Source organism: Dermacentor albipictus, chromosome 1 (assembly GCF_038994185.2).
Source record: "Dermacentor albipictus isolate Rhodes 1998 colony chromosome 1, USDA_Dalb.pri_finalv2, whole genome shotgun sequence".
Taxonomy (NCBI): Eukaryota; Metazoa; Arthropoda; class Arachnida; order Ixodida; family Ixodidae; genus Dermacentor; species Dermacentor albipictus.
The window spans coordinates 293,193,986-293,482,343 of NC_091821.1; the positions used below are offsets into that span (position 1 = coordinate 293,193,986).

Genomic DNA, 288,358 nt, shown 5'->3' on the forward strand with positions numbered 1-288,358 from the left:
AGGAAAATCAGACAAATATAATTGTTCAGTTTCAACGCCGTGACAAACGCAATGAAGTGCTTCAGAAGTCAGGCAAGAAAAGGCTAACAAATGTATCCCTCGGCTTGCCCACTGAATCTCCTGTGTTTGTAAATGAACACCTTTGTCCCGATGTGAAGAAAATTTTAGGGATGGCAATAACACGCAAAAGTGAACACAGCTGGAAATTTGTGTGGACGAAGAATGGCATTATTCTTGCACATCGCACAGAGACTTCACCTGTCGTTCGCATCAGGCGTGAAAGCGCCCTGAGCAAAATCGCAAGCGTTTAACAAACATAAGCTTTGACACATTCGTACCTCCAGTAGAGATGGCGTCCTCAGGCTGTGTGATTCCCGAGGAAATCGTTAAGAGACAAAATTAGCAGCGAAGCAAAGCTGCTAGCATTCATGCATCTAAATTCAAGGTCACTGCTGAACAAAAAAGATGAAGTCACTGAACTAATCGAATCATGTAAGGTAAAATTTGACGGACTGATGTTTACCGAAACTTGGTACAATGATGACTCGGAACATTGTGTACCTCAAGGATACGAACATTTCTTCGTGAACCGCAGGGGAAGCAGAGGTGGTGGCGTTGCAATTCTAGTTTCTCTAACAGGGTATGACATTCTTAGAGAACATAGCACAACTACAGAAAATTATGAAGTCTTATGCATAAAGAAAGAAAAGACAGTATTTGCGGTTTTGTATCGACCCCCTAATGCCAGCCACTCTGCTTTTTTTGAGTGTTTAGATAACCTTCTGTCATACGTAAATGAAAGCGGCTATCTGCTTATACTGGGCGGGGATTTCAACATTGACATGCTAATTCAGCACCTACTGCGCAATTTTTATCTATCCTAGAGTGCAATGGCTTCTGCAGCATCATCAGATCCCCGACACGTGTAACCGTCACTGCATCATCATTACTAGACACTTTCATAATAAGCTCGACTATAGATAGCACGACATCGGGAGTCATAAGTTGTGATATCAGCGATCATGTGCCTATATGCCTTTTTCTAGAGCGTAAAGGCACCGTTAAAAGCACGTGCACTGAAAAGACAACGTACCGCAAGATATCGGCTCAAACACTAGATAAATTCAGAGAAGCAGTGCACGAAATAGACTGGAGCGATATTTTTGCCATTGAAGATGCCAACGAGTCATATAATAAGTTTACGAGCAAACTCAAAACGCTGTACTTCAAATCATTCCCGCTTGAAAACTATCGGAGTCGAAGAAAGTCGCGAAAGCCATGGATTTCGAAAGAAATCATTAGGCAAATCAACCAAAAAAAAAAGCTCTATCAGTCGTTCATCAAGTCGAAGGACTTGTCAAAGTGGAAAGAATACGAACAGTTTCGGAATAAATTGAACAAAGACAAAAAGGCGAAAAGTGACTACTACAGCCGTATATTTAATAATGATTGCATGCGCAGAAGTGACAAAGTATGGAAAAAAATAAACGAAACACTAAATCGGAAGTCACTCGATACACGAACAGATACGTTGAACATTGATGGCACTTAAGTAGGTGGTACAGAACTTGCGAACCATTTCAACAATTTTTTTGTTAAAGTAGGGTGCGTAGATCACGACATTCAAGATACAATGCATGCAGATTAATTAAGAGAACCTTTATTCCTAAAGCCTACTAGCATCCCTGAGGTCATTACAACATTTTCATCCTTGAAAAATAGCCACAGTCGAGACGTAGATGATTTAGAAATTAGGCCAATTAAGTACGTCATAGACTTACTTGCACCTGCAATAATGCACATTTTTAATATTTCCCTGTCAACCGGAGTTTTCCCGCGTAATATGCAGGTAGCGAGAGTAATCGTTGTTCACAAAGGAGGTGACAAAAATAATATTGGCAATTATTGGCCTGTATCTATACTTCCTGTGCTATCAAAGGGACTCGAAAAAATTGTCAACTTTCGTATTGATAATTTTTCGCGAAAACATAGCCTGCTAACCGACTGTCAACGCGGGTTTAAGAAAAAGCGGTCTACGGAAACTGCTTTAGGCATACAGAAGGAGCTTATTCTAGAGAACATCGAAAAAAAGTTTCTGACTTTAGGGTTATACTTAAACTTCAGCAATGCCTTTGATAGGGTCAACCACAAATTGCTGCTGATAAAGCTGGAAAATTATGGCTTCCGAGGAATAACACTTGAACTTATCCGATCTTATTTAGAAAGCCGACATCAGTTTGTTGAAATTAATGAGTACAGGTCGCAGATGAAACCTATGACAGCGGGTGTGCCCCAAGGTAGCATCCTTGGCCCAATACTTTTCCTGTATTACATTAATGATATTGTACAGGTGAGCGATACGTGTAAATTTGTCGCGTATGCAGATGATTGCTCTGTTTTCTTTACCGGTAAAGATTTAAAAGAAATAACGCCTATAGTAAGCTCCGTTTGTTATGGACTTCGAGCATGGTCTAAGGCAAACGGCCTCATCCTCAATGAAACCAAAACAAAATGCGTTATTTTTCATGCTCCGGGAAGTTCTACTACATTGCCAGATAGTATTGTGTTGGGTCCGTATAAAATTAACATTTCGTCATCCATAAAAACTCTAGGCGTAATATTCGCAGCGCATATGTCCTGGAATGAACACGTTAGTCATGTTTGCTCAAAGGTACGAAAAGTTGTTGGTGTGTTAGATCGGAATCGAAGCGCACTATCTTTTAAAGTTAAGCGTCTTATTTATCATGCTCTTTTCCATTCACACGTCAGTTACTGTTCACTTATATGGGGTAACACTACAGCGAAAAATATTCAAATGCTGGAAATACTTCAAAAGAAAGCAATTCGGGAGATAGCGAACGTTTCTTTTTTCGAGCATACGCAAGAGCTTTTCCAACAACACAGGATAATCAGAGCCCGTGACATATCTAAATTCAAAACGTTACTAAGCTATAGAAATGCTATGCTGGGAAAACTCGACTCATTTCTATCCCTGGCAACTGTACAACAACATAGAAGTACATATTCATATCGTCACCAGGCACTATGGCAGATTCCTTTCTCACGTACTAATTATGGCTGCCAACGCCTTAAACATACACTACATTCCCTACTTAACTATTTCAACCAACAAAATGTTGATGTGCTATCTCTAAACAAAACTAAAATATTGCATTTGTTCTTATAGATGTGTGTTGTTGACTGCTCTAACAGTTCCACAGAACTTATCATGTACTTTCGTTGCGTGTATACGTTCACACTTGGTAACTATTATTCCTACAATCCAGGTTTTCGCGGCAGTGATTGTGCCCGGACCTCGTGGCAGGGTTTGGGTTGTAAACTGGATGCTGTAAAGGGCGTGTTCGCGAAAAAAAAATTGAAGATGTGACGACGCCATGGGCTACGTTGCCGAGGTGTCTGTCACGAAAGCAGCAGTCTATATGCAGATTATCTTTTTTTTCTGCTTTTTAACCTGGACGCACATATGTATTTGCAAGTATGTAAACTAATTTCTAAAAAAGAAAGAACGTTTCCTGATGGTAACTTGTGTTTGTTGTACACTTCTGTGAAATTTGTTATATTTATGTATGTGTATGTATATATGTATATATATGTATACATTGCTTCTGCATTCTTATGATATATGCGACTGAGTCTGTGTTAAATAATAATATGCGAGATAACAGATTGTAATTGTATACTGGGAGTTATTTGACACAACTGTATTATAACTAGTTTCTATGTAATAACTCGAAAATGTCTATGTATTTCTGTTTAAAAATACTCTTATATCCACACTTTATGAGTGATTGTATTGCTACACCAGCCGCTCTCGTGCCTATCTGGGACACCGGAGCTTTGTCAAGCCGAAGAATTTTCGGCTTTTTTTCCGGCTTTCCCTTTTTCACCTTCTATCGAGTGGTGAAAATAAAAACATGATGATGATGATGATGATGATGATGATGATGATGATGATGATTAATCAGCAAAGCTGAAACGTGCGGCCCCGGTTTTTATCACTGGGTTAATCCCGACGGTTCATTGAAGTCGTTCTCAGTTATTTGTTTAGTATGTGTTCCTTTAGGAGGTTGCATACACCTTCAGCTGCGACATAGAGAACGGCACACGCACGCACATGCACACACACACGCGCGCACACGCACACACACACACACGCGCGCACACGCACGCACACACACGCGCGCGCGCACGCACACACACGCACACACACACGCGCGCATGCACACGCACGCACGCGCACACGCACGCACACGCACGCACACGCACATGCACACGCACGCACGCACACGCACATGCACACGCACGCACACACACGCGCACACGCACGCACACACACGCGCGCGCGCACGCACACACACGCGCGCGCGCACGCACACACACGCACACACACACGCGCGCATGCACACGCACGCACGCGCACACGCACGCACACGCACGCACGCACACGCACATGCACACGCACGCACGCACACGCACATGCACACGCACGCACACACACGCGCACACGCACGCACGCACACACACGCGCACATGCACACACACACACACACACACACGCACACGCACACGCACACACACACACACACGCACATGCATACGCACACCAGTAGACAAGCCTGGTTTTACGCGCGCACAGACAAATATAAACACATCTCACTCGATGAGCACGACCACTCGCTGTCACAACGCTGGCGGCGTGATGAAGAGCGCTGGCAGCAAGAACCGAACGCTGTTGTGCCATTACCACAAGCCCGGATCCCGAATCTGCAAGATGCAGAATCTATCCTGCGAGCGCCACAATTCTCCCTTCACAAGTCAAGACGCTGCGCCTTCGTGCGGGAGAAGCCTCGGCGAAGCAGCGTGTTCAAACGTGTTCGCGTGTGCCCGACAGCCCGGCGCCGCACCTCCCTTGCCTGGAGGTCACTGCGCGCGCGAACTTTGAACCGAGTGGCCAGCGCGGTCGCTGGTTGGACCCCTCGGACGACCGTCGTGTGCTGACTTTGTATTGGGCCGGTTGAGTGACAATGGGCCTCGGGGATTATAAAAGCAGTGACAAGCCGCCTGAAAAACAGGATCCGCCGACCCCACCTGGAGAGAGGGTCGCTCCCGACTGGGGTGAGATGTGTCACGCGTTTTCGCCGGACGCCGTCGTGCGAGAACAGTCGCGTTTGTGTGAGCTCTCGGCCCCAGTGCCGATCCGTTTATGTCCTGTATGATAACCTGTATATAATGTATAAAGTCCCTTTTGTTATTCTCATCGACGCCAGGCTCGGAGTCTTCGCTACCAACGCTCTGTCACGAAACGGGTGAAGAGCGCTACGGGACCACAAAGCCGTAATCGTGGTGCAGCGGTGCAAGTTCGTAATACTGGCGGCACCGGTTGGATGTCGTAATACTGGTGGCACCGGTTGGAGTTCGTAATACTGGTGGCAGCGGTGGGATTGACCGGCATCAGCTACCTCGGCGCGGTGAGTGCCTGAAGTTTACCTCAAACACCAGACTTTCTCTGACACAGGTTATAGTAGCTTAGGGAAGGATTTGGTGTTGCATTGTGATAACCTTGTGTGTTTCAAGCCTAGTAAGAGTGTTTTGAAAACCAGGGGATGCTGAGGGGGTAAACAGGGCAGTGTGTGATATACTTGCATATGTCTTACTAGTAGTGTTATAGTAGCGTACGGCAGGTATATTCAAAAAGGCTAAACAGCAGGAGGACAGTGTGAACGATGGAGAAGTACAAGGTGAAGGAACTTCTCGAAATTTGTGAGGAGTTGGGCATTGAGTTGGGCTCAACCAAAAGAAAGAATGCGATCCTTGAGGTCATGAGGACTGGGGACGTAACGGCTGAGGAAGCCGCAGAGGCCTTGGCGGGTATCAATGAACGTCGGGAAAGGGAGGAGAAGGAACGTTGTGAGCAGGAAAGGAAGGAAAATGAACGACGGGAAAGGGAGGAAAGGAGAGAACAGGAACGTCGCGAAGAGGAAAAGGAGGAAAGGAGAGAAAAGGAACATCGGGAGTTGCAGGCAGAGAGGGAGCGACGTGAGCACGAGCTTAAAATGAAAGAGTTGGAGACCCGAAATAGCTCGCCAGCGCCTAGTCTCACTTCTAATGTTCCCAGAATACGCGATCAACTTCCACCCTTTGTCGTCGGAGAGGATATGGCCAAATACCTCGTGAAATTTGAGCACGTCTGCGAACGGAATAGCATTGAGCGATCCCTTTGGGCACAGAATCTGTTAGCGTTGCTTCCTGGGGAGGCATCAGACGTAATAACTTGCTTATCGAAAGAGGCGTTTGAGAGCTACAGTGATGTGAAGGAAGCGCTACTGCGGAAGTACAAATTGTCGCCCGAAGCTTTCCGGCAGAGGTTCCGGTATGCAAAAAAGGGTAAGGAGTCGAATGTTGACTTCGCGTTTCGTCTAAAAGCCGACTTGGTGGAATGGCTGAAGGGCGAAGAGGTTTACGACGACCGCGACAAAATTGTCGAATGCATCGCGTTGGAGCAGTTCTACCGTTGCATTGATGAGGATGTCCGGCTCTGGCTGCAAGATAGGCTAAAGGAGGTTAAGCTAAACAAGGCAGCAGAGTTAGCGGAAGAGTATTACACACGCCGCAGCTTGCACAGCAAGGCAGTGCGCATAGAAAAAGCTGATAGAAGAGATGGGTTTTACGGGAAGCCCGACGAACGGAAGGAAATCACGCGTCGCGAGTTTCGGGACGACGAGTCCCTTCCCAAAGAAACTGTAAGGGATGGACAGAATGCATCTCAGAATGATGACGATGGTCCGAAACAGCGAAACGAAATGACGCGTTCTTTTGAAAAACGGAGACCGTTAACCTGCTACAATTGCAAAAAGCAAGGGCACATCGCTGCAAGCTGCCCAGAGAGAATTGCTTTTGCAACGATACAGGAAACTCACAAAAACATACGTCTATTGGAGCCCTATGTGCAGGAAATTAAGGTAAACGGCAAGAAGTGCCGAGCACTGCGGGACTCTGCAGCAACTATGGACGTTGTTCACCCGTCTTTCGTCTCCTCGAGTGATTTTACGGGAGAGTGCGTTAGGATACGGCAAGTGGCCGAGAAGGAGAGTGTCTGTTTACCGATCGCAACGGTTATCATTGAAGGAGAGTTTGGAAAACTTAACACCGAAGCCGCTGTGTCAGCCGCCCTCCCGGAGCAATTTTCCTACCTCTTCTCAAATAGCTCGGAGCAGCTGCTGAGGGATCAGGGCAAATCATTCTTTGCCGACGTGGCGTACATGGCCCCCACGCGATCCAAAGCGCGCCCGCTGTCGAGGGAACTTGACTTAGCGTCGGTGAGCGAAAGGCGGTGCGGCACACGGACCGATCACGGTAACTTGAGTGGCGAGCAGTCACGGGAGAGGCAGAGCTCGGACGCTGGCCTAGACGAGCGGGTCCTGGAAGTGAGTGGGAGTGACGCGTGCAGTGCTAGCCGCGATATAGACTCGACGCCGCAATTAGGCGACGCGGGCTCCGCACTCGCTCCGGTTTCCGCCAGCCGGCAGGAGCAGGCTGCAGTTGAAAGAAAAAGTCTGATTCGCGAGCAACAGGAAGGTTGTTCATTAGCCGATCTGAGGAAGAGCGTCAAACGGGGAGTGGAAAAAAAGGGGGATTCATTTGGCAAGGAATCTGGCTTATTGTACCGCCGCTACACGGATAAGCAGGGTCGCAAATATAAGCAGCTTCGGATTCCGCGAAAATATCGCCGGGAAAAATGAATGACCTCATTTGCTTCCTCAGAAGTATGTTTTCGGTCCAAGCGATTTCAAGGGGACCATTCTATTTGTCATTATTATTGATGATTAATAATTGTTTCTATTTTGTTGCGTTGATAATTTGAAAACTGGTTGTTTGAGCCTTGTGTACTGGATCGTACACCTGCCTCCTGTTGCAGCGGGAGAAAAAAGGGGAAAACAATTTAGTTAGGTTGATTTGAATATGGCCTTGTCTGGTGTTTGACGGGAGACAGAGGGCACTTGTTCGTGTTGGGTGTTGCCTTTTGCCGGTCGGTTTTGCAAGCTGCAGAACGACCAAGCGGGACCAGTGGCGAGAAGCAAGGTCTTAGGAACGACCCGAGCGGAGCTGGTCAAGGTGCCTTGGCGACGACGTGGTGAGCAGAGCTCCTGTCCTGGCGAGTCGGACCTGGGCACGTGAGGTTACCTGGCGTCCCGACACTGGACGTGAACTTGGACGAGCCTGACGAACGTGCGCGCCTGGCATCCGAGCCACGTGGAGGCAGCTCGTCTTCCCGGCGCCTTATCTGAGGGCGGGGATGCTGTTGTGCCATTACCACAAGCCCGGATCCCGAATCTGCAAGATGCAGAATCTATCCTGCGAGCGCCACAATTCTCCCTTCACAAGTCAAGACGCTGCGCCTTCGTGCGGGAGAAGCCTCGGCGAAGCAGCGTGTTCAAACGTGTTCGCGTGTGCCCGACAGCCCGGCGCCGCACCTCCCTTGCCTGGAGGTCACTGCGCGCGCGAACTTTGAACCGAGTGGCCAGCGCGGTCGCTGGTTGGACCCCTCGGACGACCGTCGTGTGCTGACTTTGTATTGGGCCGGTTGAGTGACAATGGGCCTCGGGGATTATAAAAGCAGTGACAAGCCGCCTGAAAAACAGGATCCGCCGACCCCACCTGGAGAGAGGGTCGCTCCCGACTGGGGTGAGATGTGTCACGCGTTTTCGCCGGACGCCGTCGTGCGAGAACAGTCGCGTTTGTGTGAGCTCTCGGCCCCAGTGCCGATCCGTTTATGTCCTGTATGATAACCTGTATATAATGTATAAAGTCCCTTTTGTTATTCTCATCGACGCCAGGCTCGGAGTCTTCGCTACCAACGCTCTGTCACGAAACGGGTGAAGAGCGCTACGGGACCACAAAGCCGTAATCGTGGTGCAGCGGTGCAAGTTCGTAATACTGGCGGCACCGGTTGGATGTCGTAATACTGGTGGCACCGGTTGGAAGTTCGTAATACTGGTGGCACCGGTTGGAGTTCGTAATAACGCGTCGTGCTACCTCTACTTTCACTGCAAGAAGACCTCGCACGGCCAAATATATGAATGCAGTCTTGAAATTGGTGGAAACCTCAATTGTACTACTGAAGTTCCTAGTATGACAGACAAAGCAGCCCGGGTCAATGCCTAGTTCAAATATTGAAAGAAAATTGCAGTCATGTAAAGCTAGGGAAATTTACCAGCTGGAACCGAGTAGACCGTGTGTGCTATATACATAGCGGTGATGACTACCCTGCAGAACCAATGTGGCCGAGACCGTGTGTGCAGCTGGTGGAGAGCCCAGACCCCCATTATCAGGGCTTCAAATGGCTTTCTATATACTTGTGTGATCTTGGGTGGGATTCCAGACGACGCATTCCCGACTTTTTGTTGTAACTGCAGTATTTTTCTTATCATTTCTTGGCTCAACCGAAGCCGACAACTACACGTGCCATTCTGGCTGCCTATCTTATGTTTCCCTCGCCATGGTTCCCTTCCTCTCCTTCCTGCACCTGTCTTTACATTACGACACGAACTAAAAATAAACGTTCATTCTTCCAGCTTGTCAGCTTGCGTCTACCTCGCCTTCGTCGAGCGCAGTGTCCGACGCACGATGTAACAGTGCCGATGAGGAACGGAAAGAAAACCCTGGCAAAAACCTTCAAGCACAGGACGGCAGCTACGCTACGCCACGGGGGCGACGAATCGACGATGGCCCATCAGCCCAACATAACGACGAAACAGAGAACTGGAAAGCGTATGTCATCAAGGCAGAGGCATACTTTGAGGCAACGGGTGTGACGGAGTCAGCGAAGACACGGGCGCTTTTGGTAACAGCTTTAAGCGCGCGCACCGTACAAATATTAGCAGGAAGAGCAGCGCCGAAGAAGCCGAATTCTTTGGAATACGAAGACGTCGTGGAAGTCTTCGACGAGTTTTTTGACCCCAAGCGCCATGAGATTACAGAAAGCTTCCGCTTTTCCAACCACTGCCAGCTTGACGGTGAGTCTGTTGAAGGATTCATTACTGAAATTTATCGAATTGCGGACAACTACAATTTTGGTACCATGCTCGACCGAATGCTACTGGAGGTAATTGTGCGCGGCATAAGATAGAGTGCACTGCAGAAACAGCTCTCGACAAAGAACGATCTGTCCTCAGAGAACGCTGAAACAATGGCGCTCTCTGCTGAGGCTGCAGATGATGATGCCAATAAAATTGCCACAGACAGGTCGGCGGTGTTTAAAATTACGGCACAATCACCCAGAATGAAAGAGTTATCCGCCGAATGTGGGCGCTGTGGCAGCTAAAACACAACAGTAACGACTGCCGTTGGAGTAATGCTCGCTGTTTTCATTGCGATCGACGTAGTCACCTAGCAAGAAAATGCCGGAACGAAGAAAGTGCAAGTTCTCGAACTCAAGAAGGAGCCCAGGAAATACGAGGCAGAGTATGACTGTTAAGGAAGGGGAGACACATGAGCACATGGAGGACAGCGTGCACATCTGGGCGCTAAAATCGACGCGGGAGGTAACTGTGAAGCCCCCAATGCGACCCACCTTTTTGTGGGCCGGTGTTGACGTATCAATGCTTATCGATACGGGCTCCCTGATCTGCGTCGTTTCCCGCCAGCTATTTCAGCAGCACAAAAACACTTGGCCTCCGCTGCAGCCTTCCCGTATGAAGCTGTCATGCTACCTCGGAAAATTGCCAGTTTTACAGCGAAGCTGTATACCCTTACCGTCCAAAGAAATTTTCGTGTCGTTGTGGTAAGCGAAAAGCTCCCCCCCATACGTGGGCCGATCCTGGGGATAGTGCAATGCCGAGCCGACCGGCGGCGGAGGTGAAGCGGGCGTCAAGCACTCCCCATACGTGGCCCGATCCCGAAGATAGTTCAATACCGGCCCGACTCTCGGCGAAGGTGAAGCGGGCGTTAAGCACTCCCCATACGTGGGCCAATCCCGAAGATAGTGCAATACCGGCCCGACCCGCGGCGAAGGTGAAGCGGGCGTCAAGCACTCCCCATACGTGGCCCGATCCCGAAGATAGTTCAATACCGGCCCGACTCTCGGCGAAGGTGAAGCGGGCGTTAAGCACTCCCCGTACGTGGGCCAATTTCGAAGATAGTGCAATGCCGGGCCAACCCGCGTCGGTGAAGCAGGCGTCAAGCACTCCCCATACGTGGCCCGATCCCGAAGATAGTGCAATGCCGGCCCGATCCCCGGCGGAGGTGAAGCAGGCGTTAAGCGCTCCCCATACGTGGCCGAATCCCGATGATAGTGCAATGCCGGCGGCGGTGGTGAAGCAGGTGTTAGGGCGGATTTACGCTCGACCCGCCCATCGCTGCAAGCAGCACCGCAAGCGGGGGGTCCGCCAGTATTGCCCCAACTGACGTCACGAGAGGCGGTCGTGAACTTTTGACTCCGTGCGGCAACCGCGCAAACGTGGCGCTGGTTCGAAGCGAAGCGGAGTAAGTCCCTATGCTGCAGTGGCAGTTTGTTTCTTGTGTGGTTTTTTGTGATCATTGGCAAGAGCTATTCAGCACATGCAAAGCTACTTGTCAAACGCGGCAAGCCGCTGTACCCTTCCTGACCTCTTCAGTACGTGCGACCGCCAAGGGAAACAAACGGATGCGTCTTGTGTTTACGCGAGGTCTGGAAGGAATGAAGGCGCCGATATCGTGTGTTTTAGGCCGTTTTTTGCGTGTGCATGACATACGCGAAGGCCATCGCATACACCTGCATTCTAAGCATGACACATGTTCGGTACGTGCCAAAATGAAAAGATTGCGATCGCCCATCTCAGCATATGTTGTGTGTGCGCGCTTAATCGATACGGAAATTGCATGCTTGTGTAGTGCTGGTTCGTGTTTAAGAAGTGTTGATACCATGTGTAGCGATGCACTTCATTATCGTGTCATCGCAGTCATTCGTATTGTGCTGTTTGTGTCTTGCTTCGTGTGCGCTGTTTCGCGGGCTGCGATGCGCATTGGTGACCGCGAACACGTACAGAACGTTCGAGCGCCAGGGTTCTTAGTTTTACGAAGTGTCCTGCGATGTGTACGTGCAATGTGTCACCCTCTTGCTAGACGTATAAGCGTTCGTTTTATGCAGTGTGCATATGCTCTAAAGTGAGCCGTGCATAAGCGTTTCGGGCGAGTGTTGGTTCCAACCTTTTCTGCCTCGTTCACGTATCTTGTGTGTTTTTTACAAGGTATTTCTGTGCTATGAAGGTCAAAGTCAAAGAGTTTATTCAGACAACGTATGGTACAGTTGCCTAGGGCGCAGACCAAAAGGCAAGTGGTTGCCTGACAAGGAGTCTGCGCCCTTCTTGCTCCCATTCGAGAGCACACGACATTCAGCGCATAAAATAAACACTAAAGGAGATGGAAATACAGAGGTTCGTAACATTGAAACGGGTGTTATTTCATATTGAACATTTATCAGCCCCACGTGTCAAAGGTATCTTGTAGACCACGTCTATTGTGCATTCAATCAATCCTTTAACGTAGTTTATGGTGCATGCCTTCAGGGTATTGTTTTCGCTGGTCATTCCGTTTACTTTTGAGCACATTCCCTTTAGCTTTTCGTCGTGCTGTGAGGACCACTGGTTCGCTCAGCTTAACCGAGCGAATGCAGCATGCAGTGGGAGAAGAAAAAATGCGGCAAGTGAGAAGAGGAATAGAAAGGAAAGCGGAGGTGAAGGTGCAGCAGAACCATGAGGCAGAAAGCAAAAAAGTGTATGGCGAAAGGGTGAGAATAAAAGCGAAGTCCGGTGACGGTTGCTACGAGATGGTGCCAAGTAGCACGCAATATCTGGGAGGTTTGTTGGCGGTGGCTTCTGTGAATCACGCCCATGCGTCACTCGTGCGCTGGCTCACGTGACCTCCAGATTAGCAAGGCAGTGCCGCCATACTTAGCTCCGTTTGCAACATGCCACACGAGATCGATTGTCCACGCAGACGAAATGACAACACTTGTAGAGCCGCACTAAAATTTCGTATTAGGGAGTATCGTAATCGTCTGTCATTTTTTTTTCTGTCAATTGCATCTGAAGTAATAAACATTGCAGAATCATCGCTGGTCGCTTATGCTCTTATGCTTCCCAATATAAGTGTTGTATCAAAGCAGATTCCTTGCTTTCTACACGCTTGTTTCCATCTGCACATATTACACTTTATAACGAGGGGGAGGCTAGGCAACAGCTTAGAAATTATATCACTGCTCCACGTGTTGCAATTATTAGTTTTGCGCTAGGTGTCATCTGCTGTAATGTAAATTATGCAAATGCTCCTTATGCAATTTTTTGCACATGTGACGACACAGCAAAACACCTTCTCTGCAACTGCCCAACTGTCGCATATCTGTACACGTGTACATGTGTGATAGCGTTTCCCTTTCTCTCACGCGGGCCATATCGCGATCACATCACCCTCACCCACTATTTGTATATAATCGCTGTTCCGCCATGCTGTGGTGTGCTTTTTGTCCTTGTCTACTTAGATGGAGCTGCACTCCATCTAAGTAGTTCCTTGCAGTACTCGGGAAGCTACTGGGCTCCTTAGCTAATAGGAAGGCTGAATGCGCCTCGAGATGTGTTCATCCACGCCGAAGCGTCTGCTCTTTGTCTGCTTTACTTCCTGTCAGTAGATACTCCGTGGTTAGGAGGATTGAAGCAAAAACGTCATAACGTCATAACCATAAGCTTTGTTTACGTGCATGCTTTGCTTCACCTGTACACTTTCCCTCCATTTACCTTGCAGCCGCCTTAGTAAGCAGCAAGGATGAACGCCCTCATAAATGTCCACTTGCGACACAGCGTTTGCTCGGCATCTACTTGCTGGAATGAAAGCAGTTTAGGAAATAATCTAAAGCTCTATTTTACTGACTGCAGCATTTATCATAGGGGGGTGAAGTGGGTGTTGTGACAGAAAGCCTGTGTGCAAATACAAGCAAATGTACTAGGATGCTGATCAAAAGTTTTATATGTGTACTGTGTAAAACCACAATTACATACAGGAATCACAAGACACTGGTCATAACATAACAAAGCAACGGTTCATGGGGTACACATATATGGGCGCATAAACATGATGCTCAATGCAAGTTTGACTTGAGATGAAAGTCACTTTTCAGATAGAGGTGAGATGATGACATACTGGTAGTCAGTGCCTATTATTCTTTTATTCTCACAATAATCATATGATAATACTTATGCCCAGATACAATAGTGCATCTCTGAATCACAGATGTCACATCCCATCTGCCCTATGCAACTTAGCCAAATGAAATGGGAAACTCATTGACATAATCAGTTACGGATTATGCCAAAGTGTTATGCTGTTTCTTGCAGTTCTGTCTTTCATGAGTATTTGCCTAATGTGAAAAATAGTACCCTGATGTTCTAAATGGTTCTTATACTATATGACAATTCTATTCTTTTCCCGTAATCAGAGAAGGCTTTTGTGTCAATATATAAATTGGAAGTATTTAACAACGAATACGTGACAAGTACTTGCATGTGAGCAAGCATATGTAGCCTCCCAAAGGCAAGCACGGTGACGAAAGTATCCTTTAGCCATATTGGCGCAAAGCTTTCCCATAGGCTTTTTTTGCGTAAAAGCCAACCACACATCTCTTGATCTAGCAGATTTATCTTTTATGCGACAAGTTTGTGCTGTTTTCCTTGCAACAAGATTTTTAACATGTGTCGGCAAAACATTGGTCCTTCATTAGGTTTATTTTTTCTACAACTTTCATGCTTTTTGGAAACAATTTATTGTGCATTTTTGGAAGCTCTTCATACAGCAGCCATTATTTCTTCGAAAGCTTCTTTGCAACGAGGCTCTAAAGTTAATGAGAGCAGCAGTCCGGGCAAGATGGTAATCCATTACTTAAATGATATTGCGCGACAAAAAAAAAAAACGACACGGACGTGAGAGAAGACGACACACCATTTTCGTTTTTTTGAGAAAATGGTGTGTCGAAGAAAACGACACACCACCAGTGTCGTTTTTTGTCGCGCAATATCATTTAAGCAATGGATTACCAACTTGCCCGGAATGGTGTGTCGTCTTCTCTCACGTCCGTGTCGTTTTTTTGTTGTTGTTGCGCAATATCATTTAAGCTCTAAAGTTGTTGATAGACTATTCACGTAGCTTTTTTTAATATAACAATTTGTCGCCTTGCATTAAAAACTTATCCTTTGTCCCCAATAGTTGGGTCTCTTTTTCCCTAGTTGGTTAAGATGTAGTACCTGAATATATAGAAATAAATATTGCTACTACAAGTACTTACGTCGTCGTGTCACTATTCAATATTTGATACTTACTATATTTGTTCAATTTGTGTTTGAAAAAAATTAACATTCGCCCACCTCTACTTCTTATACAATGCACAAATATGTGCCCAAGCCTTATTTGTGCTTTATGAAGTCTTACTCTGCAGCATATAGTAGTGGCAAAAAGCAGCTTTTCAGAGAGAACTTGATTTTGTTGTTTTGTGTATTCTGTTCTTCTGCCATAAGTATAGTGAATTGATAATTATTTCGCACACAAATACACAGCCTCTCAATGGAACAGAGATTTATTTGATACATATGAAGTCGCACCATGTTCATCTAGATTTCAAAATTATGCTGATTGTGGCCAGCCTCTAGTATCGATAGAAGCATGTTTACGATGTGGTCAGAGGGTACATGTGCAGTGCTACTGTGAAGCTAGGTATAGTTCTCACAGCAATGCACCAAGTAAGGTTGTTGCTTAATTATTATAAAGAAAGACAGCATCAGCTAGGCTGTAAGGGCGACAAAAATGATTTGTGCAATTCACCAAACATACAAACTGAATATAATGTGACTACATGACATGTGCAAATTAGCATTTCCAGTGATTAGGAGAATGATATAATGACTGTTGGATTAATCTGGTTTATTTGTCGTGTTAAAACAGGCTGTGAAGTTAACTTCAACATGTCTAAGTATTTAGGAATTTGGTGAGGTCGCAGTGAGACTTCCTGGGGAAGCAATACTTCACTTGTACTAATGACATGGCTTGGCTATACAATTTCATCATTGCTTGTTTAGAAATATGCCGGTGGGTTAAAAGCTATGAAATGCCACAACAGCAAGGCTGAACATCCATCCTTACTTCTCAGAGACTTAAAGAATGATAAACAGCTATGCTTTAGAGCATATTTTGGTAACAAATATACGCCATGTTCATTTCAGTGGAATGGAAAGAGGTGATTGAGCACAGCCATGCTATCGTAGCATGTTGAAGGAATACAGGAGAGCCTGGAAGCTAATATATGGTAATAGAGTGAACAAGTCGTTGTGAGTTGCAAGATTATTTTACCTCACAGAGGATGCTGCAGTAGGGCTCGTGCAACTGTAATCAATACGAGAACGAGTGAAAGATTACTTGTAATATATGGATTTGTATGGCAGATGAGAAAGTGCACCTAATTTGCCACTACGCATTTTTTCTATTTTATGTTCAGCACAGAGTGTGAGTCACTATGGCTTCTTAACTGCAAATTTTTGCGTTCCGTATCACAGTGCTTATGGGGCTATCTGCATTCGTTTGACTACTTATGAAGTGATTGGATAATAGAAGATGTCCGCATTGCAGATTTACGAAGAACATATTATGAATTCGTCACAAAGCTACACCCACGAAACTGCGTGTTGGTTATGAAAATAAAAAATGCAACAAACTATCCCTTACTTTCTTGTGCTGTCCCGCACATGGAGCTAACGAACTAATGTCTACAATGCAGACATTCTGTTCTTTCATTAGGTGTAGGTGCAAGTTGCACTGACAGAATGAACATGCATTTTGCCTACAAGCTACTGCATGTTGTAGTTAGTGTTACAGCTGGCATGGCAAATGTTCTCCCCTACTTGTGTCTTGTGCACCATAAGGGCCAGCATTTCATTTCATTGTCGTGTACTTGTTTAAGCAGTTACTGATTAAGAAAGGCAAATATAAAACGACTTACCACTTCAACGATTTCGCATACAAGATCACCGCACTCATTACAAAGCTGATTAGAGAGTTTTAGATTAGGGGGATGCAATCGTTGGGACCCTAAGTACTAGGGGGCCTCATTGCTTGCGTCCCCTTAATCTAGATCACTATAGTCGCTTGATAATCTTGGTTGGCTTTGAGATGAAATACAGGTACTGTGCACTTGTTTGTTAGCCTACGCACTTCGTTCTTTTTAATGTAGCTGCGCGTTAGCTAGCTAGGTGTCACTACATGAATGACGTTTGGGCCATGCCCAACGCATTCAAATAATATTATTTTGCTTTAGCTCACCGTCTTAATGCATCCTGTGCAAACTTCTTTTTTATCTAGGCAAAAGAATAAAAAGACAATGCATGCATAAATGATGTTGACAGCAGCAAACTCTCTCAAAGCAATCATCCTTGATTGTCACCATTGCTGATAGAGTAAGTATGCTTGTATTCACTTTGACCGCAGGCTGTACATTGTTTAAATGCTGATAGAGGTATGGATAAATAGTGAAGGGGCAGCAGATTTGCCACCCAGGCCTTTATGCATCGGCGTTGCTGCCTTGTGTGCCCCCGTAAACCTCTGTCATCTCTTAAGGCATGAATGACATAACACTACTTCTATTTGCAGGGACATTTTAGCACCAACAAGAAACGGAAACATTACGTGAATTCACGCCTATTTGGGGTGTCTTTTTAGCAATATGAATTATTGTTTGTTTTCATGCAAACATTCTTGTCTCGAAATCATATCTGACAAGCATCTCTGCCTGAAGAAGTAACTATGATGCGTGCATATTTTTGTTTTATTTATATGTCACCTTTATGTCTGTCATAATTGTAATCAATTGCTTAAGACGTACTGGTGGGCTACTTGGTTAGTCATGACGTAATATGGCAGTGCACTTTGAAACAATGACGTAACATAGAACGAACAAATACTAGCTCTGTGTGTGTGTGTCACACAGCGCTCCTGTATGTTTATTCGGTGTTACATCATTGTTCCGAAGTGCGATGCCATATAACATCATATAATCAATTGTAGGCTCACTATTAACTTGACAGCTACTAAAGAGATCTCAGCAACAAAGTGTAACTAAATCAAACCGCCATTCTTGAAGATTCACACGCGTGCTCAGTGATGAAGTGACTTGTCAATCAACGCAGCTGTATTCGGTGATAATAAAACCATCTGTATAGGAGTATGTTAATAGATAACGCTGCGGCGCTTCAGCGTGCTACGCTGTTGATCCGACAGATGCCTTGCTCATTGGCTTAGATACACCTGTGTGTTCGTGTACGCGCGTTCTTGCAAGCTGTTACGTACAGGGTCTGGCCCCGTCCGTGAAAGGCCTGCGCATCGGTTGGTGGGAGAAAATAGGCTGAGTTTATTTTCTACAAAAGATGCAGACGAGAGGCGCATGTGTTCGAGGGGGCAAACTCTCGGTCCCTGTCCGGTGGCCGAGACGCTGGCGGTGATGGAGAATTCGTGGAACTCGACTCGGGGTGGGGTCGCTTCCTTTTTCGTCCACGCTGGTGCTTTGTCCAGCCGAGGAGCGGTGGTGCGTCGCTTGTACACAGCATTTTCCTCCCTTCTCAGATGGAGTCGCCGTAGCGATCCGGAAGGCGTCATTCCTGCTGCGGGCGTGACTCTGCAGTCGTGTTTGGCTCGGGCTCAGGGGCAGTGCCAACCTCTGGTTTAGTCACTGATGATTAAGAAGGCTTCAGCGTTCCTGAGAGAGTGGCGTCAGATGACGTGGAGTTATGTGCTTTTATTCCAAGCACAAATGGGAGCAGGACACTGCTCGCGGGTAGCGTACAGCCCTTATCCTATGTCGCCGCATCATCTATGGGGTGTCTTAAAGCGCCCAGCTTGATGTGGTCACATTGTCATCGCACTAACCCGTTAGGGAGTTTAATGAGCCACGATCTGTGGCCTAGCGTTTCCAAAACCATTCGCTCCGTCCAGATCGAGTCCCCTCCGAAGTTTTGCAAGAAAACTGCTTGTCCGACATCGAGTACTCTCAATTTCGTGTCCCTGTTGCAGTTGGTATGGATTTTGTTCGCTTTTGCTTGAAGCTGAATGAGCGTGAGAGCTGTATCCAGCTCACGCCCGAACACAAGTGCAGCTGGCATTTCGCCCGTGTATGTGCAGATGGTGGTGTGTTGCTTTAGCAAAAACTGGGCCAGCCTACACGCGAATGTTTCGTCCTTGTTTTCGGCTAGTGCTCGTTGTGTTTCAAAAACCATCTTTTCTGCTTGGCCATTCGTTGTAGGATAATATGGTACGCTTGTTACATGGGTCAGCCTTTTCTTTAGGAAGCTCTCAACTTCTACTCACAAGCTTCATCAGTCACAAGCTTTTTGGGGAGCCCAAAAGCTGCGAAAAGGTTCCGGAGTTCCTCAATCAATGTGGCAGACTGTGTATTGCGCATGGAGCACACAACCGACCATTTGCTGTATGCGTCCACAACAATTGCAGCATTCTGCCTTTGACGAGACCAACGAAATCAGCGTTAACTTTGGCCCGAAGGCGTTCCTCATTTGGGCACTGGTGCCCTGGCTGGTGTCCTTTGGTGTTGCCAACAAGTTGCACAGTTTCTAGCGAGCAATTCGATATCTGCGTCAATGCCTGGCCCCCAAAAGTACCTTCGTGCGCATGCCTTCATGGCCACAATTACTCGGTGATTGGCAGGTGCGAATTGAAGAATGCAATTTCTCGCCTTTGTTGGAGTTACCATCCGCGATCCTCTAGCAAGGCACCCTTCCTGCGCCGAAAGCTCCGTCTACAGTTTCCGGCACCATGAAAACTGTTCTTTTGGCAGTCTATGAACTCCACCGTTTGAGACAGCCTGCAGCACTTGGGACAAAACTGAGTCCTCTCGAGTAATTCGTGCTAGTTGGCGCGGTGAAAGCTCGAAACTGGGCATGGTAGCCAACATGAGCACGTCTCCCGGGGGATAAGGCTCATCAACTTGTGCCGGTAGTGGAAGTCCGCTTAGAGTGTCCGCATTTTGGTGCAGTAGGCCAGGCCTGTACACCAACATGAAATTGTACGTTGCTAGTTTAAAGGGACCCTGAACCACTTTTTATCGAAATGGAGAAAGACATTTGAAGGGAAGATAGGCTATTTCAGAACCACTTTGCCGCAAAAATACTTCAATGCATTCAGCAGAAGCGGAGTTATCGGCAATAAAACACGGCCTCATCTGTGCTCCCCTTCCTCCTCCAATGTCTTGTACTGCGAAGGCTACGGCGGAGACGTCACCGTGGCGCGCAGTTCAAATTTCCAATTTTTGCCTATGCCACGCTAAACGTAAGCCAAACGCGGCTGTCCTCAGAGAGCCGCAGTGCGCTTAGCCACTGGACTCGTGGCGGTACCTCGCGGCGGCCGTAGTGTAGCCGAGCGCAGCGACAAATAACAGCCGTGTATTGGAGTGTGCTTTATGACGAAATAAAGTACACAGAAAAGAGCGAGGAGCATCGGGTTTTTGAAACGAGAGCGTTTGAGAAAAAGGTGACTTCACACTTCGCTTGCTAGCTCCATGGACCGCTTACGACAGCAGAAGTTGGCTGAGATGTTCACAACAGCGTATGCTACCCGCGGACTATATTATTTCACCAAGCCCGAGGGGTGGTTCAGGGCCCTTTAAGGCACCATCGGCGTCATCCTTGACGAAAGGACTCGGGGTACTTTGTTTCACTCACGATTCCAATCAATGGCTGGTGATCTGTTATTATGGTCACATGCCAGCCAGCTATGTACTTGTGAAAATGACTGATGCCGTAGATTACTGCTACATTTTTTTGTTGAGCTGGGAGTAGTTCTTTTCGACGATGCCCAGTGTTCATGAACCGAATACAATGGGCGCCTATCGGCAAGTAGCATCTTCCTGAGCAAAGACGGCACCAGCACCGTACGGCGATGCATCCACGGACAAAAGAACGGGCTTCGTCTCGTCGTAGTGAGCGAGCACTGTAGATGCACGGATCATCTCCTTAAGAGCCTCGAAAGCGGCTTGATGCTAGCTCTTCCACTTCCAGGGCGTGTTTTTTCTCTAGGAGCCTATACAATTACACCACGACTATCGCTCTCTGTACTGCAAAAAGCAGTCATCAAAATGAAATAAGGCCTAGAAGAGCCCTTAGGGATATCTTGTCAGATGGCTTGGGTGCTTGAAGTATAGCCTCAACGTTTTTCTCGGTGTTGCGAACACCATTGGCGTCAATTCGATGTCTCAGAAACTCAACTGGCGCAATTCAGAGCCTGCACTTTTCTTTCTTGAGGCGTAGGCCTTACTCATTTAGCCTAGACAGAACTGGTAAGCTTGCTAAACCTTTTGCTCTTGCAATGCAGATTGTCTCCTTCGCTACCATGCATTTCCTGCTGCCTGCAATAACCGCTGCTGCCACGTCAGCTTCGTCGAGGTGCGTGGTCGAGTGCCAAGGAAACGAGCCAGCCAACATCCAGGTTTTCCGTACCAGCGATGCGTCATACCCGAACCAAGGTCGATTCAAATAGGGGCTCTATTCTGGACACGCATGGCGGCTGCACGGCCGCCATTATCCGCCATGTTTACTCTCTGATTGGCTGTCGAGAGGTCACGTGTTTTGAAATTTGTGCCGGGAAGCGGAAGTATTGCAAAATGCAATTTTGCGTTTTCATCAAGATGACGAAACGTGACGTGGAGCTGCAAATTTTATGGACTAATACATTTTTGTGGTCCTTGGCAGATATATTGTGATGTTAGCGCTTCAAAAAGAATGTGAGCGGTAGCGTGCAGAAGCCAGTGCAATGCATCTGAAATTGCGCGAATATGTGGTGGCGATCCAAGATATGCGCCATGCCAGCTTGCTGATTGGCTGAAGGAATATCTCGTGAGGAGCGTCACAGGAAGGGCTGTTTCGTAATCGTCATTTTGACGATGCGTGACGTTGCGCTGGGCCGCCATTGCTGAGATTTTCCGCCATAATTTTTACTGCGACGAGCCGCGCGAATTATGCTAATGGGCAGCCATATGCAATGGCAGCCGAGAGGAATGCGTATCGCCACATTTTCCCCGTCGTTTGGCGCCACGAAAATCTTTTGTTCATAACGCGTGCTCATAGTATTTGCATCGCTCTCGGCTGGTGTTGGCATTTGTGTTTGGGGCCATCGTTTTTTAAAAGAATGCGTTTATACGAAATAATATTGGTTGAATATAGCAAACTTTCAGCAATGGTGTCCACTTTTCACTGCTGCATTTGTATTGTAATCGAGATTAATGCCTTTTCGCACAATCAGACGTTATGACAACGGCCTCTTTCTAATTTATAAAAAGAAATGTACGCAAGGCGGCGCCTTGGAGGACAAACCAGTCGGTGCATAAACACCCGTCTCAAAGAACATGAACGTTCTCTCGGTAAAGAAAACCATTCGCACTTGTCGAACCACTGTAATCTATGTCATTGTGATCCGGTATTTTTTAACCCTGACATTTTGTTTTCAGATAAAAATAAACTAACACGTGAAATCACAGAAGCGTTTCATATGAAAAAGTGCGCTGAAAAATGCATAAGCCAACCACCGGTTGTAGTCACTGAAAATGAATTTGCTTTTTTAAATACTGGATGAACCTTTTTAATCTGTTTTTGTTTATACTGAGAACTCTTGTTGCACATGCTCAGCGCTGATAGCTGGGGTGTATATGTTCTGTGTCTTTCCAAAAATAAAATAGTTGTGAGTAAGCACTCGTGTGTCTCCCTTCACTGTGTCCTTGTCAATTGTGCGCGCAAAATATTTTACTATGAAACCATACGCTCTCTTTGCTAAAAAATCTAGCAATTATTTCCTGATGCAGTTGCCGAGCCCGCACTGCTGTGCCGCCATTGCTGTCGAATGTGCTCACATTATTCACACCCGGCTGATTTTGGCTGGTGATGCGGAAACAAACCCGGGTCATGACATTCCTGAAAACCTACTAACTGAACTGCGAAAACGAACCGCCGGTCAGAACCAGCTGATCACTGAAGTTCATGGTCTTTAAGTCACAACTTACTTTTACCGACAAAGCAATTACTGATCTAAGCAAACGAATGAACGATCTTGAGCGTCACTACCAGACGCTTTTGCCCATTCGAAACGAAGTGGATGCAATGCGCACCACGACTGAGCAGGCTATTTATCGTATTTCCGAGCTCGAAGCACGTATCGACGATGCCGAAAATCGCTCACGGCGGGACAACCTAATTTTTTACGGCATTCCTGACCCTTCCAGCTCGGAAACCACTGCCGACTCCGAAAGATTGATTGTGGAACTCTGCCGCGATAGGTTGCAACTAACCATTGACCCAAAAGAAATAGAACGTGCACATCGCATCGGTCGTCATTCCCCCAATCACTCTCGCCCCTTCATAGCAAAATTTACTTTCCATAAAACCAAAGTTAACATCTTTTCGAGTGGCAGAAAGCTTAAGGGCACTGACTACAGTATTAGCGAGGACATTTCGCGATCAGTACGAAATTCCCTAAAACATCTCGTTGCGCTCGCAAAAGGTAAAGACGTTCCGTTTTCTCTCCGCTTTAAGACTTTGTTCATCGGTTCAAGAAGAAACACCTTTGATGCCGCCTCGAGTAGTGTCAAAGAGTTGGCATAGCAGCTACATCACCCCAAACAGAAAAATAACATAACACCGACTTGCTCCAGAGATAGCGCTTCGCTTTCTATAATATACACGAACGTGCGCAGTTTCCTCCCAAAGCGTGAATTGGTGTCGAACGTAGTTTTATGTACTGGTAGCAACATACTATTACTAACTGAGCAGCGCCGTTACTGATAGCGAAGTTCTAGCCTACCTTCCCGGTTTCTGCCTCTATCGGAACGACCGTGCAGGAACCCGTGGTGGGTGTGTGCTAGTCGCTCTTCGCGAGCAGTTGCCATGCTCGCTAATTAACGTTACATCAGATCTTGAGATGCTATGAGTGATAATGCATACCTATCCAAAAGAAGTGCTACTTGGTATCTGTTACAGACCGCCCAGTGATACTTCTGATTTCTGCTATCAACAACGTCATAAGTGAACTGGTAACCACCCGCCTAAACGCGCAAATCCTGGTCTTCGGTGATTTTAACTTCCCACAAATAGACTGGCGTACCATACAATTATTCTCGGGATCTGGACACACAGAGGCCAAGAATTTTGTCGATTTCTGCCTTAACTTTAACATTTCCCAGCTAGTAACTGAACCAATCCGGATTTCGCAGCAAACTGCTCACGTCCTCGATCTCATACTAACCGACCACCCTGACAGCCTTTCAGCCATTTCTTGTTTGCCTGAGATCAGTGATCACAAAATCATCCATGCCACTTTTTCGTTCAATTTGCTGACACGGGATACCTTTAAGAAAACAGTATGTCTATACGACAAAGGAAATTACGAAGCTATAACTGATGCTATGAATACATTCTTTCCTGTATTTGAATCAACTTTTCAAGACCATTCCGTTAACAGCAATTGGACGCGCTTCAAAAACAAACTAAGTGATCTTGCAAATAAATTTATTCCTAAAGTCGCCTTTCGTTCTTATCAGCAAAAACCATGGTTCACAAAGGCCTTAAAACGCATAAAAAAAAGAAGCGTCCGTATCGCGCCGCCAAACAGAGAGGACGCCCATGCGCATGGGATAAATATTATGAAGCTGAACAGAGCTACGTTGCCGCACTGCGTCATGCTAAACACTCCTTTTATCACAAATAATAATCTACCAAACCTATTAATCAATAACCCGAGACAATTTTGGAGACTTATAAACAATAGCGAAACGCGCACTATTAAGATAACTAACGGATTGAACGAAATTATTAATGATTGCGATTGCGCGGACGTGCTTAATTCGGCCTTTGCTTCTGTGTTCACAAACGAATCTAATGCGCCTCCCGTTTCGTCATCGCTTAGTATAAACTCGTCAATGCCAGCCATTGCTTTCAGTGTAGACGGTATTGGTGCGATCATTGACAAAATCAAGTGTTCATCGTCTTCCGGCATGAACGAGATTAACTAAAAAATTTAAAAAAACACTAAGCTTATTTCTGCAGCATATTTGTCTTTGATATTCGCCCAGTCTCTTTCTTCAGGTTTCATTCCAGATGACTGGAAAATTGGGAAAGTCGTTCCAGTCCACAAATCAGGAAACAGAAACTCGCCTCTTAACTACCGCCCCATCTCCCTAACAAGCGTCCCCTGCAAAATCATGCAACATGTCATCTACTCTCTTATCATTAATTTCCTTGACTGGAATCACTTTTTCCATCCCGCCCAGCACGGATTCTGCAAAGGTTTCTCCTGTGAAACACAGCTGGCCATTTTCCTGCACGATGTTCACACTAACCTTGACAGTAACATACAGACTGGCGCAATTTCCCTGGATTTCTTTAAGGCCTTCGATAAAGTTCCTCATCAACGTCTAATATTTAAACTTATAAGACTTAATTTGCATCCTTATGCTTTGAATTGGATCATTGAATTTCTTAGCAACCGCTCCCAATCTGTCATTATAAATAATCACCTATCTAACCGTGTGCCAGTAACATCAGGCGTCCCTCAAGGATCGGTTCTTGGCCCTCTATTATTTTTAATATATATTAATGACTTACCTTCACATGTGTCCTGTTTTATCCGAATGCTCGCCGATGATTGTGTCATTTATAGCACTGTACGTAACACCTGCAATCAAACAGCCCTGCAGAAAGACCTCGCCAACATACTAACATGGTGTGACGATTGGTTAATGAAACTTAATGTACAAAAATGTAAAGTTATGTCTTTCACTCGTAGCAGTAATCCCCTGGTATTTCCCTACCAAATTAGAAGCATGCCTCTCGAACTAGCAGAGTCCTATAAATACCTAGGTGTCACTGTATGCAATGATATGTCTTGGCATAAACATATTTTAACATCATATCATTGGCTTATAAAACACTAGGTTTTTTAAAACGTAATCTCCGCCAGGCACCTCAAAACGTAAAACTGCTTGCCTACAAGTCCCTTGTTCGGGCAAAACTTAAATATGCATCTGCTATCTGGAGCCCGCACCAAACATATCTTATCTCCTCACTTGAATGTCATTTCATTTCATTTATTAATACTGTTAGCCCATTTTTGGGCCGTTACAGGGTGGAAAATATTTGTTGCAATGCAGTAAATGCATTGGCAATCACAGCCTTGCAGACATGCAAATACAAAATAAATTAATTGCGCACAACCTGCGGTTCACAACAAAGTACAAGTGCGGTAGTAGAAGCACATACAGCAACATTCATATTTCCAAGTCGGTGAAATTCGCTATAAACGAGCTGTCGTGGTTAATTTGGTAGGTCAAAGTAAAGGTGTATTGATTTTTCAAACAAACTGACAGAGTCTGTTTGCGTTATGTGCTGTGGCAACGAGTTCCATTCTTCAATTGTTCGTGGGAAGAATGAATATTTGAATTTGTTGATCCGAGCTTGAAGAGTTGTAAGTTGTTCATTGTGGCTGTTTCTTAATGTTCGGGCCGAGCGCTTCGTTATGTACAGTTCGGTGTTTATGTTAAAGAAGTTACCCCGCAAAAGATAGAGGAACTTAAGTCTAGCAACTCTTCGCCACTCTAGCAGTTGGGGTAGTTTTAGTTCTGACAACATCCCCGAGACTGAGTCCGTGGACTTATATCTAGACAGAATAAATCTAGCTGCCCTTCTTTGGACTTTTTCAATCCTTGCTATCTGGTTTTTTGTGTAGGGGTCCCACACGATACAGCCATATTCCAAAGTTGGTCTAACAAGTGTCAAATAGGCGGTTAGTTTCGCTTTCGTGGTTGCCTTCCCTAGTTTCCGGCGTAAAGTCCACATTTTTCTCTCGGCTGCACTACATAAGCTATGAATGTGCCTATCCCAATTTAAATTTTCACTTATTGTTATGCCTAGATACTTGAAGTAGCTTACTTTCTGTAATTTGTGTCCTTCAATTTCGTATTCAAATGGAAGAATATCTTTTATTTTGTTTGTTATTCTTATAAATGATGTTTTGCTGTGATTTATTTTCATTTTCCATTTTGAGCACCAGTCATGGATACTACTTAATGCCGAGCTTAAGGTAATTTGATCTTCTTTGGATGTTATATGTGAGTAAAGCAGGCAATCGTCTGCGAATAACCGAACCTTAACACCTGGGGAAACTGTTTCTGCAATATCGTTGATATAACACAGAAATAAGACGGGACCGAGCACGGAGCCCTGGGGAACACCTGATGAAACACTCAGAATGCCGGATTTCGCATTGTTGATTTCCACATACTGCGTTCTATTTTTAAGGTACGATTTAATCCAAGCGACAATAGTACTATTAATTCCAAAATTCTTTAGTTTCCTTATAAGTTCTATGTGTGGGACCCGATCGAATGCTTTCGACATATCAAGACAAATTGCATCTACCTGATGTTTATCGTTGATTGCTTTTGCTAACTCGTGGACTGTTTCTACGAGCTGGGTGATCGTTGACAATTTTCGTCTAAAGCCGTGTTGATTAGGATTAAGCAGATGTTGGCCCTCAAGGTAATCAAATAAACTTGCTGATATGATATGTTCTAGTATTTTGCAGCATGCGGACGTGATTGAAATTGGCCTGTAGTTTTCAACACAATGTTTGTTTCCGGTTTTGTGGACAGGTATAACTTTCGCTCTTAACCAGTCGGAGGGCAATTTTCGCTTATCCAGGGACAAGCTGAAAATAATGTTTAAGTATTTAGACACCCATTCTGCATAACGTTTTAAAAACTCATTCGGGATGTTGTCAGGGCCAACAGACTTTTTTGTGTCAATGTTTAGCAAAAGCGATAATATTCCTTGCTCAGATATAGTGATATCCGGCATGCCTTCCTGTTCGTGGATGGTTTCTGCACAGAGGTCTGCGCTTTGAACTTCAGGAGGCACGAATACAGAGTGGAAGAACTCGTTACATTTTTCAGCAATTTCTGTGGGGTCGGTTATGACGTAGCCTCCGGAATCTAGGTACTGAATGCTGTCTTTCATCGGAGCGATATGACGCCAGAAACGCTGTGGTGAGGATTTCATAAAAGAAGGTAAGGTCTCAGAAAAATATTTTTCTTTTGCTGAGAATAATTTGCCCTTAAGCAGAGATGATACTTGTGAAATGTCATGTTGTTGTCTTAGGTTGTTTCTTTTCATGCGTTTCAATTTGCGTTTTAACTGAATTATTTCCCGATTAACCCATGGGTTACGCTTTCTGACTTTTTTTTTCCGTTGAGGCACAAAATTTTCTACACAATACTTGATTATTCTTTTAAATTCCGTCCACAACATATCAACGTCATCCGATCCATCGAAAGAGTACAGCTGCTTTTCTAAGTAGTCTAAAATGCTGACGTCGTCGGCCTTGTTGAAATCTCTAATGAGGATTTGTTTCCTTTTCTTATTTTTACATGGTAGACCGTTTTTTACGCAAAGTATAACAAGCTTGTGGTCTGAAAGTCCTTCTTCAATATTCACCTCATATTCATGTATTTTTTCATTTACGAACACCAAGTCTAGTAATGTTTCTGTCGTCGGTCCACTTCTAGTTATCTCCTTCACAACTTGTGTTAAGTTTTGACTAAATGCGATGTCCAACAGGATGTCACAGTTTGCAACGTCGGAAGAACCACTTTCGAGACTGTGCCATTGTATACCCGGAAGATTAATGTCTCCCGCAATTATCAAGCGCGCGCTGGCAGGTACATTACGGCACAGGTAGTCTTGGATTGATTTCAAATATGTTAGAGGGGCATTTGGGGGTCTATATACTGCCCCAAGTACGCAGCAAATTCCATTGAGTTTAAGCTTGCACCAAATACTTTCGGTTTCAGGACACTCTTTCAATCGTACGACGTCAAATCCTTCTTTAAAGATGATAGCCACACCACCGCCCCGCGTGTCACGATCTTTGCGGATAATCCCATAACCAAGGGGAACTATTTCAGAATCAGCAATTTCGGTGCGCAACCAAGTCTCCGTGACAACGACAACATGGGGATTGTGCTGCATCAGAAGATGCTCAAGCTCAACTGTTTCATTTGCTAGGCTTCGCGCATTTACATTGATCAGCCTAAAATTATCTGTATCTGCTTTGTAACGTCAACCAGACTCGTCTTCACTTGCATGCTGCCGGTCAAGTTTCACTCTGCACCCTCTCTCATTGTTCCATGCAAACGCCTCGTTATCAATAAAAACCCTATCGTGCACGAGCCGTACCTTTACCCCTCTTTCCCTTTCAATTTTTGTGCTCGCCCACAAGTTTCTGCGTTTTTGCGACGTTGCTTGTGAGTAATCATTCGATACAGAAATTTTTGTTCCCTTTAGCTTCTTGCAATTTTTTAGTACTGCCATCTTTTCGTTATAGTCAAAAAATTTTATCACTGCTCGTGCTCTGTTCCTGCTTTTCTTGCCGAGTCTGTGGATTCTTTCTACAGAGCTAACCTGCACACCGAGTCGCTTTCCGAAAACATCACGCAGAACTCTTTGTTTAAGTTCATCTGTAGTCTCGCTCGCGTTTTCCGTGATTCCAAATACGACTAAATTATTTCGGCGTTGTCGGTCCTCCAAGTCAATAATTTTTTGTTGTTGCATCTGAATCGTTAATTTCATCTCCTGCGCCATTTCTTGAAGTTCTGTTCTACTTTCCTGCAAGTTCATTAGGGTATTGCGCAGCTCCTTGATTTCTAGTTTGACAGTACCTAGTTCCTCCTGAAACGTGTTTTGGTTTGCCTTAATTTGGCTCACATCTTTTATGAGATCTTTCTGGCCTTTCAACAGTTCTTTAAGCATTTCTTCGACGTGATTCGGCCCAGGGTTACACTCCACGTCACCGGACAGCATTAACAGCATTTGAACGCATATCATAGCATTTTCAACACAGGCCGTTGGGCACGGCAGTACAATAATGAATCGATTGTCACTTCGGAAGCACTTTCCGTGCTTACTAACCTGTAAAAACAGGGTGTGCATTTCAGGCTTCATTCCGCTTGTCCTGCCGTGCCCACGGGTGAGTTCGTCGCTGACTGAGCTTATAAGGGCTGCGCGCTCCGTTGTCACTGCTGTGGATCCTCGTCCATGCGCATGCGTTGAGCCAACCCAGGCAGCGGCGGGCCACGCAGGTAGGCGTAGTTCATGGACTTCGATGCTTGGGACAAGGAAGCATGGGCCCGGATCCAGTGTCAGAGCAGTCGCACCGCATAGGAAAATCTGTAAAAACAGGGTGTGCATTTAAGGCTTCATTCCGCTTGTCCTGCCGTGCCCACGGGTGAGTTCGTCGCTGACTGAGCTTATAAGGGCTGCGCGCTCCGTTGTCACTGCTGTGGATCCTCGTCCATGCGCATGCGTTGAGCCACCCCAGGCAGCGGCGGGCCACGCAGGTAGGCGTAGTTCATGGACTTCGATGCTTGGGACAAGGAAGCATGGGCCCGGATCCAGCGTCAGGGCAGTCGCACCGCATAGGAAAATCTGAAAAAACAGGGTGTGCATTTCAGGCTTCATTCCGCTTGTCCTGCCGTGCCCATTATGTGTTCAGAACCGCGCTACTAGGTTCATTCACGCACAATATTCATATGATGTCAGTATTTCCGCACTTTAAACACAATCCGGCCTAACACTACTATCTATATTTAATATTTAACAAATCCTTATCAACATGTAGCCTTGCAAGGGAATGGAAAATAGCAAACGTAATCCCCGTTCATAAAGCAGGAAGCAAAAGTGATGTTGGTAATTACAGACCGATATCGCTAACGCCCACTGTAGGGAAATTATTAGAGCATATGATATTAAAGCATATCACGAGCTATCTAGAGCAAGCAGAAATATTATCGCCTATCCAGCATGGCTTCCGGCGGGGACTTTCAACAATAACCCAATTACTTGAAGTAACGCATGACTTATCCCAAAGCATTGATAATCAAAAACAAGTTGACTTAATAGCATTAGATTTTTCGAAGGCGTTTGATAGAGTAACCCATCGAAAACTAATCAGCAACTGAAAACAACTTTAGGCGATGGTTCTATTGTCAATTGGATTGAAGATTACCTAACCAACCGGTTTCAGTATGTTGTTAACAATGAAATTTCTTCCATTGTACCAGTTACATCGGGGGTGCCTCAAGGGTGCGTCCTTGCTCCCAGGTTCCCCCATGTAGGTTTGCCAATACTTCATCTGTAGTTGGTAGCGGGTACGATGCCGTCTTCGCTGCTGCATTAACAGTACTCCTGCAGTCACCAAAGACACTGAGTGTACCGTCGGTCTTCCGAACAAGTAGCAGTGGTGCTGCCCATTTGGTATGCTGCGTTGCTTTTAGGTTGCCTTGGCGCTGTAGGCGATAAAGCTCGTGTTTCATAAGCGCTTGCAGCGCCACTGAAATCGGACGAGCCGTGCAAAACTTTGCTGTCGAACCATCTTCGAGTTCCAGGCGAACTAAAGGACCCGTATAGCTGCCAATGTCTTCCTTGAAGACATCTGGGTGTCATTTCAGGACCTCTGTAATTTCTGGTGCTGGCTCTCCAACGTGGTTGATCCCCTTCACCTGAATGTGAAGTGCCGAAAACCAATCTTTTCCTAGGAGGTTGCACCAGGTGCCCTAATAACCAACAACGGAATCAGATAGTTCTTGATCTAAACCTTGCACGGACTTGCGCGAAGCCCAGGACGCGTAATTCTTTACCTGACCATGTGTGCAAATCGAGCGGCTCGCTTGAAAGCCATGGAGTGTTTTTCTTCCACGTTCTGTAGTCCGTGACCTCGCTTATCAGGGAGCATGCCGCACCTGTGTCCACCTGAAACTGGAGTGGCTTTCCCTCCACTATCAAGTCCACCAGGAACTTGGGGCAGTGTGTACGTACACTCACTGCGTGCAGCTTGCAGCAGGACTCACTGACAGGTAGTGGTTTGGCACTGTGTGGCTGTAGCTGCTTGTTGTGGGAGCGTGGTTCCGTGTTTTTCTTTTTCCTTGAGATGCAGGCACGCTCGACCTGACCTTCCTTGGAGCAGAAAGGGCACTCAGCTTTTTTGAATTTGCATGTTTCAGGGTCGTGCAAGCCGTCGCATCGATAGCAATGTGGTGCTGACATATGCTTGCCTCCTGGTTTGATTTACGACATCCTGTTAATTTCCCCTAAGTTTGCCACTCCCTTGCTTCCTCGTTGATGCCTTGACGCACTTTCCGCTGACAGGGCTAAGTCCAGAGCGTGTTGAAATGTCAGGCCTTTTTCTGCGGACAGTTCGTCCCAGATGCCGTGGAGGAACCTGTCGTGGAGCATCACATCTTGGGGTGGCATAGTTGGGTTCGCTGCTGAAGCGGTCGTTTGGGTGTTAGGTGAGGTCATTGATATCGTAGCCGAAGGCAGCGCTCCGAAGTTGCAGTCGGCTGTCAAGGTTCAGAGGGCCGCGGCGTAGCTGCTGATCGACTCGTCTGGCCGTTGATCGGGTCTTTAAAACACGTACCGGCTGTAAAGCTTGGATGTCCTGGCATCGATGTGCCGCCCGAGAAGTGTGTACAACGTGTACATCAGCGCGTACAACGTGTTCGAAAGTGTCGGTTCCACAAAGCGTGAGAAGTGCCCGCTTCTTCGGTTCGTCGGTCGCCAGGAAGTAAAAGTCGAGGCGCTGGATCCACGATTCCCAAGATATGCCCGAAAAAGGCTCGACAGCGCCGTGCATTCGTCCTGTAGCCATGGCTTTCGAAAACGACGGGGTCTGGCCCCGTCCGTAAAAGGAGTGCGCATCGGTTGGTGGCAGAAAACAGACTGCGTTTATTTTCTTCAAAAGACGCAGGCGAGAACTGCATGTGTTCGAGGGGGAAAACTCTCGGTCCCTGTCCGGTAGCCGAGACGCTGAGGGCGACGGAGGATTCTCAGAACTCGACTCGGGGTGGGGTTGCTTCCTGTTTCTTCCGCGCTGGTGCTTCGTTCAGCCGAGGACCGGTCGTGCGTCGTTTGTCCACAACACAAGCTTTCGCTAGCACAGCTACAAAAAGTGTGCCATCGTGCCGGACACAACCGAGCACATAGTGATGTATGTTGACGCAAAATTATGCGGTAGCACTAAAAAAATAAAAAATTGGAGGCTTATCGAGGTTAAGCCCAGTGGATGCGAAGCATCCACTGGGCTTAACCTTAGCGTATCCTTAGCGTTTGGAGGCATCTTGACCGCATACACGCCAGGCGCAAAGACGCTGGCGCGGTTGCGGGCACAGAGACTGACGCGACGGCGGGCGCGCGCCGCTTCATTCCTGGCGTGACGTCACATATCACGTGATGCAGCGATGGTGGCGCCGCCGCCGCGTCGCGCGCGACGGCGCGAACGGAAGCGTGGAGGCCTCCGGCGGGCGACATCCGACGGCGCGATATGAGGCCCCATCTGCAGCCGGTGTGACGTCATCACGTGACGTCATGTCACGTGACCTACTTGAAGGTCACTTGAAGGTCAATGGTGGCCACCGCCGGGAGGTGACCGACGGCGCGATATGAGGCCCCACCTGCAGCCTGTGTGACGTCATCACGTGACGTCATGTCACGTGACCCCACTTCAGGGTCAATGGTGGCCACCGCCGGGTGTCGCGCGAAGGCCCGAAACCTACTTTAATATGCTTCGCATAAAAAAACGGCCCAGGTAAGACGACTGCACAGTGTTCCAAAGGTGGGTCAACACGTCAACGCCACACATGCAGCACAGAATGTGACAGTGCAAGAGTCACGTTTTCACCGTGACGCGGAAGCTTCAACCTCCATCGACAAAAATATGCCAGTGTCGTCTGCTGCTGGCGATAGTTGCCGACTTCGAACAGTGTTGCTCTGTGCACTGCCGAACGTTTGCCAGCTTTCAACAGACGTCGCGTCCCCAAACCGAAGTGCGGATGCCGGCGCATGCGAACCGCTCGAGCTAACTAATAAAAAAATAACTAATAAGGTAGCAAACGTAATAACAAAATGCTCGCCCGGCGCGAAATTTTGCTGGTCGCTAGCACACGAGGCTGCCACTGGCTGATGCATGTTGCCAGTTGCTGGTTACCTATTTGGACAACCAGAGGGCGCATGTGAACCGCACCCTAACAAATATTTTTAATATGTTTTTTAGAAAGTCTTGAATTTGTGTACACAATCTATTGTGTTTATTTTGATTGCCTATAGAATTTTCCTGTAGAGTTCCAAAAGTTATTTTGCCACCACATTCTTATAGAAACTCTAAAGACACATTTCTGTAGAGCATTTCTATGTAGTTGCTTTTAATATCCTAAAGACAAATTTCTGTAGAACATTTCTAGCGAGCTTCTTTAGAGATGCTAAAGAAAAATTTCTATAGAATATTTCTATCGAGTTGCTTTAGAGATGCTAAAGACAAATTTCTACAGAATATTTGTATGGAGATGCTTCGAAGGTGCTAAAGACAAATTTCTATAGAACACTTCTATCGAGTTGCTTTAGAGATGCTAAAGACAAATTTCTATAGAATATACTGTACTGTAGGCAATGAGGACTACAGTAAATGCAGTGACAAAATATTTGTGCTACAACCGCAAAGTATTCAGTTTGGAATGTTTATTGCACTTCAGACTAGATACATGCTTCATTTATGTTACATACATGCTTCAGACTAGAACTTCCAAAACACAAACTGTAGCTGCCAACATGCTTCTCGGGTCAAGCTGGTGATACAAACACACGAAAAATTAGGTAAAAAAATCAGTGGCAGACTTCATTACAGTTGACACCTGCAAATAACAGGCTTGACTGGGACAAGAAACCTTGCCAATAAAAGTGCAAAAGGAACCACCTGTTCCAGCAGTGCACAATAAATGGCTGGATCATCATCATCATCATCATCAGCCTAGTTACGCCCACTGCAGGGCAAAGGCCTCTCCCATACATCTCCAACTACCCCGGTCATGTACTAATTGTGGCCATGTTGTCCCTGCAAACGTCTTAATGTCATCCGCCCACCTAACTTTCTGCCGCCCCCTGCTACGCTTCCCTTCGCTTGGAATCCAGTCCGTAACCCTTAATGACCATCGGTTATCTCCCCTCCTCATTACATGTCCGGCCCATGCCCATTTCTTTTTCTTGATTTCAACTAAGATGTCATTTACCCGCGTTTGTTGCCTCACCCAATCTGCTCTTTTATTATCCCTTAACGTTACACTCATCATTCTTCTTTCCATAGCTCGTTGCGTCGTCCTCAATTTGAGTAGAACCCTTTTCGTAAGCCTCCAGGTTTCTGCCCCGCAGGTGAGTACTGGTAAGACACAGCTATTATACACTTTTCTCTAGAGGGATAATGGCAACGTGCTGTTCATGATCTGAGAATGCCGGCCAAACGCACCCCAGCCCATTCTTATTCTTCTGATTATTTCCGTCTCATGATCCGGATCCGTGGTCACTACCTGCCCTAAGTAGATGTATTCCCTTACCACTTCCAGTGCCTCGCTGCCTATCGTAAACTGCTGTTCTCTTCCGAGACTGTTAAACATTACTTTAGTTTTCTGCAGATTAATTTTCAGACCCACCCTACTGCTTTGCCTCTCCAGGTCAGTGAGCACGCATTGCAATTGGTGTCCTGAGTTACTAAGCAAGACAATATCATCAGCGAATCGCAAGTTGCTAAGGTATTCTCCATCAACTTTTATCCCCAATTCTTCCCACTCCAGGTCTCTGAATACCTCCTGTAAACATGCTGTGAATAGCGTTGGAGAGATCGTATCTCCCTGTCTGACGCCTTTCTTTATTGGGATTTTGTTGCTTTCTTTGTGGAGGACTACGGTGGCTGTGGAGCCGCTATAGATATCTTCCAGTATTTTTACATATGGCTCATCTATTTATTTATTTATTTATTTATTTATTTATTTCATACATACTGCTAGCCTCCATTTTGAGGCTGTTGCAGGACATGGGAAAATACAATGCATCAGAATAAGAATGACAAACTTATACACTTGTTAGTATTGTAGTTTACAAGTAGACGTAGTTGAGTAATACAACAAAGGGTGTGACCTTCCTGAGTCAGGCCTTAAAGGTTAATGAACAGAAATACAGAAGCATAAGATAAACAACAAAAAAGTACATCAAAACCAAAAATGCGGGATCTGCAGGCGATACTGGTAAATCAAGATGCGCATTCATAGACATATTTTTCCAGCATAGGAAGGAAATCGTCCGGTGAGCAATTTATGATATCACTAGGCAATGAATTCCAGTCTCTGATTGTCTGGGGAAAGAAAGAATACCTGAATGTGTCTGTGTGGAACCTGTATTCAATTAAATGTTTATGATGTTTAGTTCTAGTGTTTCGCTGTTCAGTGAAAGATACATATGCACCACTGTTTAATTTGTAGACTCCGTTAAGGAGGTGGAACAGAAACTTGAGACGTAAGTATTTCGCACGCTTGTAAATAGTCGGGAGACAAGCTTTATCAAGGAGTTCTGTCGGAGAATCATTACGGTTGTACCTATTATAAATGAATCTGATGGCTTTTCTCTGTATTGTTTCTAGCGTTTTATGCACTGTTTGGTATGTGGAGACCAGCAGGTAATACCATATTCTAGTATAGGGCGAACGAATGAGGTGTAGGCTAGCATCTTAGTGTCTGGTGAGGCAGATTTTAAAGAGCGTTTAAGCGAACAAAGTGTTGTAAATGCCTTAGAAGATATGTGTGACACATGCTTGTCCCATTTCATATCAGATGATAGGACAATGCCCAAATATTTATAATCATCGATTATCTTTAATTTTTGCTGTTCGATCGTGTAGGTGAATTCTAGTGGGGTTCTTTTTCGGCTTACTCTCATAAAAACAGTCTTGTCTAAATTAATCTTCATTTGCCATGCCTGACACCAATTTGCTACTTGCGCAAGCTCGTGATTTAGTATTACTTGATCATTATGGTTCCTAATCTCCCTATATATAATGCAATCATCTGCAAACATGCGCATCGTTGATTTTATGTTATCTGCCATGTCATTGATGTATAGTAAAAAAAGAATTGGTGCTAAGACTGTTCCTTGTGGTACTCCGGATGACACTTCTACCCAATCAGATTGCTGACTTTCGATTTCTACGTACTGTTGCCGACCTGCAAGATAAGCTTTTATCCAGTTTATTATGCTGCCAGATCCGAGAATGTGTTGTAGTTTGCCCAGGAGTTTAGGATGGGATACCCGGTCGAAGGCCTTCGATAGATCTAAGAATATTATGTCAGTCTGCCCGCGGTTATCAATTGTTAGAGCGAGATCATGCACAGTTTGTGTCAGTTGCGTAACAGTAGACAGTCCTTTTCTGAAACCATGTTGGTTGATGCTAAGCAAGTTATTATCTTCCGCAAAGGTTACGATGTGTTTTAGTATGATGTGTTCGAGAATTTTGCAAGATGTGCAGGTTAGCGAAATCGGTCTATAATTTGATGGGCTTGTTGCGTCACCTGATTTGAGAATCGGGACAATCTTTGCTATTTTCCAGTCTTTGGGTACGTCAGACGATTCTATAGATTTTTTAAAGATAAGTAAGAGGTATTTAGAGACCCATTCTGCGTATCTCTTGAGGAAAGTATTGGGGATCCCATCTTGGCCACAAGATTTTTTAATGTCGATGTTAAGCAGCAGTGAAAGTATACCTGATTCTGTTATCTCTATATCACCAAGTATGTCGCCGGTTCCCCTCGGCTGATGGTTTAAATCTGGTGAAATTCCGTTGTCTTGTGTAAAAACGGATTTAAAAAAGTTATTAAGCTGATTTGCTCTTTGGAAAGCATCCTTCTGCGGCAAATTGCTTTGCTTATGCACGTTTGCGTTAAAATATCTCCAAAATTTTTGAGGAGCCGTCTTGATGAAGTTGCTAAGTGTGACGTTCATGTACGTATGTTTTGCTTGCTTTATCACTACTTTCAACGCATGTGCCAATTTTCTAATTTTGTCAGAGAAACAGGGATTTGATGTCTTACCCTTAAGTTTCCTCAGCCTTGACATTTTACGTTTCATATGTATTATATTCCTTGTGATCCAAGGGTTTCTTTTGTGCACTTTCTTTTTTTTCATGGGTACGAAGTTTGATAAACATTCGTGTACATAGGTCTTAAATTTCGCCCATAGTTCATCTACTGTCACAGAATTATCATGGAAAAGACAAGAAAAATTGGGGTAGTGATAATCAAAAAAGTCAAGAATGCCGACATCATCTGCGTTTTTCCAATCATATATTCGTGTGATCAATTTTTCTGAGCGTGCTGGCGACGGTAGTGATAGACAACATTTGGTTGCCTTGTGGTCCGAAATTCCGTCAATTATTTCCCATGATATGTCCTCTACAGGAATGTTTTCACTCACAAAAGTTAGATCAAGGATTGTGCTGCTCGACAAAGTGACACGTGTGGGTTGCTGAATGATTTGCTTTAAACCACTATTGAAGGCCATATCAAGTATCGCCTCAGCGCTGTCCTTATCGATAACACCAGCATCGTACGAATCCCATCTTATACCTGGTAGATTGTAATCCCCCGTAAGGACAACCTTTTTGTCCCCTTGAAGGTGACGCTGCATGTAGTCAGACAAGATATGTAATGGCTCCGGGCCAGAATTCGGTGCTCTGTACATTGTACCAACATAAAGGGAATATACGCCGATCGTGATCCTACAAAACAGTGCTTCTGCGCCGGTAATGTTAGGTAGCGGTGTGGTCTGAATGTCGTCTTTCACTAAAATCGCGACGCCACCGCCACGTGTACATCTATCCTGACGAAGAACTATATAACCTGGGGGAAATATATTGTTGGTCAAGATACATGATGACAGCCAAGTTTCACTAATGGTTATGATATCAGGTTCATGTTCAAGAGACAAGGCCTCAAGTTCTACCGTCTTATTAACTATACTCCTGGCGTTGATATTAAGAATAGTTAGTTTTTTCTTAATTTAGCAGGTTGCCGTTCGGCAATTCGAGGAGACACTTTTTTTAGTGGTATTTTCTCGCCTAATTCTTCATCCCATGCAAAGAGTTCATCATTTACTTTGATCTTATCGTAAACGAGTCTGACCTTTTCGTGCTTTTCTCTATTAAGTTTGCAACTATCCCAAAGTTTTTTTCTTATATTGCGTACCGCCAGAGAAAAATCTTCGCTGACAGAAATTTTGGAACCCTTCAGTCTAAAACAGTTCTTAAGTATCTTGGCTTTGTCTCTGTAATCGAACAGCTTGAAGATCACGGGGCGCGTTTTGTTAGCCTTCTTCCCTCCCAAGCGGTGAATTCGCTCGAAACCGGAAAACGTTACACCAAGCACTTCTTTAATTAGTTTAGTGCTAACCTCGTGTTCTAGGATTTCCGATGTTTCATCCTCGAGTTCGCTTAGTCCGTAAATAATTAGGTTCGACCGTCTGCTTCGGTTTTCTAGGTCGTCAATTTGACGCAGAAATGATTTCATGGTCTTTTCCAGTTGCATGCACTTTTCCTCGATGGTTGACATACGACTTTCAAGCTGTCCTAAAAGATCTAGTTTGGAGTGAATACTTGCTAACGACTCACTTGAACCCTTATTTTCGTTTCTGATAGCGGTGATGTCGGCAGCCATTTTTCTAATTTCAGCAGCAAGTTCCTGCATGTTGGGACCAGGGTTGCTCTCTACATCCCCTCCCAGCAACAACAGGTATCTTAAAGACACTATGCAGTTTCGAAGCAAAGAACACATTTGCCTTGGGCACGGCAGCACAAGAAGAATCAAGCAATTACTACGGTAACATTTGCCAAAACGTTTGCTCAGCTGGAGCATGAAGACAAAGGGGTTTGTCAGCCACATACTCATTCCGATGCGACCGTGCCCAATGCTGTACTCGTGGAAGCAGCTGCTATTTAAAGCGGTTGATGTCGATAAGGTTGCCGATGTCGCTGCAGCCATGAAGAAGTGGTGATCCAAACGGAACGGAATGGAAGCCTGAGCGTCGTTGCGCAGACGTTGTCGCGCAGCCCAGTTATCGTCCGTGAACGCGTGGTCACTGCTTTGAGGCTCGTCGATGTGGACTGGACGGGAGACGACGAGGGCACTCGGACCAGCCACCAAGAATACAGGAAGCGCCTGGAGCATGAAGACAAAGGGGTTTGTCAGCCACATATTCATTCCGATGCGACCGTGCCCAATGCTGTACTCGTGGAAGCAGCTGCTATTTAAAGCGGTTGATGTCGATAAGGTTGCCGATGTCGCTGCAGCCATGAAGAAGTGGTGATCCAAACGGAACGGAATGGAAGCCTGAGCGTCGTTGCGCAGACGTTGTCGCGCAGCCCAGTTATCGTCCGTGAACGCGTGGTCACTGCTTTGAGGCTACACCCTGATTCCGTAATGCCTCCATGACTGCTGAGGTTTCGACTGAATCAAACGCTTTCTCGTAATAAATGAAAGCTATATATAAGGGTTGGTTATATTCTGCACATTTCTCTATCACTTGATTGATAGTGTGAATATGGTCTATTGTTGAGTAGCCTTTACGGAATCCTGCCTGGTCCTTTGGTTGGCAGAAGTCTAAGGTGTTCCTGATTCTATTTGCGATTACCTTGGTAAATACAGTAAAAGCTCGTTAATTCGAACCGCAAGGGGAAGCCGCTTCAGTTCGAATTAACGAAAGTTCGAACTAACGAAAGTTAAGGAGGGCAACAGTACACTGCGATTTGGAACCAGTAGGGCATGTCAGAAATTTGGCGTGTCAGAAAGTGATGCCGTGTGCCGCGGGCACACGCCATCTTCAAGTCGAAGCTCTGGGTCCGATTGTGCCACACCACCGATGTCCACCGAAACGAACGTTAGCCGAGGCTTAACACCATCACAATGAATCGCGACGGCCAATACCTCCTAAGCTGAAAACAGAGGTGCCCAACCGATGAAGACTGCCGAGACAAAGACGCTGAACATGTGAAGGTGGCGAAGGCCCTGATTCGTTGGTTCTTTATTGCAAGCGCAGCTGCGACGTACTTGATTCGCTGTGTTTTGGAGCTTGCCGTGCCATCTCCGCACAACATTAGCAGCTGTACAAAATTTGCAAAGCCTCCGAGATTCGCAACGGGCAAGAAGTCTCGGAGGTTACGTAGAACGGAGAGGCGGCAGCCGCCGCTGCCTTCTGGCTGACCCCGCGTCGGTTAGATTTTTTTCCGATTTTGCCTTCTCTCGGCGTTCTCTCCGTTTCGGAGGCAATACAGCCTTGTGTGTAGGCAGTAGGCGCGCTTCTCTGGCCGTGTGCCAGGCGAGCGTAGTTCGAATTATCCGTGAGGGAACCTTCTCGCGTTCGAATTAACGGACTTTTTTATACATAGACTTCTGTGGAGCTTGGCCGGACCAAATCGTACAGTTCGAATTAACCATAAATTCGAATTATTGAACTTCGAATCAACGAGCTTTCACTGTACTTTGTAGGCAGCGGACATTAAGCTGATCGGTCTAAAATTTTTCAAGTCTTTGGCGTCCCCTTTCCTATGGATTAGGATTATGTTAGCGTTCTTCCAAGATTCCGGTACGCTCGAGGTTATGAGCCATTGCGTATACAGGGTGGCCAGTTTCTCTAGAACAATCTGACCACCATCCTTCAACAAATCTGCTGTTACCTGATCCTCCCCAGCTGCCTTTTCCTTTTGCATAGCTCCTAAGGCTTTGTTTACTTCTTCTGGCGTTACCTGTGGGATTTCGAACTCCTCTAGACTATTCTCTCTTCTACTATCGTCGTGGGTGCCACTGGTACTGTATAAATCTCTATAGAACTCCTCAGCCACTTGAACTATCTCATCCATATTAGTAACGATATTGCCGGCTTTGTCTCTTAACGCACACATCTGATTCTTGCCTATTCCTAGTTTCTTCTTCACTCTTTTTAGGCTGCCTCCGTTCCTGAGAGCCTGTTCAATTCTATCCATATTATAGTTCCTGATGTCCGCAGTCTTACGCTTGTTCATTAGCTTAGAAAGTTATGCCAGTTCTATTCTAGCTGTAGGGTTAGAGGCTTTCATACTTTGGCGTTTCATGATCTTTCGTCTCCTGCGATAGCTTACTGGTTTCCTGTCTAACGGCGTTACCACTGACTTCTATTGCGCAGTCCTTAATGTGGCCCATGAGATTGTCGTTCATTGCTTCAACACTAAGGTCCTCTTCCTGAGTTAAAGCCGAATACCAGTTCTGTAGCTTGATCCGGAATTCCTCTGTTTCCCTCTTACCGCTAACTCATTGATTGGCTTCTTGTGTACCAGTTTCTTCCGTTCCCTCCTCAAGCCTAGCCTAATTCGAGTTCTTACCATCCTATGGTCACTGCAGCGTACCTTGCCGAGCACGTGTACATCTTGTATGATGCCAGGGTTCGCGCAGAGTATGAAGTCGATTTCATTTCTCGTCTCACCATACGGGCTCCTCCACGTACACTTTCGGCTAACCCGCTTGCGGAAAAAGGTATTCATTATCCGCATATTATTCTGTTCTGCAAACTCTACTAATAACTCTCCTCTGCTATTCCTAGAGCCTATGCCATATTCCCCCACTGACTTGTCTCCAGCCTGCTTCTTGCCTACCCTGGCATTGAAGTCGCCCATCAGTATAGTGTATTTTGTTTTGACTTTACCCATCGCCGATTCCACGTCTTCATAAAAGCTTTCGACTTCCTGGTCATCATGACTGCATGTAGGGGCATAGAGTTGTCCCACCTTCAATTTGTACCTCGTATTAAGTTTCACAACAAGACCTGCCACCCTCTCGTTAATGCTATAGAATTCCTGTATGTTACCAGTTCATCATCATCATCATCATCAGCCTAGTTACGCCCACTGCAGGGCAAAGGCCTCTCCCATACTTCTCCAACTACCCCGGTCATGTACTAATTGTGGCCATGTTGTCCCTGCAAACGTCTTAATGTGATCCGCCCACCTAACTTTCTGCCGCCACCTGCTACGCTTCTTTTCCCTTGGAATCCAGTCCGTAACCCTTAATGACCATCCGTTATCTTCCCTCCTTATTACATGTCTGGCCCATGCCCAATTATTTTTCTTGATTTCAACTAAGATGTCATTTACCCGCGTTTGTTGCCTCACCCAATCTGCTCTTTTCTTATCCCTTAACGTTACACCGATCGTTCTTCTTTCCATAGCTCGTTGCGTCGTCCTCAATTTCAGCATTACCCTTTTCGTAAGCCTCCAGGTTTCTGCCCCATATGTGAGTGCTGGTAACATACAGCTGTTATACACTTTCCTTTTGAGGGATAGTGGCAACCTGCTGTTCATGATTTGAGAATGCCTGCCACACGCACCCCAGCCCATTCTTATTCTTCTGGTTATTTCAGTCTCATGATCCGATCCGTGGTCACTACCTGCCCTAAGTAGATGTATTCCCTTACCACTTCCAGTGCCTCGCTGCCTATCGTAAACTGCTGTTCTCTTCCGAGACTGTTAAACATTACTTTAGTTTTCTGCAGATTAATTTTCAGAGCCACCCTACTGCTTTGCCTCTCCAGGTCAGTGAGCATGCATTGCAATTGGTGTCCTGAGTTACTAAGCAAGGCAATATCATCAGCGAATCGCAAGTTGCTAAGGTATTCTCCATCAACTTTTATCCCCCATTCTTCCCACTCCAGGTCTCTGAATGCCTCCTGTAAACATGCGGTGAATAGCATTGGAGAGATCGTATCTCCCTGTTTGACGCCTTTCTTTATTGGGATTTTGTTGCTTTCTTTGTGGAGGACTACGGTGGCTGTGGAGCCGCTATAGATATCTTCCAGTGTTTTTACATATGGCTCATCTACACCCTGATTCCGTAATGCCTCCATGAGTGCTGAGGTTTCGACTGAATCAAACGCTTTCTCGTAATCAATGAAAGCTATATATAAGGGTTGGTTATATTCTGCACATTTTTCTATCACCTGATTGATAGTGTGAATATGGTCTATTGTTGAGTAGCCTTTACGGAATCCTGCCTGGTCCTTTGGTTGACAGAAGTCTAAGGTGTTCCTGATTCTATTTGCGATTACCTTAGTAAATACTTTGTAAGCAACGGACATTAAGCTGATCGGTCCATAATTTTTCAAGTCTTTGGCGTCCCCTTTTTTATGGATTAGGATTATGTTAGCGTTCTTCCAAGATTCCGGTACGCTCGAGGTTATGAGGCATTGCGTATACAGGGTGGCCAGTTTCTCTAGAACAATCTGACCACCATCCTTCAACAAACCTGCTGTTACCTGATCCTCCCCAGCTGCCTTCCCCCTTTGCATAGCTCCTAAGGCTTTCTTTACTTCTTCTGGCGTTACCTGCGTGATTTCGAATTCCTCTAGGCTATTCTCTCTTCCACGATCGTCGTGGGTGCCACTGGTATGTTACCAGTTATGTCATGTCCTTATTAATCAGGAATCTGACTCCTAGTTCTCGACTCTCCGCTAAGCCACGGTAGCACAGTACGAGCCCGCTTTTTAGCACTGTATATGCTTCTTTTGTCCTTCTAACCTCACTGAGCCCTATTATATCCCATTTACTACCCTCTAATTCCTCCAATAACACTACTAGACTCGCCTCACTAGATAACGTTCTAACGTTAAACTTTGCCAGGTTCAGATTCCAATGGTGGCCTGGCTGGATAGTAAAGCCTAAAAATAGACTGATATGTATTTGCACTACAATATTGTGCCAGCCTGACAAAACCACACAACATTTTAGTTTATGTTTAATTGCAAAAATAACACTGGCAGTCCTTGCAAAAATGTGGCAAATAGTGGCCTTCATAGATAAGTATGCCGCATACCAAAACCATACAGCATTTTAGGCTGTGTTTATGTGCAAAATTAACACTGGCAGTCCCTGCAAAAATGTGGCAAATAGTGGTCTGCATAGAGAAGTACACCATATATTGTATGAAGTTTAAAAGCTTGAATTTCATTGTATGGGAAACAATTTTTACATCAGAGCCAATATTCTAAAATTAGGGTGAGAAATACAAACCAGAAGAACACACGCAATGCCTAAAAAAGATTTAGCTCGGGAGCTCCTATGTAATGCACATGAACAGTAAAATCGTTTTTCTCGCCAATTATGTGACCAAATATGATGAAGTTTTATACATGAAAAAATGTTAAATCATAATTTTTACCTTACCGCCATCAATTCTTATTAAAAATTTTGAAAATAGCGGAACTTGAAGGAAAAGAACTAACTCGGTTTGCAACTGTAAATTACAAAAGAAAGAACTACCATTAATTCTTTAAATTTTCCTACTCAAATACATCCAAAATGCAGAAATACTTTTGAGACAACCACAGGACTAATTTGAATTAGGTTGTGGCATTTCAGAAAGTTAACTTCTACGCGTCGCAGGAAGAACTATTTGATTTAGAGCCTAGAGGTAAAAACTATTGAAAATTGGCAGGTTTAAGAAAAACACCACGAAGCTTAATATTCCACCTCTCTGTGCCACAAACAGACATTGCAGTTCTGCAGACTCCATCTCCTATGTCTCAAGTCAACAAATTTGGTATATGAATTTACAGCTTAAATGAAATTGTTGCAGTGTTTGAGAGTTTTGCCCATCTACTCACAAATTAGTGATTGTATACTAGAGCAGCATAGGATATCTAAAATTTGCTAGAATAAATTATGGTATTAGGTCCAATAGAAATGTGATCTCGTTTTTTACTTATGAGTAAGATTTGTTAACCTTACAGCTTTGTTTCTTCAAATTTTACAGTTTTCATGAATTCGTATCAAAAGCCAACTTGTTGCCTAAAAACGTGTCTTCATGGTACCGTGCTACGTCCAGGGTGCCGTTGAATGTAGCGCCCTGATTGGCTGCTGTCAACAGGCGCGGAGCGCCTATGTCATTTTTGAGTATCAGCGGCTTCTTTGGCACGAGGCCCCTGCTATCGTCGAATATCTCTGTCGAAATGCTTTGCAACGGCCTTACGCAGTCAGATGGTAACACCAGCAGAACGACGGGTAACTCCATAAAGAAGACTCCTGGTTAGCAGGTTTATTCTCACAGCAAGCATAGAACTGGCAGAACTTTCGAAGTTAATCAACAAGCGTAAGACAGCTGACATAGGGAACTATAATATGGTAAGAATTGAGCATGCTCTCAGGAGCGGAGGAAGCCTAAAAGCAGTGAAGAATAAACTAGGAATTGGCAAGAATCAGATGTATGCGTTAAGAGACAAAGCCGGCAATATCATTACTAATATGGATGAGATAGTTCAAGTGGCTGAGGAGTTCTTGACCTTCTTGACGTGCAAGTCGACGGTGTTTCTGTGTCTGCACTCATAGACACTGGGGCGCATTTGTCCGTAATGAGCGCTGACCTTCGTAACCGGCTCAAGAGAATTATCACGCCCGCCACGACGCCTGTTGTCCGTGTCGCCGATGGCGGAACAGCCCCCGTAATTGGTATGTGTGCCGCCTGCGTCTCCTTTGCCGATCGCTCAACAATCGTGCTATTCACAGTCATCGCCCACTGTCCCCACGACATCATCCTCGGCTTAGACTTCCTCTCCGCACATTCTGCTCTCATCGATTGTTCCACCAGTACTCTCCGCCTTGACCTGCCTCTTCTGGATCCTGCTGAACCACACCCCAGTCGCCTCAGTTCCGTCGACTTCGTTCGCTTGCCACCTTCGGCACTGACCTACGTTGACCTAGTGTCATCCCCACCAGTCCCCGACGGTCACTACATCGCGGCTCTTATTCAAGACGTCCTCCTTACACACGGGATCACAGTACCTCATACAGTTTTATATATTACGGTGAATTGCGTCTGCCTGCCAGTGGTCAACTTTGGCTTGACGACCCAAGTGCTGCCACGCGAGATGTCTCTGGTCAAGCTTTGCTCATTCAAGGATCACTGAGTAGCATCCATTGCAGTAGACAACACTTCATCCGATACTCCTCTACCATCGCAGTCGCTAAATTGTACCATCGCTGACTTACAGAAAATGATTGCGTCCGACTGGCCGTCCGAGCACGCTCGTGAACTCTAGCGCGTTCTGTTTTCCTACCCCCATATTTTTTATTTTAACGATCGTCCGTTGGCCCAAACTACAGCTGTCAAACATCGCATTAATACCGGCGATGCCCCTCCTATTCATCGCCACCCGTATCGAGTGTCGCCAGCTGAGCGTCAAGTTATTCACGCAGAAGTTCGCAAAATGCTTGCCAAGAAGATTATTGAACCATCATATAGTCCGTGGGCGTCACCTGTTGTACTGGTCAGAAAGAAGGATGACTCATGGCGCTTTTTCGTGGACTATCGGCACCTTAACAGGGTTAGCAAAAAGGACGTGTATCCCGTACCACGGATCGATGACGCCCTTGACTGCCTCCACGGTGCTCGCAATTTCTCCTCTATTGACTTTCGCTCCGGCTACTGGCAGATTGCCGTGGACAATCTCGACCGCGAGAAGACTGCTTTTGTAACACCCGACGTCTTTATCAATTCAAAGTGATGCCGTTTGGTCTATGTAACACCCCTGCCACTTTTGAACGCATGATGGACTCCCTTATTCACGGTTTCAAATGGTCCACGTGCCTGTGCTACTTGGACGATGTTATCGTATTCTCCCCAACGTTCGCTACGCACCTCGAGCGCCTCTCAGCAGTCCTGGACGTTTTTCGTCGAGCCGGTCTGCAACTCAACGCATCGAAGTGTCAATTCGGCCGTCGCCAGATTACCGTCCTTGGACATCTCGTTGACGGGAATGGAGTGCAACCTGACCCAGGCAAGATCCGTGCTGTTGCGCACTTCCCTGTTCCGAAGTGTGTCAAGGATGTGCGCAGCTTCATCGGCCTTTGTTCGTACTTCCGCCGTTTCGTGAGAAATTTCGCTGCCATAGCACAACCACTAACCGAGCTTTTGAGAAAAGAAGCCCCTTTCCAGCGGGGCGATAAGGAGGCCTCTGCATTCTCACATCTAATCGACATTCTCACAACGCCTCCCGTTCTGGCCCATTTCGATCCTTCTGCGGCTACCGAAGTCCGTGCTGATGCCAGCAGTCACGGAAATGGCGCAGTACTGGCTCAACGCCAGCGCGGCCACGACCGTGTTATCGCTTACGCCAGCAGGCTCCTCTCACCCGCAGAGCGCAACTATTCCATCACTGAGCGTGAGTGTCTGGCCCTAGTTTGGGCGGTTGCGAAATTCCGCCCATACTTATATGGCCGACCCTTTTCCGTTGTCGCAGACCATCACGCGCTTTGCTGGTGGTGCTCACTGAAAGATCCTACAGGAAGACTTGGTCGCTGGGCCTTACGCCTCCAAGAATATTCGTATACTGTTACCTATAAACCTGGCGGACTACACAAGGACGCTGACTGCCTGTCTCGCTACCCGGTCGATTGAGCCTGACGACGCTGACAGCAGTAGCGCCAACGGCATTTTCTCTGTGTCTGCCTTCGCTAACATCGCCGATGAGCGGTACCGAGACCTATCGCTGCGAGCACTTATCGGGCGTCTGCGCTCTACACCTACCGACGCATCCGTTCGCCGATATGTCCTCCAGGGAGGCATTCTGTATCGAAGGAACTTCCTCCCTGACGGCTCTGATCTTCTTGTCGTGCCAAACAGCTGCGACAGACTGTGCTCTTTGAGATGCATGACGCACCCACTGCAGGACATCTTGGGGTAACCCGCACGTATGACCGCGTCCGCCGCCGCTTCTATTGGCCTGGTCTCGCTCGCTCCGTCCGACGCTATGTTGCTTTCTGTGATCCCTGCCAGCGTCGGAAAACACCTCAGGTGCTACCTGCCGGTCATCTCCAGCCGATCACCGTCCCTGTGGAACCGTTCTTTCGTGTTCGATCAGACCTGCTCGGTCCCTTCCCCACGTCATCCTCTGGGAACAAATGGGTAGCTGTCGCAACTGACTGCGCCACCCGACACGCTAGCCCGCGGGCTCTCCCTACCAGTTGCACCACTGACGTCACGGACTTTCTCTTGCGTGACATTATCTTGCTTCATGGCGCCCCGCGACAGCTGCTTACTGACCGTGGTGGAAACTTCCTCTCGAAAGTTATCGCTGACATTGTGCGTTCCTGCTCCATTCAACACAAACTGACTACCTCATACCATCCTCAAACCAATGGCCTGACAGAGCGGTTAAAGCGTACTCTTACCGATATGCTGTCCAAGTACGTTTCCAAAGACCACCACGACTGGGACATTGCCCTTACTTACGTAACATTTGCGTACAATTCTTCCCGGCACGACACCGCCGGATTTTCTCCATTTTATCTACTGTACGGTGGCGAACCTACCTTGCCCCTTGACACGGCACTTCCTCCTGCTGCGATCTCAACAAGCGAGTATGCGCGCGACGCCATCACCCTCGCCGACCATGCACGCCAGCTTGCCCGTGCTCGACTGACGGCCTGACAAACCACTCAGCAGTGTCAGTACAACGCCCGCCATCGTGACGTACAGTTTTCACCTGGTGCGCTCGTGCTCCTGTGGTCGCCCTCTTGTCACGTCAGACTTTCAGAGAAGCTCCTTTCGCGGTACACAGGGCCCTACCGCGTGCTGCACCAGGTGACGGCTATGGTTTACGAAATTGCTTCGGGGGGTTCAACCTCATCCTCTCCTCTGGCATCTAGTGATGTCGTGCATGTCAGAAGGCTCAAGGCCTACTACACTGCTTCCGCGTCCGATCCTTAGTTGCTCCGGGACGGTGCTTTTGCACCCGGGGGTAGTGCTACGGAACATTATGTGCGATCACGAAAAGGCGAGCAGTGTGAAGACGACGACGACGACTAGGAGCTAGCGCGGGCTGTTGCCTCTTGGCCAAGCGCAGCGTGTTTTCTTGTATGTATGTACATAGCTTTCCGTCTGCGTCTTCCTACGTAACAAAACAATGGATATTACGGAGGTTCCCGACGCGACTGGAGACGTTCCCTCTTCCGGTGAGACCAGCTGTGCCAGTAAAGCCCCTCTACATGCTAAAGACAATGGCATCGCAGAACTGCCCGTGAAAAAATGGCTGTGGCTTAGGTAAGGTTAAGCCCAGGATGCGAAGCATACTAGCCTTTATTTTAGTTGTTGAACCACTGTTTAGCCTGGTGAACTGCTGTTGCTTGGCTATATTTGGTTCGGCTAGACGAAGAAACAACTCGTGCATTACTGCTTCGCCTTCAAGAGTGGAACGCGACAGTGTTCCCGTCGACCCGCCAAGGGGTGTAAGACAATGGGCTACAGGGCAGCGACTACGCGCCCCGCATTGGACGCGGTGAGCGTCGAGCAAAGCAGCGTTCGGCGCGGCAACGAAATGTGCGCCTGAGCAAGAGACGCACGCCTTAGAAACAGCTCGTTTCTAAGGCAACACCGCATTCACTAGAGGCGCTTTTGTACCGCTTTGAAGCATCGTACTCGTGGCTCAGTGGTAGCGTCTCCGTCCCACACTCCGGAGACCCTGGTTCGATTCCCACCCAGCCCATCTTGCAAGAGTTGAGCCAAAGCCACTTCTCCTCTGTCGTGACGTCACGGTGTCACGTGGTTTCAAGGCGACACCGCCGCGCCTGAGGAGCTGGGTTGAGCTCTCCTAATATGCTTCGCATAAAAGGAAAGTAGCGAAGAGAAAGGTGACCAACCGAAGCAACAACCCAAAGAAGCACCCGCTATCACGGAGCCAGTTGCTGCCCTGCAAGCGAATGAGGCAGCCGGAGATGACTCATCTGATACACCCAAGCATCTCGACACGTGCGCTATGCTGGCAGAGGACAGACGCGAATACTTCAATTCCGAAGCGCCATGCGACTAACAGATCGGAATCAAGCACGTACAGCGAAACGACCAGCACCACAAGAAAAGCACGTCACCGCAAAACATCGAAAGACTCAGTAAAGTGCCGACGATCATGGTCCAGAAGGCCTGGTGGGGGTTCGGAGGGAGCCTCACTGTTGCCCTCTAGGGCCGATCACATAGATGATTAAGTCCAAATAGTCGGTAGTCAGCATGGCCCTGCCCCAGCAACTTCTCTTCGAAACTTTGAACGTACGAGGCCTTAGATCTTTGCAGAAACTGGCGCAGCTTCGCCGGCTTTTGTCTAGGAAGGGCCTAGACTTCGTCGCCGTGCAGGAGACGAAGATTGAGATTGATGACGAAACAGAAAGGGCTTTGCGACCTTTTCTGTCTGAGTATAATGTTTGCGTTTCACAAGCTCTTGGTTTATCCCCGGGCTGTTTCCTGTTTCTGAAAAAAGCCTACTTTGTTCAGAAATTTAGTTACCATGTCGACACTGAAGGTCGATATATATGTTGTGATTTTCTGTTTCAGGGTGTGCCATGGCGAATAGTCAACGTCTATGCATTTAATGACGCTGCAAAACGAATTCTTTTATTTGATACTGTGTCTCGTCGATTGGACTATGATTGTTGCATTGTTTTAATGGGAGATTTCAATTGTGTATGTGATCCGAGCGATCGAAGGGTCATTACCATTCAGCGGGACAGGAGTTGTGAAGTTTTGTCTAACATAATAGAAAATACAGGGCTCGTTGATATAGGAGTGTCAGGACAGGGAGCTCGCTCTTATACACGAATTCAAGGTCGTTCCTACGCCCGCCTAGATCGCATTTATGTTTCTTGAACACTCTTTTCTCGAGGACTATCCTGTATTACTATCCCAGTTTCGTTCTCTGATCGTTGTATGGTTACCGCAAAGATTGGTGAAAAATCTGTAACTGATTTCCGACCACAGTGGGCACTCTGGAAGCTTAACACTGAGCTCCTAAATCATCAGGAATTTATTAATCGCGTGCGCATGGCCCTATCAAACTCTCTTTCTACTGACTTTCCATTATTTGCTTCTTCGGAACTCTTTAAACAAGAAGTTCGTACAGTGGCTATAGAAATTGGATCAGTGAAATCATTCTACAGAAAGAATGAAGAAAAAATGCTTCTTAAGAGCTCATGTAGCCTTTATGAGAGAGAATGCGAAATGCCAGGCACTTACATTGTTGACATAGAAAATCTTAAATGTGAGTTACTAAAATATGATGCACTGCGTTAAGATGTGCGCGAATTCGATCTCGAAATAGGCGTGCCCTGCAGTCTGAGCAACCAACACGTCAAGCTTTATTTGACGAGCGACGTCACGGTATTTCCAAACTAATTCCTGCAATATATTGCGAAGGTATTCTTCTAACAAATACGAATGACATAATTACTCAGTTATAAACTTACTACACTGTGCTGTTTAGTGCCCCTCCAGACGATCACGATGCAAAAGTTTTAGTAGTTTTGTACCTCTTGTAAAACCGTTACAGGATGATGACTGTGCAGTCATAAGTGGTAGCCTTACAATCCAAGAAATTGAGCTAGCTATTGATCAGCTGCCTTTGTAGAAAACACCCGGCCCCGATGGACTTTGAAGTGAATTTCACAAAGCCTTCAAATAAATTATCAGTCCCATATGATTGGACATTTTTATTACAAGTTTAGATGTGGATGCCCTTCCGCAATCTCTTTGCAAAACCCACAAAGTTTTAATTCCCAAAAGTTCAGATAACGAGAAACTGCGTTCTGTTGAAAGCTACCGACCAATCACATTGTCAAACGTGGATTACATAATTTTTGCAAAAGTTTTATCAAATAGATTGCAATTTGCGATGTCAATTCTAATTGGTTCCCATCAGACGTGTGGAATTAGGGGCCGATCAATTCAAACCAACATACATGTCGCCCATACACTTCTTCAATACTGTTACAGTTCCACTGAGCAGCTTGCAAATCTCCAGGTAGACCTTGCTAAAGCTTTTGATCGTGTCAGTCACTCCCTTTTATTTTACCTTCTGGAGCATGCCAATGTTGGCTCCATTGTGCTTAAATGAGTTGGGCTTTGCTACACCTGTTGTACTACTCGTTTAGTTGTTAATGGTGTTAAGAATGGCGAGTTGCATTGCAAGATTGCCACCCAGTTACGACCGGGGAAGAAGACACGCATCCCCCACTCTTCGTCGCTTCAGCTAGGATGCGTTCGATGAAGCGGGCTTTGAGCTTACACTGTCGGCTGATCGTCCAGCCCCATCGCCGTTGTGACGAAACGAGTTCGGCGGGCGAACTATTGTGCCCGAGCTCTCCAGCGCGGACCTGATCTGCTACGCGTGAACGGGCTGCCGCGGGAAAGCCGTTTTTTGTTGCTTCCCACACCCCGATCGGGACGCAAGACAACGAGCTACCCACCATTGGCTCCGAGTTTCCCGGAACGGCGACCCTCGGACGTCGGCGCCGGACATGGGAATGTGCGTGCCTATGTGTGCGTAAACTGTTCTGCGGAACGGCGCCCCTCTGACATCGGCGCCGGACATCGGAATGTGTGTGCCTATGTGTGCGTAAACTGTTCTGCGGGGCGGCGGCAAGTTGACAATGAGTAAACGAACGTTCGCGTCACCTTGTATCACGGGAGGACCGAGTGTATAAAAAACTGTGGCGCGAATGCTGGACACACTTCTCTTGAGCAGTCATGTTAGAGCAGTCATGTTAACGTCCTCAGCGTGGTTAAGTTGGGCGACGGCATGGGCAAGCTACCTTCGAATTCATGCCGGACTCCAATCTTGACAACGGATCACGATCGATGGGATTGAGCCCCCGATCCTGACAACTGGCTGACAGCGGTGAGATGGACTTTGCGACATGGTGCTGTATCTGCGGTGAGTGCTTGGTTCTTGCTTTGACTCTCTAGGCTTCATTTTGTGGTTGTTCGGTTTAGAACTGTAGGGAAGCTAGATTGTTGAGTGTTAGCTAGGTTGTGTTTTCCTAGCTAGATTTAAAGAGCAGAATCAAGGCAGTAAAGCAGCAATCATGGAGTTAAGGACACTGGTGAGAGACGAATTGTTGATTGTTGGTGAGGAACTTGCCCTAGATGTGCGCAAGGAAATGCTAAAATCGGAATTATTGGAGCTAATTTTCGAAAAGGCCAGCGAGGAAGAAATTGAAATGGGGTTTGAACTTCTGAAAAAAAGAGAGAAACGGGACAGAGAAAGAGAAGAACGGGAAACAGAAGAACGGAACGGAGAGAGAGAGGAACGCGATAAAGATCGCGAGTTGAGAAAAATGCAACTGGAACTTGAAAGCCAACGTTTGGAGTTGTCTCAAGGAAGTGAAGGCGCTCTGGGACGATCAAGTGAGGCAGAATCGTACCGCATGGAGAGGCTATTAAAGCCATTTGAGGTCGGGACCGACATAGGCTTGTTCCTAAGCAATTTTGAAAGAACCTGCGGAAAGATGAACTTCGGCCCGAGTACATGACCACAGCGGTTGCTGTCTATGTTGCCGTGTGAGGCGGCGGAAGTAATCGCCAGACTGAGTGCTCAGGATGCATATGATTATGCGAAAGTTAAGGCTAGTCTCCTGAAGAAATACCGCCTTTCAGCCGAAGCTTTTCGGCAAAGGTTTAGGAGCACAGGCAAGAAAGATAGCGAGGGATATCCGGAGTTTGCATATAGCTTAAAGGCCAGCCTAGTCGAGTGGCTTAAAAGCGCGGAAGCGTAGGACAGCAGAGACATGATCATTGAATGCATGTGTCTAGAGCAGTTTTACAAAACCCTCCCCCAAGCTGTGAAATTGTGGGTGCAAGACAGAGGGAATGTAAACACTGTGGAAAGGGCGGCCGAATTAGCCGAAGAGTACGCAACCCGTAGAAAGTTGAACGCCGAGGACGGAAACTTGGACGGTCGAAATGGACCGCGGAAACGATTTCCGTTCAAAAGGGGTGCGCAGACTAGATGATCGGAGCCTGTAGGCATGGCGGAAAAGCCCGCAGAAAAGAGCGAGGAGGAACTTAACGAAGAAACCGCACAAAAAGAACAGAAAAGAAAATTCGAATCTTTTAGACCAATTCGCTGTTACAAATGCCACAAACTGGGACATATAGCTGTAAACTGCGGGAAGTCTAGCGTGGTTTTCTCCTACGTGGAGGAAAAAGATGAGAATATGGAACTTTTAAGTCCATATCTTATCGACCTGCAAGTTAATGGAAAACCATGCCGAGTGCTAAGAGACAGTGCCGCCACGATGGACATTGTCCATCCATCTTACGTGACGGTAGATGACTTCACCGGAGAAGTAGCATGGATAAAACAGGTTGTAGAAGAACACAGCGTGTGTCTGCCCATGGCCAAAGTCAAAATCAGTGGACCGTTCGGGGAGCTAGAGACTGAGGCTGCAGTTTCCAAATTTCTGTCACTGCAGTATCCTTACATCTTTTCGAATAGTTCGAATCAGTTACTGCGTGACAAAGGGCTCAAACTGGGAGAAGGCATAGTACAAGCATTGACCCGATGCGAAGCTCGTAAGATCGCGGCGCTTTCGGCTGAAAATGCTCAAGCTCCTCCAGCGGAAGCAGAAAAGGGGATAACTTCAATACCCGAATCCGAGCTAGGCCCGAGGGACAAAAGAACAGTTGAGGAGAGCCTGCCAGCTGACCAGCTCAATGAGAGCGTAGCACTAGAGTGTCAAAGTTCTAGCCTGCAGGAAGAGCAAGCTGACGCACTCACAAGCGAGAGAGGGTCGTTATTATCACCGGCCTCAAAGAACTTTGATCAGCTCTTACGTGTGGATAGAGAGTCACTGGCAGCCGAGCAAACGAATGATGAGAGCTCAGCTAAATTACATGACACAGCTAAAGAAGGCATTGCTAGGCGCAACGTGACGATACTTGAGAGGGGAGGATTGTTGTATCGGCACTACAGAGATCGAAAGGGTACGATTTTAGATCAGTTAGTCGTACCTGCTAAGTATAGGGAGGACCTTTTGAGTCTCTGTCATGGAAATGGGTGGTCCGGCCGCCTAGGCATAAACAAATCAAAGGAAAGATTGCTTATGGAATGCTACTGGCCTGGCTGTTTCAAAGACGTAGAAAACTTTGTAAGATAATGCGACGCCTGCCAGCGTTCTGGTAAACCAGGAGAGACATGGAAAGCTCCACTGAAGGTAGTGCCCTTAATAACAGAGCCTTTCAGACGACTTGTAATAGACACGGTAGGGCCTCTTCCAAAAACAAAATCGGGCAACAGGTACTTGTTTACAATGCTGTGTCCGGCTACGAAGTTTCCAGAAGCAATCCCTTTGAAAGAGCTCAGTTGCACCGAAGTAGTAGACGCGCTTTTGACAGTGTTTGCCCGAGTTGGGTTTCCACCCGAAATTCAGGCAGATCAAGGGTCAGTATTCACGAGCGCACTGACTTCCACATTCTTGCAGAAGTGCAGAGTAAAGTTAATACACAGTTTGGTCTATCACCCTCAGTCAAACCGTGTAGAGAGGTGGCATTCGGTGCTTAAGCAAGTTTTGCGTGTGCTCTGTTACGAGCACAAGGAGCACTGGGAGAACTGGAGCACTGTACAGTTTGCACCAATTAAGTGCAAGTAGACTAACCTTTCCCGAATCTGTGCTGAAGATTTGTAATAAAATTATGTTTTCCAAGAAAATCAAAGATGTGGGTATGTATTATGTGCTCCATAATTTTGCAAGTTGTCGATGTTAGTCAGATTGGTCTGTAATTATTGATGCACTCTTTTTTACCGTTTTTATGTACTGGTCGTCCTCAAGTCGTTGGGAACCTGTCCTTCGCTTAGAGACCTTGAAAATAATATAAACATGTACTTGGCTACCCATTCTGCATACCTAGTTAGGAATGCATTTGGTATGTTATGGGGCCCGGGAGACTTCTTGGTATCGAGATTCAAAAGCATTTTAATAATACCTTGCTCGTTGATGACAAGATCAGGCATCGGAGGTAAACACGTTTCCAAAGCGGGCAGTACGCCATTATCTTTAGTGAAAACAGATTTGAAGTATTCATTAAAAGCAGATGATATTTCTTTTTCGTCATGGGTTGGAGTTCCGTTGACTTCAAATGCATGAGAATCTCTGGATACCGGAGAGATTGTGGGCCAGAATTTCTCTGGTGAAGTTGAAATGAAGTTAGGCAACGTGTAGTCAAAATAATTTTCTTTATCGAGTGCTATCTGACTTTTATATTGAACAGTAAGAAATGAAATTTTTCTTGCAGACACCTGCGACGGTTAACTGCTTGCTTTCTCTTTTTCAATCGTTTTAATTGTCTGCGCATTTGTATTGAAGTACAAGAAATCCAGGGATTCTGACGTTTTACCTTTTTAATAATGCTTGGCACAAAACGTTCAATACACATCAATACGAGATCCTCGAAGGAAATCCACAAATCGTCTACATTTGCTGTTGACTTTGAAAAACTATCAAAATAAAAGGATAAGACATGGTTTATCGATGTGTCATCTGCACGTGAGAAGTTAGGAAAACAAGAGTGTTTTCCATTTCTGTAGATAGCAGTGTCAGATTAGGTAAGGAGTACGGCCTGGTGATGGGAGATTCCTGTGACAATTTCGCATTTTGATTTAGTACTAATAGATTCGCTCACGAAGAAAAGGTCTGATATAGATTTAGAACAGTCGTGTATCATAGTGTACTCGTCAACAACTTGAGATAAATCAAAAGCAAATGCTATATCCAACATAGCATCACCTGTTTTGTCATTATGGTATACTAAGGACATTGTGGACCAGTCAATATCAGGTAGGTTGAAACCGCCAGCAAGAATTATCCGATCGCGAGGTTTTATATACGTGTTCATGTAAAGTTTTCAATCATCCAAAAGTGAGAAGGAAGAAGAAGGGGGCCTGTACATCACGCCTATGATGTACCTGATTCGACCACAATAAGCTTTGCTAAAAAATGCACTCAACATTTGACACATCAGGCATCCTGAAAACTCGTAATGATTTTTTGTAGATAATACAGACGCCACCACCTCTACCAATGCGGTCTTTCCGGAGTGCATTCTACCCAGCAGGCACGAATTCGCTGTCAAAAGTTTCATCATGTAACCAAGTTCCAGTCAGTACAGCAATGTCAGAATTGTTGGAAAGAAGAGACCCCTCAAGCTCGGTTGCCTTTTAAGTTACACTTCTGCAGTTAACGTTCAGGACTATCAAGGAAGAAGTATCGTGTTGTTTCTGTCACTTATTTTTTCTTTTGGCCAATCTGATACGCTCTCTTTTTTCTGTATCCCAGCCATAGAACACCATCTATGCTTATTATATCGAAGACCAGCTTCACTTTAGCGCCGTTTGCTTTTTCTTTCATTGCACTGTCCCACAAAAGTTTACGCACCTCAGGAACGTGCTTTGAAAAGTCTTCGGACAAAGACAACGACGAGCCTTTTAATCTGTGGGATGCACGTAAAATGGACGCCTTTTCCCGATAGTCAAGAAATTTTATAATACCTGGCCTAGATTTCCCGTTAGATTTACGGCCAAGCCTATGAAGTGTTTTAATACCTGTAGGCGTTATACCTATCTTCTTTGTTATTAGGTCGTCATTTATCTTCTTCTCAAGTTCTGCAAACGTCTCGTTTCCCGACTCTTCAAATCCAGAAACAACAAGGTTATTGCGACGACTTCGGTTTCATTCACCTTATTTGTGAGAAATGATAATTAACTGTTAAACTCTAGAATTGTTGTTTTTTATTTCACTTACTTGTTTCGGCAGTGAGCCCAAACTGGATAACTATCGCTCAATGTCATGTATTCTATTGCTTAATGTCGATATTTGCTCTTTGATTTCGTTCTGTGTAACGGCAATTCCTTCAATAGTTCCTTGGACCTTCTTGTGGCCATCTAGTAGTTCTGATAGCCGCTCCTTTTCAGAAGGTCCTGGATTTGTCTCAATGTCGCCCGAAAGAAGTAGGTTAGTAGGCAGTAACGCAATATTTGTCAAAATACATTTGATACACTGTGGGCAGGGCAGCAGCAACAAAAACCGGTCATTGCTACCGTAACAGTACATATGAATGTTTTTACTAACCTGTAGAGCAAAGCAGAAGCGATTGCTGAACATGTTGCCGATACTGGTGCTGCCCTGCCCACTGACGAAAGGCGACGTGGCTCGGTCTTTTAAAGGTGCTCGGCGAGCCACGTGATGTGACGTCGCAGTTGTCGAGAAAGAGCAATACGCTCTTACTTGTGGAACGATGCTTGTGGGGGTTCATGCAAGACGTTTACTCGGTGGTGGTTTCCTGACAGTTCGGTGTTCCACTGAATACTTGTACTCTGTGTCGCGTAAAAGTTGTACAAAGATTTACTGTCGATGCTATTTCCGCCTCCATTTTACCGATCACTATACATTACATGACTAGGCCCCGATGTACTAAAGCGAGTTCGCAAAATGTATTTATCCCCTTGCTGCAAAACATTCTTTTATAAACTTCATAGTGAAACCATACCGGTAAAAAAATGACTGCAAAAGAAGGGTATCTTTGTCTCTTCTGTTAACTGTCGCTTTGTGATGTACCAGAGACAATTGAACATTGTTTTATTAGCTGCACAGGCGCCATCCTATTTTGCGATGTCCTTCAACGGACTTTAAAAAAGAAACTTTGAGACTAACGGTCATACTGTGCGATATCTGCTGCCAACCACTGATAATAGTGCACCTTTGGATATGTTTTTTCTCATGGGAATGCACAGTTTGTGGAAAACGCGAATTATGGAACGAAACGCCGGAACCGTGGTACCTACAAGGGTACATTTTGTCCAAATGACCCTACACCTAAAACATGTTTGTGATGGACTCGATATACAACCGGACTGGTACCCTGTTTTAGTGAGGTGCTTATCCTTCATCATCAGCCTGGTTACGCCCACTGCAGGGCAAAGGCCTCTCCCATACTTCTCCAACAACCCCGGTCATGTACTAATTGTGGCCATGCCGTCCCTGCAAACTTCTTAATCTCATCCGCCCACCTAACTTTCTGCCGCCCCCTGCTACGCTTCCCTTCCCTTGGGATCCAGTCTGTAACCCTTAATGACCATCGGTTATCCCCCCTCCTCATTACATGTCCGGCCCATGCCCATTTCTTTTTCTTGATTTCAACTAAGATGTCATTTAACTCGCGTTTGTTCCCTCACCCAATCTGCTCTTTTCTTATCCCTTAACGTTACACCTATCATTCTTCTTTCCATAGCTCGTTGCGTCGTCCTCAATTTGAGTAGAACCCTTTTCGTAAGCCTCCAGGTTTCTGCCCCGTAGGTGAGTACTGGTAAGACGCAGCTATGATACACTTTCCTCTTGAGAGATAATGGCAACCTGCTGTTCATGATCTGAGAATGCCTGCCAAACGCACCCCAGCCCATTCTTATTCTTCTGATTATTTCTGTCTCATGATCCGGATCTGCCGTCACTACCTGCCCTAAGTAGATGTATTCCCTTACTACTTCCAGTGCCTCGCTGCCTATTGTAAATTGCTGTTCTCTTCCGAGACTGTTAAACATTACTTTAGTTTTCTGCAGATTAATTTTTAAACCCACTCTTCTGCTTTGCCTCTCCAGGTCAGTGAGCATGCATTGCAATTGGTCCCCTGAGTTACTAAGCAAGGCAATATCATCAGCGAATCGCAAGTTACTAAGGTATTCTCCGTTAACTTTTATCCCCAATTCTTCCCAATCCAGGTCTCTGAATACCTCCTGTAAACACGCTGTGAATAGCATTGGAGCTTATCCTTATCCTTATCCTTACCACCCTTCTAAAGTGAAACCAACGTTTCTACTCAAGGTATGAACGTTGCCTTTTCTGTGTGTGACTTTCATTGTGCCCTGCGTTCCCTGACTATGCAGAACTGGTGAATGTCGGGTTGAATGCTACTATAATAAATACCATGAAAGAAAGAGAAAAAAAACTCGCGCTTAGCGGTGGTGGTCTCGTAACCCAGAAGTCTTTGGTTCGAATCCGCAGCCCGACAAGCAATTTTTATCTTCGCAAGGCTTCACTTTTTTTTTTCATACGGCAACACCTACAACGACGTCCACAGTAGTGAGGTAATACAAGCTTTGCGTGAATAATGTCATCAAGCTATACCACACCCTGCTTCAGGCTATTTCAGATAAAAGGCTCCTCCATTTTCTAAGAACTAAAGTTAGAAAATACGCATGAAATAACACGCAGTGACACAAAGAGAGTGCACCCGAAAACGATAGCACAAGTAAAAAGCGAAAATCTACATGTTCTTCTGCTAGAACAGCATGTGGCCCGGGCACTCCGGCATCAAGCACATCCTATTGCGTTCGCTATTTACTGATTGTGCCGTATGTGTCAGCCTCACTTTCTCGCGGTCTAACTGGCTACAGAGTATAAGCAATAACAGACTGACAGCTTTGTTTCTCAAATGGGGACATCTGTGATCTAGCACATTGCATGTGCTGTTATTCTTCCGCTGGAGCGCACGCACAGTGGCGTAGCAACAGGGGGGGCCGGGGGGCCGTGGGTCCCGGGTGCAAGGGGCCAGTTGGGGGGGGGGGTGTCATATACGCCTGAAGACACCCCTCTTTCCGCCGGCTTAACTGGGCGCAAATTGTAAAGAACGCTCCGGTATCCTGTAGCCCGAGCTCATGCACCCGATGCGTTGCGCCGCAGAATTGTCAACTGCAGCTCTATCAACACCCACAAAATAATTGCACGAATGTGCGGGCTAAAAAATTTAATTCGCGAAATGGTCCCTAAACTACTCACCGTAGCGGAACGTTTCATGTGGGGTGCGCTCGTGCTGTGCGTTCATGTTGGGAGCAGGAGTCGCTAAACATACAGTGAGGCGTTGTAAGGCGTTGGGGCTCTTGGGTCCCTCTTCCATTCAGAACGCGCAGCGAGGACGAACAAAGACAGCAGCAAGAGGGTGTTTACGGCGAAGCGTTCGTTGAGAGCGACGTTGCATAAGTGGAGCCGTCAAAAGTCGCGAATGGGATTCTCTGGATCGTCTTCAGACTCGGTTCGGTCGAAGAGTTTGGCGGCGTATGACTCGACAGGTTGTAGTCGCGGGCCCGCGCGATGTCCGCCTCGCTTTTACTTCGCCTCTCCCGCTCGCTCCGAGAAGCCGCTGCGAAACCTGCCGTTATGTTTCACGCTGCTTTCCTTCTTACCCTCGAAAGTTTCAGAAAACTGTTGTTGTTGTGTGACTTCATGTCACAAGTACAGTGTCTGCATCAGCTGCACAGAATTTTATAAAAAAAAGTGCATTTTGTAAGGATATTTCCCGATCGAGATTCTACGAAGTTATGTCTTCTTGTGATTACTAGGAACTCGTTAGCGCGAAAAATATGGCAGATAAGTAGTAACCATATCCCTAAAATTCCCGTAACTAGTACTTATAGAGAAAACACTTCAATTCGAGAATTGGAGACTCAAAGTCATGTTATTGACTCAACAAAAACTTCTTAAAACAAAATCGTTTTCGGTGCTACAACCTACAGTACTTTGGCACTGCGGGCGGCGCCCAGTATATGGCAGCAGCGAAAGAAATATGAAATAGTGGACCAGTGAGGTTGATCCCTTAATCCTCGCCATTGCGGGTGCAGACCAACAGTAGTGCAAGCTTTCGCTGGCACGGGCTTCATCGCGGCCTTTTCTTTCTTTTTTTTTATGGTGACGCCAAGAATCGACGCGAACCGTGCTCTATTCTGTTCTCAATCTTGCGGTGATACCGCAGCTCAGATAATCACGTTTGTCCGTATAGCAGCAAATGAAAACAAGGCTTTATTGATCAGAATGAAGAGAACTCGTAATTTTCATAGCATTGGCGCCCGCGCAGCGGGGAGGCAGGTAGCGTTTTCTAATAGGGTGGGGAGATCAGCGTCACTGACAATTTAATTTTTGTTTTTGTTCAGGGCTGCCCACAGACAAAATAGTGCGTGCCATAGTACCTACGACGATTTTTGTGAAGTTGTTGTTGGGCAAGATATGAATGTCGGGCTTCAATTTTGCAAATGCAATATTGCCGCTAAAATTGATAATTAAAATTTTATTATAAAGGTATTTTTTGTTACTTGTGACGTGAGTCATATTTTCCACGATGCCAAATTTGTATTGGCTGCCAAGCCTTATAGTCTGGTAGAAGATGTGCACATCGGCTTATCACACGTTATCAGTGCAGCACCCTGTGTTATTTGCCGAAGGAAAAACAGCGTGTATATTTGCTGCATTCGCGATCTCTGGGAAAGAAACCGAAGGAGAGGGGGACCCGGGGAAGGTGCGCGGTATCCAAGGCGGCTGTACCGGGGCTGAAAACCGGACATTGGCGATATCCTCGCCTTCCTCGACTACATCAGGGTGGGGGGGGGGGGGGGTGACAGAAGACTTATGGGCCCCGGGTTCCAGACGACCTAGCTACGCCACTGCGCACGCATTTACCTTGATCGCACGATTTGGTCCGGTGAGGTCATTTATCTTGCGAATATATATATATATATATATATATATATATATATATATATATATATATATCTTGTAGTGGGTAATTGCATGTGGCGCTGTGCGGGCTGCCACCGCTGCGGCGCGAGACCCGAGCTCGGGCTGCTCATGGGAAGGGCTAGGACTCGGGATCAAGAGCTACTTGCGATCCTTAGAACGAGCTGCAATAAACCCCATTTCATTTGGTGGAGCTGCCGGGTAGCCTCGGAAACTGGAACTCCGAAGCCGGACGCTACCGACTGCTGCGACCATGCCTGACGAGACCACTCAGGAAGATGCACCACAGCCTCCGGCGGTCATCGTTTCTGGTGTGTTGCGCCAGTGTGATCCTGACATCTTTAGCAGCACCGATGATCATGACGTGGAGGATTGCTCGTCATATTGCGAATGCCAGCATAACAAGTGGGACGACGTCACCAAGTTGCACAACGTGCTGTTTTACTTAAAAGGAAGCTGAAGAGTCTGTCGAATTCAATAAGACGCTCATATACGGATGGGGAAACCTTATAAACCATGCAGACAAAACTTTGGGAGGATTTTTCACTTAGGAGCGGCGTAATCGCCGGTTGAAATTGCGCTGCCGTTCCTTGGCAGTCTCCGCGACCGTGCCTGACTGTACTTGTTTCTGTGTGCGTGCCGTCATAATCTCATTCACTCGACCCTGCATTCCTTTGTTTGTGTGTATGTAGAGTGATAGTTAACGTGCGCAGCATCAATTGAAGTGGTGGGCCGATCATGCCGGCGTTCTATGCAGCCTACGGTTGCACGAACACCAGCGGCCGCGACGATGTTCCATTACTTCCCGCAAGAGAAGAAGCTTTCAGCTAACTAAGTAAGTAAGTAAGCAAGTTTATTTTCAAGGTTCAACTGGAGGGTTTCCTGGCAAAAAGCTGCATGAGCAGATACACACATACAATAGTTACAGTCAATAAAGAGAAAACATTCACCAGTTATACATACAGTGTCTAATAATATATTGCACAAAAATTTATACAATAATATCGATAATACAAACGCTCATATGGTCATACGAATGTTCAGGATTAAATAGGAATAATGAAGCAAAACATAAAAAAGACATAAAATCACATTTGAACAAAATATTTCCGCAGCTCAGCTTTGGTATATCCTATTGTGTGTTTATAAGTGTTTAGAACGTGGGGCCGGTTGTCAGACATTTGTAATTTATAGTTAGTGCGAAAACGTGGTATATTCCATGTACTAATAGTTCTTGTGTGTAAGCATGACGCATGTACAAAGATGCCAGAGTCCAATAAAATCGGCAATGGATGCCGTCAAAATATACCTTTTTGTAACAACTCAAATTAATACAAATGGTTGACGCGGACAATGTTATGTGCTTGAAAAGCATACTTGGAGGTAGTTGTATTATCAGTATTGGCGATTATTCGAACAATTTTCTTTTGCAGTACGAGAACCTTATTTATGTTAGTTTTGGTCATTGTGGCCCATACTAAATTGCAGTAGTTAAGGTGAGGAAAAAAAGTGCGTAATAAACTAGTAATTTACATTTTAAAGTTAAAGTTTCACGACATCACGACAAAACCCCGAAGACGGAAGAGTGTTTCTTGCAGACAAAGTCAGTATGGGCATCCCAGTTTAAGTAACAGGAAAAATATACTCCAAGTATCTTGTGCACTTGAACTACTACTATTTGGTGATCTTCAAAGTGAAGCATACAATGCGGTACTATCAGTTTGTTTATTGCGCGAGATATTATAGCCTTGGACATTGTAGGATTAATTCTTAATTTATTCATCCTTGACAACCTAGGCAATTTAATCATTGGGTTATTACATTTCACCATTAAATCATTAAGGTTAGGACCTGAAAGAAGTAGTGTGCTATAATCCAGGTATATCACAAAATCAGTGGAAGGATCTACGCTTACAATATCATTTATGTATGCACTGAACAACAGGGGTCTCAATATGCTCCCTTGTTGGACACCACAACTGATAGGCAAAATAGTTCAAAGTTCATTATCTAAAGACACCGACTGGCTTCTGTTTTGGAGATATCCTTCAATCAATGCGAGTGGTGTACCACGGATTCCGTACATATTAAGTTTGTTAACAAGAATCGTATGATGTCAGCAGTCAAAACGTTTACTAAAATCAAGGAAAAGGCCCACCGTGTACAGAGTATACGGAGGCTGCTGTGAATAGAGAGAATTTCAAGCGCTCAAGAACAATACTGCTGTGCTCTAACTACTTCCGTGACGACGATTACTACCAGAGTTTATTGATAATGCAGGAATGAGTGATAGTACGACTTCCTGCTAGCAGGCTTTCTAAACGCAGCGCGGAAAGGTCGTGACAACGAACACACAAAGACGGGATGGGCGCGGGCGGATGGTTGGTAACTGGTCTTGGAAGACCTTATAATACACGAACTCATCCAAACCTTGATTTTGATTCACTGCTAGCTCCTTCGTGCTAGCACGCTGAAAGGAAGGTGCATATTTATCTCCCACGCTTGACGCCCGTTTCGTCGCAAACAGCAGTTAATTTTCAATTCGTACGTGTGTTGTGAAACAGCCTACATTCAACTACCATAACGCAGTGCAATCGTAATTTTTGCATGTGTGTGAAAGCCGGCGCACGCCAGGACGCTGCACTCCCCCTTGTATCGCGCACAGAGATAAAACGGCCGACGGAATTCGCCGCCTTTACGGCTCCGGTGACGGGCGGATGGTGCGCCGATGAAGGTGACCGCACGTGCAGCTGGCAAGCGTTTCCCGCATGTAAACCGTCTGTGTAGATTGCCGACAGCTTTGGGGCAGCGCACAAATGCCGATGATCGCAGCCCCGTTTACGTTCCACGAGGAGGCATGCAGGAACAATTGTTTGCCGGGAAACAATCTCACTGGATCGCTGAATGCAGCTTTGCAAAAAAACATACCCACCAAAGAACATTTCTAACATGAGGAGATGCTAACACTTCACTTTCGTTCTTGTCCGAAGCACTGCTTGCTACCAGCATCTTTTGCTTCTTGGAGAGGCCGGCTCCTCGCACTCGGCTCGTACATCTTAAGGAGCAACGCCCAACTCCTCATAAAAACGCGAGCTCTCGAAATGTACCATTGCCACCTCAGGAAAACAACAGCGTAAAACGACCTTGCACCGTGCTTCATGTGTAGCGGCAGCGGTCGGTCCGGACGAACACCGTTGTTGACGTCAGAAGGCGCCCGACCAATCACAGGCGGAAACGAGGCGCGCGAGCTGCCCCGAGTTTGCTGCAGCACTTTTCCTCGAAATCAAATCTGTTTGCGCTATATTTCGCACAATTTAGGTGCGATATTCGAATTCGGAGGGTTGAATACCATTACGTACAGTACTTCCCTCATTTTTTCTCGAAAACTCTTCAGCTTCCTTTTAACCGGCGTCGCGAACCTCTGGTTCCGAAACCACAAACACTAATTCTCAACATGGAGCGCATTCAAGACAAGTTTCGCAGAAGTGTTTGGGCGCCTCGCTGTGCGCAAGCTTCGTGCAGAACAATGCTTACGTGGGTGTGCGCAACATCACGGCGAAATTTCCACAAGTTACATCGAAGCTGTCATTGACCTGTATAAGCGCTTGAATTCGTCAATGGCAGAGCAGGACAAGATAATAGACGTTATGAAAGGCATTGATAAGGACGCCTTTAAAATGTTGTTAGCGAAGGATCCGCGTACCATGGCCGAAGTTATCAATTGGTGCCAAAGTTTTGACGGGCTACGGAAACAACGCATCTTAGCTCGGCACCCACCACCTCCGGAAGATTCGCTAGCAGCATTGGTTATTGGCGACAACCACACAACTTCGCTGAGGTAAATAAAACAATTTGTGCGCGAGGAGGTCGCTCGACAGCTCTCGATTTTGTCGGCCGCGCCTTCTCCATATTTGGCTCCAGCGATCCGACAGATGATTCAAGAGCAAGTGACCGAAGCTCTTCCACCTCGGTGTATGGCGGCTCCCGCGGCCGCGTATCTGCCGTATGCTGAAGCCGTTCTACAGAGCGCCTCGTCTGCCGGGCTTCTCTCCTCCGCCTTCAGCGCCTCGCCCGCCGGTGCACTCTCTCCTCCGCCTCGCCAGCCGGCGGCTCCCTTTTTCAGTGCAGAGCAGCAGGGTACAAATCCTTGGCGCACTGCGGACAACCGCCCAATATGCTATGCCTGTGGTACCACGGGACATTTAACACGCTTCTGCCGCCGGCCCTTGCCGGCCTTCGTGGGCACCCCGCGACCACCCAGCTCCGGCTTCCGACCTTTCCGTAAGCCTGAACGACTACCACTGGAAGTCTACGCTGCTGATGACATGCCAGCACCGCAGTCACAGCTCTACGGTACTCGTCACTCGCCTTCCCTTCGTCGGCGCTCACTCTCACCCATGCGTCATAGGCCCAGTGCCAGTACTACAGAATTTCTGCAGTTCCTGAGGCACAAACTGCGTCATCGTCGGAACATCAAAGTCCTCGTTTTTCCCCCGCTAACGTTACTGAGGTGTCCGTTGATGGCATCAAATCTCTTGCGCTCGTCGATACAGGTGCTGCTGTATCCGTGAGTAGTGAGAAGCTTGGTCGTGCATCACGGAGAGTAACCATGAAGCCTTCGGTACCATTGCTTAGAACAGCCAGTGCACAACAAGTTCAACCAGTCGCTATGTGCATGCCAGGGTGCTGATTTGAGACATTTTGTCAGTATCCCCGCCTGTCACGCGGGAGACCGAGGTTCGTCGTCGTAATAAGGGCGCGGAGAACCCACCATAGAACTTGGCCCATATGGTGTAGCGCTAGGCGACTGCACGCGACTACAGTAGCGTGCGACGTGGCCTGCGTAGCCGCACGCAAAACATATCGGTCGATTGTCCGCTGTACGCCACCGAGTCGTTGCGGCAGGTCCCATCCATGTGGAAGGACGCGTTGGACGTGGCGGCTGGTGAATTGATTGCATAGCAGGCTGTTGTCGGGGCATAGCGAGGACTTCGGCGTATGTGAGAGGTCCCCGCTGAGGGAGTTGTTGAGGCTGGGGGACGACTTCCGCGTAGCTGAGTGGCACAGCTGTCGGGATCTGTTGGGGCCTGGCCATGACTTCGGCGTAGCCGTGGGGCGCAGCCGCAGGAACACGCTGGTGGTGCTCAGGCAAGACCTCGTGCAGTTCTTGCGCTATGACACGGCGAAGCGAAGGCGCAAAACTTGGCGTAGGCGCGTGTACTGACTGCGGCTGTGCAAAATCCATCAACGAGAGTTGCCGGGCAACTTCCTCGCGGACGAACGCCTTCATTTCTGCGAGCAACGCTGCCTGGTTGGACATGACAGACAAACCAGCGAGGTGTTCGTCACGCGGTAAAGATCGACGCGTCAGTGACCGCTGCCTGCGGAGTTCTTCATAGCTCTGACACAGTGTGACAATTTCAGCCACAGAGCGTGGACTTTTGGCCAGCAACATGTTAAAGGCGTCGTCTTCTATGCCCTTCAGGATGTTTCGGATTCGATCAGACTCCGCCATGGTCGAATCGACTTTCCTGCATAGGTCCAGGACATCTTCGATATAGCTGGTGAACGTTTCGCCTGGCTGTTGAGCTCGTTCTCGCAAACGTTGCTCGGCACGCAGCTTGCGAACAGCAGGGCGACCAAATACATCGGCGAGGGAAGTCTCAAATTCCGACCATGTCTGGAACTCTGCTTGGTGGTGGTTATACCACAGGCTGGCAACTCCAGCGAGGTAGAACAGAACATGGCTTAGTTTGGCCGCTTCGTCCCACTTGTTATGGTCGCCTACCCTGTCGTACGCCGTGAGCCATTCGTCCACGTCAGTGTCGTCCGCTCCAGTGTAGATAGGAGGGTCGCGATGACGAGGCACCCCGGGACACGCAGTGGGTGCAGGAGGAGGCGTTTGCTGGGAGGCGTCTTGGGGCATGGTAGATGGTAGAGTACGACACCGGAGTTCCAGGATGATCGTCTGAGGGTACCCCGGCATCTCCACCAATTCTAAAGGTGTTTATTAGGCAGAACTCGGAGCAGCGCAACGTCTACGGGCAGGGCAGTCACAGCTTCCAAGCACGAGAGCCGTTGCTCAAGCAGGAGCGCTCGACCCACTACCGTTTAGAGCCAGTAGCGCTGAACCCACTAGCGCTTCTCTTCGCTACATATTCGATTGATTTCTTTGTCATCATACCCTGTTGGTGGAACAGCGCACTGACACGGACACAGTGAAGACAGACAAGAAAAGACGACACTCGCTGCACTCGCAACTATTGCAGAGCGAGTGTGGTCTTTTCTTGTGTGTCTTTACTGTGTCCGTGTCAGTGCGCTGCTTCACTAGCAAGGTATGATGAATAATCACCAACTAGCCCAACTTTCCTCATAAGTGATTTCTTTGTGCTAACATGTTGCTCCCACGATGTGATTCTCGGTTGGGATTCTCTGTCGCGCCATCATGCCGTCATTGACTGTGCACGTGCTGAGGTTCAGTTCCCCGTTCTGTGCAATTTGCATCTCACGACTTTCAAGTTCAAGATGTTAGCAGGATCTGTGTAGCTTGAGATACTTACCTTCCTCCTCATAGAGCTGTATTTGTCCCTCTTTCATGCGCATCGCTTGCCGAAGCGACGGTCATGTTTACACCCGCTGCAGTCTTCATTCGCCGCTAGCCTATATTGTTACCTTTCGCTTTCCTCACGGTTCACCATGGTGCTGTAGAAATACTGATTTCTAACCCAAATTCGCACACTTTGTCTTTGCACTGTGGCGAGACTATTGGCAACATCCAGACTGTGGACGCTGACGTTATTGAGCATTTCTCTGATGCCGACGACGTGTATACTGCCAACGTAACAGCACTGACGCTCCACGTGCCATCTAACCGAGTATCATCGGATGTTTTTTGTCGCTCGATTGCCGATGACCTCAAGCCGACACAATGTGAGCGGCTAATTACTCTTTTAAATGATTTTGAGGCCTCTTTTGACTGGAACCAAGCATCATTAGGCCGCACAAGTACCGTCTCTCACCACATTGATACGGGACATCACGGACCATTACGCCAACGTCCGTACCGCGTGTCATCCACCGAGCGTCATGTCATCACCGAGCAAGTTGAAGACATGCTGTAATCCAGCGTTATCAAGCCATCCTGCAACCCTTGGTCGTCGCCCGTAGTACTCATTAAGAAAAAGGATGGCTCGATTCATTTCTTTGTGGACTACCGTCACCTCAACAAGATTACACGAAAAGATGTCTATCCCTTACGCCGCGTAGATGACGCCCTGAATTGTCTACATGGTGCCGAATTCTTTTCTTCCTTGGACTTGCGACCGGGCTATTGGCAAGTCCCGATGAACGAGTCCGACCACTCGAAGACACCTTTCTTTACGCCTGACGGCCTGTATGGGTTTACGGTAATGCCATTCGGCCTATGGAATGCGCCCGCGACATGCAAAAGGATGATGGACAATATTCTGCGAGGCCTCGAATGGAAGATGTGTATGTGTTTGTCACGCGTATGTTAACGCCTGGTACGCTTGCTTGAGCGAGCGGAAGGAACACACGAACGCAAGGTGCAGCACACACAACATTCATTCAAAATGGACTCTTAAGGACAGGAAAACACGGTAACATTCGACTTATCGCTCACGGCATGCGTCCTCCCTTAGTAAGCTTACCGCGCACACTACTGCGTTTACAAACGTCTGTGCGGCGATTGTCTATACACTGTAGTAGGAGCGCTTACAGTACCGGTACTGTTCGACGCGAGTATCGGCGTCCCCCGGTCTGTGGTCTGTCGATGCGATCTGGTCGTCGTCCGTCGTTGTCAGTGTCCGGCGTCACCGATGCCCCAGCCGACGTGACGACGGCACGGTCCCTGAGGCGCTGTCGCGCTCCGGCAGAGCGGGGCTCGTGCCGGCTGGCGCTCCCGGTGCGCGCCGGCCCAGCTTGGTTCTCCGGACGGGATGGTGACTGGCTGTAGCCAGCCTCCGCGCGTCTACGTTCAGCGGCAGCAACGCTGACGTGTCCTAGCAGGTAGGTCCGGGCCAGCGGTGGTTCCAGGGACGTCGGACATCTGCTCGCCGAGGCTGGTACTCGGGCGGGACGTCGATGTGTCGCCCAAGATCTGGGGCAGGACCCAGACAGGCGATCTCCGGCCGTCTTCTCTTGGAATGCTGCTCCCGGTCACCACGTCCTTCCCTGCGCGCGCCCCTTCTCCAAGATGGCGACTCCACGCGCTCGCTCCGCTCTTTCTTCCTCGTCTTCTTTCCTTGTCCACGCTTGTCACTCCTGACAGTGTTATTTAGATGACGTGGTAGTTTCCTTTCCTGATTTCCCCACTACCCACTCTCGTCTAGGCGAAGTTCTTACTTGCCTAGCCACCACCGGCTTTCATAATAATAATAATAATAATCATCATCATCATCATCATCATCATCATCATCATCACCACCACCATCATCATCAGCAGCAGCAGCCTGGGGCCGAATCTTATAACGGTTCGGTTGGGGAACCGTTCCTTTGGCCTCACCTGATTGGCCAAAATTTTTATTACGTCACAGGTCGTCAGAGGCAGCGGGGCGGTATCGCAATTTTCGAATACGTCACGCATCTGTCAATCATCTTCAAAGCGAACCGGTCGTAGGAACCGGCGAAGGGGTAGTCCGCTTTGGGTTCCGTTGCTGTGGCTTGGCTTTGGCTTGTGACCCTGGCCGCGCGCGCCGGTCGCGCGACCCCGGAGACACGCGGGCGTCGCGCGCGCGTGCGTTGGTTGCTTCGGAGGCTATTACTTGCCTTCGTCGTCTGCTTGGCGTTCCTCTTTCGGTGTCGACCACGGCTGGAAGCGCGATACGCGTTCGAAGAAGTGACAGATAATGAGTTGCACCGCCCTTGCTGGCTTTCTAAGTAAACCTTTTGCAGGCTACGCTATCAAATGTAGGGGACTCAGGTGCAAGCGTACGAGTGGCCATTCCACGCAGAGGAAGGAATATTGCGCGCTGCGGTTCATCGCCACTGGCCTGCAGCTCCCAGAGGTCGGTCGGACGTGAAGCATTCATCGGAATGACCTAGATCTCTGCTGCCGACGCCGTCCACAAAGTTGCTCTCGCAATTACTGTGTTGGCCGGTTGAAGGGCTGCCTCAGCTTTCCCGTGACCTCAGCTTTAAAGCCAATGCCAAGGAGATATTTGCATGGTGAGATCGAATTCTCAGTGCTATCGCCAGCGTGAATAGCTTGCAGATCGCCGTTCAGCAGTCAGAAGGGTTCAACCTAGGCTGGTTCAGCACTTCCATCGTTCGGCTGATAACACTATACAGTCAGGACGGGAAGATATTGTAGAGATCTCTTATTTGGCTGCCTTTTTTTCTCTGGTTCGGGAGTGCCGCACTTTGTTACTCAATTTTACGGCACAGCGCGCACCTTCAGCACCACACTATTCGATTTGACTTCGCGCAGGCAATGCAGGGCCCGTGTATCGTAATGTTCGATTTCAAGTTCCATTGCTTTTATCACGCGACGCGCCGTGGGGCTTATCGCAGGGACAGCGGCAGCGCGGCGGCGAGCGAGTCATGTCCGAGCCGATGACGAAGGGCGAAAAAAGAAGGAAAACTGATATAGTCGGCTAGTAAAGGTGTCCCTAAGAACCAGTTCACGGTTTTGTCGCGCTCGCTACTTGAGAAGTGCCGGCAGTGCGTTCCTGTTGCGTGCATCCTGCGAGCTCCTGGTAGCAGACGACATAGCGCTGCGCTCTGCCAACTCATTTACGCTTGCGATACCGCCTGTCGGCTGAGAATAAAAAAGAATGACATTAATAAATTACTTCTGCATTGCGTAAACGCCCAGCACCACACGTTTATACTTCAGAACTTGGCGTATAATTTTAAATTTACATTTTACATTTATTTAGCAAGCGGAAACATTCTGCAATTCCTCGATTAGCTCGTCATATAATGACGTACACTTCAGAGGTGGCACCCTCTCATCTATTGGTCGCGTCCTCCCCTTCTTCCACCGCCGGCTTGGGAGTGGCACATCTAGTGACGTAAGCGGCGAAGCGAACGGTTCGTATTCTGAACCGTTATAAGATTCGGCCCCTGGTTACGCACACCGCAGAGCAAAGCCCTCTGCCATACTTCTCCAACTACCCCGGTCATGTACTATTTGTGGCCATGTTGTCCCAGCAAACTTCTTAATGTCATGCCCCCACCTAACTTTCTGCCGCCCCCTGCTACGCTTCCCTTCCCTTGGAATCCAGTCCGTAACACTTAATGACCATCGGTTATCTTCCCTCGTCATTACATGTCCTGCCCATGCCCATTTCTTTTTTCTTGATTTCAACTAAGATGTCATTTACCAGCGTTTGTTCCCTCACCCAATCTGCTCTTTTCTTATCCCTTAACGTTACACCCATCATTCTTCTTTCCATAGCCAGTTGCGTCGTCCTCAATTTAAGTAGAACCCTCTTTGTAAGCTCCAGGTTTCTGCCCCGTAGGTGAGTACTAGTAAGACCCACCTATTATACACTTTTCTCTTGAGGGATAAAGTCAACCTGCTGTTCATGATGGGAGAATGCCTGCCAAACGCACCCCAGCACATTCTTATTCTTCTGATTATTTCAGTCTCATGATCCGGATCCGCGGTCACTACATGCCCTAAGTAGATGTATTCCCTTACCACTTCCAGTGCCTCGCTACCTATTGCAAATTGCTGTTCTCTTCCGAGACTGTTAAACATTACTTTAGTTTTCTGCAGATTAATTTTTAGACCCACTCTTCTGCTTTGCCTCTCCAAGTCAGTGAGCATGTATTGCAATTGGTCCCCTGAGTTACTAAGCAAGGCAATATCGTCAGCGAATCGCAAGTTACTAAGGTATTCTCCATTAACGCTTATCCCCGATTCTTCCCAATCCAACTCTCTGACTACCTCGTGTAAACACGCTGAGAATAGCATTGGAGAGATCGTATCTCCCTGCCTGACACCTTGCTTTATTTGGGATTTTGTTGCTTTCTTTATGCAGTACTACGGTGGCTGTGGAGCCGCTATAGATATCTTTCAGTATTTTTACATACGGCTCGTCTACACCATGATTCCGTAATGCCTCCATGACTGCTGAGGCTTCGACAGAATCAAACGCTTTCTCCTAATCAATGCAAGCTATATATAAGGGTAGGTCTTATTTTGTTATAGCGCAAGCTTGACAAGGACAAAAGAAGACACATCAGACACACACAGCGCTACTTTCAACAACAGGTTTATTTCTCGTTCTCGTCGCTATATATACACCCTCGACCCGTCATACACCACGTGTAACATTTTTGGAAAAATAAACAAAAGATATAAACTCGGAACCACATGTAGGCAGTTTCTTGATTCACATATTCAAAGACATGTACACGTTCAACGCGACCAAAGATAATTCAGCTCTTTTGATGATAATAAAATGGAAGTTTTACTGACGCATGCATCGCCGAATGTTGCTATGTGTCTGGCTTCTATTATCAAGCGCGTCATTTCACACCTGCTTCTACTCATGATCACTGTTTCTTTAAATCTTGGTCTGCACTTTCATCTCTGGCAATGGATGGCAAGAAAGCCGTCAGCGGTCACGTTGTTAACTTTGTTACTATAAGCCGTCAGCGGCCACGTTGTGAACTTTGTTACTATGTTCATGTTCATAACTCCGCGCCGACGTCGCCAGCCGCGGGGCGCCGCCCCATTTTTGGTGACGTCAAAATGACGACACGCTCCTGTCAATCATCCGCCCACCGAGCATTTCGTCCGAACGCGACGAGAGTTGAGAAGTTTGGAGCAATCATACGGCTTCGCATGGCGCGTCTGGTGGATTGGATTGGATCCAACAGGCGGCCTTTTCGGCTGCGGAATGGCACGTTTGAATCCGATCCATAGTTTAATTCTAGAAAATGGCGCTCCCGTTGGAAACTTAGGTTGTTGCGCTGGCGTTTCTAGAGGAAGGAGGAGGGAGGGTGGCGGTGCGAAACGCGTTTGAAGAAATGACAGAAAGTGAATTCCGGCGTCGTTTTTCTTTCTCGAAACAAATAATTCGTTGGTTGCACAGAGAAATCGACAACATCATCGGTGCCAGCGAGTCACTGGGATGTTGTCGCTGCCTCGTGAAAAGTGCGCCACTCTTCCCGTCGTTTTTTTTTTCTTTTTCCTTCTCGCTGTGCGCGACACCACCTAGGGACGACGCAAAGAACCTAATAGTTATAAATTGCAGTAGTCACACGTACTGCTATTTGAAAATGTGTTTGGGCTTGAGAAGAAAAAATACGTTTTTTTTAAAGAAAGATTTCATTCATTTGGAAGACGAGAAACATTTGGCTTTGTAGTATACTGTTTGCAAGCAGACGACAAACGACGGAGGTAAACTTCCGGGGAGGTGACCGCTTCCTGATTGGCTGCTCTCTCCGCCCCGGTGTCACAAATTTTGCATACTGCAACTTTGTGACGTTGCAGCAACTGAACAGAACGCGTATCGAACAAAATATCTCCGATCGCGCCCCTGATTGCTTTTTTTTTTTGGACAGATTCTAACATAGCTATGTCGTGCTTGAGGTGATGTGACCAAACAACCGATGCATATTCTACTATGGGACTGACCAAAGTTTTATATACAGTCAATTTGCATACTCTTGTTGAGTTGCTTAACTTGTTGTTGGTGTTGTTGAGTTGCTTAAGCCTTGTTGCAGATTATTTCGACATGCTTGCGCCATTTTAAATTTGATGTTAGAGTTACACCGAGGTACTTAAACACCGTAACATGTATTAGACTGACTCCGTCATTAGTATGAGTAAAAGAAAGGGGCTGTTTCTTGTTTGAAAAGGTCATAGCTACAGTCTTTATTAAGTTAATAGATATTTGCCAGGTTTCACTCGAGTTACAAAACAATGAGAAAACGTTATTTAGCGCAACCTGATCATGAGCATCAGAGATGGTGTTATAGATAACGCAGTCGTCTGCATACATTCTAAGTTTAACTTGAGTATCGCCAATGATTTCTGCTACGTCATTTATGAAAATAATGGACAAAAGCGGCCCCAGCACCGAGCCTTGCGGCACCAGAGATGTAATCTGTACCTTTGACGACTTCGCACGGTTAAACGTAACAAATTGAGAGCGCGACCGTAAGTAATCAGCTATGCAATCAACCAGCTTGCTGTCACCAAAAAATGTACGAAGTTTAACTAAAAGCTTAGCATGGCATGGGTGCCATGCTAAGCATGCATGGCGCCCATGGTGCTAAGCATGCTTAGCACCATGGGTACCATGCCAAACGAACACGGGTGCCGCCTGCTTATGGCCACCACGAGCCATTGCGAGGTGAGCCCGTCGCTGGCGTGAATCGCACAGCCTGCGTCACTGGCCTGTGGCCTCGGCAACACGCCCTGCTGGGTGCCGTTTGTGCGAGAAATGTTTGAGAGCGCTGCGATCACAACGCGTTCCCGCAGGGAGTTGCGCATAGGTGCGCTGTCCAGCTGTGCAGTGAAGCCACTCCTCGCGCAGGAAGGTAAAGGGACTGTGAAACGCTTTTGACAATTTTCTACAAACGTACTGAGTCGTTAGAGTAGGTCCTTCTGATCATTAATTGACACATCTAAGTGGTCTGCGTAAAGCGTGTAATTTATTATAAGGTTTTAAAAATGCACATCGCTGCCGATCGCAGCGCACTGCTCGGCGGAATTTTAAGCCGCCCTTACCCATATGACCGAAATCACCCATATGACGTCAGTGGGGCGAGCTATCCTATTGGCTGACCAGGGCGCGTGATCAATAATTTTTCCAACTTTATGGTAAACAAATGATCTTCGTAGTAGTTGGAATGTTAGTTAATTTGTTTTTATAAAAAGAAAGTAGCATAAAGAGAATGCACAAGAACGATCTTTCAGTACACTTAAGCACTTCCGGCACACAGCAAGTGTCGTCTGCTTGTGTTACAACGTACTCCATTTTGACGAGAGCTCCGCGGTCAGAGTTGGTCTCAGTCTTTTCGCGAGCACTATGATTCGACTTTGTTGCCTTGTGGAGTGCAAATGTAGCGACTGGCAATAGAGAGTTTTAGTATTGGGGACGCAAGGCGTTGGGGCCCCAAGCGCTTGGGTGCGTTTGCGTTTGCGTACGCAAGCAGAAACGTGTTATAGGTTAGCGGCCCCAAACGCAAACCGCAATGAGGTCGCATGCGCTCGCAGCACCACCAACGTCTGATCGTTGCTGCGTTATCATGCTATAAAATATGAAATGAAGCATATAAAGTGAAGTACATTAAACTCTTTTTATTAGAAGCTGTTAATAGAGAGGTTTACAGCGTCCGGGAATCGGGTAAACGCAGGCTGGGGCGTTGGGGCGGAGCCATGAACTAGAGCGGCCTGCATGGTGCTGCCACCTGGTGGCGCAAAGCTCAAACAGACAAAAACAGCTAATATTGCAGTAACCAAGTGTATTTTACTTTGCTGGGGGTATAAAGTTTTGGCAGCAACACAATTAAGCCAGTGCCGATAATTTACACCAGCAGCGAAGTAGAACAGACTTGGTTACAGCAATATTAGCTGCTTTTGTCGATTTGAGCTTTGCGCCGCCAGGTGGATGCACCAAGCAGAACGCTCCCGTTTATGGCTCCGCCCCAACACCCCAACTGCGTTTATCCGAATAACCTCTCTAATACACATAAAAACGACGTCTGTCGACACTTGGCGAAAGATTTATTAGATTATCTACCCGCTAGCTACTCGTAAGTTCTCCTACACCGCAAGAGTCACGTGGGTAACGTGACCTCTTAGGGGCAGCGATGTTTTCGGCCGCTCCAACAACCCAAGGACGCAAGTAGACGTAGCGGTCTGCGCATGCGCAGTAACGTCGCCCCTAGTTCTTGCGTACGCAAGCCGCTTGCGTCCCCAACACTAAAACTCCCTAATATGTCAAGCTGCGACATCGAGTCCCTCTGCAAGGCAGCGTACGAGCGAACTGGCTGCTGCGCATCGGACTGCCGCTATCCCATCGGCGCCAGGATTTGCGCGTTTGTGGCTGTCACTTTACACCGGAAGATTACTAACGCAATAGCGTTTCGCGAGTCCCGTATTAGGGCAAACGTAAGCGCAAGGGGACAGGGTCTGGCCGCTTGACTGTGCCGTAACGGGACGAGCCGAGATGAGCAGAAGGGCAAATGTGAATGGCCTGCACGGTGCAGCCACCTGGTGGCATAGAGCTCAAGCATACACAGTAGCAGCAACGAAGCGTTTTCTTCTTTGCTGCTGGTGCGCATTTTTCGCAGGAGTGTAATCATCAACACGTTGTTTTTATAAATGTTTAAAATGTTATACACTTGGTTAGAGCAATATTAGCGCTTTGTTTGGCTGGTTAAGCGCTGCGCCAACAAGTGTCTGGACCGTGCAGACCGATCAGGCCGCTCACCTACGTCTACGCCAAAGTTCCTTCATCAGCTTGAGTTTATGCCTCCAGTCATTTGCCGAAATGACCAGCTTGCCTGTGGTTAACGGAATACCAGACACGTTCGGCGCTACGACAGAATGCTCGCAACGCACGCTGCTTCGATAGCTCTCGCTTGGGGTCGACAGCCAAGCGGCTAGCGGAGAGGTTTCGCGCGGGCGGGGGCGGGCTCCAAAACCACCGGAAGTGGACGATGTGACGTCGCATCGTGACGCAGGACCAGTGAAGGCGGAGCTTAGCCCTGCTCGCTCGGCGAACGAGTTGAGGAGGAAAAGCATGGCTGGGGAGGAGGGTAACTTCTAATCGCTTGTAGCTCCATTAATACGTAACGCTTCACTTAAATTGTTGTGCGAATGTTCTACTTAAGCTGTACCCTACGCGTCTACAAAATTTATCCGAACCGTTTCAGGGGCCCTTTAACGCCACGCGGTGTTTGCTTTTTTATCTGCTGGTCGCGATGGCACATTCTCATGCAGGCTACGCTCGAACCATTGGCGCAGCCGGATAGGGTTCTAACACCCGGAATTGTTGTTTGTATGCACATATACACACGTACATATACAAACACACGCACGATCGAGCGTACATACAGGGGCTGGACCCCCTCGATCACCCGAAATAAAATGCTGACTATACGCCCATGGCTCGAACAGCTCAAAAGTTCACGTAAAAACCCGCAGTGCCTTGCAACAAAAAGCGCTGCAATGTTTTTCAGCCTGCATATAACGTTTTCTCGCCGAGCCCAGAAACGTTTTAAAGGATGTCTAAAGAAAACTTGGCACGCTTAAGGTGGAGAATTATGTAAGCGCATTTTGGCTGCCGAAACCATGATCGTCGCCAAGTGAACTATCGTGCCTGCAGTTATGTCGGTGATCGTTAAAAGCGTCACTTATCACTAACAGTCGACCACGGCAGCTGCACGTTTTCGATATGTGCGGCGCAGACATGTAAATTTAAATGCATTTCAACTGCTCACATGCACACACTTTTGCAAAGCTTATTTTTTACAATTCATACCGCAGACTAAGCAGCTGCTTTCTAGCAGCAAATCTGCAAGTGGAAAAAAGATTCAAGATACAGGAGCTTCTAGATGAAATGTATTTCGTACAAGGGAATAGATGACCAATGGCTGCTGGCAACAGGGCGAGATTGCTGGTTCTTGAAGCATTGGGGGGCAGGATTCAAAGCAACAGGCTATTAACAGTAACAAAAGCGCTTCGTCCTGTCCACTCCCTTCATTCTCTTCTTTGTGCGCTTTTGCAGTTTCAAGATGCAAGTAAACCAACTAGCCCAGTTATCCGTACTGTTAGAGTAACAAGAGGTCATTCTTATTGAACTAGTCACATCAAGATGGCAAACGTGCACAGTAATTATTCACACATTGCGGACTGTAATATGTTGAGCACATTTTCCTTGATCTCTTCATACCACGCAGGTCAATTTACTGTAACACAGCACTTATTAGCCAGTTTTTTAAATTTCCTAATGTCGACTAAGGGCGGTCCAGCAAGCAAGATATTGCGGACGCTAAATGCTGTCTCACAAGCGGGAGCGCGACGTTTTCGCTTACTAGAAAAACAACATGAACACATGGAAATTACAACAGGGACAAAATAAAAATAAAATAAACAACAGAGGGGAGAAACGCCAGGGTGCAACGGGCAAATTGTATCTGCAAATGTTTGTTTTGAAAACACTCTTCTGGAGCCGCATACTGAGAACAATCGTACAAGCAACATAGCGAATTGGGCGAGTTAACATTCCACGTGCAGCAAGACACCGACGTGTCGTTCGTTCCCGTGTCGCGCTGCACGTATGTGCGCCAAACATCGTACACGCGCTCCCATTCCAGGCGAACTCGTCTCGCTACTCGAGATAGAAGTGCAAACAAGCCGTCCTTTCGCGCGCTTTGTGCCAGAAGGGTCCACACGATGGGTTTCGTGTCGAACACCTGCAGCCCGGAGCCGATGAATGCAACGCACGCTCGACGCTGATGTCGATGGCACACGGCGAGTCGGCGTCTTGCCCGTAAAGTTGGCGAACATTTAAAGCGGCGAACATTTGACGTCATTTTGCAACACGTGATAGCGCTCGGCGAATAGCGGTGCGAGTGGCGCCGGAAACGTTATGCGCAACTGTGGGGAGCATATCCAGAAACACTAGACACTAGACACGCAAGCGGACATGTCACGTGGTATTTTTTTTTTATTTCGCGGGCATCCGCAGTAAGCGCGAAGACACTAATGCCTAATAGATAGAAAATTTGAAAGCGTTTAATCGGACGCTTTGCAAACCGCTCTGCAACTTTCTAATTGGAATTTTTTCCTAGCTTCGTTGCTTCAGAAGTTGGTTTATTCATCTTTACTAATTATGCAATTCAGCAGAATACAAGAAAATAATGTGGCTTACTCCATACATAGTCAGCAACATCCGTTTGGTCTCGTCGCCTTAGAGTACATTGGCATATTTTTAAATTCTGGCTAAAATTAGCTGGGACAGTCAGCAAATGTTTTGTTTGTTTCGATTTTGTTTGTTTTATGTGCTCGCGCTATGTGCATTATTTTGCGGGATGATACGTCGCTTTTTATGTTACCGTGAACTGCACTTTTCCTTCCTTTCCCGGCAACTCTTTGTATTGATTTGGCGTTTTAGAGCGCAGCTCTTTGGCGTCCGTTCCTGGGTTTCGCGTCGTCGTCGGCGTTGTCATCGGCCTCGTAACCAGCTCGCCGACGAATCTGCTCCGCCGCCGCGCATGCGCGCTGTCGGCTCTCCGGGCGAGGGAGGATGATGGAAGGGAGGAGGAGAGACTGTGGAGGAGGGCTGGCTACACAAATGGCTCTTTGGCGTCCGTTCCTGGGTTTCGCGTCGGCGTTGTCGTCGGCCTCGTAACCAGCTCCGCCCCCCTTTCATCCCCCCAGCGCTAGCAGCGACCGACTGATACCGCTTTCGTGAGTCCGCTACCGCACTCACGAAAGACGTCGTGCACTTCCTGCAACTCGCATTAACCGTCCATCGATCCACACCGATGTTAGTAGTGGGGGACTCTAATGTTGACATAAAGACAAACAACAATTTCCTAACACTTATGCGGGAGAACATCCCGTTCCTCTCGCTCGTAACGCGTCCCACGGCTGTGACAACCTCGCGAGGCACTTGTATAGATCTCGTCTTTGAGAATCAAGCATTGGTGTACCAAGTCGAACATATATCAGTCTATTTCTCCGACCACAAAGCTTCCTTCATGACTGTCAAGAACTGTTAGTGGAGTCTTTGTTAAAGGAATACGTGTGAAAAATAAAAAAAAATTCTGTGATAGCGCATACATGTGTTGCTCGATTTCTTTGCCTCAATCTATCGAAAAGGTGAAACAGCTTATTTGCTGCGCTCAAATTTCGCATTAGGAAGTAACGTAATCGTCGGTAATTTTTTATTTGTAAGAGTGTTTTGCAAGCTCGTGATCATTATGAACATTCTTAGCTCTCGCATTTTTTAGCGCTCATATATCGGTTTTCTCTTGTTATTTGTTCAACGACGCCCCCCCCCCCCCTCCTCCCCTTATTCAATGCTCCCCTTGGGGCCTGTAAGGTACTTTGAAATAAATGAAGAAAACGAAAGAGATTCGCAGAGTGCGTTACATGGGAAATGACGAACAGGCTATTAATTTTACATAGCTTGTATATTTAACGATTGCATTGAATCAGTATATGATGATGATAAATACCAGAATATAAAGTTTGTAGCATTACTGAGCCAATGGTTGATATTGTGATAACCAAAGAAGGTATCCCGAAATTGCTACTGGAACTCAGTGATAAAATGCTAACCGGCCTTGACGCGGCACAAAATGTTTTCTTGAAAATGTACGCCCAGTCGTGTTCCCATTACCGCACGGGTGTCTTTGACCAGTCTCTACAAACAGCAGAAGTTGCTAATGGCTGGAAATGTGCTAAAATAATACACTGCAGTTATATAAACAAAGCTCTGAATATGAGGCGAGAAATTATAGACCTATATCTGTGGCAAGTACTTGTAAGATACTTGTACGTGCACTAAATAAGCATTTGGTAGAACTTTTCTATTAAATGGAACACTCGCCAATTGATCAGCATGGTTTAGGCGAGGATTCACGACAGTAACCATTCTTACCAGACTTGTACATAATGAATTAATTGTAATCGATTATATTTTGTTGTAAGCTTGTAATTTAACGGTTACTTTGGTTGATTGGTAACGCACACGGCAATTCAAATATTTTTTTGCAGCAACCAGTTACATGTAACCGGTTACCTTACTGACGGGACAAACAGGCGAGGAAGCAGCAACCGCAGTGCAGCAGTCTCGGTCTTCGTTAACACCAGGATGAAAAAACGTTTGCGAGGCAGGCATCAATTAAGTGCTGGGCTCCATCCAGACACAACACCCGTGCGCCCATCGAGCGAGTTTTCATGCAGCGCCGCGGTTGATCTCGCGTCTTTGTTCTCGTGATCCCATGCGTGCCGTTTTGGTTGGCAAGCGAAGGTTTGCCAATGGATGCGGCCAATAAAACCACTATCCTTGCTAGCTGTCTACTAATTTGCTATCGAAACTGCGACTTTTTTCAAAAGAAATTGTTAATGAAGGTAAGCAATGTGTCAAGTGCTGCAGAGGATGCACTTGATGCCAGCTCCATCTCTATAGGGTATCTTTTTATTAAATGTTCGGGGGAACCAATGCAAAAAATAACCGATTAGTTTTGAGTAATTCCCGGTTACTTTCGAGGGGCAGTAATTACCAACTGTAATAAATGACATATCTTGAGCGAAGTACTGAAGTACTATAGCGCCAAACAGACGACACAGGAAGAAGAGACACGGACGAGCGCTTAACGAAGCGAAGTAACTGCGAAGTAACTTAGCGAAGTAACTGTAATTGTAATCGGTTACATCTTTTCTGTAACGCCTACAGGGCTGATTATTACTCAAGTAGTACATAGGGTATGTGTATAGGTCAGAGGAGAAAATGTGCATTATTTTTCTCAATTTCCAAACGCAAAAGACAAAATACCCCTCCCCTCCGCCCAGAATTACTCCATAAACTAAACCTTGTTACACATTTACTCATAAACTGAATTACAGCTTATTTATCATAAGAAAGCAGGTTGCCACGCTGGACAGATCTTGCGTTCTGGTTATGATCGATCATAGTCTTTACTCTAGGGACACGAGTGACGGGTCAAAAGTTCTGATTAGGCATCATTCGGATGACCCTTTCGTGTAATCAACAATAGAGTCCTTGGAGGAAGAGCTTAATCGACACCTAAAATAGGATAGGCTGTTGGTGCCAAAATTGGCAAATTAATTTAAACACCGCTAAAATGGTTTTCAAAGATGCGAAAAAAGCAGTCACTTGGCGATGAGCCCTAATCAAGGTGTCCGATTATAAAGATCTTGGCCTCCAAGTTACCGGCAACCTAAACTAGTGCATGTGACATGTCGATTATATTTGTCAAACAATCTGTGAAAAACGAAAACTAAGTGATACAACTCCAGAGCTAAAACTGCCGGACTATAAAAGAGTTGTGAGGCTGGTGTATACGCAAGCAGCGTGTGGCCGCCATGCACACCGCCGAATTTCACCAAGGGAATTCAGAGCACGACATTTATTTTTAGCTCGTGTCGTAGTGAACAGCAGGAGGAAGTCCGAATTGTGGTTGTACATCTGAAGTTCAGAATAATAGTAGTGAATACAAAATGAGAAAGGCGCCCCAAAAGATGCATCTAGTGAAAAATGAAAAGACATTTGGACTCCCACATGGGAGCCCACATTTTGTTGAGAGACTCGTTGACAGCGGAAAGTCATCGAGTGGCGATGGACGCCACAACCGGCAGCCTGAAGGCCACCCACAACGCTGCTTTTCAGTTTGTTTTTGGCCTTCGCATCAATAAAAGTTTTCCACCACCGCGACAGAGGTCGGCGACTTGCCGGGCGAGCAGACGCTGTATTTTTGCACATGAGCGTGCAGCGCTAGTGTTGGCGGCAGCCCCAGTGGATTAAGCCGAGTTTGTGTGCGGCAGCATTCGTCAAAGCGGCCTGTTGCTGACGTTTTGGCGAACTGTTGACGCGCAGCCCTTACGATAATCTCCGCCCGAGGATTGTTCTAAGGACGGCGCAGACATTTGGGGTAGCTGGGCGTGCTGAGGACAACATCCCTGTGGCGGGGGGCGGCGGCGGGGGAGGTGCTTGGCGCCCATTGGCCGGGGCGCCGCGCGGGGGCGGACCCGGCGCGGCCACCGCCGCCGCCGCCACCGCCGCCGCCGCAGACGCGCGCGTGGTGGCGGCGCGCGAGCCTCCGAGCGACCACGACGGGCGTCAGGTGAGGTGCCTCGGTGGGCGCTCGGCCACGAGCTCCCACCGACAGCTCAATGCCGCTTCTCGCAGCGCGGATGGCCGGCGGGCGGCCTGGGCAGCGGCTGCCTGGGCTGCGGCGGGAGGCCGCATGGCCGAGCCGGACAGCAGCATGACGAGCGGCGAGGCGCGCAAGCGGCGCCGCCTCAGCGCCGTGCTCGACAAACTGGCCGAGCGCCGGGACGACGTGTTCTCGCCGCCCGCCAGCTCGTCGGACTCGTCGTGCGCGGCCGAGTGGCCCGACGGGCCGCTCGACCTGTCGCTGCCGGCGCACGTGTGCCCGTCGTGCGGCCAGGGCTTCGCGCAGCGCGACCGGCTCGCCAAGCACGTGGCCTCTCGCCACGGCCGGCCGCCGGGCGACGGGCGCGCCTACGGCTGCGACGTGTGCGGCCGCTGCTTCGCGCGCAGCGACATGCTCACGCGCCACATGCGGCTGCACACGGGCCTCAAGCCGTACACGTGCCGCGTGTGCGGCCAGGTGTTCAGCCGCAGCGACCACCTGAGCACGCACCAGCGCACGCACACCGGCGAGAAGCCCTACAAGTGCCCCCTGTGCCCGTACGCCGCCTGCCGCCGGGACATGATCACGCGCCACATGCGCACCCACGCGCGCTACGAGCCGCCGGACTCGAGCGGATCGAGCATCGACGACGACGCAGGTGAGTGGAACGCCTCGGTACACACGGGGCACACCTGTGGTGGCAGTTGGCCACACTTGATACGAGAGCAGCGTTCGTGTCGTTTGTGTCAGCTTTCGTGCTCGAGAGGCTTTATTCACTCCTTTGGTGGGCACCCATCAAGGTCGGCGTTGGTCTTGTTTCGAGGCGGTGTCGCAATGTTGGAATACGTACGGACGTGCACGGTATGCGCGTGGGTTTCTGCATATATCACGCACACTGTATTTAGTTCATCTTCCTCCAGGACAGCCAGATAATCCACACTCCTGAGTTGCCTGCGATCTCATGCAACTTTTCGACTTCTCCGTCGCCGGGGAAGGGTAGATGCGAGCTCAGTTCGCAATTTCTCATAAAATTTTACTAAAGCTCTTTCTGGTGGGTTGTAGCAGTCAAAGCAGCCTCACATGTTACACATGCTGTTGCTGGTACTACGGGACTCTTAAAATTGTAAAGTGAGATGTCAAGGACATCGTAGGTGGTATCTGCATATTAGCAGCACACTGTGCGCTTCATTTGTTGCAACATCGATGGGCGCAGTGAGAAGGCAGTGCAATGACATTTGCAAAACGCGATTAATAATTCTTACTATCGTAGGTTAGTGTCAAAGTGGCAGATTGACACAGAACCAAGCAAAAATGCAGCGCTGTTTGGCCATATATGTGGAGCATTTTGTGCACCCCCCCTCCCCCCCCCGGTCACATTCTTGCGTCACTGCTAGATAAAAACCGCAACATGAAAATGGCGCATGTCAGAGAGTGGTTCTGGCAGAGGCTTGTGGATGCAGGCATTCTTTCGTACTCTTCCACATTAAGGGCACTGTGTGGCCGACGTTTCCCACATGGAGCATCCTCGTTTTTCTTTGGACAGATCTGTTGAGAGGGACGTGCAAGCTTCTTGTGCGAGAGAGCCAAGCTGCCGGAAGGAAATCACAGCCATCCAATGCAGGGCCCCGGAGCGCACACAAGCTAGACTTATATCGGTCGCGAAAGTTTCGAGAAAAAGCGCTCCCAAAGGCCAGACCTGTAACGCAACAGAAATTAAACAATGTAACGCAACAGAAATTTCCAACATGATTAATCAACATATTGACAAATGAAGCCGCAATTAACTCTCAGCTTATTTTAGCGATTTGAATACGGATATGTATGCTATTTGTATCTTACAATGTATTAGTTTGTTGATGGTGTCCCCTACAGACCAGTGCTTCTGCCACAAGAAATAGAGTTCACGATGGTGGCAATGAGGGCTTGTTGGTAATGCATCTTCAAGGGGAGTACGGTAGCGCGATTCAAAGATGGGACAAAAGAAGACACAGAGGGATACACGCAGCGCTGTGTGTGTCCCTTTGTGTCTTCTTTTGTCCCGTGTTTGAATCGCGCTACCGTACTCCCCTACAAGAAATAGTCTTTGGCTAAGAGTGCGTCCGACCTATCTTGGTCAACTTTTTTTTTTAACAGCTACACACGGGGTGTTTCACGTAATTTGAACCAAGGATTGAAAAAGAGTGGTCAACTGCAGTTGATTGAAACCTACGCAAATGGTTTTCCGTCATGTGGTGATCCTTAGGGCACTTTTGATATGCCGCTTAATTATTTAACTTACTAAGATCAATTATGCAATTTCTTTAATGTTCACTTTAGGGCCCAGTGCGTTTCGTGGCGAGGTGATTCAGAATCAACCGATTTTTTGTGGCAACGTACATGCTGCGTGGTGACTTACTTCGGCGTGTAAAGAAAGCCCGCCAAACATAAAAGCACGTGACTGCACCTATCGTGCTTCGAGTGAAAGCGCCGACCAGAGAAGACGCGCTGCGAACCCACTCGGTGCCCCGCGGCTGGGAGCGCATGCGCCAAGTCACGTGCTTTCATGTTTCTTTCAAATCATGCAGCATGCTGTGTTGCCACAAAAATCGGTCATTTCTGATCCCCCTCGGCGAGGTAACGAAGTGCACTTGGCCCTAATATTAAACATTTTGTATAATTGATCTGAGTTAGCTAATTAAGTGTGATATAAAAAAAAAATTTCTGGAGCGCCACATGACGGCAAATCATATGTCGTTGGTTTCACCCAGCTGCGATTAACCACTTTGTTTTATTTTTCTTTGAGTCCTTGGGTCAAGTTACATGAAACGCCCTCTATGGCAAATTTGTTCGACGCATCCAGCAGTGTTTTTTTATGGCCCAAGCATTTTGTTGGTTTTCTGTGCGATACACCGTGTATCACAGGCACGCGGTGCACAGCTCAGCACTCATTCTGGAGTTTATTCGCAGCGTGCCGGAGTCGCAGTTCGGCGGCTCATCATAACAAGTGCCGTATTCCGCAGCGTTGATACGCCCTTCCACAGAGAGAAAACCACACTTCATTGTCATTTTATCCACACACTCTTAACACGGTAACGTCTATTAAAGGGGTATATTCTCACAGATTTGTGCACGTTTAATATATGAGTTAAACATCAACCTTTACAAATTTAACTTGTATTAAAGGAAAGTAGGTGTGCACCTAAACTAGAGGTTACAACACTTTAACCTCTAGTATAGGCATACAGTATTGAGCGCTTTTGCCTAAATATACAGTTTACTATAAACTGGGTGAGTGAGTAAAATGTTTACACAAAGCGGCTTGCAGGTCCCAGATGGACACCGTGCTGCGCTCAGCCGGTGTCGCCTAGCAACGGGGACGCGGCTCTTCTATCTTTCGGGCTTCTTTCTGCGGCGTGTTCCATAAAAGCCCGTTGCTCTGCGCATGCTCCGCAGTTGTCGCCTAGCAACAGAGGTGCGTCTGTTCCTTCTTTCGCGCTTCTTTCTGCGGTCGGCAGCCGACAACCGTGCGCGGAGGGCGCCGCTCGGCTTTTCGGACGCCGCCTGTAGACGCGCTTCGAAATAGTACACGTGACCACCTCGTGCTCTTTCCAGGGTAAAGGGTGACCCGCTCAGCTTAAGAAAACAGAAACATTGCGGTTTGCAGGCAACTTAGACCACGCGCACCGCAACATCTCCTGTTCGACCTCAACAATATGGAGACATAAAATGCCTCCTACGCCCCAAAAAGGCGCAACAAAGGTGAGCGCGGGAGCCACAGAAATTTCTTTACTTTTGAATAGTATATTGTAAGTGACAGACTCATATTCTTTTCGGTTACAATTGTGCAGCTGCTAAGAAATAAATGAGGCAAATTTTCGCTTTGCCAACGTCAAGTCTTTCGACCGTTGGCTGGCGCTGTTGCTGTTTCTCTCCTCCTGCACATGCGTTTGTGTTTACTCGGTGGATTGCTCCTATAAGGTATCATTTAGCACGCGAAAATAAAAAAAATAATTTCAGCTGATTGATTTTCTTTTTTAATTTTTGCATGCTGAATGATACCTTTGGAACAATAAAAAAATTAAATTATGGGGTTTTACGTGCCAAAACCACTTTCTCATTATGAGGCACGCCGTAGTGGAGGACTCCGGAAGTTTCGACCACCTGGGGTTCTTTAACGTGCACCTAAGTCTAAGTACGCGGGTGTTTTCGCATTTCACCCCCATCGAAATGCGGCCGCCGTGGCCGGGATTCGATCCCGCGACCTCGTGCTCAGCAGCGTAACACCATAGCCACGGAGCAACCACGGCGGGTGGAACAATCCACGCAGTAAATGTAAATGCATACGCAAGAGGATAAAAAACATCAACAGCTCGGGTCAAGGGTCTGAACGCTTGACATTGTTCATGGGCAAACCAAAAACTTCCTTTAATAATCGGCTAACAGCTACACAATTGTACCCAAAAAGAGTATGCGTGTGTCACTTACTATGCCATTCGTAAGTAAAGATCTGTTCTCCCGCGCTCAACTTTGTTGTGCTTTTTGAGGGGTAGAGAGCATTTTTTCACTACATATCCTTGCAGTCGAAGAGGATATGTTACGGCTTGTGGCAGTTCTAAGTTGCCAGCAAACGCTTTTTTTCTTCTTAGGCTGAGAGACACAGGAACACCCTTGGCTGTGGAGACCACACGAGGTGGACAGGTGAACAATTTCGAAGCGCGTGAAGAGACAGTGTCCAACAAGGACTGGCCGAGTGGCGTCCCCCGCGAGGGCTCACATTTCTCTGCGTAGTAGTCCACTTAAAAGAAGCGCACAAGAAAGAAGCGCGAAAGAAGGACACTGTTGCTTGGCGACAGCTGGCTGCACGAGCCTTTCTGGCCCGCGCTCGGCGGACCACGCCAAGAGCGGGGCAACTAAAGGACCGCTCGGGTAGCAAAAGCTTACTTCCATTTAAATCACTTAAATAATTGTACTTCAGGCAGCAAAGGGCTACTACTAGTATTCTTTCGGATATCTGACGAAATGAAACGCGCAACAATACAGTTCAAAACACAATATGAAGGCCTCAGGAGAAGGCACAGTTAGCTTGCATAAATAATTCGAGGATAAACTGACAGTTCCACAACTAGGACAGGGTTCTTTATAATGCAATATTTTTATTTGAAAATACAACGTGAGATACACCACAAATAGAGCAGGCCTTGCTGGCACGTGACTAGATTTGAAACTTCAAAAGAATAGTATCACTTGCATAATATCACAGGAAATCGCTTGTATCATATCACGGTGTTTTAGCCATGCATGTCGCCATTATATCCGTGTTAACTGTCCGTGTCAAAGTTTGTACTGCAGTCAGGATGCAAGAACACAAGGCAAAGGTTAAGCATATGAAATTGCAGGTATTAAAGCATGAATTGGACACTTGTGTTTAGGTCCACCTTGGACACTACAGAAAAAACAAGAAAAGCTTTACACATTCTGTGCAGCTTTAGAGCAGGATAATAAAGACGCTCCCAATGCAATTTAGCAAATGCAAAAAAAATCTACAAAATTTCGGCTATGGAGAAACCTAAAAAAGAAGAAGCATGCGTGGCCATACGGCCACGCATGCTTCCAAGCTAATATAAATGTACATTGGCATCAAGGCCAAAAACAAGCCTTTCTGCCTACGTCTCAACAAAGATAACAATAAAAAGAAAATTTGAATTTAAAGCTCTATACGTATCCATGTAAGCACTGCAGGAAGCGTTTTCTCTGTGCATGTGAGCTATAAGTATCTCTCAAAAGTATTAACATTTGCATCATAATACACTATGAGCTATACATGACATCAGTGAAATCTTTATACTGTCTTATACAGTGCAAACTTATAGTGTCTGTATAAGTTTGCACTGCGGTTAGCAAACAAGAAAACCAGGAAAATTTGAACGGCACCAGGATGTTACAAGCATAACAGGAATGGGACATATTTTATTATATCACCTTTGAAGACCACAGAAGTATTGTTGCACACCCTGGTGTACATTAACAATATGATTCCAAAGACACTCCAAATGCAATATAGCAAATGCAAAAATGAAAAATTATGTTTGATTATGGGTAACACTTAAAAAAAAAAGACTGCCGTAGAGCCATGTACAGCACTTCCAAGTCAATATTATAGTGAAAGCGGGAAGGAGACAAAAAGCAGCCTTTAGGGCCTAATTGAGCAAGAATAAAATTAAGAACAGATGCTGAAATCACACGTCTATACATGTTCATGCAAGTAGTTCAAGCAATGCTTGCATGTGTGAGCTAATACTAAAATCTTAGCAAATATACCAGACGAATATTCCAAACATGCAGACTAATGTGTAGCAATGTAAATAGTAAGATCATCACACTTCAATTGTGGCACTTGTATGAACACATACACCACCACAAATATCAAGTATCGTCTTAAATAATGTATAGCTCACTAGTTAACATTTGTAGGTATTTAAAATAAATGCTCACATTGCAAATAGAAAATCAAGGCTACTGAGTTTGATCACGCTGTTACATACATTTCTATTGCTGGCATCACAAGTATTCACTCTCAAAGTCTACTTTAGACACGCTGATCTTATTAAACAGGCATGATAAACAAACAAACCTAAGCATGATGCAACCTTTTCGTTGTGTTTTACTGCGATAATGCATCAGGATCACTGAAGGCTATGTGACACTAACAGGACACATATAGCGATGCTACGTTCGTTTGTACGAGGACAGTTTGGGCGCTCAAGGTTGCTCTCTTTTTTTTTGTTCACGGCCACGAAGCAATAACGAAAAAAACCTCCCAGGACAGCGCTGTGTGGCAGCACACATTTATTGCTACAGTAGCACCAGGAATGACGCAAATAGACATAAATGTTGAAGGTTTGTATACAATATGTCTAAATAGAAATACATATGAGTTTTAGACTATCATAAGGAAGACGATCTCAGTCCTGTTGAAAGCACAATCATGTCTGTTTGCGGCCAGTATGTCAGTTGTTAATTCTCCGATTTCCAGTGGAGCCTACATGAACAGATTAGTAATCTTAAAATCTTATATTTACTTGTTTAGGTCGCACTGCAAACAGCAATCAACATGTAATGAAAGAGGCATAAATTAACCATACACCGATAGAATATTGCTACAGAACGTATAAACACGCAAAATTTAAGTGTGTTCTATCAAGGACATTTCGGTAGCAATAAAAATTCAAGGTTAAATATTTAAAATAAATATGATTCAATTCAAACTAATCAGGCAAATTAATTTCCAAGTCAGTTCGTACTCCTGTTCTGTACAAAAACAACACCGGAAGAATTTGACAGTTTAGCAGTAAAAACGCGGTATCACGTGATTACAAACTGAATTACTGCGATTATTATTCTTTAATTAACGATAGTTCACAATTCATTTGTACACATATGGCCATATCAGCAGAAAACACCACTTCCGTACATAAGCTCTAATGCTGTGTGTGCGCACAGAAGTGCAACATATACGGGAGCTTGAAAAATAACCAACACGGTGACTCGTAGAGATTTAAAAAAAAAACGTGCTTACGAAGCGGGCAATTCAGTAAAACTCAGTAGCGCAAGCATGAGCATGAATTCGACGGTGAAATATACGACAAACACACAACAGCAAATAATTGATTGAACAAGAGGCATTGCTTACCTGGGTCACATTTATTGCTGTCTTCAGTATTTGTTACAGCAGTAACAACGTAAGCGATGCTGTCACGTTAGCGAACAACTCCATTGTCCATCGGCAATGCGGCTCCTTGCAGCGGCAAGTGGCACGCAGCGCGCGTAACATGTCGCTGTCCCACGGCGGCAGTGCTTCTTTTCAGCGGCTCGCGCACCTGCCGGAGTCTTTTGGTAATTGTACCACGCGTCACGAGCGACTCAGACACACGACATGCTTGGTAAGCGCACGCCACGAAATGGGAGAGCGCTTAAACGTGGTTAAAGCGATGAAGCAAAGTGCGACACTACCGTTGCAAAAAGACCGCATCGGCGATACTCTTCCCGGCATGCTTCTTGAGAGCTACACACCGCAGAGGAGATATGACTGCGCTCGTGTTTGGTTGAAGCTGAAGCGCGTTTATTATGGTGTCTATCTATAGAGCGCAAATTAAAACGTTCCCCCAAAGTGTCCCATAACAGTACATCAAAATTCTAATATTCTATAATTTAAAGATGTTGATGTTCGTCTGTATTTGTATATTTTCTCCCTGCTCATTTGGCCGGCCGCCATTGTGGCCTCATACCATGAGCGCCCGTTCACCCTTCTACGAGACCTTACTGGAGCGGCTGTCGCGTGCTGTCATGTGAATGTAGCGGCGTTTTTCTCGCGTGTTAGCGAGCGAGCAAAAGTTGTGCGTGTCTGTCGTTCTCTATAAGGAACCCGACATTTGCTGCAGTTTAGGAACCACCTCCTATTATGCGTTAAAAAGGAAAAAAAATAAATAAAAGAAACACAGCGGCATATTACATTCTGTTGCAATGTGCAAAACATTTTTCTCCACTAGAGAATAGTTATTGGGCCTGCTCGACGCTTTCATACTGCCCGTCGGCGAGCTTTTACAGTATTCCAGCGTGCGCCCACATGCGCCCTTTAATGTGCGTCCTGTTGTCAAAGGGTGTCGTGTTTCAGGAGAAGATATACAAACGCAACTAAAGGAAGCGTTGATGCTCAAAGAAATAAAAAAAAATAATTGGGTACAAATGTATATTCAATCACCATAATGCATCTGCGTTTAGTTTTTCTGCACTCAGGTTTTATTTATCACAGCATAACATGCCTGCAGTTGTAGCAGTAGGCTTTCCACCACACTGAACCGCAGTTATAATTTATGCCACAGCATCGTTCGCCACAATATTTTCCGATGTATGTTTAATGTTTCTGCGGCTTTTATGTTATAATGGCACGTATGCAGTATATAAAATTGATCACTGAATTGCTGCTGGTTGACTTGAGCATGCGCTCGTGCAAGATGTAAGCTTTTTTTTTATTGCGACAACAAACATTCCGACTGGCACTGATAACATCTTAATTTAGCCCAACCTGCCTCCATTCCGCGGCCGCACACCATATTTTACACGTTAGTCCTGGCTGAAAATATCATATCAGGATCGCAAGGCGACACAGTAATCTGCAAACTTCCAATGCATACAGTTGGTCCCCTAAGCCACGCATTACAACTTTCTTTATATAAGTTACAATCTAAAGGTTAAGAGACATTTGGCGTTGAAGTAACATTTAAAATAGTATACTTCGAGACATGTAACCTCTAGCCGCGACTGAAATTTTATTGCAATACTTCTCTTCCTTGTATCACATTTCCTATTTTTTCTTGTTTTGTATGCCTGTAACCACTCCCCTCTCCAATGCCAATGGCCCTGAGGGTACACGAAATAAATAAATAAATAAATCAAGTTTGTTTAATAACCTCGTAACCTTTATGTTATAAGTTACTTGACACTAGAGGTAAACTTAAACGTTACCGGTGCTAAGAGTGTATATATGGCAACGTGTGCATATACAGCGTGTGTATATATCGATGAATGGTGCATGCAATTACACTGCGTTAGCGATCCGCTCGAGTAGTTGGTGGAAACGCGTCCGTGTTGCAGCACTTGACAGTTACTAACACGCTGAATCAGAGCACTGCAGGCAATGCACACACATTTAACAGAGGTGTGACCAAGCAGGCAGACAGTGCGCGGTCACTGCTGCCGAGCATCCGTCGGAGCCTTGGATGATGCATCTACAGTTTATTGTTTTTAGAGCGCAGCTCTTTGGCGTCCGTTCCTGGGTTTCGCGTCGTCGTCGGCCTTGTCGTCGGCCTCGTAACCAGCTCCGCCCCCCTTTCATCCCCCCAGCGCTAGCAGCGACCGACTGATACCGCTGGATGCCGCTGACGCCGCTAGAGAGTCAAGATAACGTGACTGCATAGAACACCGTCGCCGCCATGCAGAAAGAGGAGGAAAGGGTCCCCCCCCCCCCTGTTCTTGTGTGGCGGATAGGGTGCTCTTCAGTTGCCGACGCGCCGGTTATTTCACGTAGGCCCCGGCACGTCGACGAATACGTGACCACCTTCCCACGGCTAGACCTGGTTCTTAGCGCTGCGGAAGCGAGGGTATCATATTGTTTGTGTCGGCATCGGCGGCGTTGTCCCTGAAACCAACTCCGCAGCTGGGGTTGACTCACTATCGGCGTCAGCGGCATCAGTCAGTCGCTGCTATCTCTTCCCTCCTCCCTTTATCGTGTTGTCCGCTTGCTGCGCGCGCTTCTGCCCCCATCGTTTGCCGCTGGGTGTACACGCCGCCCCCCCTCCCCCCTCTTCCTGCGAGTCTCCGGTTGTCAAAGCGCCGGCTCGAACTTAATTCCTTTCTTCGCTCCTCCTCCAATGCAACCCCTGTGCGGTGGCAATCAGAGAGCCAGATCGGTGGCGGCGGATCTGTATATGTGCACCGCCCGAGCCGAAATTGCCGCTGCCGTTCGCCCTGTGCGGTGGCAATCAGAGAGCCAGATCGGTGGCGGCGGATCTGTATATGTGCACCGCCCGAGCCGAAATTGCCGCTGCCGTTCGCCACTGCGAAATTATCTGCCAGTTCTTTCTGAGCCATGAGCGAGACGACCGATGGAAGTCCTCCGTCTGCTGCTACTGCTGCTGCTGCTAAACGAGCTGCCAGAGCAGAGGCCCAGCGCCGTCGCCGTCAGAATCCAGAGGTGCGTGCCGCCGAAGCAGAAGCTTACCGTCGCCGCCGTCGAGATGATCCAGGAGTACGCGTCGCCGAAGCAGAGGCTAAGCGCCGCCGCCGAGAAGACCCTGCCGTTCGCGCCGCCGAAGCGGAGGCTCATCGCCGCCGTCGAGAGCAACCAGCAGTAAGCGAGGCTGAAGCAGAAGCTCATCTCCGCCGCCGAGAAGACCCTGCAGTTCGCGCCGCCGAAGCGGAGGCTCATCGCCGCCGTCGAGAGCAACCAGCAGTAAGCGAGGCTGAAGCAGAAGCTCATCGCCGCCGCCGAGAAGACCCTGCCGTTCGCACCGCCGAAGCGGAGGCTCATCGCCGCCGTCGAGAGCAACCAGCAGTAAGCGAGGCTGAAGCAGAAGCTCATCGCCGTCGCAGAGAAGACTCTACCGTTCGCGCGGCCGAGGCCAAACGCAAACAAAGGCTCGCAAACAGTCAGGATGCAACAAATGCTTTCCGGCGACAGTTTACAGACAATCCGTTTGGAAGTTTGTGTTCAGTGTGTGATCGGCTCTGGTTCTAAAAGGACGTGAAACCGCTTCCGGATACGTGCCGTGAGAATCTCCGGTGTGCGTTTCCCAACTCGGACTTGTGTCAATTCAGACTGTGTATTTGCTGCGCTCAAATTTCGCATTAGGAAGTAACATAATCGTCGGTAATTTTTTACATGTGATAGTGAGAGCATGCAAGAGCAGCGCAATAAACGTGTACAAACATCGGAATAAGCATGTGTGACCGTATATGAGCGGATGGTCCAATGGCTGCCTAGCGGCGGCGAGGAGGACGCACTGCGTGCTCTCACCTGCCGGTGGGGGAAGAACGCCGTTTCTTTTGTCACGCCAGAGAAACAAAGCGGGTATAAACAAATGTGGCAGGGTTTCAAACCACAGCGTAGTAATCAGGTACCCTACCGCAGTGTCAATACTGCACTTGCGTAGCTGCATAACCTCTAACCTCTTGTAACATGAAAACTGTTATGCTTTCTCTCACGTGTCTTTTTCTTGAGTGTGGTTGCGTTTCGAAGGCTAGTTCCTTGTCCGCTTTACGTGCTCTGTCGTCGACGCAAACCATGTTCAGCGCCCACAGGGCCACTCTATGATGAGAAGACCGAGCACTCAGCCGCGCCGGCTTGCCATACAAGCGTACAGCAGGCTAGGGAATCTCCGTATTGCTACTACTGATGGGGTCAAATCTCGTCACAGTCAGGTCAGGACTACAATCGCTGATAATTTCTCCCCTGACGATCGGGCTAAATGTATATCACAAGCCAGCACGTGTCCCGGATGTATTTCTGGAGGGGGGGCAGCCCAAGGTAACTTTCTATGCAAATGAGGGGGGTACATTAACTAGCACAAATGTGAATAATGCTCACCCATTCGCCATAAAGACCCGTAAACCCGCAAAAGAGAATTGAAATGAGGTGTATCGCACTGGTACGCCTCTGAGATATACCTCTCTTATGCTTGGCAAACAAGGAACCACATCAAATGAACTCCTGCATGAAAGAAGCGCAGGGAGAACGCTGCCAAGAACAATTAAACAAGCGATTGTGTAAAGTAAAGATTTCTGGTAGAGCTTCCTTAATTAGCTGTGGAAGAACCGTAGAAAAATATACATTTGCGGAATAATCACAGTTCTTTCGGATCCCTCGATTACTGGTCTCCCGTACAAAAAAAATTATTGAGAAAGCATTGAAATATTGTTGCTCAATGTTGAGTTTTGTATTGGGGAATTATTGAGAGTTTGTTGGAGAATTGTTGGGTTGAGTGTTGAGCGCTCTTGAATATTAGTCACTGAAATCAAATTGAAACACCATTGGGTACCTCAATGTTGAATAATTGTTAAGTTACCATTGAAAGTCCATTGTGCTTAGACGGCCCGTTGTGTTTGTTTTGTTGAATGGTTGTTGAGTTACCATTGATTCTCGTTGAAATAACCTTGTGGTAGTTCTGTTGACTTGTTGTTGAGTTATTATTGCCACAGCATTGAAACGGATATTGTGGCACAGTTGAGATGCCATTGAGATTTCAGAAGTCGCCATTGAAATATGATTGACGTTTCGTTGGGCTAGTGTATTTTTATTCATATATTTAAATTGCTTCGCTGTTCACATTTGCATGCCCCGCTGCCTACTCATAACTTTCCCAAACACAAACAAAATCAAAGGAGAGACTGATCAATTTAAAGCACCTTTATTTACACTGAAACATTATTATAGTACATAAGGCACCACTACATCGAACCTGGAGACATAGGCCAGTACCTACAGCACTCTAGCAGTGTAAATACATCTGCAAAAAAACCTATACATGTGAATTCTATCAAAACAATCATTGTGGTCTTCACTTTCGACTTAAGTTTATGACTAGAAGGCAAAGCGACTCGAAAGGCAGGGCTTAAGCATACCCTTGCAACAACCAACTTTGAACACATGAACACTTGAAGCTGCTTGCGTGTGAATACACAAGACATCTGAATATGTTACATTAAAATGTCTCGCACACTAACACATCACAGGAAGAGTTACGGCTGACTGTGAGAAGGCAAAATAAGACTTGAAACAAATGACCTCACGCAAATATCTACAAGCTTGAGCACACGTCTTTCACTGCAATTAAAATTTAATGAAGTACCAAAGTAGACTTGCCTGAGCTATTTGTCTTCGAGATGTATATATTTTCATGTTGCCCAATTATTTTATAAAATAACATCAATCAACTTAGGTATTAATTGACGAGACATCATTTAGAAAGTTGTCGGGCATGGTGAACACCTGAATCATGTTTCTGAAGGGCCAGGTTTGCTTTCTTCAGAAATAAACTTGTAAAGCTTTTGTGTACTGAATGCAGCTTATCTCCCTGGCACAAGTGAAGAACAAACAGTACACCATTATGCTAATTTGGGGTACAGAAGAATTTGCTGGTGGTATTTCCTGAATTCAGTGAGCTCATTTTCAGTTAATTTTTCTGGACTTGCACAAAGCGAACGAGAGCACTTTTGGGGGCTTTTTCACGATACCCAGCAACTCAGTGATACCTCAGTCAGTGAAGAGACAAGGCAAGGCTAATACATTGAGCGATAAGAGAAAAAATATGATTTAACAAACAAAAATTGGTAGTAAAACACGGCTAACACTATTCCAAACAGCCAAATAAATGGTCACCTGCACTTGCACTATAGAGTACCCCAGAAATAGTCATAAAGGATTACAAAAGGTTCCAATGACTGGACAGCCAGATTGGTAACACAGTGAAAAACGCAAATAAATGCGCATACGAAACTACAATGACCCCAATTGCGCAGGTAAAATGTTATTAAAATGCTACCAGAATTTTATTGCATAAAACACATAAAGTTGCATAAAAATTGGGACAAAGCAGTAAGAAAGACGGAGGGAGATACAGCACTCGTGTTGAAAAAAAAACAAGTGATATACATGCATATTTAAGCTCACGACAATTTTCGTTCCAATATATACGAAAAGAACACATGCACTTACCTCATAAAAAGGTTGCTGCGCCTGGAGAATGCAGCACAGTACAAAGCAGCTTCATGAGAACCGAAAAGTAGAGCTTAGTATGTTTAAAAACTACGAATGCCTGCATACCTACACACAGGCATGTGACATGTCATGCCTTGAATGGATGAAATTCATAAATCTTACAAAGTTACCATCACTCTTATTGGCTTCCTCAAGGCACTCCTTGAAGTTGAACTAGAAAATGTACATCAGTGTTAAAACAAAGCGAAGATAAAACCCTATAGAGTTCTTCCTGAAATAAACAGCGCAAATAACTTCATGTATCAATTCTATGGACACTTCGCCAATTCGGTGCACATCTATATTTGACAACCACCCATACAGAGACGAGAAGGGTGAATTAAGGTAGGAACAGACATGAACGCTGACTCAACTACAAGTTTATACGTGAAGACAAAGATTTCAAACACACTGGCCAACTTCACAAAGAAACAGCCATGGATGCGCAGCAGAAACAGCCCGGCACAACAAAAAAGGACCGAAAGACGTCCTGTAGAATAAACATGTGCGTCAAAATCTAACAAAAACATGAAAACTGAAAGGTTTGTCCTGTAAGTGATATCAACGAGAAGTACTGCAGCAACTCTTTCCCACTAAAGGTCACAGAAACCTTGCTTATGAATTTTTCTTCGTGATCAATAAATAATGCTTCCATAAGTCCTCTTGTGTTCTGGTCTTTGTGATGAAACAATCGTTCTTCCTGCTCTATACCGCAACACGAAAGGAGTTGCAGAAGCAATATTTATTGATCACAAACGAAACAAATGCATAACCAAGCTATCTGTTGCCCTTAGTGGGAAAAAGTTGCAGTTCTCAAAAGAGTATTTTCTCGCTGGGTAGTATCACTCATCGGACAAATCTTTCGCTTTTTCGAAAAATTTGTCCGATAGTTCTCGTTTTTCACACACGTTTATTCTACATGGCATGGCTTTTTCATATTTCTTTCTTGTCGCACGTGGCTGTTTCTGCCACGCATGCATGGCTTTTTACCTATGTCAAGTTGACCAGTGTCTTTAATACCTCTGTCATCAAAAGTAGACTTTTAGTTGAGCTTGCGCTCGTGTGTGCTCCTACATATTTCGTCGTCCGTCGTCCACCTCTGTTCGTGCTGCTGTTTACAGTACGCACGTATCACTTGGTTACGCTGGTAAACATTCTCACAAACAAAAGCAAATGCCTTCCCTCAAAAGGTAGCCCATCCTTTACTACTAAACACCTGAGCAAATCGAAAGTAAGCCTTCACAGCGTCCATGCGGCAGCTAGTCTAACACCACAGAGCAGCACAAAAAATAGTTGAAAAATTGGAGGACGCTTAAGCTTCGCCTTCAAGAGTGGGACGCGACAGCGTTCCCGTCGACCCGCCAAGGGGTATAAGACAATGCGCTACGGCACAGCGATCACTTACGATGCGCCCCGCATCGGACTTAGCGCCCACCTATCACGCGGTGAGCGTCGAGCAACGCAGCGTTCGGCGCGTCAACGAAACATGCGCCTGAGCGAACGGAACGAACCAAAGAACTCGGTGTCTCGGAGGGGAAACGGTCTACGCCAGCCAAACGTCGTGATCGGCACGGGCGGAGAGATAGATAGTAATCTAAACCGGGAGCACGGCGAAGCGTCGTCAGGGGAGAGGGAGTCCCGCGACGCGCCTGGCAGCGGTCCCAATGCGCGCGCGGCGCGCCGCCTGTCGGGGCAGCGCCGTACATTGAGAGGAGGGGGTCTTCTGTGTTTGCCGCAAGATGGCTCTGCGTGTGCGGAAAGCGCAGAAGAAATGCAGCGGAAACGCACTTCGCAACTCGTGTAATTGTGACTTCTGTACGTTACATGTTCATAATTACCGATATACACCGCAGTATAACTTTCCACGGCTCGTTTCGAAGGCAACACCGCATTCACTAGAGGCGCGTTTGCACCGCTTGGAAGCATCGAACTCGTGGCTGAGTGGTAGCGTCTCCGTCTCACACTCCGGAGACCCTGGTTCGATTCCCACCGGGCCAATCTTGGAAGTTGCTTTTTATTTATGAAGCGCCTGCCGTGATTTATCGCTCACGGTCAACGCCGCCGACGCCGACACCCGACGCCGACGACACCGGCTTTTCTGCGACACGAGCTCCTTAACGCTATCGCGTTAAAATCCCACTTGATGGAGAGTGGCAACAGAGATGCGAGCTTGCTAGTGAATCAGCCACATATAAACGGGTGTCTCTTGCACGACGCCAAGGTGCTCTTGACGTAGAACACTTTAGCACCTGGGAATTTGCTGCATGCGTAACCTGTGACAAGAGAATGCGGACAGAAAATGAGATTACGCGGATTAAGGATCTGCCACACACTGCATATAACTACGCACGAAATAGAAGTACACACTACAATGGCAAGTAAAAATTTGCGACTTTTTACGAGTGCCGTCGAGAAAAGCAAGAAATGGGTTGCTACGGTAAATGTTAGCTAAAACACGTACAGCAATGTTTCACAGCGGCGAAAAATATTCCCGGCTCTCTCGCAGAACCAAAGACCACGCGACGGTGCGTAGCCGATACCAAGCAGATATCGAATCTTTGGGTAGAAATCCAGCAGAAGGAATGACCTAAAGATACGCCGAGAGCGATGCAAGCGTGAGCGCGCCTGTACGAGTGAGAACATCTACCGCTTCTTTGAAGCTAGCCGCTCCGGTGTGGCTCCGATCATCCCACGCGATTTGTGTGCAGAACGTCGCGTACACGCCCTTGCGCGTTTTGCGCGGTAGCGTAGCAGTGAGCTAGCTTCATGCTCACGTCATTCTTCGCCGCGCAAACGGTGCTCGAGTGCGACGCTTAGCCCGAGGCGACAACGCGCGCTCCTTTCGCTTCTGCAAGCAACACACATTCGGATCAGTCGAAGTCAAAGAAGCAGCAGAGAACGGTGGCATGTTTCGGTTATCGCCTGTTAAGATTGTACAGTACGCCTTCAACGGCAACCCGCCGCGCTAGATAAAGATGCTTACGGCGGTAGTTTTCGCTGTTATAGGTGATAAGGCGAGCCAGTCGGCGACTGTGTTCTTTGGCGACGTCGTCACCACACCTCTGTTCATTTTCGCTGTGTATCCGTGTACAGTCAACGCGCGGAAGCTGTGACTAATTGGTTGGCTGTTCTCCGCAAATCCCGAAGAGCCGAAATATATTTTGCGGTGCGCCGCATCATTAGCCGCAACCTAAATCAAGGCGCACTTAACCGCTGCGGCATAAAAGGTGATCACACTAACCGTATGGTATACGGTGAGCCACTACGGATTAAAAAAACAAGCAACAAATCTGATGTCCTACGTGCCAAACCAACGATCTGATTATGAGGCAGGTCGCTGTTGGGGACTCCGTATTATTTTACCTTCCTGGAAATCTTTACGTGCATACAATGCAAATTGCACGAGCGGTTTTGCATTCCGCTCCTTTGGAATGCGGCCGCTGCAGGGATCGCATCCATGACCTCGAGCCTTAAATTGCCACGGCGGCCGCCATAGTGACGAAATGCGTAAGCGTGAAGTGCAACACTTCTTTCCGGTACGAGTGTGGTACAAGCGTAGCAGAGCTGCACACCTGCTGCACAATTATTTGTCGCGGTTTTCCTAAGCTCGTAGTGCCTGCCTACGAAACGCGATAACAAGCGCTTAGACGGTCCACGTGAGCCCCTATGAAAGATGACGGGCCACTGTACAAAAATTATTACTGCGCAGAGAAGCCGATCCGTATGTTCCAACTGTGTTCTCTGATACAAATTAAGGAAACGTTATTAGACAGGAACAAATGAAGCAATGCAATTTTACGCACGTGGGACGCCGCTGCCTCTTCGCCTACCATTGTTTCAAACGGAGTGACGGCGGCAGCGAGTGTTAGTATCGCTCGCGTTCACTCCGGGGCATACGGTTTGCTTGAAGAAAGTGAATGGTGTGCTTAACATCGCACGCTTGTCAATGTCAAAATAGAAAAAAAAAGGCTACGAGCTCAAGAAAACGACATTACTTACTTATCTGCAGAAGTTCGGCTGCGACTGTTTCGGGGTGCCTTCTCTCCAACAGGCATCATGACCTCTGCCGCGCAACTCATCAAAACAACAAGGTTCGCACATCAGTCGAAGACTAGTAGCTGGGTGAGCCAACGTCTTCAAAAGAGAAACGTCCCACTTATCGTCGTTAAAGCATTTCACTAAAATGCGCATCACGATGTCCGAAAAGAAAAAAAAAATATTTTCATCAAAAAGCACGAGGCGTGAACCACCGCACAACTGCAACCAGTTAACTGAGTCCGAAAGCCGTTCACAGCTTCACTATCGTATTGAGTTATAAAAACCTTTCAAACAAAAAATAACGGCACTTAAAAAGCGCTAAATAATTAGCAATAATTTCTCATCCACTAACCTTCATATATTTTTAAGAACAACCTAATTTGTAGCGTAAACAATAAACACTACGACCAAAATATGCGACTACGAAACTAGTGGTAACCACGTCTACTGTTGCAAAAGTGTGCGCAAAACGAAGCTGCAACGGCTGCAACCGCGTGCGCGCGCGCACGCGCACGCACACACACACACACGCACACACACACACACACACACACACACACACACACACACACACACACGCACACACACACACACACACACACACAAACACCCGAACGCTACCTTGACGTTTGTAGCGCCACCTAGAAATAAAAAATACTACTAATTTTGCTACTTTTACAAATGTAACGCTTCTAAAATAGTTTGTCGCGCCTTCGCAGATGGCATAGTGGCAAGTAAGGTATTATAAGAGCCCGTTACCTCTATTTCCTTCATTTCCCTTTGGTATTCTTCTATTTAACTGAACATACGAGACTTGCAGGCTTGGGAGAAGAGAGGACGACAGTTCAGCGAGGCTCAAATAAATCGCGCGCTTCTTGCAAGGCGAGAGTCGGGAGTAGCCGCAGATACAGCGATTAGCTGTGATACTGTTGCGGCTGTTGCTGAATCCGAAGCTCTTTGAAGTCAATGGTTATAGCGGCTGCGCGCTGCGATCTCAAGCGCGTTCGTTCTTTGACCTCTAGTACCACGGACATTGCATAAAAAAAAAAAAACTATATTTGCTTTACGGACAGAGGGTACGTCGCAGGAAATTCGAAGACCTCACACGTGTAGGTTTGTAGAGTGTGCCCGCTTGCATCCTACGGTTCCCACGGCGCGTCCGATGCTCGAAGGTAGCGTCGTCGCGTGTCGGCGCCTGTCTTATCGCCGGCCGCGCTGCCGCCGTGTCTACTTTTGGGGAACTCCACATGCGCGTAGTCAGCGTGTTTGCAAGTGAATGTCGCATTCTTCTGCTCCCCGAAACGTGCTCATTTTGGATCGTACCAATGGCTATGTCATCTAGTGTATGTTAAAGCGACGATGACATTTGTACACCGGTGAATAAATAAATCGTTATGAACTTGGGCGGTCATGAAGCTGGTCTAACGTTGCAGTTTTTACGCAGCGAAAACGGCTACGAAAGTGGGGCGGTCCCGGAGATAGGCGCTTCAAAGCGCCAGCTGTAGCGACAGCACGAAGAAGTGGCACGCGGCGCACGCGTCAAGCATTTCATAGCTTACTGGCTTTCGGATGAGAGGAGTATGCTTGCGCTCGTGGCCTGTTGGTTAGAGTACCGGGCTGGACGGCCGACGTTCGATTCCACCCCATCGGTCACACATTATTTTCTTTTAATAAAAGTGAGGCGAGAGAAGAACCTACGTGCCGCAAAGTGACAGGACTGAGGTTGGAACGCTTCGCAATACATTTTTGGAATGTCTCCATATGCGAGTCCTAATCATTGTGTACTGGACTCAACTGCTACACAAAAAAAACAACAACTAGAAAAGCACCAGAAATTACCCAATAAATTGTTTTTCGAGAACTCAACGGTAATATTATTGTGCAAGGGTTGAGTGAACTCAATTGCTCTTGAAAATTTGTTGAAATCCGTTGTCTCAAGAATTCCCAACAATATATCAATGGTTAATCAACAGTCATTTTTGTACGGGCTACCAAGTGCCAAAACCGACTCGCGTTATTATTTGGGAAGTTGCGTAATGATGCGTGGTCAGCTGTCCCGTACAACCACGTAGAGCGCAGGACGCTGCTGTTCTAGACATACTGCGCCCGCCGCTTAAGGTTAGATAAACACTCACATTAGCACAGCAGAGAAGTGGCTGCATCAGGCGGCTCGACTGATAACTGTAGAAGCGTCATTCAAAACATACGGAATTATTCTCCACTTCCGGTGGCATTTCCTCGACTTCCTATTTAAATAAAAAGATGTTGATTCATAAATATTTTCACAAACTGCGGTTAAGTTTGCTAATTTTCACTTTTCCTTCCTGCTTGGCTGTTGCCTTGGCTCTCTGGAGATTGCTTAATTTTTCAACTCCTTGCGACTCTTGTTTCCAGTTGTCAATTTTGCACGAAAAGTGCTGTACGATGAGGTGAAAGCCAGACGAGCTCACGGGTCACACTCATGTTGCTTATGGGTTTAACGCTTATTGGAGGGTCTGACGATGGGCCCTGTTTCGCATTATTTTATTTTCCATCTTATCTAAACCATACCATGGCTATATATGATTCCGAGGATCTCCTAGCGTCGCGACGCGCCGTCACTCGTGGAATTAATGAAGCAAAAGGAAAAACTAAACGCAACTGGCGTTTTCTCCGGCCGCAACTCATTCGACGAGCATACAGACCAGCTGACTACGAACTGAATTCCTTTCCTGGTCCCTGGATCAGTCTAAACAAAGAATATTGAACTAACGAAGCGTAATTGTAAATTACGCTGCGTTAATGTGTAATTATTTGTAGACAACTTTAAAACTTTGCTGCGTTTGCTGTAACCTAACTTGTTTTGATCTTTCTAATTAGAACAGGAAGTCCCCCTACAGCCTTGCGCTTTGGGACCTCCTTCTGTATATCTTGTTACTGTGATTTTATTTTCTTGAGCGAACAAATAAAATTCTTCTTCTTCTTCAACAGCGATTCGCGGAATCGTTGAATGGATGGTGAAAACTGAACTCATCTCGAGTTATTTGCTAGGGCACCGAATCAACGACAAAACTAGCCTTCACACACCAGGAGATGCCGATAACTACCGCCATCCAAAAGGAGTGAAAAAATTGACAACCATTTCACTCTGTCAAGACAGAATGTTCTCAAGTCAAAGCTCTCCGTCACTGTCAAAGCTCTAAAGCGAAATGTTAAGTGCTTCCCCTCCGCCGGGTGTCGGCCCGAAGATGCAACACGAGGCCGACCCGCGGCAAAGGTGAAGCAGGCGTTAAGCACCCCCCATACATGGGCCCGAAGATAGTGCTACACCGGGCCGACCCCCGCCGGAGGTGAACCAGGCGTTAAGCCCCCCCCCCCCCCCCATGCGTGGGCCGATCCCGACGGAAGCATGATGCCGGGCCGACCCGCGGAGTAGGTGGAGCAGGCGTTAAGCACTTCCTATACGTGCGCGATCCCGAAGATAGTGCAACACTGGGCCGACCCCCGCTGGAGGTGAAGCAGGCGTTAGGCACCCCCATGCGTGGACCGATCCCGACGGTAGTGCTATGCCGCGCCGACCCGCGGTGGAGTTGAAGCAGGCGTTAAGCACTACCCATACGTGGGCCGATCCCGAAGATAGTGCAACACCAGGCCGACCCCCGCCGGAGGTGAAGCAGGCGTTTAGCACCCCCCATGCGGGGGGCGACCCCGACGTTGTGCGATGGCGTGCCGACCCGCGGCGGAGGGGAATCGGGCATTAAGCACTCCCCGAGTACATGGGCCGATCCCGAAGGACGCGTTACAGGTTCCCGAACCCACAGGTGTATGAGGCATTGAGCTTGGACCCTTTCTGCACTATCAGTACGATCGGCCCACACGATGATTTTTTCTGTTGACGGACGCTGAAAATACTACGGATGGTTAGACACACACAGCTTTCGCTGTAAAAGGAAGCAAAATGTTGACCGCCGAATAGATCGATTTGTCGGCGCTTTAGGAATGTGTGTGAGGAGTCGTGGCGTGGGCGGGGAGAGGGGGGGTATATGCCGCTTAAATCCCCCCCCCCCCCCGGTTACGTGCCTGTCACAAGCACAGCAAATGTGGTGGTGATGTCATGCTCCTCTCGCCTGAGACAGCGTCGTCTGATCCAAGCTCGTGGGCCGGTGTCATTCTTGAGGCGAGCAGCGCGAAAATAAGGCTTGATATAGACGACGAACACAACACTAGCATCTGAGTTCTGTTTAAAACCGCAGCGATGGGCGTAATGGTAAGTCCTGTATGTATGTTATGTAAGTCTGTACTAGTCTGTTTCCTCTCTACAATGTCCAAGACCCGGATAAAACGAGCGGTAGACAAATGGTAGAGCGTCCGGCTCGTATGTGGCAGGTCCTGGGTTCGAAGCCCGGTGTAATGGCTTTCGAACTCAGAAACTCCCTTGGTTCGAAACTCGACCTCCCTGGACCTTGCTTTTAACGGAGGCCCGAAGGTCGTGGGGAACCCCTTGTCCAGCTTTGGTGACAGGCCACTGCTGTCGGGTGCAGACGCGTGCTTTCGTCGCACGAGCCTCTCCCGGGGCGGTGCTCGACGCACGAGAATGCATGGGAGCGCTGCAGGGCCCTTTGTAGTTGCTTGCCGTTTGTTCTTGCACAATAAGCATTCCGGTCTGTGCGAACCGCTCTTCACGCACCCTGGAAAGCCGGACGCCACGCCAGGGTGTTGGTTGTACCAGTTTTGTAAGCCGGTGGGTGTCTACTGCTGGGACTTTAACCACGCACCTCCCGCAGCGAAGCCAGGTGTCCAACCCACTGGCTCATGGCTGAAATGTTTGCTGAGAGTTTATGCTTGTGATAATTTACAGAGAAGCGGTAAGCACCTCGTTGGCCGGCATTTTTCGTATCGGTCCGTGAACCGAAATCATCACCATCAGCAATGGGTCATGCCCCAGTAAGCAAACAAAAATGCAATGGCTCATCGCCCTCGTAATGCAGTTGCTACAAGCACTCAGCTAAGCGAAGTGGACAGTGCATACATTCATTGGAATAACGCATACAGCGTACACAACAGCGTACGTTTCAATCAGTCCGAACCATCAGTAAAGCATTGCATACCGCCCTCAGCACTTGTACCGATGGTTTTGCAACAGCTTTGCTTGACATCCAGTTTCTCTGTGCCGTAATGGCGAGTCACGTTTTTAATAGTGTTGACTGTTGGGCCAATTTGTGCATCATGTAGTATCGCTGCCAGGAAAACGTCGCAGTATCGCTCGAAAGGCGAAGCATCTATTGTGATAGCAAATTAGTGGATAGATATGCGAAGTAAGGATAGTAGTTTTATCGGCCGTATAAACTTGTAAACACAGGCGTACTAACTAAATTAACAAGCATGGTGTCACGCGCACAAAACCAAACAAGAACACATCTCACTCGATGACCAAGCATGGCACGTAAATAACATTAATGGGGGTGAAGGGGTGAACAACAGAGCGCGGAAAAGTCGCGTTACAAGGACAAACAAGATCCGTTCCTAAAGAGTGCAGCTTTGTTCTATCGCTCGAAGCAGTCGAAGTACGCAAGTGCTGGCGGAGAGGAAGCCCCTCGTTCCCGCGCTGCCGGCCCCCTCACTTTCTCCCGTTTCGTGCGCGAGCCTCGATCGTCAGTTCGCCTTGCGCCCGGTGGCGAGTTGTTGCCGGACGCCCTCTCAAGACGGCGCCAGATCAAGCCGCTCCCATCGCGTGCTCTCACTCACGGCGCGTGGCCTTTGGACTTTATACGGCACATCACGGCGACGGCAGCCATGCGCCCACACAATCGTTATCGCAATAATAGGGCAGGAAGAAATTACGTGGGGTGTCTGTCCTCTCCGTTTCTTCCGGCTTTAATGCTGCTCAACGCCGCTACATGGTAATGTTTACCACGTAGCTTCACTGAATTTTTAATTGTCGCCTTCTTCACATAGTATAATTCTAGTCTTTGAGCTGGATATTTCAAGGAGGCGGACGGTGCTTGCGTGAAAAGTCAAAATACATGTACATGCAACTAACAAAACTTACTAATTAACTTCCTAAATAATTACATTACGGCACGTATTCCAAATTACGAATTGTAGGAGGTGAGCTTGCTAGGTGTATTCAATTTAGAATTATTTTTCAGTATGACGTCAATTCCGAGATATTCATCGCCAAAGTGTGCGATGAAATACATCAGTGCTCCAGTTACTTTTGTGCTTCAGTGCATCAAAAGAGGTATTTCTTAAGAATAAGTGGAACAACGTGCATTTTTACCGCTAGTTTGACGGCGCATATCTTGAACCCCATACCATCCTCCAAGCTCCTAAGAGGATATATCTTGCAAACTTACCAGCTACAATTCGTAACTTGGAATATGTGCCGTAAACTAATTATGAATTTAATTAATGAATTTTCATCGAAAAATTCACTTTGTGTTGCTATGTCCCGTGCGATCAAGTCTCCTTTCTGAATAACCGATATCTACGACTGCAGTTAAGCTGTCTGCCACAGGCGATTTTTAAACATTCTGTACAACTTAAGAATGGTCACCGCGTATATTTGTGTGATTTCAACAAAACCTCAGTCGACAGCGACCGCTGTGTTCCTTTGTGTCAAGTTCTGCGTTGCTCCCACGCAGAATGGAATGCTAACTCGCCCAGCAAACCACCCATGACGACACCCTACAAATGCTTGCCATGGTCGATCTTCCAGTGAATTGTCGCTAGGGCGCATGAGGCGCTCAGCCAGCAGAGCTGAGCAGCCATCTGAGCCGATAAGCGAGGGAAAGCGCTTCATTCGAGCAATAAAAGGTGCGCTATTTTATTATTGTATTAGTTATTAACACAATGTCAGCAACCGCGGTTGACACATTTTAGTTTATACGATTTGATCAACCATGGTTTGTTAAAACAGCCGTCCACCGCCTGGGCGGCGCGGCAGCATAGAGAAACGAAACCACTGGTTGCTTTGTGAGATTTGCGTAAATTCTCCTTATATTTGCACGGAATCACACCGAGCACGTATTATGACGGCAGTGAATGTGTGCCTCCGTGATGGAGAACACTATACGTATTCTGACCACTGTACTACGAAGCCAGTGTTCCAGGAAATGTAAAAACACCCCTAACAAGAACTAAAATAATGATCGACATCTAGAAAATCCTTAAAGCTCGCCCCTCAATAAAAGAATACTGGAACGCTGTATCATTATCAGCTAAACGTGTCTTGCGCAATATCAGTTCCACGAATGAACCGATAAATCTGCTGGAAGAAAGGTCGCTTGTATGGAACGATAAAAGTGACACTGGGGTAAAAGTCTACCTAGATAAAAAAAAAAACTTCCACTCAGTAAACCTGTGCAAATGAACTGACTGTTCTCTTCGATTAGCAGCGATGATGCTGATATCTTGATGATGTATTTTCTTTATACCGGGCGGTTCCAAAAGATGGCCTAGCCTGCTTGAGCTAAGCAGATATGTTATTACAGGCTATTAGTCTTCATTAAAACTTGTAACCTTGCACTGTTACCTGAAGTTTTCTTACCTGCTTTTTTTCTCACCGATGCTCGTTCCTCGATTCTCTTGACTGGTTACCGGTTAAAGCTTCCACCTGAAATTTTCTCCGCGGCTCTGAATACCTTCACATTCCATTAGCACCTACGTGGAGGTTTCGGAATTTTTCGCTGCAGCTGGCATGTGCCCTCATCCTGTTGCGAATATTACTTGCTCGAGTGTGATCCAGTCCCGAGGCACCCAGCTCGAGCCTCAAATAATCTTCTCAAATGACCTCTTCCGAGATACGCTGAAGCCGTGCGCGGATTTTCCCAGAAGCAGTAGAGCTGTGATGGCTTCCCGGCTGTTGCGGCTTCTGTAGTTTTCAGTGTTTTTAGCGCTGGCGACAAATGATCAATGGGCAAACAATATCTGGGTTATCATTGTGCCGCAATGAAAACGTCGCGCAATAACAGTGATGATAGACCTGCACAGTTTTCCGAGCGTTAAGAAGCGAAAGAAATTGTGGCCTATAAAGGTGCGGAATGGGTAGAAGCACGCAAACGGCGAAATGATAGTTCGTAGCAAGTACTTAAAAAAAACAAGGCTTCTTCTGGGCCATCTTGGTTACTGCTTTGAATGTCGCCTGCTGCATTCAATGTTTCTACGAGGCTTTTTTTGCGAGGTGCCTGTGACACACACTTAAAGAAACAGATCAAGACCGGGCGAACGCAGCTGCATAGGACTGCTGTTCCTTGTGAAATGTAAAATTCAGCGAAAAGAGTGTTGTAAAAAGAAAAATGCGCTGCTGAAAACTTCGCCATTTGCGAAAGCATGCGAAAACCCCAAGGCAGTTTCGTTCGGCCTGCGTGGGCACAGCCTGCGCTGCTTGCATCATCATCATCATCATGGTTACGCCCACTGCAGGGCAAAGGCCTCTCCAATACTTCTGCAACTACCCTGGTCATGCACTAATTGTGGCCATGTCGCCCCTGCAAACTTCTTAATCTCATCCGCCCACCTAACGTTCTCCCGCACCCCGCTACGCTTCCCTTCCCTTGGAATCCAGTCCGCAACCCTTAGTGACCATCGGTTATCTTCCCTCCTCATTACATATCCTGCCCATGCCCATTTCTTTTTCTTGATTGCAACTAAGCTGTCATTAACTCGAGTTTGTTCCCGCACCCAATCTGCTCTTTTCTTATCCCTTAAGGTTACACCTATCATTCTTCTTTCCATAGCTCGTTGCGTCGTCCTCAACTTACGTAGAACCCTTTTCGTAAGCCTCCAGGTTTCTGCCCCATACGTGAGTACTGGTAATACACAGCTGTTATACACTTTTCTCTTGAGGGATAATGGCAACCTGCTGTTCATGATCTGAGAATGCCTGCCAAACGCACCCCAGTCCATTCTTATTCTTCTTATTATTTCCGTCTCATGATCCGGATCCGCCGTCAATACCTGCCCGAAGTAAATGTATTCTCTTACCACTTCCAGTGCCTCGCTACCAATTGTAAATTGCTGTTCTCTTCCGAGACTGTTAAACATTACTTTAGTTTTCTGCAGATCAATTTTAGACCCACCCTTCTGCTTTGCCTCTCCAGGTCAGTGAGCATGCATTGCAATTGGTCCCCTGAGTTACTAAGCAAGGCAATACGATCAGCGAATCGCAAGTTACTAAGGTATTCTCCATTAACTATTATCCCGAATTCTTCCCAATCCATGTCTCTGAATACCTCCTGTGATTTTTTGATCCGGAAGACGAAGAAGTGGCTCTTGTGTGGAACCCCGTTTTTTACTGCTCTCATTTTGCGAGTATTTTTGCGTGTTTTCGGGAGGCGCCGCTTCCGAGACCTTCGGCGATGGAAGCGGAGTCAGCTAGACTTCCGGAGGAGACCGACGTCACAGCGTCGAGCGCTCCGAGGAAGCGCAATCACTTGATGAGCAGCGACACAGGCAGCGAGGACACCTTGCTGTACTACTCTGCTTCCGAAGAAGATCTGTCGGATGACTGCGACTACTTGACAGTTGTGAGGCAGAAAGGAAAGAGGAGAATCGTCACTGCCTCCTCGTCTTCAACAAGGACGACGCCGGCAGCAAAGGCCCATGACACGGCTCATACCATGCTCTTCTTACCTGAGACGCCGATCGACAACCTGAATCGGCTAAACAGGCAAGCCGTATCTGTAACACTTCAGGCTCTTGTTCCAAATGAGATCACGGATATGAGAATTAACACCCGTAAGAACATTCTCGCGGTTGACGTCAAGAACAGAGCAGCATTGGATATCTTGAGTACAGTGAAAATGCTGGGCAAGATAAATGTTCGCACCATAATACCGCAGGACAGCAATACTATATCAGGTGTGATTTATGATGTCGATGAGTCAATCGACGACAACGATCTGCCTATTTTCGTCAAACCCGCCACAGCAGATGTACCTATTATTGAAATCCGTCGCCTAGGACATTCACGCTACGTGAGGATAACTTTCAAGGGAGGTAGCCTGCCGTCCCACGTGAAAGTTGGATTTTACCGTCATCCAGTGCGACCGTTTGTTCCAAGACCACTTCAGTGTCGTAATTGTTTGAAGATCGGGCATGTCAGCGGCACATGCAAAAATTCGACCGTGTGCGCAAGATGCTCTGGGCAGCACAGCGCAGATGCTTGCCGTGCGACTCACTTCAAATGTGCCAATTGCTCCGGACCCCATGAAGCATCGTTGAAAGAATGCCCGAGACACAAGACAGAGCGGAAAGTCCTAAAACAAATGGTGAGAGACAACTCAACTCACAGAGAGGCCGCCGCCAAAGTACGACGGCGTAGTGTCCGCCGTCACCGTAGACGATCCTCGTCTACTAGAAATACTGATACCATCGCAAGACAGACGATACTTCCTGAGGCTGGTGCTCCCAAGGCGCTGACCCACACTAACACGGTGTCTGTGACGCAGTGACTGCCTCTACTGCAAACGACTGGCCTGCACTTCCGACATTAAGTCCTCCAGCCCAACAAATGTCGACGGTGGACTACCGACGAACCAATGAGGGCACAGATCACGTGCGAGGTCAAGACAACCAAGTAATCGCCATAATAAAATCTCTAATGAAAGTCATTCGCGTGTTGATAAACGACATGCAGACGCCGTATGCTCGAAGTGCACTACAAGTGCTGGACGGCCTGGATCCGCTTCTTGCGAGCCTCGAGTAGCAAGCACAATGGCTCTATCGCGTCAGCCGTTCTTCAGACAAGTCAAGGAAGCATCTATTATGCAATGGAATGCCCGTGGCCTGAAATCCCGCAGTGATTTTCGCCATTATGTTTTCACCAATCAATTCCCCATTTTGGTCGTCTGTGAACCGAAACTACAGAAACCCGTCCGGATCTCAGGCTATGAACCTCATGTGTCATCCACTTGTGCTGACATTAGCAAAGTGACCATCTACATACGGTGTGAACTGACTTATGTTGTTCATCCAGTGCGGCCACATGACACTAATCAGTATGTGTGTTTGACCGTGAAAAAACAAAAACTTACGTTTACTTTAGTGGGCGCTTACCGTTCTCCATCGAGTCGTTGCGATAGGCAGAGACTGAGTGACATTATAGATGCGACACCTGGTCCATGGATTGTTGTTGGGGACTTCAACGCGCATCATTCACTTTGGGGAAGCAACAAGATTACTTCCAAAGGAAGAAACCTCGTGTCCTTTGCTTGCGACCATGACCTTTGTTGTCTAAATGATGGCAGTCCCACGTTTCTGCGTGGCCGGACGTACAGCAGTTGTTTAGACTTAGCTTTTATTTCGCGATGCCTCACTCACAGCGTCCATTGGTTCGCAGATATAGAAACCCACGGAAGCGACCACATTCCTACCTACCTGAAGATAAAAGGCCTCACCAAATCCGTTCCATCAAGTGTTAAACACACAATAGATTGGCCCATGTTTAAATCACTTATGGAAGACGCATGCCACGAAGGCATTTCGTCCACACTAGAATTTGAGATCGCCAAGGCTATGCAGGATGCTATGCGCTCATATCGGCCATCAGAGAAATACACAGACTTTGATTCGGAAATACAGAGCCTCCGTGCAATCCGCCGGCGAGTGGAGCGACGGTGCAGACGGACTAAATCATTATACGACCTTAGAGAGGCCAGACGTATTCAAAAGAAAATTCAGCGTCGCCTTGCTGCATGGCAAAATCAACGCAGGAAATCGTTTTGTGAGTCTCTCGACCCGCGTAAACCTCTGTCTGTTGTTTGGAAAACAATCCGTGCACTTCGATCAGCTCCTCAACAGCGTCGTCCATTTAAGTCTCTAGCCCTACATCAAGGACGCCGAGAAGTCGAGGCAGCCGAAGATTACTGCGCAAGGATCGCGCGTCCGGCGCTCACGTATTCACCTTGCGCACCTATTCCCATTGTGCCCCCTTGCTCCCGAGATCCTCGTATGGACGCTGCTTTCTCCTTCGAAGAACTGGAGGCCGCACTTGCTGGGTGCAGGCGATCTTCGTCACCAGGACCCGATGGCATCACATACTCTGCGCTTGCAAACCTTGGTCAAGAAACCAGAGATGCCCTTCTTGGCCTATACAACGCATCATGGCGTGACGGCCTGGTCCCTACAACGTGGAAATCCAGTCGGCTTGTTCCACTCCTCAAGGCTGGCAAATCCCCGTTGGAATTATCATCTTACGCTATGTTCAGACTACGTTCGTAAGGCGCCGATTTTTCGTAACATACGTAAGCGGAAGCGCAACAAGCGTATGCGTCTAGTTCAGACTGCGAACGTAAAGGTACCAACGTGCGCAATTCTCGCAAAAATCGTGGGTGAGAGTGTTAAAGGGTCGGCAACATTTACGACTGTTATGTTACGACCGTTGCGACACAGCCAATGACCGATAAGCTTTCGGCTTTCAACAGCCGGTGACGACACTTCCGTCCTCCCGTCTGCAGACAGCTCCGGGCGCGGGAAGTGCCATTCCGCCATTCCGTGCGCACGATTGGATGTGTTCGTGAAAATTTTTGCAGTGCGCCTTGCGAGACTGTTTTCAGTTAATCTGGTTTATCCGCCGAGGAAATCGATGGCCGCAGATGCGTGCTCCGAACTTCGATGAGTGGTCTCATTAGGTTTTCAAGTAAGCGGAACTGCTGGGGCGACATGCGCGTGATGTTATGAAACATCGCAGCGTCACCAACTTGGAGCTTGGCGAAAAGGTTGTGAAAATCGCCGTCCACGGCCCTGTCGAGAAATACTTGCCGCACCCAAACCCTTCTGCGTCGCCTTCGTCGTCTTTGGGCGATTGAATACATGACTATAAGTTTGTTTTGAGCGTGAATTTCTTCGATCTCGGCCAGCGCTCGCATGTTGGCAGGAGCGATATTGGACCGCTGGTGACGTCGATTCTGCAGCTCCAAATTTGATTGGCCTGTTGTAAAAGCCGTAATTTAAGCAGCAGTAAATGTGAACAAAGGTGCCGGCTTAACTGCCGTAACATTTTTTACAGCCGTTACGTTCGATACGCCAAAAGAGCTGTTACGCGCGTTACGACCGTAGTGTGAACATAGCATTACCGTCCAATAGCACTGGCCAGCTGTGTCGGCAAGGTAATGGAGAGAATGATCCTCGCACGGTTAGAATGGTACTTGGAATTTTACAACGTCTATCCAGAGGTAATGGCTGGTTTTCGACGTGGCCGCTCGTCAATAGATAGCGTTATCGACCTGGTAACATACGTACAACACCAGAAACATCTGAAACGAATCACTGCGGCCCTATTTCTTGACGTTAAAGGTGCGTACGACAATGTAGGTCATCATGCGATACTGGATGCCTTAGAAGCTGTAGGGATTGGTGGACGCACCTTTCGCTGGATATGCAACTATTTGAATGGGAGATCTCTTTTTATTTTGACTGAAGACGGACCAACGCAGCTTAGCTATACCAGTCGTGGTGTACCGCAAGGCGGAGTACTCAGCCCTACCCTTTTCAACCTGGTGCTCGTTGGTCTCGCTGATTCGTTACCGCAAACCGTTCAACTCTCCGTATATGCAGACGACATTTGCATATGGCCTTCAGGCGTGACACGTGTACAAGTCCGCGCACGACTTCAAAAAGCCTCAACGGCTGTGTCAAGATACCTAAGAAAACAAGGCCTGCAGCTTTCCGCTGAGAAATGTGCACTCGTTGCTTTTACTCGCAAATCGATGGCCCCTTATGCTTTGCGGATTAATGACCAAATTATACGATATAGCCGAACGCACCGATTTCTTGGCGTCATCATTGATAGAGACTTGTCTTGGAGGCCTCACATCTCGTACATGACAAAGCGTTTGGCCGCCATTGTGGACCTTCTTGCGTTTCTCGGCGGGAAGTCCTGGGGCGCGACAGTACCGTCAATGTTGGAGCTATACAAAGCACTGTTTTTGGGCTTCCTGCGGTACAGCTTACCTGTAATAGGAAATACTTGCACTACGAATATTCGCAAACTCCAGAGCGTCCAAGCCCAAGCACTCAGGACTTGTCTCGGTCTTCCCAAAACAACGTCATCGATTGCGACAGTGGCCATAGCCAGAGACGCTCCTTTGACAGTATACATTGATACAGATGTCATGAGAGCGCACATCCGACACCTGACTCGGATCCCCTCACACCATCTTGCTTGCTTGCGAGCAAAAAGGCCACTTTCAACTTTTGCTAAAACTATTGCAAGACATCAATCGTACTTGCCATCAGAATTTACGCCCGCTACACGATTGTCAGATCCACTGTGGTGTCTGCACCAGCCCCAAGTTCAACTGACAATTCCAGGAATCAGAAAGAAAGCTGGAGCGCCATTGCAAGCTTTGAAACAAGCAACATTGGAGCACATTCACAACGTGCACAGATTCCGGCAACGTGTATACACAGATGGTTCAGTAAAACTCAACAGCTCTGCTGCTGCAGTCATCATCCCGGCACAATCTGAGGAAATCAAATTAAGAACTTCATGTGTGACCACATCGACGGGTGCAGAACTCGCTGCGCTCCGTGCTGCACTTGATTTCATTAAGCAGAAACCTCCGCAACAATGGACAGTCTTTAGTGACTCCAAGGCAGCCCTTCAGTGCATACGAAGCCCAATGCGCCACGGACCGAATGAACAACTGGCCTCAGATATTCGGCACATATATAATCAAAGCCATGAGAAGGGACACAACATAATCTTTCAGTGGCTTCCAGGACATAGTAACATCAGCGGGAATGACCACGCCGACGAAGCCGCCCGATCTGCTCATGAAAGTGGTCAACGAGTCGTCATTCCGTTTTCGCGAACAGACGCTGCGGCTGAGTTGCGATTCATGTCCCGTGAGTGTACTTTGCCCCTGTGGGACTCAAATGTTTTCACCATGTGTCGGTTGCGTTCATTGTCTCCGGATATACGGATGCACCTCCCGCCTGGATTACCACGACGTGAACAGACCATGCTCTACCGTCTGTGGCTAGGCGTTGCCTTTACAAGCGCCTATGCTTTCCTCATAGGAATGGCCAACAGCCCCACGTGCGACACATGTAACATCGACGAGACGCTCGCACACATTATCTGTGACTGCCCGCGATACAGTGCTGAGAGACAAGTGATGTGCAGTGTACTGGACCAGTTAGACAATCGTCCACTTTCAGAACTAAAAGCTTTAGGCCAATGCTCCGATAGGACATCCGCGTTGAAGGCCTTACACGCGCTAGTAAGGTTCTTGCGGTCTACGGGGCTTCACGACAGACTCTAAGAATGCCGCCCCCTACCGCTCTATAGTGTACGCGCTTTGTTCGTGCTTGTCTCCCTTTCTATCTCCCCCTTCTACTCTGTTTCTCTTTTTATCCCTCTTAACCCTTCCCCCTGCGCAGGGTAACCAACCGGAACTACCTCTGGTTAACCTCCCTGCCTTTCTCTGCATTATTTTCTCTCTCTCTCTCTCCTGTGAACACGCTGTGAATAGCATTGCAGAGATCGTATCTCCCTGCAGACAGCTGCTTGCACGGCGCCTGTAAAGCGGTATCCTTGAGTTTGTGGCGACGAGCGACCACGTAGACCGGTAAAGTCTCGGGGTCTCGCAGGAGAGGAAGAACCGACGCCCGATCTCTTAGTGTAGCATTGTTTTAATAATCCCTTTCGGAACGCTTGCCCGTGCCAGAGCGTGCCAGCCGCTCGAGCCTCGTGTAGACGCGAGCGTCTACGTCATCCCTCGTGCGACGCCGATGCTGCTGTCGCTACAGAGGGCCTCCCCCCCCCCCCCATAGAGAGAAGGAAAGTTCGACGAACGATGGAAAGTCCACTTGACGCGGCGTCTCTTGGCGTTGGTCTTGGGTGTCACGTGCGCAGGCGGCGGCGAAGGATGCAGCAGGGTCGCGTCGCATATTGGTGGAGCTGTTGGCGCGGGTGCTTCGATGTAGGCGGGTTTGAGACGTTCCAGGGCAATTGTGTCTGATCGGCCGTTGACATTCACAACAAACGTCGTCGGACGACGCTCTAGAATACAATATGGCCCGGAGTAGTGTGGCTGCAAAGGCTTCCGCACGGCACAGTTACGCACGAAAACGTGGGCAGCAGAGGTGAGTGCGGGAGAAACGCACGGGGACCTTGCTTCTTGTGGACGTGTAGGCACGGAACGTATCTGGCTGAAGAAGGCTTGCAGTTCGGCAACGTATTCGGCAGGTGATGGCACAGGCGCTTTGGGGGTTGCGACAAGAAATCGCACGGAAGGCGTAGGTGAGTGCCGTAAACTAGCTCAGCACAGGAGCAACCTAGGTCGCTCTTGAGTGCGGCTCTGATGCTAAGTAAGACGAGGGGCAAATGCAGGGCCCACTTCTGCGGTAATTCATGTGCCATAAGGGAGGCCTTCACATGCCAGTGAAAACGTTCAACGAGTCCGTTGGACTGCGGGTGGTAAGCAGTTGTGCGAAAACGTGTCGTTCCGAGTAGTTTGAGTAGCTAGTTGAAGAGTGTGCTGAGTCAAACTGCCGACCGCGATCTGTGATTATTGTGGATGGGCAGCCGAACCTTGCGATCCACGTAGACACGAAGGCTGCTGCAACAGTGGGCGCTGAGATGTCAGATATAGGTGTAGCTTCTGGCCACCGTGTATAACGGTCGACGCATGTCAGTATGTAGCAGTAACCTTTCGAAGGTGAGAGAGGGCCGACGAGGTACAGGGGTGCGATCGGAGATGGTTGTTCGGCGCGTTCGTTCGGTTACCGGCGCGCGCGATTGGCCTACTCCGCGCCGACGTCGCCAGCCGCGGGGCGCCGCCCCGTTTTTGGTGACGTCAAAATGACGACACGCTCCTGTCAATCATCCGCCCACAGAGCATTTCGTCCGAACGCGACGGGAGTTGAGAAGTTTGGAGCGATCATATGGCTTCGCATGGCGCGTCTGGTGGATTGAATTGGATCCAACAGGCGGCCTTTTCGGCTGCAGAATGGCAAGTTTGAATCCGATCCATAGTTTATTTCTAGAAAATGGCGCTTCCGTTGGAAACGGAAGCGCCATTTCGTAGGTTGTTGCGCTGGCGTTTCTAGAGGAAGGAGGAGAGCGGGTGGCGGTGCGAAACGCGTTTGAAGAAATGACAGAAAAAGAATTCCGGCGTCGTTTTTCTTTCTCGAAACAAATAATTCGTTGGTTGCACAGAGAAATCGACAACATCATCGGTGCCAGCGAGCCACTGGGATGTTGTCGCTGCCTCTTGAAAAGTGTGTCACTCTTCCCGTCGTTTTTTTTTTCTTTTTCCTTCTCGCTGTGCGCGACACCACCTAGGGACGATGCAAAGAACCTAATAGTTATAAATTGCAGTAGTCACACGTACTGCTATTTGAAAACGTGTTTTGGCTTGAGAAGAAAAAATACATTTTTTTAGACAAAGATTTCATTCAATTGGAAGACGAGAAACATTTGGCTTTGTAGTATACTGTTTGCAAGCAGACGACAAACGACGGAGGTAAACTTCCGGGGAGGTGACCGCTTCCTGATTGGCTGCTCTCTCCGCCCCGCTGTCACAGATTTTGCATACTGCAAATTTGTGACGTTGCAGCAACTGAACAAAACGCGTATCGAACAAAATATCTCCGATCGCGCCCCAGGTGTACGGTGTCAAAACGAGCATCCGGTGGAAGAAAAGACTTGGCAGGCGGAATGGGGTGACGCTGGGTCTTCGAACGTTGACACGACAAACAGCAGCGAACCCAATCGCGAACTTGCGCGTTTAGCCGAGGGCAAACGATACTACTGGAAAGAAACGTCTGTGTCGCGCGTATGCCCGGGTGCAACAGGTTGTGCATGGTTTCGAATAGACGTCCTCGGAGGGATGCCGGAATGTATGGTCTAGGTTTGTCGGTAGAAGTGTCGCAAACGGCGGAGGTACCATCTGGGGTCACAACGACGTCTTCCAATTTCAGGGGCGTTGATGAATTCCGGAGTGTACGACGTTCAGTGTCGTCACGCTGTTGACTGGCGAGTAAGTCGGCCTCGATGATGAAAGGTTCCGATGTCAACGTGGAAACGACATTGACACGACTCAGAACGTCAGCTGGAACGTTGTCGGTGGCCTTGATGTGGCGGAACGTTGTTGTAAACTCGGAGATGTAGGAAAGGTGTTAAATCTCGCGGGGCGAGTTACAGGACGCCGAACGATTCGTTGCGTGCCCAAGGGGCTTGTGGTCAGTGAAGACAGTGAATGCACGGCCTTCTAGGAAATGGCGAAAATGCTTGATAGCCAGGTAAACAGCGAGTAATTCATGGCCGAACACGCTCTAGCGGGACTGCGCAGGCTTCAGTTTCTTGGAGAAAAAAAGAGAGTGGATGCCACGCATTCTCGATGAATTGCTGCAGAACGGCACTAACGGCGGTGTTTGAAGCGTCGGTTATGATGGCAGTGTGGGCGTCTGGCTTTGGGTGTCTAAGCAGCATGGCGTCGGCGAGAGCAGACTTGACTCTTGTGAAAGCGTCGGTGGCCTCTTCAGTCCACTGAAGCTCTTGCTTGCGTTTGTTTACCAGGAGAGCGTCTAGCGGAGCCATAAGTCATGCGTACTCGGGAATGAATCGGCGGTAGAAATTGACAAATCCGAGAAATTGGCGAAGCTTGGTGAGTGGTCCGTCGGGGAAGGTTTTGGATGACGCGAATCTTGTACGGCAGTGGTCGAATGCCATTAGCGCCGACGATATGACCGAGGAACTCGAGTTCGGGTTGACCGAATTCACTCTTGGCGGCGTTGATGAAATTCCTTTACTGGCAAGGCGTGAAAACAACAACTGCAAGTGGTGAAGATGTTCTTCTGCCGAAGAGCTTGCGACAAGAAGGTCGTCAATGTCGGCAAAAACGAAACGCAAAACCTAGGGTGACGGAATCGATGAAACGCTGAAAGGATTGGTCCGCGTTCCGTAAACCGAAAGGCATGCGGAGAAATTCGAAGAGACCGAAGGCTGTGGTGATGGCCGTCTTGGGAATGTCTTCTTCAGCGACCGGTAGTTGATGGTAGGCGCGAACGAAATCGATCTAGGAAAAGATCGTCGCACCGTGCAACGCTACCGTGAAGTCCTGAATGTTCGGTAGAGGCTAGCGATCAGGAACTGTGATGCTGTTTAGTGCCCGGTAATCGCCGCATGGGCGCCAGTCGCCTGTCTTCTTTGGCACCATCTGAAGTGGTGATGCCCAGTTACTGGAGAAGGGTGGATGATGCCAAGTTGCAGCATATGTTCAAACTCCTTGAGTTTCTCCGGGGACAAACGCCGGGGTCGGAAATAGACTGGTGGGCCGGATGTGACGACGTGATGGCACACGTCATGTTTCACCGGTTGCGTCCAGTCCGGCAGGCGCGTCAAAGTGGGAAACTCGCGTAGGAGCGCGGCGAAAGGTTCGTCCAACATGGCAGAAATAGGCGCTATGGGCGATGTGCCTGATGATGGGACGCCGGGAACGGATAGCTGGGTCACGGAGTCGATGAGACGGCGTCATTGGATGTCCACAAGGAGTCCGTAGCTATGCAACAAGTCTGCTCCATGACTGCACGACGGATGTCTGCAACCAGGAAAATCCAGCGGAACGCTCGTCGAAAGCCAAGGTTTAGCATGACGGAGCGTGACGAGAAAACTGGAATCCTGGTGCCGTTGACGGCTTGCCGTCAACTCGCTGCCGGACGCGCTACTCTCGCACATTACTGAGAAAAAAAAAAACGCCATGAAAATGTACTAATGTTTCCGACATCAGTTGTTTCACAATAAGAAGAGCGATGCGGGCGAGTTGTTTTTCAAGGTTGATGACATTTCCTTCACAATCTTCAACCTTTATCTTATGCGGCAAGACTATTATACGGCTTCTTTTACGCAATCAGCGAGTACGACGGTGATTGCGGCTTCCTTAGTTCCGCAGCATAGCAGCTTCATTTTAGAAAGACCAAAAGATTTATCTGAGCGACACTAAAGAATCGTACCTGTGTATTTTATTTTATTTTATTTATTTGTACATACTGCAGCCCGATCGGGCTATTGCAGGAGTGGGTGTGAAAGGCAGAGAAATGAAAAATAGTAAACAATACAGGCCCAATACGAACAGTACAAACAAACACAAACCAAAACTATTCAATGGCCGCCAAGAATAAGTTTAAAGGAAGAGAACGAGTAGCACCAGGCAAAGAATTCCAGTACTCGATTGCACGGGGAAATAAACTGTATTTAAATGTGTCCGTACGGGCGAAATAAGGTGAGATGTTTAGGTGATGGTGACTTCTAGTATTAGATGGTTTCGCAGGAGTTAGGTAGTTATCCGAAGATATACGGCAAGAAGAGTTAATAACGCAATACAAAAACTTTAGTGAATCCGTGCGTCGGCGATCTGAGAGTGGTTCTAAGCCTAGGGATGAAAGCGCGGTATACGGCGAAAAATCCCTATCGTACCTACGACATATGAAGCGGATCGCTTTCTTTTGGATGGCCTCAATTTGATTAATGTGGCACTGTTTGTGTGGATTCCAGACGGGAGAAGCATAATCGAGTATAGGCCGGATTAGCGATTTATACATGAGTAGTTTAGTATCTCTTGGGGCTGTGGTCAATGTGCGGCGCAGATAGCCTAACTTTTTCAGGGCTTTTGAGGTTATTAAATCTATGTGCTTCGACCAAGACATACTGGGTGTGAAAACGAGACCAAGGTATTTATATTCACTAACGTTCTGAATTGGAGTATTATTAACTTTGTAAGTAAACGCGGAAGGGGTCGTTTTATTAGTGAAAGTCATGACAACGGTTTTACGGACGTTAATTGTCATTTGCCAGGTATCGCACCAAGAGCTAAAATTAGAAAATGATTTTTGAAGCTGTAAATGGTCATCAAAGGAGGAAATTTTATGATACAATACACAGTCGTCAGCATACAAACGTATATTTGAGGTTATGTGATGAGGCAAATCGTTTATGAAGATCAAGAAAAGCAACGGACCCAGCACGGAACCTTGTGGTACTCCTGAAGGCACCTCTGTCACCCTGGAATTAGCTCTGTTAAAGGACACAAATTGAGATCGATCGGACAGAAAACTAGAAATCCAGCTGAGAATGTGGGGATTATTAAGGATGGCGTCAAGTTTATACATTAATTTCGTATGAATCACTGTATCAAATGCCTTTGAAAAGTCAATGAAGATTGCGTCAATTTGGTTGCCCATGTCGAGGTTAATACAAATGTCATGTGTAAATTCACTTAACTGTGTTAATGTGCTGAACCCACGTCTGAAGCCGTGCTGGAAATTAGTAATTTATGTGACTCAAGGTATTCCATAATGTGTTTGTAAATAATATGCTCTAACATTTTACAAGAATGAGAGGTTATAGAAATTGGTCGATAATTAGATAAGACGTGTTTGTCACCGGCCTTGAATAAAGGAAGAACTTGAGCCATTTTCCAGGATGAGGGTACTGTAGAGGAAGCCAGCGACTTGCGAAATATGACGGTGAGGTAGCGACAGGTCCATAATGAGTACCGCACCAAAAACAAGTTCGGAATGCCATCAGGCCCAGCAGACTTCTTAGTATCGAGTTTCAATATTAAGTTCAATACACCTTCTTCGGTAATATTAATGTCATTGATGGGTACGTCACTACGAGCAATGATATCTGGTTGGATGACGTTGTTGTCGCGAGTGAAAACGGACTTGAAGTATTCATTAAATGCGTTTGAAATATGAACTGGATCATTGGTAGAATCATTGTTAATCACCATAGAAGTAGCCGTCGAGTCGCGTGGCAAAACAGTTGACCAAAATTTACGCGGGTTGGTTTTTAGTAGGCCCTGCAGCTGCACACCGAAGAAGAAATCTTTAGCGCAATTAATTTTCAGCCTAAGCTCCTCTTTTGCTTTAATGAAAGTCGTCATGGCTGTCTGGTTGGTAAAGCGCCTCTTACACCTTAGTCTATTTACACGACGTGTCAGATGTAGTATATCTCGCGTCATCCAGGGAATTTTCACGTTTTTCTTCTTAGTTTTTAAAGGAATAAAACGCTCAATACTTTTTTTAACCAAGCATTCAAAATAAGTTACCAATGCGTTAACATCACAAGTAGTACTCAGTGCAGCAAATTCTTCAAAACTATCAGACAAAGCGTCTATTATTGAAACATCATCAGCGCGATTAAAATCAGGAAATGTAGAGAAAACAAAGTTTTGCTTAGTGACCGAGAAATTTAGAGAGACAAGAACGGCCTGGTGATCAGAAATTCCCTCGATGACATCACTTCTGTAACCCTTTGCAGCTATGTTAGAACTGACGAAAACTAAGTCGAGCAGAGCACCGCATCGTGTAGGTTTATTGGTAATCTGAACAAGGTCGAATAAAAGAGAAAAAGCAACTAGTTCTCTATTTATGGCAGTCTCTTTCACAAGTGTTGAAGTAGGCCAATGAATGCCGGGGGCATTAAAATCACCCATACAAATGAGGTTACCCGTATTTAGCTGCTGCTCGTTAATATAGCGACTAAGAGTTAGAATGTGGTCGACAGAGGAACTTGGTGGACGGTAAACAACACCTATCACGACATGTGCTTTGTCTAGATAAAGTTTACACCAGACGGATTCTATGTCACCTGGTGGTGACAATCGTGAAAACTTGAGATCTGACCGAAAAAGCAGCGCAACGCCGCCACCTTTAGAGTGTCGCCGATCTGCGCGAACCGCAACGTAGCCAGGAGGAGTGAACTCAGAGTCTAGTATGTCATCATGCAGCCAAGTTTCTGTGATACCAACCACATGAGGCGAGTGTGCAGAAGTTAAAGACAAAAAGTCTCCGAACTTGTTAGTTATGCTCCTAGCATTGAGGTTTAAAATTGAAAGGTTACAATTGGAATTACGAGGCAGTCAGTCAGAAGTGGAACGTAGTGACTCAGAAGGTTTAACCGCAGCAGACGAATCGGGCGGTGTGGAACGAGGTGTTCTGTTAATGAAGGATTTCGGGTCTCTGATAAGGGCATTAGACACGCCATCCCAACTGTACCGCACTTTGTCGATAAAAACATAATCATAACGTAGCTTGACAACAGATCCCTGTCTTCGAAAAGGTTCTGAGGCATCCCAAATTTTTTTGCGGACTGCACGAACGCCGGCTGAAAAATCCTCAGTGATGTAATATTGCGATCCCTTAAGCTTCGAGACGTTTTTCATCACCGCAGACTTTTCCCGAAAATCCAGCAGCTTAAGAATAACTGGGCGTGGACGCTCTCTGCGCTTTCCGCCAATCCTGTGGCAACGCTCAATGTGTGGGGGCGTAACTTGTAGTATATCAGAAAATATCTGTGCAACCCCATCTAGCAAGGTAGTCTCATTTTCATCTGGTTTTTCGTCCAAGCCATGTATAATAATGTTGTTGCGACGGGATCGGTTATCAAGGTCGTCATTTTTGGCAACCAACTGAGCCACAGTTCCAGTTAGTGCTTTAACCTCAGAGCGGAGAAGATCGGAAACATTGGCATCAACCGTCTGACCTGTTGTAGGCGACTCAAGTACTGCCACACGGTTTTCTAGCGCAACAAAACGCGAGTTAACAGAAGCTTGGAATGACTTAATTTTGGCAAGGTCGTCAGCCATCAGCTTTTGTCTATCAAGAACCTCAGTAAGCATAGTGACAATGTCAACATTTTCGGTCGAACATGCCGCAGTAGCCGAATGTTGAGTGGTCATTGTGGAGCGCGTAGAGCGTTCAGAAGAACTGTTACTGGAATCAGTACTCAGATCAGAATCGAGGAACGCGCCGTATTTCTGTAACCCTTGCATCACGTCTACCCTCGCCACGTATAGGTTGTGGAAAGTGCGATGTAGAGATTGTCTTGTGGCACGGAAGATGTCCTGGATGTCTACCAACAACGCACTACCAACACTTTGCTAGGACTTTATAAACTCATTGACTTGATATGAATTCCTGGCGCGAAGGCGTCTTCAACCGTAAGCATCTTTACTTTATTAAAAGGAAACTGGCTCACGTTATGGTGCCCCAACCTTCTCTCACAGTAGTTCCTGCAACGAGAACTTGTGCATTTAAGTCGTTAAAGCTACATTCAAATCCTACTATTTCTGAGGTAATTGGCATTCATTTCGAGACTTGTAGATATATGCACGAACTGGGAGTTTACTTCTTAATGCGTTGCAGCAACTGCGAGGGCCGTTGTTGTTGTGGCCGAGTCTCTCGCAAATAGCTAGTTATGCTAGCTCTTTGCCCTTGGTGGCATGGAGCATGCTCTGAGAACACGAACGGTACCGCATCACTTCGGGTAGACAGGGCAAAAAGAACGCCTCTATCTGCATCTACAAGCGCGCACTATTCGGAGTACAATTTCGTTGACATGCTCCATGCGGTGGTTTCATCCAGCAGTGAGGCGAGGATGTGACGGGGAACACGCGCACCAAATAGCGCATACGTCGAGCAGCAGCGGTGTCACTTCTTATTTCTTTGTGCCTGCCTCCCGCTTTCAAACCATGTCATATATATATACATACAAGGTGTACCACATAACTTGAGCCAAGGATGTAAAAATGAAAGGTGCGTCAGGAGCGAAATTGAATCGAACGCAAACTATACGCAATAACCTTTAGTAACTCAGATAATTGTTTGGTTTCCCCGTCACTCACTAATTAAGTATAATTACCCAACCTTTTATTATTGGCTGAGGACCCCAAGTATGATACACAGATTTGTAGAACACGTCCAGAAACCACAGATCGAGTGTCCTTTACGATATGTCTCACGTAGTCCTTTTTTCCAGGTCGAAAAGGAAGCTCGCGTATTATAAAAAAAACCACGTCACGGAGTGCTTGCGCAGTGGTATCGTGCGGCTCTTAAGTGTTCGTTCGGTGAACAAGGTCGGCTCCTGCCCGATGACGGCGAAAAGGCATGCTGCTGGCCGAGCACTGCCGATGAGAAAAAGAACGCCCTGCCGCTTCCTCGTGGCCAGTCACGATCCAGCCGACCTTGTTCAGCAAACGCGCGCTAGAGAGCAGCACAATACCACTGCGCAAACGCTCCGTCACGTGGCTTTTTTCATATTTCGCGGGCTTTCTTTGGAACACCGAATAAGGACTATGTGAGACGTATCGTAAAGGAAACAACTCGATCGGTAGTTTCTGAAGGTTCTCTAGAAATCTGCGTATCGTACTTGGTGTCCTCAGCTAATAATTAAAAAGTTGGGCAATAATTTATTAATAATTAGTGAGTTATGGGGAGAAAAAAAATGTCGGAGTTACTATAGGCTATTGCGCACAGTATGCGTTCGGTTTAATTCGCTTCCATCGTGCCTTTCAATTTTATATTCTTGGCTCAAGTTATGCGGGACACCCTGTATATGTATCGGCAATGGGCGCTCTGATTTGAGCCTGCAATATATATATATATATATATATATATATATATATATATATATATAGGTAGATCGATAGATTACATAGTCCCGGGTTTTTCGCTTTACAGGTATTGTATAAAAGATTCTAAGCGGCTAATTTGTGGCGTTGCAGTTGTTGAAAAATGAATGTTGGCTAGATGATTGCACGGTCACCAATGCTAAATGAACGATACATCAGAAAAACTCAACTGCTGACAACTGTATTACGCTTGACCAGCCCATAGACTTAGGCGATGCGTCTATGGTCGCAACAAACATGATAATTTTGAGAGACAGCACCGCAAAAACAAACGACACAGAAAAGAGCGCGGAACTTCCAACAATTCGTTAGATTTATTGTAACTCGCAATTGCGCAAGTATATTTTGTTTTGTATTCTCGATTACTTATTTCTTTCATGTTTCATTGTATATGATTGTAATGTGGCGCTCCTCGTTGCTTTAAAAAAAGCATGATTATAAATAAGAGGCGGTCCCGATACAGTCATAGACTATGCGACCTATATTGTTTTTTATCAATAAATCAATTCAAATTCAATTCAATTGAACATCCTTTCAGAAAGCAATGCTGCATTACACTTCACAAAAAGTACGACAGCCGTGCGCTGAACATAAACCAAATTTTTTCGCATGGAAGCCGTACTTGCTGGATGAACAATCCACGTGGCAATGAGCCACTTGCGTTGAATTCTGCGCAATCTATACTTGTAAATGTTGACATTGTTCGCTAATGCTTGAGGAATTTTGAGAGAAAATCATGCACCCAAGTTGATGGATAGCTTCAAAGAGCAACCTGAACAGTGGAGTCTACTGCAGCCTACGCACAATCTTCTACCCTTGCACAAGTTTACCCTTATTACCCTTCTACCCTTGCACAAGTTTCTGTAACCGGAGGCCTGCTAGGTAGTTTGTTTGTTGTGGATATAACTCCGAATTGGTCCATGCAGGGATAAACTGCCGTCATCCCGCACATGCACAGATTTACGCACAATTTGAGAAAGGTTATTCGGCCTGTTAACATCAAAGTTGTTGCAGCCCCGGAAAAAAATGAGCAATCTGTGCGAAATGACCGCCCAAGTATGTTAGTGAGGGTGCCTTAAAAAACACCAAAATAAATGGAGACTGGGCAAAAAACGCAGTCTGTCTCGTGGAAAATATCACAGTGGGCAGACAGGCCAATAGGTGGATGAAAAACTGAAAGTACAATGTACACCACGTAAGAAAAGGATAGATTTCTACCCTCTGTAGCTGCTGTACAGAACTAAGGATTATCGATAGACGGCACCAGTGATTCCCTAAGCACGGTGTTCGAGCGCTGTAGACAAGTTTGCAAGCGACTGTGCTCGAAGACTCACTAAGTTTAGCATCATTTCCAAATACACAGGTTGTTTCAATCGCAAGATAATAGAAGCAGAACAAAATTACATCTTAGAAAGATGTCTCACATACAAGGGCACCTTCAGCAATCGCGATTCTAACAAAATAAAGCTGTAGGTTTTGATATCGTCATGTTCCGTACAAAGCTATTGTGCTTTTGTGCGTCGTGTATGTAGCTACAGTAGTTGTTTGCCAGTTCAGCGCTCTTGTGTGCTCTGCTTTTGTTGCGCTGTCTATGAAAACTATGAGCCACGTGTTGACGACATGCTCATTTCAACAGGACGGCTTTTTCCACAGTCGCTCCTGATTTAATGGACAGCTGATGAACTCGAACCTCCAGTCGGGATAACGAAGAAATAGAACAGTTTGACGAAGATGGTCAATTAGCAATGAGAAAGGCTCGGTGTACTGTAGTCAGGGGCGACTTGAATGAAAAAGGGGGAACAAGCTTGGGAACAAGCAGTTGACAGCTACGGCATCAATTCTAGTAATAGTAGAGGAGAGATGTTGGAAAAATTCGCGGAAAGAACTCCGAATAATGCATACCTTCGTCAGGAAGTGCAGTAACAGGAAGTGAACATGGAAAAGCCCTAATGGAGAAACAAGACAAGAAGCAGATATCACGCTCTCTGCCGGTGCCAGCATAGTGCAGGATGTACAAGTGTTAGGTGGGGTAAAGGGCAGTGATCACAGGTTATTGAAATCTAGGGTTGCTCGCAATTTCGGAGAGGGAGAGTGCTAAATCAGTCAAAAAGAAACTGGCCAAGGTAGAAGGGTAAAAGCACAGGAATGGAGGCTGGTGCTCGCGAAAAAATATGTAGCGTAAGAACAGGATAACAAAGATGTAATGAATGAAACCGTAGTGAGGGTGATATCATGAGCAGCAGTTGAGAGGGAACAAAGGACCTAATAAAAAAACGACAAATCATGAAATTGTCTAACTGAGGAGATGAGATAAATTTCACTGAATTGTCAAAACTGATAAACAAGAAGAAAGTAAACGATATTCGACATTATAACATCGGAAATATTGAACAAGCAGTAAAAAATGTCGGTAGCATGAAATCAGTTACAAGAAAGCTTGACAAAGGACAAATCAAGATGTGTGCAGTGAAAGATAAGCAGGAGAATGTCATCAGCAAATTCGATGATATAGTAAAAAGCAGCAGGAGAATCCTATACTGAAGTTACAGTAATCAGCGCAGACTCCCCGCCTTCAATAAAATTAGTGATGAACAGGATACAGAGGCTCCTTAGTTAGAAGGGCCTTGCACAACATGGAATAACAGACAATGTATTGAGAAATGGGGGCGATATTGAGCTTGGAAAGCTTGCACCCCTTTATAAGGAATGCCTCATGACTTAGCTAGAGAGCTGAAAGAATGCCAACATTATACTAAGCCATAAGAAGGGATACATTAAAGAATTGAAGAATTATAGACCCATTAGCTTGCTTTCAATATTCTATAAAATATTCATCAAGATAATTCACAATAGAATCAGGGCTACACTGGACTTCAGTCATCCAAGAGAACAGGCCAGATTCCGCAAGGGATAATCTACGATATTGATGAAGCTGCGCACTTAAAACAGGCACCTTCACGCGTGCATGAAAAAGGATGCACACAGGCCCTGGACAGCATGCTACTAGTTGCAGTCCAACTCTTTTCACTGCTAGTTGCGGTCCAGCGCCTCTCTATGTCCTTTTTGATGTGTGCGTGAAGGTGTCGGTTTTAAGTGCGCTTATTCATCAATATCGTGGCTCGCCAACTAGGCCGTGAGTGCCTATTAAGGATATTCTACAATGGATTAGGGCCATGCCATCAATCATGTAATTGAAAAATTTGTGGAGTATAATCAGCCTCTCAATATGGCTTTCATAGATGATGAAAATACATTTGATTCAACAAAGATATCAGCAGTCATGTAGGCATTGCGCAATCAAGGAGTACAGGAGGCATACCTGAATATTTTGCGAAATATCTGCAAAGTCTCCTCAGCTACCTTGATTGACCACACACAAAAAAGGGAACAATAGCTGTCAAGAAATTGCTCAAGCAAGGAGACAGAATCTCACATGTCGTTGCTTGCTTAGAAGAAATATTCAACCTATTAGACTGGCATAGCAGTGGTGGTCAATGGCGAATGCTCGATAGCCTTCAGTCTGCAGATTATATTGTCCTGTTCAGGAACACTGGAGATTAGTTGCAACAAATGATTAACGGCTTTGACGGAGAAAGTGTAAGAGTAGGATTGAAGATTAATATGCTGAAGAACAAGATAGTGTTCAATGGCCTGGCATGGAAACAATAATTCATGATCGCCAGTCAGCCTCTAGCGTATGTGCAAAGGTACGTTTATCTAGGTCATTTACTCACAGGGGAGGCTTATCATGAGGAGGTAATTGGAAGCTTGAGAAGAAGGGTGTAGAATCATTGCATTCTACCAGTGCTAACATATTGCTACGGAATAGTATTTCCAATGACGAAGAGGCGAGCAGTAAGAAGACGACGACGACGATGGGAGGCTAGCGCGGGCTGTTGCCACTTGGCCAAGTGCGGCGTATTACGTTGTAAATATACTCGTATATAGCTTTTCATCTGCGTCTTCTTACGTAACAATATAGTGAAGGAACTTGGAGATTAACAAAGAAGCTCAAGAACAAGTTACAGACCGCGCAAAGAGTGATAGAACGAAAAATGTCAGTGAGGAAAGAGGAAGAGAGCGGTGTGGATCAGAGAGCAAACGGGGATAGCCGATATTCTAGCTGACATTGAGAAAAAAGATGCAGCTGGGTAGGCCATGTAATGCGTACGGCGGATAACGGGTAGACCATTAGACTTACAAAACATGTGCCAAGGGAAGGGAAACGTAGTCGAGGACGGCAGCAAATTGGGTGTGGTGATGAGGAAATTTGCAGGCTGAGCTTGGAATCAGGTAGCGCAAGACACGCGTAATTGGAGATCACTAGGAAAGGTGATGTCCAAATGTCGTCGCCTTGCAGTGGACATAAATATAGCCCGGCGAAAGGAGCCGCAAGACAGTGCCCTTCCGCTAACTGCGAAATGCATTATAAGTAACATCGTTGCCTTGACCATCTTGTACGGGTTCGAAAAATTCGTATTTTCTGATGAGTGACTATAATTGAATATAACCGTAATTTATCATCATAGTTATCCTATTCTATGTCCACTGACGTACGCTGATTTTCACGTCATGGAGTGCATTTCCTTTCTTTGAGGCAGTTTATTAATGCTCGAGTTTCATGGACGACAACGGCCAAGCAGCGCCAGTAACGACGTGCGACAGGTTCGAGGTGCTCCGTCGGTTCTGTGCATTGCCGTGTCCCATGGTATTTCCTCCTGTTGATTTGTACATCCATACCTTTCCGCCTTCTTCATTTCATTGCTGGATGCTTAGTTTCTGTTAAAGCTTCTTTGTTATGATTCACATTCAATATGTAAATGTATGTAATGATCGTAGACGTTTCGAAAAGAACGCAAAGCGAGTGGTAATGACTTGGGAGTGCTTGCCATCCAACAGATCTTTATTCTTTCGCAAATGTCATAGTAGTCTTTGACCGCTTCGTGAAGGTCTTCCGATTATTTAAATTCTCGTGAAGTGCGTTCCAAGTATGCAGGCCTGTTCCGGATCTCTGCGCTGTGGTAAGTGTATAGAAAACTTGCACAGCAATACGGCACATTTTCACTCAGTATTTCTTTAAAATGGCTCTGGCCGCTTCTGCTGAGCACGTGCTGGTGGGCGAGCTGGTTATGCATGTTTACAACGAAGGCGCTAAATGAAACGACGGACGTTGAGAAGACGACACGGAACAACCACGTAGGCGCACTAACAACTGAGCCTTTTATTTCTTGACACACGAATAAATCTCTGCTACCAAGAGTCAAAACATCAAAACAGAGTCAAACTAAAATACGCTGTTAGCCCATTCAGACTTTGACCAAATACAAAGCATTGGGTGTTACGCTTTCACAAGATATGATGTGGACATATCACATTGAACTAGTTATGAAATCACTGTGATCTGCCGCAGGTGTATTCTCCCGTTGCCGTAATTTTTTTCCAGAGAAAGTAAAGTTGCAGATATATTACGCCTTGTTTGCATCGCCTCTGAATTATTGTGCGCTAGTATGGGCTACCACCACGAAACGTAATCTTCATGCACTTCTTCGACTCCAAAACGAGCACTTGGACATGTAGCGAATGTACCTTACTTCCATTCTACTGCGCAACTTTTTGAAAGTTCGAATATATACGAGTAGGTAATTTTTATGAATACCGGCTACTGTATTTTTATCCTTCGGCTCCAAAGATTCTAAAACATTCTTAAAACATACGTCACAAGTTGAATGTGGAAGAAGTGATGCGCGTACCCGCAGCGATGACAGGTGGTTAGTATCATACAAGCGTACAAATTATCTCATGCAGTCAGTCGCAAAGACTAACGCTACCTTCACTGTTAAATAAATTTGGGAAAGAAAATGTTGTCATAAGTAGCTTGACTCGAAAACAAATTAGAGCGTATTTTTGTAAACGTACTTTTGTGATCTTTGTAATTAATGTAAATGTGAGCCATTGTAATTGTATGTCCTAATAGATGAGTGTTCCATATACTGACTTACTGCTGCCGGGTAAGGGCCTTCAGGCACACTCGAGCCGCACCTTATCGCACCCCCGACAAGTTTTGTTGGAAGCATTGGAAAAACGTAGCACGGCCGGTTGCACGTACGGCTGCTGCACGTCGATCGCCAATGACTCCGCTTCGGTCGAACGCATTCAAGCTTGCGGCAATGCATTTCTGAAATAGCCCATTTGAACTTCTCGACCGCGGTTCAGGGCCCCTTTAAGACCGCGCTCACGGAGAACAAACATGTTTGCAATGTTGTGTAAGTACTGCCTAATTCGCTCCAATTAATCAAAAACGCTAAGTATTTGGGAACAAGCTGCTGCATTTTGCGGTTTAATTTTTGTAATGGCCCTTTTGTCTTCAGCTTGACCAAGAATTTCGCGCTCGTCGCGTGGATGCTCGCCACGCGAGTTGCCACTCTCTATGCTTATTTAGGTGCTTATGCTTATTTAGGTGCTATTTAAGTGCTTTAGGTGCTTATGCTTAGTTATATCTGCCACTCCCTATGCATTATTTAGGTGCTTTACTCATCATGCATTTGTACTTTCTATTACATTTTTTCCGGAGCTTTTTCTACTCCTTCGTCAATCTATTGTGTTTTCTTTTTTGTATGTACCTTTCGCCTCCTGCGTGGGCCTTCTAAGCCCTGCAGTATTCCTAAATAAAACTAACATAATAAGAACCTTTAGCTCGGGTTCTATCTAAATACTTGTAAAAGGAGAATTCACTTTTCTCGGCAGGTACTGCACCAAATTTGACAAGGTTTATTCCATTTACAAGTAAACCTTAATATCTAGTGACTGCTGGTTTCGAATTTTTGATTTAGGTCGTGAATGTTTTATTAAAAATTGTCAATCGAAAATTTTCAGAAAACTAAACTATCAAGTTTGCAACTCTGTAACTCAGCAATGAAAAATGATATCACAATTTCGTGAATTGCATGTAATAGTACATCTAAAGCGGAGAAAATTTATATGTTGCACATGAATTTAAAAAAAGTGTAGTAATATGAAAATACTGCTTTTGCAGAACCCTTGTACACAACGTAACAAATTCAGGTAATCTATAAAATGACATATTGAATTTGTCCGCTTTCAATTATCTAATGGGTGGCGTTTACAGAACCGCGATATCTGTTTTTCCATGCAGAGCTACTAACTTGTAAATTTTGTGCTTCTATCTTTTGTCAAGCGTGCGAATTTTTAAAAATTGTTTCAACAAAATTCAGGCCCTGAATTGAAATTCCGCTTCTAACGGTCACTAGAATTTAACTTTTTCTCTCAAATCCAACAAATGTGATTAAAATCGGTCCATGGGTTATCTCAGAAAAACGTTTTTGCGTTTTACATGTATTTAAATAGGCCGCGTTAGAGTTGGGCCCTAGCAAGCTTCCTCTTGAGCGTCAAACGTTTCAGATCCAACTGTTGTGAAAGTCACGGTAGAACCGGCGCGAAAGTATGGACGCACGGTCGCTGTTTGTCTCCGCTCCATAAAGCATGTTTCGTACGACTATTTATTCCAAATGGTTGCGCACAAGGAGAAATGCTAGCAGATGTTGGGGGTCTTCAGTTGCCAACTACGCAAAGGTACAGTAAAAAGAGAAGCAGAAACGGGTGGCTGTCGCCTACGCGCAAGCCATCGGTGAGGCACTGGCATGAGTTTTTGGCACAGGCGGCGTAAAAATCGCAGTCGTGCCAACAAACTAAGACAGGAGCTCGCACGCATGATAAACCCTTTGGAAAGGCCAACGTTCCCAGGGATAATCTGCAAGATCTCGGGCACGAGTTGTGACGCATCCTAGATAGGTGAAACTAGGAATTTGAAAAGAAGGATTCAGCAGCACCAGAACGATGTCAGGAGGAGCAGTGCAAGTTCGAACGCCTCATCACATGACTACTAAGCACATCATCGATTGGGATGCTCCGAGCATAATCGCGACAGAGAAGCGCCTATCCTCAAGACTACTCATAGACCCTTTACACATTCAAACGAATAGAAACGCGCTTAAACGGACACGGGGCATCGAGATATGCATGCGCACTCTGCGCCACCTAACGCATAAATAATATCTTGTGCTCATCTTCGTTGTCAACTAAGGACCGGTCTCGAAATGTTATTTTCTGCTTTATTTCCTTCTGGACCGTAGGCGAGTGCCAGTTTTATTTTACAAAGTAAGCTATATATTCCTTCGTGGTATCATTGTGTTTGGCAACGAGATTGCCACTTGGTGTGTCTGCTCATTTGCCCACAAGGTTTCGTGATCCACTAATGGCATCGGGATGCAGTAATCGTCAGAGTAATCACCATAACACATCAAACATGCATCAATCACAGAGACATCAAAAGAACTATTGCAAAACACACGAACGTCTGCGTTCATCTCCAAATGATGGATGTCCCGGCGAATTTTTCGCTTCTTAAAAGGAAATAAGCCTTAAACCACAGGCACCACAGTGTATATTTTCACTGTAAATTGTAGCAGCTGTCATCGCCTTCCTTCGTTCCCACGCGCTTCGCCCCTCTTTCAAGCAGAATCAAAATGCTGCTTTCGTCTGTTTTTTCCGCGGCCTAGAGGCTTTATCGCTTCAGCAACGCTCAGCCAGCAGCATGCATTTGCACCGTCATGCGATGAGCCGCACGCCCAGATACCTACACTAGTCATAACGACCTGTCGCGGGCCAGTCTCGCTGCAGCAAACCTTCGCTTTCTTGATAGCAGCACGATAACAGGGAGCAAGCGCCCCGTCAGGTGGTATTTTCCATATTTCGTGAGCTTTCTTTGGAACGCGTAAAAAAGGACCACGTGAGATATATGGTGTTGGAAATAATTTATTGAGAGGTTCCTCAAGGTGCTCTACTACTTTGCGTATCACACTTGGGGTCTGCAGCCAACACTTAAAAAGCGGGTTAGTTAAATATAACTAATCCGGTAGTTAAAGGGAAAATTAAAAAGACAGCCTGAGTAACTCTAGGCCAGTGCCAACATTATGCATTCGGTTGAACTCGCGTCCGGAGTGCCTTTCATTCTTAAAAAATTGGCTCAAATTATGTGGGACAACCTGTATATATTTGTCCAACCATTTTATGTTTGAAACATTTTCTTACGCACACCTCTTTTATTTTAGCGTTTGTATCCCGGACATATCACTTTTCATGCACTATTATTTATTAAAACCTTATTTTGTGTAACAGTTGCGATGCACGCGCCTCTTACGCTTTTTGTGTCAATCCTACAGGATTCTTAGTTTTCGTAGTGTTGGATAATACGCATGGAAGCGACCTGCAACACTTAGCACTGCTATTGAGTGTTCGTCGTCTGCATGTCCCGCCAATCAACTCACCTGAAAAGCAGTTGACTAACTTTGGCAACTAAAGACTGTTGAAGCACGCAAAAAAAAGTTTTTCGATGTCTGCGCGGAAACCAAGCGAGCCCATCTGGAAATCACAACCATCGGCACGTACAAACGAGTGAGCTAGCTGACTGTTGCGCCGGCTCTACCGACGGCGCTACTGGTTGTTCAGAACTTGGTACATATCGTATGTGAATAAAGATTGATTCACGCCGCGTTATTGTATCTGCCTTGACTAGAGAAGTTGTGCGAGGTTGGCGAAACCGAAACTGGTGCAGAGTGCGCCCGGACTACATTGCGTACGTATACAGTCATGTGCAGAAGCTCCGCCTACGTATCTTTCGCTTCATAGCCAAAAAAGTTGTCCGCGAGTATAAGACTAAATTCTCACCTCGGCTATCCCAAGCTCGCGCTTTGTGATGCCGATTGATGCCCTGCAGCGCACGAGCTCGTCAGAACGCTTTCAGGACTCTGAGTGCCTGTCAGACCGGCGTCGCTTCGCCCGGAGAAAATGATGCGTCGAGTGCAAACACTTTTGAGCGCATGCTTTCTGTGTTTCGCGAGCCCGGATCCGTCGTGGCATCTACGACTAGGGAACTCAGCTTTGCTGAGCGCACCTTCTTGGACGCATATGGCACGTGCATCAGGATACCAACAGATGAGGGTTTCTTGAACTGCGAAATTCCTCTGTGAATAACATCCGCAAAAGCGCTTTGCTATGGTCATGTAGCACTCACCAGCAACGGATTCTGCTGTCATTGATTGGGAAATCAGATAACCCTGATTGCTTTTTTTTTCTTGCGCAGCAATTGTGCCACTATTCGCGAGCCTCACTCCTCGGCTATGCTCGGCAATGGTGGCTTGGCTTGGTTGTTTTTAGCTAGAGCTGTTCCCGTGTTCGGCTCTCGGAATATTTTGCACGCCGAAATAAACCCATGAAGGTTGTCTGGATGGATTTTACGGGGATGCTGAGGTACATGCGTCAACTACACTTTGCTGACCGTCAGTTTTGCTGCTTCTCGTGAACCGAGCTTTTCCAACGGCACGCAGCCTCGCATCCGAGATTAGCAGCGCCGCTGTCCCGAAATAGTCGGACGGCTCTCTCTAAAATAGACGACCGGACTAGGCCGTACCATCAATTTACTGTTTTCCACATAGCGTGTATTTAGGGACAAGACTCAAAGGCCCACCTTATGAACTCCATGAACGAATAATTTGGTGGTTTTTCATTCGCTGCCGAATTTTACAATACACAGCAGGATACGGCAAGGCCATTTCCTCGTGCCAGTGCCAACTACCGTCCCGGCTGGTGCGGCGCTTATCGCGTCGCGCCACGTGTGGCTGCAAAGCGGCCATCGACGTCGAATAGTTTCGTCGCGTCATCAGTTTGGGACAGCCTGGACCACTTGGAAGACTGAGTGGCCGCCTTCGAAAAAGCACGGCACCCTTTTCCCAAGACAGTGGTAAAAATGAAGCGCTACTGGCCGTGATTCTGATCTGATTCAGGATTGAAGGTACCACTGTGTCCTGGAGTGCAAAGAAACGCACAGCGACTGTGGCACCGTTTGGGCCAGGAAGGAGACGCGGCATTTACGTGCCCGTGAAGCTTTGCTTTAATCGTCAGCCAGTGCAACTTGCTGCGTTTTACACCGCGAAGAGAGCAGTGGAGGCAAGCAATGGAGGCCTCACCTCGTGATCAAACATGGCGGTGCCCACAGGAGTGTGAAGAACAGCGTATAATATATTTATGCGTAACAATAGCCACCCTTACAAAAACTCTTCCTGTGCTTTTTGTAAAGTCATTTAAATATGTTCTGTACAACTTGTGTTTATTTGTGTTTATTTTGATTGCCTATAGAATTTTCCTATAGAGTTTCAGAACTTATTTGGCCTCCGCATTCTTATAGGATTTCTAAAGACATATAACTATAGAATGTTTCTATTTAGTTGCTTTTAAGATCCTAATCACAAATTTTTATAGAACATTTCTATCGAGTTGCTTTAGAGATGCTAAAGACAAATTTCTATTGAATATTTCTATGCAGTTGCTTTCGAGTCCCTACAGGCAAATGTCTATAGAATCATCTAGGCCGATGTATGTAAAGTGCTTGCAATTTACTAAGGTTCTAGAGAACTGTACTGTAGGCAATAAGGACTACAGTAAATGCACTGGCAATAAGAAATTGGTGCTACAACCACAAAGCATTTAGTTTGAAATGTTTATTGCACTTCAGACTAGATACATGCTTCTATGCTACATACAGGCTTCAGGCTAGAACTTGCAACGCAAGTTGTAGCTCTCAACATGTTTTTCGGGTCAAGCTGGTGGTGCGAACGCTCGAAGCATGAGGTAAAAAAAATTATTGGCAGAATCGATTACAGTTGACACCTGGCAATGAAAGGCTTGACTAGGACAAGAAACATTACCATTAAAACTGCAAAAGCACCGCCTGTTCCAGCAGTGCACATTAAATGGTTGGATACTAAAGCCTGAAAATAGACTGATATGAATGTGTACTGCAATGTTGTCTCAGCCTGACGAAACAACACAACATTTTAGTGTATGTTTGAGTGCAAAAATAGCACTGGCAGTCCCTGCAAAAATGTGGCAAATAGTAGTCTTCATAGATAAGTACACCATGTACCGAAGCCACACAGCATTTTAGTCTATGTTTATGTGTAAAAGTAACAATGAGAGTCCCTGCAAAAATGTGGCAAATAGTGGCCTTCATAGAGGAGTACACCATATATCGTACAGAGTTTAAAAGCTTGACTTTTGTTTTAAGGGAAACAATTTTGAGGTCAAAGCCAATATTCTAAAATTAGCATGAGAAATACAAACCAGACCGACACACGCAATGCCTAAAAAAGATTTAGCTCGGGAGCTCCTATGTAATGCACATGAACAGTAAGAGCGCTTTTCTCAGCAACTCTGGGACCAAATTTTATGAGGTTTGATACGCTAAAAAATTAAATTATAGTTTGTACATTAACGCAACCAATTCTTTTTAAAGAGTGCTGATAATAGCAAAACTTGAAGGAAAGGAACTTACTCAGTTTGCAACTCTAAATTGCAAAAAGAAAACAACTAGCACAATTCCGTTAATTCTGTGAATTTTCCTGCCGAAGTACATCCAAAATAGAGAAATAATTTGGAGCAGCCACAGTATTAATTTGAATTAAGTTTGTGGCATTTGAGAAAGTTAAATTCTACTCGTTGCTGGAAGAACTATTTCATTTAGAGCCTAGAGGTACAAAGTGTTGAAAATGGGCAGGTTTAAGAAATATACGAAGCTTAATAATCCACGTCTCTGTGCCAGAAACAGATGTCGCAGTTCTGCAGACTCCATCTGCTATGTCTAAAGTCAACAAATTCGATGTATGAATTTAGGCTTACATGAAGTTGTTGCAATGTTTGAGAGTTTGGCGTATCTACTCACAACTTAGTGATTGTATATTAGACCAGCATATGATATCTCTAATCTACCAGATTAAAATATGGTATCAGGCCCAATAGAAATGTGATCTCGTTTTTTACTTATGAGTAAGATTTTTTAACCTTAAAGCTGTTCCTTCAAATTTTCCATTTTCATGAATTCATATTAAAAGTTGACTAGTTGCCTAAAAACGTCGTAGTAGGACACGTCCATTCGGGAGAATTGGCCAAGAGCAAACAGACACCCCAGTTTGCACATACTGAGTGACTAGATGAAATAAAGTCAAAGAATCTGGTAAATATTATGGATCATTCCATTACATGTGACTTGACATTGTATATTCGTTTCATATAACAAGTTCTTTTTTTAATGGAGAACAGAGGTGGGCGTACTTGCTTAGCATGCAAGAGTTATATAAACCCGTTCGCATTTGACGAGTAGTAGCACGTAGCAACACCAAGAGTCCCAACTTAGCATTAAACGGCCAAAATATAGCCTGTAGTAGACTCGCTGCTTCCCCAAGACAACCAGAAGCGCCTTTACGACCAGCGACAGCGCGACGAAAGTTTTCCTCTGGGTGCCTTCTTCGGAGCCCCTCCCGACGTGTTTCCGAAAAGCTCCTTCCTCGCTACACGGGCATATTCTTCGAGAAGTGACTGACGTCACGTACGAGATTGTGTAAAGCCAGTCTAACTACATCTTCTGCCCCGTTTTCCAGCGACGACGTCCACGTGTCGAGGCTCAAGAATTGCCACCTGCACTCTGCTACATGTGGGTCCTCGGTGACGGCGCTTCTTGCGCCGGTGGCCATACGAAGTGCTACTCGAAGACGATGTCGACCTTTGGATTTAGTGTAACGTACCCTTAAGTGGCCTCTGGCTGATCGGAGGGGACAACGTGCCTTGCTCAATGTTGGCTGGCGTCCGTGTTTGTCAGTGCTTGCTAGCCCATGTAAATAGACGCTGTAAATTATTTCCCTAAGGTGCTTCCATGTCACAATATATAAACGCTCATATCAAATTTTAGCCTAACCGGACAATCTTGCGTAATTACTCAAAGAATCTAAATATCTGTTATCAACGACAACTTGTGCCACGGCGAATGCATGACATTGCTATGTGGTTATACCGCATTTTCTTTGTGTGACAGTTCGCTTATGAAACGATAGTATGCGGGATCGTAGTATTGCACATGGCTGCTGCAGCCTGTGTGCCATGCTGCTGACACGTGCTAAGCGTCTCGAACATAGCACACATAGAAGCCTAAAAATAAATTCTTTATGAGGGCGCACCCTATCCCGAAATGTGCCACGCATGTCAGGGAAACACGTATGTCACGCAACAAGAACAGCGCGCGTGGCAGTTGTCTGCAGCATGCAGCCTGTGAACAGCGCTTGTATTCCCGGGTGTGGTTTTCTTTGCATTACATTTGCACGCTGGTTATGACCGCAGTTTATATGCAACTATGTACGCATGATGTTTTTTTTTTCATTTTCTTCATCATTTTTTTCCTTTTTCATCATTTGTTGTCTGCTGGGTACCTGCAAATAAATAAATAAATAAATAAATAAATAAATAAATAAATAAATAAATAAATAAATAAATAAATAAATAAATAACATGTGATGCCAGGTTTCTGGAAGTCTCTTTTAGCAGTTTACGTTGACCTAATACTTACTTTTAGTGCCCTCACACGGTTTATTGATTAATTAGGAGCTTTGGAAATAGTTCCTGAGCCCTTGCTTTGGAGAGCTAAATGAGTCACCTTGCATAACTTTAGCATAAATAGGCACCAAATATTGGGTGATATGTAGCTAAAGCTCGAAATGTGTAAGTGTAGTCTTTGCATGAAATTACTTATCCAAGCGCTCCGGAGCATTATAAGTGTATTTTCCGAATCGCGCAGAATGTATGACGATATTTTGTGAGAACTTTCCCGAGGTCGAGTTCAATGAAAATAGTGAAATATACGTGAAGTGCGGTCTTTGCTGAAAATTCTTTAATGAAGTCCTGGAGGGCGTTGTGCGCGGGCCACGTTTCAAACGTGAAAGTGATATGCGAGCAACGTTTTTAATATTTGCGGTTTAACCATGGGCACCCAAAGTCCTTGCTGCAACTGCGCGAAACAAGCAGCTTCGCTGCCATGCTGCAGGGTCTTGCCGTTGATCGCCTAGCCCGCAAATCTTGACATTCTCTTGTATACGTCGCTTGAAGTCATCCGCCTCGAGAGCAGCAGCAGCACTATCTGCCGAGGTGATCTCTAAAGAAAAATTGTAGCTTTTTTTATTTGTTTGTAGAAGCCATGTTGTTGCTCTCGTTTAATTTATTATCGTTATGCACTGAATTTCTTTGCGCATATCTTGTCAATGTCTATTTTATCTTACGACCCTTTTTTTGGTATATTTCCAAGTACAATTGCTGCTTTCTGGGTAGGCCAGCTGAGTCCGAGTAACAGGCGCTGCTGCAGCCATACTCGCTTCTCACATAAACGTTTGCCAAGGAAAGCAGCTGACAAGTGGACGTATCGGCCTTCCGTGGTTACCAAGAACAAGAACAATGTACTGCTTCATTCGGGAAAATTGAGGGAGGCTCGAACCAAACGCAAAAAGAAGAAAAAAAAATGTTCGCTTGACAATTGTTTGAGCCCGCCTCTACATCGCAGGGCAGATTCAGAAAACAACGGCTTGAATTTACGATTCACATATAACGAGCAATTAGAGAGATATATGCAGAGAAAATTTGATGTAATAGATTTTTCACAACAGTGTAATAAAGTGCATCCACAGTAGGGTTGCGTCTCACGCGCACCTCACCACCGAGCTGTACCAAACAAAGCGCGCGCCTTAATGGCGACGTCTGAATAAACACCGGTGCTGACACCGTGTGGAAGACTGAATGAAGGGGCGAGTGCTGACATCTGGGCAATAAACCAACGAACCGCCGAGTCGAAATGCTGCAGCCGTAGTTGGGCTTGCCGACTTTTGGTTCAGATGTGTTTGAAAATAAGATTACTATCGTGGTCGAGCTGAGCTCGCCCAAACCCTTTACGGGGTTAAGCGAGATTTTTACAATCAAGACCTAACTTTCACAAGTTGGCTCGAACAACACACTATGGCCGTTTATCTTATGTTGCCGGCATGCAGCTTCAGGAAGATAGTTGTTAAATTAACAAAACATAATACATTTATAGCTAGTTAATTACCAGATATTACATTGATGCTGGGCAAACACGGGGAAGGCGGGAAATGGAAATTGGTGGAAGCCTTGAAGAAGACAAGTCCACTTGTCGAAACGTTGGCTCCTGCTTTCACCTTTCACCTTGTTTTCATTTCGTTCATTCATGGTAATATTGGTTATTTGTACGCTTGACAGCCCACGGGTTAGTAAATTTTTTTAGTTTTTTCCACACTCAGTCAGCTTTCAGGTTATTGGAAATGTCAAACAAGTTACATAAATATTTTCGCTTCTCATTACAGCATATATTATTCGTCTTGTTTCTATGTGTTTTAAATAATTCCCTATCTGTTAATAAGCTTGTCTGTTTTTATCATTTTAACATTGTTTAGTGATGCCAGGCTTTTACGATACCTCGGTGCTTTTTGATGTCAATGAAAGGAAATGTCTCGACATACATTCCTTTGAATAAGCGCAAATATTTCTGGTCAGGCTCATGAGAAGATGAAGATTGATATGCTTTCTGCCAATTTATTTCCTTTAACCTCTCACGAAAGTTTTGCATCGTTTCTTCGATGATGTTGCGTATTTCTTAGTTCGCAAATATTGTATTTGAATACCGTAGCGTCGTGATCTATTGCAAAAGAATGTAGGAAACTGCTGTATAATAGCAGAACAGAGGGCACCAGCAGTAATTTTATCATCAAACAGATCTGTTAACAGATGAAGTAATGTTTTGGTCTTGGTAGTTAAGCGACTAGCAGTTTCAGTTGTGTTGGAGAAACCACGCGATAGTAACATGAAATGAAAAATACGTTGCAAGGTGGAGAAACTCAACGTGGCAATATTAAGGTCACCATCTAGTAAAAATGTGAAAGAATGTTTATTTATATAGCTGAAAAGCTTTTCTAGATAGGCGAGGAAATGTATTCTGTCATCTGGTGGAGGGTTCATCACGGCTAAGATAACTTTGCACTAGAATACCGCAACGGATTGAACGTTTCCTGACATGAATGAAAATTGATCAAGTATTTCGGAATAGATTTTCTACTCCCATTGGTACATTACCTCCTTGCCTGTCCTTTGATTCAGGTGGGAGTTTGTCGTATACCAGGTCTTTGATAACTCAATGAGGCCATATGAGAAGCTCTAGTCACAACATTCGAGAACGCCGCCCGCCGTGTTTGCCACTGGTTGCGTCGGCGCGCCTCGGTGGGCGAATAATCCCGCTACTTGACATCGCTGTGTCGGCGCTGCTGTGTTTTTCGGAATGCGCGCGAGGAGGACTGCCACCGGCGGGGTTCGCGCGGCCGCTGACCGGCGTGGGAAAGGCGCCGAGGTGTGGGCGGCCGAAACTGGCCACTGGGCCGGACAAACTGGTTTCCCGACCTCGTGACCCCGGCCGCTCGTGAGCAGCTCCCCTCCCGGTGGCAAATCACCGAGATTACCGCGCGCCGCTTTTGTCCCAAGGCTGGGAAACAAATTCCCGGCTACCGGCGCTGCGCACGGCGCGCCCTTTCTCCATCAATCAGCGCTCGCGTCTAATGGCTTCTGGTCACTGTGGGCCTCCTGGTGGCGAACAATCGCGTCGGGAATGTGTTTGGCAAAAGAGGCTGCATCAACAGGCTCAGTGTCGCCAGCTGGTGCGGTTTGATGTCATGTGTAGCGCAAGCGGGATACGCCAGGCGAGAGAGGCACAACACTTTCAGTCAAGCCTTTATTGCGAAGAAAGTCTGTGATAATGACAGAGGCTGTGCTGAAACGAGGACACCAAGCACGTAGTGCATTTGGGCGCAAGTGAAAAAAAAAATATTTTTTTCATCTTTGTTGTTGGTGAACCATTACAAGATGCGCGCAAATTGACGCATATATAGCACTTGATTTGTACGTGGGCCTGTCTTCCATAACACAGATAACAGAGGAGGAATGAACGCACAGGACAGACGAAGAGGAGAGGGTCAGATCAATTGTGTCTGATTAAACGGAATGTTACATTTTGACGGCAGTGACAGTTTTGAACCATGTGGGTGTCATTCGCCATTGCCCGACATGAAGATGGTCGTCTACTGGTGAGGAACTACCAGGAATTGGAGACGATGCCGTCGAGTTACATGAAAAGGTCAGCACACCGGACTTCTTGGCCTTAGCCGATGGAGCCAATTTAGCACTTGAGAATATGGTATCTATTGGCTCAGTCAGAGTGAATATGCGTGTGACTGACTTCCAACGCTGGATTGACAGTTTGAGTAGGCACATGAAGTCATATAAAATACAAAATAGAAATGCAGAATATGAAACACAAGCTATTAGTTAGCAACTTCCAAGTGAAAGATATAAAGAGGGTTAGATATGTATATATCTACACATTTTAGGAGTATATGCAGAACAATTGCAATGAAGTTTACAGTTCAGTGCAGTAATGTCAAAAGAGGAAGGTGTGCAATACTTTTGTTTCATAATTTAGAACCCAGTAAGTAATCTTCCACACGTGACAAAAATTAGTCAGCGCCAAACTATTGGTGATAATACAAGGTAAGCCAATTCATTGCCCTATGGCTAACGGAGAAAAAGAGTATTTAAAACAGTCAGTTTGAAAGAAATATTCCTGTAGGATGTACGAATAATTAGTCGCGTTATTCTGGTGGTTGTGATGGTAACGTATTTCGAATTATTAACGTATAATTTGGTGTGAATGAACTAGGGTAGTAATTTCAAACCTGCGCCTGTGAGTAGGTTGTGGATTGTGCTATTTGGACGGGATAAACATCTCGTAAGACAAGGACAAGTGAAGGGACGACAACGCAAGCGCTTGTATTGTCGTCCTTTCACTTGTCCTCATCTCTGACGCTGTGTACCCCTTCCATATATGCAGCACCAACTGGCCTAACAACAGCGCTTGTGTTGTGCTGTCACTTGTCCTCGTATTACGTGCTTTTTATCCCGTCCAAATATGCAACATCAGCTGCCCACAGCTTGTGTACTAATTCTTTCACTTGTCCTCGTCTTATGCCCTGTTTACCCAGTGGAAATATGCAACATCAACTAGCCTAACAACAGCGCTTGCGTTGTCGCTCTTTCACTTGTACTCGTCTTACACGCTGTTTATCCCGTCCAAGTATGGAAAACCAACCAGCCCAACAACAGCGCTTGTGTTGTTCTTTCACTTGTCCTAGTCTTACGCGCTGTCTACCCCGCCCAATTATGCAACACCAACTAGCCTAACACATCACTTGTGTTGCCGTCCTTTCACTTGTCCTCATCTTACGCGCTGTTTACCTGTCCAGATATGTAATACCAACTAGCCCACGAACAGCGTTTGTGTTGTTGTTTTGTCACTAGTCCTCGTTTTAAGCGCTGTTTACCCCATGCAAATATGCAGCACCAACTAGCGAGCGCTTGTGTTGCCTTTCTTTCAGTTGTCCTCGCTTTACGCGCTGTTTGCGCCGTGCAAATATGCAACACCAACTAGCCCAACAACAGCGCTTGTGTTATCGTTCTTTCACTTGTCCTCGTCTTGCGCGCTGTACACCCGTCCAGATATGCAATACCGATTAGCACAACAACAGTGCTTGTGTTGTCGTCCTTTCACTTCTCCTCGTCTTACGCGCTCTTTGCCCCGTCCAAGTATGCAACACCAACTAGCCCAACAACAGCGCTTGTGTTGTCGTTCTTTCGCATGTCGTCGTCTTACACGTTGTTTACCCCATCAAAACATACAACACCAACTAGCCTAACACAGCACTTGTGTCGTCGTCCTTTCACTTTGCCTCGTCTTACGCGCTGTTTACCCGGTGCAAATATGCATCACCAACTAGCCCGCGAACAGCGGTTGTGTTGTGGTTCTTTCACATGCTCTCAGCTTACGCGCTGTTTACCCCGACCAAATATGCGACACCAACTAGCCCAACACAGCACTTGTGTTGTAGTTCTTTCACTTTGCCTCGTCTTACGCGCTGTTACCCCGTCCCAATATGCAGCACCAAGTAGTACAAGAACAGCGATTGTGTTGTCGTTCTTTCACTTGTCCTCGTCTTTCGCACTGTATAACCTGTCGAAATATTGTTGCGCAAGGATGAAAGAAGAGAGGAAGAAGAAAAGCGTGGGACGCTGGCTGCTGCGTGTTGTTGGTGTTCAGCCATCTTACCTACTCTGGCTCATTTTGTATATATTTATTGTTAATACAATCTTCTATACTCCCAACATCCCCGTAACATATTGGTGAGAGGTGCGAGGTACCACGGCTGGCAATGGCGCTCCGCAGTCGACGTCGCATCACCGTCCGTACCATGAAGGACGGTGAGCACTCGGGATCAACGTCGTTGCCGCCTCTTACCTTACCGTCGCATGGAACGTCGCTGTCACCTTCGGTTGTCATTGTGCACCTCAATGATACTCGAACTTTCTGTGGGACCGATGGCGCCGACGTTGAAGAGTGGGTGGCCAACGCGTGAGGTGGAATCAACAGAGGGGACCCTACACTTATGCTAGCTAACCTGTTGTTCTACCTGAGATGTGCGGCAAAGGTGTGGTACGAAAACCGCGAAGAGGAGCTAACCAGCTGGGACTAATGCAAAAAGAAATTGACAGAGTTGTTTGGCAAACCAGTTGGCCGTAAAATTGCCGCAAAGCAGGAACTGGTCTCCTGTGCCCAATCCCCCACGGAGTTCTATGCCTCGTACATCCAGGACGTGCTGGCACTTTGTCGTAAAGCCAATCATGACATGACAAGCTGAGAAGTATGGGTACGTGCTTAAGGGCATTGCTGAAGACGGGTTTAATCTGCTCATTGTGAAAAAGCTGCTCCACAGTTGATGCAATCCTTAAAGAATGCCGACAATTCCAGCAGGCCAAAAGCCGACGCGTCATGCAACCATTCGCCAGACTTTCCAATACTGCCGCAACGTCGACGTGTGAAAATCAACCCGCACAGCAGCACGCGTCGCCATCAGAGGACGTGGCGCGAATCGTTAGACATTGAACTGGATGCGATGGCACCCGCAACTTTCTCTTCGTGTAGCCCTGATACTACCACATTTTCAATTCCCATCGTACAAGCCATCGTTCGCCAGGAACTAGGAAACATTGTTTTACATTATGTGTGTGTCTTCGCCAATCCTAGGGCTAACGAACGTCCTTCTACGTTTTTCGCTCCACCCTGGCGCTTCTCTCCGCGTTATCGTAACCCGACTGAGCGGAGAACTGTGGACGGCCAGCCGATAGGTTTTATCTTCCGCCGCATTGGGCAAGTCGCCCGATACTTTCGCAACTCGTGGCCCTCCACGCCTCGCACGCTGATCAACCTGAACCGTTTTGATGGAAATGCCCGCTATGTTTCACCCACCGCCGAGTCTAACGGTGCCGACAACTCTGCTAGAACCCGTGGTACAGCCGCTCACCATCGCCGCTCGGGGACCAGTCTCGTTCACCGTAAACACGTCGCCTACCTTCCCGTTCGCAGCAGCTACGTCGCCTTCCGTCCCCTGTGGCTTTTGGCCTCACCCTTTCGGAAAACTAGGAAATTCTGTTCTCGGAGGTGGTGCTGCATTGCCGACTACTGCTACAACTCCTCTGTCTGTGACTACAAGGAGAAGTGTAATTGGCGTTAAAATAGACGGCGTACGTGTCCAAGCACTCGTCGACACTGAACCCCACTTATCTGTGATAAGTGCTAGCCTAAGCAGACCTTTAAAAAAGGTCTTCACCCCAGCAGCTGCCCGAGTGCTTCGTGTGGCCGGCGGCGGCGTGCACGTTGTTTTTGGAATGTGTACTGCGCATTTAAGTATAGCCGGCCGCCCTACTTCTGTTCTCTTAGCTGTGATCGAGAACTGCCCTCACGGCGTTACCCTTGGATGGAACTTTTTATCCATTCATTCTGCTCTCATCGACTGCGCGACCGGCGTTCTTCAGTTAGAACTGCCTCAACTCGCCGATGCTCCGAGCACCGCCCCACCGCGCTTGTGCTCGCTTCAGGATGTGCGTCTGTCACCCGAGCCAGTTACTTACGTCACTTTGACTGCGCAGCCACAGATTCCTGACGGTGAATATGTGCTTCGTCCCATCATCGACGTGCTTTTGCACCGGAACCTTGCTGTTTCACATACGCTGGTCACGGTTACTAGTAACGACGTCGTTCTACCGGTTCTGAATTTCAGCCTGTGCCCTCAAGTGATTCCGGCTGGTATGTTTTTGGCCAGTGTTTCTAGTGGTTCTGAATTTCACATTGAGAGTCGGAATGTCGAGAGAGGTTTATAGGCGCCAATCGCAGTTCGCAGCTCTGCTTCGGGAACGGATGACTTCGCGAAAATGATTGCACCTGACCTCACCTCTGCACAGGCCATGGACATACGTCTCCTGCTTGAATCGTAATGTGACATCTTTGATTTCGGCGACAGGCCTTTAGACCAAACATCTGTTGTTCAGCGCCGTAGAAACAGTGGAGACACGAATCCAATTCGTTGGCATTCCTATCGTGTATCGCATGCTGAACGTCGAGTCATCCAATCAGAAGTGGACAAAATGCTCCGCAAAGGGGTCATCGAGCCATCCGCCAGACCTTGGGCTTCGCCTGTCGTCCTTGTGAAAAGGAAAGGTAGTACATGGAGTTTTTGCCTCGATTACGCCACTTAAACAAGATCACGCGAAAGGACGTCTACCCACTACCACGCATCGATGACGCCTTGGACTGCTTGTACGAAGCTAAATACTTCTCGTCCATCGATATTCGATCCAGCTACAGACTGATTTCAGTCGATGAAATGGACCCCGAGAAGACGGCCTTCATGAGGCCAGAGGGCTTATATAAGTTCAAAGTCATACCCTTTGGCCTGTGCAATGCCCCTGCGACATTTGAACGTATGATGGATTGAATTGGATTGGAGAAACTTTATTTATGCCTGCAGTTGGGCGCTCGCGCGCCCCGACGAGGGCCTACGTCCTCCTCGAAGTTGCCGTTACTCGGCGCGGGTCTCCGCTCGCCGTTGCCGGCTCGCTGGGTCCGTGCCTTTCGAGCGCCTCGAGGACCTGCTGGACGGCCCAGAGCTGATTGTCTCGGTCGTAGCTCTTCGCAGCTGCCTCGAGACGTGGTGGGAGTGTTCTTGATTTAGCGTCTTCTGGATATTTAATGCAGTCCCACAAGATGTGCGTGTAGTCTGCGGTCTCCCTCCGGCAGACTCTGCACGTATCTGTCGGATATGTCTCGGGGTACATGCGATTGATCAGTTTCGGGCTCGGTAGCGATCCAGTCTGGAGCTGTCTCAGTACTACCGCCTCCGCTCGACTCAGTCTCGGGTGCGGGGGTGGAAGAGTCCTGCGAGCCAAGCGGTAGGCCTTCGTGATTTCATTGTAATCCGTCATGCGGTCCTTGGTTCCGAACCACGTCGGACGGTCTGTCGCTGGGGCGCGGTTGGTTAGCGCTCGCGCCGCGGCGTGTGCCGTCTCATTATGGTTCTCATTGCGTTCAGACGCGTTGCCCGCGTGCGCCGGGAACCACTTGAGTCGTACTTTTCGTTCGTCTAGTTTTACCGCTCGCAGTACGCGCTCAGCCTCCCTGCAGATTTGCCCTTTGGCGAAGTTTCGCACCGCCTGTCTTGAGTCACTCAGCACCGTGTGGCAGTCTGCGTCGGCGATGGCCAGGGCGATGGCTACCTCCTCCGCTTGTTCCGTTTCGGCGCTTCTCACGCTTGCTGCCGTCCTCGTGGCGCCGGTTGACGCCTCTATGACGACCGCTGCGAAAGCGTTGGTATTCGGCCGCGTCCACGTACCGCGCGTGTTCGTCGTTGGCATGCTGGTCGATGAGAGCCTTGGCCCTCGCCGCTCTTCTTCCCTTGTTTCTGCGAGGCTACAAATGGACCACCTGTCTCTGTTACTTTGACGACGCTATTGATTTTTCTCCCACATTCGGCAGCCACCTTACCCGACTCGCTGCCATTCTTGCGGTCTTCCGAAAAGCCGGCCTCCAACTGAACTCCACCAAGTGTCAATTCGGGCGCCGCAGATTAGCGTGTTGGGGCACCTTGTTGACGCATCCAGTCTCCAACCAGATCCGGAAAAAGTCCTCGCCGTACGCAGTTTGCCTGTGCTACGTTCTATTTGTGACGTGCGCTGCTTCGTTGGCCTGTGTTATTATTTTCGTGGTTTCGTCAAAAGCTTCGCCGACGTTGCTCGGCCCTTGACAGATCTGCTAAAGAAGAACACGCCATTCTCATGGGGCCCGGAGCAGGCTCACGCATTCGCCACTCTCATCGCATTTCTGACCACCCCTCCCATATTTGCCCACTTTGATCCGTCTGCACCGACCGAAGTCCACACTGACGCAAGGGGCCATGGCATCGGCGCTGTTCTCGGCCAACAACAGAATTGTAACGAGTGCGCGACGGCTTACGCCAGCCGCTTGCTGTCATCTGCCGAGAGAAATTACTCCATCACCGAGCGGGAGTGCTTGGCATTAGTTTGGGTTATCGCCAAGTTCCGGCCATATTTATAGACCGTTTTTTCGTAGGCGCCGCCATATTGGGACCGCAGTGGCGCCGCCTATGAGCAGCGCCATACTGGCTTTGGTGAAAGCGGTCTTTTGCATGGCAGGTATACGCTCGGCGGTAGGTTCTGGCGTTTGTTTTCGCGATCGTGCGGTCTATTTAGTATGACGTGCGTCTTCTACGTGGTAAACGGTTCTGTGAGACGTGCTCAAGTGGTTGAAGGCGTCGTGGCCGGAATTTCTGCTGGCGTTGAGGTGGACGGAACACACAGCGCGAAGTGTGCGCGCATATTTGAGCCTACAATCAGCCTCGGAGATCAATTGTGCATTTCTGAATGTTCCAATCACTAATGTGACCTTATTGAAGTATTATCCTCTATTTCTAAGCTGCGGTTTAGGAGCCATGAAACATACGCGACGATCGTAACAGCGTGCGTACCGTTCTGCTACGATAGGAGCTGGGCTGTTATACTTTGACAAGCGTTCAAACTCTTCGCCGCAGGTTACATTGCGTGACTACTTGGTTGGGTGGATGAGGTTTGCACCCATGAGTAAAATAATTTTGGCTAGTAATAGCAGCATACCTTACAGTCTGAATTAAGCTTGCCCATCAAAGCGACCGTTTACGAACTTCGCAAGCGTCCTAAGCAGTAGTAGGTGCTGGATTACAGATATCTTTGTTAGCATACAGCATCAGCGGTTATATATTTATGAACGTTGTGTGGCGTAAGCCCGTTTTCTCTTGCTTTTTTAGAGAAAGATGATGTTAACCGAATTTTTTTTTCGGTTGTATTCGTTCAGTTCTCTACGACGCACTCACACGTATTACGGAAATTTTGCGCTCAAAAATTGCCATCGCATTCTTTTTATGCGAACCCTCTCATATATTATGGCTATATACAGGCCAAAAAGGCAATGCCGAAGCACACAGCTTACATATGTATCGTGCTGGCTCACCAATCGCAGTGATCGCTGTGTTGAGCAGCGCCATGGGCCTCATGCAGCAATGCTAGCGTAGGCATATGGTAATTTCAAGCATATTAGACTTGAAATGCGTGAGAACGATGGTAGTGTATCACAAATATTTAATAGCGCCTGCCACTCAGATGTTTCGTGGTTGCCTTAGGTTGGCCGTGCACGAGCATGCGCTCTTATGTTTTATGTTTTACTCCCTACGCCATTCGATCAGACAGAAAGCTGATTTACCATTTAATGCTGGTAATACAGGGACACCGGTTTTCTTTGTTGAATTAAAATCGATATAAGCAAAACAGTAAACAACACATACACGCACCGCGACTGATAATGCGCGTACGCCGTGGCTAATTATGCGCGTCACATTTTTGCGCCCCCAAGACACATTTCTGCCTACAGTAGTTACCGATGCACCGAAAGGCTTCCCTGACGAACTTATATGAACGAACATGGCGTAAATTTCACAAAGTAAGGTCTAAAACATATCGAAATAGTTCCGCAGCACGCGACAGCAATACTTTCAAGCAGCGCCGCGCCGGATCGCCCAAGCCAGAGAGGAGGAAAGGCTCTCCGCGCGCCCTATCCTCCTCGCCCGATGAAACGGTCTATACGGCCGCACGTTTTCGGTCGTTACAGATCACCACGCACTCTGTTGGCTGTCTTCCCTCCGGGACCCGACAGGACTGGGTCGCTGGGTTTTGCGGCTCCAGGAGTGTTCGTTTGTGCTCAACTACACATACAATGCTAAATTAACGAACTTGGCCGAAGTTTGATTAGTAGGGGACAGCTGGGACCACTCGATATCCAGCAAATTAAAGTCACCTAAAACATAATTGTTATTCGCGGAAAATTGCCCCATAGCACTTTCAATACTGTTGCGTAGCTGTTCATAAAAAATGTGGTCGTCATCTGGTGGGCGGTAGCAAGCACAGATTAATGCCTTAACTGACGGGGACGAGCACACAATCCAGATAATGCCCAGCTCACACAATGAAGGATGAAACAGCCTTCTTGATAGCCACTAAGACGCCACCACCTCTCTTTTCGGTGCGGTCATGTCTGTAAGCAGGCGCCTATGCAGCAGGCTACGAATGTTTGTGATAGACAGTGATAATACTGGCGGCTTTGGCTGGATTGTTTCTTGAAAGGGTGAGCAGATTGTCTGAGCTAGCTATCTGAAAGGTAAAACGATTGTTTTAGGGGAGTAGTCATTGGTGAAGGTTTTTTTCCATGCGAAGCTTATCCGCAGAAAGCTTGAAGGACTTATTTTTACGTTTTGCAAACTCAACTGTTTTGTAGCTTTTCCTGTCGATGACTAAATGTCCTCTCGGATGAAAACGGCAGATTCCTTTAGCTTGTGTGCAGATGCTTGAACAGTTTGCTTGCCCTTAGAGAAAGTGAACGGAGCTACCATCGGCCTTGCGTTTACCTTCGCCGAACACGCCCAACCTAGGTACGTGCTCCAAGTGTGTGCTGGCTATTTTTATTTCAAGCTTGCCAGAACAAAAATGAATTAGTTTTTGCTCTGAAACTACCCAGTTTTCCTTTTCTTCGTCATCCAATCTATATATATATATATATATTGCAGCGATGCAACCGATTCCCAGTGTCGTTGCACGTTGCGGTAATAGACTGCAATCGCTCGTTTATGCCATTAATGAATTGTGGCCGGCGATATTATTCGCCACATTACGCGAAGAAGGGGCTGCATTAATGACTCAAGTTCAGCTGTCAAACTGGCGACATCACCAAATATTGCTTTTTACTCGTCGTTTAGGCGCATGACTTCAGTAGCAGTAGCGTTTCCTGCTTCCTTGAGGTGCTTTACTTCACTCTCCATAGCTTCCTATTTCTCTTTTACCCTTCGTAGCTCGCTCACTGTAGCCTGCTGTCCAGCATCTAAGTTACGAAGGGTTTCTAATACGGATGCTAGAGGGTTAGCAAACGAATAAAGACCAGGCCCGAGGCTAGATTCTGTCGCCTGCAATCAACTTAGACAAAGCACACCACAATGGGGAAGCAACAAGCAACCTACGCCTGTCTTTCAAGCAACTCCACTGGGCACGGCACCAGAACAAGACACTTGCTTCTAACGCGAAAAGCATCACTAACCTGCTGTTATCGGTGCCGGGCCCCGTGGTGGGCGTTTGCATCCAGCGACCGACGCCCGAGCAGGCCCAGCGTTGGTCGAAGGGTGAACGCCGGTAGTTCAGCTGCGCGCGCAAAGAGCCCCGACGCCGGGATGAGGTGCCGACGAAATTCTCACCCTGGAAAAGTACGGAGCGTAAGAGTTCCACGTGCTGTTTTCGCTCTCATGCCCTATATATATTTTTCATTTATTTATTTGCGGTAGTGCTAGTCTCAGTGAGACCAAAGCAGGTGGGCATTCTTTTAGACAGTTTTACAAAAAGAATTAAGCAGGTCATGCTACATGGTACAGTAAAAGAAAAGAAAAGAGAGAAAGCTTCCTTAACTGCTGCAGAAATACCAATGACGATGTGACATACAATAATTTTAGTTGGTATAACAATATCGCTCAGTAACAAATATACTATTACTAGAATTCATATAAAGGTAGTGAATAAATGAACCATGTGAGATTTGGCAAGTTATACAGCTAACAGTTAGCATTGCAGAAGTGACCAGTTTAGGGCTTGAAATACGGAAATTCCATGCGCAGAAATAACTGTTACAGTTAAGATATGTGGGTGTGTTGAGCGGCGCCTTGTGTGTTTGATGTCTCTAGTCGGTTGATGAACGATGAAAGGGACGGAGAGGAAACTCTCTGAGTGGAGATTCCATTCTTTGATCACACGTGCGAAAAGTGAAAACTTGAACGTGTCATTGCGAACACTGCACTAGTTTAGTGTAAATGGGTGCTTTTTTTGTGATAGTCGTGATGTAGACAAAGCAACGTACGTAGCTCGGTCTATGTTATAGCTGCCGTGCATTAGTTGGTAGATTAATTTTAAGCGGGCTTGTCTGGCCCTAACAGGTAGTGTTTAAGACCTGCATCAGCTAAGAGGTTTGCAGGGCAGTCAGAGGTTTTGTATTTATTAAAGGTGAACCTCCCAGCTTTTCTTGGCGCCTTTTGTAGTTTTGATATGTTAGTTGATGTGTGCGGAAACCAGATGATGTTATCGTATTCTAAGACGGAGCGAACAAATGTTTTATAGGCTAGTAGTCCGGTGTGCTTCGCTGCAAGGCGTAAACACCTTATCAGAAAAAAAAGTTTGCGTAATGCGACTGAGGTAATATTATCAATATGCTAGATCCATGAAAGGTCAGAGAAGAATGTCAAGCCTAGGTATTTGTGGTTTTTTACTTTATTCAGGCAAGTGCCACCGAGAGCGTAAGAAAATTCTGAGGGCTTCTTTTTTGTCGTGAAGGACATGCATGCAGATTTAATAGTTTTAATTGACATTTGCCATTACTTACACCAATTGGACACCAAGTGAAGTGCTCTGTTTAATATAAGTGGTCTGCGTAACTGACAATGATCCGCGAAGAGCTTGATGTCACATTCAATGTTGGCAGTAATGTGGTTAATAAAGATCAAAAATAGCGGTGGGTCCAATACTGACCCTTAGGGAACATCGGAGGTGACAGTTACAGACCTGGAAGGTGTGCTATCTACAATAACATACTGTGTTCGATGCGATAAGAAGTTTTTTACCCACGCGGTAATCTGACCATCCGCGATCGTAGCCTCTAGTTTTGGGAATAATTTTACAAGGCTTACACAATGAAATGGTTTACTAAAGTCGATGAGGATCATGTCTGTCTGGCTTCGGTTGTTTAGGCAGAGTGCAAGGTCGTGCACCACTTGGCTTAGATGTGTGACCGTTGAGAGGCCACTTCTAAAGCCGTGTTGTTGAGGTATTAATATATGTTCTTGCTCGGCGAATATAGTGATGTGTTTGAAGGTAATATGTTACAATATTTTACAAGATGTGCTGATTGTGAGATTGGCCTGTAGTTAGAAGGTTCGTTGCGGTCGCCGGATTTATGTATAGGAATCACCTTGGTTTTTTTTTTACAGTCATCTGGACGCGAGTGTTTTGCGGTATATAATGGCAAGGTATTGGCTACACCATTCTGCATACGTTTATAAAAACTCATTCGGGATATTATCTGGCCCATTAGCTTTCTTCGTGTCGAGGTTAAGCAACAGATAAAGAACTCCGGCGTTACCAATGTTTAATGAATCGATGCTCTTAGGCGGATATGGTGGGGAGGGAAGTAAGCCATAATTTGAAGTGAAAACTGAAAAGAAAAAGTTGTTGAACGTGTTCGCTCGAGTCGTTTTATCTTCTAGAGACCGTTCAGGTGACACACCTGAATAAGGGCGAAAGTATCTCCAGAAGCTGTATGGATTATTGTTAATGAAGTCGGTGAATGTTGTGCTGAAATAATGACGCTTTGCATGTTTCAACTTTCCTGTGAAGTCAGCGAGAGCGGAGGTCAGTTTGCTTTCAAGGATTGATTTGACCCTTTTCTTGTAATAGTATGTCTAAGTCTTTTTACTTTACGCTTCGCTTGAAGGAGCTCAAGCGATATTAATGTTTTTTTGTGGTTTGCAACGTTTAATCGGGATGAAGTTTGTTGTGCAGTGTTTGACTTTAATTCATGCCACAAAGTGTTGACGTCACAACACGTTTCTGAAGCTGCTTGGAGAAAAACATCAAACTCGTGTGCCAGGTGAGTGAGAATACGGTCATGAGGTGCTCTACGATAAATCAAGCACAGCATCCTCCAGGTTCAGCTTCTTTAGGTTGCCTTCTTGCGAGAGCTTACATTTAGGTATGTCGTGGTCCGATATACCACCGACTATTGCCATCTCAATTGCGTGAAGTGGAAAATAGTCACTTATGAGTATGAGATCAAGTACGCTATTCGTAGAGCCTTGTGAGCGAGTTGGCTTGTCTACTACCTGGTGAAGGCTAAAATTTAGCATTAGATCCGTAAGTGCTGCCGATGTGGCTGAAGTGTAGTGCATGGTACTCCAGTTCAGCCTGGTCAATTGAAATCGCCCATTAGGATGACGCCGCTGGCACGAACTTGGAGCTGCATATACTCCTGCAACGCAAACAACTCTTCGGATCCACTAGTAGAGCTTCGATAGACGAAACCAGGGTGTCATTGTACAATATTTAGCAAAATACAACCTCCGCATTGGAGACATCAGGGAGTGGAACGAATGCAATATCATTCTTAAGAAGCATGGCCACGCCGCCACCACCATACAGCCTGTCTTTACGAATAACAGGTTAACCTGGTGGAGATATCTTGGGATTGAAGATATCTGGGGATAGCCAGGTTTCAGTGATGGCCACTATATGGGGATTGTGTTCTAGTAACAGCCCTTCCAGGAGTTCCACTTTGCTTACTATTCTTCTCGCACTTATATTAAGCACTGTTAGCGTCTCAAGTTTCTTTGCTAGGGTCTCACGTTTGTTTGATTACGGGTTGATGAACGATTTCTTGCTGTTTTTTTTAGTGACACCCTCTCATTTTTTTCGTCATCCCAAACAAACACGAGATCATTAATGTAGAGCTTATCGTATGATAAAGATACCTTCTCGTGTTTTTCCCGATCGGGTTCTGCGTGCATATATATATATATAATTCAAGGAAAAGTTCTGTAGGTCCGGTGCATAGGTAGTTGAATAAACGAAGGAGCACACTTACGAAAATTGCATTTTTAATGTTGTAACGTTTCGGCCGTGACACGGCCTTCGTCAGAACACACACACACACACACACACACACATATATATATATATATATATATATATATATATATATATATATATATATATATATATATATATATATATATATAGTTATGGCTGAGGAAATCACGCTGGCCCCGGTAGTACAATGAAGAAAAAGGGAAAAGGGTACAACGTACGTTCATCGAGCACAGTATATTTGACTGACGTTTCGGCTGGTGGACCAGTATCAAGCAAAACAGGATCAGTTTTCGGCGGCTTCAAAGACGCTCACCTCCTCGTGGTGCCCCTTGGATAGCCAGGCGTAGCGTCTCATTGTAGCGTCTCTAAGTAGCGTCTCATTGGCCCAAGATGGCCGCGCGGGTGCAACTTGCTGACCCTCTCTAAATAAAGGGCCTTAGGCTACCAGCCTTTGAGTCCCTCCACCCGCGGGAGCAACACGCACTCCTCCCTACATTGTCCTAAGCGGCCTTGGTCGCCAGCGGCTTCGGTCGCATCTTGACAAAGGCTGTTCCACCAGCCTTTGGCTGGTTTGACAAAAGCTGGTCCGCCAGCCTAAACGTCAGTCAAATATATTGTGATTATTGAGCGTACGTGGTACCCTTCGTCTTCACGCACACACACACACACACACACACACACACACACACACACACACACACACACACACACACACATATATATATATGTATATATATATATATATATATATATATATATATATATATATATATATATATATATATATATATATATATATATATATATAAACGAGAAGACAGGGGGCTAACTGAGGGGCCTGATTTTTATTAGTCATATCATAAGCAACCAGCTAACACTGACACCAAGGACAACATAGGGGAAATCGCGTTTAATAAACGAAACGAAGAAACGATAAATTAATGGAGTTGAAAGTCGATTAAAAAGCAACTTGCCGTAGGTGGGAAACGATCCCACGACCTTCGCATTTCGCGTTTGATGCTCTATTAAGTGAGCTACCGCGGCGCCGTTTCCCCATCCACTTTCTTGGGTATTTGTGTTTTCTAGTAGAACCCTGGGAATGTTAGCCAGCTCCACGACTCACAGACCTTGGCGGTGGATGTGGAACATCCTTTCAGCCGCAGGCGTCACGAGAACGTGATCTTTGTGGGTGAAGTCAACTGGTCAATAAACCCACACATGCTACCTGAAGGCATCAATGTTGCCAGATTCGAGACCCTCGTTATGTGATAAAGGAGAAGAAAGTTAGGTAACTGAGGGGCCCAATTTTTATTGGTCATATTGACACGTGTACGTGTTTGTCTTTATCGGACGACACGTTTCACCGCCTAAAGAATGTTATCGCACAGCGCAGGACGCGCCTGCATGTATTGGAAGTTTTTATCGATGCTTCCATACGCTGTCTGTGACCGAACCTAGTGTAATCTGATTACATGTGTGCGCGACGCGAATAATCTGGAACTTCGTGGAATGCACGCGGGTCCCAGCGATTACTCTGGAACATTCGACGACTGACGCATGAAATCTCGACCCACTGATCAGATTTTGACGATCGCCGACTGTGTTCGCCGTTGTTGCCGTTCTTTAAGTGTAGCCTGTATTTGTAGGCACAGGTTCGCCGAATAAAAGTTAGTTTCGTCTTTCACAGTATTGCTACTGCGTTGTTCATACGTCACTCCACTAGACAATATCATAAGCAGCCAACAAACACGGACACCAAGGACAACATAGGAGAAATTGTGTTTAATAAACGAAATAACCAGGCGAGAAATTAATAGAAATAAAACTGTATGATAAAACAACTTGCCGCAGGTGGGGAACGATGCCACAACCTTCGCATTTCGCACGCGATCCTTTACCAATTCAGGCACCGCGGTGCCGTTCTGAATCGCAGTTGTGCTTTTCATCTTTATATACATCAACTGCGACAATAATCCATCGTTTGCCAGTGGGTGTAAGCGGTAGCAGCCCCTACAGGTCAATTCCCACACGGTCGAAGGCACGAGCAGGGCACGGAAGCGGCTGTAATAAACCGTGGGCCAGATGAGGCGGAGATTTGTGGCGTTGGCATTGCGGGCATGAGCGGACAAACTTTTGGACAAAAGTCAACATTCCTCGCCAGTAGTAACTATGACTGTCTACGTCGCCGTTTTTTCTGACCGGGCCTTGCCCATTCCGTACGACGTTACGTCGCCGCTTGTGAACTTTGCCAACGATGCAAGAAGCCATCCCAGTTCCCCGCTGGTTACCTGCAGCCGCTCGACATCCCTGCCGAGCCCTTTTCGTGTCGACTTAGACCTTCTCAGCCCATTTCCGGAATCTACATAAGGAAACGAGTGGGTTGCAATCGCGGCGGACTACGCGACCCGCTACGCCATAACCCGTGCTCTTCCGCTTATCCAGCTTTTCTGGACACAAGGGTTTAGTTCCCGTGAATGCCACCACGTGGCGTACTCACCTTGAACTTTTCAAACTTCCCGCGGTGACGTGTGATGACGTCAAGCAAACAAAAATAAAAAAGTAAAAGCTATCCCTGCGCATTGAACTTCGCCACAATGCTTGTCCCGCCGGCGTTATCAGTGTTCTTGATCAAGCGTATTCGCTCGTCGCCTGGAAATTACTCGTCACCCAGCGTTTACTCGCGACGAGCAATTGTTGATTCTGGGCTTTTGATGCGGTTCTTTTCTTTCTTATTTTTTCGTTCTACGGAGTAAAGAAGCTAGCCTAACCGTCAGAAGCACTCCGGGGCAGCCTTTCTTCAATCGGCATACATTGTTGACGTCCGAACATCGCACAGCGCCTACTAGAGACGCCGTCGTGGATGGATTTTGATTTTCCCTTATCGAATTCGTTAAGGTGCACACAATTATTTCACTAGCGACTTTGCAATGCGCACTCATGGGCTATCGCCGCAGCTGCAAGTCTAGATGTGCTTATTAAGACATATACATGGATATGTTGGTTTTTCACCTTGACACAAAAGTCACGAAACAAGAGCTGAGCAAACTGTCCCTGTGTCGTCGCAGGGTGTGAGAGGGGGCTAGTTGGTATTTCATGCTAAAGTGACTAGCGCAAGAGTGGACACGGGACACTAAAGAGGCGACAAGGATAATCGCAAACTTCCAACTGGGCGCTTGTCCTTGTAGCGTCTTTAGTGTCCCCTGTCCTCTCTTGCGCTAGTCACTTCATGTCGTCATCCGTTAGCATGCTATGGCCGAAGCTGCTCGCAATATTACGTCACATTTACTGGCCACCAGGCCAGGTACACCCTTGCGTACGACATATACAGTACTTACAGTCAGCTTCCAAAGTAGTCTCCTATGTCGGTTATCCACGTGCGTGAAGCAAGAACGCTATTTAAAATTATTGTGCAGTAATATATGCGGGATTTGTATGTTCTCCACATTCGCTACCATGTTGCCGTTCCGCCTTTATTATGTAGCCGCAACGTAGACTAGCAGCTATCGAACGCCATAAAGGCTATCCACATATTCAACCCTTAATGACCATTGGTTATCTTCCCTTCTCATTACATGTCCTGCCCATGCCAATTTCTTTTTCTTGATTTCAACTATTATGTCATTAACTCGCGCTTGTTCCCTCACCCAATCTGCTCTTTTCTTATCCCTTAACGTTACACCCATCATTCTTCTTTCAATAGCCCGTTGCCTCGTCCATAATTTAAGTAGAATCCTTTTCGTAAGCCTCCAAGTTTCGCCCCGTAGGTGAGTACTGGTAAGACACAGCTATTATACACGGACTGGATTCCAAGGGAAGGGAAGCGTAGCAGGGGGCGGCAGAAAGTTAGGTGGGCGGATGAGATTAAGAAGTTTGCAGGGACGACAAGGCCACAATTAGTAGATGACCGGGATTGTTGGAGAAGTATGGGGAGGTCTTTGCCCTGCAGTGGGCGTAACCAGGCTGATGATGATGATGATGATGATGACATATTCAAAGACCTCGCGCGTAACTCCTGGCACTTAATTGTATTCAAGAGTTGTGCGGCTGCCCAGGGCATCCTTATCGAATGTTACATAACGCATTATGAGGATTTGCTTGCCAAAACCACGATTTCATTATGAGGCACGCCGTAGTGGACGATTCGGGAATAATTTAGACCACTTGGGATTTTAAACGTGCGCCTAACCCTAAGTATGCGAGTTTTCGCATTTCACACACATTGAAATACGGCTGCCGTGGTTGGGATTCGATCCTGAGACCTCGTGATTAGCAGCCGAACCCAATAAAAGCTAAGCAACTACGGAGGGAAAGGAATGTTGTCAGTAGGAGGAAGGTGACAGCTGGCACGTGAGACAATTTGTTCCCATCCTCATTGCGAGAGAATGGGTACCATCTGTTCAAGAATGACACCGTAGAATGCACTGTATTCAATGGGATGGAATCCGCGACCAATATTTCAGACCCGAATCATACTGTAATTACTGTCGACCAGGCATCTCGCTAATACGTGCAGTCGTTTGACAGCTGCCAAGCGCTGGCGTCGGCCACAGGACCTACTTGACCTTTCTTCAACACTTGCCGACATTCTCGCCTTATTTCGCACCATTGCGTTTCAGCTGAACTGCTTCAACAGCCGATTTATTTGTGCCAGAATTTGGCCACCTTGTCAACGTTATTGTTTCTTATTTTTAAGTCATCTTTTATAAACGATGAATAAACGCTGAATGAAACGCTGACGTCATCCTGAACAAGATCAACAAGCGCCCTAGTGCTCGATGTTATGATGCTCCTATTCGTAAGCTTACATTCGTGATTTAGTTATTTGGGGGGGGGGGCGAGAGCGATGTGTTCTTATACCGTAGAAACATACCTCGGACGTCTCTGATGTGCTCGTTTTTATTCTCAAGTACGCAATGAAAACTGTCATCGCTGCAACTTCATGATGTCCTGGTGGCAGGCCACCATGGCATGTCGCGCAAGTATGACCAGGCTGATTCATTTGGATTGGCATATACTATTTGGTACGTCATACTTCGCCACATTCATTTTTCAAGCTATACCAGAGGTTGAAAAGGGCGGCCAACTCACTACGTGCCTTTCCTCTGTTTACTTCCGCAAAGTGTGTGTCTATCGCTGTGGTTACCAAATACGCCCAGCGGTATGCTACCACTCAAGCCTTTCTGTCGGGTGAGCAACTGAAGTCGCAGGCTTTCTTCAACACGGCGTCGACGTTCAATATGGCTATCTTCAATTACTTTTCGCGGACTTCGCTCACCGCCTTCTCTCCATTGTCATCTCCTATACTAATCGCTCCTGCCAGACACAACACAAACACGCAACGACCTTAATGAAGTATCAATAACACGCTAGTTGAAATGCTGCCGACGTATATTTCCGCTGAACACCGGGATTGGAGCATGGTCCTGTCTATGGTGACATTATCGGTCGACAGCGTCGCTCAACAACACCGCTCGTTACTCATCCCTTTTTTTTTTACCGACAAGAGTATAGCGTATCTCCTCTGAATGCACTTTCGGCTTTAAGTGGGACCTTGCAAGCCCGCTTATTCTGTTACGTTGACGGCGACCGTTGTCGTCAGGCTGCCGCCTAATTCTGAGCGTCGCAGTCACCAGAGTGCACAGAAAGCTGTCTTCCCAAACAAACCACCGGGATTCGAGCCCATCTCCCAAATGCAGCATCCTGCATTTGGGAGATGGGCACTCTAACCATTACGCTACCACCTGCCTCCACCAATTTCTGTTTATCTGCCTTCCCACTTCTCGTTTTTGCCGCAGACGCAGGAAGAACGGATGCAGAAACGAAAAAAAAAAGCAAAGATTGCTTGAGCCGCCAGTGACGCATGACATAAACTTTGGCAGGTTACCCTCATTAGAGCGCATGTAGGCTTGCGGCTTCGTGCAGATGGTGGGTCGCCTTAGCATTATTGTAAATTTGCTTTCACCAACTCTTTTCAGCTAGAACTGAAACGCCGGACAAAAATGAGACCTACCGTTGAATATTTTTCTTGTTTTCTAGGTTTAAAGCAAAAACGCTCATTAACAAAAATAGTGATTTTTTTTAAGAAATGGCATAAGGATACTATATATCAAGGTCATGTTTAGCCAATACGGCCCGGCACCACGTATCGACGAAAGGGCATCACAGTGCCGATGCACGCGGCAGGTTACTGAATGAAGAAAACAGGAAACGACTGTTTTTCAGTTCTCGCAACATACTGTACACAGAACACAACGCACCCACCACCATGACATTCTTTTTTTTTGACAACAGCGACACATAATGCCGGACTGATATCCTTCCTGAAGCGGTCTCATTTCATTTTTCATCGCAGAACCGCAAGCACAATTGCGTCGCGCGTGCTTGCAGCCACGTACTGTAGCCGCGCTCCTTTTCCTCTAACAATATGGCCGCCGGAGGCTTCAAGCGCTCCCGTAGCTGGCGGATTGGACTGTCACTCCAGAAGTTTAAATACATAACCTCTTTGCATAGAAACGACGACATGATTGTTAACATCATTGCTCTCCAGACTGATCTTGATGAGCTAACTCATTGGTGCGGTAGGGCCGATGGTAATTAACGCAGACACAACTATACATCTCAAGTTTACTTCCGCTGCTAAGGCGATTCCTAATGCCCACACATTTTATGCGAAGCATATTACGAGAGCTCAACCCAGCTCCTCAGGCGCGGCGGTGTCGCCTTGAAACCACGTGACACCGTGACGTCACGACAGAGGAGAAGTGGCTTTGGCTCAACTCTTGCAAGACGGGCTGGGTGGGAATCGAACCAGGGTCTCCGGAGTGTGGGACGGAGACGCTACCACTGAGCCACGAGTACGATGCTTCAAAGCGGTACAAAAGCGCCTCTAGTGAATGCGGTGCTGCCTTAGAAACGAGCTGTTTCTAAGGCATGCGTCTCTTGCTCAGGCGCACATTTCGTTGCCGCGCCGAACGCTGCTTTGCTCGACGCTCACCGCGTCCAATGCGGGGCGCGTAGTCGCTGCCCTGTAGCCCATTGTCTTACACCCCTTGGCGGGTCGACGGGAACGCTGTCGCGTTCCACTCTTGAAGGCGAAGCAGTAATGCATGAGTTGTTTCTTCGTCTAGCCGAACCAAATATAGCCAAGCAACAGCAGTTCACCAGGTTAAACAGTGGTTCAACAACTAAAATAAAGGCTAGTATGCTTCGCATCCTGGGCTTAACCTTACCTAAGCCACAGCCATTTTTAATAATACTGTCATTGAAACTTCAGCGTCGGTAAAATACCTCGGTGTAAATTTTAGCTCGTATTTATCCTGGAGCACTCATATTGAACTGATTACTACCAAACACTTAAAAAAACTTGGTCTTCTTAGACGCCGACTACACCAAGTCAACCAGGACACAAAACTACACGCATTCAACATGCTAATCAGGCCTGTGATAGAATACGCATCCGTGATCTGAAACCGTCATTATACCTATCTTGTTAACATGTTGAAATCTATACAAAACAAGGCTGCTCGATTCATCCGTTTCCGTTACTCTCGGTATCAAGGTGTAACAATACTGAAAATATCGCTCCGTCTCGCACCTCTGGTCATGCGCAGAAAACACACCCGTTTATCTTTTTTCCATACTCTCTACCACAGCAACACACCATCCGCAAGTTCACATCTTCTCCCGGTGCCGCGCACACCGGCTTGTGTAGATCACATGAAGAAGACCAACCCATTTTCGCTCGTACAGAACGATACAAATACTCACTTTTGGTCCTGGCTATTGAAGAGTGGAATTCGCTTTCTTCTAGCATTGCGGCTATCGCTGGAACATCATCATTTCAAACAGCTGTTTGGTCATGCTTAGAAAATTCCACTTTTTTTTCGTTGTGTGCGTGTGGGCCATAACGTTCCGTGGAATATTAGATGACATGTTTTGTAACTTCTGAAGGTGCGATTTTTGTTTTGTTTTGTGGGATTTGCTACATGTGCAGTTTTTCAGTACCTGTTCGTAGCCATTTTTTCCCCTGTCAACTTGTACCTGGCTTATTAAATTGTTTATTCCTGTCTTCAGCCGTTCATATTCTGTGTTGTATATTGTTAAGTTTTCTTTGATGAATCCCCCCCTACGTAACGCCCGCATTGGACCTTTACGGTATTGAAATAAAATAAATATTGTTGGCTTGGATACGTTTGGCACGAAGCCCAAGTCGGTACCCTGTCTTCTAACCCGTTCTTTTGTTTTCGTCTGTGTCTTGAAGGGACGCGCACCGTAACATGCTGCAATGGTGCTTGCGTTGAGCGTATGTAAGGTGAGAAACGCGGTTCTAAAATGTCTGTTCACTAACTTGTGCAGTAAACCCATGTTTATAGTATTCGCGCAATAGTAATAGTCACGAGTATGGCAACAGTAACCGCAAGCGTCACGTTATAGTCGTAACTTGTCGCGACAGCGTAGTTGAAATCCACTGACCCTGCCCCTAAGAAATACATGGCGAGGTATGGCTGATGAATAATTAATTGCGAAGATTGGTTTTCAGTAAGCGTTTGTTACCAAGAACGGCGGGTGCTTATACTACCGCAAATGACGGATGCTTGGCGGTGACTCCAATCATTTACTCGCCACATCACAGATCTACACTAGAATTCAACTGGTTTCACCAACTCTTGCTTATATTCTCTCGCCCCTAAACTGCGACTTTGCCTACCACCCGACCTCCAGCTCTTCCTCTTTGTCCCCCGCTTCTTTCCCAATCTGCTGAGACGTGCTTCCACTGATGCTTGGTCTTCTTTTTTCTCAATAAATGAAGGCATTCATTCATGCTTTCCTATGTTACTGCAGAAAATAGAGTGTCTTTATCTACATAACCACCCTGTCTCTCACCTGGACTCTCCAATCGCAAAACAAAGTTGCGGTGTTGCAAATGGCTGGGCGTCACATATACAATTTTCTAGGAATGGCCAGTAGCACGGTGGGCAATTTTCGCTGGGTGACGAGACAGTATATAGAACACCTTCTCTGCAATATCCACACTCAGTGCTCTGCTTCGTGAGCTACTATTAGCCGCTACTACGAAGTACGAAATGAAGGAAACCTAGCTGGGCTGGTCACGGACAGCTCTTTTTGGATTCGTGATGCGTCGATATTATATATATATATTTCTTATATAAGCCTAAATGACAGCGGTATAAGCGAGGTGAGTTACGCTAGCTCGTTGGTTTTGACTAACGACGCTTTTCATGCAGCACTTTCGTCTTATGCGTGTTTGCGAACGGGAATGAAAGACAGGAGGGTAACACGCCTTCCTGAAATTAAACATTCGGAATAACTCGTTGTTTCACGGTTAGACATATGTTGAGGGCCCCCGATACGAACCACCTGCAAGTCTGTATCACCTTGCAAAGAGGAACTCAGATTAAACGTTGTCAAGAGGATAGGCTTTTAATTATCATAAAGATATCTTTATTGAAATTCCTTACCATGAGGTGAAAGCCGACTAATAAGCATTTATACTTTCTGTGTTATTAAAACGTCCTGTTAATAAAAGGTTGCTGCGTTTTCCAGCCTCCTAAATTAGCTTATAAAATATAAATTGATGCGGCAAGTGTGTAAACGCAGACGCAAGAAAAGGTCTCGTCCGTTTCCAAGTATTCACTCAATGAAGATGGAGCGCCTCTATACTCTCACATTGTAGGGATGTCAAGAACACTTCCAAAGAGTGAGTCACGAATATATCTCATTATAAGGTGAGCTTGCGCTGGAAAAGAAAACGCTCAAAGCGCAACGATGGCTGCGCGCAAAGTGCTTCTTCTGTTTCCGATCTATGGTTCAAAGCGTCAGTTCGTCAGACTGAAATGCTCGTACATTGCAGCGCAATCTCGGGTCCTCAAATGTAACGGCGAATGTAGGCCAGTATTCGCTTCACGCGCGCAATCTGATAAGATAACGCTCTTTCGCTATTGAATCCGTGACAACATACTGGATATTAGAAACACATGCAGGCGCATTTTGAGCTAACTGATAATTTTGGAACTGTGGTTAGACGCTAAACACCCCCCCCCCCCCCTAAAAAAGGAATACAGTTGCTTTCAATATTAGCTGAAAAATAGTGCTTGTCGTTTAAAAAGGGCCTCCAACACTGCACAGCGGCGCCGACATACAGGAAATTCAAGCGCGAACTATCAAACCAGCGTATCGTGGTTCAATGTATCCCAATAGTCCAGGGGCCAGTTCCACCACGGGGACTGTGTCGGAGCTCATATTTCATGTCAGCATTATTTGTCACAAAATCACAGTATTTCTTTAGATCTTATCATTAGACAGCTAAAATACATCCAGCGAAAGCCTCATCTTAATATTTCAGTATTTTTCGTTCTAACGTGCACATCCGTGCTGATCCATATGTTACAAAGTATTGAAAATGTACCCAATGCTTTCCTCCAGGCAGCAGTTTTTATTCCTTATGATGCCAGGAAACCGAGCCTGATGCCATCAACGCTCAGGCACTTAATCTGGAGCGCACACAATGTTATCGCACACCTTGTGGGATGCACCGTAGCGCTGAGGTGCTTCTTGTATAATATATAAGAATCGGTTGTAAAGGCAGTCGTGCAACGTTGGGCACATGTGCTTAAGCTCATGAAGTTGATTTGTGCCAAGATAACGTGTCCAAGCTTTCACACTTACTTTATAAGAAGTCTAAAACACCATCAATATGCCGGCTGCTTTTAACTGCACGAAACAAAACTATTGAAATGATACAAACAATGTTCAAATCATTTTATCATTCGAGTGTTCAGATTGGTAATCTCTAGATGCGGAGTAAGTTGAGGAGTTGTTTGCGTAATTAACAAAGCTACGTTAATTAAATTTTCAGTAATGGTTCTTACGTGGCTAAAGAAAATGAGAAGTTTGGAGCCCGTCCTCGAGATTATGCAGCCAATCGAAAAAACTTTCGACTAAACATGCTTCTGTAAGAGTCATGCAAACAAAAATTTTCCAAGTAAACACTCTTGGAAGGCGTAACTGACGCAGAAAAGAAACATCTGTAAAGCCACAGAAAGAACAGCACTTCACGACGGGACACAAAGGAGGAACCACACACAAACTGCACTAACAACTTCAAGCGCTGTTTATGTGATAATGAAGCAGCTAGACCGTCAGTAATTCCTTCCAAACCTGTAAAGTCAAGAGAGCACGTTGTTGGGCGAGTCGGTCGTACATACTTAAAGAAGGGAATTGCGCTAAAAAAGACACGGACGAGTAAGGACATGGCCGGGCGCAAACTCGCGACTGATTTTATTCAGAAGGAACACAAATATATATACCTAGATTCTTATTGCCTAATCATTGCCTAAGCGCACATGTCAAGAACGTTTTTTCTTTCTTATACAAATTTATACTGGAATCGCTTACGCAATCATCACCTGACTTATCAATGTAAAAAGCTTCTGTGAGTTCACGTGCTACCTGGTTACGACTGCGCCTTAAGATTTTGGTTCTAGCCAGCAAAGGCTGGCATGCTTTATCAGGCGTAGCCAAAGGGCATGCGCCGCAATGTAAGGGCAAATTTGACCCTTTTTCGTTAACCATAGAAAGCTTGTGTTCCCTTAGTCGCTCATTTATACAACGGCCCGTCTGGCCAATGTAAACTTTTCCACATGTCAGGGGAATTTCATACACAACCCCGACCGAACACTTGATAAACTGGAACTTGTCACCAAAAACCTGAAGACTTCCAAGGTAAAGGCTCAAGCCATAGAACTGTGCAAGGAATTGGCTTTATATAGACTTTCAAGAGCTATTAACAACTGTAAGCGCAATAGCCTAGAACTGTTTTTTACCGTGAAGACGCACACAGATGACAAGCCGTTCCGGTGTATTGTGAGTGAAAGGGATACGTGGCAACGAGAGATTAGCTCTTTTCTCCAAAAGTGTTTAAGGAATTTAGTTATACAAGACCCTTTTGTTGTGAAGAATTCCGGTGATGTGGTTTCTTTCCTACAGGGTTCCTCATCTTTAGGCTACGCTGTCTCTTTTGACATAGAAAACCTGTTCTTTTCTATACCGCATGATGACCTATTTTGTGCAGTTAGGTCTTGCATCGACGAAAATGGTGTAGTAGATTTTCAGAATACTAGCGGCCTAACCGTGGACAATTTCATGAAGCTACTAGAATTTTATCTTGAGTCCAATTTTGTAACTTTTGACAACCATTTTCATGTTCAACGTCAGGGCATTTGCATCGGGTCTTGTGTGGCGCCGGTACTGGCTAACATTTTCCTGGCCAGCATTGATCGTGATATGGTGTGTTATTTGGACGACAAGATGGTTCTTAAAGTTTTTAGATACGTGGACGATTATTTGGTGATGTTTAAGAAGCAACCCGGTTTGACACACACGGTTACCGTGCAAGAGACCTTATCTGTCTTTAAACGACACGGGAGGGGTCTAACCTTCACCCACGAATTACCTGAACAAGATAGATTGCAGTTTTTAGATATTAACATCACTTTAACACCAGATCACACGTGTTGGATGTACTCACCACGAGCCCGGAAAGACCTGTTGCCTTTTGAGTCCGCTCATTCTAAGACGGTAAAACGCGCCATTGTTATGCTGTGCCTGAAGGAAGCCCTGCAGAAATCATGTGTTCACGTGGTAAATGAAAGCCTCAACAATCAGATTGGCAGGTTGCAGAAGGCTGGTTTTCCCGTTTCCGTCGTGGCTGCTGTGGCAGAGAAGCTTCTGCAAAGCTTGAAACCTAGAACACCTCAAGATGGTGGCGGTCAACCGAAGACCAGACCGGCGGTTCTCCCCTATATTCATAGGGTTTCCCACAACCTGAAGAATGTAGCCAATCGCTATGGTGTGCCGGTGGTATTTTCTGCCCCGCGCAAGTTGGCTTCTTTGTGCCCCCGGATTGTCTCCGGCGAGGAATGCGTGCGAGACTGCACCAAACGTCACGCCACCCAGTCTGTCAAATGTTCGGTCGGGGTTGTGTATGAAATTCCCCTGACATGTGGAAAAGTTTACATTGGCCAGACGGGCCGTTGTATAAATGAGCGACTAAGGGAACACAAGCTTTCTATGGTTAACGAAAAAGGGTCAAATTTGCCCTTACATTGCGGCGCATGCCCTTTGGCTACGCCTGATAAAGCATGCCAGCCTTTGCTGGCTAGAACCAAAATCTTAAGGCGCAGTCGTAACCAGGTAGCACGTGAACTCGCAGAAGCTTTTTACATTGATAAGTCAGGTGATGATTGCGTAAGCGATTCCAGTATAAATTTGTATACGAAAGAAAAAAACGTTCTTGACATGTGCGCTTAGGCAATGATTAGGCAATAAGAATCTAGCGCCATCTTCGACTGGTCGTTTCTGAGCGCTCTGGAGCGCTCTCGCGAGCGGCGTTGTCTTCGGCTGGTTGAAAGAGGGTGCCCGCCCTGCGTTCGGCTGGTTCTTCTCGATTGCTCTCCTCCACCTTCGAGCGCTCTGAGGCGCTCCGAGCCCTTTCGTCGGAGCAGTCGTCGAAATTGAAACGTCATCGCAGAGCCGCGTCGCTGCTGTTGGCGACGGCCCACCGTAACCTAGGCAACCTAGGCCACTGCGACGAACGCTCGTCCAGCCGGCGCGTCCGCCGGTTTTCCCGGCAGCGCCGAGAGCTTTCGATAAGCGAAACATCGGACGTTGCTAGTAGTCACGTGGTTTAGCATCTGCCATTGCCTCCTCCGAGAGCGAGTCGCACGTTTGGCTTGCGCGCTCGTCCTCTACCTGTGAGCTCGGGGAACGCCGGATCTGCCCGACTCTGCTTCGGGGGATGGAAGCGACCAGCCGAAGATAGCATAGGTATATATATTTGTGTTCCTTCTGAATAAAATCAGTCGCGAGTTTGCGCCCGTCCATGTCCTTACTCGTCCGTGTCTTTTTTAGCGCACTGTAAAGTCAACCTGACCACATCTAGCCTTTCGGGATGCTGTCATCAATAGTATGGCCCCGCGAACATATTCCCCGTGGCCTTATAGTCGCCTTCCATCTTTATTCATGCTGTTTTCTCGAAAGCAAGCAGTTTAAAGTTCTGGTGTCAATGCGGCAGTGTACGTGTGCCGCCGAAAGCTTGCTTGGTCGCAGAAGCGATGCATGACGGAATGATGGTGCAGATTTAGCGCGCCGCTGGCATCAAGACAATGCGCGGCCGCCGAGGGAAGGAAGATAACGAAAGTGAACAGCTTGGTAGCTGCTCACGGAGCCGTGCCGATGGGGACGGTGCCTTCATGACGAAATCTGAGCCGGCGATATTGATGGATGCAGCGTTTTTGTTTTCTTTTATTCTTTCATTCTTTTTTTACAGCGAAGTCGTTAAGAGGAAGCTTTAACACGGGCCCTACTCCGACTCGGCCTGTTCAAATAGATGTAAAAAGCCGAAACGCTTTTCTAAGATAACCCCTAGACCGATTTTAATGAAATTTGTTGGATTCGGGAGAGAAAGGTAAATTCTAGTGAGTATTGGAAGCGGAATTTCTATTTAGGGCCTGAATTTTGGTAAAAGATATTCAACAATTCGAAAGTGCGAAAAGTACACAAGCACGAAGTTTACAAATTATTAACTCCAGATCAAGAACTGATATCGCGGTTCTGTAAACAGCATCCATTAGACAATTCCAATATGCCGGTTTATATCTTACGTGAAGTCGTTACGTTGTGACCAAGGGTTGTAGAAAAGCTGTATTTCCATATTACTAAATTTTTTAAGATTCATGCGTAATATATAAATTTTGTCTACTTTAGATGTGCTGTTAGATGCAATGTACATAATTTTGACATCAGTTTTCTTTGCCGAAAGAGAGTTGTAAACTTGATGGTTTCGTTTTCTTAAAATTTGCAATGTTGGACAATTTTGAATAAACAAATGATGACCTAATTCAAGAATTCGAAACCAACAGACACTAGATTTTAAGTTCTTGTTTTAAATGCAACAAACCTTGTCAAATTAGATGCAGTGGCTGTCGAGAAAAACGAATTCTCCTTTTACATTTATTTAGATAGGACCACTAGAGCTAAAGCTTCCTCTTAAGGGCTACTTTCTCCACTATCGCGTCCGCGTGTAGAGCCAAATCCTGAAGGTAGCGTAATACCGGCCCGACCCGCAGCGGTGGTGAAGCATGCGTTCAGCGCTCCCCATATGTGGGCTGATCCCGAATGTAACGCCATGCCGGGGAGACCCGCGGCGGAGATGAAGCAGGCGTTAAGCACTCCCCATACGTGGGCCGATCCCGAAGACAGTGCGATGCGGGGCCGACATACGGTGGAGGTGCAGTTCACCATTAAGGGACCCACATACACAGCTTTGCAGGTCATGTTTCTTCACAGAGTGGAAGGGCGCTGAGATTTTTTAGTTATCCGCGTTTATCCTGCATGCGTCTGCGATGAGAACAAGAAGCAGGTATGCCTGGAAAATCTAAGGTGGTGGAAGCAGGTAGATGGGTAGAGTGAAAACTAATTACACTATACTAATGGGCGACTTTAATGCCAAGGTAGGCAAGAAGCAGGCTGGAGACAAGGCAGTGGGGGAATATGGCATAGGCACTAGGAATAGCAGGGGGGGAGTTATTAGTAGAGTTTGCGGAACAGAATAATATGAGGATAATGAATACCTTCTTCCGCAAGCGGGATAGCCGAAAGTGGACGTGGAGGAGCCCGAACGGCGAGACTAGAAATGAAATAGACTTCATACTCTGCGCTAACCCTGGCATCATACAAGATGTGGACGTGCTCGGCAAGGTGCGCTGCAGTGACCACAGGATGGTAAGAACTCGAATTAGCCTAGACCTGAGGAGGGAACGGAAGAAACTGGTACATAAGAAGCCGATTAATGAGTTAGCGGTAAGAGGGAAAATAGAGGAATTCCAGATCAAGCTACAGAACAGGTATTCGGCTTTAACTCAGGAAGAGCCCTTAGTGTTGAAGCAATGAACGACAATCTTGTGGGCATCATTAAGGAGTGTGCAATGGAAGTCGGTGGTAACTCCGTTAGGCAGGATACCAGCAAACTATCGCAGGAGACGAAAGATCTGATCAAGAAACGCCAATGTATGAAAGCATCTAACCCTACAGCTAGAATAGAACTGGCAGAACTTTCGAAGTTAATCAACAAGCGTAAGACAGCTGAGATAAGGAAGTATAATATGGATAGAATTGAACATGCTCTCAGGAACGGAGGAAGCCTAAAAACAGTGAAGAAGAAACTAGGAATTGGCAAGAATCAGATGTATGCGTTTAGAGACAAAGCCAGCAATATCATTACTAATATGGATGAGATAGTTCAAGTGGCTGAGGAGTTATATAGAGATTTATACAGTACCAGTGGCAACCACGACGATAATGGAAGAGAAAATAGTCTAGACGAATTCGAAATCCCAAAGGTAACGCCGGAAGAAGTAAAGAAAGCCTTGGGAGATACGCAAAGGGGAAAGGCAGCTGGGGAGGATCAGGTAACAGCAGATTTGTTGAAGGATGGTGGACAGATTGTTCTAGAGAAACTGGCCACCCTGTATACGCAATGCCTCATGACCTCGAGTGTACCGGAATCTTGGAAGAACGCTAACATAATCCTAATCCATAAGAAAGGGGACGCCAAAGACTTGAAAAATTATAGGCCGATCAGCTTACTGTCCGTTGCGTACAAACTATTTACTAAAGTAATCGCAAATAGAATCAGGAGCACCTTAGACTTCTGTCAAGCAAAGGACCAGGCTGGATTCCGTAAAGGCTACTCAACAATAGATCATATTCACACTATCAATCAGGTGATAGAGAAATGTGCGGAATATAACCAACCCTTATATATAGCTTTCATTGATTACGAAAAAGCGTTTGATTCTGTCGAAACCTCAGCAGTCATGGAGGCATTACGGAATCAGGGTATAGACGAACCGTATGTAAAAATACTGAAAGATATCTATAGCGGCTCCACCGCCACCGTAGTCCTCCATAAAGCAAGCAACAAAATCCCAATAAAGAAAGGCGTCAGGCAGGGAGATACGATATCTCCAATGCTATTCACAGCGTGCTTACAGGAGGTATTCAGAGACCTGGATTGGGAAGAATTGGGGATAAAAGTTAATGGAGAATACCTTAGTAACTTGCGATTCGCTGATGATATTGCCTTGCTTAGTAACTCAGGGGACCAATTGCAATGCATCCTCACTGACCTGGAGAGGCAAAGCAGAAGAGTGGGTGTGAAAATTAATCTGCAGAAAACTAAAGTAATGTTTAACAATCTCGGAAGAGAACAACAATTTACAATAGGCAGCGAGGCACTGGAAGTCGTAAGGGAATACATCTACTTAGGGCAGGTAGTGACGGCGGATCCGGATCATGAGACGGAAATAATCAGAAGAATAAGAATGGGCTGGGGTGCATTTGGCAGGCATTCTCAGATCATGAACAGCAGGTTGCCATTATCCCTCAAGAGAAAAGTATATAATAGCTGTGTCTTACCAGTACTCACTTACGGGGCAGAAACCTGGAGGCTTACGAAAAGGGTTCTACTCAAATTGAGGACGACGCAACGAGCTATGGAAAGAAGAATGATAGGTGTAACGTTAAGGGATAAGAAAAGAGCAGATTGGGTGAGGGAACAAACGCGAGTTAATGACATCTTAGTTGAAATCAAGAAAAAGAAATGTGCATGGGCAGGGCATGTAATGAGGAGGGAAGATAACCGATGGTCATTAAGGGTTACGGACTGGATTCCAAGGGAAGGGAAGCGTAGCAGGGGGCGGCAGAAAGTTAGGTGGGCGGATGAGATTAAGAAGTTTGCAGGCACGGCATGGCCACAATTAGTACATGACCGGGGTTGTTGGAGAAGTATGGGAGAGGCCTTTGCCCTGCAGTGGGCGTAACCAGGCTGATGATGATGATGATGGAAGCAGGTGGTAGCGGAGAGGTTAGCATACTCAGCCCCTGCACGTACTTATATCTGCATTGACATGGGTTCGTGGTAGTGATAGCGACCAAAGCTCTACTTTTTCTGCGTACTCTAGTCATTGTGAAACTAAGGATGTGCTTAGCATGCCCAGTCACTGAATGCAAATTGCAGCAATTACAAGTGGTGGAATCCCGCTGGGGCTGATTGTGAAGAAAGCTTCCTTTCTCTGTCCACTCTTGCGATGGTGAAGCTAAAGATGAGGAGGAGGCCTGACGGACACAACGTTGATCGTCACCATAACAGAAGGGATGGACGACCTGCGTAAAGGACAAGGCACACCAAGCTTTTAGCGCTTAATTTGTCCTACAGTAAAGCGCTACAATGGCTAGTATGCCCTCATGGGAATGGTAGACCGAACTGCTTCTCATTGCTAACACTGGACTGATACTAAGAAAATACTACGTCCGTAGGCATCACGCTACACTGAAATTAGCAAAACAATGTCAATTTATAAACTGATATTGCTAAGTATCTGGTGTCCTTCTTGTATGTGTGGAGGGCATAAAGGTCCTGGCAATGAAATGGTAGTATTTTCGTTTTTGCTGCAGTTGCACACAAACAAAATTCTTTGAAGTAATGCGACAGCGATCTACCGGTGGAGAAGACCAATCCACAAATTAAAAATAATTGCTGGTTTCAGATCTTCCAATTTACTTTGCGCTTAGCTACCATCTGTTATATTTTTTCTTTTTGTGCTCTTATAAAGAAGAAAACTCCACATTACTACAATATCAACAACCGTACACAAAATAGACTGGCTTTGAAGCTGTGACCACGTACCGCACTTTTCTACATTTAGCACATGTAGTATTGGGCAACACGTTTGAGCAAAATGATTAGGTTTTCTGTCAAAGCACTGTGACAGGCGGGAAAAACTCGTTGGCATGCCCGGTCGAAACAATACCATCTGAAATCTTAGTTACTTATATTCATTTTTGAAAAATCACTATACCCGTTTATACATTTGCTTCGTATGAGTTATATACTAGCTTGCCTCGTCAATCTCAAAAACCTATTCTCTTTTCGGGAGACGGCCTTCGTGAAAAACGACGCAACATGACAGTAAAACATCCAGCAAGGCTCTATGCAATGATTGGCGAAATAGTGCGCTGAGAGCGTGTCGACTAGCGTGCGAGTGAAAGTTGAATTATGATAGTTGTCAGCTTGTGTTGCCTCTAGCACGAGCGAGTAGTGTTAGCAATGACATTGGTGTGAAAATGGTCAGCTCAGTCTGCGATTTGTTCATGTGATCTCCGCATTGAACGTCGCAGTTGTCACGATGAGAGTACTTCTGTGACATTATCAGCCCAGTGGGCTGGGAAGGCTCGAGGGGTAGCGCACCTTGAGGAGTATTAGGTAACAATTAATAATATACATACTTTGCGATGATGAAAAAGATGCAGAAACACCACTGGTGTTGCCTAACTATTCGTAAACAGGCCCCCCAAATTTCAATTGGCCCACCCCCAAACATTAGATAGGCCCACCCCCAAATTTCGAGTTGGCACACCCTCAAATTAAAATTGGCCCACCCCCCAATTTTAGGTCGGCCACGCCCAATTTTTTTCCGCCCAGCCTTAAACTTGGAGTTGGCCCATCCCCAATTTCAATTGGGCCACCCCTAATTTTCAAGTTGGTCCACCCATGAATTTCCATAAATCGTCCCCCGAAATTCCAGTCGACGCACCCCAAAATTTAGGTTGGCCCACCCTCATATCGCCCCCAAGTTCAGATTGACCGACCCCGAGATCGCCCCCACATTTAGGTAGGACCAACCCCATATCACCCCCAAATACAGATTGGCCCGCCTCCACAACACCGCCAAAATTATATTGGCCCACTCCAATACCACCTGCAAATCGAGGTTGACCCACCCCCATATCAGCCCAAAACTAATGCTGGCCCACCCCTCGATCACCTCAAATTTAGGATGGCCCACCGCAAATCATACCCCAATATAGGTTAGTTTACCCATCACCTTGCCCCCCCCCCCCCCAATTCAGCTTGGCCCAGCCAAACATCACCTCCATGGTTAGGTTAGCGCGTCCCCATGTTACCTTCAAATTTAGGTTGGCCCACCCCCATATCCTCAAATACAGGTTGGCCCACCCCCATATCAGCCCCAAACTTAGCCTGGCCCACCCGTCTATCACCTCAAATTTAGGATGGCCCACCGCAAATCACTCCCAAAGTTAGGTTAGCCCCCCTACACCCCCCTTGATTCAGCTTGGCCCAGCCCCATATCACGCCCATGGTTAGGGTGGCCCACCCCCCATATCACCCCCAAATTTAGGTTCTCCCACCCCCATATCATCCCCAAATCCAGGCTTGCCCACCCCCATATTCCCCCAAACTTACGCTTACCCACCCCTATATCACCTCAAATTTAGCTTGGGCCACCCCCATATCAGCCTCAAATTCAGCTTGGCTCACTACCATTTCACCCCAAATTTAGGTAGGGCCACTCCCATATCACAGCTAAATTCACCTTGGCCCCAATTTATGCTGATGCCACTTCCAATTTCAAATTGGTCACCCCAAACCTTTTTATGAAGACCTATATATTTATATGAGAAATGCGTCAAGCTTTTGGCGTTACAGGTACGATATTGCACGATTTTGCTACCAAATTGCAGGGGTACTCGACAAAGAATGCTGCGCATTAAAAGCAAATGCACCGAACGAAGGACATTTATTCAAATGGTTTTTTACGGCCACACCTACGGATTGATACCACTTGGCTGTAGGGAACACATTAACAGTAGCTACTAATCCAGACGCTGCACATCTCCTAGTTGGTGCATTTCTTATTTGGATGAATATTTAGAAATAATTAGCGTTCGGGCAGCGACTCAGCCTAGCAGACGCTTTGTTCCACACGAATGTTGCATAGGAATGGCACTGGCCACCGGGTAACATTGTGGCACAGCTGGACGTCATTCGCTCGGAGTGTGTGCCATTAAGGACAGCCGAAAGTCGAAGAAAACCGACCTTCCAGAAGAACGCAATAAGAATAGCCATCTTGTTCTTGCAGGTTCCACGCTACAAAGCACGAAAGTTTTTTTTTTTCATAACACAAAGCCATGCGCAAGCTTCTAGTTATGTTGTCCAATGAATAAAACCTTCATAAAAGCGATGACTTAACAAATGAACACGATACTGCTACGTTTTATGAAGGAAAAACAGAAAGCATAATATTTCAAGAGCACCACTGAAAAACCAGAACCGAAAGCAATTCTTGAGTTTTGTGTTTATGCCATTTGGTAGGAGACTATAAGCCCTATGCGGCTTTCAAAAAATGCGCTGCTGAAAAACCAAAACCGAAAGCAAATCTTGGGTTTTGTGATACTGCCATCTAGTGAGAGACTACAGAACTAGGTCCTATGCTGCTTAAAAAAAAAAACGCTGCGAAGGGGGAATCGAACCACGGCTGCCATGATGCGGGACAAAAGGTGCTCGCTATTCTACCACTCGGCCACGACTACCGAGGCTTCGTTAAGGGGCACGCTTATGTTTTTATAGATACCACGGCAATTTTCACGACAGTGTCACAAAAATCGCTTTCGGGAACAGTCTTAAGGCTGTTTCGCATGCTGCGACTGCAACGACGAAAATCGGTGCTGTCGCACGGGTCGCAATGCGATTTTTAGAGGGCTCATTTCACATGATTGCGATTTCAACAATGCGACTGGTGCGATGCCCAGGGTTGCTTAGTGCCAGGTTTCGTGGCACACGCTGCATAATTCTTTTATTGTAGTGAATAAAACGTTTACACTATAATATTATTGACTTCTCTTGATTATAAGCAAATAATATGTACGTTTACTCATTTAAAAACGTTAGTTAAGATTTGTCTTGTGGTGCGCGACGGCGGTTTCTGTAGCTCAGTGCGACATCGCTCACGTAAACAGCTGTTCGCAGGTGGTTCAGCGATGTGTGTCGTCTTATCTACCTTCTATGACCGTTTCGTTCTGCCTGTGCTACAACAATCTGCAAGATGACCTATCGACCAGTTCATATAGCTACCCTCACCGTATATGCAGTATTCGGAATTCGGCTGCCACGAAGTTGTCGTATCAGCCCAACAAGATCCTCGCGCTACCCGTGCTCGGCGTCAGCGTCTAGAGAAATGATGCGTGTATATTGCCTGTCATTGCGTATATGTGGTGCCTGCTCCTAGCCATATTCTTACGCCAAACGCAACAAGAAGCACCAACCCGAACGCCCGCGTGTGCCCCCGAACGAAGCCTGAAACGATCTGTGTGATTACGACGTGGAATGAAAATTGTGTTGTGAAATTCAACCTTAGCGCTAGCCTGGTTCGTCCATCGCCGTGCTTGCGCTGCGAATATATATATGGGATCCCCCTCTCAATATTTCTAAAGGCGCAAAAGCCCACGCATCAAATGTTTCGAGCAGTTACCGTCACTTTTGTAGAAACCAGTACGTTGTAACGTAGCATTCTAAAAGATACGCTTCTCGTCCACTTTGTTGTCCCGTGTCTCGCGCTGGTAGTATACTCGGAACTTCTAACAAGAAGACCATATCAATACGCGCTATTCATAATGCAGGATCGTAGGCCCACGGCAGGCGCACTTGCTGTAGAATCTTTCAGCTTTCTGCTCAGCCACGCACGCCTCTCACGGTTAGCCTGTTTTGTGGAAATAAATGTTATTATTATATTATTAATGTTATTAGATATTATAGTTTCTTCACTGTAATTTATAGCAATCATCCAGATTTCTTAAGCTAGTCATGCATTTAACCTGTATTACTTGATATAAAAACTGTTTACAGCGCAAACACATGCAACCACAAAGCAAGGGACAGGACACAAGCGCTTGTGTCCTGTCCCTTACTTTGTGGTTGCATGTGTTTGCGCTGTAAACAGTTTTTATGTCAAGTATGCACCAACTCGCCCAGAAAGAAGTTTTAATGAAATTAACCTGTATTAGGTCAACATTGTTACGACATGCTTATGGGAGTCATTTCAAACTAGATTGCTCAGCCAGAGAAAGTACAAATGCAAGCCTCAATGTTTATTCCAATTTGGTATTCCTAAACATCATATTGGCAGAATTTTATGCCTGCTTGCATTTCCTGCAATTCAATGTTCAGAGCTGGAAAAACTGATTCCTTTTCTTGCTGTCGAATGGCTGCTTCAATGTCGATAGCAAGCTATAATTATTCATTTCAAAAGTGTTAAGCAATGACTATATGTCTAAGCTTATCAATGTGTTTTTGTTCCACGAACACAATTAAGTTTTCTCTCTCCCTCTCATTGACAGCCATGGAATGAAACCGTTCACTTTCATAAGTATCAGGGTGCAAACATTCTGAAATTTGTCCTGAACATTTGTCTGCGTCCTAAAGTGTGCATGTTTGTATTAAGTTCTGGGGTTACAATCGTAGTGATCTACACATATTGTTATATTGCAACAAACAAATTTATTTCACTTTGTTTTCAAATCTACAATGTGGCCATGCAGTAACGACTGCATTAATAAGCAAAAAAGAAAACTGCAGATTCAGTGTACGTGTTGGAATCTATGCGAAGTGAAGTTTTTGTTAAGTGGTCAATTAAATGCTGTTAAAGTAACTGCGATATATACAATTTGTCTTATTTTCAACAATCCAACTTGTCATCTTTTGCAAGGTTTGCTTATGCACCGCATAGGTCACAACCTTAATGTCATGTAATCTTTATGCATTATGCTATGTTCACACTACGGTCGTAACGCGCGTAACAGCTCTTTTGGCGTATCGAACGTAACGGCTGTAAAAAACGTTACGGCAGTTAAGCCGGCACCTTTGTTCACATTTACTGCTGCTTAAATTACGGCTTTTACAACACGCCAGTCAAATTTGCAGCTGCAGAATCGACGTCACCAGCGGTCCAATATGGCTCCTGCCAACATGCGAGCGCTGGCCGAGATCGAAGAAATTCACGCTCAAAACAAACTTATAGTCATGTATTCAATCGCCCAAAGACGACGAAGGCGACGCAGAAGGGTTTGGGTGCGGCAAGTATTTCTCGACAGGGCCGTGGACGGCGATTTTCACAACCTTTTCGCCAAGCTCCGAGTTGGTGACGCTGCGATGTTTCATAACATCATGCGCATGTCGCCCCAGCAGTTCCGCTTCCTTGAAAACCTAATGAGACCACTAATCGAAGTTCGGAGCACGCATCTGCGGCCATCGATTTCCTCGGCGGATGAACCAGATGAACTGAAAACAGTCTCGCAAGGCGCACTGCAAAAATTTTCACGAACACAGCCAATCGTGCGCACGGAATGGCGGAATGGCACTTCCCGCGCCCGGAGCTGTCTGCAGACGGGAGGACGGAAGTGTCGTCACCGGTTGTTGAAAGCCGAAAGCTTATCGGTCATTGGCTGTGTCACAACGGTCGTAACATACCCGTCGTAAATGTTGCCGACCCTTTAACGCTCTCACCCACGATTTTTGCGAGAATTGCGCACGTTGGTACCTTTATGTTCGCAGTCTGAACTAGACGCATACGCTTGTTGCGCTTCCGCTTACGTATGTTACGAAAAATCGGCGCCTTACGAACGTAGTCTGAACATAGCATTACACTGTTCACAAACCATACCAAAACGCAAATGGCAGTTAATGTAGATGCACGCTGCGAGACATCAACACAGTGACGTTTGTTGAGCAAGGAATGGTGCGAGGTGTATGCAGATGAATGAATGACGGGCTTATGTACTTATTTATATACCTCGCAGGCTGCAAGGTTGGAGTATTATGCAAAGGGGAATAAAAAAGTTGTTACAAAAGGAAGAAGGGCACAACATTAAGAAAAAAACCAGCAAAAAAAGCAGTACCACTACATTGCACCAACTAGCCCAACGTGTTTTACTGGCACAACATTATACAATACTTAACAAACAATAACAGAAAAAGTTACTGCCCATGCACCCTGTACAGATGGTAAACCAGCGAAGCTGAAATGTGCAGCCCCGGTTTTTATCACTGGGTTAATTCCAATGGCTTATTCAAGTCTTTCTATATTATTGGTTATGTCTGTGTTTCTTAATGAGGTTATGCACATGTTTGGATTGGGTTTATCACATTGTTTATTTGGAATGCCGCACATTGCACTTTGCAAGATCACCATCTTCGAAAGTGCGATGAGCAGCGGTTCATTGTGTTAATCCAGGTGGTCCATCGAAGTCTTTCTGAAAAATGTTACGCATTTTTGTTTTGTAATGCGTTAATCATAATGTTTATAACTCAGTTATGCACTGTAGTTACCAAGTGACACACCGGGGCTGCACATTTCATTTAATTAAATACAGGGACACATTTTTGAGCCTATAGAGAAGTCTGAGAGAGACTTCTGCACGCGCGCTCTGCTGCTAGAGAGAAACGACGTCACTATCGGTGTAGCCAATGGCCCGCCACACCTTTGCTGCAAGATAATTATGACATCATGATCTTGTCTTAACCCCGTCCCACTCTGTGTCCCTTCCTTGCAATAATGCGTACATAAATGTTTATGTGTTAAATGCATAAGCATTTCTATGTCTACCCAACAGGAAATGTCTCCGTCCCTCATGTAAGACGAACAATGGCTCACAACCCCCGAAACAATGGCTCATACCCCTACGCTAGTGTTCTTGTGATCGGACCATGAGTGTTTCGCCTAGGCATATACAGCTTCACTCTAAAAAGAATGAACAGCTTTCTGCTAAAATACCAAGATAATCTCATGAGTGTACTAACAAATGAAAGTTTATTGACCACGCCGAGTAAATGCTGGTCGACAAGCAATAAATCGAATTTACACAAAAAGCAGAAGCAAGATCTGATGCGTGTCCATACAGATCCCAACAGGAAACGCATCCATCTCTGAAAGTGTAACAGCGGTCATGCTGACACAAGATTCTCCCAGTGTATTTGCATCAACAGCATCCATAATTTCTCTAGGCAGCCGATCTCCACAGAATGCTAGCTTCTTCCTCTACAATGCACTCTCCACATCTGAGCGTGCATTGTAGAGGAAGAAGCTAGCATTCTGTGCAGATCGGCTGCCTAGAGAAATTACGGAAGCTGTAGATCTAAAAATGCTGGGTTAATCTTGTCATCACGGCCTCCGTTAGAAATGGATGCATTTCACGTCAGGAAATGCACATGAATTTTTGCTTCTCCTTTTTGTGTATGTTCAGTCTATTGCTTGTCAGCGAGCATTTACTCAGTGTGTACATTAAACTTTTGATTGTTAGATCATCACGGTTTTCTTGTTTGTCCTATGTGTTCTTTGGTGCCATTTGCAGCCAGGCTATTCGATTTTTTTTTAGACTGCAGCAAGTCACTTTAATGGCCCTCATGATACCTTATAAAATCTTTTTTTGGCCAATGTAGCAAGAATGTACAGTGCGAAGCGGTAAGAATAGGGTATGCTAACTTCTATATAAAAGGTTTATTGTGAAAATGCAGTGATCTATAAAGGTTACCACAAAGTAGTACAGCAATAAAACCTGATAAAGACTAGTGCTTGATGAAACCAAGCATAAAAGCAGGAAAGGGGGAAAATACATATGGATATACAAGTCCAGGGAAAAAAACAGTGATCACCAAGTGTGCAAGTGGCTACCTTCCAGGAAACTCATTTTTTTCCCAATGGCATGGAACTGGAAGAATGTGCTTGCATTGCATAAGCAAGCTGTCAGTCTGTCTATTGGAATAACAACAGTGTTTCTTGAAAGGTGCTGGCATGCAGGATTGGCAATTGTAATTATTTTTTCCTGCACTTGGAATTTTTCTCTATTTTCTTTCTGTAGCATTTTTATTTATGTTTGGCTGCATCAAGCACCAATTTTTATCTATCCTTCAAAGATGTCTTTCTTTTTCTGGGGAAAACTCGGGGAAGGCAGGAGATGGAAATTCAAGACGATGAGCAACATGAGAAAAAGGTGAAAGTAGGAGCCAACGTTTCCACACGTGGACCTTGAAGAAGACAAGTCCACTTGTCGAAACGTTGGCTCCTGCTTTCACCTTGTTCTCATTTTGCTCATCGCCCTTTTACAACTCGCCACATTTTTACAAATGAACCTCAGTTGAAAGTTAGTCCTCATCCATATCTAGTGTCATCCTCATGCTATGCACTCTTGCAACATTTGTGTGTGTGTGTGTGCACACGCGTGGATTTGGATGCACGATCGGGCCCTTGGGCAGAGGTATCATTCTTCTCCTGTGCAGCCTTATGAATTCATTAACTATACTGCAACAGAAATGCGATGGACAGGAACGAAGGAACACAGAGAGCGCTTCGTTCTTGTGTGTTGTCTATCTGTTGCACTTTAGTTAATAATGAATACGCACAAACTCATCTAGTTTTCAGTTATTATGTCAGGCTTATAAGCCCGCTTGTGTCCTGGAATATCTGCATGGCTATGTATCCTGTAATTTAATTTCTGGCCATGTGCTGGCAAGTCGCGTGTTAATCTCCTGATTTTCCTGACAATCTTGTGTGATGTGCAGGCCCAGACAGTTTCTGGTGAATCCATGCAGGGTGTTGTGCAGGGTGTAATGTGCATTACAAGTGCTGCTTTGATTGCTTTCCGTTCAGCTTTTCTAGGTGTAGGATGACCTGGAATGGTACTCACTTATATGGGGTTTAGTTTTATGTAGTGTCATACTACTCTTACACTGCTATTGCCAGATCAGTGTACTATATGTGCCTTATGTTTACTTGTATCTTCATGACTAGCAACCTCCTCTGTGTGTTTGGCAGTTGCATATAGTCTCCTGGCCTAATTGTTTGCCCCCATATTCCATGGTATGGACCTGTTGTGTTTCAAGTTCAGGTACTCCCGAGGTTGTGTTTCTGAATGGAGGGGTAGTCGTCTTTGCATCTCATATGCTAGCTGGCATAGTATCTTGGGATGAGGTTCTGAGCTCTCGAGACAAAGAATTTGTGCTGCAGGCTGCAACTCTACTCTGTCTAGGTGCTTGTTCTTTAGCTCTTTCTCATAGAGGTCTTCAAGCATGGTACAGTTGGAAAGACCTGTTATTACTACCCGATGCCTGTATTCGATGAGTTGTCTTTTTTGTGTGCTGCTGGTAATTCATACCGTACCATACCTTGGACACAAGCACAGCATCTGCGATTTTCTATAGTATCCACTCGCCCACCCCCATTATTTCGAGATTATTCTTTTCACCAGGTGTGCAAGTTGCGTCCAGGCATTGCATAATTGTTTCACCCACATGCTGGCTCTGCCGTCATGGGCTTACACTAGCTGAGGATTTGTGGATGTTGACTTGCGGGCATATTTGTACAGCTATCTGGATCACAATGTGCAATCTGGGGTAGTTCTTGATTCTAGTCTTTCTTTTTTTTCTGACGTCGATATGAGCGGACTTATCAGAAAGTGAGAGGCCAGACTAGCCAAGAAAGTCTGCAGTGTTGTCGAGGGCTTGTTGCATCATTCTTGATTTCTGTATAAGATAGCTTTCCCACAGACTGTAATACACCATAGGCCGTAGTGTTTCTTGTAGTATGCCCGTGTTGTTGGTGCGTGTGGGCTAAACGTACCTCCAACTCTCACCTGGAATTTTCTGTCTTTCAGAAAGTTAGTTTAAGTGCTCTACCAGAAATGTTTTTGCTCATCGTTCCTCTTATTAGAGCAGCATGAGGTACTGCTGTTAAAAGCCTCTTCACTCTGTTCATTCTTTCATAAGCGGTATTATACAATGTCCTGCAATAAAGTTTCTGCTGCTTATGGCCCACTCATATCTGCCAGAAGGGACAACTCTTGAAAAAGTTTTTCTTTGTGCTATGTGTGCGACGTAGTATGAGCATTCATGCCTTGACATTTATACATCTGTAGAACCAGCTTCTTGACAGAGTACTTGCTATACCTGATCATGCTTACTTGTGCAGTGCTGTTGAACAATACATATTGATGCAATGAATATTTACACATTTGAATTATCACGAAAGATGGTTGTTTTACAATTCTGCGCTTTGCTTTCTATTGGTGTTAGATTTTGCATAAGCATGCCCCCCGTGCAATAGCATTTCGAAGTGTAAGGGTTCAATAAAAGGTGATGAACTAAATCTAAGTGCAAGAGCTTTTTTTAGCACCTATGACTCCCATCGAAATGCAACTTCCATGGCTGGCAAATCAATCCCCCGCCTTGTGTTAGCAGCAGAATGTTATAGCCACAGTGGCAGGTGAACAAATTGAAGAACAATATTTCTGTCTATAATTTTTTTTCTTGCCTGTATGTAAGTAAAGTTTGGAATAAGTTTGTCATTGCAAAAAATCCCAGTTTGTGTTCTTTTATTGAATAAACTACATATTGTGTATAGTTGAAATGCAGAAATTTGTTCTAAAATCCTCAGGTAATATATGTTCTTGCAAGTAGCATGGTATTTAATTACTTATAAAGATAGTAATCGCAGCGGATATCGTTATATGGGTTTACACACTAATATATGTGATCACAATCTTATTAGAAATTTACTAGAAACATGTAAGGCATGAATGTTTCTGCACACTTGATCAGCTGTGAACGTGCAAGAACTGCTTGTACTGGCTGACTTCACTGCACAGTTTTGATTTACTTTTCTTCAGCGTGTCGTTTTATACTGTTTTATCCCCACAAGAACAGGCCGTTTGCCTGCTCTTCGCATTGTTGCACGAGTTCTACATAATTGTGCAGGAGGGTACGTTGTCACTGTATTTACTTAATTTTCTAGCTGTACAGTTAATTACCTTGCAGAGCAAGTGTTCATACAGCTGCAGTAAGGATACAAAGTCCGCAACATAGTCAATGTTTATTGGTTTCTGTGCAAGAAAAAAAAATTCTCCAGAGAAGAGGTGCAACTAAACGTGCATGTAATATTTTATTCAAGCCACGGATTTAATGCTATCGTAGCAAATTCATTACGATAGCCTACACTTTTGCTATGTCAAATTTAATAAGAGGCAAGATACGCTTTCAAGATGCATCGGGAAATTCGTACTTGAAAACCGACAAGAAAATGCAACTGAACGGTACCGCGTTCAGCGCAACGTTGAAACTTCGGGTACTTTGCTGTCTTGTCAATTGCCCTTGCCGAGGTTGAAATAATTCAAGCTGCTCCGTAAGCGCGATTTTTGCATGCTACACAACAAAAGAAAATTGTGACGACCTCGTCGTCTGCTGGGGATCGAACACTTCTTAGCACTGACAACTCGCAAAGGCGTACGAAGCAAACGTGAAAATGCACTTCATTTGCTGTGTAGCGTGTCAACGAACGCATAGCAATCGGAGAATGCAATCTGCGGTACAAGTTTTTCATTCTCCCTTCGCGTACGTACCGAATTCGACGATCCACGTCTCCGCGCATTGCACTTGTCGTGCGAGGCGCCTTTTTTCAAAACAAACCGGCGAAATAGCTCCGTTGACAGCTCTCCGCGCAATTTCGACGGAAAATCGCAGCGATCGGTGCGACGGTGCGACTGTGCGACCAACCGGTTGGTCGCAGCTGAAAATCGGGGGGTCGGCACTGCGACTGCGATTTTCATCGCAAACGACGGAAATCGCACTTCCGGTGCGACGAAAATCGCATCATGTGAAACAGGCTTTACGCCATATGTGGAGAGTCGAGAGAGGCATCAATCGAAAGCTGAGTCTCCGGACTACATACGCTGCACTGCGTATTACGATAGACGGGATAGTTTTATTACAGTCATCGTTCTTGCCTCAAAAATTGAGCACAAATTTTCGTCGTTTCCATAGGCTTCCATTGCTAAAACATTAACTGCTGTGGGAACAAAATTTTTACGTGCCATAGAGTGATCACTGCATTTGGCTCGTGTGGACTGTCTTCCAGAACACGTTTGTCACCTGCGTTTTTCAATTATCGATGTCTGCAGCTTTTGTTATTCGCAAAAAACCCGCTCGTTCCATTGAAAACGCGCTAGCTTCGTGCCGGGCCCGCTTGGGGCGCTAGTTGGTACGTGTCCAGAAAAGCTGGATATGACCAGTTGCGCAACTGATGTTGTGGACTCATTTTGATGTTGCACCATATCATTTTGATGCATGGTGCTCCGCGTCAATTGCTAACAGACCGTGGCCGTACGTTTTTGGCCAAAGCCATCGACGACATCATGCGCGCCTGCTCAATACGGCATAAATTTATACCTCCTACCACCTCCTTACAGACATGCTATCCAAATAAGTTTCCGACGACCAGCGTGACTGGGACCTAGCTCTACCTTACATTACCTTTGCATACAACTCTTCCCGTCTCGAAACTGCTGGCTTTTCCCCGTTTTACCTCTTGTATGGCTGCGAACCAACGCTACCACTAGACACTGTGCTTTCGTCCGCCACAGCTTCAACTAGCGGTTATGCCCGTGATGAAATCGCCCATGCTGACCACGCTCGCCAACTTGCGCGCGCTCGTCTACAAGTGTCTCAAGACAAGCAGAACAAACGCTACGACCTCCGTCACCGTGATGTCCATTTTGTGCCCGGCAGACTCGTGTTGCTTTGTTCACCTTCTCGTAAAGTTGGCCCTTGTGAATAACTGCTTTCTTGTTACACAGGCCCATATCGCTTGCTCCGCAAAGTGACCGATGTCCCCTATGAAATCGTTCTAGCCACGCCCACTACGTCCTCCGCTCTGACAACCAGTGACATTTTCTACGTCGTCCGACTCAAGCCCTACAACTCTCCACGCGCCTTGGATATTTAACAGCACCGTGACGGTGCTTATGCCGCCGGGGGGGGGGGGGTAGTATTACGATATCATCGAGCGATGCTCAAGAGACGAGCCGCCGCGAGAACGACGGTGAAGTTGGTCGGTGCGCTTGGCGCGAGCGAATGTCGGCCTGCCTGCCTGGCTCCAGTGTAAATAGCCTATAAATAGCCTCTTCTGTCTATGTTTTTCCACACGCAACAATATATATATATATATATATATATATATATATATATATATATATATATATTGTTGCGGGGGTGCAAATATAAGTATTTACAATATATATTTACGAGGGTTTAGCTCAGTAGCCAGGATACCACCATTTACCAATCGTCAAGACACTTCAACCTCCTCTTCACCTCAGAAAGTCCCTTTGTCCACAGCGGCACGAACTCGTACGTGACATTAACCCCCAGTGGCAAAAGCATCCTCGCGATGCTTCCTAGGGTGTCGAATGAGTGTGCGAGTTATAAGGATTTAGTCGCGAAACGTGCACTATATCAGTTCTTGGTGGGGTAGAATACGTCGAAGTCACAGGTGATATCGCATATGTGAGGCCGGTGACTTGCGAAGAACTCGGTATGGCCCGACTTATCGCGGCAGCAGTTTTTCGCACAGGCCGACGCGACGGGAGGATAACCAAACCAGGACAAGTGACCCAGGCCTGAAATGAACGTCCCGACGACGACTGTCGCAACTGTGCTTTTGGCTAGTCTGAGGCGCCACAAGACTGTCACGGGCAATGCGACGGGCTGTGACCGCGCGAACAATGGCGTCGTGAGCACAGAACAATGATCGATCGCGAATATGGGTCACGACGCTGCTCGTCGGCGATGCGTGAGAAGTCGGAGATCGACGAAACGCAGGTATCTGTTTCGGTTTCGGTGCCATCGGGAGGATCGACAGAATAACGGGAGAGGCAGTCGGCGACCTTATTTATCCGCCCAGATATGTAGGACAAGGAAAACGCGTACTCTTGCAGGCGTTAAGCCCAGCGGCCAAGACGGCCTGTCGGATCCCTGAGTGAGGATAGTCAACATGAGGCATGATGATCTCTCATGCCGGTGAAATGTCGACCAAACAGGTAAGCGCGGAACTTACCAATGGACCAAACAAGGGCCATGCATTCACGTTCTGTTATGGAGTAGTTGCGCTCTGCTGCTGAAAAAAGCCGAGTAGCATATGCGATTGGTGTCCCGCTGTTGTTGGGACAAGATAGCGCCAATGCCATGGCTGCTTGCATCAGTGCGAACTTCTGTGTAGGCTTGCGGATCAAAATGACCCAACCGGGTGGACTGGTAAGGCGACTGATAAGCTTTGAAAATGCTGCAGCCTGGTCAGGTCCCCAACGAAAAGTGGTTTCCTATTTAAGAAGGTCTGTGAGAGTGCGACCGATTTCGGCAAAGTTTTGTATAAATCGCCGAAAATAGAAACACGGCCTTATGAAACTTCGGACATCGGTAGAAGAACGCGGAAGTGGAAACTCACCAGCGGCACGAACTTTATCATGATCAGGCTGGACGCCTGCAGCGTCAACCAAGTGACCAAGTACTCGTATTTGGCAGTGGCCGAAATGACATTTTGCAGAATTGAGTTGTAGGCCAGCTCGTCCAAAAGCAGCAAGGATAGCCGAGAGTCGGTGGAGGTGGCTCTCAAACGTCGGTGAAAATACAATGACGTCATCAAGGTAGCAGGCGCATTGCACAGTCCAAAAGGCATCACTTTAATTTGGTAGAGACCATCTGCGGCGACGAAGGCGTTCTTTTCGCGATCTCGTTCATCCACTGCGATTTGCCATTACCCAGAGCGTAAGTCGATTAACGAAAAATAACTGGCACCGTGTAAACAGTCGAGCGCGTTATCAATACGCTGAAGCGCATACACGTGCTTTTTGGTAATCTTATTACGGTTACGGTAATCGAAACAGAATATCTAGGAATTGTCCTTGTTTTTAACCAAAACGACAGATGACGCCCACGGACTGCAAATAGGCTCGATAATATCTGTGGAGAGCATTTTGTCCACTTCCGTTTGGATCACCTGGCGTTCAGCCGCAGACACACGGTAGGGCCGCCGGTGTATAGGAGTCGCATCACCAGTGTGGATTGGATGGGTGACAACACGGTTTCGACCTAGCGGGCGAGTGCCGAAATCAACGATGTCTTCATAGGACATCAGAATGCGGCGAAGGGCAGGTAGTAAATCAGTAGCTATCATTGGTGTAAACTTGTCGTCGCGTGAAATCGGAGGGGCAAAAGCTGCAGCAGTGTCTAATCGTGGTTCCGGCGTAACAACAGCTACTCCACAGTGTTCTAAAGGGGACAGCACAGCGAGCGATACACCCTCAGGAAGCGCTTGCAGACACGAACCAAAGTTCAGAAAAGGAAGCCACGTTTGATTGTTGACGAGAGTTACAAGTGGGCTTGGTAGTGCTATTTGACGTCGCAAATTGGGGACACCACGTAAGGACCATATCGAGGTGGTGGAGAAGGCGAAATGAGGACGTAAGTCCCAGCATTAGGTTGCAGTCAAAAAAATTCAGTAGAACGAAGTCGGGACTTGTTGTCGTCGGTCGGGTCGGCAAAGTAATGGGGCAGTTCAAGGCGAAGGGTGCCCGTTGCACAGTCAATAAGTGATAATTGGGTAGTCAGAAAGTTTATTTAAGAATCACTTCGTGGGGACCCTCGGCCAGTACGTTGAACAGGACTAACACTGGACTGTCGGCAATGGTAACACGGGCGGTGCACATTCCCATCAGGGCTGTTGTACTGCCATTAGCTACTCGGACGGCAGGCGACTCGGCAGGTGTCCGGACTTTACGGAGACGGCTACGAATATCTGATCGCATAACCGACACCTGAGCGCCACTATCGATGAAGGCTTGAACAGGTACATCATCAACAGAAATTTCAACAAGGTACGACCGAGCTGTAGGGGTCAGCAGAGGTTTTGCAGTCCTAGTCGTCAATGCAGCCGCACTTCCGGGGGCTGCATTGTGTAGTTTCCCGAGAAGCGGCCCGCGTAGGACGGGGACGAGGGACGTTGAGGTGTAGGCCAACGGGACTGAGGGGGTTGCGGCGAGGGCAAGCGGCAAGTTTTGAGTCCCCGAGGTGGAAGGCCGGCATGATATGGTTCAGAGAGGGTCGACAGAGGCCGAGGGTCGCGGTCGAAGCGGCGATCAACATATGGTCGAGGCAGTGGTGGGAGATGTGACCGAACCGGGATCAAGCAAAGCAAATTGGCCTGTCATCCGGTATTCGCCACTCAGAGGCGTTCCGATATCAATTCGGGAACAACTGTCGAGGTGCAGCAGAGGCAATGACAGGAGCGGTAGGGATGGGACCTGGGCGCACGTCAGACTGGATGTCCATGTTTGCAATTTCCTGGCGGACAACAGCTTGAGTAAGCGAGATGGTCATCATGTCATGCGTATGGGGGCAGTGAGAACTTGGAGCCATAGCCGCAAGTTCGCGACGAATAACCTGCGTCAAGCTTAGCGTTGTAGGCGAATGTGACGCCGGAGGGTCGTTGCAGCAGCCGAAGCAAGTGCAGCAGTTTCGGCTATCTTGTTAGATGGTGTACTGCAACAATTATCCAGCGATTTCTTTTAGCAGCGCATGGAAGGGTCACATAAAGGTTAATGCAAACCCGACCAAGAGGACGTGCAGGATACGGTAAAGGTTGCTGAGGGCCTGTCGTATGAGGAGATGTCTTACGTCGCTGACATGCTGCACATTGCCGAATGTATTTGCGGACGTAAGAATACATGGCGCGGCAGTAATAGAGTTGGCGTAGCCGCTCGTAGGTTTTCAGGACGCCAGCATGAGCGCGTGGGTTGGCGTGGAAATACGCGCATATATGTCGCAACGCAAATGGCGAGGGATGGCTAGTAGCCATTTGCGACCGTCTGGCTGATAGTTTCGGTGGTACAAGATGGCGTCCCGGAACATGAAATGGGCGGTTTGGCCACGAAGGGCTCGACGGCATGTAGCCGTTGAAGAAATGGTGAGAATGTCAATGAGAGAAGCAATCCACGGATCTTTTCTCTGTTCAGACGGCATGTCAGTAACAGCATGCGTAGCAACCGGGCGCTCCATGGACGAGGCCGGCGTTTCGTGGGGTCGTATGGGCAATCGGGACAGCGCATCTGCGTCGGAATGTTGACGCCCGGAGCGATAGATGATGCGAATGTCAAATTCTTGGAGCCGAAGAGCTTAACGTCCAAGACGCCCCGATGAGTCTGTCAATAACGCAAGCCAACACACCGCGTGGTGGTCTGTCACAACGTCTAAGAGCGAAATTTGTTTAAGGCCTAAACTATAGCCAAACATTTTTTTTTTCTGCGAGAGAATAATTGGCTTCTGCCTTCGTGAGGGCACGAGTCGTATATGCAACCGCTGTTCAGAATGGCCAGCTGCAGTGCAAGATTGCCATCCACTTACGACTTTGACGGCAACATCCCGGTGCTGTTAAGAATGGCCAGCTGCAGTGCAAGATTGCCACCCACTTACGACTATGACGGCAACATTCCGGGAGCGTCGCCGCCAACTTCTAGCCACAGCGTGACTAAATCGACTTCGTGACGGTATGAGTTCGGCGGGCCAACTATTGTTCCCGAACTCCCCAACGCGCTACCCGGAACGGCTCCGAGTTCTACTGGGCAGCTCTGACGTCGGCTCCGGACATTCGAACGTGTGTGCATTTGTCTGCGTAGACCGTCCTGCGGGGAGGCGGCTAGTTTGTGATGACTAAACGAACGTTCGCATCATCTTGTTCGTGGGAGGACCGAGTGTTTAAAAACTCCTGTTGTGCGGATGGTCGAGACACTCTCTCTCGCAAGCAGTCATGTTAGACTGAAGTACGTCTCAAACAGTCATGTTAGACTGATATAAATACAGTAAATAAACCCATATTCCTCGTTCTCGATGAGAAGCAGTCCTTCCCTTCATCAACGTCCTCAGCGTGGATAAGTCGGACGACGGCATGGGCCAGCTACCTTCTAATTCATGCCCGACTCCAATCTTGACAACGAATCACGAGGGATGGGATTGAGCCCCCAATCCTGACAACTGGCTGACAGCGGTGAGATGGACTTTGCGACGTGGTGCTGTGACTGCGGTGAGTGCTTGGTTCTTGCTTTGACTCTCTAGGCTTCATTTTGTGGTTGTTCTGTTTAGAACAGTAGGGAAACTAGACTGGTAAGTGTTAGCTAGGTTGTGTATTCTTAGCTAGATTTAGAGAGCAGGATCAGGGCAGTAAAGCAGCAATCGTGGAGAACGGCAGAAAGCTGAGCTAGTTGGTAAGGATTCATTATGCAAAATAGAAGTGAGGCGTGCAGACAGGACATAAGAGTAGAGAAGGGAACAACACGAACGCCGACTATCAACTGAAGGGATCACTGAGGCGAAAAATGAAAGAAGACACAAAACTCATCTGCGCATGCTCAGGAATGGTAACACCGCGTGTCAATCGGGTACACGTGCTGGTCTACGTGAGAGATGGCTGTTAAGGCACTGGGCATGCCAGGAGGATTGGAGCTATTCTTTCCGCTGAATCATGGCGCCAAGTTAGGTTCTACCAGGAGTGTCTAAGGGTCCGTTGCGCGGCCCTGGGAGACGGTCGCCTTTGGAGCCGCCCCTACACCGATTGGAATAAGTTAGCCGTGCAACATGCGGACTTCCTATGGAGGATGAAACTTTCGGAGCTTCAACAAAGTAAGAAGAAACACCTTTTTAATAATTCACCGTCGAATATCGTACTGGTTCTTGGAAATGCCATCATAAGTGATAACCATAGAAGAACCATTTATTTAGGTCCTAAGCACTGTTTTAAGCCTAACGTAAAACCCGTTGAAGTTTTAAGCATACCGCGCTGCATAACCAGGTTCGTCCCGGAAGAAGAACGCTCACGCTGCATTTCGGATTGAAGTGCTAGCATTAAACAATCAAATTCTCATTTTAAGACGCCTGACCCTGTCCGACCGTTAGTTGATTACCTTGTGGAGCATAAACTTAGACCAGTAATGTCTGACAAGGAAGGTTACTTTGTAATTTGGCAGATGACATGTTTTCAGAAAAAGCGATGTCAGCCATAGAAAAGAATTTGCAGCCAGTCAAACTCAAGCCTTCGGTAGTTAAGCAACGTGCGGTTGACCTCTTGTCAAGACATAATCTTGAAAGGCTTGTCTGTAATGTCAAGAAAGCTAAATCCCTCACTTTAGAACTGTTTTTCTCGGCCAAGACCCATAAACAAGAAATTCCTTTTCGTGCTATAGTGTCAGAGAAAGGGACGTGGTAGGTCTGTGTCGCTAGATACCTACAGAACTGCATAGCTTCACTAGTTTTTTCAGACCCCTTTTGCCTACGTAATTCTCAGGCACTAGTTCAGTATTTAACAGAGGAAAATCCTGGCGATTGTACAGCTTTTAGTATGGATATCGAATACCTGTATTATTCCTTGCCGCATGACGGGTTGCTAAATTCCGTAAATGAGTGCATTAAAGAACACGTGCAAGAATCGGATTTTATTGACAGATGCGGTGTTTCCACGGGAGCTTTTCTAGAAATTCTTTCAATGTACTTGAAGTCGACGCTGATTGGGTGGAGAGATGGCGTTTCCTGCAGAAATCAGGCATTTGTATTGGCTCAAAGGTTGCCCTTATTCTGAGCAACATTTACCTGAGTAAGGTTGACAACTGCTTTGAGAAAGCCGTTGGTGATAGCATTATCAAAATATTTCGTTACGTTAATGATTACCTGATTTTCTGCAATATGGAAGAATTAGATTCCGCTGCTACCTCAGTAAATGAGCAATTTAAGCTTTATGGGTGAGGATTAAAGTTTACCAAGGAATTTCCTCAGCGACGCGTAATTCAGTTTCTTGACATTTCCTTGATCTTCGAACAAAATCATGTTTGTTGGCAGTACTCCCCAAGATCTTCGAAGCCGTTGCTAAACTTTCAATCCAAGCATTTTAAATTAGTAAAAAACGGAATTGCCATGTCGTGCCTTAAGTCTTCCCTCACAAGATCCTGCATGCACAAAATGAGCGCCAGTTTTAATGCGCAGGTCCGGCGCCTATTAGAAGCAGGTTATCCTAGTGTAGCGGTGGCCACTGTGGCTGAGCGCCTAAAGAAGTCGGTTTCGAGAGTGACGGACTTGATTACAGAAAGCAGTAATAGCAAAAAAATAGTAGTGGCTATTCCGTATATTCATTCAGTGTCGCACAGGCTTAAAAAAGTTGCTAGTAGATATGATGTTAATGTTGCTTTCACTGCTCCCAATGAGCTAGGTAAGATACGCGCTGCCGAACAGAGTAAAAAGGAGCGGGTAAAAGGCAAAAAACGAACAGATATTTGTCCAGTGAAGCACAATAAGAACAACGGTTTTACTGACTGTCGTATGGGTGTGGTTTACAAGATTCCCCTTAGCTGTGGCCAGTTCTACGTAGGGCAAACGGGACGGTGTATCAATCAGAGGCTAATGGAACATAAAAGTTCGTTAACCGGTGGATCGCCTTCTAATCTTTCGCTACATTGCCGAGATTGTAACTGCAAGCCAGAGTTAGATGAATGCGCGATATTGTACAGGCATAAGGATGAAGATACGCGTCTTATGGTAGAGGCATGGCGTATCTATAATGGTGGAAGTGCGTGTGTGAGTCAGCCTTCGATTACTTTACATAAGGAAGAGATTAAGTACCTTAACAGTTATCTCTCACGTAGACCAGCATGTGTACCCGATTGATACGTGGTGTTACCATTCCTGAGCATGCGCAGATGAGTTTTGTGTCTTCTTTCATTTTTCGCCTCAGTGCTCCCTCCAGTTGATAGTCGGTGTTCGTGTGTTCCCTTCTCTACTCTTGTGTCCTGTCTGCACGCGTCACTTCTATTTTGCATAATAAGCAATCATGGAGTTAAGGAAACTGCTGAGAGACGAGTTGTTGATGGTTGGTGAGGAACTGGGCCTAGATGTACGCATGGAAATGCTAAGACCGGAATTATTGCGCCTAATTTCGGAACAGGCCAGTGAGGAAGAAATTGAAATGGGGTTTGAACTTCTGAAAAAGAGAGAAGAACGAGAGAGAAAAGAAAGGGAGGAACGCGATAAAGATAGCGAGTTAAGAAAAATGCAACTGGAACTTGAAAGCAAACGTTTGGAGTTGTCTCAAGGAAGTGAAGGCGCTCTGGGACGATCAAGTGAGGCAGAATTGTACCGCATGGACAGGCTATTAAAGCCATTTGAGGTCGGGACCGACATAGACTTGTTCTTATGCAATTTTGAAAGGACTTGCGAGAAGATGAACTTCGGCCCGAGTACATGGCCACAGCGGTTGCTGTCTATGTTGCCGTGTGAGGCGGCGGAAGTAATCGCCAGACTTAGTGCAGAGGATGCATATGATTATGCAAAGTTAATGCTAGTCTCCTGAAGAAATATTGCCTTTCAGCCGAAGCTTTTCGGCAAAGGTTTAGGAGCACAGGCAAGAAAGATAGCGAGGGATATCCGGAGTTTGCATATAGCTTAAAGGCCAGCCTAGTCGAGTGGCTTAAAAGCGCGGAAGCGTAGGACAGCAGAGACATGATCATTGAATGCATGTGTCTAGAGCAGTTTTACAAAACCCTCCCCCAAGCTGTGAAATTGTGGGTGCAAGACAGAGGGAATGTAAACACTGTGGAAAGGGCAGCCGAATTAGCCGAAGAGTACGCAACCCGTAGAAAGTTGAACGCCGAGGACGGAAACTTGGACGGTCGAAATGGACCGCGGAAACCATTTCCGTTCAAAAGGGGTGCGCAGACTAGACGATCGGAGCCTGTAGGCATGGCGGAAAAGCCCGCAGAAAAGAGCGAGGAGGAACTTAACGAAGAAACCGCACAAAAAGAACAGAAAAGAAAATTCGAATCTTTTAGACAAATTCGCTGTTACAAATGCCACAAACTGGGACATATAGCTGTAAACTGCGGGAAACCTTGCGTAGTTTTTTCCTACGTAGAGGAAAAAGACGAGAATATGGAACTTTTAAGCCCCTATCTTCAAGACCTGCAAGTTAATGGCAAACCATGCTGAGTGCTAAGAGACAGTGCCGCCACGATGGACATTGTACATCCGTCTTACGTGACGGTAGATGGCTTCACCGGAGAAGTAGCATGGATAAAACAGGTTGTAGAAGAACACAGCGTGTGTCTGCCCATGGCCAACGTCAAAATCAGTGGACCATTCGGGGAGCTAGAGACTGAGGCTGCAGTTTCCAAATTTCTGTCACTGCAGTATCCTTACATCTTTTCGAATAGTTCGAATCAGTTACTGCGTGACAAAGGGCTCAAACTGGGAGAAAGCATAGTACAAGCATTGACCCGATGCGAAGCTCGTAAGATCGCGGCGCTTTCGGCTGAAAATGCTCAAGCTCCTCCAGCGGAAGCAGAATAGGGGATAACTTCAATACCCGAATCCGAGCTAGGCCCGAGGGACAAAAGAACAGTTGAGGAGAGCCTGCCAGCTGACCAGCTCAATGAGAGCGTAGCACTAGAGTGTCAAAGTTCTAGCCTGCAGGAAGAGCAAGCTGACGCACTCACAAGCGAGAGAGGGTCGTTATTATCACCGGCCTCAAAGAACTTTGATCAGCTCTTACGTGTGGATAGAGAGTCACTGCCAGCCGAGCAAAAGAATGATGAGAGCTTAGCTAAATTACATGACACAGCTAAAGAAGGCATTGCTAGGCGCAACGTGGCGATACATGGGAGAGGAAGATTGTTGTATCGGAACGACAGAGATCGAAAGGGTAGGATTTCAGATCAGTTAGTCGTACCTACTAAACACAGGGAGGACCTTTTGAGTCTCTGTCATGGAAATGGGTGGTGCGGCCACCTAGGCATAAACAAATCAAAGGAAATATTGCTTATGGAATACTACTGACCTGGCTGTTTCAAAGACGTAGAAAACTTTGTAAGATCATGTGACGCCTGCCAGCGTTCTGGTAAACCAGGAGAGACATGGAAAGCTCCACTGAAGGTAGTGCCCTTAATAACAGAGCCTTTCAGACGACTTGTAATAGACACGGTAGGGCCTCTTCCAAAAACAAAATCGGGCTACAGGCACTTGTTTACCATGCTGTGTCCGCCTACCAAGTTTCCAGAAGCAATCCCTTTGAAAGAGCTCAGCCCTACCGAAGTAGTAGACGCGCTTTTGACAGTGTTTGCACGAGTTGGGTTTCCAGTCGAAATTCAGGCAGATCAAGGGTCAGTATTCACGAGCGCACTGACTTCCACATTCTTGCACAAGTGCGGGGTAAACTTAATACACAGTTCTGTCTATCACCCTCAGTCAAACAGTATAGAGAGGTTGCATTCGGTGCTTAAGTGAGTTTTGCGTGCGCTCTGTTACGAGCACAAGGAGGACTGGGAGAACTGTCTGCCGGCAACTTTGTTCGCTGTGCGAACGGTTCCACATGAAGCGACAGGGTTCTCGCCAGCAGAACTAGTGTATGGGAGGACACTCCGTTCTCCACTAAGAATGTTAAGAGAGATGTGGGAGGAAAGAGGGGAGAGTACAACAGTGGTTGAATACGTGCTAAAATTGCTGGAACGGCTAAGCGCAACCCAAGAACTAGTCGGAAAGAACATGGGATTAGCTCAAAAGAACGCCAAATTCTATTACAACAAGAATGCGAGGCTTCGTACGTTGAACGCCGGAGACCAGGTAATGATCCTCGAACCTTGAAGAAAGAACAAGCTTGAAGTTCTCTGGGACGGGCCCGTTAATGTGTTGCACAAACTTTCAGATACTAACTATGCTTTGAAAATGCCCGGTCGCAGGAAGGAAATGTAGCTATATCCAGTGGCGTAGCTAGGTCGTCTGGCACCCGGGGCCCTTAGCTCTTCTGTCACCTCCCCCCCCCCCGGGTGTAGTTGAGGAAGGCGAGGATGTCGACAATTTTCGGGTGTCTTCAGACGTATATGACACCCCCCCCCCCCTACTGGCCCCGTGCACCCGGGGCCCACGGCCCCCCGGCCCCCCCTGTTGCTACGCCACTGGCTATATCACTGTAATTTGATGAAGCCGTATGTAGAGCGGGGCGGAGTCGTTAACTATACCATCAAAGAGCCGGATGGCACTAGTACCAAGTTTAAGGAGTATTGGCCTCGAGCTCCACCACTGGAAAAGCTGGCGCCACCATCGACGTGACGTGCTAGGAGGGATCACGTGGACATAGCGGCCGCGTCGGCTGCTTCGGGCGCGCCGAAGCGAGCTGAAAACGAGTTTAAATTCTCTCGTACGCTGCGCTCCTCATTTAGTGGCGAAATTTTCCCGCTTCGAGTGTCTCCTTTACAACGCTTGAAAGCACTACAATAGGCAGTGGCTGCCTTTAAAGGCGCGCAACATGGTAGGCTACTGCTCGGTGCGGCAGTGCCGGTCGCACGTAATGGAGGCCGGTGTCAGCCTTATTCACACGTAGCCGCAGGACAAGAAGCTGCGTAAAACTTGGCTCGCGAAACATAAAACCGGCAAGCAGTCATCGGCTACAACTCGGGTATGCAGCAAGCACAGCCGCGAGGAAGATTTCTGCTACGGCGCCCGGTCTGCGATGTTCTGAAAACGCGCACTGAGACGCTCGCCCGAGTCCGCTGCCCGACTAATGTCATGACGGTTTGGTCTATGAACTTGTCGATGCTATAGATACTGGCAAGTTCAGTGGAGTGGAAAGGCAGCGGTAAGAAGCACATTTAAAAAAAGCATGGCATATGGTCATGTTTGTGTTATTAATTAATGCACGTGATTACAAAAAAAGGAGCAGCGGGAAATTGCACGATGAGAACACCGATAAACATACAGTGCGACGCAACTCGAGAAATAGTACTGAAAGGTCAAAGAATTTAGAAGAAAAAAAAAATTGAATCATCGCGACGGCACATCACAGTCCCCGTAGGCGTCGAAGTCTCTACAATGAAATTATTTTTAAACAGCTCTGATAGCGCCTACGCAACAATGGTTGCTTGTATACTGTCAAATGCTCATATTCTGCGGCCTAAAGCTGATGGCACGGTGCGAAAACGCGCGCGCGGAGAAAGCGAAACAGTGCGCGGACAAGCATGTAGACGCACAGTCGGTCGCTGCGAATCTGCGCGATCGCTGCATTGAGGCTTCGTTCTATTACGCTCCATTTAGTTATACAAACGCTAACAGAACATATTGTTTGCTCTCAGCGTTTACCTACCTTTCACGCAAGAAGCCGGTTCGGGAGACTTCAGCGTGGCGACCGCGCGCAGTGGCGTTCACTGTACGTATTCGGTAAAGAGATAGCGTCTGTAGACGATTGTGTGCTCTCAGTTTGCCCAAGATTATTATTTAGACAGTAAGAAACTTCTCTCGTTTCGAAAGTACTTACAGAAATGTCTGGGAGAGTTCGCGCGTGGTGTTTTCAGTGAGCGCTGACAGCAAAACCTATGAGGAGCGCGCCACGTGATCCCTCATACTACGCCAGCGAGGCGCTTCCGATAGATGGCGACTCCATAACTCCTCGTCGCCAATAGGGTGACCTGCAACTCGGAAATCGGCCTAGACGAAGTAGTAGAACACTCGGTAGCTCGCACGCTCTAAGACCCGAGCTGCTAGATGAGCTAAAAGGGGTGTTAGGGGAATATATCGGCAGGTTCAGCGATCGGCTGGGTAGAACCGAACTAATAACGCATGAAATTGAGCTGACATCAACCGAACAAGTCAGATCAAAGCCTTACACTGTGTCTCCAAGAGAGAGAGAGAGATTATGGAGGCAGAGACACAGCGCATGCTAGAGTTGGGAGGTATTGAGCTCGCTGAGAGTGACTACATGTCAACGCTAATACTGGTAGAAACCCCTAACAAGTGCCGTCGTCCGTGTGTTGACTACAGGCAGTTAAATGCCATCACTAGGGATCAGCTGTACCCGATACCCAACATTGAGGAACGAATTGAAAGAGCTAGCGCTGCTAAATACATTTCAACTATAGATCTCGTGCGAGGGTACTGGCAAGTTCCCCTTTCAGAAAGTGCCAGCCGCTATGCCGCATTCATCTCACCTGTAGGCACTTTTCGCCCTCTCGCACTCAGCTTCGGGCTGAAGAACGCGCCGTATAGCTTCTCTAAGTTAATGGCTATTGTCCTGAAAGACTTGCAGGAGTTTGCTTTGCCCTATCTTGATGATGTAGCAATTTTTTCGGACAGCTGGGGACAACACGTATCGCACCTCAAACAGGTGTACTCACGGGTGAGGGAAGCCGGCTTCACGACGAAAGCGGAAAAGTGTAGGTTTGGTTGTTCGCAGGTTACTTATCTGGGCCATGTTGTCGGTCAGGGCATGAGACGGCCGGCCGAGCTGAAAATAGCTGTGATTGAAGAATTTTCTGCCTCGCACGAAAACAGACCTTCGTTAATTTTTGGGACTTGTGGGGTACTATCAACGGTACATTCCGAATTACTCGCAAATGGCAAGTCCATTAACGGACACCCTCCGAAAGGGAGCACCGAGTAACGTACACTGCGATAAAATCAAAGAAAACGCTATCCAAAGTTTGAAAACGCTATTAGTTTCTGGTCCTGTGCTTCGCGCGCCAGACTACACAAAGGAATTCCTGGTTCAATGCGACGCAAGCGACAGAGGTATGGGCGTGGTACTTAGACAGGTCGGCGATGATAACGAGGAGCATCCTATCCTCTATGCCAGCCTTAAACTAAATGTAAGGGAGGAAGCCTACAGCGCTTCAGAGAAGGAATGCGCTTGTTTAGTTTGGGCCGCCCAGTTGTCGCGTTACATGTACGGAGCGAAGTTCATCTTCAAGACCGACCACTGTCCTCTGACGTGGCTCAATCAAATGTCACACAAAAATGGCCGCTTGCTCCGATGGAGCCTCACTCTCCAAGAGTACAACTTCTCCGTTAGATGCAAGAAGGGAAAGTTGCATAGCAATGCGGATGGTTTGAGCAGGCTAATTTGAATTCTGCGTTTGAGGGTCCCGCCTAAATTTTAGGGTTACTAGTGTTAATTTTCTTAAGCCAAGAAGATCCCCTCTCATTTAGCAGGATTCCCTCCATGATTGCTGAATTTGTCAACACGAAATTGCTTCAGAAATTGGCATAGCGAAATGCAGCATTTTTTTTGTTTCTGCACTTATGTTTTTTTTTGAAGCCTAGTGGGTCTAAGGTGAGAGCCAATGTACGTCATCTCGGCGCAGATCCGTGTTGTGGGGTTAATTTTGCAGTTGCCTGTCCTTGTTGGATATTTTGGGGCGGTGACATCAATACACAAGTGGTCGCTGCGAGCCAGACGGCAACATCCCGGCGCTGTTAAGAATGGTCAGCTGCAGTGCAAGATTGCCACCCACTTACGACTTTGACGGCAACATCCCGGTGCTGTTAAGAATGGCCAGCTGCAGTGCAAGATTGCCACCCACTTACGACTATGACGGCAACATTCCGGAGGCGTCGCCGCCAGCTTCTAGCCACAGCGTGACTAAATCGACTTTGAGACGGAATGAGTTCGGCGGGCCAACTATTATTCCCGAACTCCCCAACGCGCAACCCGGAAGGGCTGCGAGTTCTACGGGGCACCTCTGACGTCGGCTCCGGACATTCGAACGTGTGTGCATTTGTGTACGTAGACCGTCCTGCGGGGAGGTGGCTAGTTTGTGATAACTAAACGAACGTTCGCATCACCTTGCTCGTGGGAGGACCAAGTGTTTAAAAACTGCTGTTGTGCGGATGGTCGAGACACTCTCTCCCGCAAGCAGTCATGTTAGACTGAAGTACGTCTCAAACAGTCATGTTAGACTGAAGTACGTTCTCAAACAGTCATGTTAGACTGATATAAATACTGTAAATAAACCTGTAAATAACCTGTAAATAACCTGTAAATAAAGGACTGCTTCTCGATGAGAAGCAGTCCTTCCCTTCATCAACGTCCTCAGCGTGGATAAGTCGGACGACGGCATGGGCCAGCTACCTTATAATTCATGCCCGACTCCAATCCTGACAACGGATCACGAGCAATGGGATTGAGTCCCCAATCCTGACACCACATATTCCGGGAAGGCAGGCTTGCGTTGCGCAAGGACGGCTTCCAGACCAACGCCGCTGGCGTCCATATGAGCTTCGGTGCGCTCGAGTAGTAGCGCCGTAGAACAGGTGGTGAGGCAAGCAGATGACGCAAAGTTGTGAAGGCTTGGTCACATGCTGGAGTGCAATCGCGAAGGTCACCACGCCCATCCAGGAGCGTCGTCAGGGGTGCAATGATGAAGGCAAAATTTCGCACAAAGCGACGAAAATAAGAGCAAAGACCGACAAAAATGTGGAACTATTTCACTGTAGTCGGCCGCGGAAATTCTGCGGCGGCACGAAGCTTGTCAGCGTCGGGAAGGACGCCTTCTTTGGAAACGACATGGCCAAGTATGGTCAGCTGGTGGGCTCCGAAGGGGCACTTTTTGCGATACCTCTGCGATTACAGCATACGAAACTTTGTACCAGAAAAAGTAAAGGAACTAGGGAGAACAAACCCTTGGTTAACGCGAGAACTAATACAATTAAAACGGAAAATCAAGCTCTGCAGGAAGAAAAAGAATAAAAATGCGTCACTAATTACAGAATTAAGCGCCTCCCTTAAGCATGGCTTGCAAAAAGCAAGAGACAGGTATTTTTCCGAGACACTTGGTCGTTTTGCAACGAAAAATCCTCGAAAATTCTGGCAGTACCTTTCAAATAAGGGCAATAAAAAGTTAGACCAAGTAACGGTTGACGGGGAAGTTGCCACGGACAAAAAGGAAATGGCAGACAGGTTCAACCTCCATTGTCAAAGCGTATTTTCCAGACCTGATGCAAGGATTGATAACACGTCAGTTAGTGATGGCGCAAGCAACATTACGATCTCTTTGAAAGGTGTTACCGAACTTCTATTGCGATTGGAGCCAAAAAAATCAGCCGGCTTTGATAACATTCTCGCGGCATTCTTAAAAAAGTATGCAGAAATTTTAGCCAGGTTTCTCGTCGTAATCTTTGAAAAATCTGTAGAGTTAGGCGTCGTACCCCATGACTGGCGTGTTGCGAGTGTCGTACCCGTATTAAAGAAAGGAAATCCATCGGAAATCAATAATTACCGCCCATTATCTTTCACCTCTATTCCTTGCAAACTAATAGAGCATAGTATACTCAAATACCTTAACAGCTTTTTAGACACGAATGAAATAATTAGCAACAGGCAACATTGCTTTCGGCAACATTTTTCTACTGTTACACAACTAAGTGATACCGTACATAATCTAACAAAAACTCTCGACAGTGGCTGTCAGGTAGATATAATTTTTATGGATTTCTCCGAGGTGTTTGATAGGGTTCCTCACTCCAAATTAGTAACCCAAATGAAAGAAATAGGTATCCCTTCCTATATCATGGCTTGGGTTATGTCATTTACATAATAGAAAACAATATGTGGAAATTAATGGCAACTGCTCCCGCTTCTTAGATGTTCACTCAGGTGTTCCTCAGGGCTCAGTCTTGGGGCCTGTTTTATTTAATATTTACATTATCGACCTGTTAGGTGTGCTGTAACTAAGCACGTCGGCCAGGTTATTCGCCGATGACTGCATTATCTTCAAAAGCATTCATTCTGTATCCGATCAACTTGTCCTAAATTCGAAGTTGCAGCTCCTTGCAGACTGGTGTAACAAGTGGGATATGACAGTAAATTATGACAAAACCGTTTGTTGATGTGCTACGAATAAGATGAACAAAATGAAATTTACGTATGGCATTGGGGACAACATAATTAGTCAAGTGGAAGAATACAGATACCTGGGCATGACGTTAACATCCGATCTTAAATTGTCCTTCCATATCTCCAACATTTGCTCCTCTGCAAGGAAAAGGCTAGGGTTCTTAAAACATAAATTAGGAAATTCATCAAGCGTACTTATACTTCAAGCGTACAAATCATTTGTTCGACCTACTCTTGAATACGCCAGCATAGTAGGGTAACCACACACCACAATCAACATAGGTAAATTAGAAAAAAATCCAGAGATTAGCAGTAAGGTTTATATATAGCCGGTATGAGCGAAGGGACTCTCCGTACGCCATGATACATCAGGCAGCCCTTGAGCCATTGGCTGGAAGAGGAAAGGCTGCCCGGCTGCGCTTTTTTCACTCCTTGTGTTTTCGAAAACCAGGCATTCAGCCACAGGACTACTTCGAAAGGGACACAACCAGACCCTCACGACATAAACATAGGCATAGCATCAAGCCAATATTTGGCCGAACGAATTTCTTCAAACATCCATTTTTCCCGAAAACAGTATCCGACTGGAATTCCCTGCCTCATGACTCACCTCTCCTTCAACTTTTGAGAGCCTCTATATATGTATGTTTGTATATGTATGGTTATAATTATATTCGAATGCTGATTGCTGTGCTATCGTTTCTTAACGAAGCTTTCCCTCAAGTCTAAATATTATAAGGCAGTTTGCCTTGTGCGTATCATAGCCACGCACGCTTATATCGCCTTCCGTTTCTCTACCACGGGTGTGCTTTAAAACCACGGCGCTGCAATTTTGCTTTCCCTTCCTTCATTCTTCTCCGCCCTTAAAATGGCTCTCTTCACTACTACACGCAGAGACAAAGCAACAACGCGCGCATTAGATCCCATAGATGCGATGAATATTTACAATTATTATTAGGGTTTTAATTATATTCGAGTGCTGATTGCTGTGCTATCGTGTGCGTATCATAGCCACGCACGCTTATATCGCCTTCCGTTTCTCTACCACGGGTGCGCTTTAAAACTACGGCGCTGCAATTTTGCTTTCCTTTCCTTCATTTTTCTCCGCCCTTAAACTGGCTCTCTTCACTAATACACGCAGAGACACAGCAACAACGCGCGCATGCGATCCCATAGATGAGATGAATACATATATACATATATATATATATATATATATAGAAAATTATCAGTCATAGCACTCGTAGTATAGCCCTCTGGGCCGTTTCCTTTCTTTTTTTTTTGTTCCTTTGAAAGTAGTCCTATTAGGGTTACTATAATTACACGAAGGTATTTCGCCCTCGTCACCAGCAGTCCTTGAGATAGCTATTCTGGCGGCTAGCTTTCCACGCTATGCGTGCCACCCTCGCACCTGTTTAAGCTTTTCCTGCACGCTAGAGCCATACTACTATGTCCGCGCAACCTTGAGCGATCGAAAAGCGCGTTTTCCCCTCTTGGCCGGCGGAGAAGGGAGGTTTCGTTCCGGCCGCGAAGCTGCCCACATCTCAGTAAGGTGCCTGGTGGTGGTCTCGTGCTGACGATGCCCTCTCGGTGAGCGCATATTTCCCCCCTCATCTTTCCCCCCCATTTTCCCAAGAAATTATGCCTTCAACATCAGTCCCTTTCCACGTAAGTATGAGGCTCGGAGCAGGAGCTATGGCGCTTGAAAGTAACCTGGGGCCTGACGAACCAACCGACTGAGCTATCTTTCCGGGCAACATCCAAGGGTCATGAGTTCAAATCACCTGTCATGTTCCTTTTTTTTGTTTTTTTCTTTCTTTTTAATGTCTTTTCCTTTATTTTATGACTGTACAGGAACCCTCCTAAAAAAAATTATATACATCCTCAATTAGGCATGACGACACATGTGCAAGTCATAAATACCAGGTTCTCTAGCCGAGTGCCATCCGTGCGGTATAACCGAGCTCAGATTGGTCAACCTTGACTGATCAAATAGGGCACCACTGTAGGTTAAATGAGGCGTACAACTCCTGCGGGACCCGCCGTGGTTGCTCAGTGGCTATGGTGTTAGACTGCTGAGCACGAGGGCGCGGGATCGGATCCCGGCCACGGCGGACGCATTTCGATGGGGGCGAAATGCGAAAACACCCGTGTACTTAGAATTAGGTGCACGTTAAAGAACCCCAGGTGGTCGAAATTTCCGGAATCCCCCACTACGGCGTGCCTCATAATGAGAAAGTGGTTTTGTCACGTACAACTCCATAATTTAATTTTTTAATTTAACTACTGCGCGGACGGTAGAGTATCCGTCTCGCGTGCAAGAGGACCGTGGTTCAAATCCCGGTGCCGCGCAATTCTCCACCGGAAAATAAAAAAAACCGTGTGTTGAGAAAATTGCACAAACAGGCCTTGAGTGCGGCCTGATCCCGGCGACCAGAACCGGTAACGCACTCTCTCACCAGAGCAGGATTGGCCACCCTGGTGCAGTACTTGGCCACAACCTCCCATATGAATACAACAATCAAACCCCGGCCCTCAGTCCCCAGCAGCCGCGAAGCAACTGACCACGGCGGTTGTCAGATCTCTGACGCTGCAGAGGGTGCTAAGAATACCTGGCTCCGGACAGGCCGCCATTGGAATCTGAACCTGGCAACGTTTAACGTTAGAACGTTATCTAGTCAGGCGAGTCTGGCAGTGTTATTGGAGGAATTAGAGGGTAGTAAATGGGATATAATAGGGCTCAGTGAGGTTAGGAGGACAAAAGAAGCATATACATTGCTGAAAAGCGGGCACGTACTGTGCTACCGGGGCTTAGCGGAGAGACGAGAACTAGGAGTCGGATTTCTGATTAATAAGGAAATAGCTGATAACATACAGGAATTCTATAGCATTAACGATAGGGTGGCAGGTCTTGTTGTGAAACTTAATAAGAGGTACAAATTGAAGGTGGTACAAGTCTATGCCCCTACATGCAGCCATGATGATCAGGAAGTCGAAAGCTTTTATGAAGACGTGGACTCGGCGATGGGTAAATTCAAAACAAAATACACTATACTGATGGGCGACTTCAATGCCAGGGTAGGCAAGAAGCAGGCTGGAGACAAGTCAGTGGGGGAATATGGCGTAGGCTCTAGGAATAGCAGAGGAGAGTTATTAGTAGAGTTTGCAGAACAGAATAATATGCGGAGAATGAATACCTTTTTCCGCAATCGGGTTAGTCGAAAGTGGACGTGGAAGAGCCCGAATGGTGAGACTAGAAATGAAATCGACTTCACACTCTGCGCGAACCCTGGCATCATACAAGACGTAGACGTGCTCGGCAAGGTACGCTGCAGTGACCATAGGATGGTAAGAACTCGAATTAGCCTAGACTTGAGGAGGGAACGGAAGAAACTGGTACACAAGAAGCCAATCAATGAGTTAGCGGTAAGAGGGAAACTAGATGAATTCCGGATCAAGCTACAGAACAGGTATTCGGCTTTAACTCAGGAAGAGGACCTTAGTGTTGAAGCAATGAACGACAATCTCATGGGCATCATTAAGGAGTGCGCAATAGAAGTCGGTGGTAACGCCGTTAGACAGGAAACCAGTAAGCTATCGCAGGAGACAAAATATCTGATCAAGAAACGCCAATGTATGAAAGCCTCTAACCCTACAGCTAGAATGGAACTGGCAGAACTTTCTAAGTTAATCAACAAGCGTAAGACAGCGGACATCAGGAACTATAATATGGATAGAATTGAACAGGCTCTCAGGAACGGAGGAAGCCTAAAAACAGTGAAGAAGAAACTAGGAATTGGCAAGAATCAGATGTGTGCGTTGAGAGACAAAGCCGGCAATATCGTTACTAATATGGATGAGATAGTTCAAGTGGCTGAGGAGTTTTACAGAGATTTATATAGTACCAGTGGCACCCACGACGATCGTGGAAGAGAGAATAGCCTAGAGGAATTCGAAATGCCGCAGGTAACGCCAGAAGAAGTAAGGAAAGCCTTAGGAGCTATGCAAAGGGGGAAGGCAGCTGGGGAGGATCAGGTAACAGCAGATTTGTTGAAGGATGGTGGTCAGATTGTTCTAGAGAAACTGGCCACCCTGTATACGCAATGCCTCATAACCTCGAGCGTACCGGAATCTTGGAAGAACGCTAACATAATCCTAATCCATAAGAAAGGGGACGCCAAAGACTTGAAAAATTATAGACCGATCAGCTTACTGTCCGTTGCCTACAAAGTATTTACTAAGGTAATCGCAAATAGAATCAGGAACACCTAAGGGCACATTCACACCGGCGACTTGAGGAGGTCGCGCGACCATTTGCGACTAGCAATCAAAAAGCGACGGAAGGCGACTGATGTTCACACCGTCAAGCCCGGCTCAGCGCGACCCGCAAGTCTCAATCCCGGAGATTATCGTTCTCAGCGAGAACTCTCGGAATCTACGCGGAATTTGAATGCGACGCCGGAGGAGGCCGGATGTAGAAACAATAAAGATCACTTCCGGTGCGCCGCTGATTGGTTTATCAGTTTTGCGACAACGGTCGCGCGACTGAAAAATCGCGCAGAGAGCGACTCGCCCAAAATGGTCGCTTTTCGAGAAAGGCGACCGTTTGCGACCATTTGCGACTGGTCGCAAAGCGACCAACTTGGTCGCGCGACCTCCTGAAGTCGCCGGTGTGAATGCGCCCTTAGACTTCTGTCAACCAAAGGACCAGGCAGGATTCCGTAAAGGCTACTCAACAATAGACCATATTCACGCTATCAATCAGGTGATACCAAAATCTGCAGGATATAACCAACCCTTATATATAGCTTTCATCGATTACGAGATAGCGTTTGATTCAGTCGAAACCTCAGCAGTCATGGAGGCATTACGGAATCAGGGTGTAGATGAGCCATATGTAAAAATAGTGGAAGATATCTATAGCGGCTCGACAGCCACCGTAGTCCTCCACAAAGAAAGCAACAAAATCCCAATAGAGAAAGGCGTCAGACAGGGAGATACGATCTCTCCAATGCTCTTCACCGCATGTTTACAGGAGGTATTCAGAGACCTGGAGTGGGAAGAATGGGGGATAAAAGTTGATGGAGAATACCTTAGCAACTTGCGATTCGCTGATGATATTGCCTTGCATAGTACCTCAGGAGACCAATTGCAATGCATGCTCACTGACCTGGAGAGGCAAAGCAGAAGGGTGGGTCTGAAAATTAATCTGCAGAAAACTAAAGTAATGTTTAACAGTCTCGGAAGAGAACAGCAGTTTACGATAGGTAGCGAGGCACTGGAAGTGGTAAGGGAATACATCTACTTAGGGCAGGTAGTGACCACGGATCCGGATCATGAGACTGAAATAACCAGAAGAATAAGAATGGGCCGGGGTGCGTTTGGCAGGCATTCTCAAATCATGAACAGCAGGTTGCCACTATCCCTCAAAAGGAAAGTGTATAACAGCTGTGCGTTACCAGTACTCACATATGGGGCAGAAACCTGGAGGCTTACGAAAAGGGTTCTGCTGAAATTGAGGACGACGCAACGAGCTATGGAAAGCAGAATGATGGGTGTAACGTTAAGGGATCAGAAAAGATCTGATTGGGTGAGGCAACAAATGCGGGTAAATGACGACTTAGTTGAAATCAAGAAAAATAAATGGGCATTGGCCGGACATGTATTGAGGAGGGAAGATAACCGATGGTCATTAAGGGTTACGGACTGGATTCCAAGGGAAGGGAAGCATAGCAAGGGGCGGCAGAAAGTTAGGTGGGCGGATGACATTAAGACATTTGCACGGACAACATGGCCACAATTAGTACATGACCGGGGTAGTTGGAGAACTATGGGAGAGGCCTTTGCCCTGCAGTGGGCGTAACTAGGCTGATGGTGATGATGATGATGGTGATATGTATGGTTAGAAATGATGATTGTTTATTAACTGTGCATAGTGTGCTTCTTTGTCTATGTACCTGTGTTTGGAGCATGTACTCTCACAAAGTGTATTTGCTTTGTAACCTTGTTTAGTTTTGTTATTATATTTTCTGGAGGTAAATTGTAACTTCAACATTGTTGCTCATCCTAAGGCATAGTGATTACTAACAAATGTATGTACCCTTTCCTGCTTAGACCGATCCGGTCTGCAGTATTGTGTAAATAAATAACACAGTAAATAAAATAAAGCTATGTTGAAGGCCGGCGGTGGCAAGGCAAGTATGAACTTCGCCTAGACAAGAGTGGGCAGTGGTGAAGTCAGGAGAGAAAACTACCACGTCGTCTAAATAACACCAACACATCTGCCATTTGAGGCCTCGCAGAATATTGTCCATCATCCTTTCGGATGTCGCGGCCCCATTGTATAGGCCGAATAGCATTACCGTAAACCCATACAGGCCGTCAGGCGTAATGAAAGCTGTCTTCGGGCTGTCGGACTCGTTCATCGGGACTTGCCAATAGCCCGATCGCAAGCCCAAGGAAGAAAAGGGTTCGGCACCATGTAGACAATCCAGGGCGTCATCTATGCGCGGTAGAGGAGAGACATCTTTTCGTTTAATCTTGCTGAAGTGACGATAGTCCACAGAGAAACGAATCGAGCCGTCTTTTTTCTTAATGAGTGCTACGTGCGACGACCAAGGACTGCAGGATGGTTTGACAACACCACGTTCAAGCATGTCTTCAACTTGCTTGTTGATGACACGACGCTCAGTGGATGACACGCTGTACGGACGCTAGCGTAATGGTGCGTGATGTCCCGTATCGACGTGAGAAATGATACTTGTGCGGCCTAAGGACGCCTGGTTCAAGTCAAAAGAGGCGTGAAAATCATGTAAAAGAGTAAGGAGCTGCTCACGTTGTGTCGGTCCGAGGTCATCGGCAATAGAGCGACAAAAAACATCCGGTGATATTCTGTCAGAGTGCACATGGAGTGTCAGTGCTGGTACGTTAGCAGTAGCTACGTCATCTGCAATAGGGAAATGCGCTTAACGTCAGCGTCCACAGTCTGGATGGTGCCAGTAGTCTCGCCACATTGCGAAGCCAAAGTGTACTAATTTGGGTTCGAAACCAGTATTTCTGCACCATCATAGTCAACCGTGGGGAGGGCGAAAGGCAACAACATAGGCTGGCGGCAACTGAAAATGGCAGCGGGTGTAAGCGTGACCGTTGCGTCGTCAAGCGATGCGCATGAAAGAGGGACAAATACAGCACTGTGAGGAGGAAGGTCAGTATCTAAGGCAACACAGATCCTGCTAACATCATGAACGTGAAAGTCGTGAGATGGCAAATCGCACAGAACGGAGAACTGAACCTCAGCACGTGCACAGTCAACGACGGCATGATGGCGGGAAAGAAAATCCCGGTCAAGAATCACATCGTGGAAGCAACATGCTAGCACAAGGAAATCATCATCATCATCATCAGCCTGGTTACACCCACTGCAAGGCAAAGGCCTCTCCCATACTTCTCTAACAACTCCGGTCATGTACTAATTGTGGTCATGTCGTCCCTGCAAACTTCTTAATCTCATCCGCCCCCCTAACTTTCTGCTGCCCCCTGCTACGCTTCGCTTCCCTTGGAATCCAGTCCGTAACCCTTAATGACCATTGGTTATCTTCCCTCCTCATTACATGTCCTGCCATCCCGATTTCTTGATTTCAACTGAGATATCATTAACTCGCGTTTGTTCCCTCACCCAATCTGCTCTTTTCTTGTCCCTTAACGTTACACTCATCATTCTTCTTTCCATAGCTCGTTGGGTCGTCCTCAATTTAAGCAGAACCCTTTTCCTAAGCCTCCAGGTTTCTGCTCCATACGTGAGTACTGGTAAGACACAGCAGTTATACACTTTTCTCTTGAGGGATACTGGCAACCTGCTGTTCATGATGTGAGAATGCCTGGCAAACGCACCCCAGCCCATTCTTATTCTTCTGATTATTTCCGTATCATGATTCGGATCCGCCGTCACTACCTGCTTTAAGTAGATGTATTCCCGTACCACTTCCAGTGCCGCGCTTCCTATCGTAAACTGCTGTTCTCTTCCGAGACTGTTAAACGTTACTTTAGTTTTCTGCAGATAAATTTTTAGACCCACTCTTCTGCTTTGCCTCTGCAGGTCAGCTAGCGTGCATTGCAATTGGTCCCCTGAGTTACTAAGCAAGGCAATATCATCAGCGAATCGCAAGTTACTAAGGTATTGTCCATTAACTTTTATCCCCAATTCTTCCCAATCCACAAGGAAATAATCGAATGCAAGATATTTCGAATCAGCACTCTGACAGTGCACATAGTGACTGGCTGAACTTGTGCACTGGCTGTTCTAAGCGATAGTACTGAAGGCATCATGGGCACTTTCCATAATGCACGACAAAACTTTTCACTAATCACGTTTTACAGCAGCACCTGTATAGACGAGCGCAAGATATTTGATACGATCAATGGACATTTTAATAACAATGGCGGGAAGAAAACGAGGACTTGGATATTCCGACAACGACGCAGTTCGTGCCTCAGGAACTGCGAAAATCAGTTTCCCGCCTCAGTAGTACTGACACTGGGCCTACGTCGCATGGGTGAGAGTGGGCGCAGACAAGGGGAAAGTGAGTGACGAGTACCATAGATCTGTGACTGCGGCGCTGGTATGTCATCAGCAGCGTAGACTTCCGGTACACGGTCGTTGAGGTTTACGGAAAGGTCGAAGCCGGAGCTGGGTGGTCGCGGGGAGCCCCCGAAAGCCGGTAAGCGCTGGCGGCAGAAGCGCGCTACATGTCCCGGGGCACCGTAGGCATGGCATATTGGGCGGTTATCAGCAGTGCGCCAAGGATTTGCGCCCTGCTGCTGTGCACTGATAAAGGGAGCCGCCGGCTGGCGAGGTGAAGGCGGAGGAGAGAGCACCGGCGGGCGAGGCGCTGAAGGCGGAGGAGAGAACCCCGGCAGACGAGGCGCTCTGTCGAACGGCTTCAGCTTACGGTAGAGGCGCGGCCACTGGAGCCGGCTGACACGGAGGTGGAAGAAATTCGGTCACTTGCTCTTGAATCGTCTGTCGGGTCGCTGGAGCCAAATATTGAGAACGCTTCTCCGTGGTCGGCGAAATAGAGAGATGTCGCGCGACCTCCTCGCGCACAAGTTCTTTTATTTGCGTCAGCAAAGTTGTGTGGTTGTCGCCAATCACCAATGCTGCTAGCGAATCTTGCGTGGGCGGTGGGCCGAGCTAAGATGTGTTGTTTCCGTAGCTCGTCCAAACTTTGGCACAAATTGATAACTTCCGCCGTGGTACGCGGATCCTTCGCTAACAACATTTTGGAGGCGTCTTCATCAATGCCTTTCATAACAGGTCAATGACAGCTTCGATGTAACTTGTGAAAATTTCGCCGTGATGTTGCGCACACCCACGTAAGCGTTGTTAAGGGCAAAGCTTGAACACAAGGGGGGGCGATAACTTGTGCGAAACTTGTCTTGAATGCGCTCGATGTTGTGAAATCGTGCTGGGGATTTCGGAACCATTGGTACGATGTCAACTAATCCTCCCTGGCATGATCATCGGTGCCGCTAAAGATGCCAGGATCACGCTCGCGCAACACGCAAAGAACGATGACCGCTGGAGGCTGTGTGGTGCATCTTCCTGGCTGGTTTCGTCAGGCATGGTCGCAGCAGGGGGCAGCGTCCGTCTTCGGAGTGTTCGAGGTTATCCAACACCTCCGCCAAATGAAAGGGGGTTTATCGAAGCTCGTTCGAGAGATCGGAAGTAGCTCTTAATGACCCGTCTCTTGGCATCAGCAGCTCGGGTCTCGCGCCGCAGCGGTGGCAGTACGCACAGCGCTACATGCGTATATATAAAGAACAGTTGTACCTAGGAAAAATAACAGTCGACTTGATGACTCGGCCGGGGTTCGGCAATCAAAAGAGCGACGGAACGTCGACCCTTCATGAAGGCCTGTAAATTTCTGCTATTTTTCTCGGGTGCTTCTACTCTTTGAACTATTTCTGTGCCGGATCCTGTGAGTGCATGCTTCACTAATGTATGTAAGTATATATATATATAAAGAAGTGTGGGCCCAATAGGGGCGTTGGCGTAAAGGAAGACTGAAAGTTTATTTATGCCGACAGTTTCGAGAGTGGTGCCCTCTTCGTCAGGGCAGCATGGTGTCTTCACTGCGGCGGTGACTCCCCTAAGCGTCGAGCATACTTGCACGCCGCTTTCTCGTACGCTTCTACGCTGGAGGCCCTTACAGAAAGCGCGGGGCACATGCCACGTAGAAGCGTACCAAAAGCGGCCTAGTGAAGGGGTATCGCGCGCACACGAAATAAATTTTCCGCCGGTTTAATTTTATACCAGCATGCAAATTTTAAGACTGGAACTTAGCTGTCAGTATGAAATGCTTGTTTGTCATACTAAGTACGCTTTTATAAATGTCCCTCACGTAAGGGCCGATGTTCTTTACTATTTATTTTGTAACCTATACTTGTGAATCTTCTGCCGAACTGAATACGGACGGCAGATTTTACGGTATACTTTGCTTCACTTGTTGAAGACATTCCGAAGTTGTGGACTATTTCTGGAACAAGCTGAATTCTATACACTAAAACAAATTCTTACATTAGCTTTTTTTCTGAGCTTACGAAGAGAGTTCAAAGCCATTGTTATAGTTTGTTTATAAAAAAAACATATGTGCTAAAATGCTTTCTTCAAACCGCCTGCTTTGCTATATTCCTCGATTAATGGTAAACGAATTTGTGTTTTCAAACAACAAAGACAAGTTTGTGCCTTCCAATTTTTTGTAACCTTTAACCTATTTTTTTTGTAGCGTTCTCAAAAACTGTGAATTAGTACATATGTGGTTTACCCTTATTTCCTGGTGTGTAATGCCCTCGTGTGCTTCTGCTGTATCCCTCGTGCATGGGGATTTTTTAGAACGAATTGTGTTTTGTTTTGTCCGAGCTTGCCCTCATCTCTGAATTGCCTGATTTTAACTGATGGCAACCGACAGTCGCAGAAACGTACTAACAAAACCTGACACGGACTTGGCAGAAAGCTCTCTGTAGAATGGAAGAATGATATTTCTTTGTCTGGAGGTGAAACATGGGGCTTAGCTTATCCGGCGGAGCCAGTGCGAACATGGTTGCAGTGCTGGGCAGTAAATATAAAGGAGCGGAACCTACAACATGGTTTCTATGCAGGTAGTGGAGTGAGCTTTTTATAGATTCATTGAGCGTGTGTAGATTTCAGTGGTTCCCTTCGCGCACAAGTAAAGATGCATGCGTATAAGCGTCCCTGCTGAAAAGAACCTTGTTGACAGTACGGCGCTCGTGCCGACCTCTTTCTCCGTCTGCGTTTTCGCTCCTTTATATTTACTGCATCTTAACATTGCCGGCTTCATCGCATTCAGCATCATTCACGCCGCGGCCTACCACAACGCCCATTTACGTTCTGCAGAACATGAAAATCTGGCAGTAAAAGGCTTTGTTCGAGTAGCAGAATTCTTTATTCAAATGCATATGTTCGAGAAATAGCACATAACAATATCAAGTATTCTCGCGTTTCAAAACAAAGTAAAACATAAAATGGGGTGGAGTCCATTTGGTAAAAAAATGTCGCAGTTTCACCCCAAAGGTGAATCACCAATTTTGTTAGCAAATTATTACCCATCTAAGTGAACTAAGATTAGTGATTTTATCGACCGCACACACTAATCAACATTCGACTACTAACTGAATGAACAAGCATGGTGTCACGCACGCAGAAACAAACATGAAATCATCTCAAAACGCTGGCGTGGGGAAGAGCGGCAACAGCAGCGTGCCCGTCATGCTGCGCCTCAACGCGAACTAAGCGGCGAACGAAGCCCTCAACGAAAGCAGGTCGCTCAGCCGAGCCACACTCGAGCAGATCGCCCCTTTCTGCCTCTACGGAAGCGTTTCCTGCGCCCACGAGATTAAGCCAGCGCGCGTTCACCCACAGCAGCGCCCATGTAGTGATGGCACTGAACACCGCGGCGCCGCCGGCGGAAATGCGCCTGGCGTGTCCATATAATTGCTATCGTAATAAAAGTTCGCACTTTCGCCCAAACGGCAAAGCACTGACAGCGAAGAACTACACTAAGCATGGTTCGCGCAAGCTGCCGTTCGATGAGTGAAGCAAGCGCTGCCACAACTCGACAAGGGAGCATCCTTCGCTCGCTCAAAAACGTGAGGCGACGTGCGCGTATGAAAGGCAGAGGAGCGGACCTCTTAAATTGGGCGGCGCCCGTCAAACCATCATCCTTCTTGGCTCGCAGGATTTCCCTCGAATCCGCCAGTTACTGCGCAAGCGCTCATACTGCACTTGGATGTTATATCACAGCGACTGCAAACTTTCGCCTTGAGTGTTCGTATAAATGCTATCACAATAATAATAAAAGCAGCAGACGGTTCTGCGTTCGGTGGTTGCAATTTCGGTCGCTTTTATATTTTTGTTGGCCTAACAAAAATCCGGCCACAGGGTACCCCATCTTGTCCTTTATTGCACAGCGATGGTCTCGACCACAGGAGTTTTCATGTCTTCCGGTAGCATATGGGGGTTTATTGGACAGTGGCCTTATCCCTAATTCACGTGCTACATGAGGCCTGTGATAGAAAAGGATGTTTTGCATCCGCGGGCATGGCCATGAGTGATGCCGCTGGATAACACTCCCATGGTTACGTGTTTTACTTATACACTAATACCCAAGAATGTGGATGGCAGAATGGTGCCGCGGTATCCTGATTGGCAAAAGGTATCGCACGCATGATGCGTTGATGCGGGCTAGGTTCTTACTTGCGGTAGTTTGTTTCGTCCACATTCAATTCCCTTTATTTTTTTACGTCTGAATGAAAAAAAAACGAGTTATTTGCCGTATGCTTTCCAAGGTTTCGTTATCTGTTGGTCACTTTCCCAGCCAGCGTTGGAAGCACATCGGAGGACTTCATTCTCGGCCCTGAAGGGGCACAGCGAGAGCTCCTTGAGGAGCTCTGCTGAATGTCTCTCTGACCAAAAAGCCTTCGGTTGCCCATCTCGTCATTCATCCATTGCTATACACGTGCTAAGCCGTCTTACTGCAGCAGGTTGACCGAACAACAAGTGAGCGCACTTGTCTGCATGATCAAGCGCAAAATCAACAACTGTATTGCATGTCTACAGCACGTGGACCTAATTATAGAATAGGGTAGGATATTCAACGAGATACGCATGTGCCTCATGTTTGATCAGCGTCATTCTTTGCACCGTTCGCTACGGACCACTGGGCAATACACATTTTTGTATAGTTTTGTATAGATTAGGGTTGTGGCATAATGGCACAAATTGTACAGCTTCCTAAAATGTATTTTAATATGAGCCGTGCTTTCCTTTGCATACATCCACCATAGCCATTATTGATGCACATCGGTTTCCCATCGCATTGTGTGATACCATGCATCATACATCGATTCCGTAACACCTCCGCGTCAAGGTCTCGCATAGCGCATCCCGCTAATTTAAATTGAAATAAATTATGACGTTTTTCGTGCCACAACCACTTTCTGATTATGAGGCACGCCGTAGTGGGGGACTCGGAAAATTTGGACCACCTGAGGTTTTTAACTTGCAGCTAAATCTAAATACACAGGTGTTCTTCCATTTCGCCCCCATCGAAAAGCGGTCGCCGTCGCCGGGATTTGATCCTGCGATCTCATGCTGAGCAGCCCAACATCATGGCTATGTACTAAACAACCACGGCGGGTCCTGCTGAATTGGCGTTTTTATTTCGGCATACCTTCTGAACGGTGTAGTGCATAAACATTGCATTAGAGCAAAGCTGTGACATGCGCGGTACATAATCATAAACACTGCATGCGATCAAAATTTGTGTAGCATGCATGGAAATAAACGCAATTTAAACGATCGCATGTAGTTGCATATTATTGAGCAAACGCAGTCTGTCAGACGAAATGAGCGAGCTCGTTTGACTTGGCGAAGATTAAAGCTCTCCGAGACACGTGACTTCAGTGTGCACAATCTTCTTCGCAGTTCCGCCCAAGGAGCCAGGCCGCTGAAGGATCTCCCGCTGTGATAGCGCCTCCTAAGAATAGCGACCATCGCTCCATTTGCTGCTATTCTGGCCGGCGACCGACCGGACCTCGATCGGCCCCGCAGTACAAACCTCCGCCTGTGTGTGCCAAAAACAGACGGCGGGCTACGCACTTGCTCAACGCCCTGGCGGACTCCCATATAGAGCCCTGTGATCAGCCGCCTCGACACATTCCCCGCCAAATCTATTTATGAGAGTGCTTATTTATGGCCATTTGGGCAACACGCGGTGGCACCCGCTACTGTACAATCTTGGTCCAATGTAATGCGCACAAATGACACTTTGAGCGCATTGCCGGGTGGCCTTGTTTTTATGTGCAGCGATGTCGAAATGCATCTCAACACAGACATAAGTGATGTGCCTTACATATTTGTCCGTTTCCGCAGCATTTCCTTTGAAAGAATGATTTACTGGGCAGCTGTCACAATCGTTTGGTACACTGCCCTTTTAGGACCCTTTTACTTTACAATAAATAACTTGGTGGACGATGTCTGTCTCTTCTCTGCATCAGCCATCGGCGCCTGCCTGGAGGTGTGAGTGGCGGCGTGGCCGAGCGGCCACGAGGTGTCCACAAACAGCCGCAAAAGACAGCGCCACCCATCGCTCGAGGTCGCCGGATCGAATACGAATAGTAGCAGTCAAACAGCGCTAAAAAACACACCAGCGCTGGCGTCTGGTGATGGCTGCGTCGGTGTCCCTCTCCTCGTCCTGTTGTTTAGCGCTGTTTTACTGCTTGTAATCATGAACCAGCCAGCCCAAATGCGTACTCTTCTGACGAATAGTAGGTTGCCGATTATATAATCCAACACGGAATAATCAATCGCCGGCGCATATACTTATTTACAGGAGGAATATTTGTTTCTGCGTAATATTGGATACCGCCCCTGCAATGAATAGTCAAGAAAAGAGCTAATTTTCCGAGTCAAGGAGTCTATTTTAACCACAGCATTACCAATTGTCATTAGAAACTGCACGAATACTTTATTAAAGAAGCCCTAAAGTAGGGTTGGTGAAAACGCTCCGCATATGCTGCTGCGAGCATCTCGCCTGTGCGTGGCGCTCACAGTCTCTCTTTTCGGCAGAGCTGCCTTTGCCTTTTGAGGGCCCCTTGACGGGCTGACGTCAGTCAAGAAGGGTCAAGGGCGCCCCTTTATGTGTGTGCATGCAGAGTGTCAATACAGTGAAACATTTTTTGAAAATTGCCTGTGGCAGATTGAGCATTCTAGTCCATGCGCCGGCCTTCTCGAATAGGTAGACATGCACAAAAAATTCAAGTGCACATTCGACTAAGTAACAAAAAATCACTAATTAGGTTTTAACTAATGACATTATGGCACATATTGCAATTTACAAATTCGAACGACTGAGATTGCAAGGCATATCCACTTGAAAAAAAGAATGTGTGGATCACATCGTGTACGAGATCTGCGCCGTCAAACTTGCGGTATACATGCTATGTCGTTCCATTTACGGTCTTTAAAAAAATACGTCGTTTTGTGCATTTCAGCGCAAAAGTAACTCGAACGTCAATACATTTCTCCGTAAATTTCGCAAATTAATATCGCCAAACTGGTGTCATCCTGATAACTCGTTCCAAGGATCCGACTTGCGAACTCCCCGGCGAAAATTTGTAAATTGCAATATATGCCATAAGGTAATTAGCTAGAAACATAATTAGTGATTTTTGGTAATTCATCGATTATGCATTTCAATTCTTTTCTGCAATTAATGTTCGCCTGTACGAGTAGACAAGCTCAGGGACTAAAATTGTGCTGCCTGCCACTGGCAATTTTAAACAATTTGTGAAAGTGTCCGCTGAAAAACCCGGTATTTGTTGACTGACATTCTTAAAGAACTTTGTACCCTTTGGGGCTTACTGCATCTTGTTCCACAACGATAACCCCCGTCGGCGTTGCTTTTGCCTTCCCTTTCTTGAAAACTCTGCGCTCGCTACTTTCCTGTCGAGAATGCGCTGTCACGCTGATAACGCTCACAGAAGTCGTTCGTGACTTGGAAGTACCGTGCTCGCAGCGTTAAGGAAAGGAAATGCGGGCATGACAAATGACGATTATAGTTGCGGGACAAAATGTGACCCAGAAGGCGTAAACCGTTTTAAGAGTTTACTAAACAGACTCAAAATCTGCGTTTCAAATTTCGACAAGAATTACGCACTTCCCGAAGGCGGTCACGCGCACTGCTTGTCGCTGATTGCGGTCAGCCTCGAGCACCCGTCTCCCACGCGAAACCGCGCGTAGTACGCTCGCCAGCGCACGCTCGGGCAGCTGCAGTCGAGACAGATATGGTCCGATATTGAGCCGTTGACAGCACTTTGGATCCATCGGTCAAGCGAGTGCACACTCGGGCCGCGCACAAACCCTGCCGCACGCGTCTGCGGGTTGCCGCGACGAGTCCGCTCGCTATACACACAACCACAGTGACCGACGTGGGCACGGCGAGCCCCACGTGCCGACATTCGGCTCGTCTCGCCATCCCAGCTCGTTGCAAGCGAGTCCGCACTCATCGCTTACCCCTTGTGATGATGCCGACGTGCTCACGCGTTTCGTTCGACACTCGCAAATTGTGTGCTATTCATGCCGATCAGTGCGAGAAGTCATACGTAGCACACAGCAAACGGGTGAGACACCGTCAACTCAAACGTAAGCTGAGCGATAGCTTCCAAGCTCGTCGTAGGCTTCAAAATCCAAAGTAGAGGCGTCTACGGGAACGTGCAAAATCAAACTTCAAAGGGCCCCTCGCCAGGCCATCTTGAGCTGGCAAGCGCCATTCGTACACTAACGATCGTGTCTTCCAGTGTCGCGGAAAGAGCGGACGTCGCTGGCCCTCCTCCTCGCGGCCGCCGTCGTGCGCCGACGTGGGTGGCAGTACGTCGCTCACACTGGCACGTGACTTCGAGAATTAGTCCATCTGTTACTTGTGTAATCTGTTACTTCAATAGACGAATTGAGGTTTACAGAAATAATAAAACACACAAACCGAATGTCTGCATGTTCGCACCGCAGCCAGAGAGATTCCGTCTGCGCGTTCCTACGTCGTTGCGCGCAGAAGCGGAACTCTTTCTGCCGTGTTGTAGCGCGCGATCATGCTCTGTGATGTGCTTGTGTTTGCCTCTGCATTGGTGTAGCATTGACCGCTGGTCAGGTGTTCTCGAGCACAGCGCGCAAAATCGTGCGCTGAGCGAAGCGAGACAAGCACAACAGCTCGAGCGTGAAGCCGTCAACGGAAGTGCACCACGCAGCAGAGAAAGGGGAAAAACATTGGAGGACGCTTAAGCTTCGCCTTCAAAAGTGGAACGCGACAGCGTTCCCGTCGACCCGCCAAGGGGTGTAAGACTATGCGCTACGGCGAAGCGATCACTTACGAGGCGCCCCGCATCGGACGTTGCACCCACCAAACACGCGGTGAGCGTCGAGCAGCGCAGCGTTCGGCACGGCAACGAAACGTGCGCCTGAACAAGCGGAACGAACCAATGAACTCGATGTCTCGGAGGGGGAAACGATCTACGCCAGCCAAACGTCGTGATCGGCCCGGGCAGAGAGATAGACAGATAGTGATCTAAAGAAAGGAAGGACGCTTGATTCTGCAACCCGTAAAGGAGCACGGCGAAGCGTCGTCAGGGGAGAGAGACTCCGGGCGGCGACGCGCCTCGCACCGGTCCCCGCACAGCCCCAATGCGTGCGTGGTGCGCCAGCTGTCGGGGCAGCGCCGTGTATTAAGAGGAGGGGGTCTTCTGTGTTTGCCGCAAGATGGCTCTGCGTGTGCGGAAAGCGCAGAAGAAATGTAGCGGAAACGCACTTCGTTACTCGTGTAACTGAGACTTCTGTAAGTTACATGTTCATAATTGCCGATATACACTACAGTATAACTTTCTACGGCTCGTTTCTAAGGCAACACCGCATTCACTAGAGGCGCTTTTGTAGGGCTTTGGAGCATCGAACTCGTGGCTGAGCGGTAGCGTTCCGTCTCACACTCCAGATACCCTGGTTCGATTCCCACCCAGCCCATCTTGCAAGGTGTTTTTTATTCATGAAGTGCCTCCCGGGATTTATCGCTCACGGCCAACGCCGCCGACGCCGACACCGGCTTTTCTGCGACACGAGCTCGTTAACGCTGTCGCGTTAAAAATGAAGGCGGGACCCGTGACGAACGCGCCACGCGATCCTCGAGCTCTGGCATGGCAGGAGGCGTGCAAGTAATTTCGATTGCGAAGGCTGGACGTAGCTAGTGGAGAGAGTGTCTCTCTTGGCAGTGGCGTCGCGTCCTGAAATCAAGAGTGTGCGGCGCCGAAATATTTCTATCTCGGCTATTAATTAACCAATTTGGAAAAATATTGCGCTAGAACGCTCCCTAGAGGCGACGTAACAACGCTCAGCATATAACCAAAATTGACTACGGGGCATGGTAGGGGCCCTTTGCCACGATGACGTTCAGTAGGCATCTTTTGAGCCGTTAGCATCTTTTGAGCCTGGTTGCAAAACAACTTTCCAAGAGTGAATTGTTGATGTATGCAATAGAGCTTTACAAATACGCAGAAAAAAATTTCCTAAGAAAATATGACAAGTTGTGGTGAGATAAAAAGAAGAAGCTGCTGAAGAACTTGTGTGCCGTAAAACATGAGAACCGGACAGTTGGAAGAAAAACATCTCTGGTCATCGCATAAAGATAAAGAAATTCACCATAACTAGACAGCGAAAAAAAAGAAAGAAAAATAGATGACGGAGTGCAAGAATACTCACCAGCGCGAAATGGAAAGGAAGACGAGTGTAATTCATTTTCAGCATTCCATCAAAAATCTTTGCCGCTGTTTCACTTTTGCTAATTCGCCGTATTCCCTTAAGTAGGTGGAGAATAAAAGCCTAAGTATTGGTTGTTGGCAAATATTTCGCCGGCTTCAAATATTCGAAAATACCGAATAGTTCCCTTCGAAGACGAATATGAATAGTTAGTGCGTAATATTAGATTCGTATTCGAAACTTTGGACATTCGCCCATTCCTACTTATCACCTTAAACTTTGGAAAAGTTATCAACGCAAGATATATGAACCGACACCAATAGAATACTTAAAACTGAAGGAAAAACAAAACCCAGAGATATAAAAGAGCATAGAGGCAAAGTCGAGGCCCTTCCTACAGCAGTCGGAGAGTACAAGTTTCTGCACAGAAAAAGCCAACAAACACTGACACCAAGGAGAACATAGGAGGAATTACTTGTGCTTAATAAATGAAATAAAGATAAATTAATGGAAATTGAAGTTCATGAAAAAACAACTTGCTGCAGGTAGGAACCGAACCCACAATCTTCGCATTTCGCGTGCGATGCTCTACCAATTGAGCTACCGCAGCGCTACCCCGTCCACTTTCTCGGGTATTTATGTGTCCCAGTAGAACCCTGGGAGTGTTAGCCAGCACCAACACTCACAGACCTTGGTGGCGGACGTGGAACGTCCATTTTGCCGCAGGCGTCACGAGAACGTGATCTTTTTGGGTGAAGACAACTAGTCAATAAACCCACATATGCTACCTCAAGGCATCAATGTAGCCGGATTCGAGACCCTCGTTATGTGAACGAGAAGGAAGGGGGTTAAACGAGGGGCCCGATTTTTTTTAGTCATATCATGAGAAGCCAACAAACACTGATACCAAGGAGAACATAGGAGAAATAACTTGTGCTTAATAAATGAAATCAAGAAAATATTAATTAATGGAAAATAAAGTGGATGAAAAAACAACTTGTCGCAGGTGGGAACCGAACCCACAACCTTCGCATTTCGCGTTCTCAGATCACGTTCTCGTGACGCCTGCGGCGAAAAGGACGTTCCACGTCCGGCGCCAAGGTCTGTGAGTGGTGGCGCTGACTAACACTCCCAGGGTTCTACTAGGGCACATAAATAGCCAAGAAATTGGATCGGGTAACAGCGCCGCGGTAGCTCAATTGGTAGAGCATCGCGCGCGTATTGCCAAGGTTGTGGGTTCGGTTCCCACCTTCGGCAAGTTATTTTTCATCCGCTTAATTTCCATTAATTTATACTTTCTTTATTTCCTTTATTAAGCACATGTAATTTCTCCTATGTTCTCCTTGGTGTCAGTGTTTGTTGGCTTCTCATGATATGACTAATAAAAATCGGGCTCCTCGGTTAACCCCCTTTCTTCAAGTTTCTGTACAGGTCACTCTGCAGGAGATACACGACAAATACGAGTAAAAAATTGTCCTCGAAAGATGAATGAAGTGAATGCTGGAAGAAAAGGGTAGGGCAAGCTGTATCAGAGAGCGTCAGCAGGCGTCTGGGGATTGTAGATAAGAATGTTGACACTACATGAAGAGGTGCTTTCAGTTGGAAGAAATATTCGGAAAAGGGTGACGATTGAATTAGTGTAAGAAAAAATAAAATTACAAGTGAATGTTGGCGGCGTGACGCTTGCAAGAGAGATAAAGGTCCACCAAAAACATTATAGAACCATGCGAGGCGAGTAGAAACACAAAATGAAAAAAAAACCTCTACCGTTTATAAGGGACGAAGACACTTTCGAAAATGCGGACATGCTGCGGTACATGTGTGACGTCATTAGTGATAAGAAAGAAGAAGTAAGCACTCATTATAATGCAGTAACAGAGAAGCGTGAGAGCTAAAAATGTAGAAATCCTTACTGAAAAGAAAAGCACACGAAAGTTTCCCTAATAATGTTGCAGCAGGACAACATAATATTCCACTGCAAATAATCAAACAGCTGAGTAGTGTCGAAAGAGCAAGTGAAAAAATAAACTTGCGACTGGGCGGGGCGAAAGCAGAATGAACCGTATCTCTAAAGACAAAAGTGGTAATCAGAATACAATATCGTACGCATCAGCAACAGTAAACTCAGTGTTATGTAGACTGGCAACGGTAAGCCATAAAATTATGGCTTGGCAAATTCTGAGTGCGAACTACTTGGACGAAGGCATGAGAAGCAGCGAGGCACAGCGCTGACTGGCAACTGAAGGGTCCATTCAAAAGCTTAGAAACATTAAAAACCGCGATATGTCGTACGTGATCAAAATGAGCAAATAACAACAGAGAAATGTTTTCACTATTTTTTGTTGGTTACACACATGCCAAGAGATCTGCAACGTGTTCAGTCGCATCTAGAAAAGTCACTTTATCCTGAAGCACTACGGAGGCGTGGCTGACGCACCCTTTCCCCTTTTTCTTTATCTCGTGGGCTTCTACAATCTTTCTTGTCGTTTTGTCTTTGTGCGTATATAAGACTTGTTTTGTTTCTTTACACTGGGTTGTACACTTGCAGTTGTAGAAGCACACTAGATGAAGAAAAAGAGGAAAGGGACCGTTAGCCATGCCTCCATAGCGATTCATGGCACAGAAGTGGCTTCTCTACACTCTAAGAACAGTTTACACCCTTTGGCGTGCCCCTTCTGCCACACAACGATAATCGTCATCTGCCTTGATGCGTTTTCTTTCTTTGACACTCCGAGCCCGGAACTTTCCAGTAACGAACGGCACGCGCGTTATCAGCATAGAACAGTTTACACCCTTTCGAGTCCCCCTTCTGAGCGCCGGTAGATGGTCACTTGCAGTGACCACTTGTAAAAAGAATGTTGCAGCATTTGTTGGTGATATGCTTTTGCTGCTCTCCGGGGATATTGAGTCAAATCTCGGTCCAGACACTGACTCGGTGCTGGCGACTGTCCTAGCGACCGTTCAAAGAATTGAATCAGGCCAAGATGACATTCGGAAAGATCTTAACGTCTTAAAAAACTGGCAAGCATCTGTGGACGCAGAACTACGAGAGTTAGCAGCCCGACTTCGCGCTCTCGAAGTCGACTCCGAGGCCATAAACAAGAGCCACCATAATTCATCTGTGTGGTCACTCGAGTCTGTTCTTTGTATGAGTAATTAACTTAAAATAATCGAAACGCGCTGTGATGATACTGAGAACCTACTTCGCTGCTGAAATCTAGCTTTTTCCGGTATGCCAGACATACATGACGAAAGCCGGTCGTCTGCGGAAAAAAAACTTATAGCATTTTGCTCACAGACCCTTGGCATACGTGTGGAAACCTCCCAGATCGAATGCTCGTATCGCCTTGCAAAATACAATGCCGGGAAGTGCCGACCGATTATTATTGAATTCACACTTTTCAAGGACAAGCAGCGCATCTTAGAAAATGGCTTCAAGCTTAAAGGCAGGAAATTCGCAGTACGCGAAGATTTCTCCCTGCAGACGCGCGTAGCTAGGAAAAACTTGCGTGATTTCGCGAAATAAGAAAGCATGCCATACAAATCAAGTGTTGATAAGCTGCCAATTTATAATATTAGGTACGTTTACGATGCCATATCATGCGCAGTTGTTCAGTCAATGTGATAGCTCGCACGGGAAGAGACGCCAAATATTACCCTTGTTTTGCAACCACAATGTCAGAACGATGAGCTGTCGCAGTTATCTTTAGCATTTACTAACATACCAATATCCGCAGGCTTGGAGTGGCGCCTGACACCGGCAAAATATGCCGAGAGCGAGTGGGGCTATATTAATCCAGGCAAAACTAAATTAGGAAGGCTCACTAAGCTTCTACAAAGACACTCCCTTATTAGAACAGGAATTGGCCTGCCTGTTGCAGTGTTCGGCCACCACCTCCCTAATGATGCCGACAATTCAGCCACGGCCCTCAGACCTCAGCAGCTGCGGAGCACCAGACCAAGCCGGCGGTCAGACTTGTAACACAGCAGAGGGTGCTAAGAATCCCTAGATCCGGACAGGCCGCCAATGGAAACTGACCCTGTCAACCTTTAATTGCCGAACTCTGTCGCGTGAGACTAGCTTAGCAGGTCTCTTTGAGGAACTATCCGACATTTTGGGGGGATAGCATGGGCCGTAGTGAGATTAGAAGGAAGAACTGGTGAGGCTTATACATTGCTGAATAACGGACATGTCCTCTGCTACAGGGATCTCCCAGATAAGAAGCAATACGGGGTAGGATTCCTAATCCATATGGACATAGCGGGCAACATTGACGAATTCTACAGCATAATTGAGAGGGTAGCTGTAGTCGCAATAAAACTTAATATGGGTATAGATTAAAGGTAGTACAATGCAGTCACGATGATCATGAAGTAGATCAGTTTTGTGAAGATGGTGAATTAGCGACAAGAAAAGTGCAAAATCAGTATAGTGTAGTAATGGGCGACTTTAATGTAAAAGTGGGGAAAAAACAGTGTGGTGAACAAGGAATTGGCAACTACTGCGTTGACTCTAGGTAAGCTAGAGAAAAATTCTTGTAGAATTCACAGAAAGAATTAAGCTTCGAATAATGAACACCTTTTTCGGGAAGCGTAGCAACAGGAAAGGGACATGGAAAAGCCCTAATAGGGAAACAAGAAATGAAATTGATTTCATACTTTATGCTGATCCCAGCATAGTGCAGAATATAGAGATTATAGGTAGGCTAAAGTGCAGTGATCATAGGTTAGTGAGGGCTAGGATTCACCTCAGTTTTAAAAGAGAAAGAGTGAAAGTGGTCAAGAAGAAAAAGGTCAACGTAGAAGCAGTAACGGCAAAAGCAGACAAATTCAGGCTGGTACTTGCAAACATATGTGCCGCCTTAGAACAGAAAGCTGAAGATGACATAGAGGGCAGTGAATGCAACCGTAACTAGGCTGGATTTAGAGGCAGCCATGGAAGTGGGAGGCAAGGCTCAAAGGCAAGCAGTAGGCAAGCCCTCCAAAGTAACAAAGGACCTAATAAAGAAACAATAAAGAATGAGAGTGGCGAACTCAAGAGACAAGGTAGAATTCGCGGAACTGTCAAAACTAATCAAAAAGGCGAAAATAAGTGATATTTGAAATTGTAACGTAAGAAAGACTGAAGAAGCAGTAAAAAAATGGAAGCAGCCTGAAATCAATGAGAAAGAAACCTGACATAGGACAAAACAAGATGTATGAAGTTTAAGATAAGCAGGGTAACACCATCAGCAATCGAGAAGATATAGTAAAAGCAGTGGAAGAATTCTATACTGACCTGTACAGTACCCAGATGAGTCAGTATACCTCAATTAGAAATAATAATGAACAGGATACACAAACTCCTCCTATAACTTCGACTTGGCCCCAGCAGCCGTGGCAACAGGGACACGCCACTAAGCAATACTTTTCGGTTGCGCAGATCGGAGCACAGTAATCGGCAAGCGTTGATTTCCACCGCCGTTGTGCTGACAAGCGTGCGGCTGTCTTGGCACGTGGACTTCACGCCCACCATCCCCGCCAGTCGATATCACCGTGGGCACCTGGTGACATCTCGCAACGCTACCACTGAAATCGACCGCTCTCTGGCGCCACCAGCACTACAAAAAAGGGATCCGTGTGGTCCTGCGCTTCACTTGGCAGCAGTAGCCATGGCAACAGGGACACACCACTAAGCAATACTTTTTAGCTGCACAGGTTAGTCTTCGCTTTTATACGGCATTTACCGCATCTGTCAACTTTTGTCACACCTGCTGCTGCCAAGGTTACTCCTGTGGTTTTTTAGCGATGCCCAGTAATGCAGAACTTGCTCGCGATGTTGACGCCCTTCGGAAGGAAATCGCAGAAATGCGTGAAAATTTGCGCATGATGAACCAGCTGTACGAAGAATCGAGGGGAAAATGTGACGCTGTGAATGCAGAGAACAAAACACTCGCAAAACAAAACGAAAAATTGGAGGACGCTTAAGCTTCGCCTTCAAGAGTGGAACGCGACAGCGTACCCGTCGACCCGCCAAGGGGTGTAAGACTATGCGCGACGGCGCAGCGATCACTTACGAGGCGCCCCGCATCGGACGTTGCACCCGCCAAACACGCGGTGAGCGTCGAGCAACGCAGCGTTCGGCGCGGCAACGAAACGTGCGCCTGAGCAAGTGGAACGAACCAAAGAACTCGGTGTCTTGGAGGGGGAAACGATATACGCCAGCCAAACGTCGTGATTGGCACGGGCAGAGAGATAGACAGATAGTGATATAAAGAAAGGAAGGACGCTTGATTCTGCAGCCCGTAAAGAAGCACGGCGAAGCGTCCTCAGGGGAGAGAGAGTCCGGGCCGCCACGCGCCTCGCACCGGTCCCCATCATCATCATCAGCCTGGTTACGCCCACTCCAGGGCAAAGGCCTCTCCCATCCTTCTCCAACAACCCCGGTCATGTACTATTTGTGGTCATGCCGTCCCTGCAAACTTCTTAATCTCATCCACCCACCTAACTTTCTGCCGCCCCCTGCTACGCTTCCCTTCCCTTGGGATCCAGTCCGTAACCCTTAATGACCATCGGTTATCTTCCCTCCTCATTACATGTCCTGCCCATGCCCATTTCTCTTTCTTTATTTCAACTAAGATGTCAATAACTCACGTTTGTTCCCTCACCCAATCTGCTCTTTTCGTATCCCTTAACGTTACACCTATCATTCTTCTTTCCACAGCTCGTTGCGTCGTCCTCAATTTGAGTAGAACCCTTTTCGTAAGCCTCCAGGTTTCTGCCCCGTAGGTGAGTACTGGTAAGACACAGCTATTATATACTTTCCTCTTGCGGGATAATGGCAACCCGCTGTTCATGATCTGAGAAAGCCTGCCAAACGCACCCCAGCCCATTCTTATTCTTCTGATTATTTCCGTCTAATGATCCGGATCCGCCGTTACTACCTGCCCTAAGTAGACGTATTCCCTTACGACTTCCAGTGCCTCACTGCCTATTGTAAATTGCTGTTCTCTTCCGAGACTGAAACATTACTTTAGTGTTCTGCAGATTAATTTTTAGACCCACTCTTCTGCTTTCTCTCCAAGTCAGTGAGCATGTATTGCAATTGGTCCCCTGAGTTACTAAGCAAGGCAATATCATCAGCGAATCGCAAGTTACTAAGGTATTCGCCATTAACTTTTATCCCCAATTCTTCCCAATCCAGGTCTCTGAATACCTCCTGTAAACACGCTGTGAATAGCATTGGAGAGATCGTATCTCCCTGCCTGACGCCTTTCTTTATTGGGATTTTGTTGCTTTATGGAGGACTACGGTGGCTGTGGAGCCGCTTTAGATATCTTTCAGTGTTTTTACATACGGCTCGTCTGCACCCTGATTCCGTAATGCATCCATGACTGCTGAGGCTTCGACAGAATCAAACGCTTTCTCGTAATCAATGAAAGCTATATATAAGGGTTGGTTATATTCCGCACATTTCTCTATCACCCGTGTTCATATAGGAGGTTGTGGCCAAGTGCTGCACCAGGGTGGCCAATCCTGCTCTGGTGAGGGAATGCGTTACCTGTTCTGGTCACCGGAATCAAGCCACACTCCAGGCCTGTTTGTGAAACTTTAACACGCGGCTTTTTTTTCTTTTTTTTAATCCGGTGTAAAATTGCCTGCACCGGGATTCAAACCACGGACCTCTTGCACGCGAGGCGGGTGTTCTACCTCTACGCCACCGCTGCAATCTTGCATTGCATTGTATTGCATTGCATTGCAATCTGCATTGAGAGGAGGGGGTCTGCTGTGTTTGCCGCAAGATGGCTCTGCGTGTGCGGAAAGCGCAGAAGAAATGTAGCGGAAACGCACTTCGTTACTCGTGTAACTGCGACTTCAGTAAGTTACATACTCATAATTACCGATATACACCGGAGTATAACTTTCTACGGCTCGTTTCTAAGGCAACACCGCACTCACTAGAGGCGGTTTGGTACGGCTTTGGAGCATCGGACTCGTGGCTGAGCGGTAGCGTCTCCGTCTCACCCTCCGGAGACCCTGGTTCGATTGCCACCCGGCCCAACTTCCAAGTTGTTTTTTATTCATGAAGTGCCTCCCAGGAGTTATTGCTCACGGCCAACGCTGCCGACGCCGACACCGACGACAGCGGCTTTTCTGCGACACGAGCTCCTTAACGCTGCCGCGTTAAAAGCTGGCTAGAAGGGTAGCGGACCTCGAGCAGTATTCTCGTACAAACAATGTCGAGATCAGGGGTGTGCCGTCCACACAGGACGAGAATTGTGTCGTTGTTCGCCAAAAAAATTGGCGACAAGATTGGCTGCCCTGTGGCACCATCTGACATAGACATTGTTCACCCCGTCCCTGCGAAGAAGGGTAAACATTTAATTACACGCTTCTGTTCCCGCACTAAGAAGGCTGATTTCGTAAATAAGGCCCGGAAAGCACGACTAAAACTACTACTCTCGGCTTCCCTCCGTCTGCAGAGGCCAAGGTCTTTATTAACGACCACCTAACACAAGGTGGTTTGCTTCTGTTTGCTCAAGCCCTCGAACTAAATCAGCAGCATAACTGGAAATTTCTATGGACGGACAACTGCCGCATCAAAGCACGAAAGACGGAAGGAGGCCGCCTGTACGTTATTTCTAGCACCCACGACCTTTCGCTAATCGCCTCGTAGCTGTCCAAGCCTTCTGTTTTCATATCTAATCAAATAAACATTCCAGACAATGTATTTTTCTTCAGAACTAAGACGTTCACTAAATAACAGCAGGCTCACCCATAAATCCCTGATACACTTCAACAAATGTACCCTCTCAAAGACCTATGATAACATGATAGATTTCTTTTCTAATCTAAACAACCCTTTCACTATCATTTGCCTCTCAGAAGTATGGCTTACAAACGCTAATAGCAAGCTATTTGGTATACCTGGATACACAATGGAAGTAGGTGTCCGTAAGGATGTTCGGTATGGTGGTTCAGCGATTCGTGTCCAAGATAACCATCCATATCACCGTCGTCATGACCTATCTTTCTCTTGCCCTAACGTTGCATCTGTATTTTTGCAATTCGACAAATCTTTTCTTTCAGCTAACAGTAGAAACACAATAATTGGATCAGTATACCGGTCCCCATCATGTTGTTCTGCAACAAGAGCCACACTTGTGCGGAACTCCGTTTTCTACTGCTCTCATTTTGCGAGTATTTTTGCGTGTTTTCGGGAGGCGCCACTTCCGAGACCTTCGGCGATGGAAGTGGAGTCAGCTAGACGTCCGGAGGAGACCGACGTCACAGCGTCGAGCGCTCCGAGGAAGCGCAATCACCTGATGAGCGACACAGGCAGCGAGGACACCTTGCTCTACTACTCTGCTTCAGAAGAAGATCTGTCGGATGACGGCGACTACTTGACAGTTGTGAGGCAGAAAGGAAAGAGGAGAATCGTCACTGCCTCCTCGTCTTCAACAAGGACGACGGCGGTAGCGAAGGCCCATGACACGGCTCATACCATCCTCTTCTTACCAGAGACGCCGACCGACAACCTGAATCGGCTATCTGTAACACTAGAGGCTCTTGTTCCAAATGGGAACACGGATATGAGAGTTAACACCCGTAAGAACATTCTCGCGGTTGACGTCAAGAACAGAGCAGCATTGGATATCTTGGGTACAGTGAAAATGCTGGCCACGATAAATGTTCGCACGATAATACCACAGGACAGCAATACTATATCAGGTGTGATATATGATGTCGATGAGTCAATCGACGACAACGATCTGCCTATTTTGGTCAAACCCGCCACAGCAGATGTAACTATTATTTAAATCCGTCACCTAGGAGATTCACGCTGTGTGAGGATAACTTCCAAGGTAGGTAGCTTGCCGTCCTACGTGAAAGTTGGATTCTTTCGTCATTCAGTGCGGCCGTTCATTCCAAGACCACTTCAGTGTCGTAATTGTTTGAAGATCGGGCATGTCAGCGGCATATCCGAAAATTCGACCGTGTGCGCAAAATGTTCTGAGCAGCACAGCGCTGATGCTTGCCGTACGACTTACTTCAAGTGTGCCAATTGCTCCGGTCCCCATGAAGCATAGTCGAAAGACTGCCCAAGACACAAGACAGAGCGGAAAGTCCTAAAACAAATGGTGAGAGACAACTCAACTCACAGAGAGGCCGCCACCAAAGTGCGACGGCGTAGTGTCCGCCGTCACAGTAGACGATCCTCGTCTACTAGAAATACTGATACCGTCGCAAGACAGACGCTATTTTCTGAGGCTGGTGATCCCAAGGCGCTCACCCACAGTAACAACACGGTCTCTGATGACGCAGTGAATACCTCTACTGCAAACGACTGGCCTGCACTTCCGACATGAAGTCCTCCAGCCCAACAAAGGTCGACGGTGGACTACCGATGAACCAGTGAGGGCACAGATCACGTGCGAGGTCAAGACAAGCAAGTAATCGCTATAATAAAACCTATAATCAAAGTCATTCGCGTGTTGATAAATGACATGCAGACGCCATCTGCTCGAGGTGCACTACAAGTGCTGGACGGCGTGGATCCGGTTCTTGCGAGCCTCGAGTAGCAAGCACAATGGCTCTACCGCGTCAGCCGTTCTTCAGACAGCTCAAGGAAGCATCAATTATGCAATGGAATGCCCATGGCCTGTAATCCAACTGATTTTCGCCATTACGTTTTCACCAGTCGATTCCCCATTGTTGTCGTCTGTGAACCGAAGCTACAGAAACCCGCCCGGATCTCAGGCTATGAACCTCATGTGTCCTCGACTTGTACTGACATTAGGAAAGTGATCATCCACATACGGTGTGAACTGACTTACGTTGTTCATCCAGTGCGGCCACATGACACTAATCAATATGTGTGGTTGACCGTGAAAAAAACAAAAACTTGCGTTTCCTTTAGTGGTCGCTTACCTTTCTCCATCTAGTCGTTTCGATAGGCAGAGACTGAATGACATTATAGATGTGACACATGGTCCATGGATTCTTGTTGGGAACTTCAACGCGAATCATTCGCTTTGGGGAAGCAACAAGATAAATTCCAAGGGAAGAAACCTCGTGTCCTTCGCTTGCGACCATGAACTTTGTTGTCTAAATTATAGCAGTCCCACGTTTCTGCGCAGCCGGACGTACAGTAGGTGTTTAGACTTAGCATTTGTTTTGCGATGCCTCACTCGTTGCATCGATTAGTTCAAAGATATATATACCCACGGTAGTGACCACATTCCTACCTACCTGAAGATAAAAGGCCTCACCAAATCCGTTCCATCAAATTTTAAACAAACAATCGATTAGCCCGTGTTTAAATCAAATATGGAAGACGCATGCCACGAAGGCATTTCGTCCACACTAGAATTTGAGATCGCCAAGGCTATGTAGGATGCTATGCGCTCATTTCGGCCATTAGAAAAATACACAGATTTTGATTCGGAAATACAGATCCTCCGTGCAATCCGCCAGCGAGCGGAGCGACGGTACAGACGGACTAAATCATTCTACGACCTTAGAGAGGACAGACGCATTCAAAAGAAAATTCAGCGTCGCCTTGCTGTACTGCAACATCAACGCTGGAAATCGTTTTGTGAGTCTCTCGACCCGCGTAAACCTCTGTCGGTTGTCTGGAGAATAATCCGCGGACTAGGTCCGCGGATTATTCCGAGCACTAGGTCGCGGGATCGAATCCCGGCCACGGCGGCCGCATTTCGATGGGGGCGAAATGCGAAAACACCCGTGTACTTAGATTTAGGTGCACGTTAAAAAGCCCCAGGTGGTCGAAATTTCCGGAGTCCTCCACTACGGCGTGCCTCATAATCAAAAAGTGGTTTTGGCACGTAAAACCCCATAATTTAATTTAATTTTAAGCTCCTCAACAGCGTCGTCCATTTAGGTCTCTAGCCCTACATCAAGGACGCCGAGAAGTCGAGGTAGCCGAAGATTACTGCGCAAGGATCGCGGCTCCGGCGCTCACGTATTCACCTTGTGCACATATTCCCATTGCGCCCCCTTGCTCCCGAGATCCTCGTACAGACGCTGCTTTCTTCATCGAAGAACTGGAGGCCGCGCTTGCTGGGTGCAGGTGATCTTCGTCACCAGGACACGATGGCATCACATACTCTGCGTTTACAAACCTTGGTCCAGAGTCCAGAGATACCCTTCTTGGCCTATACAACGCATCATGGCGTGACGGCTTGGTCCCTACAACGTGGAAATCCAGTCGGCTTGTTTCACTCCTCAAGGCTGGCAAATCCCCGTTGGAATTGTCATCTTACCGTCCAATAGAACTGACAAGCTGTGTGGCAAAGATAAGGGAGAGAATGATCCTTACGCGGTTAGAATGGTACTTGGAATTTTACAACGTCTATCCAAAGGTAAAGGCTGGTTTTCGACGTGGCCGCTCGTCAATAGGTAGCGTTATCGACCTGGTAACATACGTACAACACCAGAAACATCTGAAACGAATCACTGCGACCCTATTGCTTGGTGTTAAAGGCGCGTACGACAATGTAGATCATCATGCAATTCTGCACGCCTTAGAAGCTGTTAGGATTGGTGGACGCACCTTTCGCTGGATATGCAACTATATGAATGGAAGATCTTTCTTTATTTTGACTGAAGACGGACCAACGCCATCTGGCTATACCAGTCGTGGTGTACCGCAAGGCGGAGTACTCAGCCCTACCCTTTATAACCTGGTGCTCGTTGGTCTCGCTCATTCGTTACCGCAAACCATTCTGCTCTCCGTATATGCAGACGGCATTTGCATATGGGCTTCAGGCGTGACACGTGTACAAGTGCGCGCACGACTTCAGAAAGCCTCAACGGCTGTGTCAGCATACCTAAGACCACAAGGCCTGGAGCTTTCCACTGAGAAATGTGCACTCGTTGCTTTTACTCGCAAAGCGATGGCCCCGTATGCTTTGCGGATTAATGACCAAATTATACGATATAGACGAACGCACCGATTTGCTGGCGTCATCATTGATAGAGACTTGTCTTGGAGGCCTCACATCTCGTACATGACATAGCGTTTGGCCGCCATTGTGGACCTTCTTGCGTTTCTCGGCGGGAAGTCCTGGGGTTGTCAGGATTGGGGGCTCAATCCCATCGCTCGTGATCCGTTGTCAAGATTGGAGTCCGGCATGAATTCGAAGGTGGCTGGCCCATGCCGTCGTCCAACTTATCCACGCTGAGGACGTTGATGAAGGGAAGAACTGCTTCTCAACGAGAACGAGGAATATGGGTTTATTTACAGTATATAAATCAGTCTAACATGACTGCTTGAGAAAAAGTGTGTCAGTCCAAGATGACTGCACGAGAGAAGTGTATCAGTTCAACATGACTGCTCAGGAGAAGTGTATCAGTCCAACATGACTGCTCAAGAGAAGTGTGTCGAGCATTCGCACCATAGCAGTTTTTATACACTCGGTCCTCACGCGATACGAGGTGACGCGAACGTTCGATTACTCATTGTCAACTTGCCGCCGCCCCGCAGAACAGTTTACGCACACATAGGCAGACACATTCCGATGTCCGGCGCCGACGTCAGAGGGGCGCCGCTCCGCAGAGCACTTTACGTAAACATAGGCACATACATTCCAATGTCCGGCGCTGACGTCGGAGGGGTGCCGTTCCGCGAAGCTCGGAGCCATGGTGGGTAGCTCGTTGTCCTGCGTCCCGGAAGGCGTGTGGGAAGCAACAAAAAACGGCTTTCCCGCGGTAGCTTGCTCACGCGTAGCAGATCAGGTACGCGCTGGAGAGCTCCGGCACAATAGTTCGCCCGCCGAACTCGTTTCGTCACAACGGCGATGGGGGTGGAGGAATGGCGGCGGCTTTCAGCACAAAGCCCGCTTCATCGAACGCATCCTAGGTGCAGCGACGGAGAGTGGGGGATGCGTGTCTAGTTCTCCGGTCGTAACTGGATGGCAATCTGGCAGTGCAGCTCGCCATTCTTAACAGGGTGCAACAGTAACGTCAATGTTGCAACTATATAAAGCACTGTTTTTGGGCTTCCTGCGGTACAGCTTACCTGTACTATGAAATACTTGCATTACGAATATTCGCACTCCAGAGCGTGCAAGCCCAAGCACTCAGGACTTGTCTCGGTTTCCCCAAAACTACGTCATCGATTGCGACAGTGGCCATAGCCAGAGACGCTCCTTTGACAGTCTACATTGATACGGATGTCCTGAGAGCGCACGTACGACACATGACTCGGATTGCCTCACACCATCTTGCTTGCTTGCCAGCAAAAAGGCCACTTTCAACTTTTGCCAAAACTATTGTAAGACATCAGTCCTACTTGCCATCAGGATTTACGCCCGCTAGACGATGGTCAGATCCATTGTGGTGTCTGCACCGGCCGCAAGTGCAACAGACAATTCCAGGAATCAGAAAGAAAGCTGGAGCGCCATTGCAAGCTTTGAAACAAGCAACTTTGGAGCCCATTCACAACGTGCACAGATTCCGGCAACATGTATACACAGATGGTTCAGTAAAACTCAACAGCTCTGCTGCTGCAGTCATCATCCCGGCACAATCTGAGGAAATCAAATCAAGAACTTCATGTGTGACCACATCGACGGGTGCAGAACTCGCAGCGCTCCGTGCTGCACTTGATTTCATTAGGCAGAAGCCAGCGCAACAATGGACAGTCTTTAGTGACTCCAAGGTAGCCCTTCAGTGCATACGAAGCCCAATGTGCCACGGACCAAATGAACAACTGGCCTCAGAAATTCGGCACATATATAATCAAAGCCATGAGAAGGGACACAACATAATCTTTCAGTGGCTTCCAGGACATTGTAACATCAGCGGGAATGACCACGCCGACGAAGCCGCCCGATCTGCATATGAAAGGGGTCAACGAGTCTTCATTCCGCTTTCGCGAACAGACGCTGCGGCTGAGCTGCGATTGATGTCCCGTGACTGTACTTTGCCCCTGTGGGACTCAAATGTTTTCACCATGTGTCGGTTGCGTTCGTTGTCTCCGGACATACGGATGCACCTCCCGCCTGGGTTACCACGACGTGAACAGACCATGCTCTACCGTCTGTGGCTAGGCGTTGCCTCTACAACTCATACTCATATGCTCATATGCTTCCTCATATACTCATTTACTCATATGCTTTCCTGATAGGAATGGCCAACAGCCCCACGTGCGACACATGTAGCATCGACGAGACGCTAGCACACATTACCTGTGTCTGCCCGCGGTACAGTGCTGAGAGACAAGTGATGTGCAGAGTACTGGACCAGTTGGACAATCGTCCACTTTCAGAACTGAAAGCTTTAGGCCAATGCTCCGAAGGAACATCCGCGTTGAAGGCCTTACTCGCGCTATTGAGGTTCTTGCGGTCCACGGGGCTTCACGACAGACTCTAATGCTATCTTCGGCTGGTCGTTTCTGCGTGCTCTGGAGCGCTCTCGCGAGCGGCGTTGTCTTCGGCTGGTCGAAAGAGGGTGCGCGCCCTGCGTTCGGCTGGTTCCTCTCGATTGCTCTCCTCCACCTTGGAGCGCTCTGAGGCGCTCTGAGCCCTGTCGTTGGAGCAGTCATCGAGATTGAAACGTCATCGCAGCGCCGCGTCGCTTCTGTTGGCGACGGCCCACCGTAACCTTGGCAACCTAGGCCACTGCATGCTGGCGTCTCGACGAACGCTCGGCCCGCCGGTACGTCCGCCGGTTTTTCCGGCAGCGGCGGGAGCTTTGGATAGGCGAATCATCGGACGTTGGCAGTAGTCACGTGGTTTCGCATCGGCAATTTCCTCCTCCGAGAGCGAGTCGCACGTTCGGCTTGCGCGCTTGTCCTCTATCCTTGAGCTCGGGAAACGCCCGATCTACCCGACTCTGCTTCGGGGCATACAGGCGACCAGTCGAAGATACCATAAGAATGCCGCACCCTACCGCTCTGTAGTATAGACCGTTTCATTGGGCGAGGAGGATAGGGCGCGCGGAGAGCCTTTCCTCCTCTCTGGCTTGGGCGATCCGGCGCGGCGCTGCTTGAAAGTATTGCTGTCGCTTGCTGCGGAACGATTTAGAGATGTTTTAAATCTTACTTTGCGAAATTTACCCCATGTTCGTTCATATAAGGTCTTCAGGGAAGCCCTTCGGCGCATCGGTAACTACTGTAGGTAGAAATATGTCTTGGGGGCGCAAAAATGTGACGCGCATAATTAGCCGCGGTGTACGCGCATTATCAGTCGCGGTGCGTGTATGTGTTGTTCACTATTTTGCTTATATCGATTTTAATTCAACAAAGAAAACCGGTGTCCCTGTATTACCAGCATTAAATAGTAAATCAGCTCACTGTCTGATCGAATGGCGTAGGGAGTAAAACATAAAACTTAAGAGCGTATGCTCACGCACGGCCAACCTAAGGCAACCACAAAACATCTGAGCGGCAGGCGCTATGAAATATTTGTGATACACTGGCATCGTTCTCACGCATTTCTAGTCTAGTATGCTTGAAATTACCATATGCCTACGCTAGCATTGCTGCATGAGGCCCATGGCGCTGCTCAACACAGCGATCACTGCGGTTGGTGAGCCAGCACGCTACATATATATGCTGCGTGCTTCGGCATTACCTTTTTGGCCTGTATATAGCCATAATATATGATAGGGTTCGCATAAAAAGAATGCGATGGCAATTTTTGAGCGCAAAATTTCCGCAATACGTGAGTGCGTCGTAGAAAACTGAACGAATACAACCGAAAAAAAAAAATTCTGTTATCATCATCTTTCTCTAAAAAAAGCATGAGAAAACGGACTAACGCCGCACAACGTTTATAAATATATAACCGCTGATACCGTATGCTAACAAAGATATACATAATCCAGCACCTACTACTGCTCAGGACGCTCGCGAAGTTCGTAAACGGTCGCTTTGATGGACAAGCTTAATTCAGACTGTAAGGTATACTGCTATTACTAGCCAAGACTATTTTATTCATGGGTGGGAACCTCATCCACCCAACCAAGTAGTCACGCAATGTAACCTGCAGTGCACAGTCTGAACGCTTGTCAAAGTATAACAGCACAGCTCCTATCGTAGCAGAACGGTACACACACTGTTACGATCATCGCGTATATTTCATGGATCCTAAACCGCAGCTTAGAAGTAGAGGATAATACTGCAATAACATCACATTAGTGATTGGAACATTCATAAATACACAACTGATCTCCGAGGCTGATTGTAGGCTCAAATATGCGCGCACACTTTGCGCTGCGTGTTCCATCCACCTCAACGCCAGCAGAAATTCCGGCCACGACGCCTTCAATCCCTTGAGCACGTTTCACAGAACCGTTTACCACGTAGAAGACGCACGTCATACTAAATAGACCGCACGACCGCGAAAACAAACGCCAGAACCTACCGCCGAGCTTATACCTGCCATGCAAAAGACCGCTTTCACCCAAGCCAGTATGGCGCTCCTCATAGGCGGCGCCACTGCGGTCCCAATATGGCGGCGCCTACGAAAAAACGGTCTATACGCGCTTTGTTCGTGCTTGTCTCCCTTTCTTTCTATCTCCCCCTTCCACTCTGTTTCTCTTTCTATCCCGCTTAATCCTCACACCTGCGCAGGGTACCCAACCAGAACTACCTCTGGTTAACCTCCCTGCCTTTCTCTGCATTATTTTCTCTCTCGCTCTCATTGTTCTGCAAACTTTTGTTCTCAACTAGGTGCTATCTTGAACTTCATTGCACACGAAAACAAAAATGTCGTCATCCTCGGTGACATAAACATAAACATTACTAACCCCAATGATAGTCATTGCTCTAACGATACCAACTGCTATGCGGCATACACTCTAAGAAAAAAGAGAGTAACAAGTGAGTCACGGCAACTTGACTCTCTTTTTTCTTCCGAAGACCCACTTTTAGGCGAGTAGAGTCAGAAAACAAGAGTCAACATTTGCGCATGGGTCGTTTGACTCTCAATAGCACGCGAAGAGTCGTCGTGGAAAATCGCCATTCCTCTGATATTTGAGATGAGTCTGGCGAGAGAAAGATTTTAATGCAGGAGAAATACCAGATAAACTCTTCTGTTTTAGGCAGGCCCTCGGGTTCCTGTCCTGGTTGTAATGCGGTGTATCATTCTTTCATCCTTGTCATGTTCTGCAATTACTTCGAACTCTATATATTGATTTTCCTTGACCATGTTTGTTGATACCTCGCACGCTCAAGCGATAGCTGGTTTCCTATGCTAAGGAAGACCTGGATTTGCCACACTGGATTCTGACCATAAGTAAATCTTTAAAAAAAGTATTGGCTACTAAAGAGAGCACAGCAACGAGATAACAAGTTCAGTAGGCGCCCTCAACAGTGTCGATTGTAAGTGTAATTCCGCGACTTAAAATTAAATTTTCAAGATTTAAGTTCAAAAATCAAGATCTTGTTATGAGGTGCACGGTAACGGAAAGCTGCAGATTTATTTTCAGCAGCTCGGGTTATTTAACGTGTACGGAATCCACGGTATACGCGCATTTTCGTATTCTGACCCCGTTGGAATGTGACTGCCGCGGTTGTGGTTGGACCCGTCACCTCGAGCTCAGCAGCGCAACACCAAAGCCACTGGGCTACCGCAGTGCGTTGCGTTCCGCGACCAGAAACAAATATTAGTGTACGCAACACTGCTTTGGAACCCCCTAGAAATATGAAAACAATAACACAGCAGTTTCACCCCAATGCTGCATGAACCACTGCACGAACTATTGCACGAACCAAGGTTCTTAGTTTCATCGGCTGAATAAACTGCAGTAAACATTCGCTTACTCCTGAAATTAGCAAGCACTGGGTCACGCGCGCACGTGCAAACATCAACAGATCTCACTCAATGACGGCGAACACTCGCTGTCACAGCGTTGGCGTGATGAAGGGCGCGAGCAGAGCGGACCGAACGCTTCTGCTGCCTCTTCCTTCAAAGTGTCTCCGAAAATTTGCGCTCTCTGAGCACACCCTTACCTCCCCCCACCCCTAATTGCAGCTCGGAAATTATGTCCAAAACAGAGCGAGGGTGGCGCCAGACCGGGCTAGAGCAACGGCTAGAGGAGGAGAAGCGCGCTAAACTAGCGCCTCCCTCTCCTTGCTCGCGCGTTTTATCACGTGACCTCCTTAGATACTTGACTTGGGGCGCCCATCCAGCCCGGCTCAGCTTCGAACACTCCCTTTAACGCGCACAGTCAACGGCGCGGGATGGGATCTTATCGCACTTGACTTTATACGTAAGCTCGCGGTAAAACCGACAGATATATTTCGACGGTTGTGCCCATATAACAGCTATCGCAAAATTCGCAATAAACAGAAAATTTTACTGAGGACCAACAACGCTGCTTCTCCACGTCGTGATACAGCGGTGAACGATATTTCAGGAAAATGTGTTGCTAAATCTCCGTCAAACACTACGCTCGCATTTGGTGACAGCGGAACGCAGTCGCAAGAAATTGTGCAGAAAATACCGGTGTTCTGGCAGCTTGAGGTGCACTAGATTATTCAGTAACGTCGGCGGCTTTGTAGTTATACCTTACATCAGAGCAAACTGCACTCGACAGAGATCAAGGGCAGCCGCACCGTTATAGCTAAGCAAATTAAGAACAATTACGCCGCGTCTTCCCACTTCGAGCACGCTCCGACAGCCCAACGATAGATATTTCAAATGTAACCGCACTCGGACGAGCAAATTTTGCTTCTGCGAAGTGAACGTAGCTGGTATTTCAAGACGCGCGTTAAATTCACGGCTGTTTCATTCGTGAGCATTACTTACGTGACGTAAAATTATCAGTGAGCAAAACAGTTTTTGTTTCAACGCAAGGAAAGAAAACCGAAACTAGTTGTGCGGATTCAAATGATCCAAATCCGAAGCCGTCAATAGTATGACGCCATTTTTCAGTTGTGTTGCATCTCGCGTGAGTACGTTGTCGTCGAGTGGTGGTTCTTTATTCTATGGAGTGGTTCTGAAAGCGCTGCGCTAGGGGCGACTGCAACCAGGCGCTGCGGCAAGTTACGGTGGGAACTTCTGTCCGTGCTGTGTGATTGCGACGAGGACGACTGCTGCCAGCAGCGGCGTGTCGCCGATTTCGTCTTTGCCGACATCGAGCAAGTGCAGCTCGCCGGAAGTGTTGCGTTTTGCTCTGCATTTTCCTTGTGATAAGGGAGATCGCAACGCAGAGACGACCAGATGCATACGAAAGACTACCAGCGGAGAGTGACCTGTGCCATATTTCTCTTAACCTCTCAGGTAAGCATATCAGCTTTTGTTCCGAGTTTACAAACGGCGCGTAATCGGCCCTTCCGGCACGGCTACATTTTGCGCCACGTTTCTCTTGGCAGTTCACAGACGTTTCTTAAGCATGCGTGGGCGTATGTATGCGAAAATACTACTGGCAGAAGGAAGCCTCAGGAGAGCATCTGAAATTATAGCAAAGCTGTACTGCCATAGATAAACACCGTTCTTAACGACTCCAATGACGAGTGGCCTGTCGCCTCGAAAAATCCGTAGAATACCAAGTACTGCGTAACTTGAAGTGTAGTGTGACCAGTGTGACTTTCGCTGGCGAAGACAGGTTGTCGAAAAAAACAGTTGTCTATTCTGAAGATTTACTAGCGCTTTAGGTATATTACCGCGAATAATAAAACGCTACCACGCTGCATGGCAGTGTCAGGCGATGTGGAAGCACAGATATTTTCGTAGCAGTAAGGCGGCTGCATGCACGAGCGAACAGACACAACCCTTTCAAAGCGCTGAAACAGAACAAATTAAATGTGCCTTTGGCGTCAAGTCGGAAACACATTGGCTCACAGTATAAGCCGATGTATAATGCTATTATTTGTTATGTCATCTTTATTTTCACGGTTGTAAATATTTAAAAGCATGAATTTGCTGCAACCTTTATATAGTAAATCCTACTAAGTGCACAAAACCTGGCTGTGTTGTGTAGAGAATTTGTGCTATTCCTACTGGATTTTCTATTTTGAGTCCGGCGTTTTATGAAAAAGAGGGTCTTTTTATTTGTAGTCTTACGTTAGTGCAGATATTTGGCAAGCAGAAATGAGTTGATTGCAAAGTTGTATCTCCCGGTGAGCTGCACATGAACCCAAGTTTATCCTGTCTTGGCTATTGTAAGGTGCATATAACAATTTTAAGTATATACAGCCGTAGTTGGCTTTGTCACTGTAGCGTATTTTGTAAAAGTAGCATGCTATGATTATTTTACTGTTTTCATGCAGAAATACCTTTCCTTCTTGTACCAAGAAACGCTTACTTCATTGAATGAAATGAGGTGTGGTGTATTTTTCTACTAATTTAATAAAGGAAATTTCGTCTGCGGTGTATCAGAGATTAGTTTACTTTCTTTTACTAAACAATGCATTATCTCCTCTGCTACTGCTGTTGTTCTGTGTATCTTTGTAATTTTGAAATGTACTTTATTTTAGGTATTCAAGAAATGGCAACATTCAGAAGAAGACGCCATCTTATCCAGCACGTTGCAGGCACTTTTGCATATCTCATTAGCATATCATGCTATTTGTTTTAATTTTTGTGTCCACTTTCCTGGCCTTTTTCATTTCAGCATTATTGTGCAAAGGGTAATACTTTTACATCTAGATAGAGTAATCGTCCAAAAGAGAGAAACATGACTGTAGGAGACGACACACATAAGCCTCCTTTGTCCGTATCTCTATGTTGCGCAGTTACTCTGTCATTGTCTACCAACAAGCACAAATTCTTCATCAGCTACATTTACTAATTCTCCGTTATTACAATTTGATTGATACAACATTGAAAGTACAGAAGTTCACAGGAAGACAGAGACTTGAAATGATAAGAGCTGTAGAACAACGAGCATCGCTGGAGCCAATGTTTCGACAAAGAAAAGGAGATAAGTTTTCTTGCCAAACATTGGCTCCAGTAAAATTTCTTGTTCTATCACTATTTACGATTAAAAGACAGCATTAGTGCTCTTGCTGAAGTATTATGCATTATGGAATAAAAATTTGCATGGCTAAATGTCAGGAATGTGAAATTTCTTGTGTATTTTAATGCTACAGCGAAAGCCAGAAAAACAAGATGTAGAGAACCACATTGTTATTTGTCACTACCCAGTTTGGCCAGCTTCATTCAGAGCTTGCACTTTGTTGCATTAATTACCACTGGAATTCATTAATTGAATTGCTTCGTGATTTACTTATATTCAGAGATATTGAACTTGTTTTAATGCAGCTTAACATAGTGCATGTAAAAAATATACAATGACATTTTAAGAGGCTTCCAGTTGACTAGCAAATCACTTGATGGTATGTGCTCAGGTTACCATTGAGCTTCTACGCACAAATCGGATGCACATTTTTTTTTCATTGCTTGGATTTTCATAAACATAAGTACCATTTCTTCTTTGTCGATGTTCTAGTTGTGTTGTAGGACCTAAGTGTTTACATTTATTTGTATTGGTATCCATGTTACACAGACAGCTGAATTTTTCTTGTAAACTGTGACATGGTAGGACTAAGAGCGTTTGTGCAAATTTGCTGCAGGTACACTCTGGTGGCTCCCGCCCCTGCATCCTACGACCACCGCGTCCTCACTATGTTCACTAGGGAGTTCGAAGCCTTTGGCGGCTCCTGCCACTGCGTCCTGCCACCACTGTGTCCTGACTACGTCCACTAGGGAGTTGGCAGCCTTCGTGATGATGCCAAGCAGGCTGGAAGCTGACAGAAAGATCGAGGTAAATACGTGTAATTAAGTGGCAAATTTTTGAGTGAAGTGGCTTGTAGCCACTGAGCAATGAAAGAATTAACTTTGAAGCAGTTTAGACTCCCTGCTATCTGTGCAGGAATGTTCAAGTCCATCCATTTTGCCTTAGCCGCCAACAGGCTATGTGGATTAGACGAAATGCGATGCAAATTTTGAAACTAATAGGAGACCACTTGTACAATTTTTTTTCTTGCTTGACACAAAACTGCTTTGATAAAGCTTTAGCAATTTAAAAACAATACAGTGTACTTTCATACATGTTATTGGGCATAAATTTACTAGGACTGCCTCAATAGTAAGTATGCCGATAAACTTACACCAAAACTGACTTTTTTTGCTAGTTCATCCTCATCTCTGTGCACTGCTGCATAATTTATCTTCCTGAAACCAGTTTTTGCATGCAGCACAAGTCCTAAATATGTGGATTACATAAATTTGCAGCTTTTGCTTTGTAAGCGAGTTCTATGAAAATAAAATTAATAGGCCATTTTGTCCATTTTTAATGACCCATAATAAACTGAGAAGTGGCTAATAAGCAGTTCAATTTTTGGTGCAAGGCCTCTCTTTATTGTCCTGAAAAATTTGGCCCCCTTAATGAAGGAATCAATTTTTTGGCTATGCCTTTTATGATGCATAGTTTGGTGCGTTACACAAGTATTTCTTGAAATTAACATTTGTCTTATATTGAAGGGCCTCCAGTTTTTCGAAAAGAAATTTCAAGTGGTCGTGTGCCAGTTCGGGACAGCTCGCATGAAATAGCCTACTTGCAGAAATAGGGAGGGCCATACCCGCCGTGGTTGCTCAGTGGCTATGGTGTTGGGCTGCTGAGCACGAGGTCGCAGCATTGAACCCCGGCCACGGCGGCCGCATTTCGAGGGGGGCGAAATGCGAAAACACCCGTGTACTTAGATTAAGGTGCACATTAAAGAACCTCGGGGGGTCGAACTTTCCGGTGTCCTCCACTACGGCGTGCCTCATAATCAGAAAGTGGTTTTGGCACGTAAAACCCCATTATTTGAATTTTTTCAGGGAGGGCCCAGTACACTTGACTTTATGTTAAGATACTATTATTGATCTACAAAAGACGGAATGAAACATTCCGTCCTATAAAAAGCTCTTCACATTCATTTACACATTTGCACATCTGTATACCTCAAGTCTGGTGACCTGTGTCTGTTTTCATTATCTGCTATGTGCCAATGGTAAACTTCATGTTTGCCCTATGATGGAGAATATTTTGTTGCTTATAGATATGGATCTGTGTTTTTCAGGTTGCCTCATAATTTTACCCAAGCTGTGCCACACACTTGGGCCAGGCCTCTTGCAAACGACGTATAACCAGGCTCAACGCATGATGTCGAGTGAGTCCGGAGATCGAGGCAACCTGCTGTGCAACGAGCATGCAACCTTTGGTGACCCTCAACATGTTCCACCTATTTCACAGCTGCATACAGCTTCCACCTATCCAAACCGCATCACCAGCTGTGGTCACTCATCGAACCATAGATGAATGTTGGGGTGGAGTGATTTGAAGAGACATTTTTTTTGTCTCTTCAAATCTTTAGCAAATACTTGTGTTATTATAATTAATATGTGTCTTTAGTGCCTAGTTTTTAATGGTTCCTTTCTATTAGAATTCTCGCCATCGATTGTATAATGTATGTCTGTCTTTATGCACAGTTTTTCATAGTTCTTTTCTACTTCTCTATGTAATTGATAGGTTCATACTTCTTGTTATACAGAAGGCTAAAATGCAAACTTACGGCATTTTTTTCTTCCTTTTGATAATCTACAGCACTGCAAAGTGTTCAAGAAATGTAACCCAACGTGGGCTCTGGTGCAAGAAAAATTTAGGAGCAATATAGAGTACTTATTTCAAACACCCGTTATTTTTGGAAAAGTAAAGAATATAGGAGCACAAAAAAGAAAATATTAAACTAGAGAAACGTGAGTTCCCTTCATAAGTCTGATAATAATGTGACTTCCCTTCACTGCAAAGATACGAGTAATTTACTCGCATACAAGGTTTGAAACAAGAAAGCTATGATGCCCTTGGCATTTCTCAGTGCCTATTTGTCACACTGACGAATGTCAAAGGCATCGTAGGTTTCATGTACACATTGGGTGTGTTACACTTTTGAGTATTGCATTTCTCAAACACAAAGGTTTACAGCAGCGCTTTAAATAGCAAATGCATTTACTAATTTATTAGTGCAAAAGGAACAGTACAGATCATGTAAAAATTATTTTACAGACTATATGTCCATGGATGCACGCTTCTGATGACATAGTAGTGACGTGGTCGTGGGATGAATGACTTTATTTCAGATTTAAATATTGGCTTCCAGGTCTGGGTTAGTCTCCTACACTGAATAGTCTAGGTCAGAGCCCATTTACTAGAGAAAGTGAATTAAACTAGGAATTATAAACATCAAAAAATCTTGTTTAGGAAATTAATGTGACAATCAGCAAGGTTCTTTGGGCATTCATTTCCAAATATGTAGGATATATTTTATGACTGGTTTCATTATTGTGAGAACAAATATTTGTGTATTGTCACACTAGAGTTGGCTGCCCCCATTTGTATACAACCCCTTTACAGGCTAAAAATTCAGTGTGTTGCCCTATTTACTCGCATAATGATCGCACTTTATTGTAAAAAAAATTGACTCAAATTCAGAGGTGCGATCATTACGCTGGGTAAATTTCCCACAAAAAGAAAAAATATATCCTCTGGCATTTGCTACGGGATGACAACAGGTCAACAAAAAGGTGGCTGCCTCTGTATGTACTGCGGGACACACACACAAAAAAAAACATGGTGGCCGGCAGAGCAAGCGGAATGCGCCGAACACGATTTTTTTTCTTTTCGTGAGTACATTACGTGCATTCAAACAGTTTCTTCCGTGTCAGTAATGAATAATATCTGCAAGTTTGCGTCAATAACATAGCCCTGTCCACTTTGAGGGGACAGAAACAGATGGGCGCGCTTAGCTGCCTGTGACATAGGAACACATGGCGGGCATGCTGCGGAAACTGCGGCATTTGTCTTCACCACTATCCTAATGTGGCACGTTTCCGCTAAGGGTGGGCGAATATCTTAGCTGCGTTACAAACGTCGGCGAATGAATAGGGTACACTTCTAGCGTATCACTGTAAACGTGGCGGCTATCATTGCCACTCGCGATTTGTTGCGTGCCCACAAGTGCAGACGAGAAGAAACGAAAGACGCCTTTTTTGTTGTTTTTGTTGACCACAACCATTACAAAGCCTACACATAATAAAGGGAAGTTTGGTTGTAGCTTTTTTTTTGTCATATAAGTGCGGAAAGTGATGGAAGGAATGAAATGGGGCATCTGCTTAAGAATGTTTGGTGCGTGCAGACTGCTTGGTTTGTCTTGAAGAGTTGTTCGCATAGCAGTTGACAGATGGTAAGCGCGATCATTATTAGCTAGACTTGGCACATGACATATCGCTGCGGCAAGTTTGGGGTGCAATCTTGCACTAGAAATAAAAAAAAATCGAATTTTGACATCAGAATTTAGGGGTGCGATCATTATGCGAGTAAATACGGTATTAGGTTGTTTTTGGTTTTGTGCACTCAATATTAAGGGATGCAAATGGTGACATACAACAGAATGCAAAAATGACAAATGAATGCAAGCAGGGCGTGGGGCTTTTTAGGCAGATGCGTGCGTGTGCTATTTATAAAACTCCCCATGGTATACCTGAAGGCATTTTCTAACACTTTGGTAGAAAACACTGACACCCACTTATTAAGGGGAAATACTCCTCAAAACAACTTTTTTATATATTTGTACTAGAGATTCGAATATACTGTCATTCATAAAGTGTTTTATTAGATTTGAATTGTCATTGATTTTTGTGTAGCTGCTGTTCTTAAGTTATGGTCCTACACAGTGGCAAAATATTCTTGTGGGCACTTTCCTGTGTATAAAATTTTCAGAAATAGCTTCATGCTGTATCTTATTTAGCTAGTTATATACTGCAACGTGATGACACCTATCGAAACAGCTTGTACAATTACTGGAACTATGCAAAAAATATTAGGCCACATTAAGTAATTTTACAGATTGCAATTTCAATTAGATATCAGCATTCTGCATATCTTGAATAGTATGTATGCCAAATTTCGTTAGTATAGGACATTTATAAGTGCATAAGGTTATTGTCATGCTATTGTGAGAAAAAGTTTTTGAAGCATATTCTAATTTTTTTTTCACAATAGCATGAGAAGTATGCAAGATTAGTAGGCAGGCCTGTCTGCCTGCCTACTAATCTTGCATACTTCTAGTAACTTTACATGCTGTTTGAATAGATATTGGCACTTTGCAGTCTCAAAGAGCTGAGTTAGCTGCAGCACACTGCTTTTTGTGAAAATTTAATACACAAGAAAGTGCTTGCAAATATGACTATGTATTTCGTTGTTGTGTAGGACATAACTCGAGAAGCAGCTAAACAAAAACTAATGGAATATATATAATCTGCATGAAGAACTCTAAAATTGGCTCTCTTTTCAAACCTCTAGTACAAATAATAATATTTCGAGTAATATTCATTCAGTAAAATGTTCCCCTTGCTACAGTGACCTATACAACATAGCGACAAAAGTTTAAGGGAAGTCCTCTCGTCAAAGCGACTCTGGGCTGTCTTCCCAAGGGCTTCTGTTAAAGACTGCATTTTCCTGCATTTGTCAGGAGAGCAACACAAAAATGTTTGTGCATGTGGAAATGGTATTGGCACACTAACAGAAAAAAAGACAGTTCTGTGAAATGTAGACTTGATTATAACTTTGTTCGTCATTTACATTCTGACTGCTTATATTTATTTCGTGTTTTGTACTGAGTGTTTCAGCGGTGACTGCCGCCAATTATTGAACATAACTGCTTCATGACAGTGCGACTAACAGAAATTTATAGCAGTGGCAGGCATCAGAATTACAGTACTCAATGACGTCTACTTTGTAAGAACTCAGACTAGCACCAGTTCTGAGATACACATACCCAAAAGGTAATGATCAAATAGATTTCTCTTTCACACAGAACTGTCCCACAAGGCTTACAGAACTCATTGTTTGTCATCTTGTACAAGCAGATTATGCGCCAGATGTAATTCATGCTCAGTAAACACATAAATCAGTCATGCGAGGTGTCTCACTTTAGGTTGCAAGTTCGAACTTCTTTTAATCTTGCTTGTTTTTATTTTGTTTCCTTTGTGAGCATGAGTGAGTTGGTGACCTTGGCACATATTGTCAAAACTGTTTCTTCATCACTGGGAATCGCAAAATTTCATTTACACATGAAATTCCCAGTTACTGATATGGTAGGCTTCGAGCTTAATTCCCTTATCTTTCATATGTTTATCTACCAAGTAGTTTTATCGTTCATTGAAACATATCCATGCAATGCAGAGTGGGCACCCAAATTATAAATATCTGTTCTTGCTTTCTACCCTGCTCTGGTGTTTTCAAAACCTAGCATTGGTGCAATGGCCTGTCTGCACCTGCAGAAAAGTAGTGAAGTGGCTAAAGTTAAAGGTCAACAACATAATTAAGATACAAAGCAAAAATATAAGTTTGCAATTGTCCTCCATAACCAGAGTTTTGCTTAGAATTAAAAAAAATGGACATCCTGCTCGGGTGTGAGAGTTGCTTTGGGCACCAAGGGGACTATGTAGCACTTGTGCTAGTGTACAGAAAGCAAAAAAAAAAATCACTCCAGATTGGAGCGGCAGCGGAAAGTTAAGCACAGATGTTTTATTTCACGCACCAATAATGTGGCTTATCATCTGCTCCTGTTGCTTGGGAACGCATACATTGGGAAGACAATCCTTTGCGCCATTGTTCCCTTAGCGGGACACCAGAAAAAGGTAAAAATAAATAAAATCGACAACAGGTATTCACACTTGGTTGCACACAGTGTATTATCTGGAAGTGTTTCACTCTACAAAAGACTACTGTGATAGATAATCATAATGACAAAGACAAAAGAATTAAAAGAGGTATGTGTCAGTCATCCGTCCGTGACCTCCAGTGTTTATAGAAACACTTCTTTCTGTATATGTGCCAAGCCGTAGGGAGGCTTTATGTAACTCAGTCATGCTTGCTTAGTTAAAGATTGGAATAAGGGAAATCACAAGAACATTGTATGAGTGATTTGTAAATGTGGCACCTATTGTAACTTATGTATGGGCTGAGGATAGATTACAGCCAGTGCATAATGTGCTCTTACAGGATGACGTGTGATGAGTAAAAGAAGCCTTCCTCAAATCTTCCTCTTTGTTTCTTCTGGATCTTTGTGCACTATGTGTATTGTTACAGCTGCGTGCATGTAGCTGGGTATAGTTTATGTGTTCGGCTTCCTTCCTTGTCCTCATAATTCATGCGCCATCTTTGCCGTAACAAAATACAGCTACCTGTGCTACTTATTTTGTCAATGTGCTTGCATTATGGAAAGTTATGTATTAGCGGGTATTTCTACCTTTGAAATTGTCTGTGTCAGCTATTATACTTAGTCTTGCAAAAGTATGTTTCTCAACATAAATAAATGATCAGTATAAGTGTTGCTATATTTATTTTTGTAATTTTGTCAGTTATGAAGTTTTTATACACTGTTGCATGTTGTATGACAGAATAAAATTGATGCACAACTTTTTAATGTGGTGTTTTTCAGATCAATTTTCATCTCACGCTAACATGCACAAATTGTGTGGGAAAAAGTGCCAACAAGAGTACAATAAGGTAAGACAGCTGTTTTTACTGTTAGATTGGATTATCAATTGCCAACCAGTTGTTTTTAACAAGTATAGTATAATGCATAGATAATGTAATCTAAGTTGGAATGTTGCTTTTATTGCACTTCATTATGTGGGTCTCATTTGCACATAAGTGCAGCCTTTCTTATTTGTTATGTGTAGCTTACTTGCTTCGAATGTTAAGTCGTAAGTTTAGAACAGGGAAATAGGTTGAACTTATAAATCTTTTGACATATTATAAGAGACTTGTGCGGTGGTGAATTAAACTTCTACATGAGTTACATAATATTTTGGGGTCTCATCAAGGTTCTGAGTGGCATTGCAGTGTCATGCATATGCAGCTACAGGCTACATATTGGATTTTGCTTTTGCTACATTTTGCTTGGTTGGCTATTGATTCCAGTTTAATAGTAATGAGAACTGTCTTGCTTTCATGCTGATTCTGTGCTGACTGGTACATTTGAATTTTCCAGAAGACAATAACAAAGATTGATGAAAAATTAACTTTTTCTTGCTAGCCTGCCATGTGCTTTTTGGCACGTTTACTGTGGATTCTTTGTTATCCTATGTTGTCTTTTCACAGTAGTCTTCTTGAGAACTAGCCGTAGTCGTGTGTTCTTACAGCAAGAGTTGTTGACACATTTTGAAAAGCGGCTCGACACTGCCATCCAAGAGTGAAACGACTTACATGGATCAGTTGCTTTACTTTATTTGCAAGAGACCGGCACCACGCACTAAGGGTAACTTGACACACACTGCTGCAGTCATCAGACTCATCTAGAATAGTTACCGCAATCATTCTTGCAGTGTTCATGTGACACTTTATCTTGAGTCGTCTGACTCATCTAGAATTGTTAACCGACTCCCTCAGCACTAGTCTTGTAACCCCTTTGAGAGAGTATAGGCGACTACTACAACAGAGTATGCATGACTATTGTGTGCGGAGTCACGCAAACACCTTGTATGGAGCACAGATAGTCTCGGGACTCTCTGCCAAAAGAGTTCGGGTGTCTCCCACAAAGTGTGTCATATACGTGACGAGTCCAGACTCTTCGAAAAGAGTAAGGGATACTCTTTTTTTCTTAGTGTGTATGGCCTAGATTCATTAATAACCGTACCCACAAGATGTCCTCCGTCCGGATCTCAGTCTTTCATAGATCATGTATTATCAAACTTACACCTAGAGCAACGTGCTGGCGTAGTCACTGTTCCCATAACAGACCACTATCCCGTATTCGTTCTATTAAAGTATATTAACCCACCGTACCAACGAAACATAAAAACTGCGAACTTTCACGCCACTAAATTCATTAGTCAAATTGCTGAAATCGACTGGAACCCAATTCTTTCTGTAACAGACCCAATCCTGTCATTCGAACAATTTAACAACAAAGTTAAAAGCGTGTACTCGGAGTGTACCAGTCTAACACAAAATACTCACGGTTCTCCGCCCCTAGAAACCCATTGATAACAGGATCCCTCTTAAAAAGTATTAAAAAACGTGATAAGCTCCATAAAAAATTAAAACGCCAACCTTTTAATGTAACTTTAAAGTCGTGGTGCATGACATATTTTAATACACTTACCAGACTATTGTAAGAAGCCAAGCGTTCCTACTTTGGGAAAACGCTCGTTAAACAGAAAAATAACACCCGCAAAACCTGGGATACCATTAGGTCCTTTCTACATCTGTCTTCACCAAACCACGCACTGAGCCAACTTAATACAGGAATAAGGGTAGTAACGGAAGCGGCTGATATCGCAAATGAATCCAATACTTTTTTTCTGTCCTACACATGATCATTCACTAGACAGTATACCACAGCCAGTAATCAGGCAAACCCCTTATTCATTTCACTTGTTCCCTACATCACCCAAAGAAGTATCCGATTCAATCGCTAGTTTACGAACTACATGTCCCGGCCTTGATGATTTACAACCTTCTAAAATCAAATTAGTAACATCTCATATTGCCGATGAACTCGCATACATTATTAACTGCATATTCACAACAGGCGTTTTCCCCGACGGATTAGAACATGGTAAAATAACTCCTATATTAAGAAAAGGTAACAAAGAATTCATTTCAAACTATCGCCCTATCTGCATGCTATCTTTTTTTTTGCAAAGTCATTGAGAAACTACTTGTAAGCCGCTCAACAAACTACTTTCGCTAATTTATTCTTCTCTCACCTGAACAACACGGGTTTCTTATAGGTTATTCGACTGAAATAGCCGTAACATCATTCACTGACAAAATAAAGCATGCCCTTGACAACTCCCATATTGTTGGTTACGTTTTCGCTGACTTTATTAAAGCATTTGACTCCATCTGTCATAGCATCCTTTCTTACAATTTAGAAGCTCTGGGCATTCGTGGCCCAGCTCTTACGCTCATCCGCAGTTCATTGACTAACAGAACACAAGTTGTAAATTTCGCAGGTTCACTCTCACGTACGAAATCAGTCACTAAGGGTGCCCCAAAAGGCTCACTTTTAGGCGCTTTACTTTTCCTGGTGTACATTAATGATCTTCCTCACTGTTTAACTAGTACTTCATCTATACTATATGCTGACGACACGACTATATTTACTAATAGAAAAAGCATAAATACTGTAATAAAACGACTAAATTCTGACCTAAACAACTTATCTGCGTGGTGCACAAGTAAGAAACTTCACATCAACCCTTCGAAAACTCAGTTTATGATTTTTCATACATATAAACGCGTCATCGCACCCGCGCCACCGCTCGTCATACAAACTCATATTCTCTCACCTGCACATGAAGTTGTCTTCCTTGGCGTCAAACTTGACCCCCAACTTAAGTTTAACTTGCATGCTGACATGGTCTAAAAAAATTGCCTTTGGAATAAGAGTACTAAATCTAACGCGCTCGTATTTTCCACAAAACGTTAGAACTTCACTTTATAACACATTTATTCATTGTCACTTGCAATACTGCATCTCAGTTTGGAGAAACACATATTGCTCGCACATACTACATCTACAACGTTTACAAAATCAAGCCTTGAGGATCATCAGTTTCTTTAGTTACATGTCACATGCAGTACTAATTTTCAGTTCCTTAAAAATACTACCATTACGTTATATGCTCCAGCTCAAATTGATTTTACCAATATACCGCACACTAAATCATGAAATAATTTTATATGCATATAATAACTCCGCTCCTGCCAACACTAACAATACGAGATTTTCCTCTAACAACAATTTTTTACTCCGTAGAATAAACACCAATTATGGAATGCTTGGTTCCCGTTTTAGGGCCATTAAATACTGCAACAAACTATCACCCCATATTAAAGCCTGCTGCACAACATTAACATTCAGGAGAGATACGAAGAAATATTGACTAACTACACTGCTGGTTACTGATTCATTACTATAGGTATAGATTGTGTACAAATTTATTTTCCAGTTTTTAATGATTCTGTATTTACCTAATGTATCGATAGCTTTTATTTATTTTTTATTATATGTCTCCCTTTGTCTTCTTTTTTCTCCTTCTTTAGGCGTTTTAATTTTTTTGTCGCATTGTCTATATAACATTTGTACTTTGCGTATTGTAAGCATATATTTGTTTCTAATTATCTGTTACATTAACCTCGTGTTCTTTGATATGTGTCATTCCCATGTTTCCATAACGTTTCAATAACTACATATTTCTTTATTCATACGCTGTATCTGTTTCATTTGCTTGTATTTTGAACTTCAATTATTGTAAGCACCTTTTTGTATTTGTTTATTTGCTTCATTAACTTCGTGGTTCCTGATGTCTGTCGCTGCTACATTACCATAATGTATTAGTTCCTGCATTGTTAAATTACTAATAGGAGCTCCCCCTGACAGTTCTGGTAACTCTGGGACCTCCTGCTCTACTAATGATGAATGATGAAAAAAAAAAAAGATGAAGTCCGAACGGCCTTCCAAGACATGAAACGAAGAAGAATGGCAGGAGAAGTTGGAATAACAGTCGACCTACTCAAAAATGGTGGAGACATACTGCTCGGAAAACTGCCGGCTCTTTATACGAATTGTCTATCGACGACAGGAGTCCGAAAAAAACTGGAAGAATGCAAACATTATACTAATCCACAAAACGGCAGACGTTAAAGAACTGAAAAGATATTGACACATTAGCTTACTCCCAGTATCATATAAAATATTTATCAAAATAATCTCCAATAGAATAAGGTCAACAATGGAATTCAGTCAGCCAAGGGAACAAGCTGGCTGCAGGAAGGGATATTCTACAATGGACTACATGCATGTCATTAATCACGTTATCGATAAATACGCAGAGAACAATAAGCCTCTCTATATGGCTTTCGTAGATTACGAAAAGCATTTGATTCAGTAGAGACACCAGTAGTCATAGAGGCATTAGGTAATCAAGGAGTACAGAACGCTTACGTAAATACATTGGAAAATATCTGCAGAGATTCCACAGCTACCTTGATCCTACACAAGAAAAGCAGGAGGATACCTATAAAAAAGCGGTAGGACAGGGAGACCCAATCTCTCCAATGTTATTCACTGCATGCTTGGAAGAAGTACTCAAGCTATAAAACCTGGAAGGCTAAGGAGTAATAATCGACGGCGAATATCTCAGCAACCTTAGATTTCCCGATGACGTGGTTATATTCAGCAACAATGCAGACGAGTTACAAACCTAAACAGAAAGACTGTAAGAGTGGGGTTGAAGAATAATATGCAGGAGACAAATATTTTTTTTTTGCCTTGATTTTGTAACCCTCCTTAAACAATGCCTCCATAGGGCCTGTAAGGTATTTTGAATAAATAGATAAATAAATAAGGATGAATAGCCGGGCAAGGCAACAAGAGTTTAGGATAGCCAGTCAGCCTCAAGAGTATGTGAAGGAGTACGTTTACCTGGCTGAACTAATCGCACAAAACCCTGATCACGAGAAGGAAATTCATATAACAATGAAAATGGGTTGGATCGCATACGGCAGACACTGTCACTCCTCACTGGAACTTTACCATTATCCCTGAAAGGGAAGGACTACAGTCAGTGCATTTTACCAGTGCTGACATATGGGGCAGAGACCTGGAGACTGACAAAGAAGCTTGCGAACTAGTTAAGAACCGCATAAAGAGCGACGGAACGAAGATTGCTAGGCATAACATTAAGAGACTGAAAGAGAGCGGTTTGGAGCAGAGAGCAAACGGGTATAGACGATATTCTAATTGACATCAAGAGAAAAAAATGGAGCTGGGCAGGTGATGTAATGCGCCGGTTAGATAACCGTTGGACCATTAGGGTCACAGAATGAGTTCCAAGAGAAGGGAAACGCAGTCGAGGACGACAGAAGACTAGGTGGAGCGATGAAATTTGGAAATTCGCGGGCGCTCGTTGGAATCGGTTGGCGCAGCACAGGGGTGATTGGAGATCGCAGGGAGAGGCCTTCGTCCTGCAGTGGACATAAAACAGGCTGTTGATGATGATGATGACTAGACCTAACCATGGGATTGTCAGCAATGCCACCACTCCCAAACCTTGGCGGCGGACGTCGCACATCCTTTCTGCCGCAGGCGTCATGAGTACGTGACGGGAACTGATCAATAAGCCCACATATGCTGCTAGAAGGCATCAGTGTTACCGGATTCGAGACCCTCGTAATGTAATGAAAGAGAAGAAAGGGAACCGAGGGGCCCTATTTTTAGTAATCATATTCATATCATATCATCATCATCATATTCATCAATCATCATATGATCAACTCTCTGCTTCAAGGCTTCAAATGGTCAACTTGCCTTTCTTACATCGACGACGTCCTTGTGTTTTCTTCTACATTTGAGACGCACCTTGAGCGCGTCGCAGCTATCCTTGACGTCTTCCGCAAGGCTGGGCTCCATTTCAACTCATCGAAGCGCCACTTCGGGCGCCAACAGTTTACAGTGCTAGGCCATCTCGTCGATGCTTCCGGAGTACAACCCGACCCGGAGAAGGTTCGAGGAGTAACGGCTTTTCCTGTACCTCAGTGTGTGAAAACGTCCGGACTTTTGTGGGGCTCTGTTCTTATTTGCGACGGTTCGAGAAAGATTTTGCACCAATCGCTCGACCACTCACTGAACTTCTGAAGAAAGACGTGCCTTTTGCGCGGGGTTCCCCTCAGGCTGCCGCATTTTCATGCCTTATCACGATTTTCACGAATCAACCGGTCTTGGCTCACTTTGACCCGCCCGCTCCTACAGAGGTCTGAACCAATGCCAATGGTTATGGGACCGGCGCCGTCTTATCGCAACGCCAACACGGACACGACCGCGTTCTCCTGACAACTGCAGAGCGCAAATATTCAATTACCGAGCGCGAATGTCTTGCTCTCGTCCAGGCTATTTCAACGTTCCGCCCATAGTTATATGGCAAGCCCTTCACAGTAATCACAGACCACCGTGCGCTCTCGTGGCTTTCGCCGCTCAAGGATCCTACTGGCCGGCTCGGTCGTTGGGCCCTCCAAGTAAATCCTGCACAGTGACTTACAAGTCAGGACGCCAACACCAGGACGCAGATTGCCTCTCTCGCTACACAGTCGAAGACGCGACCTCTACGTCTGATACTGACACCGACGCCTGTGTTCCACTCTTCCACCCGCCGTGGTTGCTCGGTGGCTATGGTGCTGGGCAGCTGAGCACGAGGTCGCGGGATCGAATCCCGCCTACGGCGGCCGCATTTCAATGGGGGCGAAAACACCCGTGTGCTTAGATTTAGGTGCACGTTAAAGAACCCCAGGTGGTCGAAATTTCCGGAGTCAGCGTGCCTCGCAATCCGAAAGCGGTTTTGGCACGTGAAACCCCATAATATTTTTCCACTGCTCCATGTCGTCGATGAGCAGCGCCGTGACCCGTCCTTGCGTATCAGCATTGACCGCTTGGAATCGTGACTTGTCGACAGTTCCCTTCGCTGATTCACACTTCAAGATGGCGTACTCTACCGCCACAACGTTCACCCCGACGGCCCTGCATTACTCCCATGTCCAGGAACTCTGGACAATCTCCTTCGGAACTTCACAGCAACGCACAAGTGTAACTCAAGGGGAAAATGTTTTTCAAAATTATATTTCAGAATATCGGCCGAGGATCAAAAAGTTTCAACTGACTGCAACATGAGGGTAGCCTCTCCGAACAACATAGGCATTTTGGCACTTAGTCGGAACACTCGTGGTGCGTTAAAGCAGTTAAAGCAGGTCAGAGAGGGGCGGTGAAGTCCCACGAAAGGAGGAAATCGTTTGCACCCTACCACCTGAGGGCACATTGACTTGAAGAAGGGCCAAATTTAAACCATGGAGTGATTTATTACAGTTGAAATTGAGAAGGTAATGGCAGAGGGAGTGTTATGCAGCCTGTTAGCAGGCGTAGGTTTTTCAGAAGCAGCAGAGATGGTACAGAGTGGTTATGCGTGTCCATGTCTTGAGCGTGCCTCGGTATGGTTGTATGCGCGTGTGCGCTCTGCATATGAGTGTGCGGGCGTGTGCCTCCGTATTTGCGTTCGCATGCGCGCGAGTGGGTGTATCTGTGTGTGAGCGTACGCGACGTGGGTGAGCGTTCGCGGCGTGTGTGCGCGCCTTTGCGGTGCACGCGTGGGTGCGTGTGAACGAGTACGCGTGCCAACGTGTTTTCCGAGTTTCAGCATGCACGATTCCGAACAGATGTGTGCGTGTTAGTGTGCACATGGATGCCTGTGCGTGCGGATAGTGTATGTGTGTTTGTGTGTGTGACGGATGGAGACAAATTATGCGCGTGTGAGGGAGAGTGCGTTTATGGACGAGCGAGACACAGTGTGCGTGTGTATGAGTGGGAGAGAGAGCGTGTAATGCGCGAGGGAGAGTGTGTGTGTGTGTGCGTGCGTAAGACGGAAGAGTGTGTGCGCGTGCTGGTGCCTCTATATTTGCATATGCTTGCACACGAGTGCGTGTATACGTGTGTTAGCGCTCGCGGCGTGTGTGCATTGCAGCATCCGCGTGTTAGTGTATGTGTGTGTGCGCTTGCGTGCTTACGGCGCATGCATGGCGGCATGTGAATGTGCACGTGTGCGACCGTCCGTATTCGTGTTTCAGCATGCATGCCTGCGGACAAAAGTGCGCGTTTGTGCGCGCATGAATATATCTGCGTGCGATGGAGAGAGCGTGTGAGGAAGAGAGTGTGTGCTCGTACGAGGGAGAGAGAGTGCGTGTGTGTGCGTGTGAGGGTGTTTGTGTGTTTGCGGATGTGACAGAACATTTTCCTGCTTACACCTACTCTTGCACACAAACGCGATGTGGTGACCATAAAAACCCGTGTTTAAATACACGAGACAAGAATGAATGACACTGCGTTTGTAGCGTTACCTCTTTCCGAAAGCGCGACCGACAAAAAAAAGCGCCTGTAACGTCAGCATTGCCGCGCATGGCTGGCACGGCCCCGTAAAAAGGAGCCAAGCAGTTGAACTTCGTTATCTTGCTTCCGTCGGTGGCAGCGCAATGTCTTGAGGGAAATGACACGCTAAATCTGCACTGTAATTCAATCGTGCATCGTTTCTCTGATCAAGCAAGCTTTCGGCTGCGCACGTTCGTTGCTACATTGACATTTCAACTTTAAACGGCTTCCCTACGGAAAGACAATGAGCTTCTGTTCCTAGGCCACGTCATCAGCAAGTCTGGAGTCCGCCCCGACCCGCAGAAGACAGATACCATCGCAATGTTCCCGCAACCCATCGACAAGAAGGCAGTGCGTAGATTTCTTGGCACGTGTGCCTACTACAGGCAATTTGTCAAGGACTTTTCATGCATCGCTGAGCCACTGACACAGCTAACTAAATGTGACGTCGAGTTCAAATGGGAAACGCCGCAGCCCGACGCATTTCAAGAACTCGAACGACGCATGCAGTCGCCGCCCGTACTTGCGCACTTCGACGAGCCCATCGATAACGAAATACACACTGACGCCAGTAGCCTAGGCCTCGGTGCCGTCCTAGTACAGAGAAAATATGGACATGAACACGTGATAGCTTACGCTAGCCGGTCGTTGTGAAAAGCGGAATGCAATTATTGTACAACCGAAAAGGAATACCTCGCCATCGTTTGGGCTACAGCGAAATTTGGCCCTTACCTATATGGCCGAACATTCAAAGTGGTCAGCGACCATCACGCGTTGTGTTGGCTAGCTAACTTAAAGGGCCCTTCAGGTCGGCTGGCATGATGGAGCCTCAGACTACAAGAATACGATGCGAAACACTCAGATGCCGATTGCCTATGACGCGCCCCCATTGACCCGCCGCCGCAAGATGACGAGGATGACGACGCCTTCCTTGAAATAATCAGCACGGAAGACTTCGCCGAACAGCAACGAGGAGACTGGAGCTAAACGCCCTAGTCGAATATTTGGAAGGGCACACCGACGTTGTCCCTAGGGTATTTAAGGGTTGATTGTCTTCGTTCACGCTTCAAAACAACATACTCGGGAAGAAGAACTTCTCACCAGTCCACGCCAACTACCTTCTAGTTGTTCAGTCGGCACTGCGTCCATAAGTACTGCACGCCCTACATGACGATCCGACCGCTGGGTACCTCGGTTTCTCCCGGACACTATCGAGGATACAGGAAAGATATTATTGGCCCCACCTGACCGCTGACGTCGCCTGTTATGTAAGAACATGCGGAGACTATCAGCTACTCAAAACACCACCGACAAGGCCAATGGGATTACTACAGCCGATTAAGCCTCCATACCAACCTTCTCAGCAGATCAGGATGGACTTGTTGGGACCTTTCCCGACATCAACCTCTGGAAATACGTGGATCGTGGTGGCGACGGACTATCTCACCCGCTTCGCTGAAACTAAAGCTCTACCGAAAGGTAGCGCAACCGCAGTGGTGAAATTTTTCGTCTAGAACATCCTTCTGCGACATGGTGTTCCAGAAGTCCTCATCACCGACAGAGGAACGGCTTTTACAGCAGAGCTCACCGAAGCCATTCTGCAATACAGCCAGACAAGCCACAGGAGGACAACGGCCTACCACCCATAGACGAATGGTCATACGGAGCGGCTGAATAAGACCCTCGCCGACATGCTACACCCGTACAAAAATTATTGAGAAGGCATTGAAATATCGTTGGTCAATGTCATTAAGATTTCAGGAGTCGCTATTGAAATATGATTGACGTTTCGTTGGGCTAGTGGACTTTTATTCATACATTGAAATTGCTTTGCTGTTCACACTTGCATGCCCCGGTGCCTGGTCATAACTTTCCCAAACACAAATAAAAGCAAAGGAGAGACTGATCAATTTGAAGTACCTTTATCTACACTAAAGATGCATGCACATGAAACAATATTACAGTACATAAGGGACCACTACATTGAACCTGGAGACATAGGCTACTATCTACAGCACTCTAGCCGTGTAAATACATCTGAAAAAAACACATGCATATGAATTAAATCAACACGATCATTGTAGTCTTCACTTTCGACTTAAGTTTATGACTAGAAGGCAAAGCGACTCAAAAGGCAGGGCTTAAACATACCCTTGTAACAAGCAACTTTGAACACATGAACACTTGAATCTGCTTGCGTGTGAATACACAAGACATCTGAATATGTTACATTAAAACGTTTCGCACACTAACACATCACAGGAAGAGCTAAGGCTGACTGAGAAGGCAAAATAACAGACTTGAAACAAATGACCTCACGTAAATATATACAAGCTTAAGCACACGTCTTTCACCGTGATTAAAATCTAATGAAGTACCAAAGTAAACTTGCCTGAGCTTTTTGTCCTCGAGATGTATATATTTTCATGTTCCCCAATTATTTTATACAATAAGATCACTCAACTTAGCTATTAATTGACGAGACATCATTTAGAAAGTTGTCGGGCATAGTGGAAACGTGAATCATATGTTTCTGACGAGCCAGGTTTGCTTTCTTCAGAAATAAACAGTTAAAACTTTTGATCTCCCTGGCACAACTCAAGAACAAACAGTACACCATTTGATTATGTTAATTTGGGTTACAGAAGAGTTTTTTGGTGGCATTTCCTCAATTTAGTGAGCTCATTTTCAGGCTATTTTTCTGGACTTGCACAAAGCTAATTAGAGCACCTTTTGAGTCTTTTTTCCCTATACCCAGCAACTAAGTGGTACCTAATAACTAATACCTAATAACTAATAAGCCAAGGCTAATACCTTGAACGATACGAGAAAAAATAATGATTTAACACAGAAAATTGCTAGTAACACACGGCTAACACAATTCCAAACAGCCAAATAAATGGTCACCTGCACTTGCAGTATCAAGTACCCCAGAAATAGTCATAAAGGACAAAAAAAGGTTCCAATGACTGGACAGTCAGATTGGTGAGACAGTGAAAAACGCAAATAAATGTGTATACAAAACACCAATGACCTCAATTGTGCAGGCAAAATGTTATTAAAATGCTACCAGAATTTTATTGCATAAAATACATAAAGTTGCATAAAAATTGGGACAAAGCAGTAAGAAAGACGGAGGGAGATACAGCACCCGTGTTGAAAAAAAATTACAAGTGATATACATGCATATTTCAGGTCACGACGATTTTTTCTCCAATATATACAAAAAGAACGCATGCACTTACCGCATAAAAAATGTTCCTGCGCCTGGAGAATGCAGCACAGTACAAGGCAGGGTCATGAGAACCGAAAAGTAGAGCTTTGTATGTTTAAAAACTACGAATGCTTGCACACCTACAAACAGGCATGTGTCATGTCATGCCTTGAATGGATGAAATTCATAAATCGTACACACAAAGGAAGTTACCATCACTCTTATTGGCTTCATCAGGGGACTCCTTGAAGTTGAACTTGAAAAATGTACATCACTGTTAAAAAGAAAGAGAAGGCCCTGTAGCGTTCTTCCTGAAATAAACAGCGCAAATAACTTCATGTATCATTTCTATGCACACTTTGCCGATTCTTGTACATTTAAATTTGACAACCACCCAAACAGAGAAGACAAGGATGAATTAAGGTAGGAACACACGTGAACGCTGACTCAACGAGAAGCTTATTCGTGAAGACGAAAGATTTTAACGCGACAGCGTTAAGGAGCTCGTGTCGCAGAAAAGCCGGTGTCGTTGGCGTCGGCGTCGTGGGCGTTGGCCGTGAGCGATAAATCCCAGCAGGCACTTCATGAACAAAAAACAACTTGCAACATGGGCTGGGTGGGAATTGAACCAGGGTTTCCGGAGTGTGAGACGGAGACTCTACCACTCAGCCACGAGTTCGATGCTTCAAAGCGGTACAAAAGCGTCTCTAGTGAATGCGGTGTTGGCTTAGAAACGAGCTCTAAGGCTCAGGCGTGCGTCGCTTGCTCAGGCGCACATTTCGTTGCCGCGCCGAACGCGGCGCTGTTCGACGCTCACCGCGTCCGATGCGGGACGCGTAGTCGCTGCGCCGTAGCCCACTGTCTTACACCCCTTAGCGGGTCGATGGGAACGCTGTCGCGTTCCACTCTTGAAGGCGAAGCTTAAGCGTCCTCCAATTTTTAAACACACTGGCCAACTTCACAAAGAAAAAGCCATGGATGCGCAGCAGAAACATCCCGGCACAACAAAAAAGGACCGAAAGACGTACTGTAGAATACACATGTGTGTCAAAAACTAACAAAAACATGAAAACTGAAAGGTTGGTCGTGTAAGTGATATTAACGAGAAGTACTGCAGCAACTCTTTCCCACTAAAGGTGACAGAAATCTTGCTTATGAATTTTTCTTCGTGATCAATAAATAATGCTTCCATAACTCCTCTTGTGTTCTGGTCTTTGTGATGAAACAATCATTCTTTCTGCTCTATACCGCAATACCTGAGGAGTTCCAGAAGCAATATTTATTGATCACAAACGAAACAAACGCATAACCAAGTTATCTGTTGCCCTTAGTGGGAAAAAGTTGGTTCTCAAAAGATTATTTCTAGTTGGGTAGTATCACTTATCGGACAAATCTTTCGGTTCTTCGAAAGATTTGTCCGATAGTTCTCGTTTTTCGCGCACGTTTATTCTACATGACATGGCTTTTTCATATTTTTTTGTCGCACGTGGCTGTTTCTGCCACGCATGCAGGGCTTTTTACCTATGTCAAGTTGACCAGTGTCTTTATACCTCTGTCATCAAAAGTAAACTTTCAGTTGAGCTTGCGCTCGTGTATGCTCCTACCTATTTCGTCGTCCGCCTCTGTTCGTGCTGCTGTTAACAGTAAAAAAAAAATTATGGGGTTTTACGTGCCAAAACCACTATCTGATTACGAGGCACGCCGTAGTGGAGGCCTCCGGAAATTTCGACCACCTGGGGTTCTTTAACGTGCACCTAAATCTAAATACACGGCTGTTTTCGCATTTCGCCTCCATCGAAATGTGGCCGCCGTGGCCGGGATTCGATCCCGCGACCTCGTGCTCAGCAGCCCAACACCATAGCCACTGAGCAACCACAGCGAGTTCTGTTAACAGTACGCACGTATCGCTTAGTTTGGCTGGTAAACATTCTCACAAACAAACGTAAATGCCTCCCTTCAAAAGGTAGCCCATTCTTTACTACTAAACGCCAGAGCAAATCAAAAGTTAGCCTTCACAGCGTCCATGCAGCATCTAGTACACCACAGAGCAGCACAAAAAATTGTTGAAAATCCCACTTGATGGAGAGTGGCAACAGAGATGCGAGCTTGCTAGTGAATCAGCCACATAACGGGTGTCTCTTGCTTACGCCAAGGCGCTCTTGACGTAGAACACTTTATCCCTCGGGAATTTGCTGCATGCGTAACCTGTGCGAAGGGAATGCGGACAGAAAATAAGATTATGCGGATTAAGAATCTGCCACACACTGCACATAGCTACTCACGAAATAGAAGTACACACTACACTGGCAAGTAAAAATTTGCGACTTTCTACGAGTGCCGCCGAGAAAAGCAAGAAATGGGTTGCTACGGTAAATGTTAGCTAAAACACGCACAGCGATGTTTCACAGCGGGGAAAAATATTCCCAGCTCTCTCGCAGAGCCAAAGACCACGCGACAGTGCATAGCCGATACCAAGCAGGGGTGCGATCGGAGATGGTTGTTCGGCGCGTTCGTTCGGTTACCGGCGCGCGCGATTGGCCTACTCCGCGCCGACGTCGCCAGCCGCGGGGCACCGCCCCGTTTTTGGTGACGTCAAAATGACGACACGCTCCTGTCAATCATCCGCCCACCGAGCATTTCGTCCGAACGCGACGGGAGTTGAGAAGTTTGGAGCGATCATACGGCTTCGCATGGCGCGTCTGGTGGATTGGATTGGATCCAACAGGCGGGCTTTTCGGCTGCGGAATGGCACGTTTGAATCCAATCCATAGTTTAATTCTAGAAAATGGCGCTTCCGTTGGAAACATAGGTTGTTGGGCTGGCGTTTCTAGAGGAAGGAGGAGAGCAGGTGGCGGTGCGAAACGCGTTCGAAGAAATGGCAGAAAGTGAATTCCGGCGTCGTTTTTGTTTCTCGAAACAAATAACTCGTTGGTTGTACAGAGAAATCGACAACGTCATCGGTGGCAGCGAGCCACTGGGATGTTGTCGCTACCTCTTGAAAAGTGCGCCACTCTTCCCGTCGTTTTTTTTTCTTTTTCCTTCTCGCTGTGCGCGACACCACCTAGGGAAGACGCAAAGAACCTAATAGTTATAAATTGCAGTAGTCACACGTACTGCTATTTGAAAACGTGTTTGAGCTTGAGAAGAAAAAATACATTTTTTTTAGATAAAGATTTCATTCAATTGGAAGACGAGAAACATTTGGCTTTGTAGTGTACTGTTTGCAAGCAGACGACAGACGACGGAGGTAAACTTCCGGGGAGGTCACCGCTTCCTGATTGGCTGCTCTCTCCCCCCCCCCCGCTGTCAGAAATTTTGCATACTGCAACTTTGTGACGTTGCAGCAACTGAACAGAACGCGTATCGAACAAAATATATCCGATCGCGCCCCCGATATCAAATCTTTGGGTAGAAATCCAGCAGAAGGAATGACCTAAAGATACGCCGAGAGCGATGCAAGCGTGAGCGCGCCTGTACGAGTGAGAACATCTACCGCTTCTTTGAAGCTAGCCGCTCCGGTGTGGCTCCGATCATCCCACGCGATTTGTGTGCAGAACGTCGCGTACACGCCCTTGCGCGTTTTGCGCGGTAGCGTAGCAGTGAGCTAGCTTCATGCTCACGTCATTCTTCGCCGCGCAAACGGTGCTCGAGTGCGACGCTTAGCTCGAGGCGACAACGCGCGCTCCTTTCGCTTCTGCAAGCAACACACATTCGGATCAGTCGAAGTCAAAGAGGCAGCAGAGAACGGTGGCATGTTTCGGTTATCGCCTGTTAAGATTGTACAGTACGCCTTCAACGGCAACCCACCGCGCTAGATAAAGATGCTTACGGCGGTAGTTTTCGCTGTTATAGGTGATAAGGCGAGCCCGTCGGCGACTGTGTTCTTTGGCGACGTCGTCACCACACCTCTGTTCATTTTCGCTGTGTATCCGTGTACAGTCAACTCGCGGAAGCTGTGACTAATTGGTTGGTTGTTCTCCGCAAATCCCGAAGAGCCGAAATATATTTTGCGGTGCGCCGCATCATTAGCCGCAACCTAAATCAAGGCGCGCTTAACCGCTGCGGCATAAAAGGTGATCACACTAACCGTATGGTATACGGTGAGCCACTACGGATTAAAAAAAACAAGCAACAAATTTGATGTCCTACGTGCCAAACCAACGATCTGATTATGAGGCAGGTCGCTGTTGGGGACTCCGTATTATTTTACCTTCCTGGAAATCTTTACGTGCATACAATGCAAATTGCACGAGCGGTTTTGCATTCCGCTCCTTTGGAATGCGGCCGCTGCAGGGATCGCATCCATGACCTCGAGCCTTAAATTGCCACGGCGGCCGCCATAGTGACGAAATGCGTAAGCGTGAAGTGCAACACTTCTTTCCGGTACGAGTGTGGTACAAGCGTAGCAGAGCTGCACACCTGCTGCAGCTCGTAGTGCCTGCCTAAATACCTTGAAAGGCAGCGCGCCTCTCACGTATCGAAACGCGATAACAAGCGCTTAGACGGTCCACGTGAGCCCCTATGAAAGATGACGGTCCTCTGTACAAAGTTATTCCTGCGCAGAGAAGCCGATCCGTATGTTCCAATTGTGTTCTCTGATACAAATTAAGGAAACGTTATTAGACAGGAACAATTAGCAATTCAATTTTACGCACGTGGGGCGCCGCTGCCTCTTCGCCTACCATTGTTTCAAACGGAGTGACGGCGGCAGCGAGCGTTAGTGTCGCTCGCGTTCACTCCGGGGCATACGGTTTGCTTGAAGAAAGTGAATGGTGTGCTTAACATCGCACGCTTGTCAATGTCAAAATAGAAAAAAAAGGCTACGAGCTCAAGAAAGCGAGATTACTCACTTATCTGCAGAAGTTCGGCTGCGACTGTTTCGGGGTGCCTTCTCTCCAACAGGCATCATGACCTCTGCCGCGCAACTCATCGAAACAACCAGGCTAGCACATCAGTCGAAGTCTAGTAGCTGGGTGAGCCAACGACGTCAAAAGAGAAACGTCCCACTTATCGTCGTTAAAGCATTTCACTAAAGTGTGCGTCATGATATCCGAAAAGAAAAAAATATTTTCATCAAAAAGCACGAGGCGTGGACCACCGCACAACTGCAACCAATTAACCGAGTCCGAAAGCCGTTCACAGCTTCACCATCGTATTGAGTTATAAAAACTTTGAAACACAAAATAACGGCACGTAAAGACCGCTAAATAATTAGCAATAATTTCTCATCCACTAACCTTCATAAATCTTTAAGAACCTAATTTGTAGCGTAAACAACACACCAACATATGCGACAACGACCAACATATGCGACTACGAAACTAGCGGTAACCATGCCTACTGTTGCAAAAGTGTGCGCAAAACACGGAGGAAGGAAACTAAGGAGAGGCCCTACCCCCTCCGCGCGCTAGGAGAAAAGTTTGGCGGAAATGACGTAGTATGTTCTCAGTTTTTTTGCTGCTTTTTTATTTTTTTTTGCTGTATGGCCACGCCTTTCCGGCCACAATGGCGGCGTTGTTATGGTTTTGAGTGCTCACACGTGTTGCGCTGGTAAGTTTCGTGCCGTGGCAAAGGCGCTGTGTGGGCGGGTTTGCGTTAGTCGCCGTGTCTTGTTGCGCTGTGTTACCTGCACCGTGCTCTGCCGGATGTTGCTGTGGCCATGTGGGACAGGAGGAACTAAAGCTCGTGAAATGAACGCGCATATGTAACGCTGTACGCAATGTACCGCGCCACGGCAGTGACAACGGACGAAGGAATATCCGCGGCAAACTTTGCCTCCACTTCAGCGGAATCATGCTAACGTGCCATCGCAGACCAAAACCGATGCGTTTCAGAATCTGTACACAGAACGCCTTGCAGGTCAGTGATTCCTGCTTTTGACAGCGCATGTTGCATTTGCGGCACGAACGGTGTCACCGGGAAACCTGATAATGAACAATCATGCGCATATGTATTAGATGATAACTTATACTGTGCGAATAAAATATTTTACTGTTATACTATAACTATAGAATTATTATCGCTATGTGAATGCGTGTATCATAAATTCTAGTTTTTCCTCCGATAAAACACCAACCACATAAAAATATTTACTTACACGTGAAAAGATATGGGCGGTCCACTTTTCGGCGTGCGCTACTTGGATCCTGGCACACAACCACTAGGCATTGGATGAGCGGATACCTAGGCAAGCGTCCGCACAACTCGTGGGCGGAACGAAAACTGAAAAAACGGTGGCTTTCGCGCATCGTTCGCTGGGAAAGAAACGCAGAAAAAGCAGTCATGGCCAGTCGACTCTTCATCCGGGACGGCTGCTTTGACTTATTAAGGAACGATTCCTCGTCCCTACCACAAGCTTATCTCATCTGTGCGTGCGAGAAGCGCAGGGGATTGAAGGTTAGTGGATGTGCTGCAAGAATATGCAAAGCTCCACAGAACGTACACCTGCGAACACGTCGAACGGCTAGCTATTCCATGCTCCCACGTAGGCCGGGTCCACGCGCGTATTGTTCGGCACCGCACGCCGGCCAGTCGACTCTTCATCCGGGAAGATGGGAAAGAAGCGGCTGCTTTGACTTATTAAGGAAATAATCCTCCCTACCGCAGGCGTACCTTATCTGTGCGCGCGCGAAGCGCAGGGAAGGTCAGCGGATGCGCCGCAAGAGTGAGGAAGGCTCCACAGAGCGTACCTGCGAACACAGCAAACGGCTGTTCCATGGTAGGCCGGTTCCACGCGCGTACTGTTCTGCATTGTGCGCCGGCTATCGCAAAACTTTGGTTCCGTGACGCTTCACTTACCGTGCGAAGAAAGCACCTCAAGCCGCAGTCAATGAACCTAAACGCGCAGTCAGAAATGACATTCTGCCTCCTCGCCGGCGCGCTGTCGAAGTGATGCGCGGCCACCCGAAGTTTGTTCAATAAAACACGACAATTCCTGAAGCGAGAATGTGTTTGTGCTCATAAACTCCAAATGGATCGCAAATGGGTTGGTGTGTCGTACGTGTCTCCAGTGCGTTCTTGCAGTGAAGTAAGAATGCGTACATCTTTTTTCGCATCGCCAGATGTCTAGCTCGCAAGACCGTATGAGAGCCCCAGGAAGTCCAAGCACAGAAAAGCAAGTAGAAGGCAGCGATAAAGGGGACCTTTTTTTAAAAACACGCAAGAGCTGGGTAGCGGCCAGTACCTGCGGTTAATGAGAACAGTTCAGTTGGTTGGCCTTATATTTAAGGCATGTTTATTTTCATAAAAGCCGGTAAAAGCAGCCGATTTGACCTCACGGCCCAATTTGCGAAGTTCATTATGAACTTCTTTTAACATGGGTTCGGCAACGGCAACGCAATGAGATATCGCGATTGTTTAGTATTGCTGCGGAGCGAGCGCGCGACACCACGCGCAGCGCGGCGTGGTTTCGCGAAAGATGTAAACAAGAGAGGAGGGTGGCACAAAAGGCGGAGCACCGCCATGAGCAACGCCAACTTCCAGCTTCACTTTTGCTTCACAGAGAGTGACGTCAGGGCCTCTCCTTAGTTTCCTTCCTCCGTGGCGCAAAACGAAGCTACAACGGCTGCAACCACGTGCGCGCGCGCGCGCGCGCACACACACACACACACACACACACACACACACACACACACACACACACACCCAAACGCTACCTTGACGTTTGTATCGCCACCTAGAAATAATAATTACTACTAATTTTGCTAGTTTTACAAATGTAACGCTACTAAAATAGTTTGTAACGCGTTCGCAGATGGCATAGTGACAAGTAAGGTATTATAAGAGTCCGTTACCCTTATTTCTTTCATTTCCCTTTGGTATTCTTCTAATTAACTGAACATACGAGACCTGCCGGCTTGGGAGATGAGAGGACGACAGTTCGGCGAGGCTCAAATAAATCGCGTGCTTCTTGCAAGGCGAGAGTGGGGAGCTGCCGCAGATACAGCGATTAGCTGTGATACTGTTGCGGCTGTTGCTGAATCCGAAGCTCTTTGAAGTCAATGGTTATAGCGGCTGCGCGCTGCGATCTCAAAGCGCGTTCGTTCTTTGATCTCTAGTACCACGGACATTGGATAAAAAACTATATTTGCTTTACGGACAGAGGGTACGTCGCAGGAAATTCGGAGACCTCACACGTGTATGTTTGTAGCGTGTGCGCGCTTGCATCCTACGGTTCCCACGGCGCGTCCGATGCTCGAAGGTAGCGTCGTCGCGTGTCGGCGCCTGTCTTATCGCCGGCCGCGCTGCCGCCGTGTCTACTTTTGGGGAACTCCACATGCGCGTAGTCAGCGTGTTTGCAAGTGAATGTCGCATTCTTCTGCTCCCCGAAACGTGCTCATTTTGGATCGTACCAATGGCTATGTCATCTAGTGTATGTTAAAGCGACGATGACATTTGTACACCGGTGAATAAATAAATCGTTATGAACATGGGCGGTCATGAAGCTGGTCTAACGTTGCAGTTTTTACGCAGCGAAAACGGCTACGAAAGTGGGGCGGTCCCGGAGATAGGCGCTTCAAAGCGCCAGCTGTAGCGACAGCACGAGGAAGTGGCACGCGGCGCGAGCGCCAAGCATTTCAGAGCTTACTGGCTTTCGAATGAGAGAAGTATGCGCGCGCTCGTGGCCTATTGGTTAGAGTACCGGGCTCGACGGCCGACGTTCGATTCCACCTCAGCGGTCACCCATTATTTTCGTTTAATGAAAGCGAGGCGAAAGAAGAACCTACCTATCCGCAAAGTGACAGGAATGAGGTTGGAACGCTTCTCAATAAATTTTTGGAATCCCTTCATATGCGATTCCTAATTATTGTATACTGGACTAAACTGCTACAGAAAAAAAAACAACTAAAAATCAACACAAAATGCCCAATAAATTGTTTAGGGAGAACACTCATCCGTACTATTGTGGTCCAAGGGTTGAGTGAACTCAATTGCTCTTGAAAATTTGTTGATTTCCGTTGTTTCAACAAATGCCCAACTATATATCAATGGTTAATCAACAGTCATTTTTGTACGGGTAGTAATGTAGGTCGACATGAAACACAAGACGTGCGATGCGGTCCTGCCGTACGTAACATTCGCTTACAACACGGCGGTGCAAGAAACAACACAGATCACGCCGTTTAAGCTGGTTTACGGCAGGAACCCGACGACGACGCTCGACGCCATGCTGCCGCACGTCATTAACGAGGAAAATCTTGACGTCGCTACCTATCTCCAGCGCGCCGAAGAATCCCGACAGCTCGCCCGCCTGCGTATCAAGAAGCAGCAATGGACCGCCAGCCGACACTACAACCTGCGACGACGCTTCGTCGAGTACCAGCCCGGCGAGCGTGTTTGGGTTTGGACCCCGACACGCCGACGAGAACTCAGTGAGAAACTACTGCGACGCTATTTCGGACCCTACAAGGTCATCCGACGTATTGGCGCACTAAACTATCAGGTCGTGCCAGACGGCATTTCGCATTCACAGCGGCGGCGCGCAAGGTTCTAAAGTGGTCCACGTGGTGCGTCTTAAACCCTTTTACGGGCGCTGACGAACTTCCGTATTTTGTTGTTTTCTTTGCTATACGAGTGCTTTTGTTTATTACTTTCGTTTGTTTGTAGCATCGGGTCGATGCTTTTTAACAGGGGGGGTATTGACACGTGTACTTATCTTTATCGGGCGACCACGCTTCGCCGCATAACAAATGTTATCGCACAGCGCGGGACGCGCCAGCATGTATCCAAAGTTTCTGGAAAGTTATCGATGCTTCTATCCGCTGTCTATTGTCGCCGAACCTTGTTATCTGATCAGCTGACGCGAATGGTGTAGAACTTTGTGGAAGGCATGCGGGTCCCAACGATTAGTATGGAACATTCGACGATTGATGTATAAAAGCCGACGCGCTTGACCCGTTGATCAGATTTTCGACGATCGCCGACCGTGTTTGCGGCTATCGTTGTGCTATAAGTGTAGCCTGTCTTGTGGGCACAGGTTCGCCCAATAAAAGTTATTTTTGTCGTTCACAGTATTGCTACTGTGTTCTTCAACGTCACCACCACGTGACAATATGATTCCTCCCAGTCAAAGATTGTTAAACGAGGAGTAGCGATGCTCTGCTTAGAATCGGCTCTCCGCAAATCGTATCTGGGGCTCTATTCTGGACACGCATGGCGGCTGCACGGCCGCCATTACTCGCCATGTTTACTCTCTGATTGGCTGTCGAGAGGTCACGTGTTTTGAAATTTGTGCCGGGAAACGGAAGTTTTGCGAAATGCCATTTTGCGTTTTCATCAAGATGACGAAACGTGACGTGGAGCTGCAAATTTTATGGACTAATACATTTTTTTGGTCCTTGGCAGATATATTGTGATGTTAGTGCTTCAAAAAGAATGTGAGCGGTAGCGTGCAGAAGCCAGTGCAATGCATCTGCGATTGCGCGAATATGTGGTGGCGATTCAAGATATGCGCCATGCCAGCTTGCTGATTGGCTGAAGGAATACCTCGTGAGGAGCGTCACAGGAAGGGCTGTTTCGTAATCGTCATTTTGACGATGCGTGACGTTGCACTGGGCCGCCATTGCTGAGATTTTCCGCCATAATTTTTGCTGCGACGAGCCGCGCGAATTATGCTAATGAGCAGCCATATGCAATGGCAGCCGAGAGGAATGCGTATCGCCGCATTTTCCCCATCGTTTGGGCGCCACGAAAATCTTTTGTTCATAACGCGTGCTCATAGTATTTGCATCGCTCTCGGGTGGTGTTGGCATTTGTGTTTGGGGCCATCATTTTTTTAAAGAACGCGTTTATAGAAAATAATATTGGTTGAACATAGCAAACTTTCAGCAATATTGTCCACTTTTCACTGCTGCATTTGTATTGTAATCGAGATTAGTGCCTTTTCGCACAATCAGACGTTATGACAACGGCCTCTTTCTAATTTATAAAAAGAAATGTACGCAAGGCGGCGCCTTGAAGTTTCCTCCCGCGGTGCGAGTAACCAGCGAAATGAACAAGAGATGGCAGCGCCGGCGCTTGCGTCGCGCTAGTGGTTATCTCTGGCGCCCGCAACGCTATCAGTGATATTCGGCCGTTTCTCTGCCAGCCGAGTCGGGCTGAGTCACTTGCATTTCACGAAATAGTGATAACGCGGCCTTGAACGTGCGCGCATCACCACTAGTAGGTCGCGTATGTTGTCTCAAGCAAGAAAACAAGCGCGTTGGCGCCAACATGCGATGACTCATTGCATTTTCCGGGGACACGCATCCTAGCTATTGAAGCAGACGACGGCTTGTACGCAGCAGACGACGGAAGCGCGAAGCGTTTTCGACGGAACAACCATACGCTTTGAGATAGCTGCTTTATTTTTACTGCGGAGGAAAACTGTTTTGCGTTACCGATAACGCTACATTCAAAGTCTTCATTTCAGTTTCTTAGGCAAAACGTCAAGTTGGCGTCACGTTACGTAAGCAAAACTGGGCCACCAGCGCCATTTTGTTTGCGTCGCGCCCACGTCACGCACCGAAGAAAATGGCGGAATGTCCAGAATAGCGCCCCTGCACAACATGCAGCTTGCCTTTGACAATCAGATTTCCCGGCTTAAGACGGCAGGGCCAAGGTCGATTCAAATAGGTCGCGAAGCTTCGGGCGAAAAGCGGTTCAGTACAGATTGTCACCGACATCACCATGGGGGGTTATGGGAGCAGTGATTGAAGCGCGACTATGTTTGGAGGGAACAAACATTGGGAAAGAGAAACTCGTGTTTTAATTCAAATGAGACACAGTTAGATTCATTCAACGAAAATAAAATTCCTATTCAATTTTATATATTCGTGACGAGTTAAGAAAATACAAGTTGAATTTATTATTCTTAATAAATGCATTTCTTTTCAGCGCCAATCGCTACAGGAGGCGTTGACGCCACTATCACTCGTAATGCAATGCACGTCTTGAAACCGGCAGAAAGGCACACTCGTAAAGTTCACCTGTTGAAATACGCCCCCCTCACAGTTTGTGCTTTCTTGCTTGTCGAAGTTTGTCTGAATGTGGTGACGCGGGTAGCTTCATCGCTTCTTAATCTGTTCAGTCAAAAGCTGTGAGTTACGACCGCCAGATAATTGTGTAGTTGTTTTCGAGCGACTGCGCTGACCGATGGGCTTGGCATCCGACAATAGGATCAGCACTCTACACCTAGAGCTTTCGACGGCCTCCAGTGAAAGTATGTTCTGTGCAGGGATGTGATTTCGACAACCGTACGGCTGGCCTTTTCCTGCATCGCTTTCCACGCTGAAAGCTCGAAACGCCCATCAAGTCGAATGGCGGGGCATCTGAATATATAGCTCTAAATGAAGGACAACAAAACAAATTTCGCGCCTTCGAAAACAAAATGACGTCACTTCTGCTTTTAACGGACATGGCGTCACATTATTTTTTCTTCCGCCGGAAGTGTTCCCGCCACATACAGAAGGCGCTAAGCCCCATGAACCGCCGATGGACCGCCATGTTTTGAACGTATGGACTCCTATGGGAGCTTCGCTACCACGTATATTTACCTTGGCAGGGCTCCTTGATTCGATGGTAACGCCAGTGGTGGAAACCCTCCTGCAGAAGGTAAAAGGATCTAGGAGCAAAGCAAGGGTGAGGACGACTACTATGGCCGTAAGACCTGAAGCGGTGCCGTATATTCACAGGGTCACTCACAACCCAAGGAAGGTGGCAGGCAGGTTTGGAGTCCGCCTTGTCTTTTCAGCCCCTTTTAAGCTTGCGCGGCTCTGCCCCCGCACCTCCCGTGATCCTAAAGGCAAGACTGTGGCAAGAACCACACCAAGCCGTATGCAAAATGCAATGTAGGAGTTGTGTACGAAATCCCCCTGGCATGTGGCAAGTCTTACATAGGGCAGACACGACGGTGCCTGAATGATCGAGCTAGGGAACATGAACAAAAGTTAACGAAAGATGAGTTGGCGCGCTTGCCTGCGCACTGCAATGCCTGTCGCTGTGCACCTCTTTTTAAGGAGATAAAGATTCTGTGGAGAAGCCATGACCAGACTGCACGCGAACTGATGGAGGCTTATCACATAAAAAAGCAAGGGCAAGACTGTGTTAGTGACATCTCCATTAGGTTGCTTCAATCGGAAATATACTTTTTTGATAATTGGTTGCCACGCTAGGCTGATGAGTGATCTTGCTTGCTGCGATCTGCACATGATCTATATGCCTATATATGCCCAGGGGCTGCCGTGAAGAAAACAGTTGAAAGTTACCGCCCGTGCTGTTTATGTGTTCTCTGCCTGTGTCTCCGTCTTCATTTGCGGTCAATATGATACGCAGTAAACACCAACTAGGCCAATGTGAAGTTCTGCTGACACAAACCATATCAGCACACTATCAGACAAGTTTACAAAGCACGCAGCCAAGTCCAATGAGACGAAGCCTTGTCGTGGTTCATTTGTGCCATCATGTCACAGAAAAGGATATCAACATTTTTTCACCTGCGCCAAAGCACCCATGTCAAGACACTAGAGCCAGCAAAGGTCGCTACGTTCTTATTTATTTTTTCTTCTTTGGCTTTTGTTCGCGAGGACACATTGAGCTGCTTCAGTTTTCTTGTTCTCGCGACCCGCGGGCTACCAGAGCCAGCCAGCGCGCATGCGTTTTTCTCGTGTTGCCCGGACCCGCGCTCGGCACACTTCGGTGTGCGTTCGTTTTTCTCTGGAAGAGTGGATATTTTCCTGGTCAAGTTTTGCACGCTTTCTGGCTCGCAGACGAGAAAAAGAAACAATGGTCGCTCGCCGCCATAACTGTGTGGACTCGACGGTTTGTAACGCGTTCGCGTAAGGCATCACCTTCGCTTCGATGTTATCGAAACCTCACCGGAAAATCTTTTGTCTCGCCGGTGTAGGATACCAAGCAGTATGCGTATGGTTCTCTGTGGACCAAGCGTCTCACGTTTTCGTCCATATTCCCTTGGTAGCGACATTAGGTGCCCAAACTAGGCACTGGATCGTAGCCAACATGCTTTCTTTGCTTGTTTTCATTTCGGTGCCCCCGCCCCACAAAAGAAAAAAAAAAGGGCATTCTTGCGCCGCAACGAATTGCCGCATAGTGAAAGTTCGATTTTGTTACTTCTTTTCCGGAAAGGAATGGGCCATGGAACTTTTCAGTCGCCGGATGCTTTTATTATATTATTGCGATAGCAATGAAATGGACACTCCAGGTGCATTTTTCCCATCGCCGTTTCCGTGATGTCCTAGGGAGATAAGGTCGTCACCGCGCGCCGCCTGCTGTATGTGCGAGTGAAAGCGTAGGGGAGGGTGGAAGGGGGAGCCGACGATGGCGGCTCAGTCTTGCATGCGAAATGGAGAAAAGCGGGGAGGAAGCGCGCCGTCTTCTGTCGCGCGCATTGCCTCGGGAGGAGTTTAGGGAGGGGAGGGGGAGGTCTTAGAATTCTGCGATCTGTGGTTGCGCAACGTGCTTATTTGCCTTGTTTGGTGCGTTATATACACTGACGTTTACATAGCTACGTAGATTTATTGGAGGCTTATACGGATATTTCAATATCTATTTGCGAGGTTTTGTGTATACATGCAGTGAACTTTCTTCCCAGTGAGACTTTGTCCCTTTCTCAAGCTGTATCTTCGCATTTGTATATTCCAATGCATCTTCACATTTCTAAGGTATATTTTGCAGGAATCCTGGTTTCTATATGTACTCCCTATTCCGACTGTATTTTCTATGCAATTACGCACAATACACGGAAGGTGACAGCTGTTCCTGTGCAATGCATTGGAGCGAAGGACAGCGTTAATGACATTTTTACCTGGCCGTTGCATATGTGCCTAAATGTAAAGAAGGCTCTTGAATGACAAAATTTCATTAAAATAATTGCCTCAACTTGTCCATTTCATGGCCTTGACGTGTTTTATATCAGCGGCATGCACTGCTTTGCTGGTGTCGAACTGATATAGTCCAAAAGTTCGTCTGATATCGTCTGTACATATTAACTAGACAAAAAGCATGGAAACAACTATATAAGGCATTTCTGGCACAATTGTTGTGACATAGGGATGCATTTTGAGTGGGCACTGCGGCAGCAGCAAGGGCAACATGCCTAGCAATTCTTTCTTCCTTATGATGCAGCTCATGGCTGTTCTACTCGGGAACATCTGACTGTCCACAACGGAACGCAAGACGCGGCACCCTGCATCAACGAACATCGACACCTGCCGGGTCTCCGAAAGTTCATCTTTCATCGAGTCACACACTGACACTGCGTGGCGATTCACAGGAGCAACGACTCATCCCGTTACTTCTCCGAAGGCTACAAAACCATCGCCAAAACCAGGATCTCCAGTGAGCACTGTGGCAGCAGCAAGGGCAACAAGCCTAGAAATTCTTCTTTATGATGCAGGTCACGGCTGTTCTACACGGGAACTTCTGACTGTCCACAACAGAACGCAAGACGCGGCACGTGCGATTCGGTTATCGAGAGGCACCCTGCATCAACGAACATCGACAGCGGCCGCGTCTCCGAAAGTGCACCGTTCATGGAATCACACACTGAGACTGCGTGGCGATTCAAAGGAGCAATGACTCATCCGTGATTTCTCCGAAGGCTACAAAGGCATCGCCAAAAAGCCTGGATCTCGAGTGAGCACTGCGATAACAGCAAGGGCAAAATGCCTAGAAATTCTTCGTTATGATGCAGGTCACGGCTGTTCTACTCGGGAACATCTGACTGTCCACAACGGAACGCATGACGCGTCACGTGCCGATTCGGTTATCGAGACGCACCCTGCATCAACGAACATCGACAGCGGCCGCGTCTCCGAAAGTGCACCGTTCATGGAATCACACACTGAGACTGCGTGGCGATTCAAAGGAGCAATGACTCATCCCGTGATTTCTCCGAAGGCTACAAAAGCATCGCCAAAAACCTGGATCTCGAGTGAGCACTGCGATAACAGCAAGGGCAACATGCCTAGAAATTCTTCGTTATGATGCAGGTCACGGCTGTTCTACTCGGGAACATCTGACCGTCCTCAACGGAACGCATGACGCGTCACGTGCCGATTCGGTTATCGAGAGGCACCCTGCATCAACGATCATCGACAGCGGCCGCGTCTCTGAAAGTGCACCGTTCATGGAAGCACACACTGAGACTGCGTGGCGATTCAAAGGAGCAATGACTCATCCCGTGATTTCTCCGAAGGCTACAAAAGCATCGCCAAAAACCTGGATCTCGAGTGAGCACTGCGATAACAGCAAGGGCAACATGCCTAGAAATTCTTCGTTATGATGCAGGTCACGGCTGTTCTACTCGGGAACATCTGACTGTCCTCAACGGAACGCATGACGCGTCACGTGCCGATTCGGTTATCGAGAGGCACCCTGCATCAACGATCATCGACAGCGGCCGCGTCTCCGAAAGTGCACCGTTCATGGAAGCACACACTGAGACTGCGTGGCGATTCACAGGAGCAACGACTCATCCCGTTACTTCTCCGAAGGCTACAAAACCATCGCCAAAACCAGGATCTCCAGTGAGCACTGTGGCAGCAGCAAGGGCAACAAGCCTAGAAATTCTTCTTTATGATGCAGGTCACGGCTGTTCTACACGGGAACTTCTGACTGTCCACAACAGAACGCAAGACGCGGCACGTGCGATTCGGTTATCGAGAGGCACCCTGCATCAACGAACATCGACAGCGGCCGCGTCTCCGAAAGTGCACCGTTCATGGAATCACACACTGAGACTGCGTGGCGATTCAAAGGAGCAATGACTCATCCGTGATTTCTCCGAAGGCTACAAAAGCATCGCCAAAAAGCCTGGATCTCGAGTGAGCACTGCGATAACAGCAAGGGCAACATGCCTAGAAATTCTTCGTTATGATGCAGGTCACGGCTGTTCTACTCGGGAACATCTGACTGTCCACAACGGAACGCATGACGCGTCACGTGCCGATTCGGTTATCGAGAGGCACCCTGCATCAACGATCATCGACAGCGGCCGCGTCTCCGAAAGTGCACCGTTCATGGAAGCACACACTGAGACTGCGTGGCGATTCAAAGGAGCAATGACTCATCCCGTGATTTCTCCGAAGGCTACAAAAGCATCGCCAAAAACCTGGATCTCGAGTGAGCACTGCGATAACAGCAAGGGCAACAAGCCTTGAAATTCTTCTTTATGATGCAGGTCACGGCTGTTCTACACGGGAACTTCTTACTGTCCACAACAGAACGCAAGACGCGGCACGTGCGATTCGGTTATCGAGACGCACCCTGCATCAACGAACATCGACAGCGGCCGCGTCTCCGAAAGTGCACCGTTCATGGAATCACACACTGAGACTGCGTGGCGATTCAAAGGAGCAATGACTCATCCCGTGATTTCTCCGAAGGCTACAAAAGCATCGCCAAAAAGCCTGGATCTCGAGTGAGCACTGCGATAACAGCAAGGGCAACATGCCTAGAAATTCTTCGTTATGATGCAGGTCACGGCTCTTCCACTCGGGAACATCTGACTGTCCACAACGGAACGCATGACGCGTCACGTGCCGATTCGGTTATCGAGAGGCACCCTGCATCAACGACCATCGACAGCGGCCGCGTCTCCGAAAGTGCACCGTTCATGGAATCACACACTGAGACTGCGTGGCGATTCAAAGGAGCAATGACTCATCCCGTAATTTCTCCGAAGGCTACAAAAGCATCGCCAAAAACCTGGATCTCCAGGGAGCACTGCGGCAGCAGCAACATGACTAGAAATTCTTCGTTATGATGCAGGTCATGGCTGTTCTACTCGGGAACCTCTGACTGTCCACAACGGAACGCATGACGCGTCACGTGCCGATTCGGTTATCGAGAGGCACCCTGCATCAACGATCATCGACAGCGGCCGCGTCTCCGAAAGTGCACCGTTCATGGAAGCACACACTGAGACTGCGTGGCGATTCAAAGGAGCAATGACTCATCCCGTGATTTCTCCGAAGGCTACAAAAGCATCGCCAAAAACCTGGATCTCCAGGGAGCTCTGCGGCAGCAGCAACATGCCTAGAAATTCTTTCTTCTTTATGATGCAGGTCGCGGCTGTTCTACTCGGGAACATCCGACTGTCCACAACGGAACGCAAGACGCGTCACGTGTCGATTGGGTTATCGTGAGGCACCCTGCATCAACGATCATAGACAGCCGCCGGGTCTCCGAAAGCGCACCGTTCATGGAGTCACACACTGAGACGGCGTGGTGATTCACAGGAGCAACGACTCATCCCGTGACTTCTCCGAAGGCTACAAAAGCATCGCCAAAAGCCTGGATCTCCAGTAAGCACTGCGGTAACAGCAAGGGCAACATGCCTAGAAATTCTTCGTTATGTTGCAGGTCACGGCTGTTCTACTCGGGAACATCTGACTGTCCACAACGGAACGCAAGACGCGTCACGTGTCGATTGGGTTATCGTGAGGCACCCTGCATCAACGATCATCGGCAGCTTCCGGGCCTCCTGACAGCGCACCGTTCATGGAGTCACACACTGAGACTGCGTGGTGATTCACAGGAGCAACGACTCATCCCGTGACTTCTCCGAAGGCTACAAAAGCATCGCCAACAACCTGGATCTCCAGTAAGCACTGCGGCAACAGCAAGGGCAAATGCCTAGAAATTCTTCGTTATGATACATGTCACGGCTGTTCTACTCGAGAACATCTGACTGTCCACAACGGAACGCAAGACGTGTCACGTGTCGATTCGGTTATCGAGAGGCATCCTGAATTAACGATCATCGACAGCTGCCGGGTCTCCGAAAGTGCACCGTTCGTGGAATCACACACTGAGACTGCGTGGTGATTCACAGGAGCAATGACTCATCCCGTGATTTCTCCGAAGGCTACAAAAGCATCGCCAAAAGCCTGGATCTCCAGTAAGCACTGCGGTAACAGCAAGGGCAACATGCCTAGAAATTCTTCGTTATGTTGCAGGTCACGGCTGTTCTACTCGGGAACATCTGACTGTCCACAAGGGAACGCAAGACGCGTCACGTGTCGATTGGGTTATCGTGAGGCACCCTGCATCAACGATCATCGGCAGCTTCCGGCCTCCTGAAAGCGCACCGTTCATGGAGTCACACACTGAGACTGCGTGGCGATTCACAGGAGCAACGACTCATCCCGTGACTTCTCCGAACGCCACAAAAGCATCGCCAAAAACCTGGATCACCAGGGAGCTCTGCGGCAGCAGCAACATGCCTAGAAATTCTTTCTTCTTTATGATGCAGGTCGCGGCTGTTCTACTCGGGAACATCTGACTGTCCACAACGGAACGCAAGACGCGTCACGTGTTGATTGGGTTATCTTGAGGCACCCTGCATCAACGATCATCGACAGCTACCGGGTCTCCGAAAGTGCACCGTTCATCGAATCACACACTGAGCCTGCGTGGCGATTCACAGGAGCAATGACTCATACCGTGATTTCTCTGAAGGCTACAAAAGCATCGCCAAAAACCTGGATCTCCAGTAAGCATTGCGGCAAGAGCAAGGGCAACATGCCTAGAAAGTCATCGTTGTGATGCAGGTCACGGCTGTTCTACTCGGGAACATCTGACTGTCCACAACGGAACGCAAGACGCGTCACGTGTCGATTGGGTTATTGTGAGGCACCCTGCATCAACGATCAATGACAGCTGCCGGGTCTCCGAAAGTGCACCGTTCATCGAATCACACACTGAGCCTGCGTGGCGATTCACACGAGCAACGACTCATGCCGTGACTTCTCCGAAGGCTTCAAAAGCATCGCCAAAAGCCTGGATCTCCAGTAAAGCAATGCGGCAACAGCAAGGGCAAATGCCTAGAAATTCTTCGTTATGATACAGGTCACGGCTGTTCTACTGGGGAACATCTGACTGTCCACAACGGAACGCAAGACGCGTCACGTGTCCATTCGGTTATCGAGAGGCATCCTGAATTAACGATCATCGACAGCTGT

General features: G+C 46.6%; 1 protein-coding gene and 1 long non-coding RNA gene across 2 annotated transcripts; both read left to right on the forward strand.

The window, feature by feature from the left end:
- Positions 1-84,955: 84,955 nt before the first annotated feature.
- Positions 84,956-222,999, forward strand: LOC139057222 (zinc finger protein 22-like). Its single transcript, XM_070535073.1, has 3 exons — positions 84,956-85,134; positions 85,200-85,825; positions 222,451-222,999. The coding sequence occupies exons 2-3, from the start codon at positions 85,258-85,260 to the stop codon at positions 222,474-222,476; spliced, it is 594 nt and encodes a 197-aa protein (XP_070391174.1). The 5' UTR covers positions 84,956-85,134; positions 85,200-85,257; the 3' UTR covers positions 222,477-222,999.
- Positions 223,000-247,198: 24,199 nt separating this feature from the next.
- On the forward strand, positions 247,199-252,824 carry LOC139057223 (uncharacterized). Its single transcript, XR_011512644.1, has 3 exons — positions 247,199-247,496; positions 249,791-249,981; positions 251,282-252,824. It is a non-coding gene; the product is annotated as an uncharacterized lncRNA (long non-coding RNA).
- The last annotated feature ends 35,534 nt before the right edge of the window (positions 252,825-288,358 follow it).

Bases quoted from the DNA above. Each gene is read 5' to 3' on its own strand.
- LOC139057222 (XM_070535073.1), top strand. From the start codon at position 85,258: ATGGCCGAGCCGGACAGCAGCATGACGAGCGGCGAGGCGCGCAAGCGG. The intron at 85,826-222,450 runs GTGAGTGGAACG...TCTTCTTCGCAG, and splicing joins GAGCATCGACGACGACGCAG to TTCCGCCCAAGGAGCCAGGC.